This window comes from Microcebus murinus, chromosome 3 (assembly GCF_040939455.1).
Source record: "Microcebus murinus isolate Inina chromosome 3, M.murinus_Inina_mat1.0, whole genome shotgun sequence".
Lineage (NCBI taxonomy): Eukaryota > Metazoa > Chordata > Mammalia > Primates > Cheirogaleidae > Microcebus > Microcebus murinus.
In genome coordinates this window covers 111,734,821-112,023,178 of record NC_134106.1, presented here as the reverse complement: position 1 = coordinate 112,023,178, position 288,358 = coordinate 111,734,821, and the positions used below count along the sequence as shown (strand labels likewise).

Sequence of the window (288,358 nt, the reverse complement as noted above, 5' to 3'; positions counted from 1 at the left end):
TCTCTTTTATTCTAGTTCCACCAGGCCTCAATATAGGGATAGAGTATAGGTTTTGGAACCAGAGAAACTTAATTCATGGCTTCCACATCTTACTAGCTGAGTAGCTTGAGGCAAGTCACTTAACTTCTCTGAGCCTCAGTTTCTCATCTGTAAAATGGGTGAGCATACCGGCCCCCATGGGCGTGACAGCTAAAAGGTATCATGGAGGTCACAGTTTGGATACAGCATGGGTTCTCAAGAAAGGTGAGTTGATCTCTCCTTTTCTCGCTAAGCTTATTGTGTTTTGTGCACTCCGGAGCTCCTCATGTCCAGACCCTTGCAGACCAGAGCGTGAATAGAGTTCCCAGGGGTTGAGGCATCTGGCCTTGTCTCCGACTTCTGTTCATTCACTCACACTTACATGGCACCTAGCGTGTGCCAGGCACTGGTCTCGGCCAAGAACCTGGTGATCAATAAGGCAGGTGAAGTCACTACTCTCACGGAGCTTACATTCTAGAAGAGTCAAAGTAGATAATGAATAAGAGAACAATAAACTAACTAGATAATTCCAAATTGCAATAAATGCTATGAGATAAGTATGAACGTGTGACATGGACAGGGAGTGACAGAGTGAGGGACAGGCTACTGCTCAGGGAAAGTCCCATTGAGACCAGGACACCCTCTGTTTTCCAAACAGCAGAAATGTTCCTCTCTAATCCTTCTTGCTCCACACTTAAACTCAGAAAAGCTCTTTTTGTTTTTAATGCTTTAACAAGTTATGGGATTTTTTCTGTCCGTAACCACCTGCCACTCTCAGACCCAAGCAAGTCTTCTAGATTCATGCTTGCTCTTGTGTTTCCCTTCCTCCTTCTCTGTGTGTCTAGACTCTCTACCCTACCTGGGGCAGACACACCCACATGTAGGACGCCACCTCCTTGTTTTCCCCACTGGACTCCTGTAGTTTCATGCACAGTAGAGGTTATGTCTTTGGAAGCTCTCACCTTGTCATTCCACCTTCCCATAAAGACCCTCGCATCGACAGGAATTTGAGGTTTGTGTGAGCTAGGCTGATGCCATGGCACTCTATCCTGGGCAGCAGAGTGAGACTCTGTCTCAAAAAAAAAAACAGGATGAAAGGGGGGGGCCCTTGAGGTTCATGCTCCATTCAAGGAATTTTTTTTGTTTATTATTATTATTTTTTTATTTTTGGAGACAGAGTCTCACTTTGTTGCCCAGGCTAGAGTGAGTGCCGTGCCATCAGCCTAGCTCACAGCAACCTCAAACTTCTGGGCTCAAGTGATCCTCCTGCCTCAGCCTCCCGAGTAGCTGGGACTATAGGCATGTGCCACCATGCCCGGCTAATTTTTTGTATATTTTTAGTTGGTCAATTAATTTCTTTCTATTTTTAGTAGAGACGGGATCTCGCTCAGGCTGGTTTCGAACTCCTGAAGCAATCTGCCCACCTCGGCCTCCTAGAGTGCTAGGATCACAGGTGTGAGCCACCACGCCTGGCCTTTTTTGTTTATTTTGAGACAGGGTTTCACTCTGTTGCCCAGGCTAGAGTGCAATGGTATCACCATAGGTCACTGCAGCCTCCAACTACTGGGCTCCAGCGATCCTAAAAAACAAACAAACAAAAAAAAGACCCTCGCATCTTTCTCAGTCCTACACATTTTGAAATCCGCTTCTCTGAAGCCTGCAGTACTTGACAGCTCCCCAGGTCCCCATCTTGGCTCTTAAGAACTTGTGGTTAATGAGAAGATCGCTTTAGCTGTCCCAACCCATGTTAACGTCAGCCTTCTTTGTGGCCAGGGTAGAGCTCACACAAGAAGTTTCCCTCACTCCTAATTGACAGGTCATCAGGAACAGATGCAAGTAATTGATCAAATGCTTCCTCTGACATTAGCAACATGAATCACCAGCAGTTTCTAGAGTAGACTAGTGATTCCCAAATTTTATTGGCCTTATAAATGACCTGAATGGTTTGTCAAAAACACTGATTCTGATTGAGTAGGTCCAGAGCCAGCCCCAAGATTCTACATGTCAAGCAAGCCCCAGGTGCAGCTGGCACTACTGATCTGCAGAGCACATTTTGAGTCGGCAGCGTCAACCCTCTCACGATTGTAACAGGCCTCGAGGCTAGATTTGTGTTGGTATGAAGACAACATCACCTCTCTAGGGCTAGGTACCTTGGTCTTGAAAACAGGCTGGGGCATATGCCCACAGCAATATTTCTTCTCTTTAATATTTGGCCTCAGTTTTGGAGCCTTACCCCTCAACTTCTTCTCTTCTACATGTTGCTCTCTGTAATCATGTGAATTTTCCCAGTTTCATCTGGACATTTTATTCCAAGATGTTAAATCCAGGGCACAGAACACTAAATCTTGCTTTTGAGCCAAGATGACAACTGACATGGAAAGGAAAATATCTTACTAGGGCAGGGAAGAAGAAGACAGAGCTTCATCATGGCTCAGAGAGTAAAAAATGACCCCTGACTCTTTAAGGAGAATAGTGCACAAATAAAACACTAAAACCACATTCACAGGGAAATAGTGCATACAACAGGCAAAGAAGAATCACAGTGAGAAAGTACTATTCAAGAATAAAAAAGGAGGAAAAAGAGTAGGAAAAGTACTCATTCAATTATTCATTCATTCATTTACCCATCTATTAAATTCAACTAGTACTAGCTGAGCGACTCTCCGTGCCAGGTCCTGGGTATATGTGGGAAAACAACAGAATCCATCTCTTTCCTCGTGATGCTGACATCTGGGGAGAAAGACAGACGCCAAACAAGGCGGCCAACAAATAGATACGCGATTGCAAAAAGTGGTTGGCTATGAAGGAAACGGGTGCAGTGACAAAGAGTGATGAGGCAGGGGATCCAGTGGGCATGGAGAGGTTTCTCTGAGACGAAAGGATGAGAAAAAACAAGACCTGTGAAGAGCCAGGCTGGATGTGGAGGGACGAAAGATCGATGCAAGGAGAAGGAACGGTATCTGCAGAGGCCCTGAGGCAGGAAGCCATCTAGCGGGTTTGAGGAATGGAGACGAGTCTGTCTGAGCGCAGCTCGCGGGGCGGTGAGAGTGGGTTGGAACAGGCTTACGGTCTTGGACATTCATACACCCGTGAACTAACTATGGCTAGCAAACAAAATGAACGCATCTTAATGCAAGAGGGTAGGTCTATAATTTAGTGAGATGGGATTTGCTCTTTTAACAAATATTTCCAGAGTGTCTACCTGTTACAGGATTGGTACATGGAAAGAAGGCATATTAAACAAAAGAAGAGGGTCTGACTGAATGGAATGGGGAAGGCCACCATCACTGTTTAGAAAGCTGCACAGAAAGGAATCTGGCGGCGGGTGGCCGGGGAGGGCCAGACCTCGGAGCAGCTCGGCAGTGGCTGGCGTGGGCCGTGGGGCAGGAGGGGAGAGACACTGCCATGCACATGCGTGTGGGGCAGGGGGAGCAAGAGCAGCACAGAATCAAACACAAGCCTCAAAGAAAAAGCAAGTGGGTTGGAGAAACTGGAGAAAGGAAAATAAAAACATTCTCACACCACTCCACAGCTCATTTGATGACTCTTAGCAATACAGGTAAATGTGGGCCCATGTTCAAGGACAGCTGTCATGGCAGGTAGCAAAACATACAGTACGGGCTTACATCGGAGTAGCTTACTGGGCAAAAGGCATCCCCACGGCCTCACACAGCAAACGCAACAGCCTCTAAATCGTCCATTAGACTCAAGGAAACCAGACTATTATGGCCAGGACTATAGGGTTTTTTTTTAATTATTTCAAAATATTAAGGGGCTACAAATGTTTTTTTACATGGATAGCTTTTATAATGCTTAAGTCAGGGTTATGAGTGTGCCCATCATCAGAATAGTATTCACTGTACCCGTTAAGTAGGTTTTTACCTGTCCTCTCCTCCCCCCTTCTTGATTTCCAATGACTTTTACTTCTCTCTGTGCCCATGCATGCCCATCGATTAGTTCCAAATTATTAGAGAATACATGTGGTGTTTGTTTTTTCATTCCTGAGATACTTCACTTAGGATAATAGCCTCCAGATCCATCCAAATTGCTGCAAAAGACACTAATTCATTTCTTTGTATGGCAGAGTAGTACTCCATGGTGTATATGCATTACCTCTTGTTAATCCATTAATGAATTGATCGGCACTTGGGTTGATTCCACATCTTTGGGATCATGAATTGTGCTGCAATAAACATTCAAGTGCAGATGTCTTTTTGATAAAATGACATCTTTTCCTTTGAGTAAATACCCAGGAGTGGGACTGCTGGACTGAATGGTAGGTCTACTTTTAGTTCTTTGAGGAATCTCCATACTGTTTTCCATAGAGTTTGTATTTGCACTCCTACCAACACTGGACTACATGTTTTAAAAGTCTCTTCAAAGCCCAGAGTCACAGCACAAAGTTGTCTGAACTCCCTGGGTTCAGAAAGTTCAGTTAAAGAGCCCACCCTCACAGCTCCTGGAGCTGCCCACCCTGGAGCCAGTCCCCCTGTTTCAGGAGGGTCCCCAGGAGAGAAGAGAGAAAACACAACTCAATCACCCCTTTGCAGGCCTTCTTAGAGACTCTGAGAGAGAATGGAGGAAGGTAAAGATCTGGTCCCAAGTGTCACTTCTCAACTATACCCGTCCCCTGCCTCAGCACGGAGGACACTGAGTTGACCAACCATTTATCGACTCAATTTGGACACACTTTGGCTAAGGTAAGACATTCTCTACGTACTTTAGGAAGACACTCTCAGGGTCTCTGACAGGTTTTAATCAAAAATATATATCAATAACATTAAAGAGACTTTTAAGAGAGAAAGCCCACCCATGATCTCCGCCAACCTTCTTCATTTTACCACATCTTTCTAGGACTTGTTCACATGCATAAGTGGCTTCACCTGCTGCACCATTGCATGGGTATTTTTTGTTCCTTCTTTGTTGTCATTGTCACACACATTGCCACACAATGAAACTCCTCCTACTCTTCCAGGTTTCTGCAGCATTCATAATCATAAGCTTGAAGAGGACCCCATGTTTTTTTAAACAAAAAAATTCTCTGCTTAATTAGTGGCTATGAGGCCAAGTATTGGAGTCAGGAGGCCTGAAATCAAATCCCACATTTTATGTACTGCCTGCGCAGCTTTGGTAGAACTAGCCTCTCGAAGTGTCAGTCCCTCCTCTCCACAAAGGGACAGTGCCCACTGCCTCCCCGGATTGTGTGAGAACTACATGGTGGCACTGAACACAAACCTAGCATGGCAATGACACATAGTAAGGGTTTGATAAATGGAAGCTGTGTTATTAATAGCATCGTTTTATGATTCTCCTTTGGAAATTCAAAACAGGATAGAATGTAGCACATAGGAACTCTGGGGAGTGTGAGTTTCTTCTAAGTTTCTCAGCAACAGACAAGGCCAACTGTCTTCTTCGAAGGACAGGCAGGCCAGGGAGTGTGGGGACGTCTTCTCCCCACTCAGGTCACACAGTGTCCTGCCCTCAGTGGCCCTCACACTCTGCTGCCCCATCTCCCAGGCCGGGCCGCACCTGCCCAGGCTCCAGTGCTTTCCCCTGGGTTGATATATCACCCCTTTTTGTAAAACCAACACTTTAGGGACACCAAAGCACTCACCAGTCCCCCAAAGCAAAAATATTTACCAAAGCACGACTGACCGGGCTAGAAGAATTAATGCAGTTTAAAGAAAGCAGCTCCTCACAGACAGGAAGCTCGCCCGGCTGCGCTCAGCGTCTGCGCGTGTTCTGTTCCCAGAGGCCACTAATGCAGATCGGCTCTCAGGCCTAGCGCAGGGTGAGTGCTCTCCGAGAAGCACTCAAGGGTATTTGCCACTTTCAGCAAGTAAGATAGCAAGTTGTGTACGTGTATAAAATAGGCCAATATGACAACTCATATTTCTGTAGGGAGGAATAAATGAGTCAGTATAATTCTCTCCAGAAAATCAATTATTAAGCACCCATTCATTTGGCCACTTTCTACTGAACATCTATTATGTGTTAGATGTGGAGAGGGATGCAAATACCGATCATTCCCTAAATGCAAGGCCGCAGGACAGGCATGAGGCCGCCATCCGTCTCTCCGTTCATTCAACAGGCACTTGCTGAGCACTTCATCAATGCCAGGCATTGTCCTGGAGATGTGCAGAAAAGAAACCTCTGTCCCTCCCAGGGTCTGGCAACCTGTACAAGGGCTGCCTGCTTAGAGCAACAGTTTGGACAAGGCAGGAGTACAGGGCCACGTTCTAGACCCCTGGGAATAGGGCTGGAGAGCCCAGACCCGGGCTGAGCAGTCCGTGGCTTACAGCAGACCCCGTTCCATTCTCAGAGACATAACTTCATTTGTAAATAACTTTCTTTAGATATAGACATAAGACTCCGTCAAAGCCAAATACATCAGACTTAACCCAAGAGGTGGAAAGCCACACAGCAGGGATGTGCAGAGCTCTCTCTTCCTCCAGATAGTTTCCATGCGTCCCGCTCCGGCTGTTCTCAAGTCGCAGAGGGACGGGCTTCTGCGTGCAGACGCGCACCACACACGCAGGCTGCCTCCAACTTCGTGCAGACTTTTTTCAGCCAAAAGTTGAGAAGGTCAGGTGGGGTGGACATACCTGCCTTGCTCTTTGATCACCTGCCACCTTGAGAAGAAGAACTGTTTGTTGAGCAGCATGTTCCTGGGAAAACCAGGTGTGGGCTGCAGCTCCACCATGCCCGCCTGCCTCCCCTGCTGGGGCCTGAGCACAGCGAGGAGTGAGGGTCCCTTGTGGGCCTTGCCGAGACCAAGCTCAGTGCCAGGCACTGGAGCGAGTCACAAAAGAAGTGGAAAAGAGAATCTGGAAGAGTTCGAGTCTGACCCCAAGGAGAGGCAATGCTATAAAAATCAGTGCATACAGGCATAATTTGATTGGATGGCTGCTCTCAGCTCTGGAAAAAATAGCACATAAAAATAATTCTGTTATAAACTGACTCTTTCCTATATATAGTAAAGACAAATAATCACCCACTTCCCCAGTTGATTTGTCTTGTGAGTTCCTGTTTTTAACTATTGGGTTTTCTGAAAAGTTCACCTCATAAGCAGAAGTTCTAATGGCGGCCGTAGAGGAATGTGCAGCCACCAGGGTGACCCGGAGGCCCTGCAGGGAGGGGTGAGGTGGGGGAAGGGCTAATGCAGGACCTGAGCGAGGTCTACAGAGGAATTCTGGCCACTTGGGCAAAATCAGAAGCACAAATTCCAGATTTCTGCTGCTGTTGGTCTTCCAGTCCTGGTCCCTGGAAGGCTGGAGGAATTTGCAAGAGAGTGGACCTCGAAGCACTCTCCAAATCTTCCTCCTCCTCCCCAAATGCACCTGCTGGGAAGTTCCCTAACGGCCTCCCTATAAAATGCCTGGGATCAGCAGTGGGGCAAAGACCACCTAAATGATGTGTGCATAAAGGTGCATGAAGAATACACATCTCTAGGTAATCAGATGGCCCTAGGCCCCATGGTCTGATGTGGTGGTGTTGCCTTTTCCTGTGAGCACAAGTTAGACCTCAACAATAAGCTCTGAGACTCTCTCTCAGGAGCTCACTGCTAGCAGTGCATGGAGCAAGGCAGATAGACTTGAAGGACCACCCTTCGATTTGCTAAGAGACTGTTCTAAGCTGAGTCTCGTCTGGAAATGCTACCTGGTGGTAAGCCTTGTAATTCTGCCCAAGAAACCTCATTTCCCTTTTCTTTTTAATTGTTTCCCTTTCTGTCCTTGGGAGCAATTTAAGTCACTTTGATTCCACACTAAACAGCCTATTCAATGACAACAGACCAGAACAGAGACGACATTCCAGAAGTAGGAAACCACTGTGAAAAATACCTGCTTAGAGTTCCATAAAGCCTCAGGAAGCAGGACCACTGCCTGGCAATTTAATTGTTCAGAGTGTAAGGGGCTGCAAAATAACAGTGGATGTATTTCGGGTGGTCTTCCAACTGCTTCAGACAAGGACTGTGAGTCTTCATTCATTAGGCAAGAATGTATCATGTTGGATTGAATGCCTGTACATGCTAGGCACGGACAGTGGCTCATCGCTGATATTTAATGAACATTTGCAGGCCAGGGACCAGGTTAGTGCTTACTTAGGATGCATTATCTAATGTAATCCTCCAAAATGCCTATGAGTGATTTGCTATATTATGATTCCCAATTTATGATCAAGAACATGAAGGCACAGAAGTTAAGTAATTTTCCCAAGATCACAGAACCAAATGATGGAAAAGCCAGGATTGAACTCGACACAGGCTCCAGGCTTAACCACTACACTCTACAGCCCTAGAGAGATGTCCAAGGGAGACTGCTCAACCTGCCCCGAGAATCTGCTCCAGGCTTTGCCCTCAGAAAGTCCCTTACAGTGAATTTGAATTTCTCCTACTTCTGTTACCGTCTATTTCCTCTTGCTGGGCTCCAAGCTGGAGAAGAATTGGGAGTGGCAGCTTCTGAGAAGTACAGGGGCGGGGCGGGGGCGGGCACCGTCCTACGAGCGCTGGAGGCAGCCGTGCATTTTGCTAACCCGGAACTGAAAACCCTCCAGGGAGTCACCTGCAGCCACTGAAAGCCCTGTTTGCTGCCTTGTCAAAGCCCCGCATCTCCCCGCCCTTGGAGAGCAAAGGTGTGTTTGCCTGCAGAGGTGCCGGCCACCTGCCGCTGTGGCGTTTTGTCGGGCTGACAGTGCTCCAGGGAAACAGCAGGGAGTGCCTTTGTGTCCCTTCGGAGAAGAGGCCCTAGGTAAACAGTGTTTCTCCGCCTTGGAACCTCCAAAACCTGGGGGTTCAGTCCTCATCACAGGTTAATACCACAGCATGAAGCGGCCTTCTTGCTCGACTGAGCATGCGCAGACCATGCCAAAGGGCGTGTTAAAGCGCGCGTGCGGGGCCCCAGCCCGCGGGCCCTAGGCCTGGGGTGGCGCCCGCAACTTGCGTCTCTAGCAAGTCCCCGGGCGAGGCGGTGCGGCTGGGCTGGGGACCACGCTTCGTGTTTCTGGAGGTTGCCGTGTGGAATCCTTGGTGCTACGTTAACACCAGCAACACCATTCCTATAACTCACAGCTCAAAAAATTCCAGGACATGTTACCTAAAATCGCAGAAGCACAGGTAAGTATGTGAGGCAAGAGGCAGAGAGAAGAAATTGGGACCGGCCCAGCCCTGGCTGGGTGGCAGAGTAAGAATACACCTCCCGAGGACTGGCGGCCCCACACAGGGGCTGAAAGGGCCTGTGTGTAGTCGGGCTCCTGCCTCACCCCTGCGAGCACCAGTCGGTCCGGGCACAGGCAGCCCTGCCCTGGCCAGGTGCCCTCTCCTCCCTCGGGAGAGAGGAGACAGCCCGGGCATGGCGCGGGCTGCATTCGCGCCCTCTTCCCGGGGTGCCTCCTTCCCCCAGGTCCTGGCTGCACTCCGGAACACGGATCCAACCGCTGGAAGGAAGGGGCCCAGGCTCTGCCCTGCAATCACGTGCGTTTCTGGAAGGCGGGGCTCAGGTCTAAAACATGGATGAGGGGCCTGACTCTCGTCTCACCCAAATGATTTCACCCGTGTCGTTCCCTCCTAACGGAACCCCCTTTCTCCTGGGCCTCCTGGTGAACTCCTCTTCTTCCCTCAAAACCCAGCTCAGGCGCCCGTCTTTGGGAGGCAAGCTCCCCGCGCACTCCTCAGAGCCGCGTGGCGCCCTGCCGGTCACGCGTCCTGCCCTGCCGCGTGCTCGGCCTGGCCGCGCGCCGCCTGCGTCCCCTCAGCAGCTGCCGTGGCTCTGCGCCCCGCCGCCGCGGGACCGGGGCTCCCTGATGGATTGCTGTGTTCCGTGACACAGAAGCAGGCCAGGGAGAGAAGGCGGAAGACGGGAGGATGCTGGGGGCGGGTGGAGTCTGGCTACACAGGCACTTCCCCGCAAGGGAAAGGGGGCGCCGCGCAGGCGGGCGTTTTCCGGGGAGCCCGCGCTGGGCGGTGGGGCGCGGGTGGGGGACGGAGGCCGGCCGAGGCGGCCGCGGACTGCCTGTGTGGCGGGCTCTACTCGAGTCTGAAAACAGGCGCAGACTCAGACCCTCGGGCCAGCCGTGGGTCGGGCCTGGAGGCCGCAGCGCCGCCCTGCTGGGCCGGCCGTGGAACGGCGCGCATGCGCGGAAGCCCGGCCTCCGCGGCGCTGTCAGGAACGCAGCCGGGCGGCTGGCCGCGGCTGGGGGAGAGAGGCCCGCGAGGCACGCACCCACCGAGCCTCCCCGGGCTGAGTGCGGCCACACAGCGCTGCTCGCCGGCCCGCCACTCACCGGCCCCTCCGGCCCCTGGGGTATGGCTAATTAAAGACAAGCTTCCTCATTTCGTTCCCAAGTCAGTATTTAAGGAAGTAGAGCCATGCCATTCCTACAAGGCCTCTGACCCTACACTGCAGCAAACAATGCTCGGGCTTGTCCGTCCCGTCGGCCGGCCGCGGAGCTGTGCAGACCGCGCGGGAGGCGGGGGTGCCGCAGGCCCCACAGCTGGGCCAGCTGTTGGACTGTCCCCCCCTCAATGCCCTCCTCTCTCTCTTGCCCCAGGGGCCGGGATCTAGTGTCAACCCCTCCCTAACCCGGCTGCAGGGCAACTCCTGTGTTTATGGGCATGCTCAGAATCGCACAGCTGACTCAGAACACAGCACCAACAATCTCCTTTTGGATTTAAAGTAGCAGCAACTTGGCGCATTTGGGATTTTTCAGTTATTTTTTAAGAAGTAAAGAAAAACATGCCTTTAGATCAACCAACTCTTACAAGATCTGCTGTATGCCAGACCTGGTGCTAAGAATTGGGAAGTGCTAATGAATGAAATATAATTCCCGCCCTCAAAGAATATCCAGACTTGTAGATGAAAGAGACACATAAACAAATAAATTACACTAACATAGAATAAGTGTAAAGGCAGAGTTACATACTATGCACAGTACAGAGTAGGTAGTGACAACCTCTAACTGGTAGGGGAAGAAAGGTATGCCAGAAGGTGGGAAATCTAAGGTGGGTTTTGAGGAGTAAATAGGAGTTCATCAGGTAACCTAGTGAGGGAAGAACATCCCTGGCAAGGACAAAGCATATTCAAAGTCATTAGATCACAGAGAAATAGGTTGAACCCCCTAGTTTCAGTAGATCTCAAACTTTTCTAACAAAGAACTCATAAAACAAGAGTAAAGCGACTGGATGGCTGGTTTAAAACAGCCAGTGCGAGCATGAAATTTCTTAGATTTTTATTTTCATTTTTAAATTATGCAAACTATGCATCCTGATTTATAATATTTTCATGTGTTGTGACATTAAGATGTTTTTAACTTCTAGTCAGCAAAGTTATTTGACTTTCCAAACATAAATTGTCAAATAAAATGTATCCTCCGTGGGGGAAGAAGCTCCCCGTTGACCCCTTGGCTTCAGGCCTGCCTGACACACCGCGGGGTCAGCCAAGGTTAGTTTGCTGTCCAGCTCGAGAAAGAGAAGGCCTTTCAAACAGGGTTGGAGACAGAGTTTTGTCTTTGAAAGTACAAGCAATTTCCATGCTCATGTCTAGGCCTGTTGACCAGGTTGGACCACAGTGGCAGTATCTTCCAAACACTCTTCTGGAAGTTCCAGGCTTGTCCTCCAGTTCCCTTTCGCCCTCTGCCTGCCACACTGGCTGATTAGAGGAAGCCGCTAATGGAGCAGTGAGGGGTGAGCCGCGGAGCCTCCCGCAGCGTCTGCGGAGGCCTGCCGGCTGGGCGCCAACCCGACCCGCAGCCCAGCAGAGGCAGGCCACCCTCTGAGGCTTTAATGGGCCACCTCAGGTGAAAGGCGGCCATTCCCCAGTCCTGATGCCAGGCGAGGCCCAAGGCCTGTTCACTTGGCAGCTCTGGGAGTGGCGTCCAGGCCTTATTGCTCATCAAACCTCCCAGCCGATGGCAGCGCGACCCGCAGTCTGTGCGGCCCCGGCTGGGTCAGCGCGCTGGGTCAGCAGTGCTCAGCCCCATGCGCGTGGGAACCCCTGGGGGTGATTTACACCTGTGGTAGGGCAGCCCCTCAGCCCGATAGACCAGAGTGTCCAGGCTGGGGCTGTGTTGGCGTGGCCCTGAGACCTGGGAAGGGAGCCAGCCTGTCCTGGCCCTGTGGCGCCCTGAGCAGAGACCAGGACACGGGTACCCACAGAGCTTGGTGACTCGTGCCTTTGAAATCATCACAAAGCCTGTGGCCACCACAGTCCCAGCAGGTGGCCTGGGTCATTCCTGGAGTGCTGTTTCTTGCACAAGAGGCAGGGCCCCTGGTGGTGCTGACACCTGAAAGGGGGTGACATTTGTTGAACACAGGACATGTTTGGGGCCCTGAGCTATTGACTGTCCACTGCTGACCCTGCTTAAGTGGCACACATGGGTTCTGCTTGGCTCTCGCCCCCATGCTGGGACTGTCCTCAGGTCTGCAGCCCTGCACGCCCACCAAGGACAGCCAGGATGGCCACCCACCCAGCATGGCTGCGCAGTTTCCCTGGGCTGCTGCTCCTCATTGCCAAGGGACTCTGCTGCCCAGCTTCTTCTGTCCCCTAGTTGTCAGAGATGTGGCAAAGTCGTGCTGCCCTGTCTGTCTCCGGCTGTGCCCGGTGAGGTCAGACCTGCTCTTCTCTCTCTCCACAGGCCACTCTACCCTGCGTGCTGGTGGCGCTGTGTGGCAGCCAGGGGTGCGGTCCCCACTGAACGAGATCACATTCCAGGAAGGCAGTAATTACTGCCTGACCAGTTCAGAACACAGTTGGAAGATATTTTACATTTATGCTAGAAAACTTCAAACAAAGTTTCACATTGCCAAAAAGGAATTACCTTCACTCTTGCATCGTGGAGGAGACTTGTGCTTTGTGTTCGCCATGGAGCGGGAAGCACCCAACAACCTGGAGGGAGTCGCTGGGAGCCAGTGTTCACCTCGGGTGCGCTGCAGAAGACAGCTCGCTGTTGGCAGTGAAACAGCCCTGAACCAACGGCTTCAGGGAAAAGCACGAGCAAGGTGTGTGCTTTCACTGCAAACCAGTCCAAAGAGCACTGTGATGTGTTGCCCCTTCCTCTGACAGAGCAGATGTGAAATAACCAGGAATGGTGCGTTTCACCATAGAGGACTGGAAGAGCTCGTGTCTGGACCTTACAAAGAATCTCCATGAGCACTAACTGAGCAATAAACAAATATGTAAGTAATTCTTCTCTACCCATTCTAATTTGTCTTCAGTATATCGCTATGCCTTCATAAGGGCCCATGAAGTTTGTAATACATTTTGTAGTCAACTTGTTTTACAGACAAGCACCCAGCAGACAGTGTTTGCCCAGGCCTGACACATGCTCGGGAAATCTTGTTAGACATACTGGCTACTTTTTTTCAAAAGCTCCCAGGCGATTCCAGTTTTGTGCCCAGGGTTGAGAGTCCCTATGCCAGAAGCAAGCAGGTGGATGTCCATATCTCTGGTTTCAGCCAGCAATAGAGAAGGGCTACCTAGAGGGAGTGTTATAGGTTGAACTTTATTCCTCTAAAATTCATATGTCGAAGTCCTAGCCCCCAGTACCTCAGAAGGTGACCTTATTTGGAAACAGGGGCACTGCAGGCGTACAGATGCTCCTCGACTGACAATGAGGTCACATCTTAATAAGCCCACCCTAAGTTGAAAGTGTCATAAAGCCCTGACTTCAGCATGATATAATACATCCATGTAACAAATACTTGCACCTCCTGAATGTTTTGAAATATAAGAAAAAAAGAGTTTCTGGGGGAGGATGTTAATGCTATGTTTCATGACAGGTGCTGACTACACGGGAAGGCCGTTCTGTGAAATTTCATCTGGTGTATATGCATTATTTGGGTACTTTTTTCTATGTATGTTATTCTTCAATAAAATTTATAGGCTGGGCACGGTAGCTCACGCCTGTAATCCTAGCCCTCTGGGAGGCTGAGTTGGGCAGATCGCTCAAGGTCAGGAGTTCGAAACCAGCCTGAGCAAGAGAGAGACCCCATCTCTACAAAAAATAGAAAGAAATTAATTGGTCAACTAAAAATATATAGAAAAAATTAGCGGGGCATGGTGGCGCATGCCTGTAGTCCCAGCTACTCGGGAGGCTGAGGCAGGAGGATTGCTTGAGCCTAGGAGTTTGAGGTTGCTGTGAGCTAGGCTGATGCCACGGCACTCTAGCCCAGGCAACAGAGTGAGACTCTGTCTCAAATAAATAAATAAATAAAAATTTATAAGAATAAAATACATTGAATATACCTGACCTACCAAACATCATAGCTTAGTCTAGCCTACCTTACATATGCTCAGAACACTTCTATTAGTCTGTAGTTGAGCAAAATCATCTAACACAAAGTCTACTTTATAATAATGTGTTGAATATCTCATGATGTATTCAATATTCTCACATAATCATAAAGCCAAAAAATTGTTAAGCTGAACCATCCTAAATTGGAAGCCATCTGTAATTAGTTTCAAGATGGAATCCTATCCCAGTTGGGTGGGCTTCTAATCCAATGGGAATGGTGGTGATCTTATAAAAAGGACAAATATGGACACTGGGAAAATGCCATGTGGACATGAAGGCAGAGACCAGAGGAATGTCAAACCAGCAGGAGCCAGGGGAGAGGTCATGTCCTAAGGAGGGACCAACCTGCAGACATCCTGACCTCACACTTCCAGCCTCCAGAACTGCGAGACAATGAATTTCTGTTGCTTACACCACCCAATTTGTGGGACATTGTTTGGTCACCCTAGGAGACTAATACAGGGACATTCCTCAGAGGAACCCAATGGAAGTTCAATACACAAAGGTTCAAAATGGATTTTTTTTTAAAAATCAACAGAAATCTTCCAGGGAGTGAAAGAGTTAGAAAGCACTGGAAACTTGTTTCTCTGAGTTGCTCTTTTTTAATGCACTTAACACTATGGAGGGAAGCATCATAAATCTCCTCAATGAACCTTCTCACTCTGCTGATGGGCAGTGAGAAAATGACTGGCTCGCTGTACTCCTAGACCCCTTGTTACTCCCTTGCTCATTTCAGCCTGTTGGCCAAGGAGAGATAATTGCATTAAATTACCTGGCAATTTAAATGCTCCCCTTTTTAGCATCAAAGTAGCTTTTCTCTTTAGTCAGTTAAAAACCTGAGGTCTCCCTGGCAAATAGGAAAGCCTTCGAATTAGGAGTCTACAAGGAGCCGAATGGAACAGGAGAGATCCCGGGCGCAAAAGAAGTGTCTTGCGGCCTAATCAGGCTCCCTGCTAGAGGAACCCACGGGACGCCCGGGGTCTGGAGCCACAGTGCCCTGTGTGTTTCCCACAAGACACTAAGTCCCTTGAGGGCGAGGACTCTGCCCCTCATGCCTCACCGTCAGGGCACCTCACCGTGACTGCTGAATTCTCCCACCTCATCTCGGGCCAGAGAATGCCCTTCATCACCTGGTCACTGCACAGGAGGCAGGGACGAGGAGTAAATCAAGCACTTGCAGACTCTTTGAGATGCAGCAAGAGAGCAGGAAACGGGCATCTTTACAAGGCACTCGTGGCACTTTTCAGGGTCACACAAACCAGATAAAAAGATGATAAATAGAAATTCAATTAGGGTCAGCAAAGAGAAATGGAGGGTTGGACCTAGAAATAGATTTTTCTTTTTGACAATATAAATAGAGCCTAGGACTCTTTGGCTCTTTTGACCTATGACAATAATTTTCTGATTGAAGAGCTTGAGACTCACCCATCTTCCTATATAAGACTTCAGCAGCTCTAGACAGCTTTAGATAAGGCTCTTTAAAAATAAACACAAAAGTAATAAATGAGTATCTTCCATCCTGACAGTTCTTCTTAAGTCCCCTCATACTCTAAGGACTTTTCAGTGGGTAGATTTGGAGGAAAAAAATACTCAAACCTGAAATTAATTGTTCAATCCCAAGTCAGTTGCCTTTTCTAGCTCTCTGGTGGGTTACATGCCAATCAGCCAATTTGTCCTCTAGTTCCCTAACAATGCCCCTGTCCAAAAAGTCACACAACACCTGCCAGGTGCCATTCTAAGTTGAGCCCTAGCTCCTCTACTGGCTGCATGGGCCCCTGCTGTTGAGAGGAAGGCTGACATCATGCAAAGAGTTTTCATTCTAAAGTTCCAGAGTTGAATCGCAGCTCCTTCCCTTGTGCTAGTATTTGAGTCCCTAAGACTTAGTTTCCCCCTCTCTAACTAGGGATAATAGCAGTGATGTGAGTGGTTTCATGACCTTTTGTGAGGATTAAAGAGGAGAGTGAATGGCTCCCTATACGCTGTAAATGTCTTTTGATACATCTATCTTCCAAAGATATTATAGTAATTTTATTTTATATTGTATTGGCTTATTTTTATTTTAATAAAGCTGATTTTTAATAAAAATATTTATGTGCAAAAGAAAAACATTTTTTCTTCTCTCTTAATCCATAAGCCTCATTGACACTTAAGATCAAATTAATTTATAACAATATAAACAGGAAGTGACTTGTGTTAAAAGTTACTGAATAATACCAACTATATTTTCATTGAAGTAATCTGACAAAATAGTTTTTAAGTCTTACAGAAAAACTTGTTCTAACCGACTAATTAAAACCCACTTAATCTAATAAAGTAGATTCTCTATGGACCTGTACTAGAGAAAATTTTATTAGTCTGAGTTGAGCTACAATATGAACTTAAAGGTAGTAAACTATATTTGGGGGCAAAAAAACAAACATGGTATAAGTAGGAACCCCCACTTATCCACACTGGCTTCCCAATTAACTCCAGGAACTATACTCACAAAGAAGGCTGCAAGCTTTTGACCTGTATCCCTCTTCCAGTTAAGAACTGCAAAACCAAATTTCCTCCCTGGATACTTTTCTTTGGGGAAGACAGCATTTGCTCTTCGGCTTCTTCTTGTGGCCAAGGTCAAACTGATCTTGTTGTCTGACACATTGTCTCTTGTCCAACAGCATCCCATTGAAAAGTGAGGCCATTCTGGCCAGCTAGCTTTTCTCAGGCCAGCAAAGGGAGCTCGGTGCAGAAGGAAGAATGGCATTGTCTGAGCGTCCTTCCAGGTGAGCTCACCCTGGGGAATCCCAGAAATGAGGCCCACACAAGAGTAGATCATAATCTATGTCATGGTGCCCAGGAGTATGAGCATGTTACTTAGAAAGCCATTTTATATGTGCTGTATATGTATGTATCTGCAAAGGCACAGCCATGTACCTTTGTACATGTACAGATATATTCAGCCATGAATATATCTCTATATTTGCAAGAAAGGAGCCTTAATTCTCAATCGAGGCCAATGAAGATTTTGCTGGATCCTAGAAGTCTTTAGGGAACTTGCTTTAATTAGATAAGAATAGTTCGTATAATATTTAACCTATCAGATAGATGGTAGATGATTGACAGATCAGACAGATCGATGATTGATAGATTTAAAAGTCAGACAGACCCAAGTTTATACCAGTTCCTGGTTGAAGGAGCCCTGATAAGGTGCCATTTCCCTAAATCTAAGTTTACTTGTCTATAAAATGGGTTTGCTTACCTCTCCAGGTGACTTTGAGGCATCAATGAGCCAGTATATGTAAAGTGCTTATTAAAGTGACTAGTTTAAAGTAAGCCTTGATAAACAGGAACTATTAACAACTCACTATTATTGAAGAATAGTTAATTTGGGGCATCCTTGTGAATTCAGGATTTCAGAACAGTAAGAAGACAGACTGGATTAATGGAAAGGTTCTGATACATATACATGTAAATAGATACTTACCGCAACAATGCATACCTTAAATGGGATCAGTCACCTGGTAGTCAGATGTCTCCAAGTCACCAAAGGTGACACGGTTCTGCTTGGGAACCTAGGAACCCAGCCTGATTTCCTGGTTCAAAAATCATACCTGTGAAACCCTATCCAGGTGAGAAACTGTTCTGGTTAACTCTCCTGAAGCCAAGCCACAGTTCATTACAGAGCTATTTCTCGGGGTCACCGTGAGGTCATCTCCTTAATTGACTCAACAGCCAGGGGAGGCCAGGCCCAGGAATTTAACTGCACAGCCTTTGCCTCAAAGTCCATAATAACACCTCTCCTTTGTTGAACACTTACTATGTGCCAGGCAGTGTGCAAATAGCCTCATGTGCATCCGTTTATTTAATCTCCTAACAGCCCTCTGGGGGAGCAGCTACAATAATCCCCATTTAAAGATGAAGAATCTCAGGCTTGGCAAAGCCCAGTCATGCATCCAAGATCACAGATAAGTGGTAGAGCCCACATTCCAGGTCTTTCTGAGTGCCTGAGCTGTTACCACCAGGCCACATTTCACAGAAAACCATTAATCCCACATTTCTTTCCCCTCTCACATGTTTATATTGCATCTGAGAACAAAAGGTGGTTTTAAATTCTTATTTTTCTCACCTGCTGAAGAGCAGCACATCCTGTGGTCCCTAATCAGGCCCTACCTGGCTCCAAGCTCTCCAGAATACTCCCCCAGAGCGCTTCATATCTCATCAGTGTTTACCCCAATTTCTGTTCAGGATTTTTCCTGGCCTCTCAAAAAACAACAGCAACAATTTAGCAAGTAGTTTAAATCTCTCTGGTTTGGCTAAGAATCCTCTGAAAGGACACCTGGTTGGAGCAAGAGTGCCACCTGGTGGAACATTTGGGTCACTGCCAACACACACCTTTGACAAAAGTGGGCAGGCCGGAGCTTAAGGGAGATAAGTGGTGTTTCCACTGCCTGGAAGACATTCCTGGACAGCTACAAAAACTAACTCAGCAGTGCCCAGGTACTTATTTTACTGAATTTCACAGGTGCTGTTCAAATACAAGTTTGGGACTTTGAGGGCTTGCCTTTCTTGGCTCCAAAGCCCAGAGCTGGGATGAGGTAAGGTGAGATAGAATCATGCAAGCACAGAACTGTATCCCGTCTTTACTTAAAATTTTGAAATGTTATTCATCATCAATTTTTTGCATTAGTTTTTATTTTTTAATTGCATTAAAATATGGTTTGATTACTGAGATTTTTTTTGGCACCTCTTACATTTCGTACCCACAGCAAATGCCTCTGTTGCCTCCACCTACTACTGGCCCTGCCAAAGCCCTCTGCAAAAGGATTTTGTGTCCTTTCAAAGCTCTGCCTAGAAATAAGCTGACCCACAACTCCTGTAGCTCCCCCACACGTCTGTCTTCACTCTTCCCCTCTGAAATAGTCTTGGTCTACCTCTATCCCACCACAGTCTCTCCTGGTTGACTCGACACACCAACTGAAGTCAAAAGAAAGCACACACACCAGCAGGTACACTGGAGTGTAACTAGCAGATAATCTGGCAAAAACCATGTGCAACACTGAGCTCCTTTGGCAGGCAGCTAACTTGACGAGCTAAAAGCTGCTTTTGCTTTTGCTGGGTCCAGGACCAGCGGGCCACAATAAGTCAGGGCAAAGGACACTTGCCAACACTGTGCCCCTGCCCAGCCATGGCCTGGCCGAAGGTCTGCCTCATAGCATTTCTTCCTCAGTCTCCAAGCTTAATGCCCAAGTGAGGCCAGATTCCCATAAAATTCTGTGTCTCATATGGGTTATTCCAGTCCCCTGACACAGCCAGTATATGTAAAGTGCTTATATGTAAAGTGCTTACAGGCTGGAGGTCTTTACCTAAAATATATGAATGGGCTGGGGGAGGGCAGTATAAGGAAAGTTCCAGAAACTCCTGAAATGTTATGCAAAAGTGTGTGCATTTTCTGGGGAGATGGGCTATTACTTTCCGCCCATTTTCCAAGGAGCCTTTGACTTGATAGAGGGCAAGAATCACAACAATCTTTATAAAGTCTTCAGGTTTTATCAAGGGTCTATGCAAGAAATAGCAACAATCCTAGGCTTGGCCTGATAACTACTGCTAGCCTGACCTGTGGCATGTAAACAGTGCGGGGCCATCCTAAGAAGCACTTCTCAGCACGCAGAGGAAAGAAACTCTCTCGGTGAACTGGAATCTCAACTGGGGGCAGAAGCGGGAAGGCCAGTTTCTTTCTTTGCCTTTCACTCCCTGCTTAAAATCTTATTCAGCCTCCATGGTGCTCAGGCAACGCTCCTTTCTGCAAGCTCCCTGGACGTCCTAACGCCTCCTGCAAGATCTGCCTCCTATGTCAGTCTTCTCAACATTTCCGGGCAGGGCTGAGCACTTTGCACATACTCCTGTTATCAAGCGGATAATTCTTCTAGAATTATCTGCATACTTGTCTACCTTCCTCACAAGACTGTGAGCCCAGGAGGGCAGGAAACCCAGCCTTAGTCATTTTGGTATCCTCGGCACCTAGCATAAAGTCAGTATGTAAAAAAATGTTTCAATGAATGAATAAATCAATCTTCAATGAATGAACAAATATCTACAATATTTGTTTTGCTAAAATATACCTTGGCTCTTTCAACAATGTACGAGTTTCAGTGATGATGACCGAAGGGCAGAGTAGAGAGATTTCGGGCACTCCCCCCAAAGCCTCCGCTTCCCAGCATGGAGAGTGATGCTCCCATGCACTCGGGGATGCGGGAGGCCGAGCCCGCAGGCTCCCTGGGGCCACGCCCAGCTGCGGTGTGAGGACAGACAGCGCCCCCACACCACTTTGCAGGTACTGCTACAGGCAGGACACCTTGCCTTCCTCTTCCTTATTTTTTCTGCTCCCTGGTTCAAGGTCACCATCACGCATGTCCAGAGCACACAGCAGGGAGAAAACTGAACAGGGGAGCAGATGTCAACGGTGCCCAGGCAGGGCCTGGGAAAGCTCAGTCTTCTTCACCAGTCTAGTCATTAGCCATAGTGAGGGCCAGAATGGGAAACTAGTTGACTCAACTTATTTCAACATTCCAGATAAAGAGAGCTGAATTTCATGCCTTCATGCCCAGAAATGCATCATCCATGAACCCAAACGGGTAGTTTTACTCAGCTTCCTCCCACTGAACTTAAATTCATAAGTCTGATAAAAATCTCAGGGCGGCCACTCCAAGCTCAGCTTTTCCCAAACACATTTCAGAGCCTGGCCCATGAGCTGGTGGATGGAGGACTCACCCGCTGGTTCCGTTCCTGCTTTGGAGAAAAGGCCTCAGAGGAAGCCCTAGGCCTGAACACAGCTGTGGGCCTTACTGAATTGTCAGCCTTGCCACAAACAAGAAACATCTCAAACAACAAAAAGGTCTTTTCCATGTTCTGCTGAATGGGGTTTCTCATTCAGTTGTGGTTCCTTCTGGTGGCGAGGCCTCACCTGCAGGGTTTCCTCACTCTCCAGCCGCCCGTCCTCAGACCACCACAGCCACTGGCACCCCTCCCACTGCTTTGCAGGGGCTCTCCTCAGCCGCGAAGGAAGTTTGTTTTTTTCAACATAGGTAAATCCAGAAAGGACTCAGGGTTTTGATTCATTGTTTTGTGAACAGCAATCTAACCTTCTCTTGTCCACTTCTCAGAATTCAGGTCTCTCCTTTGAGGACCTAAAAAGCCCACACAGAAAAAGAGAATATCCCAAATTTAAAGCTGGGAAAAAAGAAGTCACTCTACTGTTCATCCTCAAATGTTCACGCAGTTCACATTCCCCACCTCTTCCAGATGTCTGGTAGAAATGGACCACTTGGTCCCATCAAGTGGTTTTCTGTCCTGTTTATGTCTTTTCTAAGGCCTCAGGTCTTAGATCTCTTTCTGTTCTCTTTTGTACCTATTAAGTGCAAAACAAATATTGATTAATTGATAAGAGCCTAGAAAGTCTAAAGCCAAATTAAAGCCAAGGGTGCTTTTATAAAAATATAAACTATTTATCAGTCATTACTCCAAGCCAGGCCCTTTATTTTACATTTAATCCTCACCACAATCCTTTAAGGCAGGTGTTTTTATTCTGTCTTATAGGTGAGAAAACTGAGGCGTAGAGGCTTCTGGGAATGTGAACAGCTTCTCAGAGGTGGAGTCAGGGTGCCAGGATGGGCTGCCTCTCGAGGCTGGGCTCTTCAGCACTTTGAACTCCCCAGTCAGCCAATGACCTAGGGAGACTTTCACTCACTGAGCACAGTGAGAAGGTACCCATGTAATACAAGGCCAGAGACAAGGCAGGTAGAGTTTCACTAGGTTAGAGTTGTTAATGCTTTTTCCAGGAGAGCTGCAAGTACCACCCAGGCCAAGCTCTCATCCTTAAAATCCCCACTGCCTCCTAACCACACCCAGCTCTTCTCATGCCTTCCTATCTACCTTGAATGGGCATCTGAATAAAACTTCTTTTGTCTCCTTCACCTAACCAGCTCTGGGCTAGGAGCATGGCACATGACATGGTTTTTAAGATAAGTATAACTGCTGACACAACAGTCATGCCCATAGCTGAATCTACTCTTTGCCCTAAAAGAAGATTGGACCTCAGAAGCCTTCTCAACACAGCACTCCTGGCAGCCACTACCAATCAGTCAGCATTGCCTTAAGATGAAGCCTATTTGTCATTATTAGCATCACAAGTGATCAATAGAATCTAATTTCCATTTCCTCTATCCTTCTTGCCGTAGTTCTCTAGTGTTTCTGGGATAGATAATGGGATGAAGGGATGGATGGAAAGGAAAATTGAGTTCTTACCTTACAGAGGAGCCCTGCTTGGCACCACTCCTGATTCTGCTGACTCCACTCAAGGCCAGCGCTTCCTTACAAAGTTGCTGTTTGCATGAGGCGTATTTTGTGGTGTTTGTTACAGGAACTGGTGAGATTCACGGGTCATTCTGAGGCCATGAGGACCTTCAGCGTCAGCACTTTGTTTCTCACTCAGTCTCATTTCCTCTCCCTCTAACATGTGCCTGAGCTTAAAAACATCCATTCACCCCATACTTCCTTCTTCTTTTTAAAGCTCAAGCTGACAAGAGAAATTTCTTTTCCCACTCATCCCCTTTTTTTTCTATAAAGGGGAAAGTACTTACAGCTCCACTGTGGGGTGTGTAGGAATGACCAATGATTAAAAATGCTTTTGTGTCTCTGGAGCCATGAGTGTCCCTAAGCTGGGCCATCAGCTGCCTAGAGTTTCTGAATCGTCCCATGATTGAGCAATGGACGGAGAAGCATGTTTTCCCAAGTCCTCCACAGAGGTCCAGACTTTCTGCTTTAAACCAATTCAGTTATGATATCTAGATATTCTTCCCCTTAGCAAAACACTGCTCAGTGATCGAGAGGAAGGAAATGTTAAAAAGTTCTTATTCAAGATAGCTTGAAGAGGAATAAAATACATCTTATAAAGCAATATTTTGGCGATCTGAGTACAAGTAAATCAAAAGCATATGGATTGGGTGCTGTTAAAACATGCTTTTGTTTCCCTAAAAAGGGAAAAAAAATACTGGGGAAAAAGATATTTTATAAAATGGCATACAATGGAAGACAGCTGGGGATTATTTTTAAGAAACCCAAAATGTGATGGGGATGGCACAGCCCTAGTTATTAACATCTCAGAACTGGCTGGGGAGTAAAATTAGCTGTAAAATGGTTGTGCCATTTGTTACTCCAAGCTGGAAATGACATATTTCTCATGTATTTCTAAAGAAGAAAAATGTCATATTGAGGTATAGGAGATGGACGTTTTGATTCATTCTCTCTGTTTTGATGTTAGTCACAATAACAATTCCTTTCACTGAACTCACAGACTGTGAAAGGTCAAAGTGCAGAGGTAAGACAGAGTCCTGGAGTTGGACTGTTGGCTCTGCCCTTAATAGTGATGAGGTCATAGGTAGGTTAGTTCACCTCTCTGTGTTGTAGTTTTCTTATCTGGAAAGTGAGAAAAATAATATTAATAATAGTAATAGTTGCTACCCTCACCACCTAGGTAAAGTACTTGGAATAAATATCAGGTGCAAAAGAAATTCTCAGTAAATGTTAGCTATTATTTGTCCTCCTGCCACGAATGCTCTGCCACTAGATAATTTCATGGCTCAGTCACTTACTCCAAACACTGTCCAATCTTTAACTATACTGACAAAGAAAAAAAGAGAGAAGACATAAATAAGATCAGAAAATGAAAGTAGGGACATTACTATCAACCTTACAGAAATAAAAGATTGTAAGAGAGTACTATGGACAATTGTACACCAACAAATCAGGTAGCATGTAACAATAATTCCTAGAAACACACAAATTACCTATACTAACTCAAGAAGAAACAGAAAATCACAATGGACCTATAACAGGTAAAGAGATTGAATCAGAAATCAAGAAGCCCAATGAAGAAAAGTCAGGCCCAGATGGCCTCCAAAGGCAGACAACCAAGAAAGTGTCATTTCAGGAAAACAAAGGGAGATGAGATTTCTGAAGAGCAAAGAATGCTCGACAATGCCAGTGAATGCTGAGAAATAAAGTACAATGAGAACAGAAGTGTCCATCCGATTGAGCTACCTGAAGATGGATGGCCACCTTAGTGAGAGCCATTTGGGGGCATCATAGGGCTAGAAGCCAGACTGGACTGCTTTCAGGGGTGAAGGAGCAGAGGCAGTACATTCTAAAGAAGTTTTTCCATAAAGAAGAAAATACAGAGATAGGAAAACTGCTGGGAAGGGTGAGGGACAAGTGAGGATATTGTCCTAAAACGGGAAAGACTTGTGTAAGCCTAACGCTGATGGAAGAAACCCACCTGAGGAGACAAGAAGCTGGATATTCAAGAGCGGGCAAGGGGTGAGACTCAAACCACAGCCTCAGCGGGGGAAGCAACCTCGCCAGCACCCTGGGCTACAGATGGGAAAGGACTCACCCGCTAGCCCCAAGCAACCCAGGCCTCCAGGTCAGCGCTGTTTTGACTACACAGCGTTTTTCCCTTGTTCAGTCGAAAACGTTCAATTTCGAATTGTCCGAATAATGACAGCTGAGGCTGCGCCATAACATAACGCTTGCACTTCCCTCATCAAATATCCAAGGGTCAGCGAGGAGGCAGAGAAACAGAAACTAAAGCTGATGAGTAGAAAATACCTACTATGGCAGACTTTGTCAAGTAAGTCGAGGATGCCTCCGGGCCACTCATGGCCTCCTTTCCCTGCAGGGCCCCTCACCCCTCGGCCCCAGGGCGAAGGGGCCTGATTGACGTTCGCCAGGAGAAACTGAGCATGCGTAGCCCCGCCCCTTCCGCCCGCTTGCCCATGGACACATCCGTTTTCCCCAACGCCAGCTTTAGGTAGGAAAGGCAGTCTTTGATTTCCATCTGCCTTTCTCCTTTGGTCTTTTTATTTTATTTTTTATCAGGAAGAAGAGAGCTAATTACTCCAATGGGAATATTATACTATCCAAAGTGGCATGTGAAACTTGGTTCTCAAAATCTTTCTTTATAAAATATAAGGATTAAAAAACCATAAAACACAATAGGAATATTTTCTGATATAATTTAATAATGAAAGTACATTCTTCTCACAGAAGGACGATCATAATACAGAATGAGACTCCGATTCCTTAGAGCTGTAGAATACAAAGGACGGCTTTTGTAATTCAGTTAGATCAAAGTGCAAAATCAGAGTTGCTCGTCTCTTCAACTCTTTCCAGCATTCAGCTATTTTCTATCTGGAAATAGCCATCACCACATCCAGTTTCAAACTTGAGAAAATGACCCAGAATCATCACCATATATGAAGAGACAGCACCGCAGTAACCACTCTGAAGGCAGGAGCGACCTGCCAAATTACATTCTTTGTTGATGAGGGAAACGCATCAGCGATTGCAAGAGCAGGCGTTGGCACCGCATTTAGATGCGGATCCAACCTTCAGCTCGCTTCTCTCCAACTTTTTCGGTGCCGAATTGTTGATCCTAATAATCATTTTGGGATCAGAAACAGTCACTATCAGCTTCTCCAATTACTTCAGCCTCCACATTTCAATTGGAAAATATTGGCCTTGACTGTGCAACTTCTCTCTACTGTTCCTGAGTATTTTAAAATTTACCAAATAATCTTTAGGCCTACTGGTGAAGACAAAGACTATCTGTGAAATCTCTCTCACAAGTTAGCTTGCATGTTCTTTTAAAAAAAGGGGTAGCAAGAGAGATTATTCACGGATTTTGTGGGACATCAGAATCTGGGATGTGAACAGGGACTAGGGGCACTAGGGAAGATTAGGTTGAAGTAAGCGTTACTCAGAGCAGATGCGTGATCCCCACGCCCCTCCAGCCCTGCAGTGGATGACCTCCAGCTACCCCACGGCCTTGCAGCAGTAGCTCAAAGTTCCCAGAGACAGCATCTGGCCCCTTTGGCTTCTAGGAGTAAGCACTCCCTACTCCCACCCCCAGAAAACCGTCTACAGTGGGAAACACCCAGGAAACTCCCTCAAAGGAGGACACAGAGCTCTTAGAATGGTGGACGGGATTCGAGGTGCAAAGCCCAGCAAGCATCCACCACACAGGGCACTGTTAGCATCAACTCAATGTCTTAACTCATCCATGGTTGTTTGTGGCTTGGTGATCTTAGTTCTCATTCTTAAAAGTTCATTCTATACATATGGATTGAGCCCTTCTGGTGGGCTCAATCCATATGGAGATACGTGGAGATGGAGGTGGAGATACGTGAGTGAACAAAACAGGCACAGTCCCTGACTCGATGTTGCTCATGGCCCCATTACATCATCTACCTTGACTTTAGGGCTGCAGGCCCCACCTTTGTCTTTACGAGCCCACAGTCATGTGAGACAATTCCATCGACGCCTCAGCCCCGAGCTCATTGGAAGAACACCCTTGGCACAGACTTGGAAGACTAGGGACTGGTGTCTCTGAGTTAGACTCATTTAAAAATTAGAAAGTGAACTCGATATGGACTGAAGGAAGTGGAGAATGTGATCGTGTCACAGGGGGTTGGGCCATCTGCCAGGGATCCTGAGGAGTCAGCAAACCACAGAACACTGTGACATAGATTAGTTCCAATAAATAAATGTTCCTGTTTCAGCAGGCTCGTTTGTAAGAGATAATTTTACATTCAAAGAATGAGCTGAGCTACCTAAAGAGTGTGTGTGTGTGTATGTCTATGTATGTGTGTGTCTGTGTGTGTCTATGTATGTGTGTGTCTGTGTATGTGTGTCTATGTATGTGTGTGTGTGTGTGTGTGTGTGTGTGTGTGTGTGTGTGTGTCTGGGTGTCTTAACCAGCAAGCATGAGAAACAGCTTTTTTTTCTTGTTTTTCATGGTGACACCTGGGCATCCATGGTGGTCCATGTCATGGAAAATCACAAGCCTTGGGGACTTCCAGGTCTGACTATCAATTATTTATCTGAGTGGCCTTGGGGGAAAATTACTTAACTTCTCTGAGGCTTGTTTCCTCATCCATAATATTAGAATAACAATATCTACCTACCATTTATCATGCATTCACCATGTGTCAGATTCTACGTTGAAAAATTTTAAGTATATCATATAATTTGACTTGTCACAAAATCCATTGAGGTTTTATTTCTAATTTTACAGATGAAGAATGAGAGATAGAGTGGGTAAGTAACTTGCCTGAGGTCACAAACCTGGTAAGTGTAAAAGAGGCAGGATTTTAATCCAAATGTGTCTGACCACAAAGCCCATGCTCTCTAACACCTCGTTCTACTACCTCCTTGCAGGACATTTTTGGTAGGATAGTTTCAGCTGCAGCTACAAAAAACTCAAAATTCTCCCACGAAAGCTTCAGGGACTGAAGCTCCTTCTCATTACTTTACCATATTCAACAAGTGGCTTTCACCTCATGGTCTAAGATGGCTGCTCACATCCAGCTATCATGCCCACATTTCAGTCAATAAAAAAGGGCATGTTCCAAGGATTTTGATGTACTTGGTGGGTCCTGAAACCAACCCCATATGTATACCAAGAGACACCTGTACTTTTACGTTTCTAAAGATATCTGTTTTAGTCTCCTCTATTTCTAGCATTGCCACAACAGAATAGATGATCTCTTTATGCATTAGATAACTATTATCATATGGAAAATCTCCATACCAAATTGTAATTTCTATCATAAAAATAAAGCATGTGTACATTTTTAAAGGGGGGTATGTTCTCTCTATTGAGGAGACTTCCTGAAAATTGCACACAACACTCTTACATGCAGCCTAGAGACCACATGGACACATGTAGCTGCCAGGCAGGCTGTGATATGTGGTCTGATTGCAGAAAGTCAGTGCCTAGCTGGAAAACATGGTGCTGGGTTATTAATGAAGAAAGGAAGAATGCATCTTGGAGGACAATTAGGGTTATTGAAATGATACAGGATAATGTACATAAAGCATTTAGCTCCCTGCCTAGCACATAGAAGCTACTTTGAAAATAACAGAATTTGTTATTTATTATTGACCTCCATCTGACTGGGAAACGTGCAGAAAATCAGAAATTCAAATCAAGCAAGGAAAGCTCATTAAAACGGGGAGGGGGGCAGGAGAAGAAAACTCTTTTAAAATCGCCGTGATATTATGTATTGGCACCTGCTTTCTCACACACACGAAGGCACTGCCCTCACTTGTGAACGGCGCCCCCACGTGCCCCATGAGGCTGATAACGAAGAGCTGCTTCAGCAACTATCCATGGCAGAATCAGTCCACACCATGTAACCCCCCGGGATGATGGTGTCACAGGTGACCATTGGTAAATAATTTCTCCTGCTGCAGTTAATGGAAATGCAGTTTTCATTACGGTAATGAAATTGAAATCACAGCCAGCCTCTGTGGATTCTGCCTGACCCATCTTTCATTTCTTGTCAGACTGTGTGTTGTTCTCACTCACCTTTGATTAGCCTTTGTCGTGAAGGGTAGGGGGAGCTGAGGGATTGAAATCCCCAGGAAATCTCTACCTCATATGGCCATTTTAACAATCTTCCTTGGCTGTCCTGACACCAGGGCTCTGGAAAAGTAGGAAAGAGACTGTCTTGAATTTGAGATGGACATATTATCTAGTAGCGAAGGTTCCCAAATGTTCCCGCCTGACTTGAAGAAATGACAGACATGCAGCCAGTAGGAGGGGAAATAGGAAGGCAAAAGGGAGAAATGCAGGAAAGTGGTGGTGACAAGGGGTGCATGTCATTGAAAATTTCTCAACTGTATTGGACAACTTCCCTTGGTGGGATGTATTAAGGACATCAATATTGTGAATGCAGGCTGGGCACAGTGGCTCACACCTGTAATCCTAGCATTCTGGGAGGCCAAGGTGGGAAGATCGCTTGAGGTCAGAAGTTTGAGACCAGCCTGAGCAAGAGTGAGACCCCATCTCTACTATAACTAGAAAGAAATTAGCTAGACAACTAAAAAAAAAAATAGAAGAATATTAGCCAGGCACTGTGGTGCATGCCTGTAGTCCCAGCTACCCAGGAGGCTGAGGCAGGAGGATCGCTTGAGCCCAGGAGTTTGAGGTTGCTGTGAGCTAGGCTGATGCCATGGCACTCTAGCCTGGGCAAGAGAGTGAGACTCCATCTCAAAAAAAAAAAAAAAAAAAACTATGAATGCCTCTTGCTATGGTTTGTATGTTTGTCTCACCTAATTCATATGTTGGAATCCTAACCCCAAGGTGATGGTATTGGGAGGTGATCAGGTCACGAAGGTGGAGCCCTCCTGGATGAGACCCGTGCCCTTATGAAAGAGATATCTGAGAGCTCCTCATCCTGTCGCCATGTGAGGACACAGCAAGAAGAGGCCATCTATGGACCAAGAATCCAGACACCGAACCTGTCAGTGCCTTGATCTTGGACACCCCAGCCTCCAGCAATGTGAGAAGTACGTTCCTGTTGTTTATAAACCGCCCAGTCAATGGTATTTTGCTATAGAAGCCTGAATGGACTAAGACACCTCCCAACACAAAATGTGTTTTCAATTCAATTTGGCTCTTTGAATTGCAATCATTTGTGGCTGTATAAATTTTCTCCCCTGTTAGAGAAAAGTTCATGAACAGAGATGTGCAGAGTTGTTCCCTCAGTCTCCTTTACTCCGAATTCTGGGTCACGTCTCAGCTCCTGATCTTTCAGAGGCCCCACTCTTCCTTTTCTGTCACTGCTGGCCTCTTCCTTGCAGATTTTATTTTTGCTCCATCCACGCAACAGAGGAGGCAAGGAGCTAATAGATTTGTGGCAGAGAGAACATATGCTGAGCCACATAAATCAAGGCATTCAATTTTGTAACTTTGTTGAGAAATCAAAAGAAAAATAAACATCTTTATTTGGCAGAGGCCAACAACCCTGCTTACAGCCTAAGGTTTTATCTCTTCCCTGTTTTTCTCTGTCACTGTTCATCTTATGACCAAATGGTTTCTGGCTGCCATTTTGTTAGCCAGAAGTGACACTGTGTCAGCCAGGTGCAAGTAATTCCCAGAAGGGAGACTATGGGAAAATCAAGAAGGAGGGAAAGTTTGATTTCAGCAGATAGCCAGAATCAAAGGCTTCTCAAAGCCTCCAGCACTCTGGCATGTTGCAGCAATGATGAATTCAACATGGAGTAGTGATAGGTATAGGAAATAAGCCATCCTAGAGAGATAAGTATCTTTTCTGTCTGATTGCCCATGACATTCACAGAAGGAGAATTGCTATGTCCTTCATTTATTCATTCTTGCATCCTCCAATTCTTGTCTGATCACTGTTTTTTGGAGGGAGGCTATTTCTTTTGCCTTGATTGACAGAAGTTAATGGGTACTAGAGCTAAATTCATCTAAGTCTCTTGGAGGACAGGGCTACCAACATGCAGGCAAACTGGGATTCCAGGTTACAGATTACTTCACTGGTCCATCAGTTGGGTTCAAGTTCCTCTGCAAGCCTAGTAGCTGCTCTAAGTAGGCCCCACACCCACCCTTTCATCTTGCTTCATTTTCACCTGTATACCTGGGAGACATTTGAGCTGTAGGTAGCAGAACCAACTAGGAGACCAGCAGAGTTTCTGACTTTTCCTCACCTTCTCCTTTTGCACCTCCAAATCCAGCAAAACCACGTGATACCCTCTCAGAACCCAAAGATGGAGCTGACCCCTGCTCCTTGGCCTCCTGGGGAAAAGCAGGCCAGCAGTTCCAGAGAATCATAGATGGTAGATTTGGGGGTTATGAGGAACCTTAGAGATCATCCATGCCTGCATTGACAGATGGGAGTGCTATGGTCAAGGAATACACACCTGTAGCACAGCCAAGCCTGGACACTGGACCTCTGGCTCCCAGGCCAGTGCTCTCTCCAATGTGCCCAGTGTGCCTGATGAGATGCTGGCCTGAATGGTACCAAAGGACATTCCCCAAAGGCCAGAGTCACCAGTATCCTGTGAAGATACCAAACAGACATAAATGTGGAACAACTGACAGAAAGAGAGGGACAGGAGCTTCTTGTTGTAGCCATCTGGTGTTCCTATCGGCCTGCTCACAATGGGCGAGAGGTGAATGGACCTGCAGGAGGGGAGAGGAGCAGAGCGCAGTGGCTGGGAGAGTTAGCCAGGGAAGCAGCCGCGTGCATCTCCAGCCCCGCTCCCACTCTCACCTAGCGGGGCTGCTTAAGCTTTCTGTGCCTCTGCTTATTCATCTGTAAAGTGAAGATAATAATACTATCTACTCAGGTGGGCATTGAACAAATTTTTTCCCAGAAAGCACTTGACATAGTACCCAACACACAGTTAGACCCTGTTGCTATCGCTGGGGAGGGACGCAGCAGAAGCGGCGGGGAGAAAGCACGCAGCCTCTCCCACGCCCAGCTGCGAGGGACTCGCCCTCCCTGTCTCTAGGAGTGTTGCTAGAAGGCAGTAGAGTACAATAAAAAGGACCTAGGATGAAAGCCTATATTAACTATTTTTCAATTAAAAAATAAATTTTAAGAAATAAATAAAATTAAATAGATACATATGAAATAAATACTTTTTAATTTTAGCGTATTATGGGGGTACAAGTGTTAAGGTTACATATATTGCCCATGCCCCCCCCTCGAGTCAGAGCCTCAAAACTTTTAATTTGTGAAAAAGAAACTGTATTAGTGCAAGGCTAAGCTGCTGTAACAAAGAGCCCCAAAATACCATGACTTAACAATGAAGGAGTTCTGGCCCACCGCAGGCGAGAAGTGGGCATCGCTGATCTGAGAAGGCCCACTTGTTCAACGGATGATGGCACTTGAGCAGATACCAAAAAAGGATTGGTACAGCATACTGGGGGCAGACCCATCTTCGAATGTGTCAGACCTAAAACAAAAGTATCAAAAACTCATATTGATGTATCATCCAGATAAAGTACAGATGTACCAGCAGGAACAGTGGAGAAATGTATCCAGAAGTTCATTGAAATTGATCAGGCATGGAAAATTCTAGGGAATGAAGAAACGAAAAGGAGTATGACCTGCAGCGGCATGAAGATGATCTAAGAAATATGGGGCCAGTAGATGCTCAAATATATCTTGAAGAAATGTCTTGGAATGAAGATGATCACTCTTTTTCTCTGAGTTGCTGATGTGGTAGAAAATACAGTGCTTCCAAGGACGAAGCAGAAGAAGTTAACTTGATTTCTTGTGATACATGTTCACTAATTGTAGAAGTCCTTCGTTATAACTAAAATTGTTCACTGCTGGGAATCATTTAACTTTGTATTCAGACATGATGAGGAGAGGCCATTGGGCTTTTCTCAGTTCAAGGAAATGGATTTTTTTTATCAGCCCTACTATTATATTTGTAAAGAAAATATAAGATTATCAGGCAGAGACCACCTTAAATTCATAGAAAATTAATTTAGTTATTTATATGTATTTATACTTACAGGTTGCCACAAAAAGGACTTGAATTATAAATTGTATTTGGTGAAAATTCCCATGTAAGAACTTATTTCATTTTTTCCTTGATACAAAATAAGAATATTCTGTTTCCTAACATGAGCATGTCTCCTCTTTTAGTGGGTAGTAGTATCATCATATTCCTTTATAGATACTAAGTTTCTGATGTAACAGATGTTTCTAGATGCCAAAGTTATAGGCATATTGTACATCTATCTCAAATGCTAGGGTCATTAGAATTAGATTAGAATCTTTTGTGAATAATGTAAGGTCAGTTTTCCCATAATGAAGAAGACTCAATGTGGATATTGATGAAGTTATTTCAGAGTTAACAGAGTAAAAAGAAAGATAGCTTTTGAGTCAGAAGACTTGACTCCAGTCTTTATGCTATATTTCCAAAGTTCATGAACACTGTTATTTCCAACTTTAAATGTAATTTAGGAAATGGAAGCTTTTTGAAAGAATCAAATTGGTACATTACTTTTATTAAAATATAGTATTAATGCCTATAATTATGAATAAGTGGTGTGGGATGATTAAATGTAATTATATAATGTATTATTAACTGTAGCAGACTACAGATGGCATATTCCTTAAAGATTTATTTTTTTATGATTCAATATTCTATATACAGTATAAGTCAGAACTCATTTAAAGAACTTTAAGGGACCCTTATGGCAGTGGTCCCCAACCTTTTTGGCACTACGGACTGGTTTCATGGAAGACACTTTTTCCACAGATGTAGGGCGGTGGCTTCGGGATGATTCAAGTGCATTACATTTGCTGTGCAGCTAAACCTCTCTGCTAATGATGACCTGTATTTGCAGCTGCTCCCCAGCGCTAGCATCACCGCCTCAGCTCCACCTCAGATCACCTGGCATTAGACTGCTCCCCAGCGCTGGCATCACCGCCTCAGCTCCACCTCAGATCACCTGGCATTAGACTGCTCCCCAGCGCTAGCATCACCGCCTCAGCTCCACCTCAGATCACCTGGCATTAGATCCTCGAAAGGAGCTCACAGCCTAGATCCCTCAAGTGTGCAGTTTACAGTAAGGTTTGCACTCTTGTGAGAATCTAATGTCCCTGATGATCTGGCAGGAGGTGGAGCTTATATGGTGATGTGGGTGATGGGGAGCAGCTCTAAATACAGATGCAGCTTCACTACTCGCTCGCCTGCCACTCACCTTCTTCTGTGCGGCCTGGCTCCTAATAGGCCACAGACGGCTACCGGTTTATGGCCTGGGGGTTGGGGACCACAGATTTATGGGATCACTGAAACATTTTTACTTCAAGTGAGTAGGCTAAGCATGTAACTTAGCAATTTTTTAAGTCTAACTTCTTGGCATTGTCAGATTGGATTTATAAATAAGAAGAGTTACTACTTATATAAGTAGTAAACTTGTAACTGTAGCTCAAGTATGAGGCACATTCTAGAAGAGTAGATTATTTTCATTATACCTCTTAAAAAATTCAAAAGTGAGGTAGTCATCCAGGTTCCCCCTCCCACAAGTATTTTGAACTAATGTAGCTTGCACAGTGTGTTATTTTTTACATTTAACAATTAAAAAGAACTAAAAATGAATAGCAAATAGTTTATTGGTAAGTACATGGTTTCAATGGCAGTAATAAATTCACTTGAACAGGAGACAATAATCAAGTCATAAACATACATTTTTGCTAATCATCAGAAAATCTGTGGCCATTAGGGCTGTCACGCAGAAATCCAAAATCACTCAGATGCCAAATCTGTAAAATAAAAATGTGGTTGTAGACAATTAATGAAAGTAATGTTATATCATCATCATATTCCTTTTTTCTATTCATCCCTTTTCTCTGTCATATATTAAAACACTTTGTCCTTATTTGTCAGTCAAGAATAAAATTATCTGCATCAAAATAAGACGTTAGAAAATAAACTAATATGCATATATGTATTTAAACTCTAATGTTTGGAACATTCAAATATTATATAAGAAATTATGTGTGTTTATTTAGTGTATGAATATATATGTATGAATATATGAATGTCTGTGTTTTACTACCCTCAAATAAGAGTGAATCATACACCTTCAATTTAAAAATGTTTAGGTTTTAAGTATTTGAATATGGCATCTGTTTAAATGTAAATAATCCTATAAATTATCCAACAGTCCCATGTAAAAAAAAAGAAAAGAACAATGAAGATTATTTCCTTGTTGCATAACAATTCGATGTGAACTGTGCAAGTCAGGAAGGAAGCTCTGTTCTTCACAGTTACTCAGGAACCTTGGTTCTTTCCAAGCTACTGCATTGCCATTCTCAGTACCTTGTTAACCTAAGTCACCACTATATCCAGATTTTAGCCAGCATGGAGTAAGCATTCCCACGGTCTTAAGGCTCAGGCCAGGAAGTGGCATCAACATTTTTGCTCATTCTTAACTTGCAAGAATGGTCACACCTAGCTGCAAGGGAGGCTGGGAATGGAGTCTAGTTGGGCAGCCATAAACTCAGAAGAGAGGGAAGATCAGATCTACATTCAAATTCAGGTCTTTTGATTGCTCATTGTGTTTGGAGGCAGGTTATATGGTCTCTTTTCTCCTCTTTTGTGCATTTATTTCAGCAGTTCTCAATTGTTAGGCACTGTTTCATGCTGCAAGTATTTCCTGAGCACCTACTATGTTCCAGGTACTCTTCCAGGTCCTGTGGATATGGCTGTGAATAAGACAGACCAAGTTCCTGTCCCTCTGAGGCAGATTCACCAAGAGGCTAATTAATGAGGAGCCTTCCCAGGACTTTTTCTTCTCATTCTAAATCAATATCATTTTCATGTCAAATTTTATATTCTTATTTTCTAATTGTTTTTAACAAAGGCTCTCAGATTTATCTGTCCTTCAGGTCACACGACTCTCGGATCTTTCCCTACTGCTTTCAAAGGGCTGACATCCTAGATGCGAGACAGAAAATAAAAAAGTTAACATATAAATATATACTGCATCAGGTGGTAATAGTGTTATGATATAAAACTAAAGGCAGGGACGAGAGAGAGGGCCCACTTTATTTGCACAGTTCAAGACCTTCTCTAAGGAGGTGTCATGTGAGCAGAGATGGAACAAGAGGGGTTGTTTCTACTTTTTATGACTATAAGAACCACTGTGATTCACCCTCTTATACACAAATCTTTGTGTATGTGCTTCTGGTTATTTCTTAGAATCTATTTCTGGTAGTGGAGTTAATGAGTCAGAGGGACTCAATGTTTTTAAGGTTCCTGAAACCACATATTGAAACTTCTCTTTTTATTGAGATTTCTCATGAAAGTTGTAAAAGCAGCAATTGACAAAGACCTAGATTTCGAGGCATTTAAAATATATATTTAAACTTTTTCAAAGTCTAAAGATGTGTAAACTCTTAAGGCTTACTTACATCTGGATTTACTGAGTTTCTCCATGCCCTAGGTCCTAATGAGCCTTTTCCCCCTCCGATCCCCAAACACCTACATGCAATTCTTTATCCTAGAATTATTTCTTAAGTCATGGATTTTAGTGTAAGAAGGAGCCTTGGTAAGGATGAGTCCATTACATTTCCCTGTTTTATCATTGGGGAAACTGAGACCCAGAGATGCTCATCTAAGCCTCATAGTGAGTATATGGTCAAACCAAGATAAAGCCTCAACCTCCCGATTCCTGTTTCTGCAGCCAAAATCAATGACAGATGAAATGTCCGTGCAGTGTTTTGTGATGACCAAACTGAGGGCAGAGATTTCAAAATAAAAACTCATGGATACTGCCTGCCAGATTTACTGGCCTGGTTGTATGAGATAATAAGTGGAAAGGACACAGAACAGAGCTAGGACTTTGCAAGCCACATTTAAATATTAGTGGATATTACTTAGGTGGCATAGCAAGGGGTGTGTCTCCAGACCAGATTGGGTCCCGTGGGAAAGGAAGCAGGTGTGGGGCAGTACGGGGTGGTCATGGGGCCAGGAGGGTGGGCTGAAGGCTTCGGCAGAGGGGCTGGCATGGCACCTCCAGAACCGCAGAGCTGGGGAAGGAGTCACATGAGGCCACCCAGAGGGAGAGGGGCACTTCAGCCTGTGTCGAGGGAACTGCAGGAGAACAGCCCAGCTGGAGCCTTGCGGGCCCATGCCAGGGTCAGCTCTCATCATCTGCCAGGCTGCTGCAGGCAGGCCAGCTGCCCGGCCCACAGGGCTCGGGCCACCCAGCCACGTGAGAGCTGTCTTATTCCCTTACCGCTCCCCTTTCTGGGCTTTGTTCCAGGCGTGGAGGGCAACAGCAGCAAGTGAGGGGAGGAGAGGAAAAGGACCATGTCCTCTTCCCACGGGGAGGCCAGTCCCAGCCAACGCAAGAGAGAAGACTTTAAGGCTGAACCAGTTTGGGAATTTTAACTATTACCTGAGACTTGGAGGCAAAGATCTGAATGGCGGCAGCTTTTTGCAACCCAAAATATTTTTTTCTTGCCTGAAAATGACTGGGAGATCACTGGTCTGCCACGTCATCAGTGGAGGTGGAGGAGCACTGCCCCTACCAAACAGAATCTAAAGTTTCGTGGGGAAGCCCATGAAACTTGGATCTGGCCCCGCTGCTCTCATGGGACAGAGAGGTGATGAGAGACAGACAGACAGACAGATAGGCAGAAAGATAGGTTGCATTTTGTTCACAGTCCCCTTTCCATGTTCTTTCAGTTTAGTTGGGTAGTCATTCTGGCTGTGTCACACACGTGCAGTGTCGTTTCCCAAATAACCACCTTCCACTAACAGGACCACGTTGGTTGCAGTCCCACATACTCACTCGTGCATCATAAATGATATTTAGACTCCCTTTTAAGCTTCATCTTCCTGATTGCACAAATGAAAGGGTTTTCTTTTCTATAATGTTTTCACTCACTAGAGCTCCAGAAATATACATTATATAGGCCAATATTACTCTGAACTCAACAAAAGCTCAAATGGCAGTCATTGACTCATAATGTCTCTGAGCCATAGTCAGAGTGGGGACATAGCAATGGTCCCCAACCTTTTTGGCACCAGGGACTGATTTCATGGAAGACAAGATTTCCACGAATGGGGCTGGGGAGAAGGTTATGGGATGATTCAAGTACATTACACTTATTGTGTACTTTATTTGTATTCTTATTACATTGTAACATATAATGAAATAATTATACAACTTGCTGTAGTGCAGAACCAGTGGGAGCCCCGAACTTTTTTTCCTGCCATGAGGCAGTCCTGTCTGGGGGTGATGAGAGGCAGCGACTGATCTGACGGGAGGCGGAGCTCAGGTGGTGATGGGAGCGATGAGGAGCAGCTGCAAATACCTCACTCGCCCCACTGCTCACCCCCTGCTGTGCGGCCCGGTCCCTAACAGGCCATGGACTGGTACCGATCTGCAGCCTGGGCGTTGGGGACCACAGCCACATAGTGTTTCCATGCTTTTCCAGGCCTTCCCCACCACCCTCCACTGAAAGCCTATACGGCCCAGATTACATTCGGTTATTCATTCACCATCTCTTGGTTGGGTACCTCTATATGCAAATCATTCTGTGGGGAGCTGGAGACACAAACTTGATGGCTGAGTGACACACAGTCCCTGCCCTCCATGCACCACCATCTACTGTCCCATGAGTCCATGGATATTAAATTATTGTGAACACAGGTGATGGGATGATATCAGCATCATAGACAAGGTGCAGTGGGAGTGCAGCAGGAAGTAATTAACTTGACCTGGCAATGAGTCAGATCAGCTTCACAGAACAGGAGGCCAATGGGGCTGGGGGACCAGTAGGACTTTCCCAGGTAGCTGGCGGGGGTTGGGCGGCCAGAGGGAACAGCTTGTACAAAAGCACTGCCTGTGTCAGGATAGACCAAGTTATACTGTGGTGATAAAATGATCCTGCAGGCTTCGTAGCTAAACATAGCAAAGGTTCATTTCTCACTCAAATCACATGTCCAGTGCCGGGCAGCTGGCAGGAGGAGCAGAGAGCAGTGCTCTGCTTCACACAGGAACTTGGGGACCCAGGTGAGTGGGTCTTCTGGGTGGAACATGTGGCTTCCAAGTTGGCATTACAGGAAAATACAAGGCTGGAAGGTAATACACTGGCCCATAAATGCTTTAGCTCAGAGTATGTGAGACACATACTTTCCATTCATAGCCCATTGGCCAGAACTGATCAAATGTGTCCTGGGGTTGTGAAATGTGCAGGAACACATAGTCAGTCCACGCGCAATGAATTTCTCTGCTACAAGCACAAAGGCATGAAACCATTTCTTGGGCTTAGGGAACTGTGAAGAGTTCAAAATGATTGGAGAATGCAGAGAAGCAGTGTCAAAAGGTGAGTTAGGAAAGGCAGGGAGGAGAAGATGAAATCTTGTGTGCTGTACTAAGAGTCTGGACCACTTTGTGTGCAGACCAGAGCTTTGGAAGAGTTTTAAACATGGTATCATGGTCATATCTGTGTTTTAACACATTTCTCATGTAGCAACATGGAGATGAATTAGAGGGGACTGAAACAGGAGATAAGTAGACCAGTTTGATTCCCATGGTTGGGACGATGAAACAACTGAAACAGGATTACTGGGGATAAATATGAGAAACATTAAAGAGATAGTCGTCCTTGGAACTTCGTGACAAGTAAGATATGAACGTGGGGGAACAGAATGCCTCCTAGGCTTCTGCTTTAGGGCTTGATGCCATCAAGACAAGGAACACAGGAGAATGAGTGAGTTTGGGGAAAAGACACTGAGGCCAATTTGAAATCTGATGAGTTTGAGTTACCCATTGTGCATTATTATGGGTTGTATTGTGTCCCCCAAGAACAACACGTTTAAGTCATAACCCCCATTGTTTCAGAATGGGACTTTACTTGGAACTAGAGTAGTGACAGATATAATTAGTTAAAATGAGGTCATACTGGAGTACGGTTGGCCTTAATATGACTGATGTCCTTACAAAGAGACAGTCCTATGTCAATGGAGGCAGAAATTGGAGGGATGCAACCACAAGCCAAGAAACACCAAAGGAGTGCTACCAAACACCAGAAGCTCGAAGGTGCAAGGAAAGATTCCCAACATCCTGACTTCAGACTTCTAGGCTTCAGCACTCTGAGAGAATAAATGTCTGTTGTTTTAAGGTTTGTGGCACTTTGCTATGGCAGCCCTGACCCAGGCATCCAGGCGAAGCTGTTCAGTTGAGAGGTCTGGGTGAGGGCAGACCAGTCTCCGTCCAAGAGCCTGAGGAGGGAATACTTACAGAGCATGCTAGAGCATGCTGGAGCATGCACCAGAAGAGATTTACTCTGCCCAGGCATGGGGAGGAAGAAAGGGGATTAGACAGGGAAACCTCACAATGAGGGTGACATTTGAAAAGGGCTTTGGAGAATAAATAGCAATTCTTTTCTCTCCTAGCTGATGATAAACTCGTGGGAGCCAAGTCTACATATCTATTCAAGTATAAGTATTGCACAAATATTTATCAAGCACTTTTATGTTAGGCTCTGTTCTAGGCACCGAGAATATAATGGTGAGCAAAACAGGCACAGTCCCTAGCCTCACGCCATTTATAGTCTTGTGGGGAGACAGACATTAATCAAATAGTTACCCTGAAAAATATATAAGCACTCAATCTGATAAATGATGTGGAAGGAAATTACCAAGCATTAAGAGAACATACTGCAAGGAAATTGTTCTAGCCTTGAGGCTGTGAATGGGTTTTCTAGGAAGGGATGTCTGAGATGAGATCTGAAGTCAAGGAGTTAATGTTAGAGTAAGAAGGAAAGGGAAGAGAAACATCCAGGCAAAGGCTGTGCATGGGGAAGGGAAAGGTCTGTGCAGACGTGGGAATCTGAGAGGCAGCCAATGTCACTGCGCAGACGGGGAGCGAGGCTGGGAGCAGGAGTCAGCTCTCAAAGGGCCTTGGAGGGTTCAGTCTTCATTTCACAAGCAACAGATAGGCGGGAAAGGCAGTACATGAATTTCAGCATGGGCGAGGAGAGACAAGATCAAAGGTGTGTGTGTGTGTGTGTGTGTGTGTGTGTGTGTGTGTTTACATCACCTGCATGAGAATGGCTGGAGAAAGGCTAGAGTTGAGGCAAACTGAACATTGAGAAATGATTGCACTGGTCCAGCCCAGAGAGGTTGGAGGCTGAAACCAAGATGGCAGCAGTGGAGACAGCGGATCCAAGAAGTGTTTTCTCTAGGCACTCAATGAGGAAAATGAGTTGAGAATGACATAGACCCTCCATATCTACAGCTACTCCATGCTTTTCCATCTTAAGGCTTTAAAACACTGTCTCTCTGAAGGGTGACATGGGTGCCTCCGTATAAAACATCTTGTCATCTGATGATGAAAACTCAGTCTATGAAGAAGAGGAAATTACTTGTCTTTTTGTTTTGTTTGTTTGTTTTTGGTGCCCACATGGGGCACAAACCCACAGCCCTGAGATTAAGAGTCTCCTGATGAACTAGTCTCTGACTGAACTAGCCGGGCAAGGAGAGGAAATTGAATGCTGTTCTGGGGACAGGGTGAGACTCTCTCAAGTTGGGAAGAGAGAGGCACATTGAACAGAGAATAAGGAGTTGGACCTCTGAAGATTTTCACAGGCCACAGAGGACCCAGGGCAGGGGCTTATCTGAAGAAAGGGGTTCCTACTGGCCCTGCCAGCCAGTAAGCTTCTCATCTGATACTCTCTAAGGAGCATGACTCACAGGGACTGTGTTCAGAAGGAACATAATACACAATTGAGCTCTCCCAAGGCACAATGCAAGAGAATATCACTGCCTAGAAAGCACTTAAGCTTCTATAGTCAGGTTTTCCTCCTCTGTTGCACTTAGACTCTTGATATGGGATGCAATAGAGCCCACAGACTGTGGCCTTTGCATTACCCAAGAGGGTGTGCCTCTTCCCAGTGCTGTGGCACACACTGGACATTCTCCTGATTATCACATTCCCAGCTCCCAAGGAGGGTGCCATAGCTTGGATATCTGTTCTCTCCAAATCTTATGTTGAAATTTGATTCCAATATCAGAGGTGGGGCCTGATGGGAGGAGGTGTTTGGATCCCTCATAAAGATTTACCACCCTGGGGGTGGTGAATGAGTTCTCCCTCTGTGAGTTCTCTCAAGAGCTGGTTGTTAAAAAGAGCATGGCACCTCTCTTGCTTCCTCTCTGGCCATGTGACCTCTGCATATGCTGGCCCTCTTTCCCCTCTGCCATGAGTGGGAGCAGCCTGAAGCCCTCACCAGAAGCAGATGCTGGTGCCATGCTTCCTGTACCGTCTGCGGAACCACGAGCCAAAGTAACTTTTTTGTTTATAAATTATCCAGCCTCAGGTATTCCTTTAGAGCCACACTAAATGGACTAAGACAAAAGCCAAGCTGCAGGTAGTCCTGGGTGCTGGAAGACTTGGCACATGCTTCCAACTAGAATTTGTTGAGTTAAAATTGCTCATTCAATTGGGTACCAGATTAGGTCTAAGATGCTGTACTGGGTGGGTCTCACGTTCATCTTCCTTCTTCATCATGCCATGGAAGAATGGAGTTCAGAGGAATAAAAGGCAGCCAAATATCTTTATAACCCAAGTGTCCCACATCTGATAGAATCTGAAGAATATTGGGGAATTCCTTTGAATCTTACCTTCGATAGATGATGGGTTGGACTCTGTGGATATAATTTAAATCAATGTTTTTGTCTTAACCAAATGACAAGAGTTCCTTATGAAATAAATGACTCAATATTTGCTTAATAAGAGCATCATATTCCTATTTGGACTTCAGTCCCCTTTTGAAATCATCCTGTTATTTCTGGGTGATCCCAAAGGGACGTCAGTGTCTCGGCTCCAGGAACCAAACGGCATTCTCCGTTTTCTGTCTGCAGCAAGTCGCCAGCGCTGGAACCACCACAGCTGGCAGTGCCAACGCCGGCCCCTCCCTGACTCTTCTTGTCATATGGTCCTGAAACATGACTGTCTGTGCCCAGGCTCTCACAAAGTTCTTCATAAGCCAGTTCCTGTAGCCTGTGGCCCTTACCCCTCTCCTCCGTGAAAACTCAAACTGGGTTCCAAGGCAGGTGGAGGACAAAGGCCAAGACATCCCTCTACCTTCCTTGTCATCCCTTGTCTCTCCATGGGGGCCCTTCACCCCCATCACGTTCTCCCCTCTGTCACACAAGCCCGGCCAATCAGCAACACCCAAAGATCCACGGTGGGGGGAAGAGTGCCAGTCACTCCTTCACTGCTCTGACAGAACCAGAGCCTGGGCCTGCCTCCCAGATAGCCCTTCCTGACACACACGTGTACATTCACATGGAAATTAATATATGCAGAAGAAAGGAGCCAAAAGATCACACATCAAGTACTTCAAAAATGGCCATGAGCCCTGGAGGATGAGGATATGGATATTTCTTATTTTTGTCTGCTGACGCATCTGCTTGCTTTGCTTTTATAATTGTTGCTGTCATTTTATTTTGTGAAGCTTTTAAAATTATGCAGTAAATATATACTTTACATTTGATTATGTAAAGCTTTCATTTTTAAAAAAATCACTTTGGATATTAACATTTGGCTGATAACTGGAAACAATCCGATTTATCTTGGTCTCCCTATATAAACTGCATTCAGCCGTGCAGGAACTGTGCTTCCCGTGGCATTGACTTCATGTCTCACCTACTACTGAAGCTGTGAGAGCTAATGTCTGTGAGCCCTACTGTGTGACAGGCTGAGGCATCACAAAGTCCCCCTGAGCTCCAGGCAGGCACCGTGATCACCAGATGGAGGAGGAAACAGTGTCTTAGGGCAGATATAAACTAAAATGCAGCACACAATTGGTACCAGATGAGTTGTGCAAAGACCCAACTTCTGCAGGAGCCAAGAGCACCAGTACCCATCCTGTTGGGGTGTGTGTTCAGGGCACTAGTAGGGGACTTCCAGCCAGCTGGACTCCCCCCACCGCAGGGAAACATCTTCCCTCCTGGCCCAAACTCCTGTATCCTGGAAGTAGCAGAGAAGGGCTGGCCACCACCTCCATGGACCCTCTCCCACCCACCCACAACCCGCAAGCTCTCACCAAAAGTCAGCAGAGCTCAGCCAGGCCACGTTCAGAGCAGCTGTGGCCCGCCACGCCTGCCCCACCCAATCTCTTATAAGAGCTTAAGTCAACAGGCACGGAAAATCAAACAGGCCATCTTGGGATAGGGAAAGAAAACACACACACACAAAACCAGCAGCTGCTGCCTAATTGGCATTTTATTTTTTTTATTTTTCTTTTTTTTTATTTTTCTTTTTTTTTTTTTTGAGAAGAAATCAGCCAAAGAACTAATTGGCATTTTAAATAGCTAGAGGCTTCCAAGTGCAGAAATGAATTAAATAAGCTTTTTTTTTTCCTTTCAGGGTGGAGTACAGGCTCCAGGTCTCCACCCAAGTCACACCCTAGCTGCAGCTATTTATAGTATCTAAATGCCAGATGGAACCTGCAGGGTGAAAAGGGCTGGAAGAAGGAAAAGACCCAAGCAGCCCAGTTCTCCCCCAAGAGACACAGGCCCTGAGAGGCCTGGAGGGCACTGCAGGGGGAGGGCACTGCAGGGGGAGGGCACTGCAGGGGGAGGGCACTGCAGGGGGAGGGCACTGCAGGAGGAGAGCCCTGCAGGGGGTGGGCACTGCAGGGGGAGAGCCCTGCAGGGGGAGAGCCCTGCAGGGGGAGGGCACTGCAGGGGGAGAGCCCTGCAGGGGGAGGGCACTGCAGGGGGAGAGCCCTGCAGGGGGAGGGCACTGCAGGGGGAGAGCCCTGCAGGGGGAGGGCACTGCAGGGGGAGAGCCCTGCAGGGGGAGGGCACTGCAGGGGGAGGGCACTGCAGGGGGTGGGCACTGCAGGGGGTGGGCACTGCAGGGGGAGGCACTGCAGGGGGAGGGCACTGCAGGGGGTGGGCATTGCAGGGAGTGGGCACTGCAGGGGGAGGGCACTGCAGGGGGTGGGCACTGCAGGGAGTGGGCACTGCAGGGGGAGGGCACTGCAGGGGGAGGGCACTGCAGGGGGTGGGCACTGCAGGGGGAGGGCACTGCAGGGGGAGGGCACTGCAGGGGGAGAGCCCTGCAGGGGGAGGGCACTGCAGGGGGAGAGCCCTGCAGGGGGAGGGCACTGCAGGGGGAGAGCCCTGCAGGGGGTGGGCACTGCAGGGGGAGGGCACTGCAGGGGGTGGGCACTGCAGGGAGAGGGCACTGCAGGGGGTGGGCACTGCAGGGGAAGGCACTGCAGGGGGTGGGCACTGCAGGGGGAGGGCACTGCAGGGGGAGGGCACTGCAGGGAGTGGGCACTGCAGGGGGAGGGCACTGCAGGGGGAGGGCACTGCAGGGGGTGGGCACTGCAGAGGGAGGGCACTGCAGGGGGAGGGCACTGCAGGGGGAAGGCACTGCAGGGGGTGGGCACTGCAGGGGGAGGACACAGAGCTGCCCTTTTGCCAGGGCAGCTTCCCCAGCCAGCAGGGAGCTCCAGAGAGCAGCTGCGGGATGCTTCTTTTACATCCCACTGCCCACGGCACAGGGCTGGGTGCTGGGCCCCGGCCGGGCCTCGGGCTGTACCTGCTGGATTAGGAGCAGCACAGTCAGGCGCACTCTTGGGCAGTGTGAGTCAGAGCAGGACTAGCAGCCAGATGTGAGGTTGGCCAGGACAGGCCCCAGGGCCCCAGCAGAAGTTGGAACAAGGTGGCACATAGTGGTCCAGAGTACAGAAGCAGAGGTGTGGGGGCAAATCCTGGCTTCCTCTTACCTCGTGTGACTTTATGGCTGTTAGTAAGCCCTTGGAGACTCCATTTCCTTATCCGTAATGTGCAGGCTGTGATCAAAGCATCCGGATGGGATTTTGAGAACACTGAAGAGACAGTAAGTACTTAGGGTAGTTCTGCAGCATTGAAATGACAGCTGTCATACAGGACTTTGTGCAGAGATGCAAAAATGTCTCTAAGTTGGCCAGTGTTTGTACCAGTGACTTGCAAGGCAAATGCAACTCCTGAAGGGCTGAAGGGGCTTGGAGACAGCTTTCATCACAACTTTCCATTTCCCGCCCCTGAGGTGCCACGACAGAACGAAAGGCTGGCTTGAGCTAAGCAAGTCATCAGAAATAGGCACCTGATAAAATCCGATTTGCATCCTGCCACCCCAGCTGGGCTGAAAAGTCCCCCCCATCCTCTGATGAATCCTCCCTCCTATCTCAGCACAGCCCCAGCCCACCCTCTCCAGGAACTTTCCTGACCCTCAGGCCACACTGATGTTTTTTCCAGCACTTCTAAATCAATGCCATCCTATAGAAATGTAATTTGAAGGACACATGTCATTTTAAGTTTTCTAGTAGCCATGTGAATAAAAGTAAAAACAAAAAAGGTGAAATTAAGTTTAACACTATGCTATGGTTTGAATGTGTTCCTCAAATTGATTGGAGGTGGGGCCTTTGAGAGGTAATTTGGATTGGATAAAGTCATCAGTGAGGGGCCCCTATGATGAGACCGGTGGCTTTGTAAGAGGAAGCTGACATGCATGTTCTTGCTGTCCTGCCATGTGACGTCCTCCACCATATTATAACACAGCACAAAAGCCCTCACCAGAAATTGCTGCCATGTCCTTGGACTTCTCAGCCTCCAGAACTGTGAGCCAAATAAGTTGCTCTTCCTTATAGATTTTCCAGTCTGTGGTATTTTGTTATAGCAATAGAAAACAAACTGTAAAAAACATATTAATATTTTATTTAACCCAATATATCAAAAATAGTATCAATTTAAAATGTAATCAATATAAACATTAATGAGGCATTTTATATTCTTTTTTGTATATTATACTTACAGTGCATCTCAATTTGGACAGGCTACATTGCCAGTGATGAGTCATTGCCTGTGGCCAGTGGCTACTATATCAGCACAATCCTAGAGCATTTACTTTGTTTGCTTTTTTTTTTTTTTTTTTTTGGCAGGGGGTCTCCAGCTTGAGTCTTTGATGCTCACTGCTCTGGAGTTCAGACATGAGTAGGGAAGTGGGAGAGGGGCGGGAGCAGCATTCCATCTGCAGGCTAGTCTGGTGAGCCTGGCAGGAGGGACTGCAGTCTGAGAATGGAGCTAGGAAAAGTGGGATTCAGGCTCAAACTATCATGCTGTGCTTCTTTTTGGTCTTCTACCCAGTCTGTCCTTGGTTTGTACGTTAGTCTTGGGGTGAAAACGCATTACGGGTACTGTGAATAAAACACAGAAATCATTTACCCCCAAAAGAGCTGCAGGACATTGGATCACTGACAGCTCTGCTTTGAAACCCCTCTATTGAAGTAGATTGTTTTCTTCACCTCCCTCTAAGCTCTCACAGCTGTTGTGAAGCTTTTGAAAGGAGCTTCCAGGGAAGGGATCTGATGGGGAAAGAAACAGAAAGAAAACAGAATAAAAGGGGAGGCTTGGGGCCACCAGCTGCAGGTACACTGGCAGTCTTGTCATGCAGTCTCAAGAAACTGGGAAAGTTTCTTGGGCTTTCAAAGTGTCTGAAGTATTTTTGGTCTGTGGCCTTTGAACGCTTAGTGGAACTCTGCATATGAGAAATAGTTTCCAAACATATCGCATGAAAAATATTTTCTTTTGGTGCTCCTAGGATTTGAGCTCATTTAGATCTGCCCCTACCAGTGAACGTGGAGACACTCCCTGACTGGCAAGGCGCCTGTGGTCACAGCCACATTCACGCCCATCAAACCATGGGATTATGGTCCCTGCCTTGTGTATAGAATGCTAGAACCCTTTGGGGAACCCTGGAAAGGGCCAAGATGTGACTTTGTGGCTGATGCCTACCATTCCTGAAGCCAAGGAGGTGGCCTGTGGCTCCTCACCCGTCTCCACCCTGGGGGGGCAGCGGCACCACGTCTGCGCAGCCTGGAGCCTTCCCAAGCCTAGAGCCACCTCCCTTTCCCAGGCGCTCACTCTTCTCTGCTAACGGCCAGCATGCACAGGCGGCATGCCACGCTAGTTACTGACAAGGTCTGGAATCTGGGGAGTAAAGAAATCACCTCCACTGCCCTAGAGGAGACAGCCTGAACCAAGTAACTCCTTGTGGCCAATCCACCTTGAGTGAAGCCCTGCCTTCAGGGAGGCACCAGTCGCCCCAGAATTGGGCCAGTGGGCAAAGATGGGCCTCTTTGGTTTTGTCTTGGCTACTCTTATGTCCATCCGAAAGAAGACCACATGGACACCTCGCCCTAGAAGATATAACTTCCCAGAGAATTTGCTACAACACACTGACTTGAAAAATAATTTGTTTTGTTCTTATCACCAAAAAATCTCAAAAATTAAAATGCTAAGGAAATGAGGTTCTTCTGATAACTGGCCTTTTCTGGTTAACCAGCAACTGTTTTTATTTTAACCGGTGACGCTGAAAGTCTGTCTCACGGACCAGTGCCTGGGCCTGTTTCTAATCTCTCAGGCCCCTGCTGTGCTGCAGGCACCGTGAACCCAGATGGGCAGGCTGCAGACCACGTCACGGGAGACGCCAAGTCAAACTCGCTCCCGGGCCTGCTGCTGCAGGCTGGCATCTTGATTCTGTCTGGTTTGAACTAGACCCTTTATAAGAGTTATGTTTGGTTGTAGTGTGTCCCATCCCTAAAATCGAAGCATAACAGTTCGATTTGTGGCCTCAAGTGAACTGGGTTCCACTTGAGGAAAGGCTGTCATTGGAGCAAAATGCCTTTGGCTCAGGCGTGGCACCCGACCACATCTGGCTATGGGATGACTCTAGCTCCCACTTGGCAAGGGCGTTTCCATTTGGCTCCCTGTGAAGTCACAGAAATTCCAGTTATTTCTGCAGTGTGTGGTTGCCCCGTTTATTTGTAAGAACCACCCATCAGACTGAGCTGTTCTCGTGTCTGGAGCCACTTGTATTATCACAATTACAAAATGTTTATTTCATTAGATCAGCTTAAGCTGATAAGGCACTTTTGAGCCATTAAGAATCTTGTAAGTCAAGATAGTTTAGACAAGGATATGATTTTTCTGGTGGGGAATAAATCACAAGTCCACGGCCTCTCCCTTGATTGGGTGTGACCATCATACGCACCCTTGAGAGGCAGGGCCCCTCCTTAGGAAGCTCCCCTAATTTTCAGCCAGCTCCCCTATTTCCTCTGGCTCACACCCCCACTGAGAAGTGCAGCCCCAAGGAACCTGGGGAGACAAGGCCACCCCAGCGAGGCAGAGGGATGAGTCATGAATGTTGCAGGGCCATGCGTCCTATTTGCAATCACACTGGGCATGAGAAGCCCAAGGAAAATATTCCATATTAAGGAGGGCTGAACAAGCCCATGGATTGAAATTCTAAACACAAATCCACTCAAAGGTCAATCTGGAAGTTTCTGTCAAAAATGGAAGATGCACTTTCATTTGCTCCGTGAATGTTTGAGCGACGCACGTGCCCGGTGCTCTCCTAGCATGTGATAGCATTCAGGAAGGCAGCCCTTTCCCTCACAGGCTTTACTTTTCTGTGGCAAGGACAAACAGATAAGCAAGCGAGTGGGACATGCTGTCAGAGAGCAGTCAGTAACACGGACAGGGAACGGACTGAGAACACGGCGGGGCAGAGGGAGTCTGGGCTGCACAACACGCAAGCCCAGAACGAGCGAGGGCACAAACCAAGTGGCCACCTGGGACCGGAGCTTCCAGAAGGTGCGAGTGTGGACTCCACGGAAGGGAGCCTGCTGCCCCCAGCCGGGAGAGGACTAGAGTAGGAAGTAGGGAGCCGGGTCCGAGAGCGTGGGGCTTGGGGCCAGGCCTTGGAAAGCCTTTCAGCAGAGACTGGATCCTGCCCCCATCCAGTCTCCCTTCTTCCTTTAGGCAATAACCCCCCATCCCTGCAGTGCACACAGAGACCATCTCTCGCAGCCTCCTGTACAACTGGGTGTGGCTCTGCTCGCAAATTCATGCCAAGCGGCCACAAATGGAAATGATTTCTGCTACTTCTTGGTTCTGTATTCATAGAATGAGTGGGCTGTATTCCCTTTTACCCTTTTTCACGGGTGGAGCAAAGACCTGGTGCTGATAAGCCCCCCTCTTCCCTATGGACAAGGCGACAGCCCCAGGGCAGGGTTCCCCAGAGAACTATTCTAATTCACAGGCCTAATTCTCAGTTGTGGGGCTGCCCAACGTAGTGTAGGGTGCTGGGCAGCATCTCTGGCCTCTGCCCACTAGATGGGAACAGCACACACCCCTTCTCGCTCCCTAGCTGTAACCAACCAAAAATGTTTCCAGACATTGCCAAATGTCCCCTAGGGGCAAAATCCACCCCCACGCCCCTGCAGTTGAGAACTACTACCCTAGAGGTTGGAGCAGTAAGACAGAAAGCACTGGGGTCTTTAGCTGGCCTTGTAGACCAGAACTACTCTCACCCACAAGGGCCCACCTCTGGACCGCTGGCTAAATGAGGAACAAGTGCTGTTTTGTTTGAGCAAATTCTATTTCAAGTGCCTGTGTGTCCCAACTAACGCCAGCTTTTCAGCTGGTGGCCTTACACCCAGTGGCTTCCTGCGCTGTAGACTGGGATGGTAACGGCACCACTCCTACAGTTGACAGCATTTAACAGTGCTTGGCGGAGTCATTAGTAGTCACTTTATGAGTGTTAACTGTTATCACTGTCATCATCTCCAAGTATTGACGGATAGGAAAATATTCCCGAGAGATTAATTTGTTAAAAAACGGGGTGCTGAGCAGTGTGTGCAGCGCATCGTCACTTATGTGGAAAAGGGCACGTGCGTGAACACGCGTGCATCCCACGGCACAGGTCTCCATTTTTGTAGGAAGAGACAAGGATTACCTCTGGGGAGTAGGATCTGGGTTAAGAGGACTTTGGTTTTGTTTGTATGTTTGTCCTGTGTGCCAGTCTTTACCACATGTAAGTATAATAACATAACTATCAAGGAAAAAATGTTTTAGAAAGAACACATATTAAAAAGGTAGAAACTCAGTTCTTTTTTACTGTAGGACTTCTTGGTACCCTTAACACATGCTAACATATTTTCAATCTCCTGGAGGAGCAAGACCCTTGAAAGGGTGTGCACGGGACTCGCGCCCTGGCCAGAGCCACAGGAAAATCTGGCCCAGGCGTCGAGCGGGACTCGGACTGCCCCTCCACATTCGGCTGAGAGAGTCGCTTATTGTCACGGCAGCTCTTTCAGACTTTTGACAGGTCCCAAGCAGATCGTTCTTAAGAAAAGCCTGTAGGTTGTCTTTGCCCTTCTGGTTTATACCTCACTTTATGGATGAATGACCTGCCCCTGCCAGTTCCCTAGGAGCTGAAGGAAGAGGATGTGTTTGTGCTTCGGCACCCTGCATCCCATCTCCCACGAGTGGCCTCAGCTGGCAACGCCTGGGACCTGGCTGCGCTGCCTGCCCGACGGGGTCTCTCCCAACTTCTTTGCCTTCCCTTGTTCCCACCACGTCGAGGCAGATTTTTCTTCTTCCTCTCATCTGCCCTTTTTTGGAGACAGGGGATAAAATGTATATCCTGGTCATTCATGTTTTGTATTTTTTTATTACTTATCCATAAGATATGTTCAGGCACACAGAGCTCCTAGTGATCTATCAAAAGCTTTGGAAATGGAATGAGCCACCCCTCAAACCTTGTACCTGACAAATAACCAAGGTTATTTTCTTTCCTCATTACCTAAGTCAGTACCCGTCTAAGGCGCTCACACAGTGCCTGGCATATGGCAACTGCGGTTCTTCCTATCTTTTTTTTTTATGTTTATTTTTTTTTTTATTTCGGCATATTATGGGGGTACCGATTGTAAGGTTTCAATAAATGCCCATTTCCCCCCTCCCCCAAGTCTGAGTCTCCAGCATGACCATCCCCCAGATGGTGCACATCTCACTCATTATATATGCATATACCCGCCCCCCTCCCCCCTCCCCCCTGCCCAATACCCTATTACTGCAGTACCTATGTGTCCACTTAGGTGCTGTTCAGTTAATACCAATTTGCAGGTGAGTATATGTGGTGCTTGTTTTTCCATTCTTGGGAAACTTCACTTAATAGTATGGGTTCCAGCTCTAACCAGGAAAATATAAGATGTGCTATGTCACCATTATTTCTTAGAGCTGAATAGTACTCCATGGTATACATATACCACATTTTATTAATCCATTCTTGGATTGATGGGCACTTGGGCTGTTTCCACAGCCTTGCAATTATGAATTGTGCTGCTATAAACATTCGAGTGCAGTTGTCTTTTTTGTAGAGTGTCATTGGATCTTTTGGGTAGATGCCCAGCAATGGGATTGCTGGATCAAATGGTAGATTCACTTGTATCGCTTTAAGGTATCTCCATATTGCTTTCCACAGAAGTTGAACTAGTTTGCAGTCCCAGCAGCAGTGTAGGAGTATTCCTCTCTCTCCGCAACCACGCCAGCATTTATTGTTTGGAGACTTTCTGATAAAGGCCATTCTCACTGGAGTTAAGTGATATCTCATTGTGGTTTTGATTTGCATTTCCCTGATGATTACAGATGTTGAGCATTTTTTCATATGTTTGTTGGCCATTCTTCTGTCTTCTTTAGAAAAGTTTCTGTTCAAGTCCTTTGCCCACTTTTTAATAGGGTTATTTGATTTTTTTTCTTGCTGATTTTCATGAGTTCTAAGTATATTCTAGTTATCAGCCCCTTATCAGATGCGTAGGATGCAAAAATTTTCTCCCATTTTGTACGTTGTCTGTACTTTCATGACTATTTCTTTGGCTGTGCAGAAGCTTTGTAGTTTGATCATGTCCCATTTATTTATTTTTGTTGCTGCTGTGATTGCCTTTGGGGACTTCTTCATGAACTCTTTGCCTAGGCCGATGTCTAGGAGAGTGTTTCCAACTTTTTCCTCTAGAATTCTAATAGTTTCATACCTTAGGTTTAAGTCTGTTATCCAGCGTGAGTTGATTTTTGTGAGAGGTGAAAGGTGTGGGTCCTGTTTTAGCCTTCTACAGGTGGCTATCCAGTTTTCCCAGCACCATTTATTGAAAAGGGATTCTTTTCCCCAGCATATGTTTTTGTCTGCTTTGTCAAAGATTAGATGGCTATATGAGGATGGTTTTATATCAGGATTCTCACATCTGTTCCACTGGTCCATATTCCTATTTTTGTGCCAATATCATATTGATTTAAATACTACAGCTTGGTAGTATAGTTTGATATCTGGCATATTAATGCCTCTCATTTTGTTTTTGTTGCCTAGAATTGCTTTTGATATTCGGGGTCTTCTTTGGTTCCATACGAAGCATAAAATTATTTTTTCTATATCTGTGAAGAATGCTGATGGGATTTTAATAGGTATTGCATTGAATCTGTAGATCAGTTTGGGAAGTATAGACATTTTGATGATGTTGAGTCTGCTGATCCACAAGCATGGAATGGATTTCCATCTGTTTACATCCTCTGCTATTTCCTTCCTCAGTGTTTCATAGTTCTCCTTGTAGAGGTCTTTTACCTCCTTGGTTAAGTATATTCCTAGGTACTTTAATTTCTTTGTTGCTATTGTGAAGGGAATTGAGTCTTTGATTTGGTTCTCAATTAGATTGTTGTTGGCGTATATGAATGCCTCTGATTTCTGTGTATTGATTTTGTATCCTGAGACTTTACTAAATTCATTGATCAGTTCCAGGAGTTTCTCTGTTGACTCTTTAGGGTTTTCTAGATATAATATCATATCATCAGCAAACAGTTAAAGTTTGATCTCTTCTGCCCCTATTTGGATACCTTTGATTCCATTTTCCTGTCTGATTGCTATAGCCAAGACTTCCAGCACTATGTTGAACAGAAGTGGAGATAGTGGGCACCCTTGTCTGGTTCCAGTTCTAAGTGGGAATGATTTCAATTTTTCCCCATTCAGTATGATGTTGACTATGGGTCTGTCATATATGGCTTGTATCATTTTTAGGTATGTCCCTTCTATGCCTATTTTCTTAAGTGTTTCTATCATGAAAGGGTGTTGAATTTTGTCAAAAGCTTTTTCTGCATCTATTGAAAGAATCATGTGGTCTTTGTTTTTGCTTCTGTTTATGTGGTGAATTGCATTTATAGATTTACGTATGTTGAACCATCCCTGCATCCCTGGGATGAAGCCCACTTGGTCGTCATGGATTATTTTTTTGATAAGCTTCTGGATTCGGCTAGCTAAGATTTTGTTGAAAATTTTGCATCTATATTCATTAGGGATATTGGTCTGTAGTTTTCTTTTTTTGTTGCATCCTTTCCTGGTTTTGGTATCAGAGTAATATTCACTTCATAAAAAGTGTCCGGGAGGTTTCCGTTCTTCTCAATGTTGTGGAATAATTTCTGCAAGATAGGTACTAGTTCTTCTTTGTAAGTGTGGTAAAATTCAGGTGTGAAACCATCTGGACCGAGACTTTTTTTTTATGGAGATTTTTAATTGCTGTTTCTATTTCAGCTGTTGAGATTGGTCTGTTCAGGGAATCTATTTCTTCCTGGTTGAGCCTAGGGAGGCTGTGTGTTTCTAGAAATTTGTCCATTTCCTCCACATTTTCCAGTTTGTGTGCATAAAGATTTTTGTAGTATTCATAAATTACATCTTGTATCTCTTTGGGATCAGTTGTGATATCTCCTTTTTTGTTCCTGATGGAGCTTATTAGAGATTTCTCTTTTCTGCCTTTTGTTAGCTTAGCCAATGGAGTGTCAATTTTATTTTTTCAAAGAACCAACTTTTTGTTTTATTAATCTCCTGAATAGCTTCCCCGTTTTCAATTTCGTTTACTTCTGATTTGATCTTGTTGATTTCACTTCTTGTGCTGGGTTTGGGGTTGGTCTGTTCTTCTTTTTCCAGCTCTTTGAGTCGTTTCGTTAGATTGTCTATTTGTGATCTTTTTGTCTTTTGGTTATAGGCATTTATGGAGATAAACTTTCCTCTCAGCACTGCTTTAGCTGTGTCCCAGAGGAGTTGATAACTTGTCTCTCCATTGTCATTTTCTTCATAGAATTTTTTAATTTCCATCTTGATTTCTTCATTTATGAAGTAATCCTTCAGTAGGAGGTTGTTTAATTTCCACGTTTTTGTGTAGAAATGTGAGTTTCTGTTAGGGTTGATTTCTACTTTTATTCCACTGTGATCCGAGAAGGTACATGGCTATGATTTCTATTTTTTTAAATTTCTTGAGATTTTCTTTGTGTCCTAGGATATGGTCAATCTTAGAGAATGTCCAGTGAGCTGATGAGAAGAACGTATATTCAGTGGATTTTGGGTAGAATGTCCTGTAGATGTCAGTCAGACCCAGTTGTTCCAAGGTTTTTTTTAAGTCCATTATTTCTTTATTAATTTTCTGTTTGGAGGATCTGTCTTGTGCCGTCAGTGGGGTGTTGAAATCTCCAGTGATTATGGAGTTGCTATTAATCCATTTGCTTAGATCCAGTAAGGTTTGCTTTATGAGACTGCATGCACCTAAGTTGGGTGCATATATATTTAAAATTGTTATCTCTTCTTGTGGAAGTGTGCCCTTCACCATTATATAATGACCCTCTTTGTCTTTCACTACTTTTGTTGGTTTAAAAACTAAATCGTCTGAAATTAGAACTGCCACGCCAGACTTCTTTTGGCTTCCACTTGCCTGGAATACTGATCTCTACCCTTTTACTTTTAGTCTATATGCATCCTTACAGGTTAGATGTGTTTCCTGAAGACAGCATATACTTGGCCTGTATTTTCTTATCCATTCAGCCAGCCTATGTCTCTTGAGTGGAGAGTTTAAGCCATTCACATTTATTGAGAGAACTGATAGGTAAGGTAGATTACTGTTCATTCTGTTGGGTTGGATGTTGTTGCTTTGATTTCTCTCTTGAGCCATTGTATTATGTGGCCTTTAATCTTTGGGTTTTGGTTGTTTTTATATTTGTAAGTTTTTATTATGGTGTTCCGTGCATAACACTGTTTTGAGTACTTCTTGTAGGGTTGGTCTTGTCTTGGTGAAGTCTCTGAGACTTTGCTTGTCTGAGAATGTCTTTATTTCTCCTTCATATATGAAGCTTAGTTTTGCAGGGAATAAGATTCTAGGGTGGGCATTGTTTTGTTTCAGAAGAGTGAGAATGGGGCCCCAGTCTCTCCTTGATTGTAAAGTCTCATTAGAGAAGTCTGGTGTTATTTGAATTGGCTTTCCCTTGTATGTCACTTGCTTCTTTCTTCTTACAGCTCTTAGAAGGGCCTCTTTAGTTGATATTTTGGTCAGTCTGATGACTGCATGTCGTGACGTCTTCCTGTTTGCATTGAATCTCCCAGGGGTCCTCTGAGCTTCTTGAACTTGTATATCGAGATTTTGAGCAAGGCCTGGGAAATTTCCTCTATTATATCTTCAAATAGCTTGTCCAATTCTTGGGTGTTGTCCTCTTCCCCTTCTGGTAACCCTATGACCCTCACATTAGGTTTCTTCACATAATCCCACATCTCTTGTAGGCTTTGCTCTTTTCTCTTGTTTCTCTGCTGTCTCTCTGTGATGGTTTTATGTAGTCGGAGGGTGTTATCTTCAATCTCTGAGATTCTTTCTTATGTTTGATCTACCCTGTTCTTGAGACTTTCCACTGTATTTTGTAGTTCCCTGAATTGATTCTTCATTTCCAGGAGTTCGGTTAAACTTTTCTTCATTGTGTCTATTTCTTTAGTGAACTTTTCTTCTAGGTCCTGGAGGCTTTTTGTGGTTTCTTTGTGTTGGTTATTGAGTTGTTGTTGTAGGTCGGTGAGTGTTCTTATGATCCACATACGAAATTCCTCTTCTGTCATTTTGGTTGCCTGATTTTGGTTGGTGTCCGTTTCTAGGGGGCTGGTACTCCTCTTTTGGGGTGTGTTTTCCGTTTGGTTCTTCATATTCCCTGAGTTCCTTCACTGATTTCTTCCCATGTCGATCAGTTGTTGTTTCTTTCCTTTAGGTTTTTGTTTGGGTATTCACACACCTTGTTTAGTTTCTAAGCCATTAGGTAGTGTCTGTGGGTGAGATTCGACCACTACCTGTATAATGAGTCACTGGGTGCCGTGGAAAGGCTGTGCAGGATGCTGTCCCTGTCAGTAGGTGGCGCTTGCTTGGAAGAACAGACTATGCTGTTGATTTTGTGTCCTGTTATCAGCTCTTGTTCTGTGCGGAGCTGGGTTGGGTAAGCCTGCCCTCAGTCACCACCAATGCCTTTAGCAGGGGTCAAAGTTCTGTTCTCTGCTTCCAGGAAAAGCAGTCAGAGCGGGACTGGAATGGTCCCTCCCGCTCAGCCAGAAAGTCTGTGTGTGGGGGTGGGGCTGTCTGAGACTCGCAGTCTGGAGCGGGCCTCGCTTCTTTCCACCCTCCCCAACTCCGCAGCTACTCCTGGGCTTCTGCCAGCAGGCCAGACCACACTCCACCAGGCCTCCCCGGACTGTGATGCCGGCGGGGAGTTTCCCTGCGCAGGAACGCCACCTGGGCTGGGCGTATGGCCTCCTTTTGGGAGGTAGGTTGCCCTCTAGGACGCTAATCTGCCCCTGGATGCACACACACCTCCACAGGCTGTTCACAAATATCCCTTCTGTGCCCCGGGGAAAGCTAGACCTGGGTGCATGGGATCTGGTCTGCAGTTCTGACCTCTGGGTCCCGGAGTTCAAACTGTATCCCCACCAGGGAGAGGAGTTCCGGCCCCAATTCACCCACAGGGAACCCAAGCTGGGTCTATGTCTCTCAGCCTCTGAGTCGGCACCGTTCTCCTGGGATCACCGTGCCAGCAGCATCTTGGAGGGCTGGCGGGTAGGGTGCTCACAGTCTGAGTTCCCCTTAGTCAGCTGTAGGGCACCAAAAGGGAAGGTCCCGTTCCCTGGAGGTGCCTCCGGCTGGTGGCTGTATTGTCTCTCTGGACAGCCGTGGGTAGGGTCGGCGGAGGGGAGGAGGAGGCAATATGTCGCCTGCTGCGCAGCTTGGGTCTGTGCACACGGAGGTGCCAGGAGGGAGTTGGGAGCCTGGTGCCGCGTCCGCTACAGGCTCACCGCTAGCTGGCGGCAGCCGTCTCTGGGCTGGTGTCCGCAGGTCTCTCCACCCGCTGGGGAGCCCACCAGCAGTCCCAAATGCAGGGGAGGGGAAAGGTGATTTATCCACCTACCCTTGCCGCCGGTCTCCAGGCTGCTCCGGCAGTCTCAGCTTCAAGTTCTCCTCCGCAGCCTCCTCCCGTGGAGTCTCCCGGGGTCTCAGGTACCCCTCCTTCCGGCCCTCATCCGCTGTATGCTCGTCTTCTTGCTTCTTTTTTCTCATTTCTGCTGGAATCTGTCTTTTCTGCAGAGACACTCTGTCTGGCGGTGTTTCTCATCCGCCATCTTGATCCTCCGCCTCTCTCTTCTTCCTGTCTTTACTGTGTCACTGTGCTCCACACTCAACATTTCTCCTGTTTAACAGTCTCTGGAATTACTGAGATTTTCAATGAACTGAATTACACTATGAACATGGAACAAAGAGATAAGAAAGGGGCAAAACATGCAGGTATTCACAGCAATAGGAAAATGAAGATAAAATAGAACTATAGATCAAGAACAAAAGAACTCTCTTCTCATAGTCATTGCTGCTGCTAAGCCAGGTGTCTGATTCTGTCCTTGTCCCATGGGATTCTCCCCTCCACATAAGTGGTTCTTAAACTTTAGCAAGCATCACAATCCCCTGGAAGACTTGTTAAAAAAGATTACAGACCCCTCCACAGTTTCCAAATTAGTAGGTTGAGGTAGAGCCAGTTAATACATTTTTTTTTTTTTTTTTTTTGGAGACAGAGTCTCACTCTGTTGTCTGGGCTAGAGTGCTGTGGCATCAGCCTAGCTCACAGCAACCTCAAACTGCTGGGCTCAAGTGATCCTCCTGCCTCAGCCTCCGGAGTAGCTGGGACTACAGGCATGCACCACAATGCCTGGTTAATGTTTTCTATATATTTTTAGTTGCCCAATTAATTTTTATTTATAGTAGAGACGGGGGTCTCGCTCTTGCTCAGGCTGGTCTCGAACTCCTGACCTTGATCGATCTCCCGCCTCGGCCTCTCAGAGTGATAGGATTACAGGCATGAGCCACCAAGCCTGCCAGTTAATGAATTTCTAACATGTGTCAGAAGACACTATTGTTGCTATTGATCTGGCCCTACACATAAGTAAATTTGGAATCTGACATTTAAAAGTGAATCAGGTCATCTGCCCAGCTTGTCAACATCAATCAAGGTCCTGCCTGTCCCTCACTGCATTTGGTTGGTGGCACCCCTGCATCCAAGAGGCATGCTTCCTGGGCCCTCACACAGGTCACTGGAACAAACGTGCACTCGGCTGGCTACGGGCAAACCCAGGTCAGTCAGACCCCAGCCTTTTAGGCACGCCTCAATCCATTATCAATTACTACAGTAGTTTTCAATCCTAAACTTTAAAATCACTGGGGAGTTTAAACACAAAAATCAATGCCCAGGCCCTACCCCAGATAATTAGTCTGGAGTACCCTTGGGCAATAGTATGTTTAAAAAAATCTTCACAGGTGATTTCAATGTGCAATGATGCTGACACCCACCATCTAGAGGTCTTTCTGGTTTAACTTGTTAGATGAACCCAACTGAACTGTCTTTCTGCCCATGTAACTTTAAGTTGTAATAAGCTTTAACTTATTTAAGCTATTATGAGAGATGTCATCAAAAGCTTTGCTGACATCAAGGTATGTTTTCCTACAGTATAGCTTCCCATCTTATATTGTGTCATTGAACTTTCAAAAATATAAAATTAGATTGATCTAGCATGACATGATCTTAAGTAATAATAATTCTAAAGATCACCTATTTTAAATGTTTGCAATTTTCAGGAATTTTGCCTGGAGTCAGTTTCAAGCTCATAGAACTGGATTTATTTAGATTAATCATCATAATATAATAATAACTAACATTTACTGCTTGTTAAACTTGGTCTAAGCTATAGTGTTTTTCATAAATATTTGCACAATATTCCTATGAAACAGCTACTATTATTTCCATTTCACAGATAAGGAATCAGGGTTGGATTCCAGATAACTCCAGGGCCTGTGCTTTTAACCACTAAATTTTGTTTCTATTTATATTTCCCAGGCTCCACCTTGTTCCTCAAATGTTTTACAGTGACTTACAAGGATATTAAAGATGTAAGAAAGCATGAAATAACTGGAATAAAATAAAACCAGAAAGGGTCAAAATGAGTCATGGGTCAGAACCAAATGCCTGCACATTAGCTAATGGGAGGGCCACCAATTTGGCTTTGCATCCTGGAAATGTCAAGTCAAAATAGGATCACATATTCAATTACAGAGTTGGCACTGGATTAAAAACAAACATTGCTCTGGAGAAGTACCTGAAAAGTTTTGAGGTCTTCTTAAAGAAGGCACTGAGGATGAAAGGAACATTTGCAAGAACATCCTCATGTCCCATGCAGACAAGAGTTCACTGTGCTCAGTGGAATGTAATTCATACCATCCACTTCCCACCTTATTAAGCAAACTGGGAATTCTGGCTTGCTCTGTAATTCTTCAAAGGTCTCTGTGTTCCCATATCCAGTACCTCTTTCCATCCTTGTCAAGTCATTCCAAAAAAATTCTAACAGCAATTGAGCAATTCTTTGCTCAAATTTTCTTGGTACCCTGGAAGGTGACTTGAACAGTCAGGATTTACTTTTGGAGAGTTTCGGTCTCTAATTTTAGACTGTCATGCCATGAAATCGCACTTAACTTTCCCCCCCGGACTTCAAAGAGCGTCTTCCCAATGCTCAGCTTCCGAAAGCTCATGATCACAGCAGGAGTCGACAGGGCCGCGCCCACTGGATGCCTGTCTGTCGGATCTGCAGGTGAGGGCCTCAAAACTGACACAACAAGGTCACCCCCACCAGGTGCCCATCACAATGTCTGTTTCACCAACTCATTCCTCCTTATAGTTTAATACTGAATTGAGAACAGCAGATTCTCTTGTGTCAATTGAAACAGTGGATCAAGCCAGTAAGTTATCATTTATATTTAGCAGACTATACAATAATAGAAAATTTATCTTGAAAATTATTGGTATTTTCTTGCCATTTGAAGAAGACATTGTCTTAAGTGGGTGCTTAGGAGGGCTGCTTATTCTGGGTAATTTATAAAAAACAGAAATTTGTTGCATACAATTGTGGAGGCTGGGAAGTCTAAAATCAAGATCTGGTGTCTGCTGAGGGGCTGTTCCTTCCTGCTGTGTCGCCGCACAGCAGGGGGCAAGGCAGCTCCCTGGAGCCCCTTTTATGAGAGCACTGATCCCATTCATCAGGGTGAAGCCGTCATGACTTAATAACTTCCTAAATGCCCCACCTCTTAATACTATCACACTGGATATTAGGTTTGAACATATAAATTTGGGGAGGGGACACCAATATTCAGACCACAGTAGTGGGTTTAGAGGTGTTGACTTGGCACAAGACTCAAGGCTAGGACAGATTCCTGCAACATTTGCAAAGGACTCTTCACCTCCTAGTATTAAGCTTTCCAGAATACTCTCACCAACTCCTCTGGTTCCTTTTCTTACCCTGCCAGTCCTTACTTGAATGTCCGCTCCTCAGGCTGAGCCTTCTCTGACCACTCTGTGTAGGCAGTCCCCACCCCATGATTGAGTTTTGTTTACTTATTTCAATTATCCGCCTTCCCCACTAGAAAACAACTCAATGATGGCAGACACACCTTGAGGTCCCTGGACCCAGAACAAGGCTTGGTACACGGCAGGGCACCATGACCACGTCTGCAGAGACGGGGGAAGGCAGGCAGGCAGGCAGGGGTGACACACGCTCCCAGAGCAGCACGTGGACAGGTAGGCTGGCTAAACTCTCCACCGTGCAAAGACAGCAGGGTGGCAGTGAAGAGACGGACCCTGAGTGACAAAGCTAATCGTATCCTTTCTAACAACCAAGCCTTTTAGATGGTCTGTGCATATGAAATTTAGGAGTAAAGTTGATGGTCGTGTACTTCAAAGAAAGGAGAATAAACAAATCCTGCCCTCCTTGGTAGAAAGTACAGGAAGAACTGAGACAGACAGAACTTTGATGTAATTAAACAAACCCTCAAGCAAACTTCCTCTACCTCCCTAATATGCTACCTTGCTATCCAACTGCACAGGTACCTGAAGATGGCACCTCAGGAAGTCACCGGCAAGGTGCTAAGAACCAAAGCCAGAATGTAACAGTAAAGTCAGTTTTTCCTACAGTTGGAAGAGATTAGGAACATAGTCACAGGGTTTAAAAAGAAGAGATTTCTAGAAGAGCAGAAAGGAGACACCCCAAATTGGTCAACACAGACCCAAATGTGGAATAAGAGAAAAACAAAGGCAGGAAGATGTAGACAGAAGAGTGAGGAAAGCAGACCAGTGTGACTGGGAGAAATAACAAAGCTGTCTCCTCCCCCACCCCAGCGGCCACGTCAGGGTGTCCAGGCCATCTTCGTGGGTCTGAGAAAAGGGCACAAGTGCCAACACACACTGTCCAGCTCTGCTCAGCCAAGCACTCTGTGGGCCCAGAACAAGTCTCTGGTGGCTCTGCAGGGAAGGGCTGGGGCCAGGTGAGCTATCTGCAATGGGAGCACGCAGTGAGCAGGCGCCACGTGGCCAGAGAAGATTCACAGGCAACGACTTCCTACCTCTGTGCCTGCCATGATCGGCTGGAGCAGAGTCCCCATGTGGGGTAAGCCCAAGGAAAGATGACGGAGAAAGTCTTGGGGAGAGGGCTTTTCAGAAAAGGATGTTTTGAAATGTTTCCATGGGTTAGGTCACATTTTGGCCAAAAATCATGTGAGGGTGTTACTCAAATCAACTTGGAAACACTTTTATAATTTGTTCAAAACTTTCCAAATGTTTCAGTGTTTTAAAGCCTTTGGTTAACAACTGTAAAACTTGAACACATTTTGATTCATGTGCATTCCCTGCCATAGGAGAAGACAGACAGACACTAGCCAGATTTCAACAAAAACTTCTGCATAATTGATAAATAAAAACGAGTAATGAGCATTAAGACTTATGTGACCACATAAGTGCTCTTTCTCCATTCAGAGACACTAGATTTAGGAAGTCTTTCTTCAGCAATGAAAGTGCATTAAAACACCAACCGCCAAATTAGGCTGAACTTGGAAATTGACATTGGAATCACCATATCACAGTCTTAAGACAAATAACATTTAAAATAATGCAGTGTTCCCTGTTCTCTTTAAAAACACCGCATTGCAATTTTATCACTAATGTTTTAAACACTGTACTTTACCTCATTCGACACTTCCATTTTATAATACAATTTAGTCATGCACAAACTTTATTAATATACATATGGTGGTATAAATCCAAACAGTTTGCCATTAGGCTTTACAACCAAACAGGTGGAGTAATTATTTGGTTTAGAGATATGTAATCTATGAAACATAGATATTAAGAACATTTTTTGTTATCAATTTCAAATTGTCCAAATAATGACTGCTGTGGCTACTCCATAACATCACTCTTGCATTTCTCTAATTATTCTAATCGTTTCTAGAGATGGCAGCAAAAAACTTTACATAATGGAAGGTTTATCTTCAATAAAATCAAAGGCAATTAATTCTGTGTTGACTTTTTCTTCTAAACATTACAACACAAAGGTTTTCAAAAGTCCAAAGGTAAAAAGGAAATAGCTGTCAAGAACAAACGCTGTCTGTCACCACGTCAGATCCTGTTGCAGTGGGATTCCTCTACCGAGGCCACACACAGACAGGGTCACTCACTTGACAGCCCACCAGTTCTAACTCATGACAAATCCAAGCCGCTGGGAACATTTCAGGAGCCTTATTTGGAATCATGATAGAGATCAACTTTGTGAAACGAAGCCAACCTCTCCTTGCTTTGTACATTGATGTCATCAGAAATGGTTCCCCAAACCCATTGGAATTAAAGCTGGGTGGTGCCCACTGGCAGGCGGTTAGAAGACCAGGGATCTACTCTGATCCCATGGTCCCATGGCCAACGTGTCAGGTGATTTTGGGTCTCCCTTTACCCCCTTCAGTGTTTTCCTCTACAAAATGAGGTGGGAGGTCATTTTCTTACAGGATCAAGTAGAAGTAGGTTCCCTCCAGCTTTCCTCCAAGATTATTTTTAGCCATGCCAAACCCTTAAGGCAGAGTTCAGATTTAAGACAGCGTGGCTTGTAAATTATTTTCCACATAGAGAGTTTCTGGATTTTAATTTGTAGAATTAAACAGTAACCACAGTCAGCTCTTCCTACGGCTGGCAAAGGCAGCAGATACAGGTTGGGAGGAAGTCTTGGGTGCCAGCAATGTCTTCTGGAATTTGTCATCTCAAGTGTGGCACCAACAGTGACTCTCACTATCAGAATCAATCTACAAATCTGATCCCTGCAGATCACAAACCAAGCACAGTCAGACCAAGGGTCCCTGTGAAATGACTCACAGGTGCATGCTACCACTCAAGGCTCCAAATTAACCACAGTGGCTTATGTCAACTTGGTTAATCCAGAACTACAATTCCCAGAGTCCTTTTTCCTGGTGGTTCTAAGTAAGGATCAGCTCTAAGATGTGCTGACATGAGATCTAGAAGGCAAAAGGGAAGCAAATGCCATTTTCCCCAAAGGTCGCCACTGTCCTATGTGTCATAGCAACAGACACTAAGGTGCCCGGCCAGTTCCAGCTTATCCTCATTTCCCTCGGCTTCACTTGTGGCTCTTCTTGCCCAGAGTGCTGACCCAGGCTGGCTCTAGGCCCACCAGACAGTTGGCTGCAGACCCACTGAGGCAGTCACCTGGCAGTGACAGCTTCCCACCAGGATCCCCACACACCACTTGCCCAGGCCCACTTCGGCAGTGGGCTCACACTTTGCTTCTCAGACAGACCACCTGGTGCCAACTTTTGAAAATTCTGGACATTCATGTCTCCAGCTCTTCACAGTTATGTTTGGACTAATTCTGTAACAAAATCTGGTGTCCCAGAGCACTCAGAACAACTATTCCCAATTCATCAAATAAACCAGACATACAGAGCCCTAAATGGACACTGCTGTTCCAGCTACGAGTGCTCCCTAAGAGGGAGTCAAACAGTATTCACAGCGAACAGTCTCACCTGTGTTCTATGCAACAGTGCATTTCTTGAGGGCTCACAATGTCAAATGTAAGAAGTGTATGTGGTGTTTTAAAAGTACTTCCAAGTGCATGCATGTACATCCATGCAGCTGTGTGTTGGGGAAAAATACAACATGAAAAACTTGGTTTAAAATTTTGCCTCTGAGAATCCTCTCCCCACAGTTGCCTCTATGTATCTTGCTAAGCCACGGGCTGAGACTGTGTCCAACCTAATCCACAGGTTCAAGTCAACAGTCCTTTCTGCCCAGTGCATCTCGTGACAGCACTCACTGTCGCGTGCGACTGATGGAGCTGGCCTCATCAGTGCTCACAATCACACCCTGTGCAGCAGCGTCACAACACTATGGAACATTCAGTAACAGCACTGGAGACAAACACGCGTGGCAGACAGGTATCGAGTGATCTCACTGATGGTTAGGTAATGTTCACACTTAGATGCAGGTGTTCATATGGCATTCCTTTACTCCTCAGCCGAAAAGCAAAAACCCAAAGTTAAAATAAACCCCATACCATAAAAATGTGGGCATGAATTATTTCTTGCTTTATTGCTTTCTTGTTTCTTGCTTAATGTAGAGTCAATGTTTTTAGTAATACAGATGTCCGAAATTTAACATTATTAAACATACAAAGAGTAAAATTTGTGGAAGAAGCCCTTCAAGTTATATCTGGGGGAACCACTCAGGCAGCAAGGCTACTGGACTCCTCATCTTGGTTTATGGCAGGAACTGCTGTGCTCTGACCCTGGGAAAGGGGGGCTCAGATGCCAACCAACCGTCTGGGCACTTGGACAGCACCTGGTCTCCCTGTGCAATGGCCAGGGATGTTCACAATGACTCGATTACGGCGATCTCTCCTTTCACCCAGGCTTAAGGGAGGCCCACCACCGAGAGAGAAGAAGCTCGTGGAAGAGACAGGTGGTTACGATTATGAAGTAAGGACCAGAAATGATTTTGCTGTCAAAGAAGCGCCCAGTGCACGTGCAGTTCTTCTCTAACCCGATCCTTGCTAAGAAAGCAGCCCATTCTCAGAGCACATCAGATCCCTACACAGAGACCAGCGGAAACCAGGGCTGCTGCGAGCAGCCTTTGCTTGTTGAGGGGACAGGGCCCTCATCGCCCTGAGAGGGGTGACTGTGCTGTGAGTTATGCTCAAACACACGTCTCACCTCTGAAGACTGGTGCCAGCTTCCATGCACCTGCCTACAATTTCAGCTTGATCTTTTTGTGAAAGTCCCAGAATCTTGGGTACCCCTGAAAATCTCGATATGTCCTGCTCCTTCTGCAAGAAATCTAAATTCCAAAGGGTAGAGGCTCAAAGGGACACATGGCTGCGTTACATCATAAAACAGGCAAAAATAAATCCCAGACTCCCTGGTATGGATATTAAACTATCACAGAGAAATAAATAATTCAGACCCCAACAATTGCAGGTCACATGCTGGCAATACCTGGTGGAGTCTAGAAAATGGCGATTGTCCCATAAAACATTTATCTACCATGATTTTGATCAACTATACTCAAGGGATGAGCAAAAATGTATGGGAACACTTTTTTAAAGACAAGCTTCCTTAAATATCAAGGACAGTGACCAAATTCACCTCAAAGTGATGAAGATGTCCAATTTAAACCAATCACTTTCAACTCTTCCCAATGATTATCTTAGGGTTCCATAACAAGAATGGACAAGAGCCAGTTGTACCTTGCCAGTGACAAGGAGAGTATAGTCACACAAACCCTCTTTGGAAGAATGATGGGCACCCCTCTCTACCTGAGGAATCACTTTGAGCCCTTTCAGCTTCTGAAATAGCACAGCACCATGAATGCTCTCTACAGACACAGTGATGGAGAAAGGAACCGACAAGAAAACATAAAGGTGCATTTATTCATGTCCGTGCCATCTACAGCTACTGCGTACAGTAATCAGGACTGGAGAATGGATGAATTAAAACCTAAAACCGCAACAAGGAAAACACTGGGACACTTGCCCCAAACTGCATGCTGGCAAGCTAGTCTCCTCCCTGAGAGGCATGCTCCACACTTCCTCGTCTCCTCCCTCCAGCACCTCCGTCCCTCTCAGTCAAGGCCTGGACGTGGAGCCGTCAGTCAGTCGCCGGCGCTCAGACTGCGGGTGGGGCGCTGGGGGCTCAGCCGCTCAGCCCCGCCGCCCGCCTCTGCAGCCCCTCCACCGTCTGCAGCAGGGCTGACCGCTCCCGCTCCAGGGCGAGGGTGGCCTGCTTCAGCTTGCTCTCGCTGCTCAGGAGCTTCTCGACTGTGGCTTCCAGGCTTTGGATCTTACCATTTGCTGCCTGGAGAACAAAAGAAGAAATGAGAATGTAACATCCCACGATAACAGGAGGCATCCGCCGTGCACTCGCCGTCCAGGCGTGGGAGCCCTTTGGAGCAGTTTGGCAGAGACAAGTCTAGTTTATTGTTACTTCTGGCCACACAGGAAGACATTTCTCAGCTTCCCCTGAACATAGGCTGAGCCCTTAAAAACACCCTGAGACACTCCAGCATTTTCTTCCCCTGCTGCAGCTATTCTGCAAGCCAGATGTTAGATGGTGGCATCACAGTAGGCCTGAGCCCCCATCACCACCACGGGAAGGACAGGCTGACATGGCCAAAGAATGCTTCAGGGAGAAGAGGTGGCGCTCAGAGACACAAAGACTTCTGTGCTCGGCCACTAAGAGGTGGAGCTTTATCTATTACTGCAACACAAGTACCTTCCTGTAAATCAATTTCGACTGACAAAACAGTCAAAATGGCTTCTATGTGAAGGCCTGAGTAGTGACAGCTCCCTAGTCACAAGTTCTTCTTATTCATATTCCTTGGAGTAACAAGACATCACTGCGTCAGGAACACGTGGGCTGAGGAGTCTGCCACGAGGCTGTGTGCCCCAGCTCACCGACCTGTCACCACCATCCACGAGAAAGCGGTCTCCCCATCCCACCCACACAGGAGGAACCAGGACCCTCAAACTCCTATCTATGGCCAAGGCCTGGGTCGGGCCCCACCCTCGTCACTTTGGGTGCTGCTGCATTCTGAGGTATGCCTTGCAGCTCAGTCAGTAGTGAGCTCGTGTGCGTGGTCATGTGATGTTCTGCACGAATGCCAGGGCTCCTCCATAAGGCCGCACACTTCATAGAAGTAAGCGCGTGTCATCTTCCGCGTGGTCCAGCCTCCCACAGCACCTAGCTCGGTGCGGGGGCCCGCCGACGCCTAGTGACTGTGAACCCTATGTGCTTTATGACTTGGCTCCACCGGTCTTGTCTGTGCAGTGGTCTGACATACTGCTGAACAAAACAGGTGAAGAGTTTGATCTCTAGCTTCTGGAGAACATTCTTACGTGTTTAACAAGAAAATAAATGGGACTGTGATGTCTAGCAATTATATGAACAGAACAAAAAGTAGGTCAATTTTGATACTTTGGGAAAAAAAAGATTTATGCATAAAAATTCAGTACTGCATTGAACACATTTCCTTGGACAGCTTCCAAAAATTGTACAAAGAGGAGGCATGATTTTCACGTAAGAGAAGCATATTCTCATAGAGGACAACAGGAAAACCATATCCAAACATCCACAAATTGACATAGCACAACCCCAATCCTCTGAAACCTGCAATGTCTCACTCGTCCTATGGCCCCAGCCCCAGCACAGGAAGGACCTGGGAGATACTGGTGGGCTGGCACAGACTGTGGTCATGAATGATCCCTCTGCAAGTGCAGGACCACATGGTCAAGACATTCCAGGAAGAACAGCTATTATTACCAATTGTGGCTGATGCCTTTCTTGAGGAATATAGATATCTGAGCAGTTTCCCACAACTCTCTGCCTTCACCAAAGGGGCACAGTGACACATAAGCAGCATAAAACTGCTTGCCACCTTCTGTCACCAACAAACCACATGGGCATTAACCCAGTAAAACAAACCTTTTCTTTGAGTCCTGCCTGCCTTAACAAGTCAAATACTTCTATGCAAACGTGAGTTTTGTTCAGAGTGTTTTCCTCACGCTGTATTTCAGGGACTCACTGTTGGCTTGGAAGCCACCTCAAATGAGCACCTACGCTGCGTGCCCCTACAGGCCAGGTGAGGCTGTCTGTCCCCTTCCCTTCAGGTAACAGCTGAGATTTCCAAGGGAAACTGTATACAGGCATGTTTTCATCTCAATGTTTGGAAAAAAAGAAATTAAATTCTCAACATGAGTGGCAGTTAGGACTGGGTAGCAAAAGCATTTTGCCTTTGTCCCTCTCCGGCACACATCTGCTAGGTCTGCCGGGATGAATGCCCACAAGGGGGCGCAGGCTCTCGCCGGCGCTGGCCTTGCCCACGCACTACAAGCTGCATTTGCAGCGACAGCTTGCTACGGAGCAGGTCAGAGGTTTACATCAGACCAGGAAGCTTCTTTTAAGGACAGTCCAGGAACACTGTAAAATATGTTATGTTGGGGAAAAATATTTTTTTTTTCTCTACAGCAATTCTAAAACAATTTTTTAAAACACACCCTCAAAACAATCTCTTAACATTGACAGCATTACCACCCATTTGTAATGTTGAAAAGTGGAACATATTGCTTGCTTTATGGCATTTGATTTTTTCTTTTCTTTTTTTTATTTCAGGGTATTATGAAGGTACAAACATTTTGGTTACATTTTATGTCTTTGCCTCACCCAAGCCCCAAGCGAGGGTTAGAAGCATGCCCTTCCCCTCTATAATGCTCACTGTGTCCTTTAGTCATGAGTTTACCCCCATCCCTGGAGAATATTACTACCATGTGAGCACCACAGTGTTAGTCAGTACCAATCTGATGGTGAGCACAAGTGGAGCCTATTCTTCCGATCTTGCGTTACCTCACTTCAGATAGTGGGCTCAAGCTCAATCCAGGAAAATATAAGCGGTGCCTGCTCGCTGTCGTTTCTTATAATTGAATACTATTCCACTGTATACATATACCAAATGTTAATAATCCACTCATGGACTGACGGGCAACTTGGGTTGTTTCCACATCCTTGCAATACCGAATTGTGCTTATGGCATTTGACTGACAAAGAAGCGACATTACACAGTTAGGGACACAGGTGAGGGAATCAGGACAGAGTGGTCAGCAGTCTGCCCAGGTGGCAGTGTGGGCAGGGCAACACTGGACCTGGCAAGGTCCAGGTCCAAGGTCGGGGCTGCACCTCACTGTCCCCCCCATCACTGTGTGCAGTCTGCACTGGCCTTTCTTCCATGTGTCCTCACCAGAATTTATCCATGTTGAAAAGGAAGTTTTCTATAGGGGAAAACTGCACCCTGCATGAATCAAATCTTTTTATTTGCACCGAGGAACTCACAAATAATGATCATCTGCTTTGGTTTATTTTGTTAGGCAGATTTCTATATCACTTTTCTCCCTTAACATCCCTCTGTGGACCTAGCTGGCTTCACTCATGGATGTTAAAGCTCTCAATTCTCTCATTATTCAAAGCACAATTGCTGGCATTCAGCTAAGAGCACCACAGCATCCCGAACCCAAATTCAGCTCTGGGCCTGTCTTCCAAAAGGGCAAGTGCAGAAACAACCTCTCAGAAAGTCCAGGATTGTCTGACCTTAGCAAAGGACACTCTGTCTGCTCCATATAAAAAGGTTCAATTCTCCTGGGATACCTTTGATCCCAGCTATAAACAGAGCAGGGTGAGAAAGGTCCTCCAGTCATGGGAAATCCTAGTGTGCTGTTGCCTTTGGTGAGTTAATAAACTACTATATACTGGGGTTCAGAAAGCTGCTTTACAAATATGCTCTACCTGCAACTGTTCAAGGAGGTCAAGGTTCTGTTTGCGTAAGCTGCTATTGGTTTTCTCCAATTTATCCATTCTTTGGTTGTCACTGAGAGGAGAGGAATCGATAAGTTCTTCTTGAAGCACATGGTACTCAACTTCGTAAGCTTGTAACTGTTTAGCGATGTCCATCTCAAACACCTGTTACATAAAGAAAAGTTGTCAGGCCCTGAAAATGAGAAAAACCTCACACACACACACAGGTGGGTGCACGCACAAGGCAACACGCCAGCAGCACCGTCAAGCGCCTCTCCATGCTGAGCACTGCGCCTGGCACCAGGAGTGACAAGTGAGGACAGCTTTATGCACTGAGAAACTTGTCACTGCACTTGGAAAGAAAGAATATAAGAAACATCTAGATATAATTCCAAGGTAACAGTAAGTGCAAGTTTCTGATATTCATCTTCCAAAAGTCAAAGCTTCATTTTTTAAAAAGAACACAAATTTATTTTTAGTTCTTACTTCGGTACCTATTTCTTCTCTCTGAAAATTCTCTTAGGTTAGATACATCTACTGCAGGTTAAAAGGAGAAAAAAAAATGAAACAAAAGAATCACAGCTCTATTTGCACAGTCACAAAGTTAAAGTTTAATTATAGTTCACTTGGGTTTTTGGAGGTACAAGAACAGCTCAGTAATGGAACTGTTTACCAAAACTCTCCTTTGCACTCGGCTATGCAAAAATGAGCCAAGACCCAAATGTCACCCACAGAGATGAGTGAATACAAAACAATGCCTGAGTTGTCTTCCTTCCCATAATAGTAATAGTGATGAAAACACCACACGTGTGAAAAACACCCCCAAAGTGCACAAGTGACTCAAGCTGTTCTTGCCTGTACTTTCTCTTGGTAAGAAGACAGGGCAGGAAGGGGAGTCAGAAGACACCTTCAGCTGCTGCCCAAGGTGCTTCCTGTCTTTCTGATTGTTTCTAGGTTGGATAACCCTGCAGGGTTGGGGCCTCTCCACCCCCAAGAGCTGCTTATCTGGCAGATCTGAGAATACAGTCAGGCTGAGACCATCTAAAAAAAGTTAGAGCAGAACACACTTTCAGGGAAGCCGCCTCTCTACTGCATTTCCTTAAGAAAGAAACTCCAACATGGTTAAAAATCAGTGAAAATCTCTCCTCTGATGGCACCCTATTAGCATTCAAACTAGCCTATCTTCCCTGAAATCAATTTTCAAAAACCATGTTTACTTTCTCAACATTTTTAACAACCTTCTTTTCTTTTCTTTGAGATTAATTTTTCAGCTTGCTGGTTTTCAATTTAATTCAGTAGATGGTACTAATTAGGCACAAAAGTCATTTGATGGCTAAAAACTAAAATATATCTATGGCATTGGTTAGGAAGAGAGTGAGAGAGGGAGACAATAGTTTACTATTTTACACCGATTCTGTTTCAGCCCTCTGTGACCCTGAGGTCAGTAGGGAGTACCACTTCCATTTTATAGTCAGAGGCTTTGAATGAGCTCTAAATTCAGGCCTCCACTGGCAACTCTCTGAATGACCTTGAGCAAGTTACTTAAGCTCTTCTGGGCCAGTTCCTGGTCTCTCACCTGGGGCTAACAGCACCTCCCACCCGCAAGGCAGTGAGGATCAAATGAGACAATTCAGGGAAGCTGAGTAGGTGCTCCCTTAGCTAAAGGACCTGCTTCTACACCTGTCACAAAACTCTCACATTCAACCTGGTACTTTACCAAAACTATCATCAATGGATGCTGCATCACGGAACCTCTGAACAGCCTGAACACAAGAAGAACCACACAACGTTAAGCTGAGACTGCTTGGCACCAGTGTGTAATTATAAATATGGTGCTAAATAAATCTCATGCACACAATTACTTTTTTCTTCCACAAAGATTTATTTTATTTATTTTTGAGACAGAGTCTCACTTTGTTGCCCAGGCTAGAGTGAGTGCTGTGGCATCAGCCTAGCTCACAGCAACCTCAAACTCCTGGGCTCAAGCGATCCTCCTGTCTTAGCCTCCCGAGTAGCTGGGACTATAGGCATGCGCCACCATACCTGGTTAATTTTTTCTATATATATTAGTTGGCCAATTAATTTCTTTCTATTTATAGTAGAGACAGGGTCTCGCTCCTGCCCAGGCTGGTTTCGAACTCCTGACCTCGAGCTATCCGCCTGCCTCGGCCTCTCAGAGTGCTAGGATTACAGGCGTGAGCCGGCCCACAAAGATTTATTTTTAAATGATCTCCTAACTTGGAAAACCTAGGAACAAAACCTCTGGCCTTTTATACAGACTGATGATCTGTTAAGGTTAATAGCTTTGAGCAGCACCCAAAGCCATAAACTCATCCAGGACTCCATGAATCCTCAGGAACACTCACCTCTGCTTCATTGCATCATTATTTCCTGACTGCTAAGGCACTTACAGCCCTTGATTTTGCAGTTATGCCCCTGAACATATCCCAAACCAGGGCAAAAATGGCTGGTGGTCAAGAAGAACCTGAGTCCAGGAATAACACTTCCAGTCCTTGGGCCAATTACTTAAGGGAGGGACAGAAGACAGGAGGGGCCCTGTCCTTGTACACTTAAAGGACACAAGTGTACCAGTTCTTAGCCAGAGAAAGAGCATTAGTCTAAGATTAAACTTGACCCTATGGTATGCTGTCTCAGAGCACAATCAAACAAAAAAGGGAATATTAAAAAGTGGATGTTGACGGAAAAGCAGGATATGCTTTAAGGCATTTTCATTTCTCAGTCACTTGTGGGGCTGAACAAGTGCAGCCAGCCCCCCAGCCCCCGCTGTGGCTGTGGGCAGGGGGAGACTCGAGTGTGCCCCCCCCCCCCCCGCTGGCTCTAGCCAAGCCATTCCCTGAGCTCAGGTCACCACACAAAGCTGCGAGGTACATGGCCCTGGCCCATCCCAGCGAGGCTCCACTAGAGTTGCCATTATTGGGGATCTAGAAGCTTTCCCATCATCCTGGTTCTTAATTTCTCCAAGGTTTTCAGGCAAGTTCCAGAATTAAGGTGCTGATGAAAAGGCAACATTCTTTTCTGCTTGCCAAAGTTGGAATTATGCATTTCCATATGTTCGATGTTTTGCCAAAAAGACAAACTATTTTTTTGAAGTTACTGAAGCAACAGAGCTACATTATGAGAAGTTTGAAAACGCAAAAACATTACTTAAGAAAAAGTTTTGCATAACTTAAGCAAAACCAATAACTTCCTTCATCTTGTTATATTTCCTTTCACCTTTTTTCTATAAGCATGTTTTCCTAATTATAAACATAATAACCAATAAAAAACTTCCTATCCCACTTTTTTCACTTAACATTGATTGTGTCACATAAGAGTTTTTTCATATTGCTATTCATTCTTCATCACCATAGTTATAAATGGCTTCATGGCATTCTACCAACTCAACATGCCATAAACCACATCAGTCCATTCACTGTGCATTAGACATCCAGTTCACGTTTCTGTGATCATAAATGACAACTCTAAGAGAATATCCTTACACATACACAATATCCCCACACTTTGGACTATTTCCTATGGATTCCAAGAAGTTAGATAACTAAGTCAAAGGGTATGAATATTTCGCTAGCTTGTGATACATGTTGCCAAACTGCTTCCCAAGTGAGACTAGTCAACCTACAATGCCATTAGCAACATACTAATGTGCCAGATACAGGATACCCTTGCTCTGGGTATCGACATTAAAAAATATCATTTTGTTAATCTAGTAGGTAAAGTTACGAATGAAGCTAAATAGTTTCCCAGGTGTTTGTTTACTGGGTGGCTCTCCTCTTCAGTGAGTTGCTTATGTTCTTGGCTGGTTTCTCCAGTGTGTTGTTAGCAGAGCTGCCCACAGCAGAGCTTTTCAGGTGCTAGTGTGTATGTGAATCCTCCAGGGATCTTGCTGAAATACAGACTGACGTAGCAGGTCAGGGGCGGGGTTGGGGGGCCCAGATGCTGGTTTCCAACAAGCTCCTACATGACATGATGACAGTGGTCTGGGGCTGCACTCTGGGTGGAGCCTAAAGGATGCTGAAAATAGGCTACATGCCCTGCCACCAAAGCACCCTTCAGCTGTCTTTCTTCCTTAAGCTGAACCGAGGTTTCACAGCCACATGGCATGCACTATGACAAGAACACAACGCTGATTCCTTCCCTTCTTTTGGGGTCAGAACATTTTATGGTTTATATTCAACTGGCAGTTCCTTTGGTAAGCACAATGTCATGCTGCAGAACTGCCACAAGGCTCCAGAGACCCTTGCTCTTCTGCCCTGGACTCTGTCACTTTGGAACTGCCCTACACCCAGCCTGCCAACATTGACTCAGAGCTCCAGAGAGTATGTGGCTTGTCCCTAGCCACTTATTCTCCCATCCGGGACCCAGGCTGTGTTCCAGCTGCTCAAGCTGAGACTATCCACAGGGAGGGCACTTGATGAAATGGAGCCAGGACTACCACAGAGGACCACCCAGACTCCCTGACCCTCCCACCCCACTCATCCCGATCCAGGGTGGGGTGCTCTGTCATGTGCAATGACTGCACTCATCACTTCTACCCTGGTGACCCCCAAATTCAGGCCTGGGAGATCGCTGAAGCTGCAGAGGAATCGTGCTGCACCTCAGGCTTGCTGTTTGTGTAGAACTCAAGACTAGAGCACCCTCGGGAGAGCAAGGGGCAGTGGGGAGGCAGAAAGCCTGACAGAGAACACTTAGATGTCAAGTTCAGTTAGAATCAAAGAAGGGAAAGGGGGCAGAGAGTTGCCTGGAGTTTTATCTATTTTCTATCAAGACTCCTGAGGGAATAAAAAAAACCTGTGCCCCAAATGTAGATTTTTGTGCTCCCTACACCCCTATACCTTCCCCCACCCCACCCCACCCAAAAAGCTGAACATATCATGGTCCTAGCATTGTTCTCTGCTCTCCCTCTTGTACCTTCACATATGCTGTGACCTTTCAGCTCAGGGGTCAGCAAACTACCTCCTATGGACCAACCTGTCCCACTGCATGTCTTTATAAATAAAGTTTTATTGTAACATAGCCCCTTTATCCCTTTACATATTATCTATAGCTCTTTTGTGCTACAAAGGCAGAGTTCAGTAGTTGTAGCAGAGCTGAGTAGTTGTGGCAGAGAACTTATGGCCTTCAAAGTCTAAAACATGTACTATCTGGCTTTTTGTAGAAAACCTTTGCCAACTCCTATCTTATCTCATGCTTTTAGGTCCAGCTGGACTCAAATACTTCCACTCCAGCCAGCAGGTCTCAGTCACCCCACGGTCCTGGCTCCTGTTGGCCTGCTGTTTTCTACAGAGGGCTGGCGTATTACTTTCTATGCCCAGCTTCCTTATCTACAAAAATGAGGATTGTGACACCATGTCCCAGAGTTGTTAAAGAGTCAATGGAATATGAATTCCAATTTCCAAACAGTTGCCTGAAACAAACCAGGTGTACACACAACTATTCTCTTTCCATGACTGTTCACTTCTATTCTTCCAACACGTAAAAAGCAACTGATGCTACCAGGCACAACAGGCACTCTCAGGAAGTAACGACCCTTCACAGCAAAGGGAAGGAACTGGATTTTCTCTCTGGGGCTCAATGACCAGGAGGTAAAGTGCACGCAGCCGAGACGCCTGCCACAGAGCCAGGTACAGGTGAGGAGTCGGCACTCACTGGTGCAGACTTCAGTCTAGCAACCAAGGCTCTCCGAGTTTGCCCAGGAGCTACGAAACATGCGTACACAGCTGTAAGACTGGAATGAATCAATGTAAATGCCAGAAATTAAAGAATCACAAGGGTGGATAATTAAGCATTAGAATGCAGGTAAAATACAGAAAATCTCTATAATAAAAGGACCCCGAGAGGCATGTGGCAGTGCTGAGTAGCCACTAAAGCGCTTTGAGGTAAGAGGGACTTGTGTTTGAAACCTCCTCTTACTCTGCAGCAGAGTGCTGCCCAGCTAGTGAACCACTTTACATCCTCTCAGGAACACGGGCATGACTGAATGAGAGCACGTGTGTGCACAGATTCCCACAGAGCCTAGAAAACTATAAGTCCTCGACAAGCCAAAGCAATCCACATGGAGAGGAACGTGCCAGGGAAATAACACACACGAGATGCAGAGGCCTATCACTTAAGCACAGAGTGAAAAAGAACTCCTCTTTCAGCATGTGCAATGTGCAAAAAGAACCCCACCCAAAGCACCAACTAGTATGAAGCCAACTCCTTTTTCCAGGCCAGACTTGCATCTTTTTCTGTGCTTAACACCTAAGGTGGGGCCACAAGTGGAAATCACAAACACTGCACCTAGATGCACACCACTGGACTATTGGAAATCCCCAGAACAGGATTTTGTAACAATAGCTTTATTTTGCTATTTGTTTTATGTTTTCATTATACAGTCATGTGCTGCATAATGAAGTTTCAGTCAACCACAGACCACATATACAATGGTGGTCCCATAAGATTACAGTACCATATTTTTACCTTTTCTATGCTCAGAGACACAGATGCTCCCCATTGTGTTACAGCTGCCTACAGTATTCAATACAGTAGCATGCCGCACAGACCTATCGCCTAGGTAACAGGCTGTCCCATACAGCCTCGGTATGTAGTAGGCTACACCATCTAGGTTTGTGTAAATGCACTCTATGGTGTTCGCACAATGATGAAATCGACTAAGGATGCATTTCTCAGAACACTGCACCGTTGTTAAGCGATACACGACTACATTTGGAGAGGTTCTGGGCTTTTAAGAAGCCTGACTACTACTCTGCAGCGATCCAATAAAGAAATCCCTTCAGGTACATTCTTAGCCACCCAGTCTCTGCATACATACAGTGGTGACCTCCCCTCTGCTATGCACAGTCCTTCCTCATCAGCAATCATTACTAAAAGACTCTTCCTATACTGTACAGGATCAAAATCTGTTCCCATGCCCAATCCATCCCATTCGCCATTTGGTCTAGTTGTAACTCCCAGCTAAATTCACCTCTCAACCTCCAACATTTCAGAAGGTAATGGTTCTACTATATACTGAAACCAAAGATGCTGAAACCACAGATATGGAACTGAATTCTATAAAAAACCACATCATGGAACAATTCATAGAATATATGCTCCCTATCATAACTGTTATCAAAGAGTTAGTTTTAGAAAATCCCAATTAATACCATTCAGCAGAAAAATCAAAGCATTCATTTTATAAAAGCCTACATTGTATAAATGTATGTATTTCAGAAGAACAAACTACTAGAACCGAAGTCTCTTAAATGTACGAAACTACCAATAACTTACACTGGTTCTCAAACCTAAACATTGCCACCGTGTTTCCATGTGGCATTTGGACATGACACTCGCAACACACACTCTGTTCACACACTCAATCATTCCATCCATATATGTAACATGCCTCCTACATGCCAGGCGTTGTGCAGGATGCTATTCAGAACACAAAGTGGCAGGAAGCAGCTCCTGCTCAAAAGTAAACTTAGCTTCTACACATCTAGGACTGCTTAAGCGTTCGGAGGGTTTGGACTGAATCATACCTGACTGATGGTCTTCTCCATTTGGACCAAGCCCAGGTTGGGTAGTGTGTTTTTTATAAAATCAACTATGGTTTCTAGGTTTTCATGCTGCAGAATCAAGGACTTATGGCTTCCCAACAGACTTAAAGCCACTTTAAATATGACCTCTGATCCCTGAAGAAAGATCATATCTGAGAAAACACAGAAATGCAAAAAGTTAAATCAGACCAGTCTCTGATGAAATATCATTCCATTTCCTTTTCCATACATCACAGCCCAGGAGGGTGGGAAACATAACCCCAAACTGCAAACCTTATTTCCTTTTTAAAAGCCTGATATCTCAGATAGGGTTGTCAAGACAATATTGCAAATAGAAAAAAATAAACATAGTGCTAAGATTTTGTCACAGATTCTGATAAATCTTTTTATTTTCACTCTGAAAATAAATTCAAACATGCTTCAAAAGTTAAATTGGGGAAGCGAAAAAGTTTTTATTAGTCTGTTTTTCCAGGAAAGCTCTGGGTTTTAAAGGAGTTTCATGGGTAAACTGAAAATTTTTTATAGATATAGCATCAGAAATTTAGAGTAAATGAAAAAGTGCCTCCGTTTCTGTTTTGAAATATGAGATGGAATTAAAAGATCTTTAAAACCTGTGAAACATCTGCACAATTGTAAAAGTACATTATTACATATAGGTTTACTGAATTTTAATATGATAATAAAGAACATTATTTCTCTCTGAGAAGTTCAAGGAATTTTGTCAAGATCTAGTTCTTGCCATATTTTTTCTGAGAATGGCTGACAAATGTCAGCAATTCCAACGTGACTTTACACAGTGAGAGGCAGGGCAAGTGGCCAAGCCAGCCAGGCAAGCAGCACGCCGGCCTGTCTCCCCTTCCTCACAGAGTCAAAGCTGCTGGAAAAAAGAGTCAGATGTCCCAGGGCTAAAGGACAGCCACAGTACGTAATTACTCGGTGACTAAATTCAGGCAAGTTACTTAATAACTGGAATAATAACAGAAGAAAAAATACAATTTTAGAAATCAGAGCATAAATATATTAGAGGTAACAATATTTATTCTCTCTCTCTCTCTCTCTTGGCTACAGGATAATGAAATAGACAAGTTGTAAATTTCAACTCACAGAAAACAAAATTGGGTGAGAGGAAGAATCTGGGTGAGAGGAAGAATCTCGCATGATTCCCCTCTAGATGGTTTAGTGTGATAATGTTAAAAGCCATTAAGAAACAGAAAGGCAAAGGCTGGATGCTGCTGTGCAAATGGGAAACTGAGTCAGTGGTTTCTGGACAAAGCACAGGAAGAAACAATAGACTCAGGTGCCTTGCCGGATGGGTTGGCCCATGAGATGGTCTGTGGCCTTCACAAGCATTCACTAAGCGTCTAATATATGCCAGGCACTGTATTAGGTACTGGGGACTAAGCTATGAACAAAGCACAAAGAACACACTACAGAGGTGCCAACAAGTACTGGTTCGGTAGTTATGACCAGGGTGTCAGGAGAACAAAGAGGCAGGAAGAAAGTGCAAGGAAAGGTGACTGCTTGAAGAACCAACAGAAACTTGCGAGGTAAGAAGTCAGAAGGAAAAGAGGGTGTGTGCGGAGAAGTGTGAAAGAGCTGCCTGCTGCGGAGGAGGCAGGAGTTCCATCTGTGGGGGGAAGTGGGCAAACAGCAGGAGGCAGGGCCACAGCACAAAGGCCTCTGCCCAAGCCAAGCAGCTTTGCCCAGGGCAAGTGGGAAATGACCGAAGGCCTTCTGCTCCTACCTGAGTAGGTCAGTGCATTGCCAAGGAGATGATGCTAATGAGATCCAAGTCATGGGTTTGATCCCCGCAACTACTAGTTAGCTTCAGACTGAGAAAAGCTACCTTTTGAGGAGACCATGCTGATGGAGTCCTACCAGCAGACTCCCAAACGCTTGCTGTCAGCTGCAAGGGATGCCTACTTCGTCACCACTCCTCCCACTCAAAGTGCCCTTCCTCCCGAGGCCCAGGAAAGCTCAGTCCCAGAAGCTTCTGTTAGACCACGGGGGTCTTAAGTCAGATCATTTGGGTACATGAGGAGGAAGTGTGTTTGAAGGGTTACAGGAAGGACACCTCAAGAAGGACTCTGTTGGGAGGAAGGGGCTCCTAAATTTAACTGATGACATCTGGTGGAAATATTAATATACTTTAAACAATACTTTTTTCTCCCTCTGGAAATTTTTTAAATTATGTTATTTTAAAATAAAGAAAAATGTTACCTATAAACCCACTGCCCCAACCCAACTATTTCTGTTTTGCTTGTCTTCTAATCCTTATACATTTGCATTATAGAATTTAAAAAAAAAAAATTCTCCTTAGAAAAGTGAGCTGATGCCCTGCATCTGCAAACCACTGCAGGATAAACTGCCAGAGCTCACCCCTGAGACGCCGCGAGAGCCTAGCTCACACACTATAGCCCACTTCCTTCCAATGGGACTTTCCCCCATCTCTTCCTTCTCATCTCTTCTGCTTCAAGCCACCTAGAAACAGGCAAAGGGACTGTATCAGGCAGGAAGAGAAGAAATTTAGCTGACTCCACCACTTTTCACGTTATTCCCTGAGAACGATGCAAATAACTACTTTCCTTTGAAGCCCTGTTACTGTGCTACCATGTATTAGACCTCTGTATGAAACTCGCTGTGATCTGAAAGCACAATCTTCCCGTAAGAACTTACACTGCATCTCCTTTCCAGCCCCCGTCTGTGTCTAGGGCAATCCTTCTTTCTCCTGGGAGGCCGCAGTGTGTGGCTGTGGCCCCCCCACATTCCCACCAGGGACAGGGAGGGAGAGCAGTGAAGGCGATGACAGTGCTGTGCAGAGAGAACAGCAGCACAAACAGATGGTGCCAACACTCTCCATCACCACTGCTTCTCCTTACCCAAATAGCCAGAATCTTACTGGCCATAGAGACAATCTTATTTTCCCTGTCAGTTTGCATCCTAAAGCTTTTCTGAAGCCTTCACTATTTTGCAGGTGGCTTCTGTGTTTTTTGCCAAACCCTTAGTTTTTATACTCCTTTCCTCTCATCTACTTGGCTGCAAATCCTACAGAAAAACATCAGAAGCTTAACACCACAGCCTCCTCCATCAGAAGCAAGCCAGCTCCTATTTTTCAGATTTTCCCCCCAAAGGTAGATGCACCCAAACTAGAAAAATACAGGAGGAGGCTATGTTGCATTCTGTGACACCAGAGAGCAGCGCTGACCTTCAGCACAGTGTGACTGCCATGTGAAGGTTCAGGTCATCGGCATCTGCTTAGAGCAGAACATACAGTACTTAATTTGAGGTAATCAATTATGAGCTGTGCTGATGCAAACCGAGAATCTTTTACTTATATATAAGATAGTGAAGAGGCAACAAAGGTCCATTTGTTTTTAAGGTTTATCCAGGCTTAAAGGCTTATAATGAAATGGGCCCCGGGCTAAAAAAGACTAAGGTGCCTGAATGGCAGCCTTCGGAATTTAAAACTAAGCTATCTACCATCATGGAGCTAAACAAACACGGTTCCAATGCTAAACATAGAAGCGATTTTTAAAAACCTATCTTTTCTGTGGAACCTAATAAGTTTATTTTTAAGAACTGAAAGATGGCAAGCCCTGTGGGCCCCCCCCAAAAAAAAAAACAAAAAAAAAAAAAACCCTCAGCAGTCTTTGCAGAGTGACATCACAATCAGTGTGGCCTTGAGGTCTCACTTCCTGCCTATATCCGAGGAGCCCTTAGCCAGCGGGACAGTACCCGCTCAGCACAGCAGGGGTCTGTCCCTTCCAGGAGTCAGGCAGACACTGGCATCTTTATGTGTGACATATAAAGAACTCCAAGACCCACCACTGCCTACATAACATAAGGAGAAATATCCTGCCTATCCTGGCTTGAGCTTTTTTTTAATGAAGTCATTAGAATGCACTACTCTGCAACAGAAGGGCTGCCATTTCCAAAGTTTGCTTGTTTTTAGCACCTTTTACCCACTTATGTAGCCTAAGATTCTTGTCCTAGAGCCCCAGAACAATATGCAGGCAGCAGCTTCCACGCCTGGGTCCCAGGAGCAGGGTGACTCTGATGGCTGCTCTGCTCACTCCAGTGTGTGGTCAGCCCAGCCCCCTTGGTAGAATTTTCTTAACAAACTGGGTAATTTGGTGCCTGAGCTGTTTACAAACCATTAGCGAACAGCACTCCGTCCCTGCCCTTTCCTTCTGCACTCCCCTCCATGACCCTGTATGAAAAACACAGCTGAAGAATTAGGAGAAACTGTAAGGAAGGTAGACTAATGACTTTCTTTTAATTTCCAGGGTAAGAAAAGTAAAAACCACAAAAATTATTGGCAAGAAAGATCGAAGCCTACAGCTAGAGACCCTATAGTTTCTGTAACTCTTTTGTTAGTAAACTAAGCACACAATTTTCAGGCTTTGAGTTATTTTTGTTTTTTAACTATGGTATAAACCTTCATGAAATCTCACTAAAGATGTGTTTAATCAAGAGATAAATTTTAGTATCTATTTTATTTTAGTGATTTTTTTTCAGAGACAGAAAATAAAAATTAATTTGGGGGGGGGTAAGCTACACAAAAAAGAGAAAGCAGAGCCAAATGGTAAATTCTTTAAGGTTTTTGTGGACAGAAGTGAATAACAAAAATCTAGTACTTTGGCCGGGTGCGGTGGCTCACACCTATAATCCTAGCACTCTGGGAGGCTGAGGCGGGTGGCTTGCTCGAGGTCAGGAGTTCGAAACCAACCTGAGCAAGAGCGAGACCCCGGCTCTACTATAAATAGAAAGAAATGAATTGGCCAACTAAAAATATATAGAAAACATTAGCCACGCATGGTGGCGCATGCCTGTAGTCCCAGCTACTCGGGAGGCTGAGGCAGAAGGATTGCTTGAGCCCAGGAGTTTGAGGTTGCTGTGAGCTAGGCTGACGCCACGGCACTCACTCTAGCCTGGGCAACAGAGTGAGACTCTGTCTCAAAAAAAAAAATCTAGTACTTTGAGGGAAAGAACAGGAGTCAATGTTCACTTATATTAAAAAGCAACTTTTCAAATTTCTAGAATTTGTATATGCAAGATGTTTACCCAAAGTATGCCTAAAGTAGTACACTGTCAATGTTTTTGAACAATCCCTTTAAGATGCTCTCTAATCCTGAAAACAAATCTTAAGTATAAGATTACACATCTTTAAGCTATCAAGTGACTGACCATAAATGACATTTAAAAACACTTGATATGTGATAACTATCAATTTTTTGGTAACATTCTTTTTCACAATTAAAAAAAATACAAAGAATCTGAATTGTCAAAAATATTCCTTTCATTCTGAGGTTGGAAAAACAAACTATGCAAGAATTGATAGTGTTCATAGTATTTTACTCAGCTCCTGATATCCAAGTGGACAGCCCGATTCCTGCCAGCTCAAGGCAGTTTTGAGACTTTGCCGGTCAACATCTACCTGACTTTGACAGAGACAATGTTCTCAAAAAGTAAGTCACGAAGCCGGGATGGCTAACGTGAACACCTCAGGCCCGGCGGGCACGGATGCTGTGACGTGGGCACGGCGGCCGCTGAGGGCGGACAGCGTCCTCCACACGCCGCGCCACTCCGAGTCCCACACGGGCCTCGGAGAGAGTGACCTCGGAGGAAATGAAGGTCCACAGGGGGAAAGAGAGACGCAAAGGGGATCTGGAAGGAGCAGTCGCCCAGAGGCCCAGGGTCACCGTCAGTCAACAGCCACAGCCCGGAGTGGCGGCGAAGGGCGACCTGCGGGAAGCAGACGCTGGAGGCTCCTCGGCCAGGTCTTCCGAAGTGTCCGCTCCAGAGGAGCCTGGCGCTGACAGTCTGACTTAAACCCACACGATGAAGCCAACAGGGAATCCCTGCCATCTCTAAAGCTAAGCAGGACTTGAAAGTCACAAACCCCAACCCTAACTAAACTTACAGTCCTAAACAGTACTCTATTCTTGTACAGAATACAGGCAAAGAAGAATCACATGGAGTGACAATAAATCTCTCTCGTCTAAAGAGAGAGTGCTGGTCTGGCAGGCGGACTCACAAATGCTCACCGAAGACTCTGGCCACAAATCCCAGAGGGAACTGGGAGGCGAACACGGTGAGGAACCAGGGGGCGGCGTAGAGGCTGGGGCCGATCTCGTGCTCCTCCAGGTGGTTGTAGAGGTCTCTGTGGTAGTCGTGGAGCAGCCGCGAGAGCTGGTACATCTGGATCTGAGGGAGGGCGCCACAAGCAGTGAGACAGAGCTGTCTACAGCAGGCATCAGGCCGCCCACGCTGCTCGCGGGGCGGGCGTGAGAGAATCACTACACTGCACACATTCCGCGTGGCCTGACACAGCCGGGGATCCGCTGTGCGTGCGTCCCCCACGTGCTTCCTGGGCGCCTGCTGCGCACCAGGCCCCACCTGGGTGTGGGCCCAGGATGCCAGCGCTGGGTCTTCTCCTACCACTTCCTTTTTATTGCTCCTTGTGTTCTTTGGAAGAGAATCTAAACATCTGTCTTGTGCAAACATTTCATACATTCTCTTAGAAATTCACATTCTTAGCAAAACTCAAGCCCAGGGGAATTGGAAACAGAAAGTTAGCCTCTCTGCTAAGAAAGGAGCGTGTTGTGATCCCATAGAAAAAATTCATTGTATATGTTCACTTAGTAAATTCCCTCTGGACCCCTGAAATTAGTCGATAGGCAAGACAAGTGTAATTTCTTTAGGTTTATGACAGATGAAGTATATTGTCTGGGGCAAGTTAAAACAAGATGACTAGTGTTTGTCTTAAGATAAAATAACTTTTTCCAGCCAGGCGCAGTGGCTCACTCATGGTCAGGAGTTCGAAACCAGCTTGAGCAAGAGCGAGATTCCATCTCTACTAAAAATGGAAAGAAATTAATTAACCAACTAAAAATATATAGAAAAAATTAGCCAGGCATGGTGGTGCATGCCTGTGGTCCCATCTACTTGGGAGGCTGAGGCAGGAGGATCGTCTGAACCCAGGAGTTTGAGGTTGCTGTGAGCTAGGCTGATGCCACAGCACTCTAGCCCAGGCAACAAAGTGAGACTCTGTCTCAAAAAAAATTAAATAAATAAAAACAACTTTTTCCAACTAAAGTTGAACTTCCAGGGTTCCTGCTTCAGAGAATGATGTGGTTCTGGCAAGAAGCTCACTCCAATTGCCAGTAGTCCCAAAATGAGTCCCAGGGCTCACAGAAGTCCCGGAGCCACCCCAGATCTGAGCAGTGCCATGGCTGAGCCTGAAGAAGGGAGGGCGAGACTCCGATAGAGATGCTGCAAATTGGCTGTGTGCGCCTGCTCTGGGGCAGCTGCTCACAGCTGTATTAGAGACCCAGACAATATAACCCCATCGAGCAACAGCTGTGGCTCCTCTGTGTCTAACAGCCTAATCAACCAAGGCCACCAGCCCCAAAAGAGTCACTAAATTATACAAAACTGAAAAATTCTGCTACCTGATGACAGTCGCCAGTACCTTAACGATAATGAAGGGAATGCAGGAAGAATCTCACAGTACACGTGCAAAGTTATGTGGGTTAAAATCTTTCAGGGAATGAAATAGCTTCCTTTTATGAGATGTATGCTGCTACGGGTCACAGTCACAGGTCGAGGTAAAAGGATTTTGAATCACATAATTTGGGCCTCTCAAATGAAGTCCGTGGCTCTACTGTACTCCTACAACACTTTCTAAGGCTCTGAAACCATTGTATCTTGCTGGTAGGTGAACAGGTACACCAACACGCACGTGTTCATCTACCATGTGCCAACATGCATGTGTTCATCAACATGCACGTGTTCTAAACAATGTTTAGCACTATCCCCAAAGCAGGATCCAGACTCTCCCACCCCTGACAGGCGGCAGGAGCACAGGAGCAGCACCTGGCACTTGGAACATGCTGCTGTGCTTGGTTGTCTTTCGACAGACACATTCACTCAACGAAACTGATGGGGTGCCTACTTCATCCCAGGTACTGTTTTAGAAACTAGGGACTCAGCTCAAGACCAGTAAGTAAAATCCCTCTTCTCTCATGAAGCTTACATGCTAAGGAAAGTCAGAAATCATTAGATAAATGAAGTAAAAAAGATCATTTCTGTGAATTCAGTGAATGGGTTATGCAAAAGAGATGAGACAGGATAATGGTGGCACAGGAAGAGCTTCTCCCAGGATGTGACATTAGAGCTGAACCTGGGATGACTGGGATGGGGTGGGGTCCTCGGCAGCGGAAGTAGCAGGTACAGAGGCAGGGAGGTTGGGGTTGGATTGCCTGGTGGTTCATGAAGGGTGCACGGAGGAAGGCCCTGGAAAAGGACAGGCCTGGGGTTAAACTCCAGTTCTGCCACTCACTGTGTGACCTGGCCCAATTATATCATCTCTTTGAGTCTCAGTTTTCCCATCCACAAACTGAGCCCATTCATAGTTTCTTCCTGTTATGCTATTATGGAGGCAACTCCACAGAAGCACTTGAAATGCTGCCTAGCACAGAGCACACTATCAGCAATGACAGCTATCACAATGTCACCTGGTGGTGGAAGAGTTCCTCAGATATACCTGGAGAGGGGTAACAAACATTCTTAGCATTTGTTTTATTAAAGACATAAGGAACACTCCATACCTGTAAAATAATCATGTCCGGCCGATACTGTTTCCGCAGCCCCATGTCAAACATAAGAAACTTGAGCATTTTAAATGCCTCTTCCTCACTCATATGAAGAAGCAAAATGCCTGCTACAAAGCTGAGACCTTGGCAATATCCTACTTCCTGGTCTAGAAGGGAGTAGGCCTTCAAAATGTTATAAAGGGACAGCTGCCCTGCTCCAAGCTGGGCAGAGAAGTACGGGTGTGTTGGAAATGTTCTCCCTGTGAAAAGAATACATATTAGTTGTAATCAAAAAAGGAAAATAGAGAAAGAAATCCAAAGTGCTTCAGGCGAAAGCGCTGTCTTCAGCAGCTGCACTGTAACACCCATCAGCCTTCACCACTGCGCTCTGCAAACAAGTTCAGCTGGTTGTTCCTGGAGTAATGTTCGTAATTAAAAATCAGCAATTATTCATGTTTTGGTGGTGGTTAAGGTGAAAGAAATTAGAACCACGTTTGGTCCTACAAATATCTGGATTTCGATCTACAACAAAGAGAAGACCGCTGGTCCTCTAAACACAAGCTCCGCTCTCAGGAGGAGCCCAGGACAGCTCTGTTCTCCCCCAGCCCCCCCAGCATCAATCCCTAGACCAGCTTTTCCCAAGCTGCGCACATTTTGCCTGCAAATGCTTCACACCACATGCGTGTCTCTGTACTTTAAACCACAGGCACTGTTTTGAAACAGGCTGAAGTGCAGCAGGTGCTTTCTTTTACACAAAACAGTTACCTTCCAGAAAAAGGGTCTTTTGTTGTTTTTGTAAAAAAGGTTCTCAACATCCTGATTGTTTTCACAAAAAGCTGATATTCAAATAAGGCTTAAATACTTCCTTTGGGAGGGGGCTTTTGTGGCTGATACCTGTCAAATCCCCTCTCCCCTCCTCTGGAATGTGACTGATAGGGAAGCACTGTTTCCCAGGAGCAGAAAAGTGACTCCAGAGAAGAACAGTTTGGAGCCCAGCCACTGGCAGCCAGGCCAGGCAGGGACCCAGGTGAGTTTTGGACCTGTCCGGATCAGCAAAGGCAGAAGGGCACCCAGGCCGCACCGCGATCACTCGACGCAGCAGAGAGTGGAGGATGCAGTCAGGGTTCTTCCTCAGCTGAGTGAGAAAGCTTTTTATCAGGCCACACGGGTTCATTGGAACTTGATTTAGGAGGATGGCCGCAGTCTCCTAACTATTGCCTGGAGTTCTTGTCCTGTATTCACTTCTTGCCTCTTCTACCTCTTCCGCCTGAAGCCCCACACAGTCCCCTCCCAGCTGGACCCTCTCCTCCAGGGCTTAGCACAGGCACGAGGTGTGGGGCCTTCTGGGGTCTCTGACCCTCTCTGGGCGTGTGCAGAAGTAAGTGTGTGCGTACAGCAAGCATGGTCCTTACCAAGTGCATTTTCCTAGCCTGGAGCAGCACGTGCAACTGAACTGTAGTGTGAGCACATCGGTGTGTCGTGGGGTGTGAGGACACAGGCCTGCCAGGCCCTGGCCCAAGTCCTGCTCCAGAGTCCTGCTATGGGAGCGAAAGGTCTCAGGCGCCTTTCTAACCAACCACAGACTCTGAACACTATCCATCTTGCCAGCAAAAAATCATATGTAGCATCCCTTAGGCTAAAAACAACCCTCTGATGTGCGTTTCAATGGCATCTGAAGCAAACAAGCAACTAGCTCTGGCATGTGCAGTTCAAAGTAGACTATATAGCTTCTCCAAACTTCAGCCTCCTCTCCTTAACATGGGCACCATTTTGCCGAGTGGGGGCCGCGTGCAAAGCCTGCTGCGGATGGTTGCTATGGGTGGTGTTCAGTCATGGGCGACAGTTTCCAGATACGACACACACATCATTCAAACCCAGCTTCTCCCCAAGACAGGAGGAAAGGCACGCGTGAGACAGCTCTGTAGCATGAAATAATGTATCTTCAAGACAGAAGAACCGCCTTGCAGAGCCAGTTCTCTATTAACTACAATATTCCACATGAGCCTGAAAATCTCACTTTCTCACAGACTTCCAGAGGCAAAGGAAAGTTTCATCCCAGCAACTGATTTTCATGGAATTTGGAACTCAGAAATATCTAGAACTAAAAATATGAGTTTCAAATAATAATAATAAACATCACCTGATCCACTGAAACAGCTATGCATCCCCCAAACTTTCAGATCTTTAGTTATTACTCAAACCACTCAAGTCTTCCACGTTGCAATTTCAGAAACTGTAATTTATTTTCTTTACACAAGAAACCTGCCCTGAACAAACCTGGCCAACCTAAAACAAATTTTCCAGTGTGTTCTATGAAATGCCCAAATGTACCTTTCTGTCTCACCGAGTGCTGGGACTTAGCGCAGCAAGAAAGGCCTCTGAGCCCACTGTCTACTACCAGGCTGGGCAACCAGCCACGAGCCACTAGCTCTGATGCTAGACCCAGGGGAGGAGCAGAGTGACTGCCCTCTGACTGCAACACAGCCCGGCCTCACGCTGTTGATAAAGTCTACTTGGGGGAGGTACTGCTTTCCTGTTTTACATTCTTCTCAGCCAATGGTTCTCAATCTGAGGGCCCGTGGGGGTACCTGAGACCTTTTTAGGGGTCCATGAGGTCCTCCCTCTTTTTTCCAACTATAGATTTGGGCAAGGTCAGCTTTTTCTTCATATATGTCAAACAATATAATCACAGCAGATTATGAAGCAAATATGATAATCCAGTGGATTCTATTAAATCCGACATTAGATAGATTTTTTTAATGTAAAAACAAAGTCACTCTTTTCACTAACTTTTTTTATTTTGGAAAATCACTTTTCATAATATTTTATATGTATGAGTTTATTATACTTATTTTACAATACTTTCTCAGTTTTAATTAATTCCTAATATGGTAAATACTGACAGAAATTATTCATGTAAACAAAAGCTCTTTGGGCTCCGTAATAATTTTCAATGTGAAAAGGCTCCTGACATCAAGGATGGATCCACTGTTTGGGAACTGGTACTGAAGGCTAACACAACAACCCACCCTCATTCCTGAGCACACACAAGTGAGGAGGGAAGGCAGGCCACGTGGGTGGAGAATGGGCCAGTGGAATTAAAAGCATCCCTGGATATCCACACTCATATAACCCAGTGTGCAGCACTGCAGCCCTCCAGCCTGTTTGGAAGTTACCATGCTAGCACTGGGAAGGCAAAACTGCACGCCACAGAGACCCCCCCGCACCTGATGTGCACCTGCAGCAGGGACCAAGGCCTCGAGCAGTGCACACCCAAGAATATGTTCAGCCCCTTGCGCCCGCTGCTTACTCAAAGCACATTAACTGTGAGCAAAACACTATTTACCATCTATTGTGCTTATTCAAAGTTTGTGAAAAGATTCCAGACTGAGGCTCTGACTCAACAAGACAGGCTGCAGCCGGTGTACACCCCTCAGGACAAGCACTCTGGCTCTGGAAGACTCCAGCTTAGGGAAAAAATGCCTCATTTCTGCCAACCTAGAAGGAAACTGGGTAGAAACTGTGGAACCCTTCCTACTGATACATCAGGATATGAGGCCTGCCTCTTTAAACTGTATTTTACAGAAATGCAGGTCCTTTAAATTTTTCTATTAAGTAGTCTACCTTTACACACAAAATGAGAATGGGATTGTTAAATGGAGAGTGTCAAACACCAGCACAAAGAAACCCCCTTACTCACGTTAAAAAGACATGTGACAAGGCTATATCCATGTGTCCAAATGTAGAAACATGCTGCAAAGACCTACAAGTTGGCCATATTTCTAAATGACCTAGAACTTAATTTTCATGAAGTATTGCACAAACTAAGTGTTCGTAAGGAATTTCACTCACTAAGGGATGTTTTTCCAGGATTAATTTTTTCCTTCTCCATCCCTTAGAGGGTGAAGAGCTTTCATCTAGCAGTTTTCAAGCAGGAATCACAACAGGATCATCTGGGGGCTTGTTAAACACGCACATTGCAGATCAGCCCCTCACTCAGAAATTCTTAAATCAGCAGCAGGTCAGGGCTGTGACCTCAGGAAGGTGTTTTTCACAAGCTCCTCAAGATATGCTGCAGGTGGTCCCTGCACAGCGCTGGGAGAAAACCCATCCAATCTTAGAGTGCTCCTCCTTATTCGATTCAGGGCCCATGTGACTTCACCTTGGATAAGACCCCTGGTCATGTCAGCTTTGTTTACTATCCAGCAGCTGCTACAAGAGGCCAGAGGTCTCCTGGGCAAACGCAGGGCCACCTGCAAAGCTTTTCAGTCTCATGGTGGCTCTGAACAGTTGACTAACAAGTTTCTTTCTTTTGCTCCTTTCACCAGGAGCCTGGAGATTCCTGTGTCTCCAGGGAGTGGAATGGGCAAACCAGCCATCCCACACTGACTCCCTGACTTCCCGGCCCTGCCCTCCTTGGCAGAAAGAAGAGTAACCCTACAACCGAATGACCTCCAAGAATCCTTCCTGGATGAGGACCTGTGATCCTAACATCTTCTTAAATGGTGGCATTTAGCTCTGAGCAGAATTTGAAATGACAGAGACTGGAAATAAAAATACCCTTCGTATCATCCTCAGAATTTTAAGTCATTTGGTCATCAGTTGTCTATTGTTCATCTTCCCACTAGAATGTGTACTTCCTAGAGTACAGGGAATCCACCAGGCACTCAAGAAAGATCTGTGGAACACTAATGGCAAGGTTGGGAGACTAAGACGGTAGAGCTCATCTATAGTTATTTCCAGGAAGCACGTGGTAACTAAGTCCAGCGACTGCTGGGGCTGGCTCCCACCAGCTGTGTGTGTGCACACCTGTATCAGTGCCCACTCTATGATCGGTGACATCAAGTTGGTAGCTTAAAATCGGCTATGACAGGAGCAGTTACATCATGGAAATCTGCAAACACTGAACACTAGGGCTTCCTTTGAGAGTTTGGGAGGAGCTGCTTGTTAAACATTTGCCAGCACACCACTGACTGAATTGAAGGAGGCAGGGAGATTTCAGACCTTTATGAAGGGAAATGAAATCACTCACCACTTTACTCTTTCCTTTTATCATCCACATTCAGTATCTCACTTTGACGTTAAAGGGCATATTGAGAATGACCAAACAAGCATGATTTCATTATGTGAGCCTGACAATATCAGAAATGATGGCACACTGTTTGGAATAATACATGCAGCCACTGGTGTAAGACTCTAGTAGATTCTTAAACTATGACTGTTCACCTGACCTCCATACAGCAAAGTCCCAAACTAGACAGGTGTATTCCATAACAAGAATGCTGCATGATAAATTTTAGTACTTTGCTGTCTTTTACCGTTAAGGTTTTTAGTTTCTCACTCAGGACTTCAACTCAAAGACGAGAGTGAAAGCAGTGCTCCCCCCAGCACCCCTCTGTTGGTAGTGAGTGGCTGATTGTGTATCATTTCAATCTTTGTATTTTTAAAAACTATTCAAGAGACAACGTATCACCCAGTTTCTAAAATAAAATTGCCCAAGGCACATGCACAAAATGCTTTCTACAATTTTGTTGATGAATTCCATTTGTAAGCAGTAGCAGCTAGGGAGGAGCTCCTGTAATTAAACCAAGCCTTGGTTCTGAACACCTAAACGTTTTCCAGGATGTTCCTTCAGTTGACTATAAAAACCTCCTATCAATATTTGAATTACTGAATTGAACCACAGTTAGGACTGTGGCCTTAATGAACACCCGCCTCCATGCCAAGCAGAGCTAACAAGCTGAAAACATAGAGATTTTCATATACTTCAAGAAGACATTTGTGATTACCCTAAGGCTTTTTAAATTAAAAGTCTCAGTAGTAAATTTTGATTGCTACACCTAAAGGCAAATCACTAAATAACCTGGACAGTCTCTTCAGATTTTTCAAGTGAGGGAAACTTCCATTTTCATCTCCAATCAATAGTGCAGACTCACCAAGGTCAATGAGAATCGCGTGCTGTTGGGAGGTGAGCCGTTTTAGGAGTTCTTTGTACGGCACGTCCTTTGGCTGCTGTTTACTGGGAAACTGGTGTTTAAGGTAGAATTGCTCAGCTTGAAATTTCCAGATTTCACCTCGGTGATGACGTGGCACACCTTTAAAAGGGGAAGCAGAAGATACAGAGAGACTTTATGCACAGAATACAACTTAATAAAAGTGTGCTGTGTTTCATCCATAGAGCCAAGTCTTGTTCCATTAGGAATCAGCACCTGAGGAACAGAAGGGAAGCAGTCGAAGCGCTGTCCTATTTACTCCCTTCCTTCACGCCACCCACGCTCTGCTCACTGGCGCAGCCCCTTCCCTCTAACCTTTCAAATATGTCATGTTCTGTGTCAGATTCTGCAAGCAATAAACGATGAGTGTGACACGAGCCCCTACCTAGTGCCAATTAGTAACGTTCTAGGGATGTAAGACCAAACATGAAGAACTATAATGCAAAACGCGATCTCATTTAAAAGGCAGAATCAAACTGGGGTAGCGCTCAGCCGAAGGAGAGCAGGCTCATTTCTAACAAGCAATCGAGGTTTCACAGAATCCTTCATTTGGGCCAAGCCTTAAGGATGATTGGAAAGAAGAGAAAAGACCAACCAGAGAGAAGGAACCTGAGCGTTCCAGCTCGCCTTGGGCACAAGGGTGTGTGTAAGGAGGGAGCAGCTACCAATAAGGCTGGAAGGGTTTTGTCTGAGGCAAAACTGAGGACAAGAAACCTGCCCTTTGGTAGCTCTAAGGCTGTGGTCCCCAACGCCCTAGCTGTGGCCCAACACCAGTCTGCGGCCTGTTAGGAACTGGGCTGCGCAGTGCATCGTCCACCTGCCCATTACCATATCCCGCGCCCATGGAAAACTGTCTTTCATGACACTTGGGAACCAGGTCATACAGCAGGAGGTGAGCGGTGGGCAAGCAACAGAAGCTTCACCTGTATTTACAGCCACTGCCCATCACTCGCATCACCACCTGAGCTCTGCGCCCCACAACCCCCCAAGCCATCTCCATCAATGGAAAATTCATCTTTCGTAAAACTGGTCCCTGGTGCCAAAGAGGTGAGGACCGCTGCTCTAAGGAACCACTGAATGCTGTTTTGCTGGAGAAGGACAGCCTAATCAAAGTTGGGATGCTGGAATTTTGACTAGACATCTTTCTGCAAGGTGGGATGGAAGGGCCCAGAGACTGGACAGGAGAATGACTGCAAAGTCATGCCATTTGAGCATTCACTAGAGATCTGAAAACTAGAAAATGATCCAAGAGCCTCTACCTAATATTTTTAACATAGTTAATTGGAATATTCAAAGTGATTAAAAATGTTGTCTAAAACTAAGAAAAATTTTCTTAAAGCCAAGGATGTTATTTAGGGCAAACGTGATTAGAAAAAAATGACAATTTGGAATGAAAATTCTCTGGTTCATTATTTAGCTACTACAAGGCCCAAATGTGGAAGAGGGAGAGAAAGAAGAATGCAGGATAAGACGCCAAATCTTTCCCATCTCTTGGGATAAAACAAACCTCTGAATTAGGGATTAATCATTCTTTCCATCCAGAAAAAGTTGTGACCATTTTGTATACTTCCCTGCTACTCAGAGAGCCTACTCAGGAAGACGGTTTTGCTAGTTTCTACCTCTGGTCATCTTTGAGAGAAGTTGATGTTCTGGCAAGATAGAGGCTGCAACAGCAGATGGCATTATTATAAGGCCACTATGAACTGTCACCTTCTAAGCACTTGCGTGTGTTGGCCTGTAGTGTCCTCATAACCTTCTAAGGGAAATATTACGATTATCCTCATGGTAAACTTGAGGAAAGCGGCCAACAACAACAGCTCCCTTACCTGGGATCACCCGGCTAGTTAGTGGCAGCCCTGGGACAGTGACCATCATATTCTCTTGATGTCCTTCCTGTCAGAACTGTCAGACAAGGCTGCTACTTGGGTGGGGATTGGAGAAAAAGTATTTTGTTCCTACCTGGCAACTAATAATAACCATTTGTGGATTTGAAACAAATAGTAATCAATTTCACTTATTAACAGAATAAGAAACTATTTATAAAGTCTCACGCAGCCACCTCTTGGAAATACTTAAGGTGTAGTAAGTACTTTTTCCCCCTTTGTTTTTTTAAACACAAAGCAGTTACTTTTTAAAAACGTTAGGCTGTGGGAGAAACACAGGGCCTCCCTTAACATGACTATCCTGCACCTACTCTAGTTTTATTTTAGCATTAATCTGATGACCCTGTAGACTAAGTTGAATGGTGGCCCCTCAAAAAGATATGTCCACTTCCTAATCTCTGGAACCTGTAACTTTTATCTTCTTTGGATTTAAAGAGTCTTTGCAGATATAATTAACTAAGGGGTCTTCAGATGAGGAGGCCATCCTGGAATATCCAGGCAAGCCCTATAAACAGAGACAAGTACCATGTTTCCCGGAAAATAAGACCTACCCATAAAATAAGCCCCAGCAGGATTTCTAAGCATTTGCACAATAGAAGCCCTCCCCGGAAATAAGGCCTAGTGGTGGGCGTGGCTACGCAGCGTGTCTGCACAGCCCATGCATTTAGAGGCCGAGCGGTAAAGAAGACCAGCAGCCCTTCTCATCTGCCCCATGAGAGCTCTATTGCTCGACATGAGAGATGGGGGCCAATGGTTCTAAAGGAAATAGAGTCGCAAGAAATTCAGGATGGAATTCGGGGTTGGGAGAGTTATGATGTTCCAGAAGAAGACGACTTAACTCTATTTGAATCAGTGTAGATTGTTGTACCATACTTAAAAAAAATAGCATATCCCCTGAAAATAAGCCCTAGGTTGTCTTCTTGAAGAAAAATGAATATAAGACCCTGTCTTATTTTCGGGGAAACATGGTATCCGTATAATAGATGCAAAGGAGAAGACAAGAAGAGAGTCAGTGTGGCCCTGGAGGAACAGACTGGAGTGACGTGACATGGCCACAAGTCAAGGAAGCCAACAGCCACTAGAAACTGGGGGCCAAGTGCAGCCCTGCCAACACCTTGTTTTTTGGAATTCTGGCCAGATCGGTGAGAGAAAAAATATTTTTTCTGGCCACGGTGGTGGCTCACGCCTCTAATCCTACCACTTTGGAAGGCTGAGGTGGGAGGATTGCTTAATGCCAGGAATTCCAGACCAACCTAATCAAGAGCGAGACCCCATCTCTACAAAAAATAGAAAACTTAGCCAGGTGTGGTGGCATGCACCCATAGTCCCAGCTACTCAGGAGGCTGAGGCAGGAGGATCGCTTAAACCCAGGAGTTTGACACTGTACTCTATCTAGTCTAGCACAGGCAACAGACCAAGACCCTATCTCAAAAACAAAGAAACAAAAAACTGCTGTTTCAGCCACCCATTTTATAGTAATTTGTTATGGCAGCAACAGGAAACTAACATACCCTATCTGCTTTTTTATGTTATTTTATTTCTTTTCTCTTTCTGCACTATTCCTGCTCAGAGATGTATCTTGGGGACACACACTCACTCACAATCCTGCCCCCCCCACACACACATCTCTAATACTTTAAATCCTAAAGAGAAGTAAATGCGAGCTGGAAAACCGCTTGGTAAATGATTTACGGTGGGGTTTTTTCACGAAGTATTTTTTTCAAACTGGAAAATTTCCCGAGTTATGAGATGTCCAATTTCCTCTTATTACTAAATCATTCCCACTATTTTATCAGAACTTTATTTCTTTGGATGAAAAGATATTGGCTGTGTCACTGGACTGTACCATATATTCTGGTATTCAGGAGTGACCCTAGATCCTATGATTTAAAGCACAGAGTCATGAAGATCCCACCCAATGTTTTTGCTAAGAATGGCCTGGAACAACCTTCCCCAGGCTCAGTGTTGCCTCACTCCCAACCCAGGACAGAAAGCTGGCCGTGGGGCCCACCCAGGGCTTGCAGGCAGGAGGCCACTCCTCCGTCCCCCATGCAAGCAGCTTTTTATTTTTACTCACCTGAAAAATAATACATGCTCAATGTTTAGAAGGTGAAAAAAACTCAGAAAATGCAAAAGGTATAAAGAAGATAGTGAAAAAACAGCCATAACTAGAATGAAATATAATTACCATCCAAAGCAGGAAACTTCTGAAAGTGAAGAGGAAGAGGCTATTGATTATTTTACCAGGATGAGAGTCGTAAACCAGCGCTATACCAGGTGAACGCAGCTGTAAGGTCACACTGCCTATAACCCAGATATCTGCAAACATATGTTGGAGTTTCTCTGTGTATAAGCACACAGAAATATCAACTGTACAAGAGACCATGCTGTACTGTGTTCTCTTTTCTCACTTAACTTATCTCAGACATCTTTTACATCAGTAAAGACATATCTACTTATCCAGTCATTTTCAAAGAATATTATTATGAGATGGTCACATGGTTGGGATTTTTTGTTTGTTTAGGCTGTTAATGCCACCATAAGCATTCTTCTTACATTGTAGTACATTTTTGGCTGATTAATTTCTGGAGTAAGTTTCTATAAATGGCATTGAGTCCAAGATAAGCAGTTTGTGCCTGGCCCATATTGCCAAGTGGTCCACTTTACAATCCTATTCCCAGAAAAATACATTCCAGCTGATAAAGTTCTACCTAGATATCTATAGAGAAATCATTTTGACCCAAATTAGACTTTGAATTATCTAAAATGTCACAGAATTATTCTTCTTTCTCCCAAGTTGAAACCTTAATCCTGCCACTGCCATCTAATTTTAACTTGGAAAGTCTTATAAATCCCTTTTATTTCTGTCACGTGGGGTCTTTGGATCACTAAGAGGAAAGGACTTATTATTCATACACCCATACAGGAACTGTCCTCTCTTTCAAGGTCTCTGAGCTGACTTGGCCTCTACTTGAAAGGTCAAAGGTAATGGTTCTGAGTTAATTTGATTTTTTTTTTTATTGTGAGCCACAAAATGAACAGCAGTCATTTGTTTAGAGTTGTTAAATCTTAACGTGTTGAAACCAGCTGAGTGACAAAGCCCTTTCATGGTTAGAAAGAAAGAGTATCTGCAGTAAAGAGTGACATGGCAACGTCTGGGGATGCAAGAGAAGATTCCACGTCAGCCTCAGCTCACCCCAATTCATAAACTGTTCCACTATCTATGTCCAATTTCACTACACAGGGTCTGGATTCCTGGAGCATTTCTATCAGCCCCCTCATAAAATGCACAATGAAAGACCATCATCCAGGTGTCAGACTTCTAAGATGCTTAAATAGTTGAACAGCTGTCACAGACACATACAATTTGTCTTCTGCGAAGCCAAGCCACCTGAAGGCTGGCATCTAGTCTATCACGGAAAGGGAAAGAACAGACTTACTCTCTTTCCCGTCTTCTCCTTTTTCAAAACAGCAATCTGGAGCCATCTGGAGTAACATAAACTTCCAGCAAGCACTATAGGTGCAAAGAACATTAGAACCGAAAGAGAGCTCCCAGATTCTCTCCTTGGTCCAAGCCTCTCGTTCTACCAGCGAGGAGGCAAGAGCTCAGAAAGGTGAGGGCACCTGCCAAAGGTCACACTGGAAACTGCTGCCAACTGACAGCCTCAGTCTTCACTGCTGCTTAATTTCAGGTTCTGAGAACAGCACAGTCGAGGTATGTTCAACAGAAGCCAACAGTGTGGTGCTGAGAAGCCCAGCCCTGTGGCCCTGAGCCTAGCACTCAACTGCTCTAAGCCCAAGTTTCCTTATCCATAGAAAGGAGAAAGACATAACTAGTAATAACTATTAATACTAAAGTTGATGCTGCTGAAACCTGGAAAAAGGTTTCTAAAAATGCCTGAAAGACTACAGTAGAAAAAATTGATTTGCTACAATAATTCTATTAGAGATAAGCAACATAGACATAATGTTCTTCCACTCTACAACTGATCAAGTTAGAAAAAAACAATAAGAATTACACATATTTGCAACCCTTATTCTCAACACCTGGTTATTCATTTACTAGATCAATCAAAACTCAGTAGCAACAAAATTAGATTAGACTCAGAAGATTTCTATTGCCAGAAGACACTGACATACATTTTAAAAGAAATGACTGTTTGTCTCACTTGCACACTAAATCACTGAAGTTAAGCTCTAAAACTTCCTAAACTATTCCAATCCATGGCACACTGATATTTTTGTAAAATACAGTAAAAATAAATTAGAAAAACAGATTGTCAAAATATAAGTCCACATTTTATATTAGGATCACTGTGTTCAAATTGCTGGAAACATTCCCAAATGCTTAGTGTTAGGTTCTGTACTTTTCTTAGACCAGTTCAGACTGGCAGAACACAATGAAAAAGTTAATAGTACTCACTCTCCAAGGCCTTACAAGACAACAGACACATGCTGCGTGCTACTCACAACCACCACCATCATAATCCACGCCTTACAGATATGGAAACTGGGGCTTAGAGGGGTTAAGTCATTTGTCTAAGAAAACACTGCAAAGTAAGTGGCAAAGCTAAGGTCTGAACTCAGGACCACCTGCCTGAAATCTGTGCTCTACACTCTGTTTTTTTCCTAGAGCATCCAGAGAGAAGCCACACAATTAGTTTCTGGTTTACTATTTAATTCAGAGTATATCATCATATTTTTATCCAGTTTGCAGACAACTAAGCCCCTGGGTTTTCCTGTCTTCTACCTGTCTCCTGGTCTTCTGGGAATTTTCATTAAGAGGAATCATGACAGGTGATGAAACTCATGTCAATTAACTAAGCTATCTGGAAACAGATTAAGTAAAGATGTGAGGAAAGGAAAAGAGATGGCCATTAAAAAAAATTTCTTTTTTTGAGACAAAGTCTCACTTTGTTGCCCAGGCTAGAGTGAGAGCCGTGGCATCAGCCTAGCTCACAGCAACCTCAATCTCCTGGGCTCAAGCGATCCCTCTGCCTCAGCCTCCCGAGTAGCTGGGACTACAGGCATGCGCTACCATGCCTGGCTAATTTTCTGTATATATATTTTTAGTTGGTCAATTAATTTATTTCTATTTTTAGTAGAGACACCGTCTCCCTCAGGCTGATTTTAAACTCCTGACCTCGAGCAATCCACCGGCCTCGGCCTCCCAGAGTGCTAGGATTATAGGCATGAGCCACCATGCCCGGCCATTAAAATTAAACTCTAAAATTTTTTATTCCACACTTCTTTCTAGGTATCCATGAGGAGTGAGGCTGGCTAGATGACTACCAATAAAGCTTACCTTGCCCAACAGCCGAGTGTACTTTTTCCAGGTCAAACTTAATTTTCGATCTCCCTGGAGTGCTAAGCATCTTTTCCCACACTGCAGTTACTTCTTTAAGACAAGGAGTGATTTCTTCATAATCAAGTTTCAGGCGCTTATTCAGCAAATCATTTTCGGAGGCTAGAACAGATCATTTGAGAACACATTAATAAATGCTACACCTGGCTGCCTCCTGGTTACCGGTGCTGTGTCATACAGTCACAGCCTTGCTTAACAGATGCAAATCAAAGTCCTGGATCCTGCCCACTCCATTTTCCTTGTGTTGGATAATGCTAAAGCCTAGGTGGTATCTGATTCCTCCACCTCGTTCACCCTCAGTGTGTCCTATTGGCTCTATTGCTAAGATATACTCCACATCTGTCCGATTCTTTCCATTGTCACAGCTACCTTTATACTACAAAACTCTCTAAGGCAGGAGCTCTGTGTTAAAATCCCCAATGCCTGGAATGGTTAGAGTTCAACAAAATTTTTTCATCTAAACTGGAAGAGGGATTCTAAGGATAGCTCCTTCTTATTTAGAGCCAAATCTTCGTTTGGTAGCTTCTTTCATTGGTTCCACTTCTGTTTCCTGGAGTTAAACAGAATAAATCTACTCCTTTCATATGACATATTTCAAATGTATGAAGATAGGTGTTGTTTCCCACCAAACTTATTCAACCTAAAGCTGCATGAAGAATTATATCTAAATTACCACAGAACTAGCGGGGCGGGGGGGAAGGGGGTAGGGGATCAATTAAGGAAAACTTTAAATTGACAGTTTAAACTGATTTCCAGTCTAACGACTCATTTCACGGACACAGAAACTGAAGTCAGACAGATGAAGTGATTACCCAAGGTTATTTACTGGCCGGGAGGTGGCCGAGTGCTGCCATCCTCTCAACTTTTGTGGTGCTTCATCTCTCATTTTTACTCTTTGCTCATTTACTTTGAAAAATACATTTTTAAGGTCCCATTAAACATTTCCCTATAACTCTGGAGTTCACATTTTTTAAAAAAAATGCCAACCCTAGATGTGTGTGTGTGGGGGGGGGCTATGAGAAAGCACAATAAATGTCACCAGAGTGGAGCTAGCCCTTGCGGCAAGCTGGGTCCAGGACCAGCCCTGCCGAGCAGCGACTGGCAGCAGCCCTGGGCTGTGGTGCCGATGTGGCTTCCCCGGCAGTGAGTCCTGCTGGGAGCATATCTGGCCGCCCCAACCCAGCCCAGCAGGCAACACGAGGGGCTCGCTCTGAAGTTGACAGGACTGCACACAGAAAAAACAGGCCAGGAGATTCAGCGGAAAAGGCTTAATCCGTGTATTTGGCTATTGGTCTAAGCAACTTCCTGCTGCTTCAGCATCCTGACAACACCGCTGCCTAAAATCAGCGGCCTCCAAAATGCCTTAGCAACCAAGGCAGACGGTGCAAACCCACAAGGCACATCCAGACTCCAGCCAACCAGGGGCGGGAACCTGCAGCCTCGGGGCCACGTGTGGCCTTCTGGATCGTAAGTGCATCTTTTTGACTGAATCCAAATTTTACAGAACAAATCTTTTTAATAAAGGGATTTGTTCTGTGAGATTTGGATTCAATCAAGGAGCCACACTTGGGGATCTGGAGGGCCACAGGTTCCCAAGCACCCAGAACCCGCGTGGTCATGGGCTTGTGGGGAAAGGGGAGACGTGACTGAAGGAAATCAAACGTGATTTCCTAAAAAGTTGTGTAAGATATTTATTACCATTTAACATGAATGTCTGAGCCAACCTGGACCTGTGATTAATATTCACACCTGATTTATGCCCACTGTGGAGGGTGGGGCTGTGGCTGCTCTGTCCCAGTTCTGCCCCCTTAACGACTGCTTTCAGAGACTAAACTTAATGTCATCACATCCTTGCACCTCAGGTAAGCATACGGAGCTGAGGGACGTGAGTGAGTTCAGCAGGCAGCGCCGTGCGGCCTGTGCATGCCAGCCATGGCGGCAGGCCTCGCTGTGCCGCGTTAGGCTGCTCACGTCTAATTTAAGTCACTTAAAAATAGGAGAAAAATGGCCTTGCAGAGGGGGAACAGCAGAGGACTATTGGTTTGGAAGAGAGGTGATACATTTTAGTCCCAACGCCACTGAAAATTAGCTGTTTAATTTTGGGGAAATCACTTCAGCTTTCAGGTGTCCACAATGGAGCAAGGTAGAGTTAGATGATTTGATTTGGGTCCTTGCAGGATGCAGTGCTTCCAGAGTAGTAATAAATATTTGATCCACATATTCAAAAGACTGGAAATAGACTTAACCACAGAAAGAACCTCCTCCATTTTCCTCTAATTTCCTTCCCAAAGAGAGTGCAAATCAGCTTGAATCCTTGATCAATTTCAAGAGCCATTCCTAGTTGCAATTTAACTTTCCTTTAAGAAACCCCTACCATCCCCCCAAAAAGCAACAGAATGACTATCTCTTCTCTAGGTACATAGTACAGCAGGTGCTTGAACAACGCGATCAATGTTGCTTTCTTATAATGATGAGTAAAAACATCAATTCCCAGCTGGGGTCACTGTCTGTGTGGGTTTTCTCTGGGCACTCCAGTTTCCTCCCCAGCCCCAAAGGTGTGCACATCAGCTTACTAAGCATGTCTACATGGTCCCAGTCTGGTGTGGGTGTGTACGTCACCCTGCCATGGACGGTGTCCTGTCCAGGGCTGGCCCTGCTTTGCACCCAGAGGTACAGGGATAGGCTCTGGCCACCCAAGACCCCAAACTAGAATAAGTAAGTAAATAATTATCTTACTTGCTCTTATTAATCTTTTTTAAATATAGGTATAGCTCACACTTACTTCGATGCTTAATATTCGAAGTGCTTTGGATCTTTATTTAGAAGTCTGGTGATTTTTTTGTGACCAGAAACATGCCATAGGAACTTAACTCTTTTTAAAGAATAAATTAGTCTATGGTAAAACTGGTTTGTTATACATCATTTTGTTTAAATTAGCAGTTTCCACGAACCTTTCGCCGACATTAAGTGAGGACTTGCTGTACACTCCCTGGTTGGTTCGTGTCAAATCTTGCTTCTATATTTAATGAGAGAGTTCTGTCCCCACCCTCAACACACCCTTACAAAACTTACTAAAAATTTTTAAGCAATCGGCCTTTAATGCTGATTATTTTTCTCAGAATTAGTGTACACACTAATGTGTATTAGTGTACACAGTGATACAACGGACTAATGCTTCCTATATTATATTAAGCAAGTTTATTGTGCTTTGAATGCAAAGATAAACATATGTTGAACTTTATAGAGATAAGGAAGAGAAATTAAATCAAACAGTAAAAATAAAAGAACATAAGAACTGAACACTGCCAACAAGCCAGATGAAATAAGTAAGCAGTAGAAAAATGCTGGCAAGGACCGGTGAACTTAATAAAACACCTGCCAAGGTGTCCTGGTGTTAGTCAAGGTGTTAGATAACTCTTACCTGTTCATTCTGGTCTATCTAGTCGTCATTTGCACAGCAGTATGTACTACGCATTTGTAGCATACTGATCTTGCCTCATCAATTACATTCCCAAGAAGCCAGCCAGCAACATTCCCATTTTATAGTGCGTTCTGACTTTACATTGGCCAGCAGAAGCATTAAGGTTTATGACCTACATGATGAACATAACTGCCTTTTTGCTGTTCAACAAAAAACCCAACACACATATAATGATGAACATATAATAAATGCTATGCTCCTTTAGCTTAAGACATTTGTAGTAATGCCATCACCATCAAATACCTTTTAGACATCTGCTCTTAGAATTACCTTCAAGAACACACAAGAAAGTGGCAAAAAAATAGAGTTGGAAGAAAACTTAGCACTCACCTACTCTGAGCCTCCCTCACGGAGCCCACCTCCCACAGCACCCTCACCGGAGGTGCGGCTGGCCAGCTTCAGCACCGCCCCGGGGCGCTCACTCCCTTCATAAGCAGCCCTTCCAGCTGTCAGACCACTTCCCTATCAAAAGGTCTTCTTACTCCATATTCCACTTCTTGGTTTTGGTCAAAATGATAAACATATATGGACTTTTCTTTTTTTTTGAGACAGAGGCTCACTATGTTGCCCAAGCGTGCCGTGGAGTCAGCCTAGCTCACAGCAACCTCAAACTCCTGGGCTCAAGGGATCCTCCTGCCTCAGCCTCCCGAGTAGCTGGGACTACAGGCATGTGCCACCATGCCCGGCTAATTTTTTCTATATATTTTTAGTTGTCCAGCTAATTTATTTCTATTTTCAGTAGAGACAGGGTCTTGTTCTGGCTCAGGCTGGTTTTGAACTCCTGAGCTCAAATGATCCTCCCACCTCGACCTCCCAGAGTGCTAGCATTACAGGCATGAGCCACCGTGCCCGGCCACATATATGGACTATCATTTTACATTTCATCTGTACCCTTCTCAACCACAGAAACTATGTTGCTCACACAGAGTATTGTCATAACTCACAAATACCTCACAGGTGTACACCCACCACTCACTGTGACTGACACCAGCCATGAAGAGAGGCAGAGGTTCTGTACAACTGGACCTCATGAGATGCAACACACTCTTGGGAACCTATTCATGAGATTTGGCATCTTAATGAATTACAGCTCCATACAAATAACAAGGTCATTTTTTTTTTTTTTTGAGACAGAGGCTCAGTCTGTTGCCCAGGCTAGAGGGCCGTGGTGTCAGCCTAGCTCACAGCAACCTCAAACTCCTGGGCTCAAGCGATCCTCCTGCCTCAGCCTCCTGAGTAGCTGGGACTACAGGCATGCCTCACCATGCCCAGCTAATTTTTTCTATATATTTTTAGTTGGCCAATTAATTTCTTCCTATTTTTGGTAGTGATGGGGTCTCTCTCTTGCTCAGGCTGGTCTCGAACTCCTGAGCTCAAACGATCCACCCACCTCGGCCTCCCAGAGTGTTAGGATGACAGGTGTGAGCCATCACGCCCAGCCACAAGGTCATTATTAAAAGACAAAAATTTACAATTAAGGATGATGCTGAATGAAATGTACTCTAATTCCAAAACTGCTCTGGGGCAATAGCAGTGTCACTAAACCACCTGCTACAGCTTCCCTTTGAAAGAGTATGTTCAGGGATGGGCACAGTGACTCATGCTTGTAATCCTAGCACTCTGGGAGGCCAAGGCAGGAGGATAGTTTAAACTCAGGAGTTCAAGACCAGCCTCAGCAAGAGCGAGACTCGTCTCTACTAAAAATAGAAAGAAATTAGCTGGACAACTAAAAATACATAGAAAAAATTAGCCGGGCATGGTGGCACATGCCTGTAGTCCCAGCTACTCCAGAGGCTGAGGATCGCATGAGGAGGATCGCCTGAGCCCAGGAGCTGGAGGTTGCTGTGAGCGAGGCTGACGCCACGGCACTCTAGCCTGGGCAACAGAGTGAGACTCTGTCTCAAAAAAAAAAAAAAAAGAAAAGAAAAGAAAAAAAGAAAAAGTATGTTCAGACTTCCTGCTCAAAATCTTCACTACTTTATAGCCAGGCAGCTGTCTATGCCCTAAGACCCATGCTCTTTCCAAATGACACATAAACTTATCTTCTTAAGCTACCTTGAAAATAGTATTTATTTTGGTTTAAGTGTCAGTATGGAAACAGAAAATGAACAAAATCTCAACTTTCAAAGTTTGCATCATATTTTTATACTGTTGATATCAGCACAGGTAGAACTCAGTTAATTTTTCTCAGATCACCTGCAACTCACACATAGAATGAGGTTACGAACTATACTATAAATGACTTACACAGCATCAGTTTCTACCTAACTTACAGGCATAGACTATGGCTGAGGATAAAGAAGAGACAGAAAAAAAAACACCTTTCAGAGGGTTAGAGCTTAAATTTGACGCTTGTATCTCAGAAGTTCTAGATACTATGCTAATTAATGATCATATAGGAATAATTAACATAGTTGGTGAGATTATTGAATCTCCACAAAGTAGTGTTAACATTACTTCAAAAAAGTAAACAGATATTATATATACATCAATTAAGATAGATATGTATGTTAACCTGTCTTGCTTTTTTTAAAGACAGCATGCTTATGTCTGATGTGATTCTTTTCAGAGCCAAGATAAGATCATCAAGACCGTTTAATGTCAAAATAGCAAACCAACCTTGTAGCTTCTGATTTTCCTTCTCCATTCTGAGAAGCAGTATCTGTTGTAGAATAGCCTTTTGCCATAGCTCTCGAAGCTCACGAGATGTCCTTTTCTTTTCCTCTGGTACAGGGCCAAAGGATCCATCTTCACAAACTGGTTCTAAAGGAGATCGTGGGGGAAGCTCTCCCAGCTCTGAATAATCTGTAGAGGGAAAAGGATATCCCAGGATGGTCATTTTCAACAAAAAATATATCTTCAAACATAGTGCTAAATTAGGAAATTCTGCTCACTCAGATAAAACATAGTATCACCAAATTTAAAATTCATGTTTTATTTTTTACTGAATCATGAGATGTGATAAAATTCATGTTTTAATATGCATTGAAATAAACTAGTAAGCAAAAGTTGCAGAAGCTGAGGAAATAAAGAGATCTACTTTTTAAGGTATATTTTTCTCTTCTAAAGTTATTTAATAACTGTATTATTGATAATAATAGCAAATATTCATAGTGTCTACTGTGTAGCAAACTGTTTTAAGGGGTTTATGTATAACTTCTTTAATACAACCATGCTAAGGCACAGGTACTATGATCATTCAGTTCTACAGAAAAGCAAACTGAGGCACAGGAAGCTTAAGTAACTTGCCCAATGTCACAGAGCTGGGAAGTAGAAGGGCCAGGACTGGCACTCAAGCAGTGTGGCTTTCACATGCGTTCTCAACCACTGGGTTATATTATATGGCTAGGTATTCTGAAAGACGATTAAAACATCTCTAATAACCAGTAAGTAATAACAGTGACCATTAACAGATCCTCTACCAAGTGCTGGGCATTTTATACAGACAGACTCAATCCTGATGACAACTCCAGAAGACAGATATTAGCCTGAAAAGGAAACTGAGGCTCAGAAAGGCTGAGTCACTTGCCCAAAGTCATGCAGTAAATAAGTAGGGACACTGGAATTCCAACCTGTGTCTGCCCAACTCAGAAGCCCATTTGCCTCCCACTAGATCTCACTATAATTCAAATGTTTCCTATGTCATCAATTTTAAATTTCTGTTTATTAGTTTAAATCTCTGTACCTTTCCCAACTGCAGAAACTATGTTGCTGGTACAACGTTTTCATAACTCACAAATACCTTACAGACATGTACAGCGAACATCCCAGTCACTCACAGTGACACTAGCTATGAAGAGCAGCAGAAGTTCCTGTACAACTGGACCTCATGGGATGTCACATACTCTTGGGAACATCTATCTAAACTGAACCTTTGTAAATAAAATCATGCTCTTAACACATGCCATGAAAAACTCTTCACAGGCAACTTGAGCCCCACAATCACCTGTAATACAATATACAATCTTTTCCAGTTGATAGCATCAACACAAATTCCACATAACACTCAATTTCCAGAACAGTCATCAGTGTTGACTACTATCTTCATCTAAAGTTGGATTTGTTTTCCTGCTATTAAACCTATGAGAGCAAACACAGGCTGCAAACTGTTTCATTTCTTAAAGTGACTTGCACAACTTAACTCTGGTAACTTAAAATTACTACATTTAAAAATAGTTGGCTGCGCGCAGTGGCTCACGCCTGTAATCCTAGCAATTTGGGAGACCGAGGCGAGAGGATCACTCGAGGTCAGGAGTTCGAAACCTGCCTGAGCAAGAGCGAGACCCCGTCTCTTATTGTTTGCTATCATATATTCATTAAGGGCACAGAAAAAATACTGGAAAGAAATACATCATAGTTTCAGCCACTCAACTGTAAGCCCCAGCAAGGCCAGAACCTTGTGACCTTGTCAGCAAGGGCTTTGGTCATCACTAAGCACAGCTGCTGGTACCAAGCAGGTGCTTCATAACTGTCAAATAAAAGAAGAGATAAATCGGTGTTGGATTTACATGTGCTGTTATTCATTTATTTCCTGTATCTTCTAAATTTGTGACAATAAACATTTTAAAAGAAAAATGAAAGAAAAATAATGCAAATCTATTCTGATTAAAATAAACGATGAAAAAAATGTTCTCCTGGAAAACACAGGAAAATCAGCCCTTTCCCCCTGAAAAACTTGCATACTCAGGATCAGTCATTACTGAATATGAAATAGTTTAATTTTTTTATTTAAAAAGAATTTTAGTCTGAATTCTTATTTAATCTTATTCCCCAGCTAGAAGTATTCCATTTGAGCCCTTTCCTTTTTTACCATCTTGGCTCTGCTGGATACTGCAGTTATGACTAAAGTTCTGCTTTATCTCATATTGGAAGCATTTACACTCCTACTGGTTTCCAAAAGATTCTCGTTTCCAAACACTTGCTCTTGTGAGATGTTCTGGCTGACGTGAAAGGCGGAGCGCGAGAGCAGCAGGTGGACACACTTCCACCAAGGAAAAATAGAAAAGGCCTGTAACCCTAGCACTCTGGGAGGCCGAGGTGGGCGGATCGCTCAAGGTCAGGAGTTCGAAACCAGCCTGAGCAAGAGGGAGACCCCGTCTCTACCAAAAATAGACAGAAATTAATTGGCCAACTAAAAATATATAGAAAAAATTAGCCGGGCATGGTGGCGCATGCCTGTAGTCCCAGCCACTCAGGAGGCTGAGGCAGGAGGATTGCCAGAGCCCAGGAGTTTGAGGCTGCTGTGAGCTAGGCTGACATCACGGCACTCTAGCCCAGGCAACAGAGTGAGACTCTGTCTCAAGGAAAAAAAAAGACAGATTGCCTCCCAAATATTCTCTACTTTTACCTTCTTTTTCTTATCAACCATTAGCTACAGTTTGTTGAGCTTTTACTGTACAACAAGCCCTTGACACAAATAAGCTTGTCAGATTCTCACAACAACCTCATGAAATACGTGATATTATTATCCCCATTTAATAGCCAAAATAAAAGTGCAGTAAGGTTTATAACTGGGCTAAGGTCACACAGCTAGTAAGAGTCAGAACAATGATCTGAAGCAAGGTGTATTTTCCTCGAGAGTAAAAAATGTTTACCCTGTGCTTCTCTAACTTCCACATCCACATGCATCACATGGGGATCTTCTTAAACTGCAGGTTTTGTTTTGGCAAGTCTGAGGGGAGCCTGGGAGTTAGCATTTCCAGCAAGATCCCAAATGATGCCACCACGGCCCATCCTCCAAGCTACATCTTTACTCTTTCTTCCCTCAAGCATTCAGTCCAGGGCACTTACTACCATGTCGGCTCCTCTTTCCTTAGGCTGCCACTGAGGATGCAGTGCAAGTGCTGTTGCTGGTAGCTGCCTGAATCTGGGCCTTCAACACACAGAGAGAGCTCATCCCAAACACAGGGTACCAAGGCCAAGTCCAGAACACAAAGAAGAACTGTGAATACTGCATTAATTTCACCTCTGAATGAACTAAATAAAACCTGATCCACTGTAAAGGTCAGCAAATAAAGCAAACAGTTTATAGCAGGGTTTCTCAAGCTCAGCACATGCGGGGCTGGGTAGCTCTTTGCCATAGGGAGCTGTTTTGTGCACTGCAGAATACTCAGGGGGTGGTGGGTGGTGCCTCCCTGGGCACCACCCACATGACGACAGTAGCATCTGCCCACCCCAGTAATGACAACAAAAAATGCCTCCAGACATTGCTAAATGTCCCCTGGTGGGAAGGAAGAACAAAATCACCCCCATGAGACCCTGATTCAAAGTAAAACACTCATTACTTTCTCTCTCCTAAACCCTGGGAAGGGGTAAAAATGTATCCCCTTCACCCAAATTTTTTTGCATGGTAACAATTACCGATTTTATAGTTCACAATTAACAATCCTTTGAATATTATTTTTTTGCTCATATTAAGGGTAACCTAATTACAAAGTAGTTTAGTAACTTACAAAAAAGGATAGTTAAAAATGTTTGTTTATTCTAAATTTGGCCTGGCTGAAACAGTTCAAGTAAGCTGTTTTCTTATCAATGCAACAAGATCCAGCCCGGGGACAAGGCCATAGTTGCACAATCAGACGTCTTCTGTGCGTGTGCAGGGTGCAGTCTTGAGAGACATGGGCTCCCTACACAGGGACTCAAGTGGGGTGGCAGGACAGGGCAAACAAAAGGAAAATGTTGGGCAACTGTCAGCTGAGAACCTTGCTCTAATGATAAACGTGGGCATAATTCCTAAGCCAACTGCACCAGTGTTTACCGAGTCCCTTACGTGCTCACAGCGATGTGATGTGCCAGATGGTCTAGGAGCACTAGCATGTTCCCAATATTCTCTACAACAGTCCCAGGGATCCAGCTTCTTTCCCTGACCTGCATCCTTGCTGAGAGACCACTGCCCAGAGGCCAGTGTGAGGAGTCCAGCCCAGTACAACCGAGGCTGAACTGTGGTGGGGGCTGCTCTACCTGAGGGCCAGCTCTGTCGGTACCTCCTTGTGACTGCAAACACCTTTTGAGTTCCAATTCCTCAGTGCAAAATGTGAGAAACGATATTCACCTCCAACTGCCCAACTGTGGAGACCACAGGCACTGACATATTTATAAAGTCTGCAAAGCTGCAAAACCAAAGGGCTACAATAACGCATTAGTCTAGGATTAGATTTTATTATTCTGACATCCCCTATAATGACATGGTATAGAATGCTTAAATTATGTAGACTTTTGGAAACAACAGCCTCCAATGGGTTCTAAGAATTTTGAAGCTAGTCACAATTCAGGTGCCCTAAGAGACAACTGCCTCCACTTAAATCACTGCTGTGACATTCCAGTAGAGTCATATATATGATCTTGCTGGTGTGTCAATATTTGAGATGCCAGATTATTTTCCAACAACTCTGTGCTGCTGCATGGTTCTATCTGCACACAAAGGTGTGGGGCAGAGTATGACACTGCATTGTATGAACAGGATCAATGCTGTGACAGAGAAGGACCTCCTACTTGTCCAGTATCTGGCTCTCCAATTGTCGCATACAGGGTTCCTTTCTTGTATTTTCACAAAACACTGACATTAAGTTCTGAACTGCAGTTCTCCTCCTTTTAAAGACACGATATTAATCCCATATTAAGTGCCCTATAAGAAAAAGGAGCTCCAGGAAGACAACGAAGAAATAGATACTTACTCTCCAATTTTCTGGCCTTTTCTGTACATTACCCCACAAAAGAACATTTTATAACTCTGAATTTCCATGCCAAAAAGAAAAAAAAAATAAATTCTTAAAATTCCAGTTATTCTGAAACCTCCATTTTAACAACATGAATAGATCTTGGAAACTGAAATTGAAACTGAACGTTCAATCTCTGGAAAAGAGCTAACACACCAATAGGGATTAACGTCTGCAGCACCTGTTACCAAGAGCTGAAAAAAATTTCTTAAAAGAAAAGTAGAATGACCATGTAGATTTAATGCTGTCCAGCTGTTTACAAAGTATGAACAGCTTTACTGCCACTACAGTAGAAGGCAGAGACCAGGAGAGCAGATTTCTGTGCCCCTGCCATATCCCACGCCTGGAAAACAGCAGGTGCACAAGGAACATTCACTCAAAGAATGGATGCATTTACCCGAGACTGCTCTCAATTCTACCTCGACTTCTTTCGATGTTTTTAGGGAAAATAATCCAAAGAACCTCATTATCTTCTACAGTTGCATTATATGATGATAGTCCAACTATAGGAAAACAGAATTTTTAAAAGAAAACATTCATCTGATTAAAAGATATACTTTTAAGTTCTTGCTACATGCAAGGCATGCTGCTAAAAATCCAAGTATGAAAAAGACACAGTCCCTCACATTTTAACAGGGTGACTGAGAGAGGTACAGGACTACTAGAATGAAGGGAATGCAGAGAAAGTGTTCTAGAAGTTCAACAAAGAAAGAAAGATGAATTTCTGCTGTTTATCAGGTCAAGAGCCTAGGCCCTAGAACCAGATATCTGGGGTCAAACTCAGGCTCCACCATGATGAATCTAGCAGCTACTCAACCTCAAACAGATTACCTGATCTCATGACACCTCAGTTTCCTCCTCCAAAAAATCTGCATAATATTGCCTAGCTCACATGATTACTGTGAGCATTAAATAGGTAAAAGTGGGGGGGGGGCGCGCGTGACTCCAAGCCTGTACATAGTAAACATTCAATAAAATGTCAGCCACCATTCTTCTTATCACCATTATATTTGATTTTGGGGGAAGGGGAAGAAGGGCATGTCATTCTTGAAGGACAGGTAAAATTTAGACAGGTGGTAATGATGGGAGCCACTTTTGGTAAATGGACCAGCACAGACAAGATGTCTAGGTAACTATCAATCAGTCACTGAAAATCACCCATTTTGGCTAATGACTAGATGGTATGCATGTGAAAACAGAAGACAAGGATGGCTAATTCTAGATTACTTAGAACACCAGGGCCATCCATGTATTAATTTGTAAAAAATTGGAAATCTCAGAAAATTAGGATTTATGTTTTTAAAAAACTTGATATCATCTAAACATTCTTTGGTGCTGGAAAGAGGTCCTGGCCATCAGGGAGCACACAGCCCAGTGGCTCAACACACAGGGCCAGCACCACAGTGTGAACAATGCCTGGAAACCTGCCAACACAGGACAGAGCGCCTGACTGCCCGCGCGGGTCAACGGGAGGTGAGGGTGTTACGGGGAGGCAGGCACACTCACTTAAAGAAAGAAGCCAAGATATGCAGAAGCAAGGAGCACAGCACGGGCCCTGCACACCTCTGTCCTCACACTCTTACACAGTCTCCAAGGCTGTGTGGAGACCACCTGGAGATGAGAGACCCCAAGTCCCGACTCAGTCTGGCTAAGGGTCGTGATGACAGCTCAAAGGAGAAGCAGGGAGGACTGCGTGGAGTGGGAGGAAGCACACAGGAAGAGGATGAAGGCAGAGGACAGCAGGGCCCGCACAGGCTCTGGTCGTCCGGCCAACAATGCCTCGGCTGCCAGCGCTCAGGAGCAACGCACCAAGAGCTCTGCTCTTCTCCAGTGCCTGGACGTGCTGGCTGTAAAAGCTGAGATTTATGGGAGCTTGAGAAGAACCAAGAAAAAGCTAGGCAAGATCTGATGCATGGGATAAAATTATCCTTCCAAATAAATAGTATTTGTTTTTGCATCTGCCAGGGGAATGATATTGTACTTCTGAGGAGGCAAAAAGTCAGGGCTCTCATTACTTGATTATAGATAATAAAACTAAAGAGAAACAAATATTAAGCCTCAGCTGGAATATAAAATGCTGATCTTTGTAAGAATTTGCCCTCTCCCATTACCATTTCTGTAACACTGATTTCAGATTGTGACCGTTACAATCTTATGAGACAGGCTGGGATGGAAAAGCCCACCAAGGCCCTTGGGCAGTGCCACTAGGACATGTGCCCGAGGCCGTGGCCAGGGAGCCGGCCCTGGCACCCCGGAGGACTGCCCTCAGCAGCCACCGCACAGCAGCTGCCTTGGCTGCCCCCTACTTTCCGTCCATCTTCAGGACTGTGGAGGACACCACCAGCACTCACAGGAACAGAAACTTATAGCTGAAAGGGACACCAGAAGATGACTTAGCTCAACCCCGCTCTCTTCCCAGATATGGAAACTGAGGCTCAAAGAGGTGTTAAGTCACATTTTTTGAGTGTTTACTATATGCCAGGCAGTGTGCTCCACGTATGCACTGATGTCATCCTCACAACTAGACATGCCAGGACTGTTCCGTCATCCCAGGGCCACTACTTGCTGCCACAGAACACGCAGGCTCCTTGACCATTTCTTGCCTATACAGCACCCACTTCCCACAGCTTTGTCGCAGGGATTGAATGAAAAATCCTTGAGAGCACTTAGAACAGTACTTGGCCAGGAGTAAGTGCTGACTTCCTATATGCATCATTAACTATTTTGTTCTGAAAATAGACTATCTATTCACAAAATTTTCTGTTGCTGAGACTTCTCCACGATCAGACTAGGGTTGGGGATAAAAAGAAAACTGGTTTACTGAAGAATACCGGGGAAGAGAACACATGTCCTATGAGGGACGTCACAGCGCTGTCCCGGGGCTCCCCGACAGGAGGCTCCTGGCCACTGCTGTGGGGCACCCAGGGCCCATGGCCACAAGAGCCATGGGGGCAGGGCAGCCGCTCCACAATGGCTGGGATGCCCTTTGGCCCTCCTTTGTCTGGCTGACCCTGCTCCCCACAAAGCCCAGCTCCCAGGTCATGCCCTTGGAGACAGCTCCTCTCGCTGCGCTGCCCCGGGAGACCCCAGGCACCTCCTCTGTGCGCCTGGAGCATCCAGGCAAACCTCAGCCAGGCCTTTCAGCCATTCTGAGACCCGCATCCCTGCCCTAGCACAGAAAGTAACACAACAGTAGCTCTGAGAAGCAAGAGACTGGGGCAGCCTGCAGCCTCTAGGGAAAGACCAAGAAGAAGGGAGAGAAGTCAGAGGGGCCCAGTTTTATTCTTAAATTATGCAAAACTATTATAAAACTTTACATATATAAACTTCATATATATCTACATAGGGATGCAGGGGTATCTGACATATATAACTTTATATATATATAAAACCTTATATATGTAAAACCTTTTAAGAAACATACTACAAATAAGGTGTTAAAACCCTCCTGTGACAAATCACTCATTCGAGCCATTCCAGAACAATGAAGAAATGAAACCAAGCTTATCCCCAAAGAGCCACTGAGCAAGCTGCCACTGCAGGTCAGCGTTACATGTGGCCAAGAGCAGAGCAGCCCATGGGGTGCCAAGAGTGCAGGGGTCCATCATGGATGCCCTACCCCCAGAAAAAATGATCCTGACTGAGCGTTTCTCAGGGGTAGGGGACAAGCGCCGAGTCCTGACTGCCAAACGGAGAGGGAAGGTTGGTTACTTCCTTGGAAAGTGCAGGAATTAAAACAAGGCAACACGATGAACTCAGGGATTGTAAGTAGTTCCACACGGCCCAGGGTAGGGGCAGGAGTGCACGCAGAGGGCCAGCGATGAGTCAGATGGAGAGGGCGAGGACCGCCCACGCTGAGCGAGCCCACCATCCTGACACAAGCTCTGGAGAAGAGATGGAAACAACAGAGAGCCGTGAGCACACAAGGCTTTGCCCTGACTGTCTCTCACACTCAGCCCTCTGATCTCATCCACATGGGCTTTTCAGAAGGTGTCAGACTGTCCAACACGTATCATTTGCACTGTCGACTCGCTGTGACTGCAGCTGCTGCTCACACCTGCTCTGCTTGGCCCTCCCTGTGGGCGTAGAGCTGTCCAGACAGCCGCCTGACTCCCCCACAGCACCTGGGGCACAGTCCACAGAACCTTGACTGTGAGTTCAGTCTATGGGAGCAGATCTCAAAACGTGTTCCCCACACTGCCACTATCACCTGGAGTGTGTTAGAAATGCAAAGTCTTGGTCCCACCCCAGACCAACTTGATCACAAACTCTAGGGTGGATCCAGTAACCTGGGTGTGTACAATTCGGAATTCTAATGCACACTAAAGTTTGAGAACTTTGGCATTCAGCACATTTTCAGCACTGATTTTGGGTTACAGGTTTAGCTTAATTAGTGGCTTCACGTATGTGACATGAGGAACAGGGGTACCTTTTAAACAAATCATTGAAATCAATTAAACAATGACTCCATCCATTATGGATGACCTGGCCATTAAACAAAGTTTAAAAGTGCAACATTACTTGTTTTTCAAACACCAGCCTAACTGCGCAACAGTTTGAACTAAAATTAATACCATTTTCTTAAGAAATGCATTCAGAAAATAGCTGACCCAGATCAACTATCCACACTATTACAGCAAATTTCCTTCCAGAAAACTTCCATATCTGAACACAGTCAGATACACAGACTGATGAGTCACCTAACACAAACAGAAAAATATACTACTAAAAGCTAAGATCACAATTTCTCAACCCATGCTGTTTTCCCATCGGCAGAAAGGCAGCTCTTACAGCTCAGCTTCCAGCCCCTCCAACATGAGCCTCCTGTCCAGCCCGGGGCCACAGCTAACCAGGCTGTTCCTGCTGCCACTGGCCTGCCGACAAAGGTATGGCAATATCTTGGGGCCTGTCTGCTTCTCAGTTTCTACTGAGTCACGGTGAAAATAATGATGGTGAACAAACCAACTTCCTCACCCTCAAATCTCCCCTGCCCATAGCATGAGATGCTAGGAGGGTCCAAACTAGACCTGGAAAGAGTGAAGTGGCTGCATTATGGAGAGACGGCTTTCCAACTATTCCCCATGAAGCTCTGCCTGCAAGTCTGTCTGTGCCGGGCCCGGGAAGTGGTGGAGAATGGAGCGTGGGCTGCTATAACATGACAGTATGGGCAGGCAGGCTTAAACAACAGGCACTCATTTCTCACCGTTCTGGAGGGGAAGTCTGAGAGCAGGGAGCCAGCACGGCAGGGTTCTGGTGAGAATTCTCTTTCTTCCTGACTTGCAGATGGCTTCCTCCTTGCTGCATCCTCACAGGGCAAGAGAGGACGCGCTGGGGTCTCTTCTTAGACTGGTACTAATCCCAATCATGAGGGCTCTACTCACATGACCTCCCCTAAACCTAATCACCTTCCAAAGGCCTCACCTCCAAATATCCTCATCTTGGGGGTTAGGGCTCCAACATGTGAATGGGGGCCCCACAAAGATGTAATCCAAGCAGGAGCAAATCTGGTTCTAAAGTACCTTCCAACCCATATCAGCATAGCAGTTCTTAATGTTTTACAGGGCCTCTGTCAACTTTTCTGTAAAAAGAGTTCAGTCTGTGGCTAAGAAAAAAGGAGTATTATGAAAGCACAGGTAACAAGGCTTTATTATGACCAAAAATAATGGGGTGGCCTTGAGTTGAATGTTGATGGATTGGCAAAATTCAGAATTTGTTTTGCAGGGAGAGGGGAGGCCTGATGGTTGGGGGAGGAGGGGCAGAAAGAGAGATCTGCTTGAGCAGAGACAGCAAGTGCTCCAACTCAGGGCCGCCCTTTCTTTTGAATTCACAGCACCTGCTATCTGTGCCACCACCGGGCACCTGACCTGCGCGGCTGTGCGGTCCTTTTCATCTCCGTTGTTCTTTAACTTTAGGCCAGGTCCTGGGACAGGACTCCAAAGTGCACTCTGCCATCTAGTCTGTCTTTTATCCTGCTTCCTTCTCGACTCAGGACGGCCTGACCCACCCCACTGCAAGAGGCAGATTTAGACCAGTGCATCCAGCCCCACCAGTGCCACACGCCGACCCAGGCAGGCACTTAACTAACACATGCTTCAAGTCCCCGGAGTATCATGGGGTGAAATGCCAGTGCTGATTTATAAGCCCAACATCCAATTACAATTGCTTGATGATGGAGAAAAAAGGATGACTACGCAGACAAAAGGCATGAGACCATCACAGGCTTTCAATATCAAACCAGACAAAATGCATTCAAAGCATTAAGGTTTATGAAAGAACCAAGAGTCAAGATATAGCTTCTACCACACGTCATTTATGATACAGAGTGGTAGATTTAGTGTATTTAATTTGCACTTAACTAGTATTTATTAAACTTGGGGGGTAGAAAGGATCATTTTATCCTGATAAAGTTGCAAACTCCCAATTTTTAAAGTTTATGCTACAAAATATCACTGTAGCAATGAAACACAACAAAAATCCTCCAGGAATTTTAAAAGACTTCTTGATAGCTGTAGCTTTCCAATTCAGAACACTGAACTTAGCTCTACCCACACACCCAATGATCCTCATCCTCTTTTCTCCCTTGGTGTTCATTTGTCCCCCTCACGACATGTGCACACGCCTTTAATCTAGCACAGGCCCACTTTCAACCCAGCACCCAGTACCGTGCTGTATGTACAACTGTGCACTTGGCATGTGTGCATTTTAACAGCACACAAAAAATCTACCTCATCATGTCAAGGGCAGGGATAGCTTAATGCAAATTTTGGACTAACGTGAGAAGCTCTGTTAGTGCACCCCGATGATGTGAGAGCAAAGCCACGGTCACAGAAACAGCCACCGTGAGAGGCAGAAGGGACAGCTCACTAGGTCTGACAGGTGGAACTGGAACCTGAGTGGTAGCCAGGAAACAGGAAGAAGGGGCAGGTAAGAGGCACCCTGTGGAAGGAGAGGGAACGCAGTGCCTTGTGAAGTAATACAACACTGGCACAAATGGCAATTTCCAAAAAAGGAGCCCAATTTTTCCCTCTCTGGCCCACAAGAGGGTTTTTAGGTATGCTGATTAGCTTTTTTTCCCTCTGAAAAAAGTAATATTTTAATTGATCACAGAGAAACTATAAACTCTAATATAATTATTTTTTAAAAAAGAAATTACATATATTCCTACCTCCCAAAAATAAGCACTTTTCATATTTTCATAGATTTTCCTTCTTGTATTTTTCTTAAAATTTTCACTCTATGAGTAAACGTAACTCCCATTCTATATTCTGGGGTTTATGTTAGCATTGCACTGTGTGCATCTTGAAGGTCCAGAATCACCCTGATAACAGCATAATGGGGTGCAGAGCTCGACAAAGGAACAAGGCTCGTAAGGCGGGGGACCGTGACCCCAGCCTCACATTACTGGGCCAGGGAAGGACAGGCACGCTAAGGACTCATCTCCAGAGAGGTGGCACTGGAATCTGTTCAACTAGAAATAAAAAATGAGCAAAGTCACACATGCCCTCAGAAGAGCTGGTGAGACGTTCAGCAGGAATCGCCAGGGAAGGGGAGGAAAGCAGGAACAGGAAGCAGAGCTCGCCGAAGGGTTTCTAGGAGAAGGCGATGTGGGGACTGCAAGAGAGAAATGTGTGGCCAAAGGAAAAACTGGGGGGAGGGAAGAGGGGAAGTGCCAGGAGCACATACAGGCAGTCAGCAACAGCAGCAAGGAAACCCTGGCGGGGGTTTTGCTTGCATAACAGCCCGAAAGGAGAACTCCGTGACTTGGGGTCAATTCCGATGACGAGGGGTTAACTGCTACAAGTTCCAGTGATGAACTGCACTGCCCTCCACTCTCCCTCCTCTCAGGCATCTGGGACCCCACCCGTCCCCCATTACACAATGCTTATCTGGATGTGATCTACGGCTGAAATCCATGAAAGGAAGCCCCGTGACTTAAAAGTCAGGAAATACTTTTGCACTTTGCTGGGGTGAGGGGATGGGGAAGTCCACATGATGAAACAAGAAGTTTAAAATAGTGAATCCAATTCTTTCCCCAACTCACTAAAGTGTTCACTGAGTTAAGACCTTTCCACCTGGAAAACCCCAACCTCACTGCTCTCATTGATAAGGCCCACATCCTGAAAAAAATCACCTTGGGAAGGAGCATTCTTTTTGGGTACCCATGACTGTTAGGCATTTGGCAAACTCGGTTTTAGCTGTGTTTAATTTCAAGCTTCGATGTTCTCATCAAAAAAAACAGAAACAGACTGTATGACCACTGAGATGGCTTCCTTCCCTTAAAAATCAGGACACTGATAGAAATTTAAAATCCCAATAGATTTCAAATGCTCAAACTTAATCTGTTCTGTGAGTTAAAGTGGACAAGTTCAAATGTTCTTTGCAAGTTATTTTGTGGTAAGTAAATTTCATAAACCTTACTACAGTTTAGTTGGCCCAAAAATCTCATTAAAAAGGTATCATTTCGCCGGGCGCGGTGGCTCAAGCCTGTAATCCTAGCTCTCTGGGAGGCTGAGGCGGGCGGATTGCTCGAGGTCAGGAGTTCGAAACCAGCCTGAGCAAGAGCCAGACCCCGTCTCTACTGTAAATAGAAAGAAATTAATTGGCCAACTAATATATATAGGAAAATGAGCCAGGCATGGTGGCGCATGCCTGTAGTCCCAGCTACTTGGGAGGCTGAGGCAGAAGGATTGCTTGAGCCCAGGAGTTTGAGGTTGCTGTGAGCTAGGCTAACGCCACGGCACTCACTCTAGCCTAGGCAACAAAGCGAGACTCTGTCTCAAAAAAAAAAAAAAAAAAAAAAAAAAAGGTATCATTTCCTTTAGAAAATCTCTACTGACCATAACTGAATATGGCAAATCTCTGCACACTAAGCTTCCACTTGGCATTAACACTTGAGGGTTGTTACTTGTGACCAAATATTCAAGCACAGGACAAAACAAAAAAGGGAGGTAGCAGAAATTGGCTGCTTTGATTAAATAAAGTCGTTCAGTAAAAACTTTCATATTTACCACTCCAAAGGAGGAATTCTTTTCTAAACATCCTAGCCCAGCACAGATAATCAAGTGCTGCACACTCAGCTTAAAAGTTGCACCTTAAACTCCAAAGAAGAACAGCACAATAGAAAAATCAACCTTCTAAGCCTGGTCACTGTGTGCTTAGACAGCCAGGTTTCACCTCGTTGCACACATCAGCTTATGGGACATCTTGAAAGCTGCACATTGTTTGATCTTTTGCTGGGATGATTTTAAAGAGTGAAACATCTATGACTAATTTCTTTACAATGATCCCCAGTCTTTCTGTCTTCCCGATCAAGAGAGTTCTGAAAGAACCCCCTGTTGCCTATGTCTTTCAGCATGGCTGGCTGGAGGTTTTTGCCGCCCCTGAATTCAGAGCCAGAGCTGCACAGTGAGGGGAGCACCTGGGGCGTGTGGGAGCATTCGGCTGCGGCCTAAGCAACTGGTTTCCTGCGGCTATGACTTGAGGCCATCACTCACACTGCGCCACAAAGCTGAAGCGACTATGCAAGCTACCAGCACCCTGCCCAGGAGGCCCAGAGAGGCTCTTCTTGGCAACATGACTGTCTCCCTATGCCAGTCTCTGGTTATCCAAGAACATCCTTCTGATTGTCCTAAAAGTCTGGTGATGTGTAAAGTGCAGGTGTTGAGGGCGGGCTTAAAGAATGGCTGCCATCTGTGGAGGGGCTGGGAAGGCAGCTCGTGCACTCCCTACACATCCCTGGCAGGAACAGGCTGCCTGCACTCTTTATATGTAACAGTAGCTCCTCTTTTGAGTGCTGCCTCACGAATGCCCCAACACGCCTAACGATGAGGTGGATGCCATTATCACACCGGTGTTAAGGCTGAAGACACCACGGCACATATGGGTAAGCAACTGTTCTCGGTCAAACAGCTCAAAATGGAGGAGCCAGGATGTAAGTTCAGGCCAGTCTGATGCAAAACTCCACATTCAACAACAGAACACCAAATAACCCTATTAAAAAATGGGCAAAGGACTTAAGTAGACATTTCTTCAAAGAAGATACACCAATAGCCAAATAGCCAAGCAGGATATGAAAAGATGTTCAACATCACTAATCATCGGGGAAATTAAAACCGCAATGAGATGTCAGTTCTCACTAATTAAGATGGCCATTGTCAAAAAAAAGAAAGAAAGTAACAAGTTTGGGTGAAGATGTGGAAGAACTGCACTCTTGGGCATGACTGATGGGGATGTAAAATTGTGCAGCAGCTATGGAAAACAGTATGGAGCTTCCTCAAAAAATTAAAAAGAACTAAAAGCAGGATCTCAAAGAGACATTTGCACCCATGTTCATAGCAGCATTATTCGCAAAAGCCAAAAGGTGGAAGCAACCCAAAGGTCCATCAACGGATGGATAGACAAAATGTGGTGCATACATAAAATATAATTCAGCCTTAAAATAAAAGAAGGAAATCCTGTCATATACTACAACATGGATGAACTTTGAAGACATTATGTTAAGTGAAATAAACCAGAAACAGAAGACAAACACTGTATGCGTGCACTTACAGGAGCTATCTAAGGCAGCCAGACTCACAGAAACAGACAGCAGAACGGCGACTGCAGGGCTGGGGGAACAGGGAGGGGCCTGGCGGCTGTTTACTGGGTGTATACAGTTTCAGTTTCACAAGGTGAACAAGTCCTGCAGATCCCACTTCACACAGTGTGATGCAAGGCACTGCTGAACTGTGCACTTAAAAATGGCTAAGATGGTAATACTATATGTTTTTACCACAATTAAAAATAATTAAAAGAACTTTTAAAATCTATACTCTTAACCAGGACACTACAATGACTCTCCAATCGGGCCTTTCTGAAATTATACATGACCCTTTTCCCCTCAAGCTGCCAGAAGCCATTTGCAGAAATATGTCTTATAAAGGGAGTTATTAGCCAACACTGTGACATACCAAGAAAACAAAGGACCACAAGCCAAAATGAGGCAACGGAAAAAAGCTCACAGGGCCCACGTTTAAAACTTTAGCAGCTTGGAAAATGTGGATGTGGTGCAAGGAAAGAGTCTTGATTTAAATGAAGATCAGAGATTTTAGGATCTCCTGCCAAAGGTCACGTCAATTCAAAACATGAAATCAGAACCTTTCCAAGCCCTGTCTCTCTGCCCTAAGGGCTTGCACTTTTGCCTGACTCTTGCCCAAGTTCTCATTCATTGTGCAATACTGCCTCTGATGGAAGAAGACAGTTACTGCAAGCCCCATTTTCAAAGGGTAGCAGCCCAAGTCCCAGAGGTGGGAACTGCAGGGAGCAACCCAGACCCCCCTAAACCCAGGGCGCCTCAGCAGGCTGCTCTGCAGCTGGCCAACACCAGGTGCTCACCCTGCGCACTATCCCTGAACACAACGCAAACGATGGCTCCTGCGGTATCGTGGTCTTTGAGCCTGTATTCTCACCTGTAAAATGAGACACCAGATTAAGAATCCCTTTTCTTTCCAACATGAAAAGCTCCCAATAATCTACCAACAATATCAATAGAATTCATTGAGCTCCATAGACTCAGGGTATTATGACAGAATTACTTAAGCAAACAAAAGAACCTTTTCACCCTGCTGTCCAAGAGTCTACAGTCTCAGACAAAAACCAATACAGGCCGGGCACGGTGGCTCACGCCTATAATCCTCGCACTCTGGGAGGCCGAGGCGGGTGGATTGCTCAAGGTCAGGAGTTCGAAACCAGGCTGAGCAAGAGCGAGACCCCGTCTCTACTATAAATAGAAAGAAATTAATTGGCCAACTAATATATATAGAAAAAATTAGCCGGGCATGGTGGCGCATGCCTGTAGTCCCAGCTACTCGGGAGGCTGAAGCAGGACGATTGCTTGAGCCCAGGAGTTTGAGGTTGCTGTGAGCTAGGCTGACGCCACGGCACTCACTCTAGCCTGGGCAACAAAGTGAGAGTCTGTCTCAAAAAAAAAAAAAAAAATTAAAAAAAATTAAAATAAATAAAAAACCAATACAGACATACATGCCAAAGACTACAGAGACAGAACTGTACCATTTCAGGAAGAATAAAGTAGCAAATGGATGAGAATAAAACCATTTCTGACCGACAGTAGATAAGATGTTTGATTATAGTAGATCACAACCAAATGAGCTGTGGCAGTGGACTGCAGTTTATATTAATATGGGGTGACCAGAGAAGGAAAAAGGCAAAAGCCCCCACAAGAGGCAGCGAGAGGCAGTGACCTAAGTCATTATGCCACTAAAAGTAAACAGCAATATGTTTGCTTTCTTCACATCACTGATGTTTTGACATTATTCTTCAGAAACAATAAAACACTATATTATCAAGAACCTTAAAATTACTTCAACAACAAAGTTTAAACATAAACTATGTTCATTTAGAACATACTGATTTGGACTAAACTATCTAACACAATTTCAAAAAACAGGTTTTAGGTGTATAGGAAGAATAATCAGAGAAGATGGAATGTGGTGTCTTTTAAGCTTTGGGATACAGAAAAAAGGATATAAAAATGATGGGCTTTTATATTTTTTAAAAAATTAGCAATTCCCAAACTATTCTCTGAAACTGTAAATATAACATACTGAAGTTTTATTTCTGCTGGATCTAGAGAAATCTGGAATCAATGAGCATTAAGCAACACAGCGCTCTGGGACAGACGAGGGCTGCTTCCCTGCGGCAAGCAGGTGGCGTCCGAGGCACCTGCGGCTTCAGCTGTCCAGGTAACAGCAGTAGCAAGAGGACTGTGGAGCTGAGCAGTCACACAGATTTGGGGGCTAGCACGACCACATGCAGTGACGAGTAAGCCCCCCTAAAATTGCATGGCCCCAAAGAGAGACCCAGAGAGATGTCCTTAGCTCCTGACAACGTCCTAGTTCCCAGCCCTTACCCTTTTGATTTTTAAAAGCCTCCTTCTGATGAAGCTAGCCTGAGTCATTTTCTGTTTCCCCGCAACTAACCCATCCATCGGCTGACACGGGCTCCCACTCATCTGCTTCCCTAGCTGCCCTGCACACTGCCCACACGTGGTGAGCGCTTGAGGATAGCCGAGAAGCTGCAGACAGCCGCCTCCTCCCGGGAACGGGAAACTGGCTAAGTAGGAAAGGAGAGAACATACTTAGAGAGGGAAACAGGTTGGTGATAATCAGATGTGATTTAATGGAAAGAGAAGTGAATAGATGTGACAACAAAGATTCCAGTCCATTCTACCACTGACTGTGTGACCCAGAGTGGGTTTCTTTCCCTCAAGAGCCTCAGTTTCTTCATCTGTAAAACAAGGAATTTGGAATGGATAACTTTTTCAAAGTCCCCACCTGCTTTTAGGATTCCTTGAACATACTGGAATCAATACCTTTTACAGGTCTAGTAACGTCATTTTTAGGAGCTGCGTGGGTGATGGAAAATCTTGACTCTGTCCGAAGTTTGCTGCTTTGGTTAGGAGACACAACACAAGCACCACTCTGAAGGTGCCGCATTTCTGGTTCTGAGTCGGGGATGGGAGATCTCAAAGAGTTTAGCGTGTCCAAAGGAACTTTCTGGGATGAGAGAATGTTCTAGAGCTGTGCTCTCAATATGGTAGCCACTAGCCATGTGTAGCTCTTGAAATGAAACTAATGTGAAGAACTAAATTTTACTGCACGTAAGTGAAATCAGTTTATGTCTAAATTTAAGTAGTTATATGTGGGCTAGTGGTGACTGCCTTGAACCACATAGAGAAGTTGAGATAAATATCCCCAAGACAAAGTAATAAGCTCTCCAACAGGGACAAACACAAGCCCGTAAGGAACACCAGAATGGAGAGGTCGACTACGTCTGAGAAGAAAGGAAAAGAATGGGTGACAGCCAGGTGGCCTGAGAAAATAAAGAAAGCTGTGGGTGTCAGAGCACCGTGGGCTGGGAGTGGAGGGGAGAATGTGAGCAGGAGCAGCTTTCTGGGCAAAGGAAATAATCTGTGCAAAGTCATGGCTGCCTGAAGAAATACCGCCACCCAGAAGCACCAGAACATTCCACAGGGCAGTGCTGCAGCCCTCCAGTGCCCACCCTGGCCATGCCAGTGAATGCTGTAAAAGGTGGCAACGAGCTCAGCTGACAACCCGTGTCTCCCAGCCTCCTGTGGCTATGGGCAGCCAGGTGAGTGGGTCTCAGGTAACAAATCACTAGGGATTTCTGGAACAGGTTTGCTCTCTGGACATAGAAAGTTCACCCTTTCCTCCTCGATGCTGTGTTCTTTGTTCTGCTTGGAACTGGAGGGAAGCCAGAGGTGGAGGCATCCATGACGGTGGGACAGAAAAACAGAAGGCTTTTCACTTACTGGTAATGTCATAGAGCCACTGAGCCAGCTCTGCTCTCCCATCACCCAGACCCCTGTTAGGTAGGAAAGAGTAACCCCTCATTGGTTACAGCAATGTACAGTCAACCAGACACAATCTCTAAATGATGTCTACCTTGGTACCAAGAAGTAAGGTGCTAAAAAATGTGAAAACTGCCAGACAGAAAATTGGGCAATGGAAAGTGGGGAGGAATGCCCCCAGGAGTGAGTGAAAACCAGTGACTTTGTCGTGTGCTGCCAAACATCTGGTCTAACTGCATGTAGCCTGCTGTACACTGGGACACACACCATGGGTGACTGAGGCTGTAGCATTAGCGATAACAGAAGAAAACTTTCAGAACATGGTACATACTGGTCTCTCCAAGGGAGAATAGAACTCAAACTTCTATCTGTAAGCAGTGACAGGAAAAAGTACCACTTTGTTAAGAAAGGTAACCCTGCCTAAGACCTCCGCCCTTCATTCAGCAATTTGCATCTTTGCAGGGCTGAAGAAACAAACTGCTCGGATCATGCCCCTCACCCCCAACACAACCGTGGTATGACAAAAGGCTGGTGCCAGTAAGAAAAAGAAAAACCTTTCCTAAGTAACTACCTGGCGAAAATGCTGCTGCAAAATGAAACCCCCAAAACCAAGACCAGCTGAGGGAAATTCTCACCACCAGAACTGTCCTTCATCAAAAGTTCTCAAACTAAAGCATCTGAATGGGAAATGAACCACAATTCTTCCACTTTCTGTGGAAAACCTATTATTCTTTCAAATATAAAATGCATAGTTTGGTACTATAAATCATTTTCAGAACTATGAAAGGCCATAATTACACTGCTCCTACATTGGTAAGTGATGTTTAAAATTTTGTTAGTACTCATGCTACCAATATTTTCATTTATATGAAAATGACAAAACAAATTTACTTGGAAAAAATCCATTTAGAAAGTGCTTTAGGGTACCCCTGGGCTTTATCTCAGGGCTTCCCAAAGCCGAGAGCTCCTGGACGGGCAACAGCTGGGACTCTGGAGCAGCCAGCTGGGGTACGGGTCACACCCATTTGCTGCCTCCAGAGACATCCGCATGTTCACTGGGATGTACACAAGTAACAGAAACTGTTCGACTAGCAAGATCCTAATTCTGCTTTTAAAAACTTAGGGTTACCAATAATGCCCCGAATGTGTGTTTTATTAGCAAAAGTTAACATCTAATTCTAGAATATTTCCAACATGACATGTTCCTTCACTCTAACACAACCAGTCATTGTACAAGCACTAATTAAAGTGAGCAAACAAGTCAAAACTCGTGATAACTTATTCCTAAAACCATCAACAGTTCATTACTGTAAGTAAAACCCTGGATTCAGAGTCCAGTGTGAATCCTGGCTGTAAGAGCTGCAGCCATAGGCGCGATATTCAATCTTCCCAGCCTCATGTCTTAAAAGACGGGCTGTAGTACCTATATGAATCAGGTGTAAACTGTGTAAAAACACCAACACTAAATGTTTAATACATCATAAGGATAATTACAATGGCTATTATGAATATGTGCATAGTTGCACTGCAAAGAAAACAATATTTGTTGGCTATTTCATCATCTGCGATAGAACACATTTCTAATTTTCACTCTGTTGTGTTATACTAACAACCACTCAGGACTCTTGGCCAGAGCTGGAATCAGAGTAGGAGGTACCCTTGCTGTGCAGCTGCTGTAGCTTGAGGGCTCCCCCCAAGAGAAGCCCAGACATCTCCAGAATCAGAAATTTCAGGGTGCGGCCCAGCAATCTGTTTCTACAAGTCCTCCAGGGGATTGTGGGGCACAGTTTGAGAACAGGTGAAAGAAAGGTAGCTTTGTGCAAATGACACTAACCTGTGGCCCTTCGGCTGCCTGCCTGGGGCAAGGAAGAGCTGTGGAAACCCTGGAGGCTCCCTGGAGACCTGGCTTCCCCCCGCATTCCCATGCACTCTCTTGAGAGGGTGACACAGATCCCCAGCACCCTCCCTTTCAGCCTGGGACAGAGGGAAAACGCCTGGCTTCACCATCCTGGCAGGTAAGAATCACAGGAAAAGCCCCCCAGAGAAGGCGGTTGGTTCCATGCCAGCTCACACGCAAAGCCGTTTGCTAACATCTATCCACACAAAAACATGCACATCAATGTTCACAGCAACATTACTCTTAACAGCCAGAAAATGGAAACAACCCAAATGTCTATCAACTGGTAAAGGAATAAACAAATGTGATATACCTGTACAATGGATATTGTAATTTTAATTACAATAAATTATAATTGTATTGTAATTTTAATCAGCCATAAAAAAGAATGAATTGATGATACATATTACAACATGACAAATTCTGAGAACATTATGCTAAGTGAAAGAAGTCAGATACCAAAGTCCATATGTTATACGACTGCATTTATATGAAACCTCCAGAACAGACAAATGCAGAGAGACAGAAAGTAGATTCATGGCTGTCTAGGGTTGATGGTGGGGAACAGTGGATTAGGAAGTGACAGCTACAGGTTTCTTTCTAAGGGGACAAGAATGTTTTAAGATTAGATTGTGGTGATCATTGCAAAACCCTGTGAATATACTAAAATATAATAAAAACATTGAACTGTATACTTTAAATGGGTAAACTTGATAGTATATAAATTATATCTCAATAAAGCTATTTTTTAAACAAAATAAAAATAAACCTATCCTGCCAAGGAATCCCTCCCTCAGAGCTAATCTAAAACCCTCCCTCCTTTGTAGGGCCATCCATTTACTTAAGCAGGCTGCAGGCTATAAGCTATACAGCCCACAGGGACAGAAAAAGGCTAGCGGGCACCCAGCACATGGAAATTAAGGAGCTGCTCACTGTTTGCACAGGGTCAGCGCCTGCAGGGCCCTGAAAGTGAGTGCCTCCTTAAACTCTGCACCCAAGACACGGCTGGCCTCACATAGTCCCAGCCCTTATTTTGAAGCTGCTTCATGTTCAGATAGGTCTACAAATTTTGTCCCCCTGAAAATATTTTCAAACTACTTGCCATTCCCTTGCTTTAAAAATTTCAATGGCTCTCTAGTATAGATTAAAATGCAAAGGGAGAACATCAGAATCTTCCACTTTGGACTTTATCCTGCAGGCAGGCGCACAGGCACGTACTCTGGAGTCAAATGAGTCCTAAGGAGGAACCACCTGTCAGCTGGGTGCTGTACCATCATCATGTGTCACTTGGTGTCAGAACTAGAGGGTAGAGATTCAAACCCAAGGCATCTGACCCAGCCCACTGCCCCTAAAGTCTTCCTACACTGCAGCAGTGGCTGTGATAATATCGTGTACCCCACCAACCTTGGCTCCAGCTCTCATACAATGTTTAAGGGTTGGCTGTTTAAATGCCAGTGGTTCACTAGGAAAAGCTCAGTCAGCTCTAAGATACAATAGTTAACAGGCACAAAAATAGCAAGCCAAGATAAAATCTCGTCATTCGCTGTGGACTCTCTGATTCCTGAAATGACATGCCAAAAAGCACAATACAGGGGGGAATAATCAAGTAGCTTTAACTACAGAAATCCATGAACAATCAGATTCATGGCTTGTGATATTTTATCTCGAACCTGGTGTTTATTCACCACAGAAAAGCGAAGTTATACAGAAAGTAAATTAAGAACAATCTTAAAAAGCCATGTGTCTCCAGCAATTGAAGAATTTTTTCTTCCTTGTTTTGCCAGTTCCCTAAAACCTTGTAGAAAAAGAGAAACATCTCAATTTCAGAAAGGAGCTCTCCATTCAAATAAGTTGCAAATGCAGAAGGAATATAAATATCATAACAAGATCAAAAACAAAAACATGTAAAAAAAAAATTAAGCAAGCCTCTCTGAGATTGGAAAGAAACCACAACCACCAAGACACAGGGTGCGACACTGCCACCAAGTGTTGATAGTTTCTCAAGTCATCCAGTCTCAATACAGCAGCAATGAGAGTCTTGAGCTTAAGAGGAGTTTAAAAAGAAAAAAAGCATTCACACCCAGGCCCATCCCCACCAGCTGATTCAGTGAGACAGAGTGCCAGCAGGGCAAGTCCAGCCTGTATCTTTAAAAATTTCCCCAGGTGTTTTGGTGAACAAAGTTGAGAACCACTGATCAAAACCAAAGATTCAGATACAGATGTCACTGCCTACATTTCCCAGCAGTGTCACTTGTAGTTATTCCACTTACATCAACCATTAAAATTTCCTAATTGTATATAAATTATTAAAAACTTGGTTATATATACCACAAATAGATCATAGTCATAAAATGGTTTCTACATTTTGCACAATAATATATTCATCCTAAAGATTCAGATTACATACTTTGGTTGTGCCATTACTGTTTATATATAAATATATATCTGATATCTAATTCACTTAACTAATGTTACTATAAATTAGGCATATTGACACAGCTATACCTACAACACAAAAAACCTTTGAGCTTTAATTTCACTGGACTATTTGCTTATACAATGGGTTTCAAATCAACAAATCATTCTTATCTATATTAGGTTTCCTTTTTTTCTTTTTATTTTTACAAGACATGTAAAGTTTGAAAGTTTTTATTGTTGGTGAAATGAACAATGTAATCTGAAATGCTTAAATGAAAAGTGTAATACCTAAGTTTAAAATTGTTCTCTGGCACACAGAGCTAAATAAAAGGATTTTTCCCCATTCTAAAGTTGGGAGCTGCCTAAAAAATTATTTCTTAATAACAAAAAATTATCTTTCACATAATACATCAGGACAAAAAATTATGGGGCTTATTATACTACCAAATATCTAGTCAGAAGTTGACTTTTAGCATTGTTTGCAGACCTGACAATTAGGTTAGAGCCCACAGGTGAGGAAACAAACACGTGCATAGTTTCCGTGCAGTCGGTACCACACAAGACACAAGGCTACCCAGAAAAATAAATGGCAGGAAATAGGAAAGCGCCATACATTTGGATTCATTGGACAGCAGCAGAGTTTTCTTTATACCCACGACCATGTTTTATCAGTGTGTTTTCCCCACCAACCTAACTCTTTGCTTCTGGTGGCACAATTCTTCTCAAAATCTGTCAGTGATGACCCAGATTTATTTGAGGCTTGAGGGACTTGGGACATGCCTCGAGTCCATTTGTCGAGACCCAGAGCAGGCTCACAGAAAGAGGCCTGTGCTAGGACTCAAAGATGTGGATGAGGTTTGGTGTGGTTGCTTAGTCTAAGCCAGGGGTCCTCAAACTTTTAAACAGGGACCAGTTCACTGTCCCTCAGACCGTTGGGGAGTGCACACTGTGGGCCCGGGACGAGTCGGCTGCTAAGCAGGACAGGCAGCGGCGGCAAAAACACCTGAAGGGGCGGATAAATGTGCTAGGTGGCCCGCATGCAGCCCGCGGGCCGTGGTTTGAGGACGCCTGGTCTAAGCCTTCGACACTCAAAGTGGACCGGCAACATATTGGGGAGCCTGTTAGAAATTAAGAACCTTGGAACCCACCCAGACCTACTGATCAGAATCTGCTTTTGAACAAGATTCCAAGAGGACTTCGAGCACATAGAAGTTTGTAAAATGCCACCCTAAACTCACTTAATGGACAGGTGTGTTCACATCTTCATCTCAGGGGTCAGAGTACCTCTACTACCTGTTTTATCTTCAGTACAGGCTCATGGCAGGGACCAATGGTAAGGTCTTGGAAATGAGCGAGGGCTGCTACACAGACACAAACAACATTAGCCTCCACTCAAAGGAGCAAACATGTCTGTCTCGGCCACAACCTACAGATGCTGTCTTCACCACACCGAGCCTCCAGCAGCTTTGGCAGGATGTAATAGAACTCTCCTGATCCCACCCTCCATCGCGTGCAGTTACCAAGAATGGTCCTTTCACATGCTCAGCATCACACAGCCTTTTGCCAAAGAACCCACGGCATAAGGAAGAGGAGATGCGCTTTCCTGGGGTTTCTGGGGAGTGGACGTACGTGCCACCACAGGCTTAAAGCATCACTGAAGCCACTTGCTTTCAATTTAAACCACAATGCAATTTTTAGCATTCTATTTCAGGATATCTGTTTTTTTTTATTAACATTTTTTTTTATTTCGGCATATTACGGGGGTACAGATTTTAAGGTTTCAATAAATGCCCCTTCCCCCCTCCCCCCACAAGTCTGAGTCTCCAGCATGACCATCCCCCAGATGGTGCACATCTCACTCATTATATATGTATATACCCGCCCCCCTCCCCCCTGCCCAATACCCTATTACTGCAGTACCTATGTGACCACTTAGGTGCTGTTCAGTTAATACCAATTTGCTGGTGAGTATATGTGGTGCTTGTTTTTCCATTCTTGGGATACTTCGCTTAATAGTATGGGTTCCAGCTTTAACCAGGAAAATATAAGACATGCTGTATCACCATTGTTTCTTAGAGCTGAATAGTACTCCATGGTATACATATACCACATTTTATTAATCCATTCTTGGATTGATGGGCACTTGGGCTGTTTCCACAGCCTTGCAATTATGAATTGTGCTGCTATAAACATTCAAGTGCAGGTGTCTTTTTTGTAGAGTGTCACTGGATCTTTTGGGTAGATGCCCAGCAATGGGATTGCTGGATCCAATGGTAGATTCACTTGTATCGCTTTAAGGTATCTCCATATTGCTTTCCACAAGGTTGAACTAATTTGCAGTCCCACCAGCAGTGTAGGAGTATAGAATTTTTTTATTTCCATCTTGATTTCTTCATTTATGAAGTAATCATTTAGTAGGAGGTTGTTTAATTTCCACGTTTTTGTGTAGAAATGTGAGTTTCTGTTAGGGTTGATTTCTACTTTTATTCCACTGTGATCTGAGAAGGTACATGGTATGATTTCTAATTTAAAATTTGATTTAAAATTTTTTAAATTTCTTGAGATTTACTTTGTGTCCTAGGATATGGTCAATCTTAGAGAATGTCCCGTGAGCTGATGAGAAGAACGTATATTCAGTGGATTTTGGGTAGAATGTCCTGTAGATGTCAGTCAGAGCCAGTTGTTCCAAGGTTTTGTTTAAGTCCATTATTTCTTTATTAATTTTCTGTTTGGAGGATCTGTCTTGTGCCGTCAGTGGAGTGTTGAAATCTCCAGTGATTATGGAGTTGCTATTAATCCATTTGGTTAGATCCAGTAAGGTTTGCTTTATGAGACTGCGTGCACCTAAGTTGGGTGCATATATATTTAAAATTGTTAACTCTTCTTGTTGAAGTGTGCCCTTCACCATTATATAATGACCCTCTTTGTCTTTCACTACTTTTGTTGGTTTAAAAACTAAATCGTCTGAAATTAGAACTGCCACGCCAGCCTTCTTTTGGCTTCCACTTGCCTGGAATACTGATCTCCACCCTTTTACTTTTAGTCTATATGCATCCTTGCAGGTTAGATGTGTTTCCTAAAGACAGCATATACTTGGCCTGTATTTTCTTATCCATTCAGCCAGCCTATGTCTCTTGAGTGGAGAGTTTAAGCCATTCACATTTATTGAGAGAACTGATAGGTAAGGTAGATTACTGTTCATTCTGTTGGGTTGGATGTTGTTGCTTTGATTTCTCTCTTGAGCCATTGTATTATGTGGCCTTTAATCTTTGGGTTTTGGTTGTTTTTATATTCGTAAGTTTTTATTATGGTGTTCTGTGCGTAACACTGTTTTGAGTACTTCTTGTAGGGCTGGTCTTGTCTTGGTGAAGTCTCTGAGACTTTGCTTGTCTGAGAATGTCTTTATTTCTCCTTCATATATGAAGCTTAGTTTTGCAGGGAATAAGATTCTAGGCTGGGCATTGTTTTGTTTCAGAAGAGTGAGAATGGGGCCCTAGTCTCTCCTTGCTTGTAAAGTCTCATTAGAGAAGTCTGGTGTTATTCGAATTGGCTTTCCCTTGTAAGTTACTTGTTTCTTTCTTCTTACAGCTCTTAGAAGGGCCTCTTTAGTTGATATTTTGGTCAGTCTGATGACTGCATGTCGTGACGTCTTCTTGTTTGCATTGAATCTCCCAGGGGTCCTCTGAGCTTCTTGAACTTGTATATCGAGATTTTGAGCAAGGCCTGGGAAATTTCCTCTATTATATCTTCAAATAGCTTGTCCAACCCTTGGGTGTTGTCCTCTTCCCCTTCTGGTAACCCTATGATCCTCACATTAGGTTTCTTCACATAATCCCACATCTCTTCTAGGCTTTGCTCTTTTCTCTTGTTTCTCTGCTCTATCTCTGTGGTGGTTTTATTTAGTTGGAAGGTGTTATCTTCAATCTCTGAGATTCTTTCTTATGTTTGATCTACCCTGTTCTTGAGACTTTCCACTGTATTTTGTAGTTCCCTGAATTGATTCTTCATTTCCAGGAGTTCGGTTAAACTTTTCTTCATTGTGTCTATTTCTTTAGTGAACTTTTGTTCTAGATCCTGGAGGCTTTTTGCGGTTTCTTTGTGTTGGTTATTGAGTTGTTGTTGTAGGTCGGTGAGTGTTCTTATGATCCACATACGAAATTCCTCTTCTGTCATTTTGGTTGCCTGATTTTGGTTGGTGTCCGTTTCTAGGGGGCTGGTGCTCCTCTTTAGGGGTGTGTTTTCCGTTTGATTCTTCGTATTTCCTGAGTTCCTTCACTGATTTCTTCCCATGTCGATCAGTTGTTGTTTCTTTCCTTTAGGTTTTTGTTTGTGTATTCACACGCCTTGTTTAGTTTCTGAGCCGGTAGGTGGTGTCTGTGGGTGAGATTCGACCACTACCTGTATAATAAGTCAGTGGGTGCCGTGAAAAGGCTGTGCAGGATGCCGTCCCTGTCAGTAGGTGGTGCTTGCTTGGAGGAACAGGCTATGCTGTTGATTTTGTGTCCTGTTACCAGCTCTTGTTCTGTGTGGAGCTGGGTTGGGTAAGCCTGCCCTGAGGCACCACCAATGCCTTTAGCAGGGGGCAAAGTTCTGTTCTCTGCTTCCAGGAAAAGCTGTCAGGGCGGGGCTGGAATGGTCCCTCCCGCTCAGCCAGAAAGTCTGGGTGTGGGGGTGGGGCTGTCTGAGACCCGCCGTCTGGAGCGGGCCTCGCTTCTTTCCACTCTCCCCAACTCCGCAGCTACTCCTGGGCCTCTGCCAGCAGGCCAGACCACACGCCACCAGGCCTCCCCGGACTGTGATGCCGGCGGGGAGGTTCCCTGCGCAGAAACGCCACCTGGGCTGGGCACAGGGCCTCCCTTTGGGGGGAGGGTTGCCCTCTAGGACGCTAATCTGCCCCTGGAAGCACACACACCTCAGCAGGCTGTTCACAAATATCCCTTCTGTGCCCCGGGGAAAGCTAGACCTGGGTGCACGGGATCTGGTCTGCAGGTCTGACCTCTGGGTCCCAGAGTTCAAACTGTATCCCCACCAGGGAGAGGAGTTCCGGCCCCAATTCACCCACAGGGAGCCCAAGCTGTGTCTGTGTCTCTCAGCCTCTGAGTCGCCACCGTTCTCCTGAGAACGCCGTGCCAGCAGCACCTGGGAGGGCTGGCGGGTAGGGAGCTCACAGTCTGAGTTCCCCTGAGTCAGCTGCAGGGCCCCAAGGGGAAGGTCCCGTTCCCTGGAGGTGCCTCTGGCTGGTGGCTGTACTGTCTCTCTGGGCAGCCGCGAGGGTATCTGTTTTATTACAAAAACGTTTGCCATGCCGAGCCTTCAAGTAAAAATTGGTGATTTCCTATTTATCATATAGTTTCCTTTCAATATAGTGCTTACTACACACCTGACTTTCCATCTGAGAAGCTGAGACCTACTCCTCTGAGGTTTAGAAGTAAAACCAGTCCGCTCAGACTTTGCTAACTTAAAGCCAGAATTCTTACAACAGACCAATTGGTCACTGACGATTTTTTTAAAAATTGGGAATGATTGCCCTGGTGTTACTAGACATACATAAGTAAATTTCTAAGTATAAATTAACTTCTTACCTATTTCAGACAGGTTTCTAAAACATAAAATTCAGATACTTACAACTTAATTATTTCACAGGGGTTCTGTATATGGAAGAAAGAGTCACATGTCCCTGAGTAATCAAGAGGGAGACGAGTTTTGCTTGTGACAATATTTGTGCAGTCTAATCTCTCCACCTCTACCCATTCTACCTGACTCTGTAATCTGCCCTCTTTTTACACTATATTTAGTTGGAGCCACACTCCTTACTCAGTAACACCCTTCTCTCCAGGTTTTGGCCCATCTATAAAAATCAGAATCCCCAAATTATAGAAAATTCTATTTCTCCTTCACTAGTACCATATTGCTATGCAAACGCTGCAGTTTTTATTAACAAGTTACTGGTAGTTTGTTTAGTAGTATTTTCCAAGTAGGATAAAATAGATGGAACAATACAAATATCCCTACCTCATTTTTTCACCTTGAAGAAATATGATTTCCTATCTGTTTACTTAAAGTTTGCACTGCCAGAATATAAATGCAAAATAGTCATTTTGAGTATCTAAAACAGATTTTAAAAGGCGCTGTTAAGAACTGCTTCTTCCAAGCACACTTGTATGCTGAAGTCAGGGTGGGAGCTCACTGAGCCCACTGGCTGCAGACACGCAGCTGCCCGTGGGTCTAACCACCAGGCAGAGCAAGCACAGAGACTTTGTACTGCCTTTGGCAGCACAGGCTCTGCTGGGGACAGTGTGGAGAAGGCAGAGACCTCTGGAAAGAAGCATCAGGGCCCTAACCTGTCAGGAGGTGTGGAGGTCTCTCACGGAAAGGAACATAAGGAGAGCTGCCAGCACAGATCCATGTGGTCAAACACCACAGTGGAAGGCTCCAGCACCTTGCTGGATGGGAGTAAACAGTGGCGGGGGACAAAGATGCGTGACTTGTCCTCAATCTCTCTGCCTTCCCCACTCCAGTCCCAAAGCTAACTAACAGGGATGGGGCAGGGAGGGAGAGGGGAGATGGTTGGTTGGCTGAAGGCAAGTGCATAGATTGAAATGCTCAAGAAATATGTTTTGCATTTATTGTTGGTTCCTGGCCAACAGGGAGACGTGTGGATACACTGAGAATACCTGGCCCACACAGGTGACTACAGAAACCTCCTGTGGGAAAAAGCCCTGTAACAGGAGGTACAGACAGACCACATGCAGCGGGTCTCCCTGAGCATCTCTGGCTGCACCCAGCACTGTGTGGGGCTCAAAGTGAGGGGTCTGGGGCTCAGGCCTACAAGCTCAGGTCCTGCCTCTGGCTCCCACTAGCAACTGAGGTTTGGGGAAAGTGATCTAGGCTACTCCAAGCCTCCACCCGCCCTCTGTAGAAAAGGCTGGATAAAATAAAGGAAATAATTCATGTAAAGCAGTTAGCAGAGTATAAAAAAGGCATAATATGTGGTTATTACTATTATACCAATTCAGTCCCAAATCCTTTTATTCTCCTTTTGTTTCCCATACAGAATACCTACAATATAATTCGGAAATTCAAATGGCATTTCTTAATTGTGAAGAGAGAACACAAAGGAGGAGAACACCTCTCTAGAGAAAGAGGTGGCACAAGGAGGGGGCTACGAAGTCACTGACGAGCACACACAGGTTTGTGAGGACCTGAGCCACTGCCTTGCCTGCCTTTAGCAGCCGCAGAGCCTGTGGGAACCAGGGGGACAGACGATAAAGAAGATGACTAAGAAGCGGGCGTGAGCGCGTGACGGGAGAGAGTAAGATGGGAAAGTCAGGATAAAGGAAGAGGAGCACCAGGGGCAGCCTGGGGAATGGAGGAGCTGTGGGCACACGAGGCAGGGCGTGCCGGGCCAGGCAAAGCGACAGCCATGCGTGCCGCGGGGTGGCAGGAGGGCAAGTGCAAGGCTGCGTGGCGCAAGCGAGAGCGGCCTCGGTCGGAGGACAGGCAGGCGCCCACCACAGGGGGTCTCCAGCACGCCCGCGCAGGAGGCGGGCCGGCGGGGAGGGCGCACCAACAGGAGAAGAACTGTCTGGGGTCTGACCAACCGTCACGGCGCTGGCCAGGAACGGGAGGAGCAGCATCTAGGCCAGCCCTGGTCTACGGACACCAAGGCCACACTCGCCCACTCGACACACAGCTACACACACCCTACTGGTCACCAGAATCCGGACTCAAAACAACCCCAAAAGGTCTGGCCAAAACTGACCAACACTTCCTAGGTACAGATGGCTTGAGAAAAAAAGCTTTTAAAAAGCTTCTCAAGAATCGACAGGAATCAGTCCACTTTTTAAATAACAGTTCATGTCCAAAAGGAGAAGATACCGTAGCGCCAATGCTTAAAGCAAAAGCAGAGGCAAGTCAATCGGCACGATGGAAGGAGAGGCGCTGCCTGGGCCAGAGGCCAAGGGAGCACCCAGTTCAGCTGGGGACGTGGACTAGAGATGTCCCCGACAGTAACAAGGGCAGTTCACCTGCAGAAAGGCGTGAAAGGAGGCGGCAGTTTCTCCATCAACTAAAGAGCAGGAAATAAAAGCAAATTTATTCCGTGTGGCTTCAGAGACCAGAACAGAACCGAGGGATGAAAAGACAGGGAGCCAGGATTTGGTCCAGTCTAAGAAAGCTCATTTGGAAACTCAGAACAGTTCTAAAATGGAGCAGGTAGGTTTACACAGTTATCCAAAGGCCCTAACACACCCTGGCCCCTGCACTAAGCATTTTAAAGCAGACATTATCACCTTTCAATCGCCACAGCCATTCCCTGGAAGGGACACCATTCCGCAACACTGGGGCACTGTTTCAAACACCGAAGCTCTGGTTTCAGTGCGCTTGCCGTTGTTGCTGCTGACACGCATCATAGCTTGGTTCCTCCTCCGGGGCTTCCCTCCCGTCCCTGCCCCTTTCCCAACCCTCCCCAGCCCCTAAGGGTGCTGCGGGACCTGGGGTTACAGCCCTCCCTTGGCAGCAGGCAGGCCTCTCCGCTGGGGAGGGAAGAGTAAGGCACAGCTCGGCCGCCCAGCTCACGCGGGCAACGAGAATCTGGCCCTGGCCACTCAGCTCACTGCTCCGCGGAGGCGCTGCCCACGCGAGAAGCAGCGCGAGCCCTGGCGCCTGTGCAGGGGCGAGGCAAGACGAAGCGGGCCAGGAACACCAGGCTGGCACCTCCACAGCATGCAGTTTATACTGGAAACATCTACGGCACCACTGTTTTCCAATATTACGAATTTTGAACACTTTAAAAAAATATGTCAGTAATGACATCATGCTCCCTTATCTTGACTGGTGTGGCAATAGGCATATAAATCCTAGATTACGGGTGAAAAATTTAGACAGCTTACTATTGTTCATAGCTCCTAAGGAAAAGCTGGGATTTGAATGCAGACTACACTCTTTGGCCACCGGGAACACCAGACTGCTCCACTCCTGTTTCCAGAGAGCTGCCGTACGTGAGCTCTGGATTCCTTCCCCAAGTTCACCTCTGTCCCCACCTCAGACGCCCAACACTGAAGAGGTCAGCTCTCTGCTTCCCTGCCAACATGAGAGGGATGCTAGGGGCCTCTGTTTGGGCACTCTTCTCACAGTGCCATTTCAGGGGTGGGTCTTACCTTCGTATCTGCTGGGAGAGTCGCACGCTTTCTGCGGGGTGGCCACTCGGAGGAATATCTGCTGCCTCCAGGAGTGCCTCCGGGCCTTCACTGGGGTCCCGCCACAGTCACCAAGATGGTGTGCTTCGGATTCAAAGTCCCTAAAATTATAAGATGATTGATTTAGGACTGGTGGGGAGATATTAATGGGATATGTTTAGCTTGGCATTTTTTTTTAAACAAAGCACTAAATTATAATACAAGCTATCTTTGTATAAACAAACACAATTAGATAATCGCAGAAGTTAAATCAAGCTCACAGTAAGTCATCATTCCTAAAGGACTGCTTTCTTACGGAGGCTTCTCATGAAAAGAGCAAGATTATACGCCCTTAAATGATCTGTCGTAACAGACATTAAGAAGTATGCTCCACACATTGCTTCCAACTGGGCCTCTCTTGGTGCCACTTCGGGAAAGAGAAACTGCCTACCGGGAGAACTGCTGTCATCAGGGGCCCAATCTGCCCTAATCTGCATGTGAGACTATCTTCTCAGCAGAGGCTTATGTCTCCATGGGTTGCCACAAAAAAGGAAAAAAGATGCAGCTTAATTACACAGAACCGTCAAGGCAAAAATTGTGTAGTTACTTGATGATAACTGTGGAATATCTTGTATTTTAAAAACTATAAAACAAAGGTTATATATATATATATATATATATATATATATACACACACACACATATATATATGAATACAATTTAATCGCTAATTTTTTTCCTATTGACAGGACAACTTGAAGAGGCCCTTGTAACTCACACCGAATACATACCCACAACTAAGCTATCCCCTCGACGCGCGGAGCAGACAGACATCCTGACTTAGCAGGACAGCCCTACGCTCCGCACGCAGAAACACTGTGCTCACTTAGAGAGCTGGCTAAGACTTTCTTTAATCTTCTGAAGATAACACATTAGTAAATAAATCCTAGTTAGAACTGGAGAACAGACTGATTGCACAGTTTTAAAAATGATATTCGGTAACAAAAACATGTAAGAAAGATGATACAATATATTTAGCTAAAATTATTTTTTAAAATGGCAAAGAATAATCAAAAAATCCTTGTATATCTAATCATAATTCAACACTTTAACATTCAGGCTTAATATATGTAAATTAAGCCCTACCTTTTTGTGTTCATAAAGTCAGAGGTGTTATTTTCATCTACAGGAGCCAGAAATTTTAGAAAATTTGGCACAGAGGAAGAAGAATGAAGTTTTTTCCGCAGGACATTACGGTAGGAGATGCTGAGAGTTTGGTTGAAAAAAAGAGTTTAGGATAAAGAAACACAAACACACAAAGCATAAAATATAAGCTTCAAAATAAAAAACATTTTTGTTCAATGCTAAGAAAACCATGTAAGAAGTTAAAAATAGTTCACAAATGAAATTTACTTTTCATTTTCAATCAATAATATTTGATTTTAAATAAAATCAATGAATTAATTAAAAAAAAAACAGTCCCCCTTCCAAATGACTCTTCCTTTCGAACTGGAAAAAAATAATTTTCCTAAATCAATCAGGAAATTTCTGATATGGCACAAATTGCAGTATATATGATCAAACAGAGATATTAACCGTGTGTGCGTGTGTGTGTGTGTGTGTGTGCATATACACAACAGGGTAGGGAAATGTGGAAGTCTATAAAGAAGTTTGCCATCAAGACCTGTTTTCATAAGTCTTAAAAAATTAATCAATAGTAAAATCAAGTTTGTTCCAATGACAGCTGAAAATAAGACTAAATATAAACAAAAACACAAACACACACATCCCAGTGGTGGCTCTGGCCCCGCGGACCCCACTCGGCAGGTGCTGGCCGCGTGAACCCCGGAACACAGACGGCGCTGCGCTCGCCACGCGAGTGTGCTCACCTCTTTGGCGCAGCGTTCCCACTTGGCTCTCCACTGGAGTTATGTTTTAGATACTTAAAAAAGTTTGGCGAGGAGGCCGAGGGGCTAAGGCGCGGCGGAGGAGCAGGCGCCCGGCCAGCCCTAGACTGGCCGGCGGGCGGGGCGTCCACACTAGACAGCAACCAGAGAGAGCGGTGTCAGCGCGGGCGGACGGAGCCGGCTGCCTGGCCGCGCCGCCGGCCGCACGGAGGACCGCAAGGAGGACCGCACAGAGGACAGCGCGGCCCGCACTCCTGTCCTGTCTCTGCACCGCCTGGCCAGCGTTCTCAGCAAAACCAGCGCGCGAAGGCTGCTCCTCACCGCTCCCTGCTTGTCTGTACTCCTGATAATACTTTTTCTCCACTCCTTTTTCAGGAACTGACAGGAAAAAATTAAATAATCGAAACAAAACAAAAGAAAAAAATCTGAAGTTTTAAAAATACATTTCCCTTTAAAATGAACAATATCCTGCCCTGAATTTCCATGTCTTGTTTCCTGTAGATAAACAGGAAGAGTTCACGACAGGGGAAGAAAGCAAACAGGCCATGCCAGAGAGACAGACAGACAGACACTCCCCTGCCCTCTCACTGAGGACGCCCACAGCATCCATCACAGAGCTACATTCTTAGGGGAGAAACGGCAAGTACTAGGTCCCACCACTTCTGGCTTGCGAGAAACAGGCTTCGCAAGAGAACTAGGGCCCTCTAGATGGGAATGCTCCCGTTTCACTGAAGGGCCAGAAACAGACGTGGGAAGGCAGAACAGAGCAGTGTGTAGGCAGGGTGTTAACAGGGTAAGAAACTCTCACAGCTACAGCCAGACCATGCTTGTCTCTAATGGTAGCTTCTGAAGCAACTTGTGATCCTGGTTACTCAGCTGAGTTCCAAAGAACCAGTAAGAGTTTTCAATGGCTGATTGAAAACAAAGCTGAGGGGCTCTACTGTATCATCCTGGGATGTTCCTGTTTGTCACTTCTTTACCTGAGACATTTCAAACACCACTGCACAGACTCACGTGTCTGTCCAGACCTCTGTCATCTACGTATAAACTAACTGAGGTATCTGTCCTATGGCTTCTCCTGCCAGTCAGAGATAGGCTGCAACTGCACAGGTGTGGTCCTAATTCATAATGGTTAGGTAAAGGGTTTGAAAGAGCTCTATTGTCTCTGGCAGGTAGGTTAAATTTAATCACTAAGGGACTCTGGGAAGGAACAGGGAGAACTTCTGATTACTCGTCTCTACAACCAGAAAATTCCAACTGTTCATTTAAGCTCAACTATTAAAATTAGTAAATCTTGTCAGAAGAATCTAGAATTTTCACAGTGACAGAGATTTTAAAGATCTATTCCAATTTCATTATACAGAGAAGCTCAACAAATGTGCCCAAGTCACAACTAGTTCACGACAGAGCTGGGACCAGAGCCTGAGGCTGCTGGTCCCTTCCAGGTGTCCACCCCCCAGCCCAGCCCACCCCGGAGGCCCAGCAGCTGCCGCGCTCTGCCTGTGCGGGCCACATCTCCACCCTGCTGAAGCCGTTTCTGGCCTCCCCATGAGAAAGCTGTCTGTTCACATGCTCATACCTTCCTCACAGCCAGCAGCAACGTTCCAAAGCCAACAATCTCTCATAGTTTGAGGAGTAATTGTTATACACCTTAAGTGCCACTGTTGCTCATTTCTACCTGCTTCCTGACAACCCTTGTTGCTTGTTACTTGCACAAGTACCTCCTAGAGTTGAGAAGGAACATGTCACTGGTTCAAGTTTTATCTTTTGAAGCCAAGAGTCAAACCTGACTCAGGTTCCTCTTTCACCCAATAAACACACCTGGGATGCACATACCTAGCTAGTCACAGACATGCCCCAGCTATTTATACAACAGACTTAAATAAGTCTTACTTTTGTTCATGAGGCGTCTCTGTGCTCACTGAGTGATACCTCGTAAGTTTCCTCTGCGAGGCCACTGGAGAGCCCTGAGCAGGTTCCAGAGGTTCCTGGCATTCCACTGGGAAATGACCCAGGGTGTTCGCTCGCCTCCTGAAGGCCTGCTGGGGTGACAGTGGAGCAGGCTCTTCCTGGAGGTGGCTCTCCAAGTCACTGGACAGGTCATCCGAGGAGCCCAGGAGCTTGAAGGAGCTTTCAGAGATAGGCCAGGCTTCCTTTTCACCCAGAGACGGCTCCTGGCAGCAAACAGACAGCAGATCAGACATGCCTGTGGGAATCTGTGGGATTTAAAAATCTCAAGTTCCAGCACAGGAAAACATTTCAATATCTAAATACATCTTCTGATTATAATGCCATCTAGAGGCTGCCACCAAAAGTGTAAGAAAATAAAGGCCCATTAAATGGCTGCTCCTCAAAGATATAAGATACTAGTTTGCTGGAGAAATGGGGACACTGCCCAAGTGCAAGAGTGAAGGACATAAGCCACAATATACAACTGTTCCAAACTCTAAATGGTCCCCTCTCTAGAGCACAGGACTCTTTACTACTGCTCCTAAGAAGTACGAGTGCTGTATACAGCGAGTGCTGTATGTATAACTTGTCTCCGATGCTTAATCAAGTTCCTCATCTTCGCCAAGTATGTTCATACCTGTTATAGACACATTTTAAGGCCCTCTCTGAATAACATCTAATGTTGAGATTTAAAATTTGGTAATCGTGAGAACAAAAACTATTAATATTCTCAGAATATGGAAAATCTTTCTCTAGGCACTTATTACTGCAATTCAGGGGAAATCACTTCTGCCTGCATCTCGATGTCTTCATCTGTTAGAGGGATAGTAAAAACTTATCTCAATGGGTTTCAAGAATTAAGCAAGATAATATAACCATAAGTACTTTTTACACTGTAAAATGTTATATAAAAATAAGTTATTGTTTTATTAACTACTCAATAAATTTACTAAGTGGGTATTCAAACATATGTTGAGAATCATGACAATGTTTTAATATGGTATGCCTTCACCATGCATGCTTTTGCAAAGGAATGCACTACTACTCGTGCAAACTGATGTCCAGCACTGTGCTACTGCACCCAGGACATGGCTGGTGGCCAGTTTTTCTCAAATCAAAAAAACATAAAATAAGAAGTGTATCAGTTTGCCCCTACTGAAACTGCTAGAAGGGAGAAGTAAATCAACATGAATAGAGTAAAAAGGAATGAATGCATCTAAGAGTGGACTAGAGAATCCATACTCTACTTGTTTGTTTGGTAAATAGTTGAGTGCCTTTTAGATAAGTACTGAGGATTTTAACTTGAAAAAATTAAATTTGTTTATTAAAGGGAGAGGTTATATACATTTAATTTTATAGGAATTAGACAAGAAAAGCTTAATTCCCAACATACTATGAAATGTTCCTTACTTTCATAACTGAAGTTTTTCATCCTTCGGGACTCTATAGTTCTGAAGATTCTTTTAATTTAAGGACTTAAAATTTTGTCTAAGATAATACATTACAAAAAACAATCTCCATCATGCAAACCTGTTAATCTAAATGTTTATTAACATCCCTCCAAATTATGTGAAAGAGCTAACCCTTAGCTTAATTTGAAAACTGAAAGGACCACTTAAAATTCAGCTTCTTCTAGATGATTCTAGATGCCTCCTAGATGATCAATTTATTACAAGAGACCCAAGTACATAAAATAACTTATCTTTATAGCAGTTTTTCAATTCAGGATGAAAGAAAGATGTACAGAAGTTTGCATAAAGATATTTAATACACACAGAGGTGGCTTCTAAAAAGGTACACTTCTCTCTTAGAATTACCCTAGAAATTGAGACTGTATGTATTCCTAGATCTGCATTTTGGAGAAGAATAAGAGAACAAGCAGTAAGACTTACTGGAAGTCACTGAGTGATGTGAATTTCTTCATGGTGTCTTTACTAACACTCATCTATCTGGAATGCCTTCCTCTCTGTTCGCTTCCATGAGCACAATTCCTAGCCTTTCTCCAAGATTTAATTCCAAAGCATCACTGCCCCCTACCCCTCCACCTATGTTTCCCTGGTTCCACAGACCAAACCTAACTTCTCTCCTTTTGCTCCTCTGACATCAAAGTCACCAAAGTCTCTTATTTATAATGTGAGAGCTCCTACCACTGTCTACTTGATGCTGGGGCCATGTATCTGTCATCTCTCTCCTACAAGAAAGAGGAGAGTATGCGCGTCTGTATGCAACAGATAAACTGTAACCTTCCCACACCTGAAATGAATTACAGGATAGCAGGCTGGATGATGTTATGCTCCAATGGATTTTAACTTAGAAAGTCACATTTAGAAGACTGGTATCTACAGCCTCATGCTCCAAAGTGGGTCTGTGGAACAGCAGCATTACCTTGGAGTCTGTCAGAAATCCAGCATTTTAGGCTGTATCCCAGGCCCACTGAACCAGAACCCACACTTTAATCAGAACCCCACCATAGATGCACCTAAAACTGGAAAACCATTCATCTAAGGAAGTGTTTCTCAAACTGTGCACTAGAACACAAGTAGATACAATTTAGTAGTTTGCCATGAGCATCCTTAAAATAAAATAGAACAGAAAATACAGTATATATCTCATGTTGTTTACAATAAATATTGTTTGGTGAAATTTTATTTTAATTTTGTGTATGTGTAGGTATGTGTGTGTGAGCTATATCACAATGTTATTAATAAATATGTTTCTACTATTGGTTGTGGTCTAAAAACTCTGAAATCCATGTGTCCAGGAGGGATTGCAGAAGAATTTAAACCATTCCTGTGATCAGGAGCTGGCCCCCACCCACACCCCTCCCTCACAACTGCACCAGAGCGTGCCGACAGCAGAGGGAAAGCTGGCCTCCTGGCACAAAAGCCAAATCCACTGTTTGGTATAAAGTTGAACTAACCAGATTTAAATATGCTTAAACATCTAGAGAGCAAGATATTAAAACAAGAACGTAAGTACAGGTTTATTACCAATAGAACTGTTAGCTTACAGATCATCACAAAGCTGTGCTTGATGGCAAATAATAGGGGTGATGTCAAGCTGCTTATTTAAAAAAAAAAGTAGTGTTCAATTACAATCATAGAGCCAGCTACAGGATGAAGTTTTAGAAATTCAAGTTGCATACTTCTCTGAATTCACAAACCCACTTTGGGGGTATTCCCAATTTTAATTATTTTTATTATTGGAAAATCTACTAGGTAAAGAAGTCCATTAGTTAGTTGTGTTGTGACAAATTAGATATTAGCTGTCAAAAACTGTGATCTTGTTTCTTTGTTTATGGAATGGTCACCTGCTTTTTTATGTAAAACTTTTATGTTATGGTAGAACTATATGACCAGCCCCCAACCTGTGCCAAGAAACCTGGAAGCACCAAACGTTTATGATTGGAAGAGGCTTTTTTCTTCTTTTTGATAGGGCCCTGGAGATAAGAGATGAGCAAGACCTTTTTCCTGGGATGTTCAGGCTTTCCTATAAAGAGAAATGTGCTTACTTTGCTGGTGTTACTCAATGTGCTAGACATGGAGCTGTCCAGATCCACGCTGGCAGCGTGCTCCTGCAGGCCTCTGGCTTTATTCCCCTACATAAAGGAAAGGCAGTTGAGTTATGACCCCTGAGGCTTTTGCCAAGGTATCACTAGAAGCAACTTGGTCTACTTAAATGATCTCAGGAAAAATACATCTACTGAGAAATGCTAAGTACATATATACATTAAGACAATCAACATTTCTGTCATCTTTCTATTTTCAAAAAGACACAACCCAAATGTTCCAAAACACCTTGTGGATGGGTCATTTAGCAGGGAGGACAGACAGGAATAAGAGACAACTTGTCTATGAAGACGAACAAGTGCACAAGCAAGGCCACTCTGCAAGTCTCCCCTGAGTCCCAGAGACCATAACTGGCCAGCTGTGTGGCCAGTGTTCTAGCCCTTTGGGAGCGCTCAAATGCAGTCCTTCCAAGCCTGGCTTTGTAGAGGAACTGTTTCTCATGATCTCAGAGGATGCTGCAAAATTCTCAGAAACATCTTCAAACAAAACAAAATTTAATTTTCTTTAAAAAAATAAAGCATACATTTCAAAGGAAGTGTGTCATAAGATAAAAAAAGAACCATAAGATACTGCAAGCTTCAAAAAGGTGTAAAACTTTGACAGAAAATTGAACTTTGATTTCTTAGAGATGCCATCAAGGATGTTTCCACTCATGGGGAAGAGGGGGCAATTTCTTAAGCTCTGTGAGCTCCCAGATCAGTGCCTATGTGTAGTCTGTTCCTCCTGTAGAGCTACAGTCAGCAAATACTTCTGTAAAGGACCAGATGGTAAATCTCTTACGTTTTGTGGGCCTGTGGTGTCTGTGGCAGCTATTCAACCCTGCACAAAAGAAGCCTTAGATAACAGGGAAATGACTGGATGTGGCTGTGTTTCAATAAAACTTTGTTTACAAAATCAGGAGGGGTAGAATTTGGCCTATGAGCCATAGTTGGCTGACCCCCGCTACAGAGAAGCCCTAACAATAGCAGCTGACAGTAACTGATTTTTTAAGTTGACCCTAGTGACACCAGGAAGAAGAGGACCCACAACTCAGTGCATCTAACCCATGCTCTTTACAGGCATGGGCCAACAATCAGCTTTCTTTTGGGAGGCAAAAAATCGCATGGGATATAATTCGAAAGAGTAGAGATTTTTTTAAAACTAGGCCAAGATAAAAACAATTTAAAATGTAGATAACGCTATAAGACTGAGAAGACATAAAAGAGGTTTTACACTTTTATGATGAAGCTTGGTGGAATTAAAGGCATAGAACTGAATCCTATGCTCTCTTAAAAAGTGATTTAACTTAAATCAGGAGAAATTATGTTACTTACCCGAGACAAAATACTTTCTAGAGACTCTGTTAAAGATCTTTTTGCTTTATTTTTCAGCATATCTAGCCTAAATCGAGTGGCACTGGGTGGTAATTCACTGCCAATGTTCTCCGCTGCAATCTGTGAAGTCTAAAAATGTGAAACAACAAAAAGTCACTTATAGATGCCCGCCTGCCTCCCTTTTCAAGGGAATGAAAGATCTCTAGGATGCATCTTTTTAACACAGGCCATCATCCCGCTTCTGTCTGTGATCTCATCTGCTCCTCAGTGACACAGCTGCAAGTCCAGGAAATAATTTTGCCTCAAAGTACTGCTTTGACTATTCCAAATGAAATGAAGAAACGTGTTGAAACCAGTCAGTTAAGAGAGTTTAGAGCTCAGGCTCTGCAACTCTATCAGAGATCTGTCATTTACTAACTGATCTTGTGCAAGTTTCTTACTTTCTCTGAGCCTCTTCAGTAAATTGAGACCAACAAGATCTAATCATAACACGGTGTTGCAAGATTGGAACAGGTAAAGTATCAAGCACGGCATTTAGTACAAAGGTAGCTATTATTAGCTTTTCAAAATAAAGCAATCACTTACCTTTGGGGGCATTTCAGAGGGTGAGACAAAGTAAATCTGTCACCTAAAGAACCCATTCCTCTTCCCATACTACCCCCCATTCATCCCTCTCTGTAGATCGCTGCACTCTCAGCTCTTTCCTCTCTTCCACTCCTATTCTCTCCATCATCCTTTCCTCCTCTGCAACCAAGCTGCTCTCCCTTAGCCACCACAATATGACAGTGAAAACACAATGGAGTTTGTTTGACAACCACTAAAGAAGTTTAACATTACTTGTTAGCAAGATGTATGTCTAAAAAAATATATGAAAGACCTCTACATTAAATTGTTTCTTATATGAATTCTTACCTGACTGCTTCCTGCTAGACAATGACTGCTAGAAAAACACACAGATAAGCAAATCCCCCAGGACTCTAATCCCCAATATATTCTCTAATGTGATTGTTACAGATTTCACACCTAAAGAACAGTGTAGAGACTAATGTAACAAACACCCTTGCACCACCACCCCGCTTTGGCCAAGTCGGCGTCTGCCAGGTATTGAAAACAGGTGTTGGGGCTCTGGAGCTCAATACCCAAGTGAATGCTTCTCCACTAGTCCCCAGCTGTGTGGCCCTGGCCAGGTCACTACCTGCTGTCCCTCTCATTCCTCTACCTGCAGACTGAGGATGGATAGTGAACTTTCCCTACAGAGCTCTCATGAGATTTAAATTAGTGCCTACCAAAACACTTAGAACATACCAGACACTCAATACACATCAGCTATCATGACTATTATCTGTTGTCCCTGTGTGTTTCCTACTTTTAATAGAAAGACATTCTTGAAGCTTCCTGACCACCACTCCCACCCCTCCCCTGTCCCCTATCGGCCATATGCAGAATTTGGTTTATCGTATCATTTCCTGAATTTGGTTTATTGTATCAATTCATGTTTTATACTTTTATATGTATGTATGTAACCATAAAACATGGATAGTAGTTTACATGTAGTTGAAACTGTACATACACTGTACATATCCTTCTGTAAATTAGCTTTTTCTTTCAATGTTTTTGAGATGTATCATGTTGCCAAAAATGTTCTTTGATCCACTCACTTTAGCCACAGTGCAGTATTTCACTGCATACCCCAATATTTTCATGGTCCTGTTGTTAAACATTTATTCCCCCCCTTTTTTTGCTCCTACAAAGGAGGCTTGCAGTGACCTCTCTTGCACAGAGCACCTTACACACTTGCATGAAAGGTTTTGCAAATAAATAATTAGGAATTTTCTTGTTGGCATCACAGGAATGTGTACCTTCAGCTTTACTAGATATTATCAAGCTTCTCTCCCCTAAATGGTACCAATTCATATTTCCAGAATCAGCATACTAGAATTCACCTTTACAGAGTATTGTGAGATTGCTAAAATCCTAATTCACCAATGAATGTTATATATTTTTCAAGACATAAAAGAGAAAGAAAAGATTCTGGTAAGAGTTACATTAGGCTTTGTCCAATTATTCATAATTTTACTTCTATGAGAACTAAAATATACATCAAAAGAATGGCTAGTATACTTAGAAATTCTTTTGAGAAGGGTGACTGTCACTTACTTTTGTGTTTTCACACTACTCAGCATACTCTGGAGATGTATTATTTTCTTGCTCGAGAAAGAGTGAATGGGCAATGATCACCAGACAGGCCCATGAGAAACACACACCTGAGGTAGCAGAGACTCGCTCAACAAATAGTGACTAAGCACCTGCTAAATACTATGCACCAGGGTAGGTGCCTTACTAGTGGCAACTGGTCCCGTGCACTCACTGAGCAAGAGTAAGAGCCTTGGTCAAGACTCGAGGCGGCCCCCAGGGCAAAGGGGACTATCTACAAGGGGCCCTCAAGGGCCTGCCTTGGACTCAAGATCAGTTTACTAACATAGTTAAGAAGCTGCAGGATTACTTTCAAACTCATAATAAAGTTTTCATAAAACTGAAGCAAACTGAACTGTTTTGATATGTAAAGAAAATATTGGCTAAAAGATTAAAGAAATCAGCATCAGTTAGTAAATCCTACGTAGATGAAAAAGAATACTTGTGCATATGTGAGTGTATATTTATACCAAGCCTGAAGAATCTTTGTATATTTAATTCTACGTTGAATTAAAATCTCCTCTACCATCTAAAAATATTTTTTCTATCTATTGCCATAATTCAAATATAATTTGAAAATAATTTTCATTTAGAAAATAACATATTCTCATTTATCTTAAAATAAGCATCAAAAGTTTCTCTCAAGAAGATGATGCTGGTTCTTAGATAATAATTTCTAATTTGGGGGCTGCACAGTGAATTCCACTGCAGTCATCACATTGCCGATCCTTTGACAGACAGGTAAACTCCAAGCATGAAAGTTTGGAGACAAGTTTTAAATTCTGATGCTACACTGAGATTCCCAGTTCAAAACCCACTGTGCTGGGTTGGCAAACGTACCTACCAGCAGCTTTATTCATAATAAAGTAGCTCAGGTGTCCACCAAAAAAAGAATGGAGAAGCTGTGATATTAATACAATGGCATAAAAAAGAACTACTGATACTTGCAACAACATAGAAGAATCTCAGAAACATTATGTTAAGTAGAAGTCAGAACTGGAAGATACATACTGTATGATCCCATTTACGAGACGTTCTAGAACAGGCAAAACTAATCTAGGGTTAAAAAAATAAAAATAGTACTTTCGTGGGGGAAGAGGCAGTGAGGACTGACTGGGAATGGAATATGGGGGTACTTTCTAGTGCAATGGAAACAGTCTACATCTCAGCAGGGGCTTTAACTACTTGAACGTGGCAGTTTCCAAAACCCAAAAAATGGCACACTTAAGTTCTGCCCGTTCTGTGCACTGTTCTTTCCGTCTGTGAACAGCACATACGGCGTCACTGCTGACCTCCGGGCACGCAGCTCTGAGAACGGTGTTCACTGTCCTTGGTCCGCTTTTGAAAGCTGGTGCCCAGAGAAGTTCTTTATCAAAGTCATGGTTCTACCTCTGTCTAGGTCCTGTAATCACACTTTTCAAAGGCTGCAGGAATTTTTAGGTACAACAAGAAGGTAATAAAATCTATGTGATCAAACTACCTGATAGCAGAAAATGTGAGCAGGAATCTATCAGTGAATCTCAAGGCTACATCTGACGGATCTACAAAGTACCACTATGTTGAAAAACCCACTCCTCAGAGCCCATGAGGGTGTCCAGCCTAGGGGTGCCGGCCACACCTGGGGATCAGGGCACCCTCTTCATAGACACAGACATAAACCCTATGGGTCACAGAACATTCAGAAACCCCCAGTGAAACTGCTGCACAGATGCCAGTTCTGCTTGTGAGGCTCAGTCTTTTATACATTAAATTTTCTGACATTTTGAAAATGGAAAAAAAATATTAAATCTATATCTCCACTGGACTGATCTATGCCCAAATCATAAAAATATGATCCTAGGCCATAAAAATGAGTTTATAGTTAGGTCAAAACTTTCCATCTACCACAAATACTTTAAATCTTTACTAAAAGAAGACTTTCCATGCACCATAAATGCTCCATTCCCCTTTCTAGCAGTTATAAATTATTTCAAAATTATCAATTTCCTAATTTCCTGTTGGAGCAAGTCAGACTGACTCAGAATAAAACCCCATCAGAAGAGGAAAAGAGCTACTAATGGCACAAGAGAGGAAAAAGAAGTGAAAAGGGGAAAAGAAATAGGTTGAAAAGAGAACTAGAGAGTTAATTAAAAACTTAAGAGTGAACAGGAGAGGCTCAGAACTCCAGCACCATCTTAGGGGTACAATCTGGGATGAGAAGAACAGCAACAAACCATGGGCAAAGGCCAAAAAACAGATAATGCACTGGCATTAGGGTCACTGCTATGGGACCCTATGGATAGCCAGTGAGATTAAAAAAAAAAACCATGTTGGACACTGTACATGAGCTCTAAAGGGTCAGGAAAGGCACAACTGCCGAAGCCCACTAGAAAGTAGAAATCTAATGAGGAACATTGCTAAGTGTGCACCCAGTGAAAACTGCACACTTGGTTTAGGTAGCAGACAGTGAGGCCAGCATGGGGCACAGGGCATGAAACTGCCTTTGTAACGTGCATTCAGTAGGCACTTGAAAAGAAAAAGGCAACACACTTTTGGAAAACTAAAGAACTAGAACATCCCTCACTGATTTTTCTCTACATTTTCTGGCCAACAAGTAGCTTTAGCAAATATAAAACATGTATATTTTGATGCTAGGAATGGTTTACTATAAATGCGCTTACATGGAGTCCAAAAGACATAGGAAAATGGTCTGTGGTGCCATAAAGTTATACTGAGTCCCAAACCTGAAGTTCTTTAAAGGAAGAGATCTATAGGTAGCCATTCAGGTTTTGACTTGGGACCCCACAAAGAGAAAAGCTAAACAGGGCTTCTGGACAGCAGGATGGGAGGCAGACTCTGTACCTCCATCATGCAAAATGGCATTAATACAAGCTCTAATCTGAACAGCACATAAAACAGGCTTTCTAAGGTTGCATCTGACTTGTCAGTAATACTATCTGTTATTCACATAACATTTATTATTACAAAGAACTTCCAGGTACCTTATGTAATTGCAAAGGCAGATGTACAATGCCATTCCCATTTTATAAAGGAGAAAGGTAAGGTGACAGATACTGGCTCTCCGCAAGGCATGCAGCTCGTCCTGGCCATATCTGCTCTTAAATTTAATTCTCGGTGCTCCAAGCCAGTCCTCTTATCAGAGCAACTGCTCCACTCACACTAAATGCAGACAGAAACTTCTCTTATCTTCTCCAAACATAATTTAATATCTCAAATTTTCCCAATATGTGCAACAAAAGAATAAAACAAAGGGAGAAAAAAAGGTTTCAGAGCTACAGAAAATCCTCAAGACTTCATTTATACAGTGCGCTGGTAAAAATCGTAAGAGACAAAAATGCCATACCTGCTTCATTTCCCCAATATGGACATGTTCTTTTTGTTTATCTTCATATAAACATCTCAGAAAAGAAATAATCAATTCATTCTCTCGCTGCTCATTTCTTGGTCTCAATTTCTTTAAAAAAAAAATCAGAAACAGGATAGATTATATTTATTTTAAATATATTTAAATGTCAACAAAATTGCTAGGCTTCCAAGCACTAACTAATGCTTTTACCCAATCATCTCACTAGGGGGCACCAAGGATCCTAAAAGTGAGGATAAATTTTTTAAAAGGACAATGGAGCCACTGGGCCAGATTTAGCTTTCGCTCTCTGATGTCCTCATACCTAAAATAAAATTTTAACATCATATAGAGGCATAGTCAAAATATTTAACAAATCAATAGTTTTAAAACAGAAAGAAAAACCAAACAAATCTACGTAAACACCCAGAAGTCAGGAGCCATAATGACTATACCTTTATAAACTCTTTTAATTAGGAAACTAGAAAGGAAAACAGTAACTGCATTCAGGGTCATGGTTTCCCATGTCACAGGTGTTCATCAGGAAGAACTTTATGGAATCTCCATGAGAAATGCACTTCCGTACAAAGTCTTGTGGTATGTACTCAATTTCTTTTTTCTTTGTAAAAATTCTCCCTGTGCCTTTTAAACTTTTCAACAGGGCAGTGGCAAAGCACACCGGACTAGCATCAGGGCACACAGGGTCTAGCTGCTGCACAGAAGTGCACACAGATCAAGTCACTTAATCTTGGCTCCTCGTCTGCTGAAACGAGGATTGTCAGTCTCCTCCAGCTCCCAAATTCTTTGAATTTGACATGTCAGAGAGAATTTTTAAAAGGCCACCTAGCTTCATGTATTATTTTCTCTGAATATTAAAAAAAAAGAAAGTGAATTACTCTGGGGATATACAAAGCTTTTAGTCTTTGGAAATAGATCTTTTTTATATCAACATTACCCATTTGGCCTGTTCCTCTTCTCTCCCTACTCCAAAGTTCCAACCTGACCTTTAAAATGAACTTGGGGTGTAATAAATGAATTAACTAGAAAAACATCTGAGTCTAGGTCAACACCACTCCCAGCGACCACCTTCCCCAGCTAACTAAGGAACAGTGATTTTACTCTGCATGTCATTGGCATTAAAAGCAAAGGTAACACTAACCCAGACCTTCTGATGTGCCCTCTGTTAAAAACAAACAAAAAAGATTATTTTAAAATGGAAGTTGTTCCTGTTACTCAGGAAGAAGAAAAAGTAGTAAATGACTGGAAAAATTTGTTTTATCAAGGACTTCCTGTTCTTTCAAATTTCAGATTTAAGTATTAAACATTGTAGAGGCTACAGCAGACATTCTCAACCCAGACTCCAGACCAAAAACACTGATGTTACAAAATTTTACATGTTATATGCAACAAGTGGATTTTTCTAGAGAATTCCAATTAGATCCTCAAAAAGATAAAGTGATAGTAGTCAAGAGTCACAATGCAGACTTAATATTGCTAGATCCTAAAAGGGTTATGGATATAATGAGTCTAAAAGTCCACTAAATAACAACAGAAGTCTCATTCGTTGCTGGTGGGAATGCAAAATGGTACAACCACTTTGGAAAACAGTCTGGCAGTTTCCTATAAAACTAAACACACTCTTCCCACACAATCCAGCAACGGCATTCTTTGGTATTTACCCAAATGAGTTAAAAACATATGTCTACACAAAGACCTGTACTCAAATGTTTCCAGCAGCTTTATTCATAATTGCCAAAACTTAGGAACACCCAAGATGTCCTTCAATAGGAAAATGGGTGAACAAACTGTGGTACAGCCAATGGAATATTATTCAGCAACAAAAGGAAAAGGAAAAAGTGATCAGCCATGAAAAGATGTGGAGGAACGTTGCATGTTGCTAAGTGAAAGAACCCAAATTGCAAAGACTACATTCATACTATACGATTATATGACATTCTGGAAAAGGCAAAACTATGGAAATGGTAAAAAAAAAAAAAAAGCGGTGGTTGCCAGGGGTTGGGGGTAGGGAGGGAGGGATGAATAGGTAAAGCATCACCATAAGTGAACCCAAATGTAAACCATGAACTTCAGTTAATAATAATACAGCAAATACTGGCTCATTAATTGTTAACAAATGTACCACACTAATATGGGATGCTATGGTAACATTTCTGTTAGAAGAAACTACGGAGTAGGGAACAGTGAAAAGTTATATGGAAACTCTGTAATTCCCACTCAAATTTTCTATAAACCTAAAACTGCCTAAAAAAAAATAGTCTTATAAAAAACCGACCCAGGGAAACAGACAGGGATTACGAGAGTCCCCTGAGAAGGAGCAGTCTCTGGAGGGTTGACCCATTCTTTCTTCCTCTGTATCTTTAATTAAACCTTTGGGCTACCCTCACAAGAAAGTATGTATTCTGCTTGGAGAAACTTTTCAGAACTATCTATTTCAAAATATCAAAAAAAGGCCAAGCATGCAGTAATGAGAGGAAGAGAACTAGTACATTTTCCCCTCAAAATACACATGAAAAAATCTATTCAAAGAGGCAGAAAATGAAACTACAACAGAGTATAATGCACTACCATAGTTGCTTTTCATTAAAAATTGAAGCCAAGAACTAGACACTGTGCCACAAATCTTCCTAAACATCATAGAAGAAGTCACTAAAGCAGAGAAATACATGTTTCAGTGTCATACAAGGTCAAAACATAAATCTCTACTTAAAGGAATTTTGGAATATGAGAGGCTACCCTTTCTATGGAGTTCAAAAACATTATCAAAGTGTCATCCTCCTAAAACTTCCCATGTGACTTCACCATCCTCAATAGGGGCAAATCATTATCCCTTTAAGGTGATTTCCTTTGATACACTTTCACTAGTTAGAGACAAGTCTCAAGAATATAATGGGGAATCACTTTACAGAATATAGTAACAGAGTAAGAATATAATAGGGAACATCACTTTATAATCACAAATTAGCTTGCTTGTTCAAAATTAATCCATGGTGTCAGAAGTAAGGACAGAGTACCTAGGGGCAGAAATGAGGCAGGACTCTGAGGCAACGAGAATACTTTAATTCATAATCTTCGCACTGGCTGCACGGGTGTATTCACCTTGCAAAAATCCACCATCATTTTGTGTGCTTTTCTATTGGTACGTTATACTTCAATTTTAAAAAGAATAATACAAAACAATTGCCTGTTCAAAGTAACAAAACTAATCTCATTACATGTGTCTTAACCTTATTTCTTTGAGAGTCTTATAAATTGTTGCAAAGGCAATTCAAAAATAAATTTCCAGCAGGGCACAGTGGCACACTGTAGTCCCAGCTACTCAGGAGGCTGAGGGAGTAGGATCACTCGAGCCCGGGAGTTCCAGGCTGCAGTAAGCTATGATCACACCCAAGAACAACCACTGCACTCCAGCCAGGGCAACACAGCGAGCCCCACCTCTAAAAACAATTTAACAATAAATAAATAAATTTCCAACACTGACTAATGAATGCCACAATGCCTAGAAAGCCTACAGTCTTCTAAGGAAACTACTTAAAAAGACAATAGTCACTTGGACACTACATTCTAACATCTTTTATTAAAAAATTATAACCCAAGTTTACAATAAATAATTTTAAAACCATGGAAAATCCAACAAAGTTGATGTATATTCTTTAGAAACTGAAAGACACCTCTTCTGACCATTGAGCTTTAACTTGTGAAGTCATGTCATTTAATAAATTAACAATGCCTATGAAGTATAAATCTACTTGATTTATCTACTCAGTGTCTAATCGAGTCATACCCTGAAATACACTCACACAGATTAGGAGAATCAGACTTTGAGACATTTTAGTTACTGGCCCTACTTGGGCCGGACGGCAACTCTTCATCCTGAAGACGACCCGTTTGGATTTCGCACACACACAGCAGTGTGAAGAGAGCAAGACCTCCATGGGGTCACCTTCACATATGCCCCAGTATGAAAACTATATATTTCAAAAGCTCACAAACAAAAGGCTGCTTTGCAGTGCGGTATGCCCACAGGCCCGTCTGGACCCAGCTCTCTGAGTGCGCAGTCCGCTGTTGCAGAAGTGATCATCTCCAGCATCGTTAACACAGTCATTATCCATTTCTTTATCCTTACGATTGTTTGGGGTCCACTTTTTTATTGTATTAAACTTTCATTTACAAAAACTCTGAATATGATACATATGTTTTAATAACTAAGTAATCATGTACTACTAATTTCAATAGTAATGACATTTGCCTTATGAAAATTTGCTCTTAGAAGCATTTTTCAGAAATAAATTCCACTCCTAGAAAGACCATACAAAGGAAAATATTTGCCATTCTACTTATAAGAGGACTCATGAAACTGCAAGTCCACCTGTGTTCTTATGACCTTTTGAAATGTATGATTTTCAAACACATTAGCAGGTACTACTACCTGAAAAGAAACCAAGCACTTGGTTTATAAAATATTTTATAAAACCAAGAATGGTCATTGAGGAAGTAATTCAACAAGATCATCAATAAGCCATCAGAAGAAAAGACCCATATCGAATTTGTATCATTCAAGGAAAAGCCAGGCTTACAATGATGGAGGACAATATGAACTGGCTTTTCAAAGCCAATGAACGTTAAGATTTCCCTTTGGTGTTCAGGGCAACCAGAACATTATAGAGACATCAGAACAAAACAAAGAGGCTCCAGGATACTAACTGAATGCTTTCTTATTTCAGTGAACCTTAGTCATATTTACTTTTTTTATTATTTTTTTTTAAGATAGAATCTCACTCTGTTGCCAGGGCTAGAGTGCAGTGGCGTCAGCCTGGCTCACAGCAACCTCAGACTCCTGGGCTCAAGCGATCCTCCTGCCTCAGCCTCCCGAGTAGCTGGGACTACAGGCATGCGCCACCATGCCTAGCTAATTTTTTTTCTATATATGTATTTTAGTTGTCCAGCTAATTTATTTCTCCCTCTCCCTCTCTCTCTCCATAGAGATGGGGTCTCACTCTTACTTAGGCTGGTCTTAAACTCCTGAGCTCAAATGATCCACCCACCTCGGCCTCTCAGAGTGCTAGGACTATAGGCGTGAGCCACTGCGCCCAGCTCATATTTACTTTTTTCTAAAGTCTTTTTGCTGTAATGTAACTAGGTGTGTAAAACCCTGCATGAGTCGAGGAGAATCTCAGATCGTACCTATTAGCAACTTCACATTGCTGCAGAAGACAATGTTGTGTGTTATCTACACTGATTCACCGCACTGTTTTAAGGAAGCTACATCGTGCTATCGAAACAAAAAAGAAAAGCCACATTAGGGAAGGGAGGTTCATCTTCCACGCTTGCTAGAAAGATGTTCCTCAAAGTGACTTGAATAGTTTAAGTGAGTCAGCATTAGATGGAAAAGGTCCTGGCTCCAATTGTAAATGCATTAACAATTGGAAGGGAATTGTCCATTTCTGAATTCCAAGTACAAATGACATTACATTTGTCTAAGAGTACTGTGTACTTAGGATTCTAAAGGTCTTTTAAGAAACAACAAAGTTTCATGTCTCAAGTTGATTCAGAAGAAAAGAAAATTTAAAGGTAATTGAAAATTGTGAAAATTACCCTGTAGGCTAGCTGCTAAATAAAAAATCTTCCTATGCTTGCTTTCTGCAAACATATGCCAATTCTACTGTAGAACCAGAACGAGGGAGTAAGAGAAGAACTCTAACATGTGATTTAAAAGAAGACAATCTTGTATTTTTCACACTAACAGAAAGCAGAATATGGACCCTATCTGTACAGTTTATCCCCAGTGAGGAGGGAGAGAACTAACAGTTCCTAGCCTTCTTGTTATGTTTAATGAAACTTCTACTTGTAGAACCTGCTGACTAGCCCTCACCCCAAAAGAGATATTCTTTGTTCTGATGTGCTACCCTCCCTGGAAAAGTGCCAGGAAACCATAGACAATGCCCCTCAGCTAAAGCAGACATGAAATTTTTTTATTTTTTTTTTGAGACACCGTCTCACTCTGTTGCCCAGGCTAGAGTGAATGCCATGGTGTCAGCCTAGCTCACAGCAACCTCAAACTCCTGGGCTCAAGCAATTCTGCTGCCTCAGCCTCCCGAGTAACTGGGACTACAGGCATGCGCACCATGCCAGGCTCATTTTTTCTATATATATTAGTTGGCCAATTAATTTCTTTCTATTTATAGTAGAGACGGGTTCTCGCTCTTGCTCAGGCTGGTTTTTAAACTCCTGACCTTGAGCAATCCACCCACCTCGGCCTCCCAGAGTGCTAGGATTACAGGCGTGAGCCACCGCGCCCGGCCTCAGATATGAAATTTTTGATGAGCTCATTAAAGATTCATAATGAACAGACTACAGGCATGCCAGCACACACAGTATGGTTTCCCCGAGATACACTGCATCTAAATGCAGGGACAAGAGCTAGCTTCCAACTTTACTGCAGAAAGCAGATGAGTTTGGTTTTTGTTTTGTTTTTTGAGGGTTGTTTTTTTTTTTTTGGTTCAACATAGTATATGGCTCTAAGTAGATAACATGAACTAAATTTATTTTCAAAACTGAAAAGGGAGGAGGAGGAGCAATTATGTTCAAGTTCACATATAAAACACCTTGTTTGACTCCCACCGTTAGGGATGCAGTCCTGCGTGGGAAGGGGCTGGCAGAGGTTTCGTGTGGTACAGATGAGCACATGTGGACCAAAGTCCAGGTCTTCTCTCTCTCAGGCTGAGGCTCTCTTCACTTTAAAATTTCCTTCCTCTTATTCTAGCATATTTGTTTAAGGGCGAGGCTTCCCAGTTTTAGTCACTTTTACTATCTAAGCTAAAACCTGATGTGATTCTGAAATTCTGACCTGGCCCCTCTGCAGACTGTTAAATCTCTTTTTTTTTTTTTTTTTTTTTTTTTTTGAGACAGAGTCTCACTCTGTTGCCCGGGCTAGAGTGCCGTGGTGTCAGGCTAGCTCACAGCAACCTCAAACTTCTGGGCTCAAGTGATCCTCCTGCCTCAGCCTCCCGAGTGGCTGGGACTACAGGCATGCGCCACCAGGCCCAGCTAAGTTTTTCTATATATTTTTAGTTGGCCAATTAATTTCTTTCTATTTTTAGTAGAGACGGGGTCTCGCTCTTGCTCAGGCTGGTCTCGAACTCCTGACCTCGAGTGATCTGCCCACCTCAGCCTCCCAGAGTGCTAGGATTACAGGCGTGAGCCACCGCGCCCGGCGCGGACTGTTAAATCTTAAGCCAAGAGGAACTCAAGATCCTTGCCTCCAGGCTGGGACAACACTAGTTTGGTATTTTGTATACGTAACATTTTACAGGTAAGCTGCCTGCCTTTTCTTTCCTTATGGAGATTAAAAATTTGCACCATACCTGAATCTCCTCAAAAATAGTTGCCTGCTCCTGATTAGTTAATGTTGTCAGGTGCTTTTGCAGTTCTAGTTTGGTTTTAGAAGAATTCATTCCTATTAAGAGAAAAAAAGGGACATGAAAAAAATCTCTATATGTAAGCAGCATTAACTGTTCCATACACATTCCCTTTACATTCTATCTACCCATAAATGCTAATCAATAATGTCAGTGATGCTAGCATTATCATCTTTTAATTGAGCTCTGATGTATAAGATACTGTATATTAAGCATAAAATCTACATTATTGCACTTAATCATCAAAACAATCTGATGACAAGGATGTTGTTATCCCCATTTTACAGCTAAGGACTGAGGCCCAGAGAGCACACATAATTTGCAAAGACCACAAACTTGAACTCTAACTCAGGTTCGGGTGGTTTTAAATTACTTCTCCAAGTTAAAACACTTCATACAATCAGAACATTCTCCTTAGAAAATGATAAATTCTTGTATTACAGGTAAACATGGCAACTTTTTAAAAGGAAAAACAACTACTACTTGGTTTGAAAACTGGCCCACATTTGTCGCCTACATGTTACAGGTTCCCGTTTCGTGAAATTGACTCATGTGGCTAACAATTTTCCTTTTACCAAACGCTTATTAATAGTCTTAAGACAATTTAATTAATGTTATGAAGAGTTTTAAAGAAAAGTTACAAAAGCAAAGTCATTACATAATTTTAGTGCCTGTTAGAATCTGACATTTAAGAAGTTTGTTCCCCACACAAACATGGCTCAGAGTCCATTTTGCCTTTTCTTGTTGTCTAGAGATAAATGTCATGCACAATGTGATTCATAACAAAAGGATTTGCTGCCCCAACTGCCAGGGAAAAACCTGTCCCGGTTACTTTTCTTTCAGGGGCAGCTCAGCCCTCACCCCCTGCTGCCCCTTCCCCTCACGCGGAGAGGCGAGCCCCCACGCAGAGCCCTGCTGGAGAAAGTGCTGGACATACCCATGCATGTAACTAAGGATGGCTGGAGGGGGACCATGCCTTTACTGCACAGATGCCTGTGCTGAGGTCCAGAGAAGCCGGGCGACTTGTCCGAGGTCCGGAGGCCAACCAGCAGCCAAGCTGCCCCAGGGCCAACGTCCCTCCCCTCCCGCCACCACTGACATCTCTCAGCAGACGGTGGCAGAGGCTGCTGCCCCTACTCAGACTACTGCAGCGAACTCCACTTCCAGAGGCTCTTCTTCCCTCCCCCCTCTTTTTAAACTCAAGAAAACCCTAAGAGGCCACCCTAAAAATAATAGCCCATATTTCTTAAGTGATGGCTGTGCTACTTTGCCCAACACTTTACATGCATTATCTCATTTAATCCTCCAAATAATCTTTGAAATGGGGTCTTTTTTTCAGTAAGCCCAATGCAGATGAAAGTGAGGCATGTCAATGTCAAAGTCAAGTGTTTTGTCCAAGATCATCAGTGAAGTAAGGGGCAGAGTCAGAAACTGAACCATGTCTGTTTGCCTCCAGCAACCAAACTCTCAAGCACTCTACTGCCTCCCTGGACTAGGGAGTCCAGTCGCGTGACACTCAGGAGGCTGCAATACAAAAGTCAATTCAGAGGTGGGCTCAAGTGCAGAAAGGATAGCCAGGCTTGTCAGAGTGCAATTCAGGTACTCTTCCAGGAAGCTGTCACATCACACAAAGCCAGGGAAACAGATACAAGGCTTTCCAGTATCGACTACTTAAATGTTGAAGCAAAATCAGGTTTACATTTATGAATAAAAAGCACTCAGTGACCATTAACCAAAAGTCCTCCCCCAACATATGGAGGATGTTTCTGACACAGACTAACCATATTTTGGAAAAACTGTATTGCTTCATGAAACATTTGTATGTGGGGACTACACCCTAAGCCGTAAGAGAAGTTAGACTATACACTCTTGACAACCTCACTGGAAATCATGAAACGCAGCCTATTCTTTGTCTAAACAGGTAGGAGAAGACCCTCCTACCAGTGTCATCCTGTCTTCAGGATGCCTCAGTCCATTAGGTCTTTCCTGCCCCAGGTCCAAACAACTGGTCTCACGCAAGTCCCAGCACCTTCCACGTGGATTCTCAACACCTTTGGCCACGTGTGAGTGGCTTCTGCAGCAAGGTTCACGCTGAAGGCATCTCCTCAGAGGCCCCATGAGATGCCAAAAGGGTTTATGGAGGGAATGGAGGCATGAGTCAGAGCAGAAAGGTGGCCAGAGCCCAAGGAATGCCTCGACTCCAATCCCTTCCCACAGAGCTGTGCTGAAAAGCTCTTATTAGAGGGAGCTCTGAGAAATGACTTTGTTCTGATGGAGGAAAATCTGTTCTGAGAGCAAAAGGAAATCTCAGTTCAACTATTTTTTTTTTTTAGTGAAAGTATAATTCATTTTGGTAATTCCCAAAATGGTCCTCTAAACTTTGAAATAAGCAAAATACCATATATTAATAAATACCACTGGGTTGTACACAGTTCAAATACAGAATTGGGTACAGCTGTGCTTCTGATACATTACAAGTGCATTTTAGAGTGGAGAGTCCAGTGTAATCAACACGTACTGTATTATTTCCTTTATTTTATAGATTCTGGATCATAACTTGACTATATCAACTGAGTACAAAAATACAGTCTTTAAGTCTTTCTTTTGTGGCCACATCACTGGTCCTCTCCACAGTTTACAGAGTTCTTGGTCAGACCGTAACTTCCTGCTAGAACTATTCTTACAGTAACATACAATGAATTTTCATACGCCACTTTATTCTACTTCCTAGAAATGCAATAACAAAAAGCAACAGACTCTAAAACTGTTCATAAAATAATCATCTCCTCTACTACAGATGCCTCTAATAATGTGTCATCCATACTTTTAGAAATGCTTCCCAGACCAGGTGCACTGGCTCAAGCCTGTAATACCAGCACTCTGGGAGGCCAAGGTAGGAGGGTCACTTGAGGCTGGGAGTTAGAAACCAGCCTGGGCAACATAGTGAGACCCTATCTCTACAAAAAATTTAAAAATTAGCTTGGTGTGGTTACGTGCTCCTGTAGTCCCAGCTACGGCAAGAGAACCACTCCAGCTCAGTTCAGGCTGCAGTAAGCTATGATCGCACCACTATACTCCAGCCTTGGCAGCAGAGTAGGACCCTATCTCTAAAAAAGAACTGTTTGTCATCATGCAGATAACACAGTAAAACACACCCTCACCAGACTTCTAATTCCACTATTAAAGAATGTTTTCACATTAGTAGAGTTTTCTGCCTTGGTTGGATTTTATCAGATAAAAGATGAATTAAATGATTAATTCCAAACCTACAGCAGCAAAATCTTTACCCTGATTAGGCTTTTCAGCTGTAACTTTCTGAAAGCTAAGCCAGACCAAAGAAATATTTATCAAGTGGAACTCTGGAAGTACTCCAGTTCCTGCAGAGTATGATCTGCTTTATCTTCAAGGCCAAAGCCACTGCTGGCTTCTTAATAAGCTCTTAAGGGACATTCCCGTCATCGTTTGCCTTATCTTGACAACCACTAAGGAAAGGGTTAGTGATCCTCTCAGTTGAGAACTCTAGTTAAAGCAAAACTTTTCTCGTTTCCAGATATATTTTGTACAATATCACCAAATAGTAACAACTTGGAAAACACAGGCAAAAATATTAATCATGTTTATTCATTTTAAAGAGCACCGTAATGCCACAAATGAACCTTCCCAGACCTTAAGATGTCAATTGTTAATTTATCTCATTTGAAAAGGGAAACCAGATACCACTTCACATTCATTAGGATGGCTATCATAAAAAAAAAAAAAAAAAAAAAAACCCAGGAAATAACAGATTTTGGTGAGAATATGGACAAAATGGAACCCTTGTGCACTGGCAGTGGGAATGTAAAATGGTGTAACCGCTATAAAATAGCATGGCTGTTCTTCAAAAAATTAAACATAGAATTACCATATAATCCAGCAATTTTACTTCTGCTAATTATACCCAAGAGAAGTAAAAGCAGGAACTTGAACAGATATTTGTACACCAACATTCACAGCAGCATTATTCACAATAGACAAAGGAGGCAATAACCTAAATGTCCAGTGATGAATAAATGGATAAACAAATGTGGTACACATATAAGAGGAAATATTATTCAGCCTTACAAAGGAATGAAACTCAGATATATGCTACAAACATTATGCTAAGTGAAATAAACCAGAAAGAAGAAGATAAATACTATATGATTTCACTTACATGGAGGAGTCTGATTCACAGAGTAGAAGGGTGGTAGCCAGAGGCTGAGGGGTAGGAGTTAGCATGTAATGAGTTTCAGATTGGGAAGATGGGAAAAGCACTGGAGACTGAGGGTGGTGATGAATACACAACAGTGTGAATGGACCTAGTGCCACTGAACTGCACACTTTAAAAAAAGGTTGAAATGATAAATTTTATGTATAATTTTACAATTCCAAAAAAAGGAGAAAATCAGATCTAAATGGAAATGTACTTTTCCTTTACACAATTATAGCTTATAATAAGCATTCTAGATACATGAGAAATGATCAAATCATTGTTTCTATAATAACATGTGTTGTTAAAATCATGTGACCTTTCCCCCAAAACCACAAAAGAGTTTTAGGGAAATCCTCCCATAAACAGAACACAAATGCAAAACCAAGAACAGAGAGGCTGAACCTCTTCACCTCAGATAAACATCATCACCACCCACTTCCTCCCTGACCTGGGTTCTGTCCTTTGGCTGAGCTCCTCTGCAGTCCTAGAGACAGGGATTCTCTCTTCCTGCCTCAGGCCGATTTCCCCACCCTGTTTGGGAGGGACACCCTGCCACTGCATTCTGACCCATCTGGTCCCTCTGGACCCCTGGACTCTGAAATAGCTCAAATCTCTCCAATTCTAAAAAAACAAAGTCAGCTTCGGTCCCTGGGTCTTCCCCTAGCGTGGTTTTCTCCTGGGAAGGTTTGGTGCCAGGTAACCGCAAGGGCTTTTATGGCCTGGGCTGAATCCCAGGCTCACCATGCACTAGCTTATTCCCAGACATCTCTAACCCTCTATTTATTTATCCACATAAATGGTCCCTTTTCCTCCCACTAACACGGGGAAGATTTAATGGATAACAGCACCTAGCACAATGCCTAACACACCCTAAGTATTCAATAAATATTAGCTGCAAATCATAGCATTTTATTACAGCTTCTCCCCAAGCCAAGTTTCTAGAAATTATGGTAAATACTAACAGTCATGCTTCTTGTATTTCTTCCCATTAGCTTCTCAGCTGCAACCTGTCTTCTGCTCCCTCTACTCCACTCAAACTGTACTGGTAGAGGTTACCAATGACCTTCCAATGGAGAAGCCTAGCAGAAGTCCCACGTTCTTATCTTACTAGATCTCTCCATGGCTAATACAACTGACCACTCACACAACCTTGATAAACTCTCTGTGACCATTTCAGTTACCTGTTTCCCTAACTCCTCTACCGCCCTGACGGTACCTTGCAGGGGAGATGGTAGAGGTGGGGATGGGTTCTTACCTTTGTCCCTCCCCCAACACCTAGTATAGTACCTGACATACAGAAGACATCCACTGCACATGGACAGTCCACCTACCATCCCAGTGACTAATACAAGCCTATTAGGCAGAGCCTTTCAACAAGGGCGTATCGCCTAAGGCTCTCCTAGGACCTTTAACCCCCACTGTGTTAAAACTGGAGAGGGTCGCAACTCACCCTCTATCCTTTCACAGAGCTTGTGCAGGCCCTGCAAGGGGCAGCCTTCACATATCTGGGTGGGCGCTTTAGCCGTCTGCTGCACAGCAGCCACCGTGAAAGCCTGCTTCAGGGTCATCATGATTTCATCAACCTAATTGAAGAGAAGAGAGATTGTCACCAGCAAAAAAATCAATTTCAAATAAGCTGGTAAATGGCCGGGTGCAGTGGCTCATGCCTGTCTAGCACTCTGGGAGGCCGAGGCGGGCGGATCGCTCAAGGTCAGGAGTTCAAAACCAGCCTGAGCAAGAGCGAGACCCCATCTTTACCAAAAAAATAGAAAGAAATTAATTGGCCAAGTAAAAATATAGAGAAAAAATTAGCCGGGCATGGTGGCACATGCCTGTAGTTCCAGCTACTCGGGAGTCTGAGGCAGGAAGATTGCTTGAGCCCAGGAGTCTGAGGTTGCTGTGAGCTAGGCTGATGCCATGGCACTCTACCCCGGGCAACAGAGTAAGACTCTGTCTCAAAAAAAAAAAAAAAAAAATAGCTGGCTGAGATTTCAGGAAACCTATGGCAAATATTTTTTTAAGATTCTTCTGGACTATTCTTCAGATAATAATTGTAATAAGGGCTAGGATTACAATCTTGAGAAGTACTTTCTAGATGCTCACAGCTCTTCAAGCAGGTAAGGTAAAAACTAGAAATACAAAGTAAATACTGAGTGAAAAGCAAACTCCTTGGATCAAAACTCCACAATGATATTTTTAAATGTTTCACCAGAGGGTAAAACTGAGCAAATTCTTCAAAATAATTAAAAATTTAAAACACACACCCAGAAAAGTCTCAGATGTGTTATTAACTAGTTATTAAATAGTCATGAACAAATAATTCAAGCCAAATAATGGTATGTCAATGAGACCATCTGGTTTTGCTAAGGACAGAAAAATCAGTGAGATTGAAATTTCTTGTAAAGAGGTTCCAAGGTAAGAACTGTTTCTGCTCTCTCACCAGAGCTTCATTTGTGCACTGGAACACGTAGCAGACGAAATGAAAGCCGCCACCTCCCGAAGACTCCCGGCAGATAAACCCAAAGTGGTCCACGTGTCTGATACCCTGTCAAAGGCCGGGGAAGAAGAGAACAGAATATTGAACCGTACCCACCCAGGTTAGGCACTACTACCACCAGAAATGCACCTTAAGATTTACCCAGCACAATTTTAAAGACCACTAGAAAATAACTGTTTTCTCAGATATTTTAAAATAAAAACAGACCCAAGTTGTGTCTGGTGGCTCACGCCTGTAATGCCAGCACTTGGAAGGCCAAGGCAGGAGGATCACTTGAGGCCAGGAATTTGAGATAAGCCTAGGCAACATAGTGAGACCCCGTCCCTGCACAAATTGTTTAAAAATTTTCTTGGTGTGGTAGAGCATGCCTTTAGTCCTAAGCTACTTGGGAGACTAAGGCAGGATCACTTGAGCCCAGGAGTTTGTGCCAGTGCACTCCAGCCTGGGTGACACAGTGAGACCCTGTCTCTATAAATCAATAAATAAAAAATAAAAACAGATCTAAAAATATCCCTCAAATATGATAGAGATTAGGTTTTTATACTAAAATGTTACTTTGATTACCCACACAATAATAATAGAACTAAGATCTGAAAACTTAAGTTTAGTGTTAAGTCTTAAAATGAAAAAAATCAGAACTTTAAGTATTAAAGAATTAAAAATTACTTAAAAAGCAAAGGCAGGTGGCTCATGCCTATAATCCTAGCACTTTGTGAGGCCTAGACAGGAGGATCACTTAAGGTCAGGAGTTTAAGAGTGGCCTGAGCAAGAGCAAGCAAGACTCCATCTCCAAAAAAAAAAGAAAAATTAGCAGGTGTGGTGGCACGTGCCTGTAGACCCAGCTCCTTGGGAGGCTTAGGCAGGAGGATTGCTCAAGCCCAGGAGTTTGAGGTTGGAATGAGCTATGATGACTCAACTGCAGTTAGCTGTGGCAAAAAAGTGAGACCTTGTCTCAAACAAACAAACAAAAAATCAAAGGCAGACCAGAGATTAATGAAGAAACACAACTGTGCACAGAAGCACACAGACACAATGGTTAAAAAAAAAAAAGATTTAAAACATATTTTTCCTCCTAAAATAACAAACAGGTAAATACTAAAGTGAAATGGTATAAAGAATAAGTCAAAAATTATACACACAGAGTGGAGGAGCTTTTAAATGTAAGATATTAGGCCAAGGCTCAACAATCTCCTAAGAGCTCTTTTTAATAAATGTTGATACATAAACTTGTTTTGAAATCAGCCAACAGAGGCACCTTAATACAAATAAAACATCTTCCATAAATATTAGTACATCAATGTCCTCTTAAAGCACCAGCATGCAGATATGAGCACTCATAGCTTAAAGTTCAGGTAATCATATAAACTGTACTCTTTAGGAAATAATAAAACTATCACATGAAAGAGCAAACATTTAAAATTAGTATTTCAACAGAAATAGTAGCAAATCAGGATAAAAATTCTGTGGATAATTTCACTTTCAGGCCAAATATTTCCCAATAAATGAGCAATCACTAACATACCCTGGTATTTCAATCAATGTTCTCCAATAACCAATTAAGCATAAGCTATGTGGGATGGTCACGCTTGAAGCTCTGACTCGAGGGGGGAGGGAAGTCATGGGCAATATATGTAATCTTAACATTTGTACCCCCATAATATGCTGAAATAAAAAAAAATTAAAAAAATAAATATTTATTTTAAAAAAGCATAAGCTAGAAGCTATAACTTAGGGGAATATGATTAAGAAAAACTTTTTCTTTGTAAATGGTTCCTATTCAATCTAAGGAGAACATTATTTTCACATTTTGCAGGGGGGAAAAACCCATTTGATTATTTAAATAGGTGTTATAAATCAACTAACACTGAGATTTTCATAATATTTTATTAATTATGAAAATGAAAAGTCAGAGTTTAAAAAAGTAGCCAAACATAACTTTAAGTGGGCTCATATTTGTCAGGAAGATCCTGAGTAAAACTGGTATACTTAATCATGATTCACAGATTCCTCCAACATCTATGAAACACCTAGAAGATTATGAAAACAAAAGTTTTCAAGTAGACACTGTATTCTGAGTAAAACATCCTCAAAGTTAAGTGCTATTTGTTAATTTTAAGAAAGAAAAAATACTGATGATTGGTGCCAAAAAAGTTATGCATTTTTGTAAACAAGAAATGCATATCTATTAAAAAGATGTATTTGTTTGAATGTGTGAATACATACACATATAACATGCGCACACATAAACACCTGGAGATTATGACTGTATAACATTTCTACTAATAACTCGAAAAAAATCAATTTTTATCCATTAGGTTACTGTTGCTAAGAGCAAAACTGTTAATTTCAAAATTATATTTATAATTTTCCTAAATATACCTTATTATTTATTATCAAATTATTAATTATTATTTTATAAATTATATTTATAATTTCCTTACTATAAAAACAATGAATACAAAATCACAAATCAAGTACGGTACTTAGAGAACATATTATCTTGTAACCTTTAGTGCTTTTGTCATATGACAGATATTAAAGGAATTCATTTAAAAATTCAATTGCAATTGAACCAATAACCCATCTCCATTTACCTGAGAGCAAAAGGATATCTCCTTAAAATTTTTCTCCAATGCTATTTTTTTGGTGTCAGGACTGATGAGGTAAACTTCAGATTGGCCAATCTTAAAAGACAAAGAAACAAACAAAATAGCTTTTCATGAAAGTTTAATTCAAATTTATTATATAAACTCTCTCATTTCATGACCTATGAAAATAAAGAATAAAGAGGGCAAACTCTTACACAATTCTGACTATAGCACTGTAGAAAATCACTTCCAAGGTTCTAATTCATCCTACAGATTTCAGGGAGTAAACAATAATTGTTAGTGCATTCGCCTACGTTAAACAAGCAGTCTTTTTTGAAAGGACCAAATATCCAAAAGTCAGCAACAGGCCTCAGATCCCACATCCTCTATGTAAGGAAGTAAGGTTTCTACATGCATGAATCTTCTGGAAAACAGAAGCTTTCTCTTTTTTTTGAGACAGAGTCTCGCTTTGTTGCCCAGGCTAGAATGAGTGCCATGGCGTCAGCCTAGCTCACAGCAACCTCAAACTCCCGGGCTCAAGCGATCCTGCTGCCTCAGCCTCCCGAGTAGCTGGGACTACAGGCACACGCCACCATGCCCGGCTAAGTTTTTCTATATATATTAGTTGGCCAATTAATTTATTTCTATTTATAGTAGAAACTGGGGGTCTCACTCTTGCTCAGGCTGGTTTTGAACTCCTGACCTCGAGCAATCCGCCTGCCTCAGCCTCCCAGAGTACTAGGATTACAGGCATGAGCCACTGCGCCTGGCCCCCATCCTACTCTTGCCCTCCCCCAAATATAGCCTCACTCTGTAGCCAAAGACATTTCATACTGTTTTATAAACCTTTCAGTGACTGTGCCTTTCAGAAGAAAGAAAACAAAATCCTGAGCATGCACCCTAAGGTCGTGCTTAATGAAGCCCCTGCTTCCTGCACCAGCCCCATCTTTACCCACTGTCCCTCCTTGCTTTCAGTGCAGTCACTTGGACTTTTTTCTTATCCAACAAGCATCTACTGAGCACCTGTCACATGCCAAACTGTGCTCTAAGGACTAGTGACAATGGCAGCAAACAGATAAGAAAATCCAAGTTCTCATAAAGCCTATATCTTCTAGGGGACTCGTGGGACAAAATATTTTACTCATTTATTTGTAATGGTGTCAAATGGTAAAAGTGCTATGGAGAAAAAGAAAGCAAAGAAGTAGGATTAGTAGTTGCTATTGGCCTTACCAGTAAGATTATTCCTTCATGCCATGGTAGCATTTCAGCAGAGACTCAAGGAAATAAGACAGCAAGGCTGGTGACAACTGCCCAACAAACGAAGCACACAGGCTTCAGGGATACTCCCAGGCACCAGCCTCCATCCCTCCCCAAGAGCTTTCTTACTTGCTGCTCCCTGAACCCAGGAGACCCTCCCAAATGGCCACACTGAAACCTCCATGTGATGAAAATCTCTGCTCAAAGAAACCTTCCCTGCCCCCAGGATAATGCTCTCACAGCATCCTCTACTTCTCCTTCACAGCATTTATCACAATTGTAATTAGGTAATAACTTGTGCACTCAGGTGCCTGTCTGCCTTACTGGAATCTAAATTCCACGTGAGCCAAGACCCGTCTTATTCACTTCCAGCATGTTGCAAGAGACCTTATGCACAGCAGCCATACAGTAAGCACTTATAAATAAATGTACTGAGCAGCTTTCTCAATGATACCAGGTTTAAAAAAAAAAAAAATACAAATCACAAATTAAAGCGCAAGTCTGTCAGTGTAGTACTTTTTTCTGTATACTAGGTCACAATGATGAAAAGAGAAAGGAATCAGCCCTATTCACCCTCTAGCACACCATGTGCATTTGAAACCTGCATACATCCACACAGCACTAACTCAAGTAGCCTGCCACCCTATCCCTTGGCCATCTCACTGCACTGAATTCAGCACAAAAACCCGGCACTACATTTAAGGCAATTTTGTTCTCTATAGAATTTCAGCCAGTATTAAGCCAAAAGGAGGCAGAGAAAGGGCCAAGAAAAAAACAGTCACCTCCATCGTCAGAGACCAGCTCACTGCTGGGATAGCTCCAAGTCCCAACAGCTCAGACCCAGGGGACCTCAGGGAGCGCAAATCCACCCAAAAGAGCCCAGATCAGCATGAAACCCAGGGACCCCAACCACCAGGGACCGCTCTCTGCCTATTCCTTTTCTGGCATTTGGCTGTCAGTTTAACACTTTTCTAGAAAAAAGCAAGCAACTGGCTAAACTGGTATTTCAGTTTGGGCATAAATGCTGAATATAATGTTATTCACGAAGCCAATTACCCTGATTAGCAAAGGGTAAATGTTTTACAAAGTGATAAAAATAGTAAAGAGAATATTTTCCAACTAAAAAATTTTGTTGAAATATATTACGTGAAATTCATATACATTTTTTAACATCTCTCTTTTGGCCTCTTTTATGTATTTTAACTGTTCTTTCCTTATTTAAAAAGTGTCTTTACAACTGTGGGGTGGGAGGGACATAAAACTACACGTGGACATGGGATGGATTCTCTTTCTGTTCCTTCCCTCTGATGACTTTAAAGGCTTACGGCTAAAGTAAGACTTGTATCCTGAAAACACAACCATTCGGTATAAACATACACGGATTCACACATAAAGCAAGTCACTCGGAATCTCCGCTCAGCGAAGCGGCTTTCTCTCGAGCCCGCGTCTACACTGGGGCGCGCACGGCGCAGTGACATTTTACCGTGAAAAGCATAGTTCGATTTTCCTCCATGTCTGTTGGCTGCACGACATTGTGTCCGCTAAGGAGGTGGTTTTCAACGTCGCTCTCCTCAAAGGAGCTGAAAAGGCGGCCGCCCCCGAGGCTGCCGTCGGGGGAGTCCCTCCTGCAGGCCAGCGAGCGCAGGCCGGGCTGCGAGCAGGACTTGCGCATGCGCGCCCCGGCCGGCCCCCGGGGCTGCTCCGGGAAGGGCGCCGCAGCCCTGGCGCCCGGGCTCCCGGGGCTCTGCGAGGGCCAGCACGAGTCCGCCTTCCTGCTGCAGCTGACGTGATTGAACTTCTCGATGCACTCATCGATCAGGGCGGGCGGCGCCTTCTTGTGAGCCACCGTCACGCGGCCGCAGAAGAGCACCTCGAACTTCTTGGCGAACGCGTCGTCGAACTCCGAGGGGCCGTGCAGCTCCTCCTGGCGGGCGAGCTTCCCGGCCTGGCGGATGGAGCTGATGATCTCAGGCACCTGCCGAGACAGGGGAGTGTTACTTGGCGCGCAGCTGGCAGCGACACGCTGGCACACGGGAGCCAACACGCCATGCTCTTCACAGAGCCATGAGGAGGAGCCGTGGGAGGCTGGGACCGCGAGGGCCTTCCCACGGGAGGTGAATGCACCGCTTCCACAGAAGAGAAGGCCACAGTATTTATTAAGCACCTCTTCTCTGCCAAGGGCTATACTAGAAGATTTGCATGCTCACAACACTCAACAAGGGTAAGTAACCAGCTCCAGGACACACATCTCAAAGTCGCAGCAGGCCCTGGAGTCAAACCCAACTGGGTCCCACTGCAAAGCCAAAGGTCCTCTCTGGAAATGCTATCACCTCCCACTGAGGTTTTTCTCCAACATGGTCCACCAAAACGTTACTCAATTATCTAGATTTCGTGGCAGCATACTTTGAAAAGTCTTCCTCAATAAATGGTGGGATGAAGAAGACTGTGAAATTATAAAATATTTATCCAAATCCTAGCATCATTATTTTCTTCATTAACAACTATCAAGTTATTACTCAGTCCTATATTCCCTAGGAGCTGAACAGTGAATAGTATGACAACAAAGCTAGGTTTTAATCAAGGAGTGAGCAACTCATCACTAACGTCATTATCACAGCAACACACTGGGGCTTCCTCACACAAAGACTATAGCTTTTGGTTTCTCATATAAAAATCATGATTAGAAGAATGTACTCAAAAGTCTCAGCTGCTACAGTACCATCCCTACTGCTAATACCCTCTCATCATTAATTTCTGACAAGATTCTCAAAAGAAACACTAGGCACAAAGACGAAGCCACACTGCAGTACATACAGCTGTGCACTTGTTCAGATGATGGACGACCACAATATTTGTGGCCAGGCATGAATTTAACAAGACAGGCATAAATTTAATCTTCAAAGGAAGGGCCTAGTTTTTGTTGTGACCTAACACCTAACCCAACTTCTTTCATTTTTCTTTTTTTTTAAATCTCAGTATTTTCTTTTATTTTAGCGTATTATGGGGATACAAGTGTTATGGTTACATATATTGCCCATGTCCCCACTCCCCCCTTGAGTAAGAGCTTCAAGCGTGTCCATCCTCTTCCATTTTTCTATGTAAGAAAAATTCCATTTAAGGCTCAATACCCACAGGCCCAATGTCTTTTTAACATTATGGAGGGAGGCGGAACCAATCCCTTTCCAATTTAGGTTCAAGACCAATGTATACAGTATGAGATGGTTTTAGATTTTAAAAGTATACCTATATTCTGTGTTCATAACATAATTCCCAAAGACCCAACTCATAAGATTTTTCTCTTTGTGATTTCATACCAAGCATACCTCATAGATCCCTCTGCCATAGATAGTGATACATCTTTTCACATTATTTTATCATACAAAGAGTCAAAAGATCTTTAGGGATATTTTAAATTTGAAAAAATTAATTCCTAAAGCATAAGACCTAAACAATATTTAAAAAGCCAAAATTTCAACTGCTATCAAACATCCACTTGTACTGAGTATTGCTTGTACTGTAGCTTACTCCTATACTGCCAAATAATTATATATCATGTCAAGGCCTAAAAATTGTTAATCAATGCAAAGAGATGACAGAACAGAGAGAAGAAGGAATCGGGTGTCTAGGTTTCATCCACATCCACACTGCCCAATGATTCACTATAGGACCTTGGCACAAATAGCCACAATTTCTCTCCAAAAAAATGCTTATAAGATTTTCCAAGTAAAAGTTATTTCTACAAGGCAGAAATTAACCAATTTATGCAAGAAGCTTGCCACCTTTCTGAGCAGGTGTGTGAGATTATTTTATCAGGAGTCATGTGAATCTTCCCAATTACTTAACCCTACTCTGCCTAGAAAATTCAAAACGTATTCAGTCCTTAGAGATTTGTTAAAATAACCAACGTTTTTACATGCTGTCTTTCACTGCATCTGAAGTGAGCAATGGTATCTTTCATTACATATCAAAGATGACAGAAAATGTGTGAAGTCACATGAACTTATGGTGACTCAGTAAATGGCACAAACAAGAATAAGACACAAGATAGATCACTGCATTGTTTTCTCGATCCCTGTGTCAGAAGAAGCTGCTCAGTACATCATACCTTGGTCAGGATTGAGGTTGTAGCAGTTTTTCCAAGTACCAATCTCTCCTATACTTTAATCAGAATCTTTAAAAGACATGCTTGAGTCAAGGACCAAAGTCTCTCCTCCCGTTACTCTGGTAAGTCTTATTGTTCAGGCATAATTTAGCTCAAGGATTGTCATCGTCAGAGTGAAGTGCCTCCTGCCATTCAGAGGCACCAAGAAGTTGTGTGTAAGACAATATAAAGGAGATAAATGGGGTCTAAAAACAAAAATCACTGGGATCCCAATTAAAAGAATGTAACACTTTCAGAACATGTGAAGGCAAATAGCACATTGCCAAATAAAGTTTCAACAATAAATTGCCAACAGTTAAAAAATTTGTGCCATATAAACATTACTATTAATATAAGTTACTCAAGTATACTAAGAGACTAAATGAAAAATGGACTTCACCTGTAAGTGCGTAAAGCTTTGATGGTCGGTTCAGTGCCCTTTACAAGAACAGATCTGGGGTGCTGTTTCTGTGAAAAAGGCATAATGTCCACTTGTGATAAAATTCTGAATTCCTCATTCTTTATAACTCTGACCCAGATTTGCCTACAATTATTGTTTGCATGGGGAAACTAAGTCATTTACTTCATTTTATCTCCAAACCTTTTTTAGGTATCTCTGGATGCCAGTGATAAGGATTCAGAAATGTGAAATGGACCGAGCTCGGTGGCTCATGCCTGTGATCCTAGCACTCTGGGAAGCCAAGGTTGGAGGATCTCTTGAGCTCAGGAGTTCGAGACCAGCCTGAGCAAGAGTGAGATCCCATCTCTACTAAACACAGAAAAAAAATTAGCCTGGCATGGCGGCACACGCCTGTAGTCCCAACAACTTGAGAGGCTAAGGCAAAAAAATTGCTTAAGCCCAGGAGTTTGAGGTTGCTGTGAGCTGGGCTGACGCCATGGCACTCTAGCCCAGACAACAGAGTGAGGCTCTGTCTCAAAATAAATAAATAAATAAATAAATAAATAAATAAATGTGAAATGAATATAAGTGTATCCCTGCCCTGGAGGAGATTTAGTTAGAATCCCTTCCAATAACTGAGATGGGGTGTGCCAAGAGCCTGAACTGAGAACCAAGCACTGAAGATTGAGTTCTGGAAGACAGGATCCTCAGGACTCAATGCAGTCCTGAGGGCGACTGAGGGCATGAAGACTACACGTGGTTGCCAGGGCTCGTGCGTGGGTTTCTGTGAGGGTGGCTGTGCTCCCACGGGAGTACGGAGCAGACAGGTGTGGGGGAGACACGGCTACGAGTTCTGCTTTTGTGCATGTAAGACCCGGAGTATGTGAGAGTGACCATACTTACTGGGCGCCTGAACACATGGGCCTGGGGTGCCAGCAGCTCACATGTGGGAGGGAAGAAAAGGAAGCAAAGATGGGCCCCTGGGATGCCCCAACATTTCAGATACAGAGAAAGTGAGGAATCACAGGCAGAAGAAGGGAATATGCAAGGATGAGGTTAGGGGGCATGACATCTTCAAAAAAGGGAAAGTCAGTCTGCAACTGAGAATAGGCTAAGGGCTGAGACAGTGGCTGTCGTCAGCTCCTACAGATATGTAAAAATAAGTAAGGAGGGATGCCAATACTAACCGCACAAAATAAACACACATAACTGAGCAATGTCTTCAGGTGAAACTTCATTTTGTCTGTAAGAATATATACCTCAAATTACAATTTTTACTGCAAAAGTACACACCCTTTTTAGGGCAAATACACAGAGGCCAGTAGAGTTTATTCCCACTGATACAATTTAAGTACTTCTAGTGAAAGATTTCTAGTGAAAATCTTTTTTTAGTTTAGTCAGAGCAATAATATCTACGTCATTTCTATTTGAAAATAAAGTAAATCAAAACCAACCATGGCACAAACAAGAATCCAAAAAGCATTCTACCGGGATAAATTCAATGAGGGTTTGAGGCTTGGTTTTCAATCCTTTTACACTGGAAATCACAACAAAAATATTAGATAATTAAAATCAATCACCAACAATTAATGAAGAAACAGGCCCTGTTTAGACATATATAAATTTACTAAACTTCTCCTCTGCCAACCTATTCAAGTTTATACTAAAGCTCGATTTTGAAAGTAAATCTGCACTTTGTTTACAACCAAAACCAGTTTCTTTAGAATTCACATACTAACAAATGCACAGTAACATATAAAGTTTCTGGAGTATGCATAAGTGAAGACTATTTCCCTAAATAGCCAGAAATGACACTCCAAGAGAATTAGAAATATTCATTTCTATAAATAAAGCCCTTATTTAAACATTTGGGTTAACTTTCTTTTTAAAGATTTAGGGACTTTAAAAAGGATTACAAACATACTGCAAGTATAATTTTATTCACACAGATTTAGGAAAGAGCTCCTTAAACAATATTTAGAATGAAAGTCATTTAACTTTACATTTACAGTTTTGTTCTTCTGGCCAACTAATAACAAATAAATATTTTAAAAATCTGAAGCAGCCTGTATTTAAAACTCTGGCATTTTTCCTGTTATATAATATTAGAACAATCTAAAGCTTCAAAAATATGGCAGGACACGTGCTTTGTCCCTTGAATGAAATGTTCCCACTGCAACGAGTTAGAATAAGCACTTCAAACAAAAATAATCTATCCTGCATAATTATTTTCCAGAAGGAACAGATTTGTGGCTTGTTTTTATTGATGAGTGGTTATGTGTATTTGTTGGTCATAAGATAAAAGAAGGGAGAAACTAAATTCAATCACGTATTTCCTCATTCTCTTTTATATGCCTTGAATTTCACACAAAACACTTGAGAAAATATCTTGCTAGTGCCTACTGCTTAAATCACTTAAAAAAGAAAAAACCATCTGACACTATCTGGATAAGACACATGTGAACATTCACGTTATGTACCAGTTCGGCCTGGCAGGGCTACGTTCACCCATGAAGATTTGAATATTCCTCCTTCAACGAATAAGACATGACTCTCCCTGACCTTAGGAGGCTCACAAATCTAGGAAGGAAGAGACACGTCTAAATATGTGATTTTCGGTTGGGCATAGTGGCTCACGCCTGTAATCCTAGCACTCTGGGAGGCCGAGGCGGGCGGATCTCACTTGAGCTCAGGAGTTTAAGACCAGACTGAGCAAGAGCAAGATCCTGTTTCTACTAAAAATAGACAAATTAGCAGGGCATGATGGCATGCACCTGTACTTCCAGCTACTTGGGATGCTGATGCAGAAAGATTCCCTGAGCCCAAGAGTTTGAGATTGCAGTGAGCTATGATGACGCCACTGCCCTACAGCTGGGGGACGGAGCCAGACTGTCAATCAGTCAATCAATCAATCAATAAGTGATTTCCAATATAACATGACAGGTGCCAGAACACAAACATGGGCAAAGGCATAGAAGGCTGGCCCCACGCAGAGGTCATCTTGTCTGCCTGTCCATTACAACATCACGTGGTCAACTAATGCCTCAACTCCTACACTGTGCTTACAGTTAGCCAGAGGTCACATTAATATGTCACATCTTCCCCAAAGAGAGATGAGACATGCTCCTTAGCTGGCTGAGGTGGCGTCTGGCGTAGAGGGAAAGCTAACGCCAACCAGCCCTGGTGCACAGGCCCCTCATCCACCTCTCTGCCCAATCTTTTTGTCCTTTAGGTCTTCATCTTTCATCACAGGTAAAACAGAAGTAGTATTATTCAGCTTCCCTAGTTCTGAATGGCAAATTAGATTAACTCTTAGTAGTTTTTAAACCGCATAAAGATAGTCTATGCAAACACAAAAACCCAGCATCATGCTTTAAAATAACTAAAAGGTTCACTACAACTTCCTGACTGACCAACACCTTTCTACAAAGGTTTAAAACTATGATGTCAGGCCAGGCGATGGCTCACGCCTGTGATCCCAGCACTCTGGGAGGCCGAAGCGGGCGGATTCCTCAAGGTCAGGAGTTCAAAACCAGCCTGAGCAAGAGCGAGACCCTGTCTCTATAAAAGAATAGAAAGAGGCCAGGCGCGGTGGCTCACGCCTGTAATCCTAGCACTCTGGGAGGCCGAGGCGGGCGGATTGCTTGAGGTCAGGAGTTCGAAACCACCCTGAGCAAGAGCAAGACCCCGTCTCTACTATAAATAGAAATAAAATTAATTGGCCAACTAATATATATAGAAAAAAATTAGCCGGGCATGGTGGCGCATGCCTGTAGTCCCAGCTACTTGGGAGGCTGAGGCAGGAGGATTGCTTGAGCCCAGGAGTGGGAGGTTGCTGTGAGCTAGGCTGACGCCACGGCACTCACTCTAGCCTGGGCAACAAAGCGAGACTCTGTCTCAAAAAAAAAAAAAAAAAAATAGAAAGAAATTAATTGGCCAACTAATATATATAGAAAAACTTAGCCGGGCATGGTGGCGCATGCCTGTAGTCCCAGCTACTCGGGAGGCTGAGGCAGGAGGATTGCTTGCGCCCAGGTGACTGAGGTTGCTGTGAGCTAGGCTGACGCCACAGCACTCACTCTAGCCTGGGCAACAAAGTGAGACTCTGTCTCAAAAAAAAACAAAACAAAAAAAAACTATGAAGTCACATAAGAATGTAATGGCTGAGGGGGAGCTAACAAAAGAGAGTAGGAGAAGGTAAGAAAGAAAAAGGAAGAGGAGAGGGTATCACTAAAACTGTATGACATTTTTGCAGAATTTCTAAAATAATTTTTTAAAGCCCATACGTTGGATGGCTAGCACAGATACTGACAGAGTTAACGGAATCACGGAGTGTTCAATCTGGATGAGAACGGTAAGACCGCCATGCCCGGCTCCCTTCACTGAACGCAGTGTCTCTGCACTCAAATGTGGCTGCACCCCAGAACGGCCAGTCTCTTCCAGCCCCAACGTCCAGCCCCGCGTCCACTGGAAGCAGCCGCTCGGCGGCGGGGCCCTGGAGTGGCAGCTTTCACAAGTGCTCCCAGCAGTTCTAATGGGCAGCTGAGGCCAAGAAGCCCAGTTCATCACCTGTCCTTTGTCACATATCAAGGGAATTCGGCCTCCTCCCCATGCCGTCCACGGCACCATCCTACCCAAAATTATTTGATTATTGAGGCCCTGGGCAAACTGTGAATAGCTCAGAAGAGGCCTAACTGCACAGATCCCTACCATGCTCACAGCAGAGACGAACAAGCTGGTGAAGACAAGAAAACGCTGACTCTGTCTGACAGAGGGAATGAAGAGTGCACAAATGACCGGACAAGGTGGAATGCCACATGCTGCAGGAGAGGAAGTTAAGAGGGCAAAGAAACACAAAATCTCAGGACAGAGTGTATTTCAAATAAATTATTAAGAGCAGACAGGATGACTTAAACATTTACCAACCCCTTCTTAAAATAAAACCAGTCACTACAGCCCCCAGGTAGCCCAAAGTACGTATTTTTTTCTATAAAAAGGGAGATTTAATAAAATTTTAGTTCACATCAAAAATTTTCAAAAACAGAGCCAAAATGGGACTCATGTCTGAATGGCTTATTAGCATATTATTCCCACGCCCTCTCTGCTTTCTGCCCTGAGAAAGGGCTGTAATAACACAACACACAATACAAATGGACAAAGAAACTGGACCAGAAAACACCGGCAATTTGCAAAGTATCTACACACTGCCTCACACATGGCTCTCAACGTGCCTCTCAGAGATGACTTTGCTACTCTCAGAAGGTCCTTTTCTTCCCTGGTGCGGGCCCACATCTGCAGGGGGGCTGGTGCCACTCCTCAGTGACCAGAGCCTCTGAGCATCACACAGCCGTGCCCTCTGGAATTCACATCCTTCCTCTGCTTGTCTATAAGCAGAATCCACCTCAATGAAAAACACAACAAAATAATTTTCTAGGGTTTAGCCAGACCTCCAAGTGTAGGACTTTATTTCTTAGGTAAAAGGTAAGGCTTTCCTCCCTTAGAGGGACTGAGGCAGAAAAGACAAGCTCCCTGTGCACGGCTCAGACCACAAGCAACAAGAAACAGAGGCACCCCCAAGGGCTGTGCTGCTGTCTCAGAACCCGGGTGACTCAAAAAGACTAGAGCTTCACATACATGCCCAGACATAAACATAGAGAAGGGAAACATCAGTGAACACTCACTACCTAAGCCACAAAGAATCCGGTCTTTTAAAAATCAAATTGTAACCTTAATTCTCAGCATAATGTGCAATATTCTACATTCATAGGACAGCCAGCACTTTAAAATCTTATTCTGTGTATTTAAACTACAATCAATGAAATTAGTTCATCAGAATTACAGCATCAACTGGAAAATTTAAGCTTTGCTCTTGGATTTTTCCCCTTTCTACTCCCTCATTTGGAGGAAAATAAAGTATAACATTTATATCTTTGGAACACCTTGCTCTTAGTAATATACACTTGTCCCCACCTGGAGTCCCTGGGTCTCCAATCCAAATTAGCACCAGAGAGGTGTCTCTAGGCCAAACTGGCTGATGTCCCTGGGCTCAAATGAAAGGCCAATCATTTTATGACCAAGAAGTTGAATACAGTTACTACCAAGCAAAAAGGACAGAAAAAGGAACACCTTGCCCCGCCCCCTCCCTCCCTCCCTTACCTGGGCTGCTTCCAGAAGCTACTAGGAGATGCCAAGGAGCCTACTTTGGTTGGTGTGAAAAGGCCAACCTCAAGAACTAAAGAAAACAAACACTAAAGTTTTCCTATTTTTCTTTCAATAATCCATCTCCTTTTTAAACACAGCAACCAAATGCATTCGTTAATCATCTCTGATTTCATCTTTGATTTCTAATTAGTCTAATAAACATCCACATAAAAGAAAAATAGGGAAACATATAAAATCACCCATAATCCTAATAAGCCCAGAAATATCTACAGTTAACAGTTTGGTATTTCTTCCATGTGGTTCTTTGTGCATACTTAACAGTAATCCCTTTTATTGAAAAGAAAAAGGGATCATAGTATCCTGCAACTAACTTTTATCAGTATATATTTCACTGACACCTTAACCCATATAGAATCATTTCATTCCTTTCTGATAACCATGGCATTAATTTCATTCACTGTAAACACTGCAAGCGAACCAAATAAAAGCTTTATTTCTTTATTTATTTTTTTTAAAAAGCCGCTTCAAGATCCATCATGAGCTCTGTTCAATAATATGCTGTTTTGGCAAAAGTGCGACAAGCTCCCAACCTTTGCATATGCTGCCAGGACTGCAAGCTGCAGCTGCAGCAAGGAAGTTGTCTGTGTGCACGCTGGGGGAGGGAGGTAAGAAGGAAAACTGGAGAGTGAGCCCAGTATCACTTACCAGACCACAAACATTCCATCAAAAGGCGCAAGGATCTGGGAGCAGAAACTGAAACAGAGTAACATTTAAAAAGACAGAAAAGGCACTTGCTGCTGGCCACAGCTATGGGAAAAGTGAGCCCTAGCTCCTGCGGCAGCTGACGCGAGCTGAGCTGGCAGATCCTGGGGGAAATCTGCAGCTAGAATGCTGCAGTCGGGCGCACCGCTGCTCCCAGGGACCCCGACTGGCACCCATGCTCCAAGAAGCCAGATTGCCTCTTGCCTGTCTATTGAAATACATCACCAGGGTTATTGGAGGGTTATTTTGAGGACAAAATTAATTGATGAGAGTGAAAGTTTAGTAAGTAGCCTAGCACATAATGGTTCTCAATATAATGCTAGCTATTATCTTGAAGTTCACATGGTAAAGAAAGGCCAACTCTCTATTAAAGTAATAATATCTGGAGGCTTATAACAAGCTTGCTGTTATTTCAACTGCCTTTTGGTGTAGGCTTGATAATAAATGACAATAATTTATTCTATAATATCAGCCAGCAACAGATAATGACACTCACATTCAAAACTTTGACTAGGCATGGGCAACATATGTAACCTTAACACTTGTACCCCCATAATACGCTTAAAAAAAAACAAAAAAAAACACTTTGACTACATTCCCAAACATCCTGTAGGCAACGGAACTCTTCCCTACCTCACCCCACCCTCAACTTTCCAGCAACCCCAAAGACATAAGATAGGAGTGCTGTGACTAAAATGCAGCTCAGGAAGCACAAGGTGCCTTTCTCCTTCCTTCTGTCGGCCTAGACATAAGGATGCACAGGAAGAGTGTGAAACCACTTCCTCACGAAATATTAATGCACAAGATCTGTGAGTGGTGCCAAAGACAAAATTACAACAGATTTAGCTATAGCTCTAATTGTATTTTATTCAAGTTTCATAGACAGGGGTCACCTCCATTCTATAAAATAGAAAGAAAACTCCCACCAAGCAATGGCAGAACAGGAGGTTTTGTAAGATGGAAAAAAGGAAACAGAATAGGAAAAAAACACCTGACTGACATCAGCTTACTTCAGGTTACTTTATTAAGGGTTAAAGCAAAGGGGACTTCCTTATTAGGTTGACTTGCTGACTCAGATAGACTGGAATCTCTTGTTTTCAGGAAAAACTGGTCTGTTTTAGGATCTATCTGCTTCCTTAAAGTTCCAGTTTGATTAGTGGCATTTAGCATGAGTGACTCCATTTTGGTTTGGTCTCGTCTGTTCGGCCCTAGTGCAAAAGCTCAGTCCAAAACAGCCTTCCATAAATTTTAACAGTGGCAAGCAGTTTTTGTGGTACATCAAGCAGCCCTACAAACTTCAGTGCATAAAACATGTAAATGCTTGAATGTCCAGCTCCAAGACAGTAAGATAGTGTCTATTTTGCCAATGTGCCTAGGGCAGTACCTAGCATAAAATTGCTCAATGTACAAATAATTTCAATGCAAAATAAAAATGTAATGACCTCAAAGGTTTTAAGTAATGAGAAAGAAACATTTCAAATAGGCATCAGCAGAGAAAGCCGTGATAGACTTGTAGCGTCTCCCACACAGAGCCTGTGCACAGTAGGCATGCAAGAAATGTTTGCAAAAGGAAAAAACGCTGTAGAAATAGTAACTGAGAAATACTGCGAATAAATCCTCCTGGATTATAGAATTTTTCTAGACAGCTGAAGACTTTAAGCACCAAAGCTATTTTTATTTTAAACATATTTGGATGGGAACTGTTTAGTGTATTTTTTTCAAAGGCTACAGAAAATGTAGTTTAACGCTTTCTTTTTAGTGGTTTTAAGATATGCTCTCTCTAAAACGCACTCCAGGAGCTGAAGCAGAGATTCTTAAACTTTTTGTGCCCTTCAGACAGCCTGTTAAGTCTGGGGACCCTTCAGAATAAAGTTTTCAAATGCATAAATTGGAACACATGGAAATACAAAAGGACTTAATTATGCTGTAAAGGAATTATCCAAATAATTATGATATAGTACTAGGTGCGTATTACTACATTTAAAAGAGCAAGTGGCAAGTCAAATATCTACTGTAATTCAAAGTAATGATGAGCACTGCAGTAGTTCAGAGAAATGTATAAAAACTGTAATGCAATATGAAAATAACTGAGTATGATATTGTGATATAATAAGAAATACTTGGTCCCTGATTTCTGGCACAGGAGCACCTAAAACCCTTGGAATTTCCTAAGTGATGGGCTGATAGGAATGTCTTTTGTTATTCATAACAAGCCCCTAAGAACCACACCTGAGTTTATGCTAATGCTAGCTGGACCCTAGTAAGCTTTAGGATGAGGGCTGGTTGCCAAAGTAACCAACTGTGTGATTAGAGAGTTGGAATTTTGCTCCACTCCGCACCGGCTATCTCCCAGGAGGGGAGAAAGGTGAGGGGTTGTAAGGGAGTTAATGACCAATGGCCAATGATTTAATCCATCATGCTTACATAATGGAACCTCCAAAAAAACCCCTAAATAATGGGGGTCAGAGAGCTTCCGGGCTAGTGAACATAGGGAGGCTGGGGGTGGCAGACCAGAGAGGACCCCACAACCACGCCATGCCCTATGCATCTCTTACATTTGGCTGTTCCTTTGTTGTACTCTTTAGAATAAACCAGTACATGTAAGTAAAGAGTGTTTGAGTTCTGTGGGTAATTCTAGCAAGTTATTGAACCTGAGGAGGTCATGGGAACCCCTGATTTTATAGCCCGTCAGCTGGTGTGTTGGTGAGGTCTTGTGGGACTGAGGGCTTAATCTGTGCTAACTGCAGGTAGATAGTGTCAGGATGTACCTGAGTCACTGGACACCCAGCTGGAGAACAGAACTGGAGAATCAGCTGTTGGTGTGGAAAAAGCCCTGACACACTTGATGCCAGAGTGTTGGCAGCAGAAAAAGATCACAGTACTATGATTTTATTGACCTTACCCTCACAGGTTGAGTATCCCTAATCTGGAAATCTGAAATCCAAAATGCTTTGGAATCTGAAACTTTCTGAGCACAGACATGACAAAGCAAATGCTCATTGGAGCATTTCATATTTCGGATTTGGGATGATCAACTGGTAAGTATAATGCAAATATGCTTGCTGGTTCCAAGCATGTCGGATAACAACCTGTAACGATACTGGATTTGCTGATTACACCATAATGGAAGGAAATGTTAGATTTTCAGTTAGTGTTTAATGAAAATAAAGATGTAGGTCCGGGCACAGTGGCTCATGCCTGTAATCCGAGCACTCTGGGAAGCCGAGGTGGGCTGATTGCTCGAGGTCAGGAGTACGAAACCAGCCTAAGCAAGAGTGAGACCCCGTCTCTACTAAAAATAGAAAGAAATTAATGGGTCAACTAAAAATATATAGAAAACATTGGCCAGGCATGGTGGCGAATGCCTGTAGTCCCGGAGGCTGAGGCAGGAAGATGGCTTGAGCCCAGGAGTTTGAGGTTGCTATGAGCTAGGCTGATGCTATGGCACTCTAGCCCAGGCAACAGAGTGAGACTCTGTCTCAAAGATAGATAGATAGATAGATAGATAGATAGATAGATAGATAGATATAATTCTTTCCCCATCCAAGTTCACAGACCCCCTGACTTCCATTCTCAGACCCTAGGTTAAGGATCCTTGAACTAAAGGAAGCCTAAAGGACGAGGGGTGTCAGCTACAACTCAAAAGTAAGATAATAACCACCGTCAGTCATCTCTCCTGGGCCCCTGATGTGTATATATTATATACATGAATAATGCAACAAAGCCATCCCCACCATTCCAATGCAAACTTCAATCCAACTGAAAATGGGCAAGTCCCACCAGAAGCTGTAGCCATCAAGCCTATAGAGGGAAGTCAAAATGGCATGATACAACCCATAAGCAAAGTAAATTCTAACTGGGTAAAATACAAGTGTCCATTAGTTAGAATAATGAAATTAATTTTTACATAGTATAAATTCTTCATCAATACACATTACAACTCTTTTCAAATGTTACAAGTACGCAGTTTCAGTCTGATGTGCTTTGTCGCCTAGCCAGCCCTTAATGTGATAACTTAGGAAACAGAAAGATGGAAAAGCATTTAACTGCCAACTTTATATTATCCCTGCTGAAAGCCTAACACAATAAGCACCTTTGAAGCCTCATTTCAAGAAACTGTTAATTGGGTCTCAGGTCACATCTGACAACCACTGCAGGCAAGCCTTTCCTCTAGAATGTTCTTCCATCGACTCTCCACTAGTGTCTGCCGATTCTTCCACATCCAGTTCAAAGGTACCCTCTGCTCCATCCCCGCAGCTGCTCTCCTGGTTCTGAGGGCACCTAGCCTCGTGCCCTCTGCTGTGACCCTTGTCACAGCTCTGAGTCTTCCCCCAACACACACTTGCAGCCGGTGCCGTTTGGTTCATTTCTGTGGACGTGGCAGGCCTATGTCAGGGTGCTTGCTAAACGCGCACACTTTAATGAGCGAGGCAAACAAATGGCAGTTTTCTCTTTCTCTACCTTAAAACGTAAAATGGATGGTGAAACACTAATTCACCTCGATTTAAATACATTTGCTTGAAAATATACTAAAGTACTGTAGATAAACTGTACAATTTAAAATGAAAGGAATAAGAAGGCTTCATTTTCTAACTGAACCTGATATTTATATAACCACATGCACACCGTGGGGGGGCTAAATTTCTTACACCCTCACTTGAACCTGGTCAGTGACTTTAAGTCAATCCAGAATCTCGGGCATGAACGCCGCTCACCAATGCGCATGTGTGCCCGCCGCTGTGCTTCACTAAGAACATCTCCTGTCATCCACACACCAAGCCTCTGCGGAAAACTCCGCTGTTCCCATTTCATAGAAACAGAAACACAGTCCACTCAGGTCAGGAACTATGCTGGGTGCTGAGCTAAAGAGTGGGGACAGACAAGTAACATGACTTAGAAAACAAGGTGACAGAGGCGAGGGGACCGAGCCAGCACACCCCAGAGGTCAGCAGTAAAGGAGCAGAGAGAACTGCCTAAGGGACAAGAGCCCTTGGTCGGGAGAGAGGTGAGGACTCAGTGAGGAGGAGGCCCTGCAGCCCCAGCCACCACTGAGACAGCTGACGCCTGAGGGCAAAGTGGAGACTGGGGACATGGCCAGGCATGCATTTCCAACAGATCACCAGGGTTGCTGGGGAGAGAGAATGAGGAAGGATGACAAGTAGGAGGAAGCGGCAGGCAATGGCTTGTGCAAAATGGCATATGCCCCTACGTGCCCCCAAATGCTTCATTACCTAACATACAACAGCCTTTAAGTTATGAACACAATACTGTATAAAAAGTAAATTTCAAAATCTACAGAAACCAAAACCTTTAGATGATAGTCTAAAGCAATATTCAAAAGATTATTTCTGCATTTGCATAGGCAAGTACTCACGAAACTTTATAGCTTAAATTAAAATTATGATTATACTAAGAACTGGCCTGTTTTATGAAGCTGACACTTCAAACTTAAATTTAAATGTACCATTAGCCTATATATATATATATATATATATATATATATATATATTTTGTTTGTTTGTTTTTTTGTTTTTGAGACAGAGTCTCACTGTGTTGTCCATGCTAGAGTGAGTGCCGTAGTGTCAGCCTAGCTCACAGCAACCTCAAACTCCTGGGCTCAAGCAATCCTCCTGCCTCAGCCTCCCAAGTAGCTGGGACTACAGGCATGCGCCACCATGCCCAGCTAATTTTTCTATATATATTTTTAGTTGTCCAGCTAATTTCTTTCTATTTTTAGTAGAGACGGGGTCTCGCTATTGTTCAGGCTGGTCTCGAACTCCTGACCTTGAGCAATTCTCCCACCTTGGCCTCCCAGAGTGCTAGGATTACTGGCGTGAGCCACCATGCCAGGTCCCATTAGCCTATTAATCAGATAAATCCTCTTGCTGGTTCCTAGGAATGGCAGCACAATGAATGTGACTCAAATTATTACATCTGGGGATACAGTATGGAATCACCTTGACAGCAGCAGTAATAATTTTTTAAAAATACAAAATAATTCATAGTATAGGGCTATCCTCAAATATATGATGACTTTGTTCAAATTATTAAAAGCCAAACCCCATCCTCCCCCTCTAGACAAAAACCCACAGGTAGCCGACTTTGGTGAGCCAAGTATGGGCTGGATCCAAGTCACTGCTTGCACCAAGGCCTGGGTGCCTTTGTGCAGTATGCAACCTTTACAAACGCAGAATGTACCAGCCTAGTCACAGCCCTGGCACCAACATTTGTAAGGCCCACAATAATTTCCAAACGAATAGAAATTTACACTTAATAATTCATTTAGTTCCAGGCTCCGTAGCAGGAACAGGCTCTGGGTATGCCTTATGTACCATTTTTAAATACACCACACTCTCTTTTACAGCACTGACTGCATTCTTGAGTATAAAACCTACCATACGTGTTGAAGAATCCTGAATTTCATTCATATCAGTAGTAGAAACAGGTCTTTTCTCTCATATCATTTCAGTTCCTTTCTTAAAGAAACCACACTCACTGAGTAGCCATTAATTTTCTTTAATCTTTTTTTTTTTTTGAGACAGAGTCTCGCTTTGTTGCCCAGGCTAGAGTGAGTGCCATGGCGTCAGCCTAGCTCATAGCAACCTCAAACTCCTGGCTCAAGCAATCCTCCTGCCTCAGCCTCCCGAGTAGCTGGGACTACAGGCATTCGCCACCATGCCCAGCTAATTTTTTGTATATATATTAGTTGGCCAATTAATTTCTTTCTATTTTATAGTAGAGACGGGGTCTCGCTCTTGCTCAGGCTGGTTTCGAACTCCTGACCTCGAGCAATCCGCCCGCCTCAGCCTCCCAGAGAGCTAGGATTACAGGCATGAGCCACCGCGCCCGGCCAATTTTCTTTAATCTTGATCAGAGCTTTGGCCAATGAAGGATGTTAGTTAAAAGCTTTATATAATTTAGGCTTTATGTAATACCAAGTGTCACAATAACAGTATTATTTGTTCTTTGGCTTTCTCAGAGTTACAAATGTCAGATAACTTCAATATATGTTTATAAAACTCAGGTTGTACCACAGCACATGATACCTCAAAAGCAGAACTGAGTGGCAAATACTTTCTTCCTGCTTTTACAGATGAAGGAAATCAATCAAAGAAATACTGCACAAGACAAAAATGAAATAGTATGAAGGTACACAGAGAACAAAGCTGTCCAAGTCTCAATTCATGAATGAAAATTTTTCTTTCTTTTTTTTTTTCTTGGACCTTTACCTGTACAGGCTCTTAGCACATGAGAAAGAAAATCTGATCTCCTCTTAGCACCCATCCCTCCAGCCAGTTTCCCCAGAGCTCTTGTATCATATTGAAGGGAATGAAATGCAATACTCTTAAAATCACTTCCAGTTCCAAAATTCTACTATTCTGTAACAATAAATTGTCTAATAGGATGAAAATAGAAAAAAACAAACAAAAGCAAAACAAAACAAAAAATGCCAAACTCAAGAATATGGTGTTATACGTAAAATATTATATGTAAGGTGCAAAAATCAAGACAAAAAATAAACCCTCAGCTGGTAAGCACCCAAGGGTAGACCCAGCTTGCCAAAAGTTCATGTGAGAAAGATTTAAGGATTGCAGTTCACTGTAAGCCCAGGATAAGCCAGCAGAGTGGCCTGGATAACAAAAGAATGAAAAGGAACAAAAAGGGCATTAGGAGAAATGTCATCCTCACATTAAGACAGGGGTCACAGCCTCATCGTCGTCCTTCCTCACTGATCAGGTCACACAGGAAGTCTCTTTTTTGGTTTTAGGAGACTTTAAAAAGCAGCAGCAACAAGGGTCACATGGCAGCTGCAAACCTGTGAACAGAGATGGGGAAGGAGCTAATGAAGGCTTTGGGCTAGGGCAGGGCAAGGCCAGGAGACTGGCAGCTGCCTTCACAATCTGTCATCCTAAGTGGAAAGGAAGGAAGGTGAGACACAAAGTGAGAAATATTTCTGCTGAGAATATAAAATTCTTTCACGCCTGTAATCCCAGCACTCCGGGAGGCCGAGGCGGACGGATCATTTGAGCTCAGGAGTTCAAGACCAGCCTGAGCAAGAGTGAGACCCAGTCTCTACCAAAAATAGAAAAAATTAGCTGCACAACTAAAAATATATAGGAAAAACTTAGCCAGGTACGGTGGTGCATACCAGTAGTCCCAGCTATTCGGGAGGCTGAGGCAGGAGGATTGCTTGAGCCCAGGAGTTTGAGGTTGCTTGAGCTAGGCTGACGCCACGGCACTCACACAGTGAGACTCCGTCTCAAAAAAAAAAAATCTTTCTTTCAATGAGAGCTCATTCAAATAGTACAACCTCCTAGAGGAGTGACCTTAAGAAGAAGGTTCCAGCACCAGAGTCCAGGAGGCTTTCTTTAAAGACAGACGCTGAGAACCTGCCTCTGCCTTCGAGGCCTCCTGCGCTGCAGCCCCACAGGCAGCACTGGAAAGCTCAGCTGCTTCTCTGCCCCAAGCTTCTCTGCTGCTTCGGCGGGTGGGGGTGGGGGAGATGCCGACTTCATTTCCACAGAATCAGCTATGTTACAATCAGGAACATTTCTGGAAAGCCAACACCAAGCCTGACGAGACATGAAGACTGGCTTCACCCACCAAGACTGCTGCTGGGAACATGTCCGTGCTGTTGTCTCTCCCGGGCCAGGAAGCGCCACCGAGTGAGGAGCGGCCCCAGTGACTCCCTCAGCCTCGATCTGCTCACCGCAGCCAAGGAACAAGAACTCCATCTCCCGTGTGGGAGTGGTAGTCCCTGAATCCCAATGGCATTTTCAAAAATGAGGCTTCACCTTGATTTACAAGGACAAGAGGGAAAAAGCAAAAGATGAGCCCTAAGGGGAGGAATGTGGTAACGAAATCTTACTAACCTGATTATCTCCTCTAGAGTGTATGTGGTACTATGCACTTCCATTTCACAGAGAGCTGGGAGAACACTCCTTTTTCTTTTTTTGAGACAGAGTCTCTCTCTATCCCCCAGGCTAGAGTGCAATGGCATCATCATACCTGACTGCAACCTCAAACTCCTGGGCTTAAGGGATCCTCCTACCTCAGCCTTCTGAGTAGCTGGGACTACAGGTGCATGCCACCATACCCAGCTAATTTTTTATACAGATGTGGTCTTGCTATGTTGTCCAGGTTGGTCTGGAACCCCTGGGCTCAAGTGATCCTGCCTCCCAGGCCTCCAAAAGTGCTGGGATTACAGGTGTGAGCCACCATGCCCAGATGGGAAGCTCTAAAGTATTCTACTTTTCTCACTCTCTCCTCCTCTCTATCTCCTCCTCTCTATCTTGGGATGGCATCTACTCCCTTAAAGTTGACAAAGTTGACCTCTTCATCTACATCTCTAGCTGTGAATTCTTTCCTAAACTTGACTCAAATTTCCAATTGCCTCTTTAAAAAAAAATCACTCAGACTTTAGGCACCTTGATCTTAAAAATCCGAATCAAATTTATTCTCTTTGCCCTAAAATAGGTCTTTCTTTTTCCTTCCTTGTTTTCCAAATGCTTTCCAAGTAACCAGGCTCAAAACCTAGAAAGTGGCTTCTGCTCTTATTTCCCCTCACTCCATTTTGCCATCAGCTGTTAAGAGTGTAAATTCTCTCCCCACGAACCCGAACCTCAAGTGCTGGTCCAGGCCTGTACCTGCCACAGCCAGACCCCAGCAGGACCCCTGGGCCGTGCCTTGGGTCTCTCCAAACCCATCCTTTCTGCTCTCCACCGTCTTGAATTATCAGTCAGCCGTTCATTCACAAACCTTCTAGGGCTCCTCCGCAATCTCTACAAAAACAAAAGCGCGCCTGCCGACCCAGGGTCCTTCACCAACAGGAGCCGACCAAGCCTTGCTGCCTTCTTTCACCTGGCTCCCTGCAAGTTCCCTTCTCACCACGCATGCTTCACACATGTCCTGAGCGCTTGCTCATGCAGCTTCTTCCACCTAGAACATTCTTTCTCTCTCTTTGGACGGGACCCTTGAATCACTCATTCAACCTATTCGCACTCGGGATCAGGAAACACAGCTGCAGAATGCTGGACTGACTGGCACCAGGCATGAGCTAAGCTGGACAGAACTGGACCTCCCCAGTCAGGGCTGTTTTTTCAGACCATACCAAGTCCCCATGATTTGCTCTTAATTGGGATGAAATACAATCTTTGGTGTGACATTTCCTTATTAGGCCAAAACCTCTGAGAGAGAGAGAGAGAGAGAGAGAGAGAGAGACAGACAGACAGACAGACAGACAGACAGACAGAGAAGCGAGCAGCCAGTGTCCACATTTCCAGTGGCTTTGGGGGATTTCTCCAAGCCCCAGAAGCCCCACGGGGTTTGCACTCCCAAGTTTAGCAGCAGGTGCTAGGAGAATGTAAAGGGCTTTGGTGCCCACCCTGGGTCAGCATGAAGGGCTTGAGGGCAGAGTCACCCTCTCCCCAGGTGTGTTTCGCTGTCTCTGCCTACTCAATCAGGATCAGAGCAAAACTCTGTTAGGGAGAACTAAAGAGCTCCCAAATCAACAGAGAAGTACTCCAGGACACTGCAGCCCTTTCTTAACACCCACACCCAAACCGTATCTCTGGCTCCGACTAAAAACGATGTTTTTCAGGACAACATTTAAGTTAGTAGTGTCAACAAGTTCTAACTATCCCTGATTAAAATCGACAGTGAGATTGTAAAGTGGAATTTGCAACATTTGGAAAATTATTACTTCTATACAATAAACAGCTACTCAAGAGGTGGCACAGCTCCCTGGCCCGCTTTATGGTGGACCTACTACATGATCACTTTGTCCTCCGCGAGGTCAGCAACTGTGTCCTCTCATCCTGGCATCTGTGTCCCAAGTGCCCGGCACAGAACAGATGCACATTACACGTATCATATCGACACTGAACTTGAAGGAGCAGCCAGATTTCTTGGCCAAGAACATCTGGAAATACCACACTACTCCCTCAACAGTGCAGTAACTGCAAAACAATTAATACAGAGTTGTGTGCTCTGATGGTCAGTACATCGAGTTCCTTCCCTAGGGGAAAAAAATCCAGAGATCACAATCTTAGCTGATTTATATTCTAGAGAAGTAACCAAAAAAAAAAAAAAAGGTCAAACCTCAGTATGATGTTTTTTTCAATTACACTAAAATCGGATAGCACAGACTTAAAGGGCTGCCTTTACTAAGACAGCAGTGTAATATAAACTCCTAAGTGTTACACTCATGTATGTTTAGAAATGGGAGAATTCTTTCCATTCAGCAGGAAACTGAGGAATATGACTTTTTCTGGAACTGTAAGAGGGTTTTTGGCCTTAGATGTATTAGCAATATTTCATACTTATTATACAATTAATTTATTAATAATCAGGACACAAGGAACCACAAGCTCAACTCTTAAATGAGTTTTTGGTTTGTGTTTCTGAAGTCAAATGTTACAAGCTCTAGTATTTTAAATTTGGAAACTTACACATCTTTTTTTTTTTTTTTTTTTTTGGCCAGGCTAGAGTGAGTGCATGGCATCAGCCTAGCTCATAGCAACCTCAAACTCCTGGGCTCAAGTGATCCTCCTGCCTCAGCCTCCCGAGTAGCTGGGACTACAGGCATGCGCCACCATGCCCGGCTAATTTTTTCTGTATATATTAGTTGGCCAATTAATTTCTTTCTATTCATAGTAGAGACGGGGTCTCGCTCTTGCTCAGGCTGGTTTTGAACTCCTGACCTCGAGCAATCTGCCCACCTCAGCCTCCCAGAGAGCTACGATTACCAGCGTGAGCTACCGAGCCCGGCCTTGCACATATCTTTAAAAAGCCTGACACAATAGACTGTCACAACAGACCTGTGTAAATGTCTCTAAGCAAATATCGTCTCAAAAATCTTACAGTTTATTTTCACCTAATTACTGGTTTCCTTTGGGTTCGTTCTGTAAAAAGAACTTCCGCAAAATACCATTTGGCTAATTCACTGCCTTGGGTGGGCCTACAAGTATAAATACTACTAAACAGACTTCCTTCCTATTTTTAAAGTTTTCCAAAATTGGAGAATCTACTTCTTTAGTAGGCAAACTATTTTCTGGAGTCTAACAGCCTTAACAGTCAAGAAATCCTTCATAGCATTTTGAGAGATGAACAAGACCAGACACTGTCCAGCAGTCCCTCCCTATCCCTACTGTAGGAGAGGGGAGCTAAAGCCACAGGCCTGTGACCTTGAGAAAGGTCACACAGGCTGCTGGTGGCAAGGCCAACGCAATCCTCTCACCACTCTCCCCTTCTCTGACCTACATTATGTGTGGCCCCAAAAATATGTTGCTCTTGCTCTGTACTACTGGACCAGAGTTTATGTTTAATTCATGCAGAACGTGACAGGACAACAGAAAGAATCTAAGTATTACAATGAATACTGGGTGGTCTAAGAGCTAAGGTCTAAGAGCTAGAACACCTTGTTTTGAGCTTAGCTGTGACCTTGGGGAAGCCATCTCATGTGTGGGGAGCTTAATGTTTTTCATCTTTAAAAAGAGGGAAAAGAACTAGGCAACTGCAAAGGTCTTTCTCCACCCCTAAATTCAATGATGATGATGGCATTGATGGTGGTAGCTCACACTTAAGTGCTCAATCTGGGCCAGACACTCTTCCAAGTAAGTGGCTAAATCTTCAACAGCCTAGAACAGGTGTCCTCAAAGTACGGCCCGCAGGCCACATGCAGGTATTTTTGCCCGTTTGTTTTTTTACTTCAAAATAAGATATTTGTAGTGTGCATAGGAATTTGTTCCTAGTTTTTTTTAAACTATAGTCTGGCCCTCAACAATCTGAGGGACAGTGAACTGGCGCCCTGTTTAAAAAGTTTGAGGACCCCTGGCCTAGAAGATAGTTTTTTATCCCCATTTTATGGATGAGCATATTAACACTTAGGGAGAAGTACCATGTTTCCTCAAAAATAAGATCTCCCCATAAAATAAGCCCTAGCAGGATCTCTAAGCATGTGCGCAATAGAAGCCCCACCCAGAAAATAAGGCCTAGTGACGGGCGTGGCTACGCAGCGCATCTGCACAACCCATGCGTGTCGTCGGGGAGCAGGAAAGAAGATAAGCAGCCCTTCTCCTCTGCCCCATCGTGACAGCTACCACCCCAGAGGTGACCAGAAAGGTGGGCAGCCCCACCAACAAGGGCGGCTCCCCCTGTCAGGTCCCGGCCGTCCTGTGGGTGCTGCGAGCTGAGGCTCTGAGAGGAAAATAACACATCCCCTGAAAATAAGCCCTAGGGCGTCTTCTTGAGGAAAAGTAAATATAGGACCCTGTCTGATTGTCGGGGAAACATAGTAACTTGCCCAGTGCCATACCTCCACTGGTAACAGATGGAGACGGGGTCTGTCCTAGGTCATTGATTCCAGGGACCCTTTCCTCCTTATCAGAGGTGGACAATCTAAGATGCCTCGCCTGACTTGCAGTTACAGGACACAGATCCTGAATTGAGAACAAGCGTATTAATCATTCAAAACAATGCTCCCACTTTATAGATCAAGGACTGAGGCCCAGGGATGTGTAACTTGCACAAGATCAAAAGATTTCTAGGAAACATATAGCTACACCCCTTTGCTTAGACAAGCTTACCCTAAAGATTGCTGGACAGCTCATATTCACTTACATCATCTCATCTGACACCAAACAAGACCACCTGATGGGCAGTTGGCATTGATCAGCATTCCCATGGTACCTGGCCAGGCTAAACGGCAAACACAGGGAATGGGACCTCCAACCCACACCTGTACTTCTGTCGAGTGTGCTATCATAGGATGAGAAAATATCCGCCACAGAAGGATTCTCTGGAGAGTCCAATCAGTTCTCTTAACATATAGAGAACTTACTCTGTCACCCAGGCTGGAGTGCTCACTGCAGCTTCAAGCTCCTGGGCACAAGCGCTCCTCCTGTGTACCTATTTTTAAAGGCAGATTAGTTGAACGTTTTATACCTCTCACCGAAGGGAGGGGGAAAAAGTTCAGTTTCTTGGTGGAACAAGATATTTTCTAAGTTCTGCCACCTTCATTACACATCCTAAACATGTGATATAATTTCATATCAGAGACAGCACAGGTACAATAGGTAAAACATGAATTTAGAGCCAGACAAGTCAAGCTTAAATCTTCACAGGTAGAACAAGTTACCTAATCTCTCCAAACTTCAGTTTCTTCATATTCCTCATTTCCAAAAGAAAAAGCAGGAGGGGGTAATAATATTGCTACTGCCACAATTATTTTGAGAATTAAATAGATTATGGGACTTTACTCCCAACACAATGGCTGGCACATATTAAATTCTCAAAAACATAACCATCAGCCAGGCGTGGTGGCTCACGCCTGTAATCCTAGCTCTCTGGGAGGCCGAGGTGGGCGGATTGTTCAAGGTCAGGAGTTCAAGACCAGCCTGAGCAAGAGCGAGACCCCGTCTCTACTCAAAATAGAAAGAAATTAGCCAGGCAACTAAATATATATATATATAAATGGCCGGGCATGGTGGCACATGCCTGTAGTCCCAGCTACTTGGGAGGCTGAGGCAGGAGGATCGCTTGAGCCCAGGAGTTTGAGGTTGCTGTGAGCTAGGCTGACACCATGGCACTCTAGCCCGGGCAACAGAGTGAGACTCTGTCTCAAAAAAAAAAAAAAAAAAAAAATATATATATATATATATATATATATACGTATATATATATATATATATATATAACCATCTCTTCCCTTCAATGGCTGTAGTAACGCTAATGTAATTTTCCCTTCTATGAAATGCCCTTTTTTGGGTGGGAACCTGCAGTCTTCTAATGTCAAGATTGTTCTTTTAACACCAAAGGAGGCAAGAAAAGCATCTTTCTCTGTTGCACCCTTTTAATAAAAGAATTTGTTCTGTAGAATTTTGATTCAGTCAAAGGGCCTCACTCAAAGACCCAGAAGGCCACGTGTCCCCACACCTCTGTCACCACACTAGATTCTGGGAACTTCCACCATCTTCAAATTCTCAGGCTATGCTTTCTCCCCGCACACAGTTAACCAGCTGGCCTCGGTCCTCCTGGGCTGCAGGGACGTTTGCGACACCCTTTACACGTGAGGGGATCTCCACCCACCCCACCCCAACTGCGCATGCTTCCTTTCCTTGGACATTTCCCTGCGGGTGCCTTGACCTGAAATTTGCAAGAATACACCAAATGCTTAAATATTCTGAAAGACAATATAATGTTTGATAGATATGCATAGTTTTTATTTAAGTAAAACATTTTAAACAAAGTACAAACAAGTCAGCAGACCAACAATTACAAGGTATGCAAAAAACAGGGGTACAAGAACTTCTGCCATAAACTGGCTGTGTGATCTTTTCCAAATGAAGTTACTTTATTGCTCTGAGTATCAGTTTCCTCATGTGGAAAAGGGCAAACTGAATTACATCCGAGACTTACATTCTGGTTACACCAGAATTACATTACTAAATTATACCAGAATGAACACCACCCTGCCACAATTACTGGTAGGTGTGCCAGGACCCCAGGCAGTTCTGAGTGCTGGGATGAAAGAAAAGGATCCCTCTTAACTCTGAATCTCCCTGAATTCAGGTAATTTGTTTAAAGTGATGTGCCTTCTCCAAAGGTAAAAATCACTGCTCTCACAAACAAAGTAGAGTTGGAAAGCAAACTTGAATCATTTTGAAACATGCTGAAAAACTACGTACTAATTTATTTACTAAATTATTTCCTAACTAGTTTTTTCATCCATCAGTGACCTACAATTACCCTTTTTTAAAGACTTCACTCAGACTCCATCTTCTAATCTCCTCCCAAATCCTTGCTGAGTGATTCCCGATTCCCTGTGCATGTTTCTACATTAAAATTAAATTATCTTCACAGGCACCCGAGTTCCCCTTAGACTGCAAGCTACTCAAAGGCTGGGCCCATGTCCTACTTGTTTCTGTGTAACACAGAGCTTAAATGCCCATTCAACCATGTTTTAAATAGTTCATATTTGAAGACAGTCTTCACAATACCCTAAGCAGATTTTGACATTATTCAATTTTAAAACAGGATCTATTAAAAAAATTTATAAGAGATACATACAGAACAAATATATGAAGTTTGTTTTACAGATGAGAAAATGAGCTCAACAAAGTTAACTTAGCCAAATTCAACCAAAGTGAACAGAGCCTGCGAGTCTAATCACATTATAACAAGACACATATAAATTAATTCACAGAAAAAGAACCAAAGAGCATGAAAATTAAGAAAATTCTTTTTCTATCCTATCTTTCATATAAATGCAACAAAACAGCATAGAGTGCTTGTTCATCCCTCTTCCAATAACAAAATCATAAACAGAAATTTAAAAATGGAAATCAGAGATACCTAAGTTAGACTCACAAATACAAGCAAATAAAGTTTTGTTTTTCTACAGGTTTTACAGATGTTCTTGAATACCACTGTGCATTAGAATTCAAAAGGACTAATATATTATTTCTATTCCTTAAAAGTTAATCAAAATAAAGGGCAGGGGCTCCACATGTTACTGGGGAAATGTAAATTGCAGCAACCATGAGATACCACTGCATACCTATTAGAATAACCAAAGTCCAGAACACTACAACATCAAATGCTGGTAAGGATGTAAAGCAAGAACTCACATTCATTGCTGGCAGGAACGCAAAATGGTACAGGGTCTTTGAAAAACAGCTGGCAGTTTCTCACAAAACTAAACATACTCTTACCATACAATCTAACAATTGTATTCCTTGGTATCTACCCAAAGGAGTTGAAAACATGTCTACACAAAAACCTACACACAGATGTTGGTAGTAGCTTTATTCATAATTACCAAAACTTGGAAGCAATGAAGATGTCTTTCTAAAGATGAATGGATAAACTGTGGCACATCCAGATAATGGATATTATTCAGCACTAAAAAGAAATGCAATATCAAGCCACAAAAAAGACAAAGAGGAAATGTAAATGCATATATTAAGTAAAAGCAGCCACTCTGAAAAGGCTATATATACAGTGTATGATTCCAACCATATGACATTCTCTAGAGTCTATATTGTGTATAGCAAAACTATAGACAGCAGAAAGATCAGTAGGTTGCCAACGGTTCAGGGAAAGGAAGGAAGAAGGGAAGGAGGGAGGAAGGGATGAGTAAAGAGAGCACAGAGGATTTATAGAGCAGTGAAACTACTCTGTATGATATTATAATGGTGGATACACATCATTATACATTTGTCCAAACCCACAGAATATATACCAAGAGAGCCCTGATGTAACCTATGGACTTTGGGTGATAATGATGTGTCTGTAGGTTCATCAGTTGTAACAAATGTGCCACACTGGTGGGGCATGTATAGGGGTGGGGACTATATGGGATATCTCTGTACCTTTGACTCAATTTTGTTATGATCCTAAAACTACTCTAAAAAATAAAGTCTATTTAAAAAAAAAAAAAAACCAAAGGAAGAAAGGGGGACAATTTGAGTCTATTTTTCAAATAATAATCTGATTCCTGTCTATTATAATATCCTAATGGTATTTGGGGCAAAGTTAAATACACTGGAGAAAAAATTAAAAAAAAAAGAAAGGCTGAAGGGTTATTTAATTTGCTAAACTAGTTAATATGTAAAAAGTTCAAATTTTTTAAAAGATGCAAGAGTATGTATGCAGTGCAAATTTTTCCTTCCACTCTTATTCCCCAGACATCCAATTTCAAAACCATTGTTGATTGTTTTTTAAGTTTCATTTGATGGGACATGAATCCTACTGTTATCCTCCCAAAAGATGCAAGTGACTAATCTAAAATCATGACATTTATTCTAAATAGTATGAACTCAATGTCCAAGGATAGGCGTAACAGAAAATACATACATCAAGAACTTGCTACTGGGGGGGAGAGAAAAAAAAAAAAAAAAAAGAACTTGCTACTCAAAGTGTAGTTTCCAGACCAATAGTATCACCTGAGAGCTTGCTGGAAATGCAAAATACTAGGTTCTACCCAGATCTACTAAACCAGAGCTACATTTTAACATGATGGCCAAGTAATTTGTATGTACTGGTATATAAGACAACACTGCCCTTGTTTTCATGGAGCTTACAGGCTAGTAGAGAAGACAAAATGTTCAAATTGCTGCAACACAAGGCATCCTACAGGATGGACTATGCAGCTATCAGAGTTTTGGAAAAGATCACCTTTGGTCCCTAATGGGGCCTCACTGCCCCAGGAGGAAATGCCAACTCCAATCTGCCTCCAGGACTTTGCACAGTTACTCCAACTGCCTGGCACACCTGCCCCTTCTTGTTATGCTCTACCCTGCTTAGACATTCATCCAATGAATGAATGATTAATCAGAGATGCTTCAGAAAGGGGTGAAGGATGACAAGGGCTTTGATAGTCAGAAATGGAAGAACAGGACAGACACACATCGGCTAATATCAATTCAGGAAATCTGTCTAAGGAATAAACCATATTTTAATTAGTTTTTTTCTTCTTGTGACATCTGTTTTGGGCCATGTCCTAGTGTGGATTAGGTGGGATTTGTATCCCTGCTTTCCTTCGTTCTCTCTCAGTAAAACCAACCTGTGCCCAAGTTACTGGAACTCTAAGCAACTCGAGCTCCCAAAGCCCAAATGCAGGCTGCTACCACTACCAGAGTTAAAAAAAAAAACACTCCACAGGAACTCTGCTGAAATCCTAGTTGGGGTTATACCAGCTCTGCTTAGCAGAGGCAGTAAATGTTTCAAATTCAAGGAATGATTTGACAATATGAAATATGACGATATGAAACTCAAACATCCACTAGTAATAGGAATCTATAGAAAAAAAATTTTATTTTTTAAAGAAATAACCCATCACATTAACCTAGGACACACCCCAAGGATAAACCAACACTGGACTGACTTCAAGCAAGAATTGTTGCCTAAATACCTGCTGCAGTCAGAGTCACACTTCACAGGAAGGCCGCTGTGCTGTGTGCTGGTGAACAGAAGGGCATGTCCAACTGGCCAGAGGCAGCCTAGGTGGACTGGTCCAGTCTCCAGGAAACCTCAAAGGTAAATAAATAAGCCCCGAGTCAGGACAGGACTATGCCTGAAAGTTGTGCTTAGAAACAGCTGATCAAAGGACAAGTAGCACTTGTACTCAACATATAAGAAGCAATTATTTAATAGTTACTTGGTCATTTGTACCACTCTCAAACAAGACAGCAAAGCCACTGGGTCACATCATGTAAGAAGATAAATAACAATGACGTACCCACTGGTGTTCCTACCTCACTACCAAAGTCCAAGCTACCACCATCGCCTCCCTCCTGAATCCCAAGAGCCTCCCAAGTGGTCCCTCTGCTTCCATCCAAAATGTAAGTAAGTCAGCCAAAATCACTCCTCTCTTTCACATCCTCTAATGGCTTCCAACTGTACTTAAAAGCAAACACAAACCCTGTACTGAGCCTACAGAGCCAGAACCAGCCTGGCCCCTGTTACTCCACCCCAACTTACGGCCCACTTCTCTGCACCTAGTTCATGGCCCTCCAGCCACACCTGCCTGAGGCATGTTTAGTGCCCTCCACTACTCACATGAAATGCCACCCTCACCTCCCCAGCCCCTAGTTTACTTCTCTTCTAGCACGACCACCTTGTTTACCTATTTGCTTGCTGCTTTGCTGTCTCCTCTCTAGGATTCCATGAAAACAGGGACCTGTTCTGCCTATTCGCTGCTACGTCCCCAGTGCCTAGTATACAGTTGGTGCTCCATAAATATCTGTGTTGAACACATTTGTTAAATGACTTATTGAATAAATGATGGCTATAAACCTGTTTTAAGCAATGCCAAAATATGGAAAATCTGGTTTTACATAAAATGTTAACTAGTGGCCGGGCGCGGTGGCTCACGCCTGTAATCCTAGCTCTCTGGGAGGCCGAGGCGGGCGGATTGCTCGAGGTCAGGAGTTCGAAACCAGCCTGAGCAAGAGCGAGACCCCGTCTCTAATATAAATAGAAAGAAATTAATTGGCCAACTAATATATATACAAAAAATTAGCCGGGCATGGTGGTGCATGCCTGTAGTCCCAGCTACTCGGGAGGCTGAGGCAGGAGGATTGCTTGAGCCAGGAGTTTGAGGTTGCTGTGAGCTAGGCTGACGCCACGGCACTCATTCTAGCCTGGGCAACAAAGCGAGACTCTGTGTCAAAAAAAAAAAAAAAAAATGTTAACTAGTGACCCACTTTACAAAAGGATTCCTTTTCTAATATATTTTTAAATATTAAGCTTACAAATCTTCAGTGTGTATACTTTTTAAAGCAATGGTCCCCAACCTTTTTTGTATCAGGGACCGTTTTCATGGAAGACAATTTTTTCATGGATGGGGAGGCGGAGGTGGTTTCAAGATGGTTCAAGCATCTCGAATTTTTTGTGCACTATATTTCTATTATGATTACATTGTAATATATATATATAATGAAATAATTATACAACTCACCATATCACCATAGGTTGGGGACTGCTATAAGGATAAAGCTACTGTGCAAAGTGAACTAACTCCTCCAGGGCATAAACAGTGCCCTCCACACACAGAAGGTACCTGATAAATACCTGCTGACTAAATACATAAGCACTGGGAAATAACTTAATACACAGCATAAACAATATGAAACTGTACTTGGATTTAAAGCAAAGGAAATCTGGCTATATTTAGGTCCCATTTTCCATTTTATCTGATAAACCGACATAAATATATTTAAAATCCATAAATTTGAGGTACCAGCAATAATCTTAGCCACAATCTTTACAGACAGGTGCAAATCCAAGGAAATTCTCAAAGTTACCTGGCAGTTCTGCTGCAATCAGTTTTCACTAACAGATACATGGAGGCATAGAAACAATCAACAGATATACACAGTTGCTGGGGACATCTATGGGTGTAGACTGAAAGTCACAAAGCTTGAGATGTCCATTTTTATTTAGAATCTCTGTAAAAAAAGCAAGTATCCCCAGTGAAAAATGAATCAAGAAATCACACTTCTACAAAGCCCAGCCCCATATGTGATGCACTGCACACTTGCCCTAATGTTCCAGATCACATTCAATTAAAAAAAAAACAAGCCTGCATCTTATTTTCTTTCTTTCTTTTAAGCAGATAATCCTTTAAAACAAAACTCTTCCCTGTTCTGGCTTTATTTCTAAATTATGAAATCGCTCACTCTATACATTCAATATTAATGTATCAACCAAGAAAAGCAAATGCATACTCAGGTACCCATCTGAATCAACTGACTCTCACTCCCCTTCTCCTTCCCTACCAGATGTTGAGCTGCAGTTGCAACTGTCAAAATGGAAACATCAGCTGAATAACTAACTATACAAATGTTTGTGTGAGGTGTGTGTCCATGTGCATTTGTGAGTTCTTGAAGTACTCTAAAATTAAATATGACAACTTTGGAATTATGCATATCATACGCATTATCTATGCCTTTTGTTTCTGCCTTTAGAACATCCTGTAGTTTGTAAAGTAAGTTAGTGACCCGACACCATAAACCACATAAGTTCCATAGAATGTCACTCACAATCTATAACTCCAAAAATGAATTTTTAAAGAATAATTTCATATTCTAAAATTTTTCACAAAATAGTATAGTCTATAAAATCATTTAATTTCAGGATATAATTAATAATGGCTGCACCACCAATTGGAAATGAAATATAAAATAAGCACATTTTTTAAAATTATGCTGACAGTCATAGATAAATTTGTTCCTAAAATATTTAATAGTTTTTTGGTGTTGTTGCCCTGTAGTTTAAATAACAATTTTGGAATTAGATTCAGAATCTTAATTAAGCTATCAACATACAGTTCATTTATAGGAATTTTTTCAAAGTACTGCCACTTGGTGAAAAGCTGACAATCCTCGTAAAAGTCCTTAATGTTTTCTGAAATGAGGCTTTGGTTTGGTGTTTTCACTGGCCCCCATACAGAGAAAATACAAGTGCATTTCACTCCTATAGTGAAAAGCGTCTTACTAAATATGTTCTGGAAAAGTAAATAAAACTTAAGAACAGTACTAGCAATACGTTTTTCAAAAATTTACTTGTCAGTTTTGGAATAAAACAACTCCAATCTCAATTTGGTTTTTTTTCTCCCTTTGGGTTCACAAAAGTATAATATAAAAGTAGACTCAAATAGGATAGGTAAAACATAATCATACAATACACTGAATTACTTTTTAAAACTACATAACATTTTTTAAATTTATCATTATTTAAAAAGCTAATTAGCTATCACTTCAAACCAGAAAATGTGGGCATTACCAACTTTTCTTCAGTACAAAACTACTGCATAATGACTCAAAACGTTTTTGAAAGTCACCTCATTCACCCCCAGCCCTGTTTCCGATTTAGGGTTGGAATGTTATTACCCACTGCCTGCCTAATAACTAGTGTTATCTTGTGTGTGTGTGTGTGTGTTCAGGGTTGGAATGTTATTACCCACTGCCTGCCTAATAACTAGTGTTATCGTGTGTGTGTGTGTGTGTGTGTGTGTTCAGGGTTGGAATGTTATTACCCACTGCCTGCCTAATAACTAGTGTTATCTTGTGTGTGTGTGTGTGTGTGTGTGTGTTCAGGGTTGGAATGTTATTACCCACTGCCTGCCTAATAACTAGTGTTATCGTGTGTGTGTGTGTGTGTGTGTGTGTGTGTGTGTGTTCAGGGTTGGAATGTTATTACCCACTGCCTGCCTAATAACTAGTGTTATCGTGTGTGTGTGTGTGTGTGTGTGTGTTCAGGGTTGGAATGTTATTACCCACTGCCTGCCTAATAACTAGTGTTATCGTGTGTGTGTGTGTGTGTGTGTGTGTGTGTGTTCAGGGTTGGAATGTTATTACCCACTGCCTGCCTAATAACTAGTGTTATCGTGTGTGTGTGTGTGTGTGTGTGTGTGTGTGTGTGTTTGTGTTCAGGGTTGGAATGTTATTACCCACTGCCTGCCTAATAACTAGTGGGGGTGGGGTGGTGTGTGTGTGTGTGTGTGTGTGTGTGTGTGTGTGTGTGTGTGTGTGTTTTGAGACAGAGTCTCACTTTGTTGCCCAGGCTAGAGTGAGTGCCGTGGCGTCAGCCTAGCTCACAGCAACCTCAAACTCCTGGGCTCAAGCAATCCTCCTGCCTCAGCCTCCCGAGAGGAGGTTCTACAGGCACGTATAACTTTTCTATTTTTTGTAGAGACGGGGCTCGCTCCTGCTCTGGCTGGTCTCGAACTCCTGGCCTCAAGGAATCCTCCCGCCTGGGCCACCCAGAACGCCGGGATCGTGGGGCGAGCCGCCAGCCGGCCGGTCCCGGTCATCACCGCTGGAGCACCTGCTCACCGACCCGCACTCACCAGGTGCGATCAGAAGGTGACTCTCTCAAAGCGTCGCATCCTGACGAGCCCGCGGCGGCCCCCGAGTGCGCGCGAGGCCGCGGGCGGCTCGTGGCCCTGTCGCCGCCCGCCACCGGCCAGCCCGAGAGGCCGCGCCGTCCACCCCCGCCGGGCTGCCGGCCCCGCGCGCCGCGGCCGCTCCGACGCCTCGGTCCCGAGAGCAGCCGCCCGGAAGCGGAGGCCACACTCGCGCCCGGCCCCGCGGAACCGGCGCCGGGGCCAGAGCCCGCGCCCGCCCGCACGCCGCCCGCACGCCGCCCGCACGCCGCCCGCACGCCGCCCGCACGCCGCCCGCACGCCGCGGAGGGCGGACCCGCCCCGCCGCCCCGGGGCGCCCGGGCCGGCGTGGGGCGCGGGCTCCCGGGTCTCGGCGCCGAGCCTCGCCGCCGCCTAGCCCTGGCGCGCCGCCGCGCCGGCCCCGGAACCGCGCCCACCGCGCCGCGGGCCGCTAACGGGCGCCGCCCGACGCCGCCTACCTTGGCCACCCAGCTGAACAATGGTGACATCGCGGGCGGGCGGCGGCTCCTCGCCCGCCGGCTCCCGCTCACTCCCGCCGCCAGCCCGTGCGCCCGCGGGCGGCCGGGCCTGGGCTCGGGGTGCGGCGGGGCCGGGGCATCGCTCCCCGCGGCGGCGGCTCCACCCCGCGTCACCGCCCGGAGAGGTCGCGCCCGCCGGGCAGCCGGCGAGGAAGGGAAGTGGGGGGAGCGCGGGAGGGGGAGGGGAGGGAGCGCGGGAGGGGGAGGGGAGGGGAGCGCGGGAGGGGAGGGGAGCCCGGGAGGGGAGGGAGCGCGGGAGGGGGAGAGGAGCGCGGGAGGGGAGGGAGCGCGGGAGGGGCGGAGAGGGGAGCGCGGGCGGGGAGGGGAGGGGAGCGCGGGAGGGGAGGGAGCGCGGGAGGGGGAGAGGAGCGCGGGAGGGGAGGGAGCGCGGGAGGGGCGGAGAGGGGAACGCGGGAGGGGGAGGAGAGGGAGCGCGGGAGGGGGAGGGGGAGGGGAGCGCGGGAGGGGCGGGGAGGGGAGGGGAGTGAGCGCGGGAGGGGGAGGGGAGGGGAGTGAGCGCGGGAGGAGGAGGGAGAGGAGAGGGAGCGCGGGCGGGGAGGGGAGCGCGGGCGGGGGAGGGAGAGGAGAGGGAGCGCGGGCGGGGAGGGGAGGGGAGGGCGGGCGGGGGAGGGGAGGGGAGCGCGGGCGGGGGAGGGGAGGGGAGCGCGGGCGGGGCGGGGAGGGGAGCGCGGGAGGGGGAGGGAGAGGAGAGGGAGCGCGGGCGGGGAGGGGAGCGCGGGAGGGGGAGGGGGAGCGGCGCCGGCCCCGCCCACCCCGCCCACCCCGCGTGGCCGGCGGCGGGGAGCGGGGAGCCCGCGGCGCGCGGCGGGAGCGGGAGCGGGGAGCCCGGGGCGCGCGGCGGCCTGTGACCGCCCTCAGTTTCCCGCAGGCCCGGAGCTGGCGCACTGGAGCCCGCCCGAGTTTCCGGGCCACCTCCGCGTCGCCCGAGCCCCGTCCCTGCGGGTCCCCGCGCGGCCCCGCTTCCCGGAGTGGGAGCGGCGCGGACTGGCGGCGAGGGAGGACGCGGCCGCAGCCTGGGGGCGTTTCTGCGGCGTCCTCTCCGGGCCAGGCCGGCTACAAAGGCTGAGCCGGCTTCGCGCTCATGCTCCCGAGCTCCCTGAGAAGAGCCAGGGGTCATAGGTGTGTGGCGTGTGATGTCTGTGTCACGTCACACCACGCCGCCTTCCTCGGGCCACGTGCCCAGCCCCGGCCAAGAATTTTGCCTCGGTTTTCCTGTTGTGCATTATCTTTGTCAAGGATCAACAGGACATTTTAATGCTGTTCCCTAAATATCTGGCATCCGAGTTTAATGAGTGTATTAGTTATCCTATAGCTGTATAACAGAATTGCCCCAGAACTGAGAAGCTTGAAACGACAAACAACGTCTGTGGTTCAGAAATCCAGGAGTCTCATCTGGGTGTCTCTGGCTTACGTTTCAGTCAAGCTGCTCGCTGGGGCTGCAGCCATCTGGAGACCGCTGGGACCCAAGGGTGCACTTCCCGCTCACACAGCGGTGGCCGGCACTGTTCCTTGCAGGCTGTTGGGCTCAGAGCCTCAGTTTCGCCGGCTCCTCAGCCTGCACAGCGCTGCTAACAAAAGGGGGGGTTGCATCCCTCCAGGACAAGTGATCCAAGAGAGAGCACAAGTCCACAAAGGAGGTTAGTCTTTTCATAAACTAATCTCAGAAGTGACATCCCAACACTTCTGCAGTACTCTGTTCATTAGAAGCAAAGAAACAAGTCTAGTCCACACTTAAGAGGATCCCACACTAGGGGCATGAATGCTGAAAGGAGAGGATCGTTGCAGGGGGTGTGCCATCTTTTTCCACCCTTGGGCAGGGTGCATAGGAACAAGATAAACCACAAAGGCATGGGGAAAGTCTAAAGTGATATTATTCTAACAGAGGCTTCCATGGAAAAGGGCCTTAGGAGCATCTTAGGGAAGTGCTACTCTCTCATTCCTCTAAGCAGTATGTTCTCTGCTTAAGGTGAAGAAGGGAAATGCACTTGCCAGCCCTTTAGTCAAATCTTTCCCTATTACCACATCACTTTCCCAAGCACCTAGGAGAGGTGGAGGCTAAGAGCTCCTTTACAGTAAGAACACACCTATGGCCTTACTACTCAAAGTGTGGTCCACGGACCAGCAAGCCTCAGCATCAACTGGCAATTTGTTAGAAATGCTGAATTTCAAGCTCTGCCCTAAATCACTACTGAATCAGAACCTTCCTTATATCAAGATTCCAGGTGACTAGCATGCTCATTCAAATTTGAGTAGTAGTAGTAGATGAGATTCATTGACACTGATCTTTAAAAAATGATACAAATGTACTGACCAATAGGCCCTTGAGAAAGCAGCTAAAATTTTCCTGTGACCTAGGGATGGTGGGAAGTAGCTTAGCCAGACAGGTCTGGAGAGCTCCTGGACAGCAACATAGTTTTGATGTGAGTGGTTGGGTAGCCGAGGACCAAGACAAGCTGGACCCGTGACAGACGGCCTCCTCCTCCATCAATCCAGCTCCCACACTGAGCTCTGCCACAGTGCCCAGAAGTCAGAAGCAGCTCTGGGAAAGGATGAGGAGAACCCTGACTTGACTAACTACTGAACTACTTATAACATAAATTTTCTGCCACAGAAAGTAAGTTTGCTAAAAGAAAAAGAAGAAAAGAGGAGGAGAAGGAAAAGGAGAAGTTGTTTTAAATTTAGGAAAATAAAATTGCATTTCTTGCAAAAAATAAAGTCAGACCACATTCTGCATGTAACAGTTACAGAAGGAAAGTGTACAGGCAGGTGAAAGAGAGACATGAATGCTTTACTGTTCACACCTGGATCCGATTCCCACACATGCACACCCAGGACAGAGGCTCCCACAGGTCCTGGTCTGAACTTGCCTAAAGTTTCTGTATCTTTTACACTCACAGAGGTTTCCCTGGGATTCAAGACTTCCTTCCTGATCCAGGATTGGGCAGAATCACTCACCCCATGGGAAAGTAGGGGCCTTGGCATTGAACAGATAGTAATGTGTGGAGCTCTAACACAAAATATTTTAAGAAATATATGAAAGCTCTTATTTTAATTCACTGCCAACATGTAGCTTGCCAGTTCACACTGCACAAAGAAATTCTCTAATCTGCGATTTCATTAAAGGGAAACTGTTAACATCAGATAATCTGATACTAAAATAAAATTTAAAACTTTAAAACAAAATTTCCTTAAAATACCACTCTCCCTCCCATCAAAAAAATGTATCCTTCCCCCAAGAAACTGTATCCCCCATGGGGGACTATGTATACCAGGCATCAGTAATTGCTAACAGCTCCCAGGTGGCGCTCCCATGCAGCCGAAATCGAGGATGTCTGCAGAACAGTCATTGCTCAGACACTGCTGATAGGTCCAGTCCTGACTGACTGTCAAGAGTCACCTGTAATTGCAGGAGGGAGGGAGATGATTTGGCTTCTTTGGGGCAAAGGTCAAATTCTCAGAGACCTCAAAGGGCAGACAGGTCACATAAAGGTGTGAAGAGGGCCAGGTATGAGACTGTAAAGAATGAAGGAACTGTGGCAACATGGAGAATGCATGTTCAATTATCAAAAATCTCCACCTTGCCAAGTAAAATACAACACGCCAACTGCACTCAGCCAGAGAGGTGGTTACTGGTGCTGACCTCTGGGCTTCCTTAAAACTTGGTGATGTATCCTAACAGGTGATTGCGATTGTCAGCCAGGATCAGGAACCACTCTTACAGTTTTAGATCCTTTATTTAAAAAAAAAACCTTAGCTGGTCTGTGGAGAGCAATAGGCTATTCAAATAGAACTGCAGAGATCTAAACATGACAGCGTCCCTATAGAAAATCCAGGACTGCTGTCTCTCTAATGAACTTTAAAAGGGTGCTTTCCTGTCTCACAGTCTCAGCTTTCCTGAGACATTAAGAGGGGACTTGAAAAGAGAGGCAAGAAGCCCAGGAACCGGAAGAGCTGCTTCTCCACTAAGCCTGATGCTGCTGCCCTGCTGCTCTTCTGCCCGGTTCTTCCTTTGAGGAGGAACAAGAAGCAGGGACAGCAAAACCTCCTGAGAGTTCCAGAGGAGATACCAGACAGGCTGCCCCACCAACGCCCATGTGGAGGGCAGGGAGGGGGGAAGCGGGCCACAGCATGACCTCACTCTGCCAGCTAGTTCCTCCCCAGCGTAGACCTGGTTAAAAATAGAGCCATTGTAATACCAACTCTACAAGGAAATTCAACTGAGTTTCAAGGGAATCAGAACCACTTGGCAACTGACCAGGAATTTATTCAGTTCACAAATATGAATATTCATTAACACCTATTGTGTAAAGCAACAAGAATCCTTGCAAAGAACTGCAAAAGTGAGTCAGACCACAATCCTGCCCTTAGGGGGCATACTGGGTAGCAAGGAAGCTCACCCACTTCCCACCCCCAGCCCAGGTGAAGTTTTGGGGAGTTCTGGTGATGATTGCACAACTTTGTAAGTATACTAAAAACCAAAATTTTATTGTATGTGAATTATACCTTAATTTGTAAAATCCCTCTATATGATGATGGTTGAATTGTGAAGCCTCAGGCTAAGTGCTTTCTTTTAGCTTATAAATACTGCTTGTTTTTAGGAAGTTGGTTTGAGCAGGCTGATTGCAGTAAATTTTGGGATGAAACAAAAGGGCAAGCGCGTGGGCACAAGGGGCCAAGCAATCAATGTAAAAGGCAAGCATGTGGGCACAAGGGGCCAACCAATCAATGTAAAGGGCAAGCGTGTGGACAGCTTATGCACCTAGGGCATAAAGGGCTCCGTCCTACAGTGCGCGGGGTCTTTGTCCCAGTAGAGGCTGCTATATCGGTGCTCTGGGACTTGGACCCTAGCTTGAGCTAGTCAATAAAACTCCTTTTGATGATTTCAGCCTCAGTGACCCTGTCTCCTTGTTCTGTGGTACTACGGTTTCCCGCTCTAACAGAATGAGTTTAGGCAAGTTAATTCCTTGAGCCTTTGTAATTAAGAACCCGTACTTAAAAGAGCTCGTTTTAGGATTCATGAGACTGCATATAAAGCACTCAGCCTGAATTCTGGCATATAGTAGGTGCTCAGCAAATATCAGCTGTACATGTCATGGTGGTTGTAGTAGCAATTTTAGCTGTAGCAAATGCTACTGGAGTCATGATGGGTAAGATATGTTTTACATGTGCACATCAAACAGAATCTTGGGCTTGAGGCCTCAAGTTCAGAACTGGGCTTTAGACACACAAAATAGGAGAACACAAACAGTTAAGATCAAAGAGGAGATTTGTGTGTTGGCCAAAACTAAATCCAGAATGGTAGGCCTCTGGGATGTGTCTCGATACTTTCCTCTCCCTTTTTATGAGTTGCTATGTCTAGCAGCAAGACTGTGCTCCTTTTGTTGCTTTAGCTCTATAAGCCAAGTTGTGAACAGGCCAAGTTTCTCTGATAGCTCCCATCGTCTTAGCAGGGCAGAGACTCGGTGTGCCCAGGCATCACTGGCCCACCGTACTTTCAAAAGCTGAGAAATTCCTCCCCAGGCAGGAGTCCTGCTCACGCCACACTATCACCCCCTGTCCCTCCCTGCTCACCTGTGCATAACGCTGCCTTTCTCCCAAGCACACACCCACACTCTCGATTTGAATCATGGCAGATTCAAAATGGAGTCTTCGGGTGGCAAGACTTGAGTATTTGAAGCCAGCTGCAGAGCAAACAGTCCTCAATAAATTGGTGCGTGAAGGAAAGAAAGTGGAGGGGAAAGTAGAAGGACAAATTTGGTGAGCACTTATCTGGGGAATGCCATAAGTTCAGGTGATAAATAATATTCTACTTTGATATATTCATGTTAACATTTAAATTAAGGTATCTAACTTTATGTTTTGGTTTTGTGTATTAAATTATAGTTTCTTGTTAGCCAGAATAACAGCAAGCAGATTTAACAAAAACATTTTGGCTCATGCCTATAGTCCTAGCCATTTGGAAGAACAAGGCAGGAGGATCACTTGAGGCCAGGAGTTCAAGACCAGCCTGACCAATATAGTGAGACACCATCTCTAAGAAAAATAAGAAAAATTAGCTGAGTGTGGTGGCACATGCCTATAGTCCCAGCTACTTGGGAGGCTGAGACAGGAGCATACTTTGAGCCCAGGAGTTCAAGTTCAAGGCTGCAGTGAGCCATGATGATGCCACTGCATTCTGGCCTGGGCAGCCTGTCTCTCTTAAAAAATAAAAGACCAGCCTGAGCAAGAGTGAGACCCCATTTCTACTAAAAATAGAAAGAAATTAGCTGGACAACTAAAAATATATAGAAAAAATTAGCCAGGCATGGTGGCGCATGCCTGTAGTCCCAGCTACTTGGGAGGCTGAGGCAGGAGGATCGCTTGAGCCCAGGAGTTTGAGGTTGCTGTGAGCTAGGCTGACGCCATAGTGCTCTAGCCCAGGCAACAGAGGGACACTATGCCTCAAAAAAAGAAATTAAAAAAAAAACATTTTCAGTGGCTCTAGCCACCTTCTCTAAATTTATCTAAAAGCAGCTCCACCAGAAATACTAAGAAGACTGCAGTGTGTAAAGGGAGCCACCGAATTTGTAAGTAGGGACAGCGCAGTAACAGAGCCCCTGAAGAATAAAGTCCACACCAGCTTCAGGGTGCCTTTTCTCCTTACGCACACAACACCCTTGCTAAAAAGAAATTTAAGACACAAATGTATCTCTTCATTAAAAATAACAATTCATAAAAATGCTGTTGCACTTCGAAACCAGTAAAATTATTAAAATCTGCTATTTAAATAACTGTTCTATTCTCTGTATTTTTCTTAATAAGTATAGCAATCATGGTCACTCTTTAGCTTGTAAGACAGCCCAGAAATAGAAAACAGTATTTTTCTATTTTTAGCCCAGTCTATAAAGTTTAACCAAATAATCTTCTTTGCTTAAACTATACATATGTTTCAAATTCATGGAAAAACCCAGTGGCTCACACCTGTAATCCTAGCACTCTGGGAGGCCAAGGTGAGGGGACTGCTTGAGCTTAGGAGTTCAAGACCAGCCTGAGCAAGAACTAGACCCTGTCTCTACTACAAATAGAAAGAAATTACCCAAACTACTAAAAATAGAAAAAATTAGCCGGACATGGTGATGCATGTGTATAGTCCCAGCTACCCAGGAGGCTGAAGCAAGGGGATTGGTTGAGCCTAGGAGTTTGAGGTTGCTGTGAGAGAGGCTGATGCCACAGCACTCTAGCCCAGGCAAGAATGTGAGACTCTGTCTCGGGGGGACAACAAACAAACAAAATCCAGTGATAATGAGCTCATAAAAGAAAACACAGTAAAAATTTAGAGTAAAAAGATTTTGACATCCACACCCTGTGTTATAACTCAAAATAGGATCTCAGCTTAAAACTCAGATGTTTTATTATAATTTATGGTGGAAACATTAAAAGCATCACTCTACATAGCACTAATTTCACCAAAAAATTACTTTTTTTCTAAACTGAAAGTTGTGTTTCTCCTTCAAAAATAAGACTGAAAGTATCAATTCCTATTTTCTGATCAAGTCTATTAGTGAATAAAAATCTGACCCAAACATCCTTTTTCTCCTTCCATAGTAAATCATAATTTCTTAATTTTTAAAAGTTTACCTTTGATAAGATCTCACTTCGAAAACAATTTCTATTTTTTAACCTAATCAAATTCTTTTAAAATCATTGAGTTTTAAACACACTGAAACTCTTTGTAAATGTACTCATTCGTTTCAAAGCCTAAATTTGTGTACTTTGATATTTTGGATCAGAACTGCATAATAAGCACCTAGAAAAAATCATGCCTCTTCCATGTTTGTTACTGGTGCCTAACACAGAGCCACGATCCTCTGCACAGATGCACAAAACAATGTGAATTTGTTTCCTTGCTGTAGTTGGAGATTCCTACAAAAAGTCCTCCAAGCCATGCACACTTGCATCTCAACAAGAAGAGTATGCCTGGTTAAAGTCAGCATACTTTTCAGGTCCAGTGAGCAAGTACACCTTCCAGAATATGAGCCTCAAGTGCCATGGTCCTAGGTCAATGTCTCTCCACAACACCTTAAGACAAAAGGTCTCTCTAGGTTCGATGCTTAGCAAAAGAATATATAGATTATAAAATAAAACCATCATCTGCATCCTAGCCTCTATGTCCCAGCTAGAGAAGGCACATAATTGAAAACAACTTCTGTTGGCTTTGACAGGACATGTTAAGGGCTGAGAACATACAAGAAGGAAGTGGTTTCTCTTTTCCTTCTGTGGCGGAATCGTGTTCAATTTTTCAAATACTTTTCAGTGGGGAGGCCTGAGTCATTGTTCTTCTCGCCCGGTGTCTTCCAAACATGATGGGTTATGCTCTGGCCCAGGTGAGGGTAAATTCAGCTTTCAGATAAGGGTCAGGGGTCCTCTAATGCGGCCGCGCCCTGCCTGCTGCCGGCTGTGCGCGCACACTTCAGGCTGCGGCTCTGAAGCCTGTTTCGGCCGTGTGAGCCGTGGAGATTAGGCTCGTGATCTCCAAGGTCCCTCACAAGCTTCCCTCAGGAGCATTCTGAAATGTGCTAAATTAAGTGTCCACGATGGGCTTATGCCTGGCAGCCTTAGCTCAGCGCCAAGGTAGAAGACTGGTGTGACCAGTCTCAAGGTCATGATGTCACAAGGGCACTGAAGCCCCTACACCAGGAAACTGAGGCTCAGAGCCATAGCTCAGGGGACAAGAGCATGAGCAAGAATGGCAACTCAGCTCCGGGGTCAAGGTCTCCTCTCTGAGGCAATCCTGCTCCAAGATCAAGGGTCGGGAAGGAAGAAAACAATATCCACTCAGCACTTACTGCATGCCATATGTTTTCACATGTTATCTCATTGCCCCTCACAACCCTAGGTGATAAGAGTAATAATAACAGCAAGAGAGTATAATGTGTGTTGAGTGCTTTCTATCTGCCAGATACCACTACAGCCTGCAAAATTAGGGGCAGTGTCCCTTACGCACCAGGTATTGTTCGGGGCATTTACAGTGCATGAGGTAGAGAGTACCCTCACCTACTTTTGGATAGGGAAAGTGAAAGACCCAGCTGGGAAAGGACGAAACAGGACACAGGCCCAGACACTCTGCCAACTTAATCCCTTTACACCGCAACTCCTAATTATTACCTCAAAACCTTGCTGCAAGGTATAATTTATTCTGTTTTGCAGACAAGGAAGCCAAGGTCAGGAAAGGAAAGTAACCCCCCACGGTCACGCCTAGGCAGCCCGAGGCTCTCTCCGCACTGGCATAGTATCCGCAGGGCCGCCGCCAAGCAGGTCCCGACTGCTACAAATGCAGGGCTCCGTGCGTGGGATCGCAGGGGCTGGCATGCCGAGAGGGAGGTTCTCCAGACAGCCGGGCTGTGGCAGCTTCCGGCCAAGCGCAGCCAAGGGCTTCAGCCTCTTGTGGGCTGGGGCGGAGCTGACGCCAGCTAGACTAGATGGAGGTGACTTGAAATCGCTGCGGGTTCTAATGAATAAGTGAGTAAGAAAGGAGGGAGGGAGGGAAGGAAAGGGGCAAGGAGAAAAGTTCTCGTTGGGCCTTGAGGCAGCAGGCCCTTCTCAAGGGCACAGCAGGGCCAGGGGTTAGTGGAAGGAAATGAGGCCTGCAGTGGCGGCACCCCTGCACTGAGGACGTGCTGTGGCCAGCAAGCCAGACCCCACGGAGCCCAGGACAGAGCAGGGGCTGGGCTGCTGGGGTGGGGAAAGCAAAAATGGTGGTCCTCCCTGGCCTGCTGGCAGAATGGACCCTGACCTCCCAGAGCCCAGGAAATTCGGTTGCAGAAGCTTTGGCCCCTGCCAGAACCTAATGGGAAGCTGAGTCTTGAGTTGGATGTGTCAGTGGATCTAGGACAAGGTTTAGAAGACCGTATACGATGCACAGCATCCTGTTCCTCCCCTTCAACTGTGAGACTCAGGTGCATGGACCCAAGGATGGAGGACTCCAAAAAAGGAGCCTCTAGGCCAATAAGTGCTGCTTTACAGTTTCAGTTTATCATGTGGTGGTTTCACATACCCAACTCTGGCTCTCTGTGTGCAAAGCACTGAATTAAACCACTGCAGTAGCCATTAGTTCATTCAGTTGCTTACTACTACTTCATTCAGTCCCTTACTGCTTACACCAGTCCCTGGGGATGCCACAGTAGAAGAGCCCCCGGCCCCTAGGGGACCGTCTTATGGTCAGCCAGCTCACAGAGTAAGTAAACAGAAGCCAGCACAACCGGGCGACAAGCGCTTGGAGAGGAGAGAGGGAGCTATGAGAGCTTACAGAGGAGCCCTTAACCAACATGGGACCCTGTAAGACAGCCTGGAGGTTTAAGCAGGTACCTAAATGCCAAGCACAAATTAGCCACTAGAGGATAAAAGAGGAGAGACATTGTTCCTAATCTATAAAGAAATTGAATCTGATACTGGTCATTTTATTATAGCATTCTTTCTAGGTTTTTAAAAATTATGAAAATATACATATATTTTTGAGACAGGGTCTCTCTCCATTACCTGGGCTAGAGTGCAGTGGCACCATCATTGCTTACAGCAACCACAAACTCCTGGGCTCAAGTGATCCTCCTGCCTCAGCCTCCTGAGTAGCTGGGACCACAGGTGAGCACCACCATGTCCACCTAATTTTTCTATTTTTTGTAGAGACAGGGTCTCACTATGCTGTTCAGGTTGCTCTCGAACTCCTGGACTCAAACTATTCTCCCACCTCAGCCTCCCAAAGTGCCTGGATTACAGGCATGAGCCAAAACCCCCTGCCTTAAAATTAAATGAAGGATGACTGCCATGGAGATGTAAAGAGCTTTGGAGAAGCTACACACTATAATCCTGTGCCGACCATAGGCACACTTTCATTCAAAGGCCAGCTTTTCACTGGAGTTAGAGTGCTTTTCAACACATTTTCTTTCTTGTCTGTTTTTTTGTTCAATTCATTTGGCTTACTTCAGTTTAGAATTTGACTTTTTATCATCCTCACAATAATCTTGAGAAAAAAGTAATAACCAAAAATTATCATACCTATTAACATCCTCATAACTAAATCCACAGGATATTAGAACTAAAAATTATCACATGGGTAAACCTCTTTACATAGGTGATGGCAGGTTAAGTAAACTATTCATCCATTCAACAAATTTTTATTGAGTTTCCACTCTAACAGACATCATTTAAGTACTACCTATGTACCAGGCATTCGACTTATATAAATTTAAACACCAAACATTTTAAAATTTAAACATTAAAACAAAGTCTAGACACATTTTTAAGAGTCCCCAGATTCAGCTCGAAGAAAAAAATATAAATACATTTACTGTTTTTAACAACAGCTTTAAGAGGTAAAACCTGAGAAGTTAAACAGCTTGCCCAAGACTGTGTAGTCATCAAGTGGAGGAAGCAGCGTGAAGACTCCGGCAACACTTCCTGTCTTGTCATGGGCTACGTGTGTGCTGCTTGGCCTGAGTTCACATGCAGAGACGTGACTCGCACGGAGAATGGGGCCCTGGCATTTACAGAGTGTGGCGCCCCCTCTGTAGGGAGCCCAGGTCTGGAGAAGAGGCCGGTGGATGGATAGCCTCGTGTCCACTCCTAACAGAAACTCCTCCTTGACCTGTGTGGGCCAACGATGCAAGACAAAGATTAGTTTTTTGTTGTTTTTGCTTTTTTTGAGATAGGGCCTCATTCTGTTTCCAGGTCTAGAGTGCAGTGGTGTGATCATAGCTCTCTGCAGCCTTGAACTCCTGGGCTCAGGCAGTCCTCCTGCCTCAGCCTCCCGAACAGCTGGGACAACAGGCATGTGCCACCACGTCTGGCTAATTTTTGTACTTTTTGTAGAGGCAGGTCTCGCTATGTCGCTCAGGCTGGTCTCAAACTCCTGGGCTCAAGCAATCCTCCCGCCTCGGCCTCCCAGAGTGCTGGGATTACAGGTATGAGCCACCAACTGCACCAGCCAGATCACCTTATACAGGGTGTCCCCAAAGTCACCATGCATAGGGAAACTGGGAATTTGTAGCTACATGCACCTTCACTTACAAAATATTCATTTAAAAAATTTACAAAATATTTCCTTTGTAGTCTCCTTCTGCCTTTGGCCTCCCATAGCGATGGGATTACAGGCATGAGCCACTGCACCCAGACTCTAATGGTCTGTAAACAGCCACATCCAGCTGGCTTTCTGTGGAATAACAGGTGCAGAGACAGAACTACCACCCACTTTCAGTAGCAGCAGCAAGGCCACAAACGTCTAACGAATCCCAGCTCCTGATGTAGAAAACTCACTGTCCTAGAACTCAGTCACCACGGAGGGACCCCGCAAGCCTCACAGGGGGTCCTGGTTAACACCAGACATCTGGGGGTCTATCAAATCTGTGAACAGAATTCAAGGCATGGGCATAAACGTGCTCTAAGTTATAAGACTTCAGAAGCAAAATGAGAAGTCATGAGTATCATTTAACAGTGCAGACATTTTAAGATAATCAGTGTTAGTCCTAGCTGCAAATGTTCCCTATTTTTTCAGCATTCCACGAAATTCTCCGTCTTCTCTTCATCATCCCCCTTGGGTTCTCAGACCTCCTTAAGGCCTCCACTGGCTCACACTAGGCTGGGAAGAAAAGACGTAGGAAGCTCTTGACCTGACCCTAGCCTTTTTTCCTTTATCCTTTGCTATTTCCTGTCTCCTGTTTCTTTGCAGAAGTAAATCATGTTCACATATCACAGAAAAGAAGAGGCCTCGGTCTGGAAGGAGCGTGGAAGCAGGGAACAGCAGAGGGAGATGTATGTAAGGGGAGCACGGCCAACTTTGTATCAGTTTTTATTTTCTTTATGGTGTCAGTTTTAAATAGTTGTCTTTAAGCCATTACATCTTCCAGTTCCAGCACAGTGCTTGTAAGTGCAGTGCTATCCCTCCCCTGTGCACATGTCCCACAGTCAAGCATTGAGAATGCCTATTAATTTACTATAGCAGCTCAACTTTAAACTGCCACAGAATTTGCTACAAATTTGGGTCCTTCTATGTTTCCACTTTATTTATGTATTTATGTATTTATTCATTGTTGAGATAGGATCTTGCTCTGTTGCCTGGGCTAGAGTGCAGTGGTGTCATCATAGCTCACTGCAACCTCAAACTCCTGGGCTCAAGCAATCCTCCTGCCCCAGCCTCCCAAGTAGCTGGGACTACAGGCGTGTGCTAGTATGCCTGGCTGATTTTTTATTTTGTGTAGAGACGGGGTCTCCCTCTTGCTCAGACTGGTCTCAAACTCCTGGGCTCAAGCAATCCTCCTGCCCCAGCCTCCCAAGTAGCTGGGACTACAGGCGTGTGCTACTATGCCTGGCTGATTTTTTATTTTGTGTAGAGACGGGGTCTCCCTCTTGCTCAGACTGGTCTCAAACTCCTGACCTCAAGCAATCCTCCCATCTCAGCCTCCCAGAGTGCTAGAATTACAGGTATGAGCCACCACACCCAGCCTCCAATTTCTATATTCAAATAGAATGTTAACTATAGAAATTGTTGTAATAACCAACTTTAACCTCATGCAAAGAGCACAGGCCTGAGGTCAGTCAGATGGTGGGAATCTCAGCAGCACCCCTTCTGTTAGCCATGAGATTTGGGCACACCATTTATCCTCCAAGCCCTAGTTCCACATCCATAAAATGGAGGTGATACCCATCTTTCAGGCAGACTTTTACTAAAGCAGTGTTCCTGCAGTTTCCTTAACTGCAAAATGCCAAAATGTTCCCCCCTGACTTGTCTCTTGTGCCAGCTCTGGTCTCTGGTCAGTGGAAACCCGGCACGCAGCAGCAGGGGAGCGCAGAGGCTCTGTCCGGGCGACGTGGCCACTGCTGGCGCCTGCACGGGCACAGGACGCTGCGAGGACTGCACACAGCGGCCAGCCCAGCTCCACCCTAGTCCAGGCTCTGGATTCACAGCAGCAAAGCGTCACTTCCGTTCCACGGGAACCGCGGCCTCGGGGCAGCATGTGGCCTTCTGGGTCCTTGAGTGCGGCCTTTTGACCGAATCCAAGTTTTACAGAACAAATCCTTTTAATAAAGGGATCTATCTGTTCTGTGAAGTTTGGATTTGGTCAAGGGGCTACACTCGGGGATCTGGAGGGCCACATGTGACCTTGAGGCCACAGGTTCCCACTTCCCCTAGGAGATAAGTTGAAGGCAGTTTTGCAGTGAGCTCTTTCGATTCAATGGTAAACATGCTTGTTCTCCAATTCATTCCAGGGATCTTTGACCCATGACACGTGTGTCTGCCCGTCTACAAAAATAAACAGTTGATCCTTGAACAACAGATATGAACTGCAAGGGTCCTCCTATACTCAGATTTTCTTCTGTCTCTGAGACAGCAAGACCGATCCCTCCCCCTCCCCCCTCCTCCTCAGCCTACTCAGTGGTCAGATGCCGATGGTGGAAGTACAATGCTGCGCTTCCACTTAATGATAGTAAATATATTTTCTCTTCCTTTGATTTTCTTAATAATGTTTTCTTTCTCCTAGTTTACTTTATTATAAGAATATAGTGTATAATACATATAAAATAATAAAATATAATATGTGTGTTCATTGACTGTTTATAAGTAAGGCTTCCAGTTAACAGCAGGCTATTAGTAGTTAAGTCTGGGGCAGTCAAAAGTCATACATGGATTTCTGACTGCACAGAGGGTCAGCACCTCTAACCCACAGCACTGCTCAAGGATCAGCTGTACCTGATTGTTTGCATAAGCCCACCTCAAATACAAAGGGCCATTCAAATGTATTATTGGAACTCTTACTTTTTTTTTTTTAAGACCAGGTCTCACTCTGTCACCCAGGCTAAAGTACAGTGGTGTCATCATAGCTCACTGCAACCTCTGACTCCTGGGCTCAAGCGATCCTCCTGCCTCAGCCTCCCAAAAAGCTGGGACTACAAGCAAGTGCCACCACTCCCAGCTAAATTTTCTATTTTTTTGTAGAGCCAGGGGTCTCACTCTTGCTCAGGCTGGTCTTGAACTCCTGGCCTCAGCAATCCTCCCAACTCAGCCTCCCAAAGTGAGAACTCTTATCTTAACCTGAGACAGCTGGCAGTAAGTGTCAGAGCCATGACTTGGACCTGGTGTATCAAGTAATCGATGTAATCTCTATGTGGAGCTTGTGAACTTAAGTGCCATCTTGGGTCAGGCGAGAAAGTAAATATGTGGCATGCCAGTAGAAGGCAGTATGGGGTAGACAGACTGGTAGGGTAGAGTACTCCTACTGTAGGCATTCAAATTGAATTGTTTTTCTTCAAATACTATGGTAGGCAAATTTTTTTTTAAAGTTTGCAGGCCACCCACCTGTCAGCAACCCTGTCTCATTATATTATTAACAGGAACTATTGCTAATTGCCTTCTTTCAACTGTATTGACACATTCATTTTTTATGAGTAGCCTTAAAATGGTTCTCTGAATTTGGGCAGAAACAATTATAGTAAAAGATGTAGTATATGTATGTGTCCTAAAGAAGAGACAAACAGAATGGTGATATCTAGGGGTGTGAAAGCAGATCCAATCCAGGAGAGCTTTCTGGAGGAGGTAGCATTTGAGCTAGGAGAGATGGAGTGCTTTTCTTAAGTAAAGGAAGAAAAAACTTCTCCAGGTAATAGAAACAACAATGAGCAAAAAGAGGAAAGCTTGGCTATTAAGAAAAACAGTCCCACTTTGTTGGAAAACAGAGTACAGAACCTTGGAATTAGAGGAAAAAGTATGAAGAATCTTTGAGGCCAGATGTGGTCAAGGTTTTTGGCTGCCAAGCTAAGGAATCTGGTGTTTATTGGTTAGGGATGAAAATGGCCTGCTCAGAGAATGGGTTTTCTAGGACTGCAGTCCCCAAGCCTGGTTAGGAACTGGGCCGCACAGCAGGAGGTAAGTGACAGGTGAGCCAGCCAGGGGTCGTCTGTGTTCACGGCCCCTCCCCATCGGCCACGTCACCGCATAAGCTCCGCCTCCCGTCCGATCAGCGGCCTTAGCGTCTCCCGGAGCTCGACCTGCTGCGCACTGCGCATGCGGCCCTAGGCTGCGCTCCTGGGGGAATGCAGCGCCGGGCGACCGGGCGGGCTGCGGGGCGACCGGGCGGGCTGCGGGGCGACCGGGCGGGCTGCGGGGCGACCGGGCGGGCTGCGGGGCGACCGGGCGGGCTGCGGGGCGACCGGGCGGGCTGCGGGGCGACCGGGCGCCGGAGCGGCTGCAACGCTGACCACCTTCAGCACAGAGGTCTGACCGCACAGTGAGAGCAGTGCGCTTGCATCGTCCCGAAGCCACCACACACACCCCAGCCCCTGTCCGTGGAAGAGTTGTCTCCATGAAACTGGTCCCTGGTGCCAAAAAGGCTGGGGACTGCTGTTGTAGGAGATAAATCTTTGTTGATCTTACAGGCTTTTTATTTTTTTATTTTTTGACATGAAGCATACATTTTTCCTAGACAATTTCAAATCTGAATATTTGGTCATTATTCTTAGCATATGTTTTTAAAAATAAAGTTGGTCACCACAAATGTATACAAGAAAAGGGGGATACAAACTGGCAACTGCAGCCACCTGTGTTTCTGTTGTTCCAAGGGGAGATCAGCAAAAAAAGCTTTTTAGAAAACATATAACTACAGCTGAAGTCATATTTTCCGGTGAAGGTCTTCATGAATAGCTGCTGATAATTTTATCTGGCGTTTTTAAATAAAATATACCATCTACAGGACATCATGAAAAACTATCATCTGTTGCATTATAAATGGAAGAATGGAAGGGAGGAAAGAAGGAAGGGAGGGAAGGAGGAAAATGGAATGTAGTTTGTCAGGAAGTGTAAATCAAATGTCAAAATTGACCTTTAAAGAGTAATAATGAAGAAAAAGAAAAACATCAAACAATCTGCTCTGAACTTTTCCAAAAAAGTAATGTAGGATAAAGATAAATTGGAGTTAGGAGTCAGGCTATGTTGGAATCTCAGCTCTCTCCCCTTTCTGTAATATATATTCCTGTCTACAGTTACATTTCCTCATCCCTGGAAGGGTAGTGTTATTTATTACTTTAATGAATGTGAGGGATAAAAGCATTGTTAATACCACATATTGTACATGCTCACCTCATGCCCTCTTTTGGAAAGGAAGGGATGTGCATGCCACATTGTGTCACTGTGGCCTTGAGTATTATGCAAATCATCAACTGCTCATGTTCTCCCAAGCGGAGAAGGGTGTCTAAGTGTTCCTGCAGCCAGCTTGATTCCTCACATTAGTGGGGGGAGGCAGCGGTGCAGATAACCCCAAAGACCAGATAACAGTAATCCTTTATGCTTCGCTGTGGCAGGCATCAACCAATGTGGTTGGGGGAACTCATTACTGTGCTGCGCTCCCCTTAAGCTCATACTGAAATTAGCCGCAGCCCCAGCACACCATATGAGGTCAAGGGGCAAAGACACAGAATGGAGGTACAGGGAAAAGCCATTTGGGGGGTTTCAAACACGTTAAAGCAAACCACAATGAGGATAATCTGCTGGAAGTTTGTTCACTTATCCACAAATATTTATTGAGAACCTACTTGGGGCCAGGTACTGACTAGGCTGTGGGCTACAGCTGTGAACAAGAGAAACTCCTGTCCTCATGAGACTTAACATCTTAGTGAAGAGAGAGACAATGAATGAGACACATTTTTATTTTTTTAATTTTTTTCAAGATCTGTGCATTTTACTATATGTGAATTAATCCATCAGTGAAAACCAACCAAAAATTAATTAATTAATTATTATTCTTGGGGAAATTGCAAAGATTTGTACCACACTTAAAACTCTAAAGGCTACAGGGCTGGTAGTCTCCAGTACATTTCCATTAATTCACCAGTGTGGCCCCAGAACATAGCCGGACCCTGAAGGATGACAGCAGACGTCTTCAAACTCTGCCCAGTAATAGCCCAGTTGCAGCTGTAGTCGGAGACGTGAACTGTTTGCTGAAGCAGATTTACCTGATTTCAGATGCATGATATGTATCATTGGTCTGGCAAATGCATTCTTTTCCATCCCTCCCAAGAAAGACCGAAGTTGGCCTGGCGCGGTGGCTCATGCCTGTAATCCTAGCACTTGGAGAGGCTGAGGTGGGAGGATCGCAAAACACATTTTTAAATGGCATGGTATATTAGGCAGAATTTATTAAGAGCAGACTATATAGATTATAATCTATATACCTAAATAGAAAAGTGAAAAGTGTGAACTCTGAGGTAAAGTGCTCTCATAGTTATTAACACTGCTTATTCTTGGAGCACAGGCACTCATAACAAACCAAGGGCAGGAGTTTTTGTGGCAAAGAATAACAGTGGAAACTACACACTGTCATTTTTATAGAGTCGGCCCTCTGTATATCCACACAATCTTCATCCGTGGACTCAACCAACCATGGATCAAAAATATTTGGAAAGAAAAGGATGGTTGCGGCCATCCTGAACATGCACAGACTTTTTGTCTTGTCATTATTCCCTAAACAACACAGTATGACAACTGTTCACGCAGCATTTACATCGTGTTAGTGTTGACAGTAATCTAGAGATGATTATGGAGGATGTGTGTATATGTGAACACCGCACCACTTTGTATCAGGGGCTGGAACCTCCTCGGATTTTGGTATCTGTGTGGGTTCAGGAACCAATCCCCATGGACACTGAGGGATGACTGTGTGTATGGAGAAAGGCATGTATGTGCAGTATATAGGAATCTCTCAATGTCTATTACCTTCAGAAAAAACTGGAGGAGGCACATGCTCCAGAAGTAAGATGAAGGGGCAATTGCTGTTTTACTTTTTTATTGTTTTGGAGACAGGGTCTCTCTGTGTCACCCAGGCTGGAGGGCTGGAGTGCAGTGGTACGATCACAGCTCACAGCAACCTCAAACCCCTGGGCTCAAGCAATCCTTCTGCCTCGGCCTCCTGAGTAGGTGGGACTACAGGCATAAGCCACAACACCTGGCCTTCTTTATTTTTTACTTTATGGTTTCTTAAATTTATTAGATTATAAATGATTTTTAATTTGCTTATGTTTTATGATATTTTTCAAATAAATAAAAAACTGAGTTAAAGAAAGATAAGATGGTTTTATCTGTCCTGACAGAAATCAGTTCATGACACATTAAGTGGAAAATCTAGATTACAGAGCTTTGTATTAGATGATTATATTAATATATGTGTTAAATACACAGACTGCCTGGGCACAGCGGCTCACACATAATCCTAGCACTGTGGGAGGCTGAGGCAGAAGGACTGCTTTAGGCCAGGTGTTCAAGACCAGCATGAGCAAGAGCGAGACCCCATCTCTACTAAAAATGGAAAAAAATCAGACAGGCATGCTGGTAGCAGTTCCAGCTACTCAGGAGGCTGAGGACTCAAGAATCTATATTAATAACAGGTTCCCAGCCAATGCTGCCACGGATCACAGTTTGAGGAATGAAGATACAAGCCTATAAATCAGGTATTCGATTACTTTTAGCTGACTTCATCCTTAATGTCTACTGTCCCTCTCCACATACCAAACTAACCACACTAACCATCCAAACTTCTCAAAATATACAAACAGCCTCCCAGGCTTGGCTCCAGTTCATCCATCCCTTGAAGAAGCTATAAGCTTCTGGAGATTTTACCACTATACTACACATCAGCCTTAGTTGCTTTTTTCACTCATCAACCATCTGCACTTTCCCAAATATGTTTTCTCCCTTATTCACGTCATGATTAAACAACTAAGCGACATGTTTAATAGGTAAAAGGATTTTAAAAGACTTCCAATTTAATTGCAAAACTATTGAATTCCCTGGTAGATTTTCTACATTATACTACATAACTGGTTGTGTTCCATTTCAGCAACAGGGGAATTAAAACTACGGAACAGTATTCTGTCACCACTAACGACGTGCGAGGGTCTCTCCTCGGTAAAGCTTTAACTGCACACGGCATTGTGAAAATGTTTCGTAGAAAGTCTGATATTAAGATGAATCAGCTTAAAACAGAGCTCAGAAGAATTATTCATGATCACTCCCAGATTAAAGACACCACTTTTTTTTATCTGTCCAAGAAATTCTACCTACTTCTATTTCATTAACAAACATGCTTTTAATTCAAAAATTTAGCATTCATACTTTCAGCCCAAACTTGTCAAAAAAGGCACCAGATTACTAGATCTGAAAGCCAAATTCGTGTGCATGCCAGAGTGGGAGAGGAGTCAAGGAGACTGTGTGGGTAAGCAGTCCCTGAAGCTGTCACCACACCTGCGGGCAGTCAGCGTGCCTATCAGAGCGTGATGGCGGTTGCACATCATGGTGAAAGGTACTGATTTTCACTGTCAATTAGCACAACAGTTTTGCATCCCTGGATGGGTTAACTGAAAAACCAGGACTGGGGAGATGGAGGTTTTAATGTAAATACTACTAATGATTCGGTACAAAATTGTTATCTCCCTTTCCCCACACACAAATTAACAGAACTTTAAGTCACATACTGAGAAGTTAAACATCTAAAAACTGCCCTGTGACATCCACAACTGACTTACTGAAGATCACAACAAAATTGCAAAGAACGCATGAAGATGCAGAAAAAACAATCTCAGGGCCACTGGTATGAACTAGAAGCTGCTAGGCTACTGATGACCACAGCCTGTGTCACAATCTCCACCTTGCTGACACGGCAGCTCACTGCTGCTTTCCAGGCAGAGCCTTCTTCCTTACCTTCTCCTCTACCTCTTTCGATGGTCTCCGGCAGTGACAGTGAGTGGATATAACCCAGGAAAGGCTTATTCATAGCCAGAGAACTCCTAAGTGTCAATAGTAGATTGGTACAGTCATGGGGGGGCATGCTAAAAATACATGTCTGTTATCAACTGCACTCCACATCAATATGTTAAAAGCTAAAAATCTTAATGATTTACTCCTCTTGGCAAAGGCTGTGACTTCTTTATACAATATCAGCGTTTTATTCTCCTGGTCAAATACTATAACCACTTTATAGATCCTAAGAGTGTTACTGAAAAGATACCCTGATATTTCAGATGTTTGTTTTGAACTTCCTTTCAGATATTCTTTTGGAAGTTTGCTAATTTAGGACCATAAAGTCCTCCTCTCCATTCTTGCTGAGTGTCACTAGGTCTCTTCTTCCCCAGCTGAATGTCATAAGGCTCCTTCAGCAACTGCTGGCCACAAAAGATAAATCCTGCAGGGGTCTTGGTTCACTCAAGGACAAAAAGAGCCTGTAGCTTTGCCATGTTAATGAACTGGGGTGTGGTGGTCCCCAGGCTGGAGCTGCAGGTAATTCCCCTCCCTCCTACAATGCAGTTCTTATAGCAGCTAAGTTCTGTTGGTAGATTTCTAAACTATGAGCTTTTTGAAAAAAAAAAAAAATGTTTGTGTTTATGGAAATTTTCAAATAAATAGGAAAGTAGAGAGAATATTATAATGAACCCTCAGGCCCCATCATCCAACCTCAACAACTGTCAACTCAGGACCAATCTTATTCCAATAGCCACACCCTCTTCTCTTCCCCCAGGTCATTTTAAAGATCATCCCTGACATATTATTTCACTCATAACTATTTCAGTATAAGGCATATAGCCCTAAAAGACAGGAACTCTTTGTGCTTTGTGCTTTTTTGAACACAAAGGACAACAGGTTTTCAAATCATCAAGGCCCTAGCTGGGGAAAAATACTTCGGATTGGTCAGCCATTTATATTTCTCACAATAAATAAAAAAGAATGTTGAATACATGTCAGGATGTACTTTTCCCAACATCCATGTGCCTCAGCAGTCTCATTATAATGAGGATAATAATATTTAGTACATAAATTACATAAACTAGCATAATAGTTATACTCAAAAATGTATGTCAACCTGATAGGAAGTGCCCAGCACACAGGAAGTGCTCAATAAAAAGTATTAATTACTTTGCAGACAATTTTCCTAAACAGTAGTCATTAGGGAACACTGTCATTGGCACATTCAGCCTAAGTCTAAATTATTTACCACCCAGGAAAATATTTCAAAAGTGTCCCCAATATTTTGTTAAATATGACATAAACGAGATGGCCTGCAAATAAATAGACTTCTGATTGCATGGCGTTTATGCCTGTGGTCATATCTGCCTCTCTCTCCACCAGATGAAATAAGCCATCAGCTGTTTACACAAAACTGATGGAGACTAACAGCATTGTTCACAATGGCCAAAACCCAGAAACGTCACATGCCCATCAACTAATGACTGGATAAACAAAATGCGGTGTATCCACGCAATGGAATACCATTTAGCCATAAAAGGAAATGACGTGCTGATACATGATACGATGGTGAACCTCGAAACCATCATGCTAAGTGAAAGCTGCCAGGCACAGGAGGCCGCATATCACACGATCCCATGCATATAAAATGTCCAGAAGGGGCAGAGCTATAGTAACAAAAGTAGACTGGTGGCTGGCTGAGGCTAGGGGAGGAAGGGGAAGATCCACAGTGACAGCTGATGGGTACAGGGCTTCTTTTCAGGTGCCAAAAACATTATGAATTAAATCGCAGTGGTGGTTGCACAGCCCTGTGAATACACTAAAAACCACTGAATTATATGCTTCAAATGAGTGAATTTTATGGTATGTGAATTTACTGCTGAATGAGAAAAGGCAAGTTCCTCTACTTAATAAACAATGCCGGCCCGTGCGGTGGCTCATGCCTGTAATCCTAGCTCTCTGGGTGGCCAAGGTGGGTGGATCGCTCCAGGTCAGGAGTTCGAAACCAGCCTGAGCAAGAGCAAGACCCCGTCTATACTAAAAATACAAAGAAATTAGCTGGAAAACTAAAAATACATAGAAAAAATTAGCTGGGCATGGTGGCGCATGCCTGTAGTCCCAGCTACTCGGGAGGCTGAGGCTGGAGGATCGCTTGAGCCCAGGAGTTTGAGGTTGCTGTGAGCTAGGCTGATGCCATGGCATTCTAACCCTGGCAACAGAGTGAGACTCTGTCTCAAAAAAAAAGGAATGCCCACAAAAGGCTCTCAGCGGAAGCCTCCTTCCCTTGCCTGCTGCTGTCGGGTCTCCCTCGCTGCTCCCGGACACGTCGCCTCTTACCCTTTCTGAGCCTGCTCACTCTTTTGTCTTTTTTTTTAGAGATGAGGTCCCACTCTGTCACCCATGCTGGAATTCTGGAGTGCAGTGGCACAATCATGAATTCTAGATAGATTCTAGCTCTCTATTCATACTATTTTTCCTATTGTGGAGTTCAGGTCCTGAAGTCAGACTGCATCCTGGCCACACTACCAACTGGCTGTGTTACCTTGGGCAAGTTACTTAACCTCTCTGGGCTTCAGTTTCCTCATCTGTAAGATGTATAGAAATAATAACAGTGCCTACCTATTGTTATTATTAGCTGACATTTATTGAGTATTCACTGTCAACAGGCCCTGTTCTCTTTTTGGATTTTTTAAAAAACTTTTTTAAAACAATAAACTGTATATATTCAAAGTGTACAACTTGATGTGTTTTGACATTTGAACATATCTGTCAAAGCAACACAATTTACCAAACATTCACATCACCCCCAAAAGTTCTTGTGACATTTTTCAATCCTTCCCTCCTTCCACGCTCTCTCCAAGCAACCAGCGATCTGTTTTTGCCACTAAAGACTAGCTTGCATTTTCTGGAGTGTTACATAAACAGAATTATAAGCATGCACTCTTTCTATTGGGAGGAAGGGGAGGTCTGCTTTGTTTCACTCGGCAAGGATTTGAGATTTTCCCCATCAACAGTCCATCCCTTTTTATTATTGAGTGGCATTCTATTTGCCACCTGTTGACAGACACCTAGACTGTTTTCAGTTTCTAGGTTGTTTTCCATTTTTGGCATATAAAGCAGCTAGCAGCCTTAGTGCACAAACAAGACCATGCAGGCATGCTTTTCCTTTTCTCTTGGGTAAGTACCAAGGACTGGAGTCCTGTATCTGTACCAAATTTTGCAAGCGCAGTGGAGGACGGGGCTGGAGGCACGTGGGCAGGAAGGACAGCAGCACCGGCACTGCGGCTTCCACTGCTCACACCTTCTCCACACTCGCCTCTGCTCCTGCCCAGCGCCCTTCTCCTCCCGCGCCCCGCAGTCCGGCCAGGCTCCCTCTGTCCCTGGAGCCACTCCTGACCCTTCAGTGCCCCGGCCACCGTCTGGCTTCTCTCTGAGACACTACAGAGTTGTTCTCTTCCTGCTCAGACAAAACAAGGGCATTATTTTAACAGATTCATATGATAGTGTTTTTTTCTCCCTTTTATTTTTAGATGACACATAATAATTGTATATATTTATGGGTTACAAGAGTGATATTCAATACATGTGTATAATGTATAATGAGAAAATCAGGGTAATTAGCATATCCATCACCCCAAGCACTTATCATTTGCATTGGGAGCAAAGTCCTCTCCTCTAGCTTTTTGAGAATATGCAATAAATTAGAGTTAACCACATTCACCTTACAGTGCTACAGAACACCAGAACTCGTTCCACCTTTCTAGCTGGTTTTTCCAACATTTCTAGTCCCACTAGGATTGTATAACAGTCAAGACATCAAGGTAAGAGAAAATTCAATTGAACTAAAATATCAAAGTTCATCGCTTTCACCTATTTGTAAATGTTGCCACTGTAACTAGTATCTTTATTTATTTTGAGACAGAGTCTCACTTTGTTGTCCAGGCTAGAGTGAGTGCTATGGCGTCAGGCTAGCTCACAGCAACCTCAAACTCCAGGGCTCAAGAGATCCTCCTGCCTCAGCCTCCCGAGTAGCTGGGACTACAAGGATGCACCACCATGCCTGGCTAATTTTTTCCATATATATTAGTTGGCCAATTAATTTCTTTCTATTTATAGTAGAGACTGGTTTCGAACTCCTGACCTTGAGCAATCCACCCACCTCAGCCTCCCAGAGTGCTAGGATTACAGGCGTGAGCCACTGCGCCTGGCCTGGTATCTTCTTTTAAAGAGCCAATGTTTCTTTGCATAAACAAAGTATTATGGCTTTCTGTCATATTCATTTCACCTTTGCTATAAACACATGTTGTAAAATAATACTCTTTAATGAAGGCCTTTCTCTGTTATCAACACTCAAAATGACCACGTTTTCAAATGAATCACAGCTGACTTTTATTTTGGCTGGAACTCCTAACTAGAATTGTCTCAATCAGCATTTTAAATTTATCAACCCATATCTGTTCATTAGAGTCTATCAAAAAGACTTAAAATGCATCCCATTTCACTAGTATAAAACAGAGCTGCTACCAGTTTAGGTACTAATACGGCACTGATTTCAGACATAGAGGCTTTGTATGGGAGTCCTGGATAGTGCATCGTAATCGCTTGTACCTGCTCCCTTCTGCGTAGGAATACTGCGGACAGCTGTTTGGCAAAGAAGCAGCACACAACACCATTCAAAAATTAATATAAAGCTCTCCTAGCACTCTGGGAGGTTGAGGTGGGAGGATCGCTTGTGCTCAGGGGTTCGAGACCAGCCTGAGGAAGAGCGAGACTCTGTGTCTACCAAAAATAGAAAAAATTAGCTGGGCATCATGGTGCAGTCCTGTAGTCCCAGCCACTCAGGAGGCTGAGGCAGGAGGATCTCTTGAGCCCTGGAGTTTGAGGTTGCAGTGAGTTATAGAGATGCCACTGTACTCTAGCCAGGACAACCGAGCAAGACGCTGTCTCAAAAAAAAAAAAAAAAAAAAAAAAAAAAAAACAAGAGCAGAACTCTCACCATGAGATATCCCAAACAACAGGCTGTCCTGCAGCAATTTAAATCAATTAGAGCAAAGGCAGATGATTTATCATATGAATACCTTCCCTCCAAAGAGTTCAAATTTTGCCTTCCCATCATACCAACAGATGCCATCACATCCCTGATCGATCTTAAGCAAGAAACACCCAGTAATAGCTAACACAGCCAGCAGGCGCGGAGTCGTCGGCTCAGTGTGTGTTCATGGGCAGGCGCTGCCCTCCTGAGCGCCAGGAACCACCGGCAACCGCTTGATTCCCAAGCGAAAAAACACTGCACTTCAAGTTTTGCCTGTGAATGGTAAGCACCCCATAATAGCTAGGAAGTCCAGCCTGTGCCGTTTATGAAACCATTTTTATCCACAAAGCTCCTTAAAGAAATGTGTTAGAACGTGCTACCGACTGGTGACAGCAGTGATTTCTTGGGGGGAACCGGGACTGGGAAGCGAGGAGCGGGCTCACACTGCACACCCTTCTGGGCGGCCGCACTTGCCGTCGCGGCAAGCACCCGCTGTTTGGTGCACGTGGAGCGCCCCGGCCCGCCCCGCGCCGAGCGCCGCCCCGGCCCGCCCCGCGCCGAGCGCCGCCCCGGCCCGCCCCGCGCCGAGCGCCGCCCCAGCCCGCCCCAGCCCGCCCCGCGCCGAGCGCCGCCCCGGCCCGCCCCGCGCCGAGCGCCGCCCCAGCCCGCCCCGCGCCGAGCGCCGCCCCGGCCCGCCCCGCGCCGAGCGCCGCCCCAGCAGCGCTGCGGCAGTGGCCGCGCCGCCCCCGCGGGCAGGGCCGAGGTGCGCGCGCCTTCTCCGGGCGGCTCCGGAGGCGGCGCGAGACCTGCCGCGGCCATCCCGTCCGGAGCCGCGCGTGTCCGGCAGGCCGTCGTCACGGGCCGGCGCTCGCCGGCACACAGGAGGGCGGCAGGCCACCGCTGACGAGCGGGCGGCGGCGCCGGGCACGGCAGCGCGGCAGCACCCGCGGCCCCGGGCGGAGCAGGCGGGTGGCGCCCGTGGCCACTCCGCGGGCTGCCGCCGCCGCCCAGGCTGCTTCCCGGAGCCCAGGAGCGGGCGGCGCCGCCCCGTGGTGGACGGACGGACACACCCTTCCCCGAGGCAGCTGCTTCCTGCCCTCCCAGCCCCTGCCCTGCTCTGACTTCTCCAGCCTCCTGCCTCGCCGCCTGTGCCCTCCGCCCGCCGGCCGAGCGCGTCCGCAGCCGCCCTCCCGCGAGGAAGCAAGGGCCTGCGGCCTCGCTCTCCGGTCGCGTCGGCCCTGCCTGCGCCACCGTCAGCACCCCACAACGCCGGCATCGGGACCGCCGCGGGTCCCCCGCCGGGCGCCGGACAGTGCGCGCGGGTCGCCGCCCTCGAGAGGCTGCAGCGCAGCGGGGGGGGGGGGGGGGCGGGGGCGGGCGGGGGACGGACGGGGACAGGGACGGACAGGGGGCGGGCGGGGGACGGGCGGGGGCGGGGGACGGACAGGGGGCGGGCGGGGGACGGACGGGGACAGGGACGGACGGGGGGCGGGGACGGGGACGGACGGGGACAGGGACGGACAGGGGGCGGGCGGGGGACGGGCGGGGACGGGGACGGACAGGGGGCGGGCGGGGGACGGGCGAGGGCGCCACCGTCGCGGCAGGACTCCCCAGGCGGCGCTCTGCCTGCCCGCCCGTGGCGCAGCGCGGCGACAAGCGCTGGGAGAAAGAAAGAAAGCGCGTTCACAGAACTTTCACACAGTGTGCGTGCTCCAGCTTTAGTGTCAGTTGTCGTCGCCGACCTCTTACTGTGCCTACTTCATAAACTGAACCGCACCGCGGTCCGCGCAGGAAACACGGCGTGCGCAGCGCGGGGCCCAGCGCCGCCTGCAGGCTCGGGCGCCCGCGGGTCTCGAACCTGCGCGGAGGCACTGCGGCGCTTGGGGGACCTGCGCCCCCGAGAGGAAGTGGAGCGCCCTGCCTGGCTTAGGGAGGGTCACGGCAGGTTCCTGGGGAGGAAGTGCTGTTTAGCTGAGACCTGAGGGCGAGTTACAGATAGGCAGCTGCAGAGGACAGAGGAGTGCAGTCAGAAGGAACGCGCCACACTGTGCTAGAAGCCGGAGAGGATGCGGCCGTAGAGGCGACAACGCCAGGAGTTCAGTAGGGGCTGACGTAAGCAGTTGGGGGTAGCCGATGGTTAAGGTGAGACTGCAGAGGAGGATGAAGAACCTCACTAGCTTTGCGCGGTTGGTTCTGAGACCAGAATCCATGCAAGAGTTTAAGCAGAGGCGGCAGCAGGAGGGTGACTGTCAGAGCTGCGAGGCAGAGAGGGCTCTCTGGACGCTGGGGCAATAAACTGGACAGGGGAAGCTGCAGGGGATGTAAGAGCTTGCTAAAGTCACCCAGATGAGAAATACCGTGTCCTGGATTAGCAGGGGTAGCAGAGATGAAGGCGCAGAAACATTCAAGCGACATTTATCAGATACAATCAAGAGGACTTTGATTGATAACTGGGCGTGCGATGATGAAGGAAACCAAGAAGTCAAAGGTGACTCCCCAGTGTCTGGTTTGGGTAGCCAGGTGGACAATGGGCCATCCATCAAACAGAAACACAATGCTGAAGAGGACATGACTTCAGTCTGGACACGTTCGGTTTGAAGGAGGACTGCCGGATTGACAGCTGGATATGGCAGTGTGGCTTCCCGTGCAGACATACGAGCTGGAGGAAAGGATCCAGGGTCCCGGGGATAGTCACTGAGGTCACGGGAATAGTGAGATGACCCTGCAGTGAGTGCAATCATTAGTGAACTGTTTTGTTATAAATATTCATTGCTCCTCCCTGAGGAAGGATTAGATGTTGGCACCCTGTTGATGTCAGGCTTGGCCATTAGACTTGTTTTGGTCATTGAAATGTGAGTGGAAATGACATGTGTCACTTTCCTTCTGTGCAGAAGCTTCAAGGCCAAGCCAAGGTTCTCCATGTCCTCTTTTCCCTCTGCTATGACAGGCAGCAACGTTCCAGAGAGAGAGGCTGCTCCATCAGCCTGGGCCGCTGAATACAGATTATGAGGACCAAGTTGTAGCCAGCTCACAGGGAACATGTAGCTCGAGCAAGAAATAAATGGTTGTTATAAGCCACTGAGTTTGGGAGTCATTTGTTAATGCAGCAAAACCAAGCCTACTCTGACTGATAAAGGTGGGACGAAAGCAACATTGAAGGTCAGCAAATCAAACGAAGCCTGCACATAAACCCCTCCCGCCGGGGACTCACTCCCAGAGGCCTCTGCACACTCCTCTCTGCTGGCCAGTTCAGGTCTCCCAACTACCAAAAGCACAGGCTTCCTTTCCTTTTCTGCCCACTCTTCTGCATTTCTTCTGTCAGAAGCCATATGCATCCACGCTCAGGCCTGGGCACAACCAGGGCAGATGACAGCAGAAGCAGCCACCGTCAGCCCTTCCTGCAATCTCTCCATGTCCTGGCCTGGCCCTGTGACTTACTCTCTTCATTCCATCCAGTTTTCAGTCCAGTTCTTGGATTCATTTCTGGCCAACCTTGTTCTTGATCTTGACCCTTCCCGGTGCCTTGGTTGTCTGGGCAGCGTGATGTTCATTTGGCCCTGGCATGGCCTCAGGGACACCTTGCCCCTGTGTGGTCCATGCCCATTCTGACTCATCCTGAGCCTTTTGCCTTGGCTCCTGGATATGCCCCCAGACAGACAGCTGTCCGGCCAGTTGTCCCTTCCAGATTCCAGTCAGTCTGGTTCCATTTCCCTCCACGCTCCGAGCCTCAGCCTCAGCACGTGGACCATCACACAGGGGAGACTCTGGCCAGAGCTTCCCTTCTGTTAGCTTTCTCCCAAGTGACCCAGAAGGCCACTGTTCACCCGGAACAAACTGACATGTGCAAATGTCTTCGTTTACGCTGAACACATGCAACACAGGTGGCTTGTGCTCACTTTTGACCTGGGACAAGGCTCTTCAACAGACTGCTTGGACCCCCACCTTCCTGAGCCGTTTTTCTCTTCCACCATAGTTCAGGACTGAGAGTGTTGCTTTCTGTTTAAAAGTGTATTTTTTTCCAAGTCAATAGTCGATGCCACTTCCTTTGGTTTAGGCCCAGTCACCAAGCCAGAGGGCTGCCAGGTGTCCCGGCATGGCCATCCCAGGCAGGTGTGGGTAATCCAGCCTGCCAGTGATGATTACAATCAGGACAGAGGCCAAGATAATGAATCACACCTACCTGTTATTAAGTTGACTCATTGTTCAACATTTTGCATATATTGTTCACAATGGTAGCTACTATCATTTAAGAGTAGTATTATTCTCCCCATTTTGCAAACGGTTAAGCTCGTATTTAAAACTTTACACAAATAAAAAATAAAATTTAAAAAGTTTACACAATTGCCTGAGGAAACAAAGATAGTGCCATTAGGATTTTAGGTTTGCCTGACTCCAGAGCCCTTATTTTTTATTATTATGCTATGTGTTTGTGTGTGGGTGTGTACATATAGGTGTATACACACACAGCCGTGTGTATGTGTGTATGTGTGTGTATGTAGGTGAGTATATATATTTATAATTGTGTATATGTATAAAAATAGGTAAATGTGTGTGAAGATATATATATATGTAGGTGTGTGTGTATGTATGTAGGTAAATATGTGTGTGAGTATATATGTATAGGTATATAGACATAAACATGTGTGTGTATGTGTGTAATGGAAAGCGTCAAGTTTCTGATCTTAGGTTAGAAAATAGGTAATACATTGTGTTTTAACCACCTGGTATCACACCTATTACAATACAATATTCTAACAGAAGTTCTCCAATGCTTTTAAAATGACATTTTATGTGGCTATTGGAAGTCATTTAGAAACTGCTCTGTGAGGAGAAGTCAGGAGTCCCGGGGTCTAGTCCCAGCTTTGCCACTGCCCAGCACATACCTTCTCTGAGTCAAAGTTTCCTCTCTGTAAAATGAAGGAGTTTGACTCAGTGCCTTAACAAGGACATTCCTGCGCTAAAATGCCACAATTCGGAAGAAATAAAATGTCAAGTCGGACCCCTCTTAAAATAATATCTATATATTTAAAGCTGAATAATGCTCACTCATAAGTAGCATTAGAATTGGCACTTTTGATTTTCTAGTGCCTTTTTCCACTTTCTGCTGAAAGCCTTGCAAAATTCTTTTCTGCAAGTATCAATGAGAAAAAAAAGTTGATTTCATATGATCTCCAGTCTAATGAATGCATTAAAACAGATCAGTTATAAAACATTAGTCGTAATTCTTAGTTTTCCACATAATTTAGCAGCTCAGAAAGGAATAAAATTGTATAATTCTGAGTTTAGTGGGCTAAACAATGCTCCATAAAAGAAATAGGTTATAGAGAATGGACAGAAGCTATTTTTGTAAAGGGCAGCTAAAGGGCTGAGTGTGGACACATCCTTTAGAAATGCCTCGGGAGTTAGGTTTCAGAGATCTCACCAAAGATTCAGACTGTTTATTCTGGCAAAAGCCCACTAAGCCAATCTTTAGATGCCACTGCAGAAAAAACAATGACAGATGAGTTTAAGACTTTCTCAGATGTTTCCAAATTTGTTAAGTCAGACTGAAACTGATAGGGAAAAAAAATGAAACCAATATACAATAGAAGGCTTTTAGATCTAATTCATTATTTCAAAATTTATTTCTTGATCCTGCTCAGTTACTATCATCAGAGCAAAATAAATTAGATTTGAGGCACAAGAAAGAGTAAAAATTGTCTTACATTGAAGGATGAGTTTGTAAAACATCTTGTGAACAAATTTAACAGAAAGGAATGAGGAGAGTGGAAAAAGATCAGGGTATAATGAAGATAGTAGTTCTTTATTCTCAGGAATTTTTGAGACAGTTGGAAATAAAACACGTTAAGTACCTATCACAGTGAATGGTATAAAAGCTGACATGCAAGAGATAGTTTTTCCCATCTTTCCCCTTTTTTCCTTCCTTTTCTTTCTCCCTAAGACAGTTTAGCACGCTCCCCTAAAAGGTCAGTTAATGCTATTTAATTAGCTACAACAGACTCATTGATGTATTTCGTGTTAGGAGGAACTACAGAAGACATTTCCTAAATGAATTCCTATACAAGTCAAGATCCTTCCTATTCAGCTATTTAAGTTGATATAATCATAGCTAAGTCTGCATTGATACCATATGCCAAAGATGATATCTCCTGCACCCTATGAAAAATCGGCCTTCCCTTTTCACGTTGACTGTCAAAAAACTTGGAGCCAAATTTACCGATCTGCAACAATTAAATAGATCGGTGCTTCTAAAGTGTGGTTCTACAACCACCTGCATCAGAACAAGCTGGCAACACAGGTTAACAACATCGGTGCCAGAGTTGCCGGGCTGAGGCTCAGGACCCTGTATTTTAAACAAATACCCTGTAGGGAGTACAACGGATACTAAATTTTGAAACCACTGGTGTAAGGCACTTTAACTTTCATTTCTGAGTTAATATCATGACCTTATCCTTGTGCTTCTTTCCTCTATTGCCCTACTTTTACCCCATAGAAGACTGTTGTATTTTATGTACACTTGTAAACTGTCTATGATCATTTCTGGTTTAAGAGCTGGACTGGTAGATGAATAGACAGATAAATGCTAGACTAGTTATATAAAAAGAAAAAGCTGCTCTGTCTTCCCTTAATTACAGATCCCACCAGGCACTATAAAATCATCAAAAAGAGATTAAGAAAATCAAAATTACTGAATGCAGTTTTACAGTGAACCATCTACAATTTAATAATGACAAATTTAAAGCCCAATATAGGGGGACAATGATGGGTTCAGACCAGCAGTGAGAAAGAAATTCTGTTTCCTCACCCAAGTCAAGCCCAGAGACGTTTCAGAGAGAAATTACAGCAATTCAGAAAATTCTGCCTGTGGTTTATTCGTATGACCTTGGACTTTAAGAATTTGGATTGTACTTATCTCAAGTAACCAGTATAGTGTAAAAAGGACAATTAAACGACCATCATAAATTTTTCAAAGTTACAATGGCATCCATTTCTGCACTAGAAAAGATTGGAATAGCCTAAAGTTGGATTTATTATATTTTTGCTAAGTTTCTGGCCACCCAATGAGCAGCCAGTTGTCATTCCTCTGCCAGAAAGAGCCTGGAAGAAAACTGGCACAGTTTGGCTGTTTATTGTATGCAGACAAGCTGCAAAATCAAGATCCAAATTTTCAAAAGTATACCCACTGCAAGGGCTGGCTGCCTTACAGCCCTGAGTAGGAGAGAAAGTAGAATCCAAAGAAGCTGTGCAAGAAGCAAAACAGAGCAGAGGATCTTGCCACAGGGATTAAAAAACTATAATAGAAAAAGAGACTCACCAATCAGACGTAAAACAAAGAAAAATTAGGGTTCTATTTGTCATGCTTACCTTGACTCTGATATCAAACATATCCTACACAAGAGAGAAAACGCTTATGATAATTCAATTATCAAAAGTTTGCCAAACAAAACAAAACACTACTCTGTCTTAAAACATTTAAATATTTGGTATTTGTCACTGTTGGACTTAATCACAATTAGCTTGGTTAAAGCATTAAATCAAGTAATTGTATATTATAAAATGCATTCCTAAATTTTATCTGACTTCCAGAAGATAACTGTATTGTTTTTCATGCAAAGCTAACATTTATAAGCTAGTAGCTCCTACTACATGCTAGGCCCTATCCTAAGCACTTTATACATATTAACTCATTCTGTCCTTATTATCCCCATTTTACAGATGAGGAAACTAAAGCACAGAGAAATTCAGTACCTTTCCCAAGGTCCTTAAACTAGTAGGTGGTTCTAGTAGAGTGCATGTTTTTAACATTTACCATGTCAACCATTATTGTTGTGCAGGGACAATAACGACCTGAATTTCAACCTAACAATATTTTGAAAGTGCTTTAACCAAAAAAAAGCATAAACTGCTCAGCTTCACTCTGTATCACATATTTCCACAAAATTATATGTCATTTGCATAACAGCACAATGATTTTTTTCTAACATGTAAAATTCATCCACCACTTCCAACACAATTGGTGTTTTTGCTCTTATAAAAAACATCACTATAGTAAAGCAAGAACTAGCAATACCTACAGCTAGAATCATGGATCTGGGCTCGCCAGACCAAAGAAAATATGAATTAAATAGCCATACATATAATTGAGAGACTCTAGGGAGTACCTTAAAAGACGGAATGATTTGAAACCAAGCAGTTCTGGTAAGTTTAAGAACCAAGACCCAAAGCAGAAATAGAATTTGTTTTTGCAGAAGGAGAGTGGTCTTTAGCTTCAAATGAAAAAAAAAAAGAAAAAAAAAAAAGAAATGGAGAATTTTAAATGGGGCCATAACTTTGGAAGATATAGCTGATCTATCTGTTACTGTCTCTATTAGCAGTCTGTGTTAATTTGAATAGCTGCTAATAATTGAATAGCTGCTAATATAGTGATATTTCAAGCCCCTGTAAACAAAGCTACTTCCATTAAATTCAGGTGAGACTTAAACAACTTTGTTTAAAGTTCCAGACTCTGTAACCCAGAGTTGGTGGCAGCAGCCAATGAGAAGGTGGGACCGATGTCCAGGTCCAGGTAGCTTTCCGTGGAGACCAGATGTGTACAGCAGAGCTCAGTAAGTATGGACTAAATTGAGGGCCACATTACCAGGTCTCACCTAGAAGTGGGGCTGCATCACCTCCGTCTAGCATGCCCACAGCATTGGCATCCCAGAAGATGGGGAGCCTCAAAAACACAGAGCCAGGATCGTAGAGTTTATGTGCTGCTTGCTGAACAAGGACGGCTGGCCAAGAAAGAATGAACTCACTGCCCCTCCCTGGCCAAGCTGTGGAGCAGGGCCCTTTCCTCCCAGAGAATGAAGGGCTGCCTTTTTCTACTTTTTCCTTTTTTTTGAGACAGGATCTTGCTCTGTCACCCTGGGTACAGTGCCATGACATCGTCATAGCTCACAGCAACCTCAAACTCCTGGGCTCAAGTGATTCTCCTGCCTCAGCCTCCCGAGTAGCTGGGACTACAGGCTTGTGCCACCACACCTGGCTAATTTTGTTATTATTTTTCTGCAGAGAGGGAGGTCACCCTACGTTGCCCAGGCTGGTCTTGAACTCCTGGCCTCAAGTAATCCTCCTACTTCCACTTCCCAAAATGCTAGGATTACAGGTATGAGCCACTGCACCTGGCCTGCCTTTTTCTATTTGTAGGGAGGAGCCATGTGGCCCTGGAGAGCAATGCTACAGCATTAAGAAGGAGCCACTGTCACCTGATCTGAAGCGATGGGGGCAGAGAGCACCTCATGGAGGCGCAGAGGGAGGAGCCCTTGTCCCAGGGCACATGCAGTGCCACTGCATCGTCTCTGCCTGTGGCGGCACAGTCTTGATGACAGTGTTCACTGCTGGAACTCCCAGCTTCCCAGAGAGGCCTTCCTCTGTGCTCCCCTCTCGGGGTGCCTTTCTTCCAGAGCACACATGTTCCTTCCAAACAGTTACGCTAACACAGACAGATTATGCAGCATCTTCTTGTGCTGATGGATAATCATGGAGCCATTGCAGGGCACCAGCTGGCAAATTCTGCAGGATGAATGTTCTACAAACAGAAAGACGTAAATCGGCAGTAGCTGAACTGAATGATTTAAACATGTCAAAGGCAGATGGGGGGACATTTAGGGACAATTTCTCTCTTGTTTTATAGAGTAAATTGATACCAAACTACTTTGATCTTTTGCAATAGAGGATAACATATCATTGTATTAGTTTATTTTAAACTTTTACGAGAAACAGTTATCTCTGAATAACATGATTATAAGGTGGTTTCTGTTGTCTTTGTTATATGTTTATTTTTTTCCAAATTGCCTACAATGATTATATGTCATTTTTATAATCAAAAGTAACATAACATGTTTTTCCCTTAGCTTGTTTCCTGTTCTTTCCACCTACAGACAGGGCTGCCAGGTGAAAGAAAGCGGCAATGTATATTCTAGAAGAGGCTGGCAGGTTGGTCACTGGCTTGGCAAGAGTAAATCCCAGCAGTGTAAATGGGGACGGGACACTGCGGGGTCGGCAGGCCAGGCCCCACACGGTGCCTGCGACAGGCCATCGCATCTCCTCGACCCACTGCCGAGCGCACAGGGCATGGACACGCGCCGCGCTCCGGCCGGCCCCAGCCCTCGCATGGGACCGACGCGTGCTTCTTGGAGGCCTGACTGTGCAGCGGCAGCAGTACTCTGAACCAGGAGCGTGGCTCAGGTCATCCCTGGACAGGTTCTTGTCTCTGAGCCTCAGTTTCCCCAGCTGTAAAGCAGGAATAATAATACCTCATAATGCTGCGAATATTAAATAAAATAAGGAGCATAAAACACACAGCAAGTGCTGGGTTGATCCAGCAGTCCCGCTTCTGGGTATAATTCCTAAAAGAATTGAAAGCAAGGAAACGAACAGACAGCGTGCACACCCACGTTCACAGCAGGCTTATGCACAGCAGCCCAAAGGTGAAAACAACCCACGTGTCTGCTGACAGATGCATGGAGAAACAAAATGTAGTATACACATGTAATGGACTATTATTCAGCCTTAAAAAGGAATAAAATTTGGATACATGCTACAACACAGATAAAGCCTTGAAAACATTATGCTAAGTGAAATAAGCCACATACAAAAGGACACATACATGACTCTACTTACACAAGAATAGACAAATTCATAGAGACTGAAATATTAATGGTTACCAGAGTCTGGGTGGATGGAGGAATGGGGAGTTATTTTTAATGGGTACAGAGTTTCTGTTCATGAAGATGGAAAAGCTCTGGAAATGGATAGTGTATGGCTGCACAACATAGTGAACGCACTCAACACCACTGAACCGTACATCTAAACATGGTTAAAACGGTGAATTTCATCTTATGTACATTTTACCATAGGAAAAAAAAAGTGCCGGGTTAATGGTAGATATTTCTTTTGTCATTATTGGTAATAGCAATAATCAGTTCATACAAGCAAGGCATAGGCAGCTTGTAAACTTATCAACTGAGTCACAGCACGGTGACGAGAAAATACCCCAAGAGGGAGTTGGGTGTGGGAGGGGATGGCCAATGTGTGGCAGTGACACCAGTTAGAGCGTAGGGTTTCAGTCCCCAAGGCTGGGGCAGGACCAAGCAGGGGGTGGGGCAGCTGAAGAACCTGGAGAAAGAGCATGGGTCTGAAACAAATCCTAGAAAACACAAGGGTCAAACCCAGAGAGTCACATCAAGACACAGGGGCAAAGTGAGGCTAAAAAAGAGGAGATATCAGTTAAGACTCTTGTGGCTCCAACTGCCACTCCCCTCAAAGGGATTAAACATGAATGGGGACTTCATTGGCTTGTGCACTTGAACAATGCGGGGAGAGCTCCAGCCCCCCGAGGCTGGCTCCCAGCACGCAGATGACCTTGCCACCCCTTCCTCAGCTGCGCTGCCCCACCTTGGCTCCGTGCAGGTAGGCTCTTTCCAGGCAGTGGCCACATGGGCCCAGCAGCGAGATTCTCTTTCCAGGGCTGACTCTGATGGGCCTGGCTTGGATCACAGGCCCCCAAAGCAGTCACTGAGACCACGTCGCCCCAGGGTTCTGTACAGAGGCGCTGTTGATGACTGAGTATGAATGGATGCCACTCAGGCAAAAAGGACAGATGTCCTCTACTTGGAGACAAAACATAAACATGCAGGCAGCTAGTCAGAAGCAGAGAAAGGGCTGAGTATGCGGAGGTCAGGAGTGCGAGCGCAGTGGGGCGGCCCGGCAGGCACCACAGGTGAGGGCGGAGCCACGGCCAGGTGTGCCCCGCCTCTGCCACGCGGGGAGTCGGATGGCTTGGAGGTGCAGGAGCTGAGAGTCCTGAGTTCTAGCAGGGTTTCCTGAACCTCACCCGTGTCTCCACACTGCAACTAGGATTGTTCAGTGAAAGTCGGGAGGTTGGCTTCTAGCCCCCCCAAATAGCGATGAAATTTGACATAGGACACTAAACTTCTCTGAGCCTCAGTTTCCTGAATATCCAAGGAGTGGATGAATTACAAACCATCTAGAAACCTATGTGTCTGAGCCTCCATCCTAAACAAGTGTAAATTAGTTATAACACCAAATCAAAGCATGGGCAGCCACATTAAATAGGGTGATATTTGTGAAAGTATTTTGTAAACTACAAAGAACCAGGCAAATTGGTTTTGGTTATTATTTTTAACACCAACAGATGGGAGGAGGAAAACAAAAAGTGGAAGGGTGTTCTGCTCAAGAGCAAAGACGAACATGGGAAAAGAAAGAAAAAACAGAAGAGGTGAAATAGAAATTGTGTGTGTGTGTATCTATATACATTCTTTTCTCTGAGCTGGGTTAGAAGTCACAAATGGCATCTCCATGTCCTTGCTCCCCAACCACTCTTCACTGAAATTCACTCCCTGCTACTTACTCCACTGCCAAAGGTCACCAGAGGCCACCCACACTGCCAAACCTCAGGGACATTACAAACTTCATCACTGCTCTCAGCTCTGCCGTCCTTTGTGCCCATTCTTAAAACCCCCGACTGCCTTGGCTCCTCATAACGCTGCACCCGGTCTCCCCCCGCTTCATGCTCCTTTTGGGCTCCCCTTCCCCACCGTCCTCCTAAACCCCACGTTCCCGTGCAAGCTCCTTGGCTGCCGCCCACCACCCTCACAGTGGGACTGCCACGCTTGTGTCTCCAGCCCCAGCCACCCATCTGAGCCTCGAGGGCTGGACATCCCTCTCCGACTCCAACACCCCACAAGTCCGCAAGGGATGTCATCGGCTCCTCTGCCCCAAGTCTGCTCCCTTTCCTTCCTGGTCCCAGTTACGAAGGCCAAAAACCTGCTCGTTCACGTCCCTCCCTCTCCTGCACTGCCCACCTCGCACTGGCTCGGTGCTGTCTCCTCCCTGGTTCTCACGCCTCCTGGAGGACTCGGTTCCCCTCACCTTCTCCACTGGCTTCCCACACCCCCAGGTGGGGAGAGCTCGCCTTGTGCCCTGCACGTGTCTCCCCTCATCACCTCTTCGCCGGTGCACCGAAGCTCCCGCCTGTGACTGTCCTCCAAACTCGCACGGCCCCCAAGGCCCCACACTGAGTCCCTCAAGGCCCTGGGCTCTCTGTTGAGGTCTGCGCCCACGACGCCCAGCACACTGCGGCACCCAGACACCCGCTTAGTGCTGACTGAACTCAGCCAATTCTCACCAGCTGCAGAGACGCTAAATAGGAGCATTCTGCTTGAGATGGTAATTTGTTAACTTTTAACTGTCAGTATAGATTATTTAATGTGATTGCTTAGCGCTGATAGAGTCAGATGGAGGGAGGCACATAGATCTAAACCGTGCAACAGATGATATGGCAGATTCTGCGTTCACATTATTTGAGAAATATGTACATGCATTTTTTAACCAGTATTCACATTATGAGTCTTAAATAGTAGTTGTGCTTTTCCCAGTAGTTAACTGTGTAGAAACTGTCTGAGCAAATTAAAATCTATAACCTTAAAATTCTCTAGGTTTTTCTTCTTTTGAACTTTTCATTTCCAAGACACATATTTCCAGTTTAATAAAAAAGGTGGGGGGAATAGGTCTTCACGCCTCCTGATAAGAATCATTTTCTGCATAGCCTTTCTCCTGAGTGTCAATATTTTATTATAGGGAGTAGAATATCTTCTAAAACCTTAAAGGAAAATGTATTCATCAATCCTCAGCCATTATGTTGCATTATGCTAATTAACATTTTTTAAAATGTTATACCTACTGGAAATAGAATAAGAAATTTTAGAAATAGCATGTGTGTATATCTAAAATAATAGCATTATTTGTAATTAACTGATAGGTGAACTATACACTTGCACGTCTGGTTTTGAAGATTGACCAAAAATTGTAAGTCTAGCTTTACAAAGAAAATGGCAGAAACATGCCAGGATGACATTGGCTTGTTCACTGTTTAAAACATACATGTCAAAAAAGAAAACCCTATAATCTTATTTAGCATAATTTTATTTTCTTCATAAAGCACAAATGCTATATACAGCTTTCAGATATAAAACAATGCTTTTTCTTTACTTCACTGTAAAAGTCAGTGGTGGCTGCCTCATTTATCATGAGCATCTGAGATAACCTATAATATGGTAGAAAAAGAAAGGCCAAGAACCGATTTTTAGAAATCCAAGTTTTATAAATCAAGCTTTGAGAATGGAAATCACATGGATGAGACATTTTTTTCTCTTGCATGTACAATTTGTCTCCAGTTGTTGTCTTTCAAAATTGAGAATCCCACTTAGGCATGACATTATAATTAAAATGTAATCTGTGGTTTGAGATGTAACATCATGGAATGACCCAGGGCAACGGCGGGCTCTCAGTGCTGGCTGCTAAGGAGATCCCTTCAAAATACTCTTAGTCTGTTTTTCTCAAGAGAGGAGCTCCCTTTTTACTAATCTGTATGTACAGTAATCTGTATCTGCTTAGAGGCAGATACAAAGCAGATACAAGATATCCCTTGCTGAGAAAAGTGTAATAGAAAGGGGAAAATGGGAAAAATCTAAATGATCATGGTCACGGACGGGCTAAATTACGGCACATCCATATTTAGTCCAGATAGTTGCAGGTGTTGTTCTGTCATTTGAGAGATTAAAAACTTGCATCAAAACCCCTTCTCCTGGGGAAGAGAAGGCCGCATTCACCCCAAACTCTCGGTTCTTGGGCAGCCACAGGCCGTCCAGCTCGCCGCCCCAGCGAGTTCCGGCTCTCTTCCCTGTCCTGCCTCCCACTGCTCCCATTCCTCTTTCTTCTCTGCCTACAGTTCTTTTCTTTGATTTTCACAAATAGTACTCACACAACTTTTTTTTCTTTTAATACAGGGTGTCATTCTGTTGCTGAGGCTGGAGTGCAGTGGTACAATCACAGCTCCCCTCCCTGCAGCCTCGAACTCCTGGCCTCAAGCAATCCTCCAGCCTCAGCCTCTCAAAGTGCTGGGATTACAGTGTGAGCCGCTGAGCCCAGCCTCAGATAGCTATTTAAACATCATTTCCGGGTGTCTGTGAGGGTGTTTCCGGAAGAGATTAGCACTGGTAGGCTGAGTAAAGCAGACAGCCCTCCCCGATGTTGGCAGGCATCATCCAATACTTTGAAGGTCTGGAGAAAAGAAAATGGCAGAGCAAGGCTCAATTCGTTCTCTGCTTGACTGCTTGAGCTGGGACATCAGCCTTCTTCCTTCGGTGCTTGGTTCTCGCAGGCTCTCGAGCCGCATCGCCAGCTTGTCTGGGTCTCCACCCTGCCCATGGCAAGTCGTGGACTTCTCAGCCTCCATAATCACGTGAGCCAGTACTTTATAATATATAGCCTATTGGTTCTGTTTCTGCACAGAACCTGACTACAGAGGGTTTCTAGATGAGATTGGGTTAAAAAAAAATAGAAAGGAGGAGCTCATCTTTAAGAATGAATGCAAAAAGGTAACATTCATTCATTCATGAAGTGCTTAGTATGTGCCACACACTGTTTGGGGTGCCAGGGTCTAGTAGCGAACAAGACAAGCAAGAAACTGCTCCCTAGAGCTTGGGCAGATGGGTAGACAGTGAAAAAAAGAGGCATGTGAATGAGCAAAACCATTCCAGATAGTGGTATTATGAGGGATTAAAAATGGCACACTGCTAGTGACCGGTGTGGGAGTGCTTTGACCGGGATCTTGTCGTGTCCACTGTTCATTATAACCCACCTAATTATATGGCTATCATTGTTTGGATGAGCCAAATACCTGTCTCTCTACAAATTTCTATTGTTCCTAGTTCTGCCCTCCGGAGCAATTCATAATTTGTCTCTTGCTTTTTGTACATGGCAGCCTTTCAAATGACTGAAGGCACTTATTACATTAGGCCTCCTCCTGCTCTCTCAAATTTTCTCTTCTATGACTTACAGATGTTTGCTAGCTGTTGACAATGTGGCATCAGAACCTATATTTGGCATATAAAATACCCTTGTACTTCTTGAGGGCACAATCATGCCTTAATTGATTTTTTTGGTTGGGGAGAGTCTTGTTCTGACAGGGTCTTGTTCTATCTTCCAGGCTAGAGTGCTGTGCCATCATCATAGCTCACAGCAACCTCAAACTCAGGCTCAAGTGATCCTCCTGCCTCAGCCTCCCCAGTAGCTGGGACTACAGGCATGAACTACCGCATCTGGATAATTTTTCTATTTTTTGTAGAGACAGAGGTCTTGCTGTTGCTCAGACTGGTCTCAAACTCCTGGCCTCAAGCAATCCTCCGCCTCACCCTCCCAAGGTACTAGAATTACAAGTGAGAGCCACTGCACCTGGCCATCTTAATCGATTTTGTACTCCAGCACCCAGCGAAGGGCAGCCACATTGGCAGCATTCCAATGAATGAATATCAAATCTGCAAAATCTCATACACTTACATTACTTAATCACAAGAAATGATGACTTCCAATGTGTGGTCAGAACTCAGGCAGCCAGGAAAGGGTCCCTGCAGGACCAGCTGGCATGAAGGCGCTTTTCAGGTGCTGGACCAGACACTGGCTCACAGCAGAAACAGCCACCTCGCTCTGGCCCGCCTCTCTCCCGGTGTGCCTGCATCAGGGCGTCCCCAAGCCCGCCCCACTCCACCCTCTCCAGAGGCTCTCCCAGGGCCAGGGCAGCTCCCCAGCCGCTCTGCTTGGAGTAGGGCAGATAGATGCCTAAGCATCCAAAAGGAGGAAAGGTGTTAAGAAGTGAAAAAAAAAAAAAAAAGAAACGAGCACTTTACCAACTTCAATTGTCCTAACACAGCAGCCCACCAACAGTGATATACATCTAGACTTATAAACAGGCCGTAGTTTTGAATGTAACCTTTACAGATGAACTCTGAGCAAAAGTCTGTCATGAGCAAATAGGAGGCAGCAAAAAAAAAAAAAAAGGGAGAACCTGTGGCCACCTGTGACAAATATTCAGGCTACTTCCCGGAATACTTCCCAGGTCAGCCCTAGTTCAGGGCTGACCACAAGAAAGAGAATGAAAGCCACATGTGCAATTTAAAATTTTCCAGTAGGCACATTTTAAAAAGGTAAAAATGAAACAAGTGAAGTTAAGTTTAGTCATATAATTTACTTAACCCAGTATGTGCAAATGTTATTTCAATATGTAATCATTATAGAAAATTATTGACATATTTTACGTTCTTTTTTTCCCAAAGTCTTTGAAATCCACTGTTTTTATGCTTCCAGCACATCTCCGTTCCAACTATCCATGCTTTAAGCGCTCACAGCCACATGTGACTACTGATCACTACACGGGGCAGTAGACGTCTAGGCTATTAATAAATCCCTTTAAAATACAAGTCAACCTCAGATTTAAGACACATGTAAAGTCTATTCTTAGGGATGGATTTATTTCAAAAAATCATTATTAAGTTCAGAACATTTGGTAAGAAAAATGCAAAGCTGCATAATGTAAAAGGCATAGAAAAATAAAAACTTAAATTACCTTAGCATCCATCACAAGGTGGATGCTTCTGAAGCTCTCAGACTCATTTTTCTAAGTCAAAAATAAATTATGTAATCAATCCAGTGTCATGAACGCAAACCTTCCAACAAATACTTCAGAGTTCATGCAGTCCCGGACATTCTTTTTATAGATGAAGAAGAATTCCTGCCAACCCTCGCACCCAGCGGCTGACTTCTGCCTGGCGTGACAGATGGCCAAGTGCTGATAAGCTGACACACACACTGCTCCTGCAGCCCTGCCTGAGTCACAGGCGCCGCGCGGGGCCCAGTGAAACTTCACATAATAAACCAGAATGGGGCACGAGGTGCCCAGTGGGAATGTCACAGAGACAAAAAGTCCTCCAAAACATACCTAAAAAAACCCCCTCAGAACCATTCCCTGGGTAGCAAAAAAAGAGCCGAAAGTCTGAAATTTAGAAATTATGATGACCAAATGCAGAAGAAGGAATAGATGAGAAAATAATACCGTGTTCTTCAGAATAATCACCCCCAGGAACAAAACAGACCAGCTCACTGGTGTGATCTTACATCTTCACTCTAGTAAAGAAAGTAATGAGCAGGCAGCATGGCAGCCAAGCAAGAGACGCAGCTGAGCCAGGCTCCACTGAAAATCCCGAAAGGAGTGGTACATATTTTAAGTCACTAACTTAAAATTCCAAGCAGATGGTGAATTACTAAGACAAATTAGTGATGGGTAAAATGCAACCAATATAAAGCTATAATCAAGAATAAATTCCCCCCAAATTTTGCAAATTAAGTAATAAAACTCAGCCAAAGCAACTCTGGCTTTTAATCTATATAGGGGGATAGAAGTATTAAGCTTGCTAGTCACAGGAAAACCACCTTACACCACTTTCTTTTTTAATATGCAAGGTAACTGAGACCAGAGAGGCTGAGTGAGGTGGTGCTAAGCCCCATGGAGTTACCGGAAGATGGTGTGCTTACAAGCCTCGTGCGAGAATACGCTGGTTCTTCACTGGAAATTTCAAAAGGCAGCATTTATTGGTCTAAACTTAAGCCTACAAATAATCAAGTAGCCTTAAAATTAGTGGTAAGGAAGCCCACATGGTTCAGTCTCAGATATGTTTCACCTTCAAGAAATGCAGTTTAGTTGCCAAAAATTATAGAAAAGAAAACCTAATTAAACAGGATTAAAGAGGATCCAAATAGCTCTTCATTTAAGAAAGTTACACTTAATAAAGTTGTCTCGTATGTGCCCATTTTCCACACAGCTTTCCCAGCTTCACTCTCTTGCCCCCACCAGGCTTCATACCCTTTTCCTTACTCTTCTGAAACTTAGCCTCTCTCTCTCCTCTCCCCCACCATCTGTCTGTCTGTCTGTCTGTCTGTCTGTCTGTCTGTCTGTCTGTCTGCCTCTTTCCCCCCACCTCCCTCAGCAAGAAATAATACTTCTTCTTTGGGAGACAGGAGTCAGGCTAGCAAGGACAAGATTCTCTTGGGGAAGCTGCAAACATTCCCACATCAATGACGTCTGTCTTGCCACAGTTGTCAAACACCCACACTGTTCAGACAGAACACCAAATCCAGAAGATCAGAATCTTACTAGAGTCAGGAGCAGTGTTTGAAGAGCCACAAAACAGATCAAGTATGATGAACACCAGTTCAAAAATATTTGGCACTTATGCCAACAATACTCCCATGCACACCACCTCTGACTTGCCCGGGCCCTGCACACACTGTGCCCACTCCCCTCCCCCCACACCAACCTACACTTCTCTACCTGCTACTGTCTCAAAAATCCCTGCCATTCTCCACTCAGCATTCATTCTTTCCTTTGACTGATAGAAAAATAGCAACATACTTGAGGCGAGTAGATGTGTAGCCCATTTTCCAGGTCTTGTGTCGTCTGGCTTTGGATTACAGGCTTAAGCTTAATCAGTGTTCAACAGGGATGGGGGGGGAGACCCACATCTTAAGGATGTGATGAGCATTGTAGGGGGGAAAGGATTACCTCTATCCCTTTTTAGGGAGAGGCAAAGAAACACATTGTAACCAAAATGTCTAAAAAAAAAATTTTGTTAATGGGAGGTGAACAGGTGGAAGAGGGGAGAAGGGGAAGGGTACCCACTTTCATGGTGGGTGCAGGGCGCACCACTTGAAGACTGGACACGCTTTAAGCTCTGGCAGAGCAGGGTGGGGAGGGGGGCAGGGGCAAGATATGTAACCCTAACAATATTTGTACCCACAGAATTTGGGAAAAAATTAATTAATTAATAAAAAAAAAAGAGAATAGCAACATATTAATCTAACGTCAGAAGCCCCAACCCAGCATCTCTGCTACCTACTTACCAGGGCTGGAAAGTTTCTTGAAAGGAAGCAGAGCTTTCCACTCCAGAAAGAAAAGGGTTGAAATGGAAATAGTCTTAGGAATGATGTAAAGTAACACTCGGTATGATAAGGGGCAGATCGGCTGAGTACTGGTTTTAGTAGAGGAGGCAATGCTGAGAAACTGGAGAGAGGAAGACTTCCAAGGTGATTTTCTTAGACTTGACAATTTTCTTGGTCTGAGTCTGGGCAGGCTCTTGATTTCTTTGTGATGTGAGGGGAGAAAAAAAGAGTCAGGGCTGTCTGTGAAACTGTCAGTTTTCAGAGTGGATGTGTTCATTTCTTACCATGGACCCAAACTTGAAACTATGCTTCAACCCAGGACTTCATGTCGCTGTGTTCACACATGTGTGCGGGCATGTTTATGGGTGTTACGGGAAAATGTGATCTGTGGTCTCATAGATTTGGAGAAAATTGATCTAAACAAAGTTAAACAGTTTGTCTTGCTGCAGGAATTTTCATAACTTTTAATGCCCTAATATACAAGAGGAGAATACAAGATACAGTGTTTTCCTAATACAGTGGTTCTCCGAGTGTGGTCTGCATAACTCCATGAACTGATATTTTCCAAATAATCAAAGCATAATGGTACAGAATCATGCCTGCTTGATGTGGCTTCAGATTTCATTTGCAGCTAAGATTTTTTTTTTTTTTTTTTTTTTTGAGACAGAGTCTCGCTTTGTTGCCCAGGCTAGAGTGAATGCCGTGGCGTCAGCCTAGCTCACAGCAACCTCAAACTCCTGGGCTCGAGTGATCCTTCTGCCTCAGCCTCCCGGGTAGCTGGGACTACAGGCATGCGCCACCATGCCCGGCTAATTTTTTATATATATATCAGTTGGCCAATTAATTTCTTTCTATTTATAGTAGAGACGGGGTCTCGCTCTTGCTCAGGCTGGTTTCGAACTCCTGACCTTGAGCAATCCGCCCGCCTCGGCCTCCCAAGAGCTAGGATTACAGGCGTGAGCCACAGCGCCCGGCCTGCAGCTAAGATTTAAGAAATTACCACTTACTGAGTTGTTGTAGTATTAAAGAAAAATATTTCCTTAATACTAATACCACAATTTCTAAATACCACAATTTCTAAAAAGGCTATTGACATATTTCTGTTTTCCTACTACACAGCTGTGTGAGCCCCAATTTTTTTTCATATACTCAACCAAAAAGACATATCACAACAGAATGAATGGAGAAGCAGCTATAAGAATCTAGTCATTTTCTATTAATCCAGACATGAAACAGATTTGAAAAAAAATAACTAGAACTATGCCAGTCTTATGGCTAAATATTTTTTGGAAAATATAGTTATTATTCACAAAAATATTATTTATGTTAGCATGTAAGAGGTTTATTACTTTTGTTTTTTAATAAGTTAATATCCTTATAATATCTCAGTTTTAATTTCTATCTATATTGATAGATATAACCCACATATACTGATGGGCTTTGCAATCCTTAATAATTTTGGAGAGTGAAAGGGTGTCCTCAGACCAGAAAATATGAGATGCTGTCCTAATGCATTTGATCATGAAAGCTTTTCTATGTGGAACAGCTTGAGTATACAAGGAATCTCCAAAAAGTTCATGGAAAATGCATATTATGAAAAAAGTGTGCATGAATATTTTGCACCAAAATGAACTCATACTAACTTGTTATAACATGTCTGAACAGGATCTAGTTTGAGGCTCTAAGAAGGATAAGACATCAGCTTGAAAAGAGCCACCATCAGAGCAACATGGATTCTGCTAAAACTGAAGCAAGAACAAACATCGCATTTATGGTGAAGCTTGGGTGGGAGAATGATGAAATCATTGAGGCTTTATGCGAAGTTTATGGGGACAATGCCCCAGATAAATCAGCAGTTTACCAATGGATGTTGCATTCTAAGAAGGGACAAGAGGATATTAAGGGACAAGATGATGAAGCCCAAAGCAGCAGATCACCTATATCAATTATGAGGAAATAATTAATCTTGTTTGTGCCCTCGTTGAAGAGGACCAATGAATGGCAGTACAAACAATAACCAACACCATAAACATATCCTTTGGTTCAGCTTACACAATTCTGACTAAAAAAAAAATTAAAGTTGAGCAAACTTTCCACTCAATGATTGCCAACACTGTTGCACCCAGAACAGCTGCAGATCAGAGCAGAGCTTTCAATGGAAATTTTAAAGAAGTGGGACCAAGATCCTGAAGCATTTCTTAGAAGAATTGCAACAGGAGATGGAGCACGGCTTTACCAGTACGATCCTGAAGACAAAGCACAACCAAAGCAATGGCTACCGAGAGGCAGTAGTGGTCCAGTCACAGCAAAAGTGGACTGGTCAACAGCAAAGGTCATGGCAACAAGTTTTTGGGATGCTCAGGGCATTTTGCTTGTTTATTTTCTGGGGGCCAAAGAACAATAACATCTGCTTATTATGAGAATGTTTCAAGAAAGTTAGACAAAGCATTAGCAGAACAATGCTCCTGCTCATTTCTCTCATCAAATAAATGCAGTGTTGCAAGAATTCCACAGGAAATCATTAGCGCCCACCTTACAGTCCTGATTTGGCTGCTTCTGACTTCTTTTTGTTTCCTAATCTTACTAAGTCTTTAAAGGGCACCCATATTTCTTCAGTTAATAATACAAAAAAGACTGCATCAACATGGTTAAATTCCCAGGACCTTCAGTTCTTTAGGGATGGACTAGATGGCTTGCATCATTGTTTACAAAAGTATCTTGTTAGAGGTTATGTTGAGAAATAAAGTTTATATTTTTAAATTCTATTTTTCCACAAACTTTTTGAAGTCTTCTCATAGTCTATGGAACATATAATGGGAAACACAATCTCAGGGTGTGCTCATAAAATTATTCCTTGACATGCCAATTCTTCCCAGACAATCTTCAGCAAATTTAGATGCTGATCAAAGGGTTTCTTCTCAAACAGTCGCTCTGTATCTATGACCCTGGCAGTAAATGCATATGTCTCCTCTGGAAAACACAGTTGATGCTGACCTCATCTGTTTAGAAGAGGCCTTAATCTGGAGAATTATTTCACTGTGTGAATGCTGTAAGTAGTGGAGAGAAGCGATGACAGAGGTTAACATGCTCCTACAGCAGATAATCCTCTGCTGTGAGATACGGTGCCGGTGGTGTTCCAACAACACAGAAGACTTCACGCCAGTTAGAGCCATGGGCAATGTGGTTTACCATGCTGTTTCCAGCAACAACAAAATTACTGACTGAGAAACCTGTGTCACAAGTTACTCTTTCATAAAGTGAACAGGATTATAGCAATTTATACTCTAAGTAATGACAATTTGTGTTTATAAAAATTTTATGCAAGCCAAAAATACTTAAGAACTAATACATATATCAACCATAGCTTTTTAGAATATAGACTAAGGCCAGTTCTCTACTTTGGGCAAGACTGGAAGTCTCAGTGACAGAATTTAGTTATAAATCGCTTTCTCCCGTCAGTTATCTGAATGACTAACCAGAAGCCTGCTCTTGGTGGCTATAAAAGATTTGGGGAAAAAGTCAAATGTATAAAGTGCTGAACAACTATACCATGCAAAAACTCCCCAAAAGGAGACTTAGGCCCAATACTTTATAGAGCTGGCCTGGGGTTCAGTCTGTTCAGTCCTCTCATTTTCATTCTGAAATTTTCCCAAATAATTGGAACCATTAAGTTTATTTATGCAGTTTTCTAAGTGTCTAGTTTTTAAAATGTTCCCCAAGGATGCCAGAATCTCATCTTTGGGAGCTGAAGATACTCATCTAGGTATTCTTTTTCTTTTTACTTAAGACTTAAAATGAAATTAGCATGTAATCTGCTTCCAGTAAAACTTTCTTGAATGAAAATTTTTTATGGCTATAAATGCTTACTAAGTTTCAGGCCCTGTGCTGCCTCATTTAGTCTTTCCAGCAACTTCATCAGATAAATACTGTAATTATCCCCATTTTACAGATGAGCAAACAAACTGGACTGCCCGAGGCCACCCAGTTTGTAGGTGGCAGAGACAGGACTGGAATCCAGGAAGTTAGTCCCTCTAAACCTCCAAGCTTGATGCTGTTGTGCCTATTTGAGATGCATGGACAATAAACACTAAATGATTTATAACATGAAGATGTTTGACTCTGTGGGCGAAATGGTGGTTTTGATCCCCAGATTGCCTTTATTTCAAAAAGCCTTCTCTGCACTCTGGGACTGTGTGGGGCCCATCCTCTGTCCTCCTGCCATGCCCTGTGCATGGATCTTGCGGTCCTATTCCCCACTGAGGCTTCTGCCTTCCCCCTACTGCTGACATGCTCTCACCTGCACCTGCAGCAGCAACCACTGAATCAACGAATAAAAGAACCAACGAATGAACAAACAAAAGTGCACCTCCAACAATCTACTTAGTACCAAGAACATTAATTTCTAAACGAGGTTCTTACACCCTGGAGAGTATGCAAAATAACCTAATGGGTTGCAGCGAGAAAACATAAGCATTTTTTTGAGACACAGTCTCGCTCTGTTGCCCAGGCTAGAGTGCAGCGGCATCATCATAGCTCACCATGGACTCAAATTCCTGCGCTCAAGGGATCCTCTTGTCTCAGCCTCCCAAGTAGCTGAGACTACAGATGCATGTCACCATGCCTGGCTAACTTTTCTAGTTTTTTTTGTAGAGATGCAGGTCTTGCTATGATGCTCAGGCTGTTCTTGAATTCCTGACCTTAAGCGATCCTCTTGCCTTGGCCTCCCAAAGTGCTAGGATTACAGGTAGCCAACATTACCATTTCTGTTCATATTTTACATTTGAAAATATGAAAGCCTTAGGCTTTACTGACATTGACAATGCGGGTTGACACTGGCATCCTCACTTTGCACATGTGGGAGACAGCTCGAGTCACAGAGGTGTGCTTGGCACCCAAACCACAGAGAGATTCCAGCCCCAGGGACTAGCTGTGGGGCCCTGAACCCACCTGAGAAAATGGCTATATGAATTATATTTGCAATTTTATCTAAGCTAATACTTATAAAAGGGACAAGCAGCCTTAGATAAGTCTTGCACAGAACTACAACTATACTAACAACAATGCAAGCACAATGAACAGGAAAAAGGCAGAGCTTTACCATGTCTCATATGCATTTCTCAACCCCCTCATGAGACAGAACAGTAACAAGCTAATCAGATCTGACGTGAAGTTGGCAAAAGAAAAAAACACAAAAGAACTACTGATGGTATCAAAACTTAGCTTCATATCTGCTGTTCTCATCAATGACCTTTGCCTAAGTGAACATCATGCCTTGGGAAACTGGCTGATGGTATTTTTAAACAGTTTATGAATAACTATATTTTTCTTAACTGGATTAACAAACGTGGAGATCCCCATCTAGAACTTTGCGACTCCAGGTGCCATCTGCGCGGCGGAGCATCAGCGTCACCGGCAGCACGATGGAGAGGCAGGCCTGGCCCAGACCTGCTGTACCAGGGTTTGCATTTTAGCAAGATCTCCAGATGCTCCACAGGCACATTTCAGTTTGAGAAGCACTGCTTCAGAACATTCATCTCAACATAAGTCATAATGCTTCTTATTTAAAAGAAGAAGCATATTCAAAAGAAGAAGCATATTTAAAACTGTTTTAAACTAATTTCTCTGTTGAGTTCCTGAACCAATATATATAATACATAATTTCTAATGTCTGTTATCAAATATCCTTCAAAGCTATCAACTATCACACCATCAGCCAAAAACTCAGCTAAATGATATCTATATAGCTGCAGCATTATCTCCTTATTCATTCCAGTACACTTAAAATATATTTCCTGGCCCCCATGTAATAAAAACTATCCAGCCACACCTTAATCTTTCCGATCCCCACTTCAACTTACCTTTGTTTGATCATCGGCTTTGAACACATAGCAGATATTCTGCCGACGGACAGCATCTTCTCTAATCAGACACGCGAAGTAACTCGGGTCGTGGCTGTTGTGGATCAGTTTGTGGACATGCTGCGGCCTGCACTCGAAGACGCGGGCACCAGTCAGTGGATCCCACTGTTGACTCCTGCCCGGCTCAGGTTCGCATCTCAGTCCAGACGGGGAAACATACAGCTGGACTTGCTTGGTGACAGCAAGCTGGTAACTGCGCCTTCGCACCTCTGCCACCACCCACGGCAGCATGGGCATGGTGGTGAGGGCATGAACGGGCAAGGAGCCCACCAGCTGGAGGCTGAAATCCGCCGAGACCTCGCTGGGAAACGGATGCTTCCGTGCGGTGAACATTATCGGTTCCATCTTGAGAAAGGTCTGGAAACTCAGCAAAACATTGCCACTCTTCTCTGTTTTGGACCCAGCAATCTGCTTTACACACTTCTGATGCAGGACCCTGGGGGAGAAACCACAGGCGTTAGAATCTAACAAAGTCATAGCAATAGCTACTTATGTTCAGAGAGTTGTTATTTCAGAAGAACTTAAAAGTCAGAAACCCAAACGTAAGAAGACATGGATACTAGTTAAAATACGCTGCTCTGCCTAGAAAGATCTTTCTCGAAATTGTATTGCACATAAAGCCTGGCCATGGCATGCAAGTCACACTCACCGCAGGTTTCAAAGATCCCCAGGAAACGTGTGTTAAACACGAACCTGAGAGAGCCAGCAAAGGCCGGCACGATAGGAAGCAGAACACAGTGCTACTCTGAGAGCTTTAACGCTCATTGTATCAATTAACATCCATTTTAAGGAATTTTTAAAAGATTAAATTCCACATAGGTGACTCCCCGAAGAAAGAAATCTTGGGAGGCCGGGCATGGTGGCTCACACCTGTAATCCTAGCACTCTGGGAGGCCAAGGCGAGCAGATTGCTCGAGGTCAGGAGTTCGAAACCAGCCTGAGCAAGAGCGAGACCCCATCTCTACTATAAATAGAAATTAATTGGCCAACCAATATATATAGAAAAAATTAGCTGGGCATGATGGCGCATGCCTGTAGTCCCAGCTACTCAGGAGACTGAGGCAGCAGGATTGCTTGATCCCAAGAGTTTGAGGTTGCTGTGAGCTAGGCTGACGCCACAGCACTCACTCTAGCCTGTGCAACAAAGTGAGACTCTGTCTCAAAAAAACAAACAAACAAACAAACAAACAAAAAATTAAAAAAAAGAAAAAGACATCTTGGGAGAAAAAATATCAGCTATATCCCCAGTGCCTGGTGTAGTACCTGACTCAAAGTAGGGGCTCAATAAATATTTTTTGCTTTTCTTCCTTTCTTTCTTTCTTTTCTTTTCTTTTTTTTTTTTAAGAGACAGCATCTCACTATGTTGCCCAGGCTGGACTTGAACTCCTGGGCTCAAGCAATCCTCCCATCTCAGCCTCCCTAGTAGCTGGGACTACAGACACGTGCCACTGCACCTGGCATTCAACACATGTCTTAAAAGAGTGATTGAAGTCTCTCCCATCCTAAAAAAATAAGAAAGAGAGAGAGATCATCCCTTGACTTCAAACTTCACCTGTCCACAACTCTTCCTTCTCTCCCTTCCCTACACAAACTTCTCCACTTGCTGTCTCCACTTCCTATGGCCCATCCCCTCCTTGTTTATAAGTCCTGGTTTGCACTACGGATCCACTGAAACTGCTCCCATTAAGGTTACCCAGGTTTTCAAGGCTGTGAAATTTAAAGGGGGCTGTTTAGTTCCTACTGCCTCGTCCTCCCTGATGAATCTCTCAACATTGATGACACCTTCCTTCTTAACACTCTTCTGGTTCTCATCTTAGTCTTCTGGTGCTTCTTTTTGTGTTCTTTGAAGGCTTTTCTTCCCTTGCTTCACTCCATCCTCTCCCCTCATTCCACTTGCCCTTCTAGACAATATCACCTAATCATTTGATGTCAACAACTGCATTCTAACAATGCTGCTGCCGGTGACAGCAGTTTGTTTTTACCGAGTACCAGGTGCTTGTGCTGTCCCATTTATTCTTAACAACCACCTCGTCAGTTAGAGACTACTATTATGAAGTAGAAAACTAAGGCACAGATAGCTTGACTTGCTTGTCACAAGGTGAGGTAGGAGAGTCTGCACCTGACTCTCAAGCCCATCCTCCTGCCTACTGCACAAGAATGCATCTAGTACATACACCCCGATGCTCCCATGGAAGCCTCCTTCCTGAGTTCCAGATCAGTGCAAGCCATTAAATATTAATATCTGGATAGCCTATAGGCACCTTAGCCTGAAGTCAGTTATTTGAAAACCAATTCAGTCTCACCGCCCTCCTTCCCAGAACTTCCCTTCTCTTCCCTCCTATAAGCTGGATCTCAGTGAAGAGCATCACTAGTCACTTTGCTGGGCAAGGAGTCATTCAGATTCCTTCTTCATCCTATCACCACCTCTGACTGACTCCACCATCTCCATACAGCTTATCTTTTCTCACCTACACAAAAGGTGCCCCAACCTTCAATCCACTCTTCACATATTTCCTAGAGTAATTTAACCAACACACAAAATTTATCACGTCTTAACAGGGAACTATGGCTCACACTTGTACTCCTAGTACCTTGGGAGGCCAAGGCAGTAGGACTGCTTGAGGCCAGGAGTTTGAGACCAACCTGACCAAGAGCAAGACTCTGTCTCTACAAAAAATAGAAAAGTTAGCCAGGTATGATGGTGCATGCCTATAGTTCCAGCTACTTAAGAGGCTGAGGCAGGAGGATTGCTTGAGCCCAGGAGTTTGAGGTTGCTGTGAGCTAGGCTGACGCCACAGCCCTCTAGCCTGGGCAATAGAGTGAGACCCTGTCTCAAAAAAATAAATCATCATGTCACTGCTCTGCTAAAAATCTCCCCCCATAAAATCTGGCATATAAGGTCTCTTTGGAACCTGGTGCTATCTATATCCCCAACTTTATATTCTCTCCTAAAATGCCCTCTTTTGTGCACCTTTTTGCTCTGCAGATAGAGAAACTACTTATGGTTCCTCATATAAAATGTGATTTTTTGTGCATCTGTGCATTTCCTTAGAACATAATACCTGTCACAAACTATAAAAAGGTCTGAGATTTTACCCTACTTGCAATCCAACTAGTTAGCCTGCCCCATGTTAGCCTTGCTGGTAGAAGACATGGCTCAGAGAGTAAGGACAATTTATTACCCAGAGCAATAGCAGTAAGCAGTTAGCATTTGTGTCTGTTCTCTGACCTCTAATTCCCACAGGCCAGGTGACACTGGTAGCATAGTGGATTACAGGAGAGGAACCTGAGCTTAGGGAGCCTAAATATTTTATCATTGTGAAGCATGGGAAGTAAGAGTGTCTGCTCTTTGTTCCAGAGATAGACCCTATTTCTATCTCCCATGGCTGTTTGCTGTGGAAATGTGATTGAATGATGGAATGGGTAATCCAGAACAAAGATAGTCAGTGCTCCTGCTCGCAAGACATGTAGAAACATGAGAGACCCATGGAGAACCATCTCCCAACAATCCCCACCCTTGTCCTCTAATTTCAATTCATATTTATTATAGCTCCAGCAACTGCCACTTCTTAGGGCACCCATCAGCACGACCTTCCACACTTCACACCCAATCATCATGGAGCATGGGCAAGGGCACGCTTGCAGCTCTGGCTTGGGCGAGGCAAAGGCATTATATGTGACCAAATGTCTATACTCCACAATATTCTGAAATTAAAATAAATAAAAGAGTCAACATTTTTTTAAAGTTTGAATAAGTGTCCCTTAGCAATACTGTAAGCTTCTTAAACTCATAAAGTTTGGGGTTTCTAAAATCAGTATTCAAATTTTTAGACATTTTCTAAAATAGAACTGAAGTCTATTCTTTTTACTCTGTTTTTCTATACGATATATATGTATATATCATAGTTCAGAGCTCATTTTTTATTTTAAATGTTCAAAAGTTGAAAAATAAACCAATACTTTATTTAGCACTCAAAAATTTTTCTTGAACTCTGGGAGGCCGAGGTGGGCGGATTGCTCGAGGTCAGGAGTTCGAAACCAGCCTGAGCAAGAGCGAGACCCCATCTCTACTATAAATAGAAAGAAATTAATTGGCCAACTAATATATATGTATATAAAAAAAATTAGCCGGGCATGGTGGCACATGCCTGTAGTCCCAGCTACTCGGGAGGCTGAGGCAGAAGGATTGCTTGAGCCCAGGAGTTTGAGGTTGCTGTGAGCTAGGCTGACGCCATGGCACTTGCTATAGCCTGGGCAACAAGTGAGACTCTGTCTCAAAAAAAAAAAAAAAAAAAAAATTTTCTTGAAAGTGTAGTAGGGACTCTTTTTCTTTGAAGTACAGCTTCTCCTAACAATGAAAACAAATCTGAAATTCATATCATCTCATAAATAATGATCTCTATTTATTCTCTCTCTCAGCTACAGGTGAAAGTGGCATTGAGTGTCTGGCTCAGCCTCCACTCTTGTAACCGAATCTGTTTCATGTTCTAACCGTTGACAGCTGCTAATCCCAAGACATGTTTAAAGAAGTACTAGAATTATTACAAAGGATAAATCCAAGATCTATCAATTATTTTTGATGTGGCCATTATTAATTATTAATATGGTAGCAACAAGCACAGCAGAATAACTTTCAGTTTCTTAGTAATGGCATAGATATACCTAGTGCAAAAAAAATTACACGATTCAGTCATTTAAATCACTTGATAAATAATGTCATCAAATTAGTTCTGCTATTTCATTGACAAAACTATTTGATGGCCTAAAATGTTTGCTTTTCAACCAGCTGTGGCACATTCTTAGTTTCTCTGGAAAAAGTAGCCATGATTATTTATAAGCAATTCAGATTCTGCCAACATAAGATTCATGGTAACTTAGACTAGGTGAGTATCTGCATTACTTTTCTTTTTTTTTTTTTTTTTGAGACAGAGTCTCGCTTTGTTGCCCAGGCTAGAATGAGTGCCATGGCATCAGCCTAGCTCACAGCAACCTCAAACTCCTGGGCTCAAGCGATCCTTCTGCCTCAGCCTCCCAAGTGGCTGGGACTACAGGCATGCGCCACCATGCCCGGCTAATTTTTTCTATATATATTATTTGGCCAATTAATTTCTTTCTATTTATAGTAGAGACGGGGTCTCACTCTTGCTCAGGCTGGTTTCGAACTCCTGACCTCGAGCAATCCGCCCGCCTCGGCCTCCCAGAGAGCTAGGATTACAGGCGTGAGCCACCGCGCCCGGCCTTGCATTACTTTTCAATGAAAAATTCCATAAAAGAGATGAACTATTCAAATAATACTAACAAACCATTAGATTATTTTTTAAGCCATCTCAATCTACATTATTTGCACTCAATCTCTGACCATTCTTAAACCCAAGGCAGAACCTCCTATTTCAAGAACTCTTACTCCAAAGAGCTTCTAGTCATATTCTTGTTAGTGGAGTCATCCGTGTACAAGCCCTATATCTTTATAGGGACCCTTGTAATATATAGAACTTCTACCTAGCACGGTCCCTAAACATAGTAGCTACCCAAAACACAAAGACACCCTTTCATTAGAACAGTTTCAACAACCTTGTTAATGAGCCCTGCTATGCTACACAGACCTGGAAGTGTGCACTTAGAATCATAAAATTTTAAAGCTAACAAGATCCTTTTAAGCCACTTAGAAATTCCTCCATATTTGAAGGCAACTAGAGGCAACTAGATTCTGAAAAAGTTAAATGGCTTGTCCAAATTTAGTGACAGAATTAGGACAACCCAAGTCTCTGACTCCCATCCAAGCGCTGCAAAGAACCTCAATTTCCTCACAAAAACATTGTCAACTGTGAAGTTGAAAAAGTGAGTTACTTAACTTCTCCAAAGCTCAAGTTTATTCTTACAAGAGAATGGAACAAGATCATCTCCAAGTTTGCTTCCATCTCTAAAATCTGGTGAATCTAATTTTCATAATGTATAACACCGAATGTCCCCAACATTGTGTAGGGACAGAAAGCTGCTCCCATCTTCCCTTCAAGAACAAAAATGTGGGGGAGGCACAAGAAGAAAGGACGGGATTTTCTGATCAGGAAGTGAGAGAAGCGGGGGTAGGTGTTAGGAAGCTGCCTCCTGGGAACCCCTTCTCTTCCCAGCCCCCCACTCCCCCCCCCGCACCCCTCCAACCACTGAGAGGAGGACGGGACTTCCCAGCAACTGACCGCAGGCCCTGTCCTGCAGGCCCAGGCTCACTGCGCAGCTGGCGGGTGGGAGGGGAGAGAAGGGTGCTGGTAGCCTCCAGGCCAGGTTAACCAGACAATATTAATTACTGCTGGGGACCCTGGGATGGGCAGGAAGTCCCCAAGTAGCCACTCACTTCCCTTTGTGGATCAATGGTTTAATTTTTCTGTTCTTCATCCCAGATAGAGTGGGCAGGTACTGAACAGGATTATACTGCAATCTGAAGTATGCTAATCTCATGCAGTAGGATCACTGGCTACACTCTTCGTCCACTTTCTCCACAGAACCCCGCCCTAATGGAAGCAGGGTGCTGCTTACCTGCGAATCACCCACAGGTAACAGCCATTCTGGGAGCGGTAGGCTATTTTGCCATGACACAGAGCTCCTGAAGCCAGTGTTTCTAACCTTCCCATCTTCAAGGGTGCTCCTCCAATTAGATACATAAAGTAATGATGTTGAATGATTTGCTTCTTATATAAATCAGAGTTGATTCAAGCCTGGTCCTTTAGAATGCCACTGTCACTTACATTCTCTCTATTGCACAGGATGAAGGGGTGGGGCAGGGGTGGGGGTGGATATCCTACCTAGCCTTCAGAGATTATGTATAACCCTCCTGCCTGCATGGTTACTTTGTTATTCTCCTAAAGGTAATAATAATAATGATCGTTAACATATAATAGCACTAAGGTGCCTATTAACTGACTTAACACTCACAACAACCTTGGGCAATAAAGACTATTATTATCATTGAATAAGGACTATTATAGACTATTATCATTTCCAATTAAAAGGTGAGAAAGAAGAAAGTAGCTGCAGTACAGAGAAGTGAGGACACCTGCCCAAGGTCATATTAGTTGGAAATGGCAGAATCAGGATTTGAACTCATGCCCTTTAGCTTCAGAGTTTGTGCTTGCTCTTAACCACTTTGCTATCCTCAAGCAGTTGGCAGGTCAATTGCTGGCCAATTACTTTTTCATGACCATTTTACACGCATGATCTTCTGTACTCTCACAACTCTGAGAAGTATGTTTTATCACCTCCATTTACAGAAGGGTTGCCCACTAATAAACAGTGAAGGCAGAATTTGAATCCAGATCTGTCTTATCCACAAACTTCTGTTCTTTCCACTATAACAAGATCTTTTGAAGGGAATAACCTTCAAATATCTTTCTAATGGATTAGCTGGGTTGCTCTATCTAGGTTTTGATTGGCTTCAGTAATCCAAATAATGTCAGAGTCATGCTCTAGAAGTCTACAAAGAGCAAATGAATATAATAACAGCAATAAGCATTATTAAGTGATCACTATGTACCAGGCACTGTTATAAGCACTTTACATGTATAAATTCATTAATTCTGATAACAAATCCCTAAGTGCTTATCTACTTTGGAAGTTTAGATTCACTGATTATATATAATGTGTTGTCAAATAAGTGCATTATTTTTTAAAGAGGAAAATAGCTGTTGCTTGTCTCAAAGGAAACAGGCACACTCAAAGTTATAAATGCCTCTTTGCTGGTGCTAAAACATATGTCCTATATTCCGTACAGCTTCACAAAAAGCTCAGTGTTAAGATTCTTTCAGATGGCGCAAATATAACAAATCTTTTTCTAAACATTTGAAACCTGAAAAGGGACACATTGCCCACGACCCCGTCAAATGGAAATTTTGGTTTGGAAATGCCAAAAACCTTTAAAATTGAAAACTTCATGTCTTTTGTGAAGAATCTGGCTTAAAAATATTTTTATTGGAATGTGGGGTTGGAAAGGAAGAAATGAAAAGTCGGCAAAGGAAACTGTGAGGTCACAGTCCTGGCTGAAAACCTAAATCCTCTGTCGTCACTACAGAGACACAAACCCCAACACCCTTGCTGCTGAGTGCACTCAGCCATTTTAAGGAACAGATTCTACTTCTTCAAGTTTGATGACCAAGAGAACATGGCTGAGAAACAGCTCACACACTGAGACGAATGTGCCACTAAACTTGAGAAGGGCAGCACAGCAGCCTTCGAAAGGGCAAAGCCACTGTGCCCAGGCACCACACGCATGCGTGAAGTCCCCGGACGGGCTGAGACACGTGAGGTTCCCTGTGGACTCTGAAAAGGGTGGGGCTGAAGACCCACAGAGAAATGCTGTCGAGGGGGCAGCAGGGGCTCGGGGAAGCTGTCATTTTTTTTTTTTTTTTTTTTTTTTTTTTTTTTGAGACAGAGTCTCTCTTTGTTGCCCAGGCTAGAGTGAGTGCCGTGGCGTCAGCCTAGCTCACAGCAACCTCAAACTCCTGGGCTCGAATGATCCTTCTGCCTCAGCCTCCCGGGTAGCTGGGACTACAGGCATGCGCCACCATGCCCGGCTAATTTTATATATATATATCAGTTGGCCAATTAATTTCTTTCTATTTATAGTAGAGACGGGGTCTCGCTCTTGCTCAGGCTGGTTTTGAACTCCTGACCTTGAGCAATCCGCCCACCTCGGCCTCCCAAGAGCTAGGATTACAGGCGTGAGCCACAGGGAAGCTGTCATTTTATGAGACCAAATTAAAAGCATGTTCAAAGACAGACTCCTCTCAAGCCCCTTGCCTCCTCCCTGCCACTTACTCTGCCAAGAAGCTGGGGGTCTAAGCGACAGGCAGCCCTTCTCCAGGCACCAGAATGTTTGGAGCCGTTGGTGAGTGCAGAACAGGCAGGAGCCGCGCTGCCAAGTGTGGCACACCCTGCTGTGGCTGGGAAACAGCCTAGAAGATCGGGGTCACAAAGGAGCCACCCACCAACACACAGGGGGACATGTGCTTATGCCTACAGCTTTCCTGGTCAGGGCTGCCTTCTAGGGAAGTGGTGGACAGGGAGATCACCACCTGGATAATGAGGAGAAGAGGCAAGCCCCATTTCTGCAGAGCTACCCATTTCCTCATTATACTCTCTGGCACTACGACAAACTACGTCTATGGGACAAAAGGCCAACACGAACATGACTGCCGCCCAGGCAGAAATGGCATCACAGTGAAAAGGGGAAACCCCAGAGCTCCCGGTTGGGTAGATGATGGCAGACTATGGCAGGAAGTCCCATTTGAAAAACTGTCCTTTGATGCTAATAATGTATAACTGCACCAATGAATTGTTTTCCTGTTCTACTCACTTGCAAATGGCTGCACAAATTCACATGATGGTATTTATTTTAATTATCACCTCATGATTTTATTTCCTACTTCAAACCACACTTAGTCCCTTTTACATCTTCTCGTACTCACTTAACAGTACCAGTGAGTATCACTACTCCACTTATATTAGCATCAGAAAATGTCCCCTAAACATTATATATCGTACCTTTGAGCTCACAGCTCATGGTATGACAATGGTTACTTAATAGATAAATCTGGAGAGAAAGCCCTTGTTATGGTTTTATTTTTCTATAACTTGGTAGGAAAAAAAAAGAAACGACTGTAAGATTGTGATAGCATCCAAATTCAAACAGTTGGAAAACACCTGTTTACAAAAGCAGTCAAACCATTTACACAGACTTCTCAATGCACCGTCTTCACTCTCAGACAGTTCCCCTGGAGGAGCTGGTTTTGAGGCGCACCTTTCCAGCCCAGAGAAACCGTCTCGGCTCTACAGAAAGGTGAAAGTCCTCCTGTTTCAGAGATCCCTAACCCAAGGGAGTGACAGAACATGGAAAGTCAGCAACCTGGAGGTGGGAAGTCATCCTGCAAGGTGGGTTGCTGCCTCTGGGAACAGCACTCCTTCCATTCTCCCACCTCCGTCCCTCCCACCTGCCCAGGGCTCCCAAAACACAACAAAACCCAGAGGTGGCCATTCTCCAACTCTTGCAATCCCATCTCCATCTGGGAAGAAAAGGAATTTCTGCTCTCCTAAACAAGGGCTTTTTTTTTTTTTTTTTTTTTAAATCAGGGCTTCTGCATTCAACCCAGGTAAGTTTAGACGTTTGAACTTGTACAGGTAGCTGAGTCTCCTGAGTGTGACCTATTTAAACCAGGTCATTTTAAAAATGCTCTTTCAGGCGGGGTGTGGTGGCTCGCTCCTGTAATCCTAGCACTCTGGGAGGTGGAGGTCGGTGGATCTTTTGAGCTCAGAAGTTCGAAACCAGCCTGAGCAAGAGCAAGACCCTGTCTCTACTTAAAAAATAGAAAGGAATTCATTGGACAGCCTAAAATATACAGAAAAATTAGCGGGGCATGGTGGTGCATGCCTGTAGTCCCAGCTACTCAGGAGGCTGAGGCAGGAGGATCGCTTGAGCCCAGGAGTTTGAGGTTGCTGTGAGCGAGGCTGACGCCACGGCACTCTAGCCCGGGGAACAGAGTGAGACTCTGTCTCAAAAATAAAAAATAAAATAAAATGCTCTTTCAAAGCACTCTAGCCTGGGCAACAAAGTGAGACTCTGTCTCAAAAAAAGAATAAGTAAATAAAAATAAAATGCTCTTTCAAAGTCTGATTATATTAATAAATAAAATCATCCTATCATCTAAAAGGAAGAATACGAGATCTATGAAGTGAAGATCTATCCACTAATATGGGGCACTCTGAACATTAAACTGGTGAAAGGAACAATCATCAGTTTCAATTTCTTTTCTTTTTTGAGTATCTTCCAGGGAATATGCTATTTTAAATAAAATAAGAACAGGAAAAGCCACATCCAGGCGGATTAAAACAAAATTACACCTCTTTTTTTTTTAAAAAAACATCAGTGTGCGGCGAAGTTTGAGGGGTCTCATGACCACAGGGCGATCAGGAAGCTGCTAGAAACAATCGAGCGGAGTTTCAAAATGACTGGTACAGGACGTGCCCACAGAAGGAAATGCCGCGCGCGGGTGCAGCTGCCAAGCCACTCCTGCAGAGCAGCCTGAACTCTGCGGGCGGCATGGGCTCACGCGGGCCACCCTGCCCACGCGGCCGCCTCGCCTCGCGGCCGGGCCGGCGCGGACACGCCTGGCGGGCGGGCGGGAGATGCGAGGGCGCGCGGGCGGAGCGGGCCGAGGCCGGCGGCTTTCGGGCGGCGGTGACGGTCACGGTTCCGCTTTCGTGCAAGTGGGGCCCCGCGCGGGGACGAACTTCGCGCCGGCGGCCCGGCGCAGCGAGCGCGCGGGGAGGCTCCGGGCGCGTCCCCCGCGGGCGGCCGGGATGCCCGGGAGGAGCGGGCGGCGCGGGGAAGCCCCGGAGTCCCTACCTGTGCGCGGCGCTCAGAGCCGGGGCCGGGCGGGCGCGCAGGTGCTCCGGGACACGCTGGGCACGGCCCGCACAGGGGCGTCCGTCGCGCGCGGCGGGCTGCCCCTCCGCGCCCCTGGGCTGCGCGCCCGCGTCTTCTCCGCCCGGCTGCGGACGCGCCGGCGGCAACAGGCTCCGAGCGCGGCCCGCGGCGGCGCGGGGGGCGGGGGCCGTGTCTGCGCGCGGCGCGCGTTTCCCCTGCCCCGCCGGCGAGCGCGGGGGAGGCGCGGGCAGGCGGGAGTCGGGATCTCCTGCTCGGGGCCACCCTCCTCCCCGGCGCGCGTGGGGCGCTGCCCCGGCCGCGCGGCCCACACCGGCGGGTCACAGCGAGCCTCAGCTGCGGCGGTGCGAGTCAGCCGCGGCCCCCGCCTCCCCGCCCCCCCCCCGCCTCCCCGGGCCTCCCCGCCCCCCCCCCGCCTCCCCGGGCCTCCCCGCCCCCCCCCGCCTCCCCGGGCCTCCCCGCCCCCCCCCCGCCTCCCCGGGCCTCCCCGCCCCCCCCAGCCGGCGCTCCGTGCTCCGCCGCGCCGCCCGCCGGAGCGAACCTGGAGGGCCCGCGCGCCGCCGCCCCATCCCGGCCCGGGCACTGCCAGGCGCCGGCGCGCAGGGCTCGCGCGGGCTGGGCGCCCGCACGCCGGTCTTCCGCGGCCCGCTTATAGCCGGCGGCGCCGCCCGCGGGAGCCTCGCCGCCTCTGCGCCTGCTTGCTCCCTCCGAAAGGGTCGCGGTGAGAACCGCGCGGCGCGCGGGGAGGCGACCAGGCCACCTGGCTCCCCCCGCCTCACCCCTTCTTCCTGTCCTAGGGCCGCATGGTGGCAGGGAGTGGACGCAGGCACAGCGGGCAGGAGTAGATGAGGACTGGGCACACGGGGAAGGCCGACGCGCCTCGCGGGCGGCGCGCCGGTAAGCCCACTTCTGACCAGTTGCGCGAGTGACGCAGAGCCTTTCCCTCCGCGCGAGCGCGCGCACACCGGCGCGCACACGGACACACACCTCTGTGCCGCCGAGTCGAGAGAGAAAGCCAGCTCCCTAGGATTGGGGCCGCCGGGCCAGAAGCAGGCAGAGCTCCCAGAGCCCCGGCCCGCCGGGCAAACGGGCGACCTCACCCGGGAGGCGAGGGCTGTGAGCCAAGGAAGGGACAGACACCATCTCCAGGGCAGGTCAGCGGGACGGAGGGCGAGACGGGGCGGGTGCCCAGCAGGCAGCTGGCAGACACCAAGGTACCATCTTCCCGGATGTTTTGCTTAATGTAGCTAGAAGTTGACTTTAGGGAGGTGGCGAGAGTTTGAGCTGTAGGGTTGGACCTGAACCCAAATCCCAGTTCCGCCACAGCTGCGGTTAGGCTAGCTGCTGGCTGGACCTCCGTTCTCTTGCCTGAAATGGGACCAAGGCGCACCTTACCGGACCGTGGCGAGGACAAAGCCGGACAGCGTCTGTAAAGGTGCTAGCACCGCGACACACACACACACACACACACACACACACGGCCTCAACCACAGGTGGCAACTGCTGTCACTGTGGCTGAGGAAGCGGCTCAGGGCCAAGGTGCCTCCCACGCCCAGGAGTGGTGCCTTCCTTGACGCCCCCACCAGGCGTTTGGAGGCTTTTTGATTAGGGCTATCTTTTTTTTTTTTTTCTTTTTCTTTTTCTTTTTTTTTTTTTTTTTTTTTTGAGACAGAGTCTCACTTTGTTGCCCAGGCTAGAGTGAGTGCTGTGGCGTCAGCCTAGCTCACAGCAACCTCACACTCCTGGGCGCAAGCCATCCTCCTGCCTCAGCCTCCCAAGTAGCTGGGACTACAGGCATGTGACCATGCCTGGCTAATATTTTCTATATATATTAGTTGGCCAATTAATTTATTTCTATTTATAGTAGAGACGGGTCTCGCTCTTGCTCAGGTTGGTTTCGAACTCCTGACCTTGAGCAATCCGCCCGCCTCGGCCTCCCAGAGTGCTAGGATTACAGGCGTGAGCCACCGCGCCCGCCGGATTAGGGCTATATTAAGGGATTCCCTGAGCACTTTGGATGCTCACATCTGGGGGAAGTATTTTAGGTGGACGAAAAAGTTTCATCCAGAGCTTGACTTAAAATTCTCACGATAGTGGAGCTATTATTTATGGAGAGATTAGTCTGTTGGGGATATTGTCTCTAATCCTTCCCCAAACTCTGTAGGGCTAAGATTATTAAATCCATTCAAGTAGTGAGAAAACGAATAATAGGTCAGTGTCTGTTGGGAGCTGCAGGGCCAGTAGGTGCAGGGATCTTCAAGAGCCCTAGCCCTTCATAACACACTTTCTTCCTGGCCACTGTGTAGCTTCTTGTAGGGCTTAGCTCATTCTTTGTCACAGCAGAGTGATTTGTATACTTAGCCTCTAATCGTTTTTAAAAAGAGGTGAGGAATAAATACCCTAATGAGTAGAATGTTTATTGGGTTATGGAAATTGTTCTTCTTTAAATTATAGGACCAGATAAACCAGTTAAACCATATTGTCAGATCATACCCTAATTATTTCATGTTTTTACCTTCAACTCTATTATATAGTTCTCTTTCCCTCTCTGCAGTAGCCTGCTAAACGCACTTGCCTCCAAGTGCTAGGATGTTGAGACAGGTCCATCATCATTCATTTTGTTGACACCCTAAACTGCTTTTCATACATAACCCAACATATCACCAACAACCTAGCCTGCCAGCCCCTGCTCCTGGGAAAAGGGGTTAGGCCAGGGCAACAGAGACGATTTTCTGGACTTTGCCTTCCAGCATCCTGGCCTGAGCCCTTCCCACCCTGCCGCTGCATTCCCTTTTCTTATTCCACACGCAGCGTCTCTGCTCTCCCTCTACCCACACCCTATTCCAGACTGCGGGCTTGGTACAGGCAGGCAGCCAGGTGGGGTGCCTAACCGGATCACAGAGGTAGGACACAGATGGGTGGGGGGCCGAGGCAGAACTATGCCCCATGTCTCTCATGGTGTTGAAATCTAGCAAGTTCCAGCTCCGAGACTTACACCTTAGTGCAAATGACCATTTGCCTCGACCCTAGCCTGGGTTAGGAAAGGGCCATGGCCTTGTGAGAAGCAGCAATTTCTGTATCACTTCTGTGATTCCCAGGGACAGGCAGCCCCCAGGAATGATAATAAGGGATTTTACAGTCCTTTTAGTTTCCTGGAAACAGAACTGTCTCTATCACATATAATAAGGATTTTTGAAACTGTCTCTTGCTGTACAGCATTATCTTAGAAATCGGAGGACAGCCTGACATTAGCCTATTGGCACTTCAGTTTCTGGCAGCTCAGAAAGAAATAATAAAGGGGACTTTGGAGCTGATGGTGATATGGGATGTCAGGATGAAGACTGTGACACAGGGAGGGGAGATCCACTTTGTCCCAGGTAAGAGCTAACCATTCACTCAGCTCTTTTTTTTTTTTTTTTTTTCACTGTCTCTTTGATCAGGTCTTTGTTCAAAATAAGCTGTCCAAAATGATTTTACCTTTATGGAATAAACAAATTTAAGAGTTTATGCAGTAGGCTTCTTTTCTTCTGTGGTAGGTTTCCTTTCTGCTGGCTTCTTTTCAGCTGCTGGTTTCTCGGTAGAGGCAGCCTTTTTTCCCACCAAAGGCTTTTTCTGCTTCTTAACACCAACAAGCGTTTTTCCTTTCTTCACTACTACAGGCTTTTTGCCTCCATCCCCCTTCTCATCAGATTTGGCCCGTACTGCTGCAGCTGCCTCATCCCCGAAGTTTGTGATTCCTGGCCTGGTGAAGAACGGCATTCCGGCGCGTGGTCTTTGCATATGGGTTTAGCTTCAATGTGGTTCTCAGGTTTTTCAGTGGATTCTTCTTCAGGACTCTGCAATGAATCTTCTTGCGTGGTGCTCGAAGAGCTCTCTGGATCTCTGGGCTTTTCAAGATTCTGCTAAGGTCCGTGTTGATCATCTTGTGCGTGGGAAGGTTGTAGTTGCTCTTGAGGGAAGCAGCTTTACGCCAAGTGCCATATAATTCATCCAACTTCCGGAAGGCACTTTCAGTCCAGATGCAGAAACGTCCCACATGTCCACCAGGAGCAAGTTTCAAAATGTTCAGCTTGCTTACGTTAAGCAGAGTGATTCCAGGGATGTTCCTGAAAGCCTAGATGATACCATTGTCCTCGTTGTAAATGATGCAGGGTCCCCTGCGCTGGACACGACGACGGCTTCTCATTTTGCCCTTGCCAGCCCTCATTCGCTGAGAGGCATAGACCTTTTTGATGTCATTCCAGGCCTTAAGTTTCTTAAGAAGCATAACAGCCTCTTTGGTCTTCTTGTAGCCTTCAACTTTATCTTCGACCACCAAAGGAAGTTCAGGAACTTCCTCAATACGATGACCTTTAGACATGACCAGCGCTGGTCAGGCTGGAGCAGCCCGGGCAGAGCAGGTGGCACACCGCTTTTGGGTGGTGTTCACTCTACGGTGCCAGCAACGCCAAGTCTTGGTTGGTGCAAACATGCGGCCCCACGACACATGTTTCCAAAAGCACCCTGGCCAGAACGGCGAGTCCCACCACCTCGAACTCTGGGAATTCTAGCCACAGCCCTGCCAGTACTTCAAGACTCTGATGACCTGCTAATTCACTGACAGCATAGTGCTGTCTGTTGTTTTTATGCAAGTTGGTGTGAACGAAGTTCAAACATCTGGTCGATGGGAGTCTTGAAGACTGCAGGCAAAGTGACATTTTTGCCAGAGGACTCCCCCTTTTCGGAGCACGCCGGTATCAGTGGGCGAGCACGAGCCATGGCGGGGAGACTCCGCTCAGCTCGTAACTGCAAGTGCCGTTGCTCCAGGAGGGAAGTAGCTCCTTCCCTTGATGCGTGAACACGGGACTCCCAGCAGAGCTGGCGAACCACCACGACCGAGGCGCGGGCCAGCGGGCTTGGTCACCACAACAAAAAGCTCTCTCAGGCCCCAGAAGGGCTTTCTGTTGGTCTGTCTTTAAGTCACCACCAACAAAACCATGTCGGGAACAGGGCCGAGCACTCCTGTGGTTCCGCTTCGGGCCCCTGATCTCCTGTGTGTGTGACCTGGGACACCTCCCCACAAGGGGCATTTGGTGGCATCGGTCACTGACCTGTTTGCTCAGTAAGTGGAAGCCTGTGGAGGCAGGCCACCATGGCCGCCACGCTGCCCTGTCTGGACAGCCGCTGCGCCTCAGCTGCTCCTAGAACCCTGCCACAGGCCATTCTTCTAGGGCTTCCCCTGGAGATTCTTTCCTAATTTGGTTATCTGCAGCATAACTCATTATTCATTGCCAAAGGCCAGGAATATTAATATCAGCTTTAAGATGGCTATGGAGCTCTAAAACATTGTGGACTATTGACGCCATTAAATCAAGTATAAAGCCCAGAAGCTGAAAAAAAATAGTAAGCATTTTACTTTTAAAATGTTAGGAGAACCATATATAAGTCTAGAATTAAAAGTCTTTGGTCAGCTAGGATTACAGGCTAGGATCACGCCTGTAATCCTAGCACTCTGGGAGGCCAAGGCAGGTGGATGGCTCAAGGTCAGAAGTTTGAAACCAGCCTGAGTGAGACTCCGTCTCTACTAAAAATAGAAATAAATTAATTGACCAATTAAAAATACATATACAAAATATTAGCTGGGCATGGTGGCACATGCCTGTAGTCCCAGCTACTCGGGAGGCTGAGGCAGGAGGATCGCTTGAGCCCAGGAGTTTGAGGTTGCTGTGAGCTAGGCTGATGCCACAGCACTCACTCTAGCCTGGGCAACAAAGTGAGACTCTGTCTCAAAAAAAAAAGTCTTTGGTCAATGTAGAGAGGAAACCTTTAATAAAATTACTCATTATTATTAAACCTGTCAACCAGGTATTTAAATGTTCATACAGGAATCTAAACTATAATTATCGCTATGATACATTTATACTTAATTTCAAAATCTACATAATAGGAGTTCTTAACTAGTGGGCATATTTTCGCAAACCAGCATCAATAAAGGTGAAAATTAAGATTGCACTGGCTAGAGCCCTAGGAAAGTGAGGCCGTTCACTGGGCACACTGTTCCCATTGATTGGTGGTGACTCTCTGGAGCCGCCGTGGACAGGGCCAGGAGAGAGGCAAGGCCTGGGCAGCGGGAGGGGCTGCAAGATGGAGAAGCAGCATCTGCCTCCGGCATGGGGGGCAGCGTGGGAGCGCCAGCGGTCGCCGCCCACCCCGCCGATCCAAAGCATAGGTGTTCGCATCTAAAGAGTATGTTAAGTCACGCCCAAGTATCTTAATCAACTATAAGAAATATTCTTCATGACAAGAAAATGGATTGAAGTCAAAGTCCGAGACTAGATCACATCGACTTGTCCACAGCACTCGGTCCTTGACGTTGCTTTCTGAAAGGCATAGAATAAAATATAGGATGTAAAATAAATAAATACACCAGTGTAGATTTTTGAATTTCAGCAATTTAAACAAACAAAAATTTTACTGTGTGATGAACTCATGCTTACAATGGATGAGACAACATAAATCCACACAGTGTGAGAACAGGCGGACTGTACATGCTCCAGCTCGAGCAGGCTTCTGTGAAGCCTCGAATCTCCTTTTATGGACAAAGCAGATACAACTCTGGGCACTGGATCCACTTCCTTTCCCAGCAGCCTCTCCTATTTGTCATTGCTCTGTGCAAGCCACTGCTCTGCGCTGCTCTCTGATGATATCCAGCCTTTACCTGGGGTCCCACTTCCCGCCTGAGCTAATTCCATGGGCCTGGGCGTCAGGCACAAAGCTGAGCGAGTACTTAGCACTTCTGTTATGACATGGAAATTGGTCTAAGGTCAATGAGAATTTCTTTGTAAATTGTAGCACTAGTTATGGATCGCAGTGATTTTACCCAGACTGGGTAAGCTGCCTAAGCTTCCACTTCTCAGGACCCCAATGCCACCGTGCCACTGCTGGCACCTCGTGCGTAATCTCCCCTAGAATGTACTAGCCAGCTAGCTGGTCTGCCTGCCTTGGCCCTCACCGCCCGGCCACATGAATCTGGTAAAGCCTCATTTGGCCCATGTCCCTGCTCTGCTTAGAACCTCCCATGGCTTCTCAGATTTCCCAGACGTTGACTTTTACAGTCAAAGTTCTTAGAATGGCTTATAAGGTTCCACAGGACCTTCCCCCTTTCCCCCATGCCACTAACTCTACACCTTCATCATCACCTGCTACCAGCCTTGACTCCCTCTGCCCCAGCCACACGGGCCTTGCTATTATGCAAAGCTGCCACGCACACTCGTGCCCCAGGGCCTTTGCACTCACCATTCCCTCTTTCTAGTACAGGCTTCCCTCAGATATCCACGTTACCCCTACTTAGTTCACTTTCTTCAAGGCTTTCTCTAAATGTCACCTTCTCCATGAGGCCTTGCTGACCGTCTTTTTGAAAATGTAAACCACCCCTACACCTACACACACACACCCCCCACTTACCCCGTTCCTGCTTCGTATTTCTCCATAGCTCTTCCTCTCTAATGTCCTACACTGGCTACTTGTGTATCTTGCTTGTCATCTGTCCCCACCCCACCTTCCTTGGGAGCAGAGAATTTTGTCTGTTTTGTTTACTGCTGTGTCTTCAATGCATAGAATAGAGCCCAGCACATAGCAGGCGTTCAGTAAACAAGTGCTGCAGCCGGGCGCGGTGGCTCACGCCTGTAATCCTAGCACTCTGGGAGGCCGAGGCGGGCGGATTGCTCGAGGTCAGGAGTTCGAAAATTAAAAATTCAATTCCTCAGTGGCACTAGCCACCACATTCCAAGTGTCTAGTAGCCACATGTGGCGAATCGGTGCCATGGCAGACAGCACCAGTCTAGGTCATTTTGACTACAAAGACAAACAACAGCTTTGCTCATAGAAAACTTTTTCCAGGGCAGGCACAGTGACCCATTCCTGTAATCCCAGGACTTTGAAACAGCAAGGTGGGAGAATCTCTTGAGCCCGGGAGTTTGAGACCAGCCTGGGCAATATAGCAAAACCCTGTCTCTACAAAATAATAATTTAAAAAATTAGCTGGGCATGGTGGCCACCTGTAGTCCTAGCTACTTGAAAGGCTGAGGTGGGAGGATTACCTGAGTCCAGGAGTTGGAGGTTGCAGTGAGCTATGATCACACCACTGCACTCCAGCCTGGGCGACAGAGTGAGACCTCATCTCTAAAAAAAATTTTTTTTTAAATGAAAAAAAGAAAAGTTTTTCCAGGCTTCTGAATCAAATTTGCAATATGTGGGAATAAAAGCAGAGGAATTGCCAGACTAGTAGCAGATTAAATGTAGCAAATGAAAGGAATGGGGAAGGAATTGCTATAGTTAGACTCTCCTTAGGCAAGAAGTGATTGCTGATAGCAAAGAAGGAAATACTAAAGCAAAACAAAACTATGTCACATGTACATATAACTTAGAAAGTTCACCATTCCAGGAGTTTATCAGAAGGGAAATAGCATTCCACACCCAAATGTGCCTTGAATCTTTCCTTCTGAATGATAGCTCCAGTCTAATAGTGAAAGTCATGATTATGGCTCTCAAACATCAAGATGTTCAATAAAAATACATTTAAGAAGTCATGGGACTATGTAATATATTAAATATTTTGCTATGGATTCCCATTCAAAACCTTTTTGTCCGCCTGTAATCCTAGCTCTCTGGGAGGCCGACGCGGGCGGATTGCTCGAGGTCAGGAATTCAAAACCAACCTGAGCAAGAGGGAGACCCCATCTCTACTATAAATAGAAATAAATGAGCCGGGCATGGTGGCACATGGCTGTAGTCCCAGCTACCCGGGAGGCTGAGGCAGGAGGATTGCTTGAGCCCAGGAGTTTGAGGTTGCTGTGAGCTAGGCTGACGCCACAGCACTCACTCTAGCCTGGGCAACAAAGTGAGACTCTGTCTCAAAAAAAAAAAAATGTGCCCAGTGAGTGAATGAATGAATGAAAACAATTTGTCATATATGACATCTGTGAGTTCATTGAATGTGTTTATATAGCACTTCCCTTAGACACTTTCTAGGTTTCCATCTGTTTACCTCTTGTGTCCTCATGTTTCTCAGCTGTCCTAAGAGGTATATCAGTCCTGCCCTCCAGGTGAGCTGAATGGGAAAGCATGTGACTCCTTGTTTAACCATAATCATAGGATCTGATTTCCAGATATACTACAAAAGAACTGCAAAGTCATGGAGCAACTGAGAGTGTTCTCACATTAGCACTCAATATTTGTCACAAGTTTGATTGAGAAAAAATATGATTTTAGAGACCTGCATGAAAGACATACGGTCCAGTTAGTCCTCTAGAATTCGAACTCCATAAAACCAATTCCTTATCGGGTCATCCCAAGTGAAGAGCAGTTTGTCTGAACTGTATCCAGAAAAATTTCTTTTATTGAATTGCACTCTGACATATTCCATTGGTCTATATTGGGAGAATATGTTTTATCAAAATGCTTTATTCATTCTAAGGCTATTATTAAGGATGTTGTGTAACGACTTATACAATAATTCATTATGTATTTCAAAATGGCTAGAAGATTTGTAATGTTCCAAACACAAAGAAAAGATAATGTTGGAGGTGAAGGATATCCCAGTTGCCCTGATTTGATCATTATGTGTCGTATACAGGTATCAAAATATCACATGTCCCCCCAAAATATGTACAGCTGTTATATATCAATTTAAAAATATCTTATACAGTCAGTGTCCCTTTAAGGAGAATTCAGGAACAAGTTTCTCTTAGGGCTCTACCAGGAAAAACTTTTCTTTCCATGAGCAATTGGTGGCATCTCCATTCTTGCATTGACCAATGGGCTCAAGGCTCAAATTTGGGGTTCATGGCTTAGTAAGTGTCCAGGTCATTTTGTACACTAAGTCAATGAATCACAAACACTCTTTCTAAACCCTTGCCAGCTTGTGCCAGTTTTCATCCTCCAAGACAAATATAAATAGCAATGTATAATTCCATAAAACTAAACTGTACTACTCCGCATTCTCAGATCATGTTCTTCCTGCTTCATAGGTATTAACAAAGCATTTCTTTTATGAAATTACAGTGAGAGTCAATGGTAGGATCCTTTTATTGCTTGTTTTATTTTTGTTTTTTAATGGTTTTTTTTTCTTGGCAAAAGATAGCATGATAGCATGCCTTTGTCAATTCCTAGTGTTTGGAAAACACTGGTTTACTGGTTCAGAAAATCCAAAGTCTAGAAGCACTTCATTCTGCCTCATCTTGTCCTCTAGTCCTATTAATCTTTTTTGTTGTTGCCTTGAATACATTTAAGCCATCTTCAATCATTTCTGGGATGTAGCAGAAATGACTAAGTGGACAAATGGATGAACAGACTAATACTGGCAAAGCACATATCAACTTGCTCACACGGCCTGCACCTCCACGCTGCGCCACGTGCTCATTCATCACCACCTTGGCGGCGCCTGCACAGCGTATAGTGCTGTGTAATGCACGGATCTCATGTTATTTACCCCCGCAGCCCTCAGAGGTGTTATTTCCCTCTTCCCTTATCGTACAGGTTTAGGGGGTTTAAGTGAGTTGTCCTAAGGAAGAAAACTTGTGGGGGAGAAACTGGAATTTTAACCTAGACGTTCTGCTTGCAAGCCTGATTCTTTTCCTCTGTACCATATTACTGCCTTTTAAAAGTACTGTTTTGAGGGTGATATTGTGCAGAGTTGTTTTATTTTGTTTTTTAAAGAAGAAATAAGGAGAGTCTGGTTATTTCCTTGGCTTTCAGAATAACATTCCTTGTTGCAAGGTATTCCTGGTTGGGCTGCACTTCAGGTGGGCCTCTCTGATCTTTTAGTTTGGGGGAGCATCCATCCATGGAACCCAGGTTTCCTTGGTCAGCACATCTGGAAGAAGTGTGCTGCAGGGTAGTCTCCTGATCACTTTCTCTATCGCATAATATCTCATACTGTGCACCAGCACTTTAGTGGGAGCTGGCTTCATTGCTTAGCAATTTCCTTTAACATTAAAGCTGAGCTAAAGACATTCAGCCCTCTTCTCATTTTCCTGTTGCTAAATATAAAATGTAGAATGAAGTTCTGCTTTATTCAAAGGAATTATGGGTCCATTAATAGGAAGCATAGAGAAAAAATTAAGGTAGAATTTATCAAGATTCCCCAGCTGGCAGGTAGGTGCGGCAAGGGGCCAGGAGAGTCTTTCAATCAGACGAGAGTCGTGGATGAGCTATCTTTTCCGTGGCCCTGAGCGGAGCACGGAAGTGCCGCAGGGAAACACGAGACACCTTCCTGTCTTCCGCACCTTTACACTCTTCTAATTCAAGGTCGGCAAACTTTCACTAAAAGCCCGTTTAGCAAATCTTTTAGGCTTTGCAGGACATTCAGTTTCTGTCCCAATGTTTGACTCTGCTATAGTGCAAAAGCAGCCACAACCGATATGTGAGCAAGTAAGTCGGGCTGTGTCCCGGCGAGTATAGACACTGAAATTCGAATTTCGTAAGTTTTCACCTGTCATGAAATCCTATTTTTTTAAAAAAATTTTTCCAACCATTTAAATATGCAAAAAGCATAGTTCACGGGTCATACAAACCAAGCAACTTGATTTGACCCACAGGTCATAATTTGCCAATTTGACTTCAAGCATTCTGCAGTTGTGCTGCCTGGCCTAGAACAAGGGTTCCTAACCATTTTTATGCTACAGACCCCTTTGCCAATGTGATGAAGCCTGTGAACCCTTTCTCAGAATCATATTTATATATGCCTAAAAGAAAATACGTAGAATTATAGAAGTAACCAATCATAAGGAAACACAGATATCAATATGTATTTTCAAAAGCATGATATTATTAAATATAGGTGTAAGGCTGGTGGCAGGGGCCCCCTCCCCTCCCTAGATGGAAAAAGAAAACGCTTAGTGACCTGACCTGCCAAGAACAAACTGCCAGGCCCCACTGAGAGGAACCACACCCAGATCTCCACCTGGATTCGCTCCTGGATTCCACAATACCTCCAGCCCCTCCTATTTCTCAACGACCTTCCAAGGTCACAATAGAGAATCCCAGCTCTTCCCGCCACAAGTCCCTAGCCCCGCCCAAAGGGTATAAAAGGCCTCAGCCCCTTCAAACTGCAGCGACTTCCGGGGCCCCCGCTCTTGGGGCCCCAGAACCTCGTCCACGAGTGTATAATAAAGCCACGTGATTTGGCCCCCCTACTCTTTTTCTGTGTCTCTTTTCTTTTCGCCACCGCCGAAAAACCTTACAATAGGTATCATTATAAACATGTTAAATAACAAGATCTGGCCACAGATATAATAACTACCATGATTTTGAGGTAGTGATAAGGATATATGATATTCTGAGATACCTGTGATGACTGAAATGTGACATGAAAATCTATGATTTCCATTGAGGACAATATCATGGGGAGTAATAATACTATTATGATTTTTTGCCTAAATTCATAGTGGAAGGAAAATTTAAATTCTGATTAGAACCTCTAAAAGTAACTGTAAAAATGTATTTTTATTTTCCATCCAAGTTCACTGACCCTCTAGATCAGGCATCCTCAAACTATGGCCTGCGGGCCACATGCCGCCTGCCCAGGACATTTATCCGGCCCGCCGGGTGTTTTTGCCGCAGCTGCCCGTCCTGCTTAGCAGCAGACTCGTCCCGGGCCCACAGTGCGCACTCTTCAACAGTCTGAGGGACAGTGAACTGGTCCCCTGTTTAAAAAGTTTGAGGACCCCTGCTCTAGATTCTATGCACAGATTCACTGGAGAACCTTTGATCTTGATCACAGATTCACTGGAGAATCCCTGAGAAATCAGTGAATGTGCCAAATTCTCCCTTAATGTCCTGCAACCACAATCGCTAAAGCTCTTTTAGGTTTGAACACTCTGTGGGAGGAAGAGCGTGTCCCCGTCCCGCTGGCTGGCATTGGATGGTTGGGGACCACTGCCTGGCTCCATGAACTTGGCAAGTTACCGAACTGACTCTGGTGTGGCTGAAATGGGAATAAAAATAATAGTACTTACTGTATGCTGCTGGTAGGGTTGATGAGATAGTCAATGTAAAGTACTTGGGACAGAAGGTGACAGGCAGTAAAGCCTGTCTTGTCATTATTATTATTCAGTGGTGCAGTTTCTCTCTTGTTCTTTCTTTTCTAGATGTTATCAACTTTCACATAGCCTCATTTCCTCCTCTCTCTGCAGGGAGAATGGGAGGCTAACCCAAGAAGGCGTTTGCTTTCAGGTGAAAATTCAGATAACTCCAATCTTTTTGGAAATTAAGACTTCAGGAATGGAGCAGCGGAGCTGCCTCAGAGACAGTGTGATGATTATTGTGGGAATGAGTTTGAAACAATCTTCCCCCTTTAAATGGTCAAGGCTTCGCCAGAAAGGGCAGGATAAGTTTATCTAACGTCAGTAACGTTTTTTAAGTTAAAATTTAACCACTTAAGAAGTCTTTCAAAACCTTTCCAGCCCAGTCCTCGCCCTCAAAAGGGCCGTGGCGGAGCCCAGGCGCCCGGCCGGCAGCGCAGGCCGGCAGGGAGGGCAGCAAGCCTTCCACAGTGCACAGCTACACCCCACGGAAGGGCGGGGATGCCCTGGTGATTAAAACTGTGGGAACCAAGAGCAGAAGCGAAAGGCAGCGGCTGCAGCGCCCGTGGCCCTGGGGGAGGTGCGGGCCGGCGGGCCTCCCTGGCGAGGGGCTGGCTCGCAGGGGCCCGGCTGCTGGGAGGGGATTGGAACCCACTCCATGATTTTCTTTTTAGACTGAAATTACTGTTGAGCCTCTATCAAGTCTCCTGTTCTTACGCATGGTGCCTTATTCTGTTCTGTGGAGCCCTCACAACATGAAAGGACTGCCTACTCTAGAAAAGGAGTCCAGAAAGCACTTGCTCCCTGCCCAGGATCAGAGAAGCTGCTGCTTTACCTGGGACTCTGGGGGGATGGACACAGCAGAACCGGGGAGCGTTCAGACAGAAATGGAAACGCCAAGCCCGGGCCACGCCGGTGCACAGTGTGGTTTTATGCTCACAGATTGATGCCAGGATCCAAAGCTAATAAAAGTAACATAAAACTCATCAACTTCTAACTTTGGCAGAAGGTACTTTGTTTGAACTAACTTAGTTAGAGAAGTTATAAATATCTTCTCTCAGGTTGTCATTTGTGTTTTAACTGTTCATAATGTCTTTCGTTTTACACGTCTCTATTTCTAACGTGGCTGTATCTTTCACTTTATGGTTTGGGCTTTTTGTGTCTTAAGAAATCCTCTACTTGGTATCATAAAGATAACCTCTACTACTTCTTCTATTAATAAAACATTGAAAGTTTTGTTTACATTTAGATCTTGAATTTAACTCAAATTTACTTTTTTATATAGTTATAGTTTGAGGCAGGGATCTAATTTTAGCTTTTCCATTTGGATAGATAATTGCCCCAGAATATTTTACTCAATAGTTCTTTCCCTGCAGACCTACGATGCCATGTTTGCCTTTTACCACTTTCTTCTATACACACATACTTATTTGGTACTCTTTTCCATTGGTTTACTTTTTCATCCATCTACCAATTTTACTTACTATATCTTTATAATAAATCTTACTATTTGGTAGTACAGTTACCCTCTTCTTATTGTTAGGGACATTAAAAGGCCTGACAATCCATCCGGCTTGCAGTAACGGCTGACCTGCCGTTGTTCGTGGGCACCGTGGAAAGCCGCAGGCTGGTGAGGCAGAGGCAGAGGATCGCACCGGTCTCACCGCCCACAGCACAGCAGGCCTTGAGCCCGTGCTCGCCCCGGCCACCCTCATGCCCAAGTCCCCCGGGGACGTGGAAGGGCTCAGGTGAATGCTGCACACATCACAGTGAGGAACTCGAGTTTAGGAGTCCCCAAACTTGCCCGCAAACCTGCCTATCCTTTACCTGAGAGGGAGACATTTTTTAATTATCCTGGACATCAGACAAATCTGCCCTTTGCCTGGGAGGGAGACATTGCCTCTGTCTGCCAAAGCTGTTTTCTAGACAAACATTCTTGAAAAGATGGTCCAGAAAAAAAAAGCTATCAGTGCCTCTGCTCAGAAGATGTGCAGAAATGCAAAAGACCAATGGCGAATTGTCTCCCAACACATATTCTTTCTGAGTATGACTCTGGCTATTTTGAGTCTTAACTATTCCACGTGAATTTTTAGAACAATTTGTATAGTTGTTTGGGGTAGCACTATTATGCTAAATATAAATTTATGATTAAAATTTACATATTTAAATCATTTAAATATGTATTCTTTAAACCACATTTAAATAATATCTTACAATTGATGACTGTAACTGTAGGTGTGCAAAGCATTTAACAGTTTTTTGGGTGTTTTGTTTTTTTTTTGAGACAGAGTCTCACTCTGTTGCCTGGGCTAGAGTGCCGTGGCATCAGCCCAGCTCACAGCAACCTCAAACTGCTGGGTTCAAGCAATCCTTCTGCCTCAGCCTCCCGAGTAGCTGGGACTACAGGCATGCGCCACCATGCCCGGCTAAGTTTTTATATATATTTTTAGTTGTCCAGCTAATTTCTTTCTATTTTTAGTAGAGATGGAGTCTCACTCTTGCTCAGGCTTGTCTTGAACTCCTGAGCTCAAAGAATCCACCCGCCTCAGCCTCCCAGAGTGCTAGGATTACAGGCGTGAGCCACCACACCCGGCCACATTTAACAGTTTTAAAAAGACCATGAAACAAAAAATAATTTAGAAATTAGCTGGGCATGGTGGCGCATGCCTGTAGTCCCAGCTACTCAGGAGGCTGAGGCAGCAGGATTGCTTGAGCCCAGGAGTTTGAGGCTGCTGTGAGCTAGGCTGACACCACGGCACTCTAGCCCAGGCAACGGAGTGAGACTCTGTCTCAAAAAAAAAAATTTAGAAAACAAACAACAACAGTAGCAATAGTAACAAAATAGAGAAACCCCTGGGACCTTGCAGAAGCAAACACAAAATTGCTTTATAATAGCATTTCTACAATGTAGGGCACAAGAAACTCTCAAAAATTAAAAAGAAAATCTGCCAAAAAAAAAAAAAAAAACAAGTTCACAAATACTAGAAAATAATCTACTGTGAAGGAAAGTTAACACACACAACAAACTGAAGAAATGACATTGCAAGAATTTTAGATTATATAATAAGCAGTAAGAGAATAAAAGAAGTATATTAAAAATTATTCAAAAACCAAAAGCAAAAACAGGAACCATAAGGATGGACTGGGACACTAATAGAAAAAAAAAAAGAAAGAAAGATTTGAAAAAGAGCAAATAGAACTTTTAGAAATGTCAAAAAACAAACAAAAACATTGAAATTTGAAACTCCAAACAGTAGATTAGAAAAAGCTAAAGAGAGAGTAGTAAACTGAAAGATAGCACTGAGACAATCACTGAGAAAGAAGCACAGAGATAAAGAAGTGGAAAACAATAAATGTGTACCTAACATCATAATGAAACTGTAAACATCAAAGACAAAAAAAAGTCTTAAAAGCAATCAAATAGTGCACAAAAGACACAATCTCATTTACATGAAGTTCAAGAACAGGCAAAACTAATCTACGGGGTTAGCTGTCAGAATAGTGATTATTTCTGGTGGGTAAGGGGAGGGCTCCAACTGGGAAGAGGCATAAGGGTACCTTTGGGACACTGAGAATGTTTCATGTCTTCCCGGTTACTTGGCTGTATAAATATGTAAAAAGTTACTGAGCTACTCTGCACTCATATGTGTGTCACAGCACGATTCAAAGATATGGAATCAACCTAAAAGCCCATCAACCAATGAATGGGGCCGGGCGCGGTGGCTCACACCTGTAATCCTAGCACTCTGGGAGGCCGAGGCGGGCGGATTGCTCGAGGTCAGGAGTTCGAAACCAGCCTGAGCAAGAGCGAGACCCCCGTCTCTACTATAAATAGAAATAATTAATTGGCCAACTAATATATATAGAAAAAATTAGCCGGGCATGGTGGCGCATGCCTGTAGTCCCAGCTACTTGGGAGGCTGAGGCAGGAGGATTGCTTGAGGCCAGGAGTTTGAGGTTGCTGTGAGCTATGCTGATGCCACGGCACTCACTCTAGCCTAGGCAACAAAGTGAGACTCTGTCTCAAAGAAAAGAAACCAATGATAAAGAAAATGTGGCATATATGCCATGAAGTACTGGTCTTCCATAAGAAAAAAATAAATAATGTCTTTTGCAGCAACTTGAATGGAACTGGAGGCCATTATCCTAATCAAATTAACTCAGGAGCAGAAAAGTAAATTCATGTTTTCACTTATAAGTGGGAGCTAAGCTATGGCTATAAAAGTGCACACAGAATGATATAATGGGCATTGGAGACTCAAAAGGGGGGAGGAAGGGGAAGGGGGGATGAAAAGTTACCTGTTAGGTACATGTACGCTGTTTGGGTGATGGGCACACTAAAAGCCCAGGCTCCACCACTACACAAGTAATGGAATTCAACTTGTGCTCCCTAAATCTATTGAAATAAAAAAATTAAAAAGTCACTGAGCTGTAAACTCAAGATTCTGTGAACTTTATTATATGCATATTATACATCAATAAAGATCTTTAAAAAATAATCAGAAAGAAAAGAAAGATTACCTACAAAGAGATGACAGCTAGATTAGCAGCCCACTTTTGCTCAGAAACAAACAGTCCAGCATATAATTCAATAGTGACTTCGAAGTGCCAAGGAAAATAAACATCAGATTAGAATCCTATACGTAACAAAATTATTATTAATGAATAAAGAGACTAAAGACATTTCAAACCAAGACTAAAACAACCTTACCAGATTGGTGAATCTACATAAACATTAATTTTCAAAAATAATGATTTTGAAGCATTTTAAAAATGAGGCAGATTATCCTGCAGACACACACACACACACACACACGCACACACACACGCCCACACACCCACACCCACACGCCCACACACACACGCCCACACACACACGCCCACACACGCACACGCACACGCACACACACACGCACACACACGCACACCCACACCCACACACGCACCCCCACACACACACGCACACACACGCACACACACGCGCACACACACACGCACACACACGCGCACACACGCACACGCGCACACACGCACACGCGCACACACACGCGCACACACACGCACACACACACGCACACGCGCACACGCACACACACACGCACACACACACACGCCCACACGCACACACGCCCACACACACACGCACACACACACGCGCACACACACCCACACACACACGCACACACACGCACATGCCCACACACACACGCACACACACATGCCCACACATACACACGCCCACACACACACACACACACGCACACACACACGCCCACACACACACGCACACACACACACACGCGCGCACACACACGCACACACGCGTGCACACACACGCACACGCGCACACACACGCACACACACGCACACACGCACACACGCACACACGCACACACCCACACACACGCACACACACACATGCACACACACACGCACACGCCCACACACGCGCACACCCACACACCCCACACACACGCACACACACACACGCACACACATGCACACACACGCACACACATGCCCACACACACACACGCCCACACGCACACACACCCACACACACACACGCACACACACACATGCACACACACACGCACACACACACGCACACACACACACGCACAC

At 44.6% G+C, this 288,358-nt stretch overlaps 1 protein-coding gene, 3 long non-coding RNA genes and 2 pseudogenes across 17 annotated transcripts; 3 read left to right on the top strand and 3 right to left on the bottom strand.

Annotated features, from left to right (window-relative positions):
• The first annotated feature begins 8,780 nt into the window (after positions 1 to 8,780).
• On the top strand, positions 8,781 to 30,155 carry LOC142870091 (uncharacterized). Of its 3 annotated transcripts, XR_012918653.1 has the most exons (4): positions 8,781 to 9,130; positions 12,646 to 13,186; positions 16,962 to 17,066; positions 27,413 to 30,155. It is a non-coding gene; the product is annotated as an uncharacterized LOC142870091 (long non-coding RNA). The 3 variants fall into 3 exon arrangements; XR_012918652.1 differs by lacking the exon at positions 8,781 to 9,130 and having other exon boundaries at positions 10,273 to 13,186; positions 13,790 to 17,066; XR_012918651.1 differs by lacking the exon at positions 8,781 to 9,130 and having other exon boundaries at positions 10,277 to 13,186.
• Positions 19,819 to 23,056, bottom strand: LOC105874857 (uncharacterized). The gene is made up of 2 exons (XR_001155705.3): positions 22,585 to 23,056; positions 19,819 to 21,688 (listed from the first exon to the last, which is right to left on the bottom strand). It is a non-coding gene; the product is annotated as an uncharacterized LOC105874857 (long non-coding RNA).
• Positions 30,156 to 30,283: 128 nt separating the features above from the next.
• On the top strand, positions 30,284 to 32,685 carry LOC142870090 (dnaJ homolog subfamily C member 24 pseudogene; annotated as a pseudogene).
• Positions 32,686 to 66,626: 33,941 nt separating this feature from the next.
• TBC1D1 (TBC1 domain family member 1) lies at positions 66,627 to 271,159 on the bottom strand. Of its 12 annotated transcripts, none has more exons than XM_020286321.2 (22): positions 271,068 to 271,159; positions 258,185 to 258,680; positions 172,776 to 173,267; positions 170,042 to 170,131; positions 167,391 to 167,495; positions 166,401 to 166,533; positions 160,666 to 160,757; positions 153,284 to 153,394; positions 147,748 to 147,876; positions 146,377 to 146,463; positions 142,809 to 143,089; positions 140,898 to 141,047; positions 140,155 to 140,274; positions 138,991 to 139,130; positions 106,054 to 106,239; positions 99,894 to 100,055; positions 92,649 to 92,807; positions 86,728 to 86,972; positions 84,163 to 84,322; positions 78,098 to 78,267; positions 70,548 to 70,721; positions 66,627 to 67,070 (listed from the first exon to the last, which is right to left on the bottom strand). In XM_020286321.2, exons 2-22 carry the CDS (start codon positions 258,587 to 258,589, stop codon positions 66,909 to 66,911), a joined length of 3,753 nt encoding a protein of 1,250 aa, XP_020141910.2. In that variant the 5' UTR covers positions 258,590 to 258,680; positions 271,068 to 271,159; the 3' UTR covers positions 66,627 to 66,908. The 12 variants fall into 12 exon arrangements, with proteins under 12 accessions (XP_020141910.2, XP_075857276.1, XP_012626465.2 ...); XM_076001161.1 differs by lacking the exon at positions 271,068 to 271,159 and adding an exon at positions 270,452 to 270,601; XM_012771011.3 differs by lacking the exon at positions 271,068 to 271,159 and adding an exon at positions 269,634 to 270,004.
• On the top strand, positions 215,961 to 221,337 carry LOC142870089 (uncharacterized). Its single transcript, XR_012918650.1, has 3 exons — positions 215,961 to 216,204; positions 218,551 to 219,489; positions 220,476 to 221,337. It is a non-coding gene; the product is annotated as an uncharacterized LOC142870089 (long non-coding RNA).
• A 2,015-nt stretch (positions 271,160 to 273,174) lies between the features above and the next one.
• On the bottom strand, positions 273,175 to 274,430 carry LOC105874862 (large ribosomal subunit protein uL4 pseudogene; annotated as a pseudogene).
• Positions 274,431 to 288,358: the final 13,928 nt, after the last annotated feature.

Bases quoted from the DNA above. Each gene is read 5' to 3' on its own strand.
- TBC1D1 (XM_076001160.1), bottom strand. The intron at 170,132-172,775 runs GTAAAATGTCAC...TTGTCTTTTAAG, and splicing joins ATCGAACTATGCTTTTCACG to ATTGGCCAATCTGAAGTTTA. The intron at 106,240-138,990 runs GTAAGACCCACC...TTCCCTCTACAG, and splicing joins CTCTCCCAGCAGATACGAAG to ATTATTCAGAGCTGGGAGAG.